Source organism: Hippoglossus stenolepis, chromosome 5 (assembly GCF_022539355.2).
Source record: "Hippoglossus stenolepis isolate QCI-W04-F060 chromosome 5, HSTE1.2, whole genome shotgun sequence".
NCBI lineage: Eukaryota > Metazoa > Chordata > Actinopteri > Pleuronectiformes > Pleuronectidae > Hippoglossus > Hippoglossus stenolepis.
The window spans coordinates 7,709,305-7,980,586 of record NC_061487.1 but is presented as its reverse complement, the minus strand read 5'-3'; the positions used below and the strand labels follow the sequence as shown (position 1 = coordinate 7,980,586).

At 41.1% G+C, this 271,282-nt stretch overlaps 14 protein-coding genes and 1 long non-coding RNA gene across 32 annotated transcripts; 5 read left to right on the top strand and 10 right to left on the bottom strand.

Moving 5' to 3' along the window:
* Positions 1–12,138: 12,138 nt before the first annotated feature.
* Positions 12,139–16,613, bottom strand: ppib (peptidylprolyl isomerase B (cyclophilin B)). The gene is made up of 5 exons (XM_035157620.1): positions 16,365–16,613; positions 15,024–15,137; positions 14,357–14,450; positions 13,606–13,790; positions 12,139–12,554 (listed from the first exon to the last, which is right to left on the bottom strand). Exons 1-5 carry the CDS (start codon positions 16,497–16,499, stop codon positions 12,432–12,434), a joined length of 651 nt encoding a protein of 216 aa, XP_035013511.1. The 5' UTR covers positions 16,500–16,613; the 3' UTR covers positions 12,139–12,431.
* Positions 16,614–18,722: 2,109 nt separating this feature from the next.
* adpgk (ADP-dependent glucokinase) lies at positions 18,723–28,186 on the bottom strand. 2 transcript variants are annotated; one of them, XM_035157487.2, is made up of 8 exons: positions 27,945–28,186; positions 25,083–25,326; positions 23,197–23,422; positions 23,021–23,083; positions 22,182–22,302; positions 21,855–22,051; positions 20,939–21,037; positions 18,723–20,825 (listed from the first exon to the last, which is right to left on the bottom strand). In XM_035157487.2, the coding sequence occupies exons 2-8, from the start codon at positions 25,307–25,309 to the stop codon at positions 20,262–20,264; spliced, it is 1,497 nt and encodes a 498-aa protein (XP_035013378.1). In that variant the 5' UTR covers positions 25,310–25,326; positions 27,945–28,186; the 3' UTR covers positions 18,723–20,261. The 2 variants fall into 2 exon arrangements, with proteins under 2 accessions (XP_035013378.1, XP_035013379.1); XM_035157488.2 differs by having other exon boundaries at positions 18,723–20,822.
* A 1,904-nt stretch (positions 28,187–30,090) lies between these two features.
* Positions 30,091–38,119, bottom strand: snx22 (sorting nexin 22). Its single transcript, XM_035155772.2, has 7 exons — positions 37,856–38,119; positions 34,392–34,475; positions 33,865–33,969; positions 32,542–32,636; positions 31,930–31,962; positions 31,136–31,203; positions 30,091–31,013 (listed from the first exon to the last, which is right to left on the bottom strand). Exons 1-7 carry the CDS (start codon positions 37,940–37,942, stop codon positions 30,895–30,897), a joined length of 591 nt encoding a protein of 196 aa, XP_035011663.1. The 5' UTR covers positions 37,943–38,119; the 3' UTR covers positions 30,091–30,894.
* Positions 38,120–42,802: 4,683 nt separating this feature from the next.
* LOC118110117 (AP-3 complex subunit beta-2) lies at positions 42,803–91,023 on the bottom strand. Of its 14 annotated transcripts, none has more exons than XM_047340032.1 (29): positions 90,771–91,023; positions 75,642–75,717; positions 75,076–75,150; positions 74,214–74,309; positions 73,731–73,891; positions 73,187–73,253; positions 70,980–71,162; positions 69,188–69,382; positions 66,800–66,897; positions 65,423–65,477; positions 65,238–65,309; positions 64,724–64,786; positions 64,465–64,597; positions 63,579–63,688; positions 63,228–63,404; positions 62,796–62,982; positions 62,101–62,231; positions 57,733–57,771; positions 56,885–56,999; positions 56,364–56,535; positions 55,885–56,050; positions 55,545–55,632; positions 55,134–55,243; positions 53,178–53,406; positions 52,680–52,764; positions 52,045–52,142; positions 51,015–51,035; positions 47,545–47,683; positions 42,803–46,289 (listed from the first exon to the last, which is right to left on the bottom strand). In XM_047340032.1, exons 1-29 carry the CDS (start codon positions 90,881–90,883, stop codon positions 46,103–46,105), a joined length of 3,441 nt encoding a protein of 1,146 aa, XP_047195988.1. In that variant the 5' UTR covers positions 90,884–91,023; the 3' UTR covers positions 42,803–46,102. The 14 variants fall into 14 exon arrangements, with proteins under 14 accessions (XP_047195988.1, XP_047195982.1, XP_047195983.1 ...); XM_047340026.1 differs by lacking the exon at positions 90,771–91,023 and adding an exon at positions 83,108–83,864; XM_047340027.1 differs by lacking the exon at positions 90,771–91,023 and adding an exon at positions 83,108–83,864 and having other exon boundaries at positions 62,113–62,231.
* A 1,080-nt stretch (positions 91,024–92,103) lies between these two features.
* Positions 92,104–102,563, bottom strand: sv2 (synaptic vesicle glycoprotein 2). Of its 2 annotated transcripts, none has more exons than XM_035156228.2 (13): positions 102,427–102,563; positions 101,376–101,474; positions 100,714–100,875; positions 99,853–100,015; positions 99,323–99,444; positions 98,311–98,474; positions 98,140–98,220; positions 97,746–97,841; positions 96,532–96,620; positions 96,053–96,180; positions 95,405–95,500; positions 94,525–94,684; positions 92,104–93,508 (listed from the first exon to the last, which is right to left on the bottom strand). In XM_035156228.2, the coding sequence occupies exons 1-13, from the start codon at positions 102,524–102,526 to the stop codon at positions 93,325–93,327; spliced, it is 1,644 nt and encodes a 547-aa protein (XP_035012119.1). In that variant the 5' UTR covers positions 102,527–102,563; the 3' UTR covers positions 92,104–93,324. The 2 variants fall into 2 exon arrangements, with proteins under 2 accessions (XP_035012119.1, XP_035012120.1); XM_035156229.2 differs by lacking the exon at positions 92,104–93,508 and adding an exon at positions 95,016–95,086 and having other exon boundaries at positions 94,567–94,684.
* Positions 102,564–102,931: 368 nt separating this feature from the next.
* On the top strand, positions 102,932–114,666 carry snx1a (sorting nexin 1a). The gene is made up of 15 exons (XM_035156227.2): positions 102,932–103,070; positions 105,375–106,323; positions 108,098–108,234; positions 108,478–108,553; positions 109,188–109,231; positions 109,655–109,796; positions 109,896–109,974; positions 110,075–110,150; positions 110,417–110,530; positions 110,911–111,004; positions 111,306–111,511; positions 112,222–112,365; positions 113,017–113,097; positions 113,189–113,260; positions 113,909–114,666. The coding sequence occupies exons 1-15, from the start codon at positions 102,942–102,944 to the stop codon at positions 113,957–113,959; spliced, it is 2,394 nt and encodes a 797-aa protein (XP_035012118.2). The 5' UTR covers positions 102,932–102,941; the 3' UTR covers positions 113,960–114,666.
* A 5,292-nt stretch (positions 114,667–119,958) lies between these two features.
* Positions 119,959–135,122, bottom strand: ireb2 (iron-responsive element binding protein 2). Its single transcript, XM_035156367.2, has 22 exons — positions 135,034–135,122; positions 131,650–131,736; positions 131,183–131,348; positions 130,439–130,576; positions 130,077–130,319; positions 128,760–128,829; positions 128,491–128,674; positions 128,091–128,230; positions 127,705–127,876; positions 127,450–127,550; positions 127,071–127,187; positions 126,801–126,960; positions 126,485–126,620; positions 125,857–125,941; positions 125,593–125,749; positions 125,039–125,163; positions 124,351–124,455; positions 124,083–124,225; positions 122,675–122,822; positions 122,408–122,530; positions 121,879–122,064; positions 119,959–120,859 (listed from the first exon to the last, which is right to left on the bottom strand). The coding sequence occupies exons 1-22, from the start codon at positions 135,056–135,058 to the stop codon at positions 120,749–120,751; spliced, it is 2,922 nt and encodes a 973-aa protein (XP_035012258.1). The 5' UTR covers positions 135,059–135,122; the 3' UTR covers positions 119,959–120,748.
* Positions 135,123–136,850: 1,728 nt separating this feature from the next.
* Positions 136,851–138,308, top strand: slc25a44a (solute carrier family 25 member 44a). Its single transcript, XM_035156518.2, is given in 4 exon segments — positions 136,851–136,869; positions 137,613–137,795; positions 137,798–138,069; positions 138,071–138,308. Coding segments are annotated over 4 exon segments (609 nt in total). The 3' UTR covers positions 138,206–138,308.
* Positions 138,309–138,751: 443 nt separating this feature from the next.
* Positions 138,752–145,077, bottom strand: wdr61 (WD repeat domain 61). The gene is made up of 11 exons (XM_035156368.2): positions 144,948–145,077; positions 144,548–144,597; positions 144,429–144,456; positions 143,998–144,103; positions 143,150–143,322; positions 141,783–141,931; positions 141,460–141,553; positions 140,918–141,011; positions 140,555–140,647; positions 140,136–140,214; positions 138,752–139,172 (listed from the first exon to the last, which is right to left on the bottom strand). Exons 2-11 carry the CDS (start codon positions 144,557–144,559, stop codon positions 139,083–139,085), a joined length of 918 nt encoding a protein of 305 aa, XP_035012259.1. The 5' UTR covers positions 144,560–144,597; positions 144,948–145,077; the 3' UTR covers positions 138,752–139,082.
* A 3,695-nt stretch (positions 145,078–148,772) lies between these two features.
* Positions 148,773–169,115, top strand: crabp1a (cellular retinoic acid binding protein 1a). Its single transcript, XM_035155776.2, has 4 exons — positions 148,773–149,156; positions 152,439–152,617; positions 164,707–164,820; positions 168,737–169,115. Exons 1-4 carry the CDS (start codon positions 149,087–149,089, stop codon positions 168,785–168,787), a joined length of 414 nt encoding a protein of 137 aa, XP_035011667.1. The 5' UTR covers positions 148,773–149,086; the 3' UTR covers positions 168,788–169,115.
* Positions 169,116–178,267: 9,152 nt separating this feature from the next.
* On the bottom strand, positions 178,268–198,458 carry sin3aa (SIN3 transcription regulator family member Aa). Of its 3 annotated transcripts, none has more exons than XM_035156245.2 (21): positions 198,398–198,458; positions 192,822–193,038; positions 192,348–192,530; positions 190,812–190,918; positions 190,095–190,389; positions 189,502–189,750; positions 189,138–189,290; positions 188,748–188,903; positions 188,500–188,589; positions 187,954–188,072; positions 187,621–187,831; positions 186,596–186,712; positions 185,912–186,150; positions 185,344–185,527; positions 184,599–185,181; positions 183,551–183,720; positions 183,289–183,462; positions 182,880–182,972; positions 181,823–181,917; positions 181,395–181,587; positions 178,268–180,188 (listed from the first exon to the last, which is right to left on the bottom strand). In XM_035156245.2, exons 2-21 carry the CDS (start codon positions 193,005–193,007, stop codon positions 179,958–179,960), a joined length of 3,828 nt encoding a protein of 1,275 aa, XP_035012136.1. In that variant the 5' UTR covers positions 193,008–193,038; positions 198,398–198,458; the 3' UTR covers positions 178,268–179,957. The 3 variants fall into 3 exon arrangements, with proteins under 3 accessions (XP_035012136.1, XP_035012134.1, XP_035012138.1); XM_035156243.2 differs by lacking the exon at positions 198,398–198,458 and adding an exon at positions 194,978–195,114; XM_035156247.2 differs by lacking the exon at positions 198,398–198,458 and adding an exon at positions 194,978–195,114 and having other exon boundaries at positions 188,500–188,586.
* Positions 194,042–196,171, top strand: LOC118109271. Its single transcript, XR_004696805.2, has 2 exons — positions 194,042–194,908; positions 194,995–196,171. It is a non-coding gene; the product is annotated as an uncharacterized LOC118109271 (long non-coding RNA).
* A 1,796-nt stretch (positions 198,459–200,254) lies between the features above and the next one.
* ptpn9a (protein tyrosine phosphatase non-receptor type 9a) lies at positions 200,255–227,114 on the bottom strand. Its single transcript, XM_035156009.2, has 13 exons — positions 226,602–227,114; positions 217,488–217,631; positions 212,632–212,721; positions 210,664–210,788; positions 209,480–209,585; positions 208,225–208,335; positions 207,267–207,583; positions 206,591–206,678; positions 205,988–206,057; positions 205,787–205,865; positions 205,539–205,689; positions 205,131–205,338; positions 200,255–203,013 (listed from the first exon to the last, which is right to left on the bottom strand). The coding sequence occupies exons 1-13, from the start codon at positions 226,632–226,634 to the stop codon at positions 202,823–202,825; spliced, it is 1,713 nt and encodes a 570-aa protein (XP_035011900.1). The 5' UTR covers positions 226,635–227,114; the 3' UTR covers positions 200,255–202,822.
* A 5,003-nt stretch (positions 227,115–232,117) lies between these two features.
* snupn (snurportin 1) lies at positions 232,118–238,789 on the bottom strand. The gene is made up of 9 exons (XM_035156010.2): positions 238,644–238,789; positions 237,320–237,484; positions 237,031–237,214; positions 236,693–236,797; positions 235,842–235,938; positions 234,024–234,121; positions 233,781–233,858; positions 233,285–233,365; positions 232,118–233,116 (listed from the first exon to the last, which is right to left on the bottom strand). Exons 2-9 carry the CDS (start codon positions 237,475–237,477, stop codon positions 232,796–232,798), a joined length of 1,122 nt encoding a protein of 373 aa, XP_035011901.1. The 5' UTR covers positions 237,478–237,484; positions 238,644–238,789; the 3' UTR covers positions 232,118–232,795.
* Positions 238,790–239,944: 1,155 nt separating this feature from the next.
* On the top strand, positions 239,945–260,904 carry snx33 (sorting nexin 33). The gene is made up of 2 exons (XM_035157013.2): positions 239,945–242,267; positions 257,275–260,904. The coding sequence occupies exons 1-2, from the start codon at positions 240,836–240,838 to the stop codon at positions 257,526–257,528; spliced, it is 1,686 nt and encodes a 561-aa protein (XP_035012904.1). The 5' UTR covers positions 239,945–240,835; the 3' UTR covers positions 257,529–260,904.
* Positions 260,905–271,282: the final 10,378 nt, after the last annotated feature.

Here is a 271,282-nt window from a genome sequence, read left to right as displayed (position 1 = left end):
GTGTAATAAATTGCCTCTCAGAGTCAAGTTTTCAAAGTCTAAAACTACACATATCGAATAGAGAGACATGTTGCATGAAATATGATACAGTTAAAAGAACACATACAGTACAATATAACAGTATAGTATTCGTCCAACATTTCTGAGGGTGGCAGGTACATCAGTACATCTGAAGTCCTGGCCATTACCCTTCAGTACTGAAGCAATTTGGATGAGATTGGGCGGCTGCGGCGCAGGAGGTAGAGCGGTCGTCGATATGTGTGACTGGTGTGTGTGATGGAAAAAGTGCAGCATAAAGTAGCTGTATTAATGGGCGAATGTGACTTCTACTGTAAAGCGCTTTTAATAGTTAATAAGACTGGAAAAACACTGTAAACTGCTATTTAAACACTATATAAACACCATTTAAATACACTTTATTTCACCTTCCATTGATAATTGGAGTCATGGCGGGATCCAAGTCATAATCTTTGAGGGAACAACACAATCCAGGTGGTGGCTCAGTGTCAGATGGTGCAGTTTCATTGGTGGAGATCAACAAGGTCGTAAGTAAAGAGATGAAAAAACTAAATTAAAGATGTGATATTTAACATGTAATGACCCATTGACACATTATTCTACACCGAGTGATTCAACTAAATGTAGGAAAGTGCTGACAGATGTGACGATGCACTAATCTCGGGTTTGAGGGGACACTGGACACTGGACAACATGAGTCTCCTACCGGTTAGTGCACAGATTTCAGAAACCTCTGCTGGTCTCTCAGCAGCAGCATTAGTGGCGAGCCTGCAGGATTGTGGTCGTCCTGAGGCGGGCGATGGAATCTGCAGGAAATGTGTGAGTGGGTAATCTCTCAGTGGGCTGCATATCTGGCTGGATTCAAGTGCTCTTTCTAAAAGAAGCCCATGTTGCCCCTCAGCTCTGTATTACATAAGACCTGCTGTCCCATTTTGACCCATCATCTATGTACTCTAATGATGACAATTTTCAATAAAAATATCGTAATAATTATCGTAGAAAAAAGATATTGCAATAAACTACAGCCAGTTACTTTCAGATTAAAGTTATTTCTCCCCCCCAAACACGCATCAAAATAACTTGAAATCCCAGTACCACTTCCATGGCTGAAGGCATAACAGTAAGATAAATATTTAACATTCTTACACAACCCTGTCAATTGGCCAGTCAGCACAACCCAGCGCTGCCGCCATTACCCAGCTACGGCGCGAGAGGAGCAGGAATGCAGCACTTTTATTGACTCTGGCAGAGCACTTAGCTGTGTCCCCATACCATGGTTTTATCATTTCCTTCATGTCCCCAGAAATATGCATCCAGGCCGGGAGGAAGTGACTTCAATTAGCCAAGTGCGCTGCAGCGAGCTAACAGGGCACTAAGGCCACCTGGTCTGCAGCGAGCGAAGCAGAAGGCTGTTATCCCCTGTGATTTTACTTATTAACTACACTCTCATTTCAATCCTGCAGCTGAGGGATAGATATAGGAAATAAGATGAAGTAAAGCCTCAGGACAATTTAGTAAATGCAGTGTGATGACAGTAAGCAAATAGGCTGTACTGGGGATCAAATGCATGCAAGTGTACAAAAGAGGTATTTTTTAAACTACACGTTTTTCTTCAACGTATGCCGGGGTACAACAACAAAAATGAGAAGCTGTCAGGGGGAATTAGTCCAAATATTTAATAATAAATGATTTTGAATGATTTAAAAAGACATTTCTCCTTGATTCATATCCTATCAGTGATTACTGTGAAGCCATTAGAAGCAGACTCCCAACCTTTGTGACGCCTGGAAATGAAGCAATAACTATAGTTGTGGCCTCTTGTCACAGGTTGTTTATGTGAACACATGCAAACAAAGACGCTCATGACTCATGACTTGATGGTTATTGTGAACAGGTAAATGCTCACGGCTGTGTGTTAATGTAAGCCAACATGCTCCCAGTAATAATGTTAACAAGCTGATGAAAAGCAGGTTTACAATGTTTATAATGTTCACCATAATCTCATGACAAACTTTATTTAGCACTTTTCTTTACACAGTTACAGTAGAACATGTCAAATATTCAGAAAAACTCTCCAATAAAAAAGAGATTTGAAGACACGAAGGATGTTGCCTGTCTGATCTGAATAGATAAAGATAAGATAAACAGTTTGGGGGCTCAAACAGCAAAGGCCTGGTCACCCACCAGTCCTGATCAGGGAATAACCAGGTTAACCATGGTTGACTATTTATACCTCTTTACACCAAAATAAAAAAACCCAAATCAACCCGCTAAAAAACGCAATCGACCCCTTTCCCATTGCCAGTTAAGGAACTTGTGTAATGTGTGTAATGAATGTCTTTGTAATTCATCCAGTATTTGTCAAGAAACCTGCTAATAGCTTTAGAGCAAAAGTCAGGAGACCACCAAAGTCAGTAGCGTTCATCCTCTGAGGACCATGAATATCTGTACAAATCTACATGATAAACTGTCAGGATCGAGGTAGTGGACTGAGCCACAGAACAATGTTCCCAACCCCAGAGAAACAAACCTAGAGGAAGAAAGATCAAAGAGAATTTACAAAATAGAAACTTATTAAATAGAATCTTCTCAATCTTGTTCATCATTTAGTGGCTCCTTAGATTTCTCACTAACCGAGGGGGCCCAACCCCCCCAGGCTGGGAACCATGACAGGAAGCACTGCGTTGCTCTTTAACCCTGGTCTAAACATTTGTGTCATAACTCAGCTTCATAGAGGACAAAGTCACTTTCACGTAATTCACATTTAAGACAATGGAGAGCCCAGCAGAGTCTGCACTGAATTAGCACACACTCTCGTCGTACCGTCTTCCTGTCCAGAGCTGTGAGCAAGCAGTAACTCTGCAGGAAGGGCAGGAGATCGTGGGAACCGGCGTGTGTCACCGCGACCCGGGCCATGTCCCGAAAAAAAGCTCCTTCCAGAAAACATCACGACAAACTCTGCGTGCTGCAACAGAGGGGGGAAAGAAACGAGAGGGGAAGCTGGAGAACAATGAAGAAATAGATGTGACATTGCTGCCCGGCTGGGTGGGAACCCAAGAGTCTGTTGTACTGGAGTCCGAGCCAAGCTCTCTGAAACTCATTGACAAAAAACTAGCCTCAGTTCCCACGGTGACCTTTCCCACGCTGCTGCTCATATTGTATATTTGTACTTCTCTTGTTGAACTGTTTCCTCTCTGACTTGCAGGCTGCATGTTTTTCTTTCCTTATCTTTGTGCTCTGGCTGTTGTTATTTTGAAATTGATCTCGAGGCCTTTTAACTGCAGAGGTTTAAATGAAGTTCGCTGCTTTCATGTCCATCCAAATAGGTTTGTCGGATCTGCTCACTGGTATTTGTACATTTTATAATTGTATTAGTACATGATAATGCACACTTAAATATGTTCTTAGAGCTCAGAACTAACTTTTATGACTATCCTTTGTTGAAACACAATAACGCTGGTTTTAATGTCATATTTATTACAAAAATTACAATAAAATCTACATTTATTGGTTGAACATGGCTCAAAATGCTCAAAACTACCCCTACTGTCATTGAGCTTGCAGGGTCAATGCTTACATAGAGTCAACCATTTCAGACGTCTCTACATCATGATGTAACTGCACTATTTACTCCTTTTTGTGTAATATTTGTTGCTTTCATCAAAATACTGATCCTATTTTAGTTCTGAAACATCATAATTGACATTTGTGACTTGCAGAGATATCACGATGTAAGACTACTCGTCTTTGTGAGAGCTCTGCATTCAGTTGTGACGTGTTAAGACAAACTCTTACCAACAAAATGTTGTTCAAGTATCAAAAGTGAAGTCGTTATACAGCAGAGCGAGGTCTCGATGTTGAGGACACCAAGATAAAGGAGCTTTATTGTCATCTCTCAACACTGACGCAAGACTTGCCAGGGGGCTTTGGTGAGAAAATGTTGAACTTATGAAGAATTTGCCCGAGGACAAAACAGCTCATCATATGATGAGTGAAAACCTGATTCTACCTTGGGAGCCTCCCTAACACTCACAGTTTGTATTTCAACATCACTTCTGGTAAATGGTTTGTATTTCCACAGAGCTTTTCTAGTCTTGATGACCACTCGAAGAGCTTTACAGTACCGTTTTTGCCATCCACCCATTCCCAGACACATTCATACAGTGCAGCTATGGGCAGCACGTTTTCTATGAGCGATTTGGGGTTCAGCATTTTGAGCATCCCTCTCACTGAGGGGGATTGGGATCAACTCACCGACCTTCATTCATTCATTCAAGTTCATTTCAGTTCCACTGTCATAATAATGTTTGCATTTGTGTGTTTTGTAGAAAGACACTTTGTAGAGGAACTTTGTTTTGGCTTAACTTAAACCTAATTGATATTACATTACATTACATGTCATTAGCTGACGCTTTTATCCAATTAGGGACTTCCAATTAGTGCATTTAACATCTATGAGGGGCCAATTGGGGTTTAGCATCTTGCCCAAGGACACTACGACATGGGCTGGGATTTGAGCTGGCTGGCCTCTCTATCCCTCAGCCAAAGCCGCCCCTCTATAAATATATATACATATAAATAAATATAAATATAAATACATACTCTGTAATACAATTTTTTTTGCAAGTTTCAGTATAACTCTTAACGTAATTTGAATGGATTCTGTCCATTTTCACTTCAACCAAGGAGGTTTTTCACCCCTGTCTATTTGTTTGTTTGTTTGTTTGTTTGCAACTGATTTCCATGAAACTTGGTGGGAGCAGGAGGTATGGGCCAAGGAAGAACCCATCAAATATTAGTGTACATCTGGATCAGGGGGTGGATCCAGGAATTTGTTTTCCCTTTCTTTAACATTGTGAAATAGGAGTTTTTCAACATTTCTGTTAATTTCTTAAAGGAGCTGTCTACTAAATGATCTTTATTTAAAAGAGATCTGACATGTTTCAGCGACTGACTGACTGTGCAATTGTGGTGCAGATTACAATAAATAAACAGATCCAGTGAATTTAAATGTGGTTTCATATTTCAATTGTTGGACCTAGGTGGAGCACATTATTAAGTCATTCTTGAGATGAATTTGATTGTTTTACAACTGTGGTAAATGTATCTGCTCAGAGCAACTCATGAAGTCCATGTAGCTCTCTGAGATGGAATTGTATTTGATACATTGAACTGAACACATTACATTGAATATCTTTCTAAAGCATTAAAAGGCCCCTGGAGCACAATGAGCTCCATCAGGAATATGAAACCACAGAGACTCTACCGGAAGGAGCTACAGACCAAAAAGAGCTCTGGTCAACAAGGTGATGGCTTCATTCTTCTGCTGCAGGGGCTGGAGAGACGGCAGAGGAAAACAATCTCTGTCCCCTCTTTACCAAACAGAGAGACAGTGTGTCAAAAGAACCAGAGCAAACACAACCTTAGATGCATTACAACAATGTAGAACAATGTAGACGAGTCTCTCAGTGTCCTGGAGATCCCCAGCCAACGTTCACACTTTATCCACGTGAGCTGAGACCTGAACATCACAGTTTATAGAAGTGGAGTGAAACAATGCTTCAACAAAGTACACAGATATACACAAACCAGCTGTATAAACATCTGTCTAAAAATATAACATACAACATACAAAAATCTCAAACGAGAAGATATCAGAAAATATTCAGCATACATCATTTATATGGGCTAGAATAGTATTACACTTTATATGGTTGTGTTTAGGCACAATAGATAAGAGACACAATGGCTGTGGTTCAGGAGGTAGAGCGGGTCGTCCACTAACCATAGGGTTAGTGGTTCGATCCCAATCCACCCATTGCACGACCCCCAGTAAATACTTACAGTATGAATTCTCAGGCAAGGTAAATAACAGACACACTAATAACTAGAGGCAGAGCAAACAGACAGGGGAGAGGGAGAACAAAAAAGACAGTGTTGCAGCTAAATCCAATACAATTGAAGTAACTGGGGAGCAATTCTTAACATAAAAATATAACATAAAAAAACATAAAATGCCTCAATTTAGGCTTTAAAATGGTTTAAATTACACTGTTTAGAGTCATATTTGAATGTCTTGGCTTATGGACACTTGGATGACACCACAAGATCAGTATGGAGGCATTTTCTGTTTTTTTTCTGTTGTATTTTTCTGTTTGAAGAAGCAGTCCCCCAGTTACTTCAATTGTATTGTATTTGGCTACAATGCTGTTTACCCCTGAAATGAGTCAGAGACTCAGACGTCATTATCAAACAGTTCTTCTTTATGCAAACTCTCAAATCAAATATGCAAATGCTGCGATGGTAGGGGCCCAGTCTGTGGGCTGATAAGAGTCACCAGCAGGTAAGCAGGCAAACAGGCAGAGCAGAGCAAAGGCCCAGAGCCAGAGGGCAATCAGAAGTCAGGCATGGGCAGGTCATCACATGAAGGAGAGGCTGGAAAGTTACAACATGATTGACAGTCTGGCTGTAGTCTGAATATGAATTCTGATTGAGTGAGTAGGTGGAATCCAGATGATTGGTAACGGCAGGAAATGTTATGGGGAGGTGGGCGTGGATCTGTAAAGACATATAAAAGTCAGTAGAAATGGAAAAGGTGGGCAGAAATTAACGAGTGAACAGGACAGAAAGGGAAAATTATAGTAAAGAAGTTATAAGTATAGCTTTTGCTATGTTTCTGGGCCCCTGGTTGATCGAATGTTATATTTTTGTTTTGTGTTTCCTAGATCAAAGTGCAGACACAAAGACCAGCAGAGGCAGCGCAGTGATTTATTCCAATAGTGTAATTCAAAAGCTTTGCTGGATTGAGAGTCCATCGACACAGGAAAACAACTGGTAACCGGAGTCAAGGTCAAAAACACAAAACCACTGAAGAAATTCAAAACCCGACCTGAACAGACACTGTGCGGACAAACTGACACAGAGGACTGGGACTAAATACTCAAGAGGGGTAGAAATAACCGAGCACCGGCGTCACATTGGATAAGAATACAGGCCAGTTTTGATTATCTGGGGGGCTTCCACATCTCCATACTAGAAACTGACACCATGAGACTGGTGAGAGAAATAATCAAAACAATAAAGTCTTAAAACCAAAACAAGGAGGTAGAGCTAAAAAGATGCTAAAAATTGAGGGGGAACTGCAGAGTATGTGGATCTGCAACACCTTTCATATTTCATATCTGACCTGTTGTTTGTATGAAAAAAGATAGATGATGTGGAGCTAATGAAGACGTCTTATTTTTATTTTATTGCACCGGGACTTTTACATAAGGTACAAAAGGTTCTGAGGCTTTTTCTTGACTTTGTAAAACTTCTTATTCTGAGTAATTACATTCTGGAGGTAATCCATATGTCCAATACACCTTCTTGTATCTGCCACATTCAAACTTTGAAAGTGACGAGACAAACATAAAACACGGCCTGCTGGAGCCTGACAGGAGGGCAGGATGTGGCCGCTCGGCCCTCCAGTGTGACAGAAAACCTCCACGCTCCGTGTTGTGATTCTCCCCAGTGTTCTTTTAATCTCGTTGACAAAGCCCCTCGCAGGAAGCTATGCCAGATATGTCCGGCCCGCCAATGCTTTTCCAGCAAAGCCGGTAAGTGAAGAATAACACTGTTTCACTGGACAATCCCCAATCGCCACAAACAAGGACAAACCGAACAACAGAGGGTTTAACCAAGACCACAGTTGTGCCAACTCCAGGGAATTCTTTCCATATTTTCCTCCTGGTGAGTCACTCAATGCCTGAGTGAACCTGGGCAAAACAAGGACGGCAGAGCGCACAGACCCACTTTCTCTGGCTCATCACAAATGCTTTTCTTGGCTGGATTGTTGTTAAGCAATCCTGACACAGATTTTCCATGAATCATTCATGAAAGAATTAACTTCATAAAGAATAAAACTGAAGAATTTAAAGTTGTTCAGGACAAGTACGAGGCCCTTTCAGACACAATATTCACTTTTACAACTTCAAATTACTCCCAAACTATAATCACACCTCATCAGAGCTAAATCAAATTATTTCATCTAATTGAATAAGAAATACACCAATGACACACTAGTCAAAACATTTCTACACCCATCAATAATTTAACCATGTCTGAAAATAAAGATGAGCTTTCCACTTGGTCAACAAGAGGCATCAATGAGCCCATTCCACATTAAAAACAAAGGTAACAAGTGTCAGAAACGTCCGTCCAGTGCTATAAATTAAGTGTTTTACATTTTACAAGAGAGAAGACTTCAAGGATAAGAAACTGGTTGGCTTTGTAAATGTCCGTCTACATGGGTGTGGAGGTCGTCTCTTCCATTTAGCAGCTGCCTACAGATTCATTTTTACAGAATGAAGGGTGCATTCATCTTCATCATCAATAAACTCTCAGCAAGAAAGTGAATCAATTTTATTTTTGACAAAATTTCCAAATGATCAATCTTGTGCAAATCAATTCTTGTCAAAGTCAAACCTCGAGTCCATGATTGTGGGTCAAAACATTTTTCATGGCCACAGTCAGTCCTTCTTTTATTATTATGATTATTATGATTATGATCATGATTATGATTATTATTGTTATTATTATTGCAGTATTCTGCAATGTAATTCTGCTGCTTTTTGAATCTGGTCTTCGGACAGTCAAGTATTAATAACGACAACAGACTCAAATCAGGCCTAAACCTGACTTAAGCTTGACTCAAGAAAAAGTGTACAGCTCTGCCAACATTGGAAATGTATTGACAAATAAATATCAATACAAAAACATCTTCACAACATCAGCTCAGTTTGTTCCACAAAGACACGTGAAAAGAGAATAACTCAACTGCCCTGGTTTATATGCCTCCACGTCTGTCCCATCCTTATGAACATGATATCTCAGGAACGTGTGGAGGGAATGTCTTCAAATTTGGTAAAAACGTTTACTTGGGCTCAGAGAAGGACTGATTTGATTTTTGTGGTCTGAGGTCAAAGGTTGACCTCATACTCTTGTGAACATGATATATCAAGGAAACCCATGTGGGAATTTCATTACATCTGGCACAAACGGTCACATGGACTCAAGAATTTCAAGGTCAATATTCTGGCCTCTTGAACCTGATATCTCAAGTCTGTCTATCGTGAATATCTAAAAAAAATTGACCAGTTGTAACTTGCACTCAAAGATCAACTGATTAGATTTCAGTGGTCAGATCTGAGACCTCATGAGTCTGGAAAAAAGAAGGAGTTGGACTGAAACTGCACTGGTTAGTGGAGGCCTACACCCACAGTGTGTTATTTCTAGTTTCAATAAGGCCCAGTGTTACAAGCAAAATAAGACCTTTTTCCTGTGAATGTTGAAACTGGGGACGTACGTTTCAGATTACTCCCACAGATGAGTTGACAGAGGTGGACGAGGTCAGTCATATTCAGGAATCACATTCCCTCACCCAGCGCTGTTCCCATGGCCTCTATGTTTCCAGACACTGCTTCTAAAAATGGCTCCATGGGAATAAATGTTCCAAATTTTTGTTCCTGATTATTTATCAGCGATAGATGGTATTTGCAGTATGTTATTAACTTGGCTAACAAAAAAAAACATGTAATCCACAGTGTACTACTAATAATAAATCAGCAAGCACATCAGAAAGGTTTCAGTTTGAACATGCCTTGAGCTCCAGATGAGAGTGGTTTTGCCGAATATGTCAAATAGATCAGATAATCACATCAACATGAGCTGTGTCGTCCTGCTGCAGTAACACCTGCCCACTGAGCGGAAGAATAACAATAACACACAAAACATGTTGGTTCTTCTCAGTGCTCAAACCTTCTTTCCCCGGAGACGATGTGTGATAGAAGTGGAACAAACAAGTGAAGGCACTTAGTGTCCAAACCAGTTATGACGAGATGAAGAACCACAGAAATGCACAATGCCTCATTTTTATTGCACTAAAATCACATGTGAAGCCACAAACACTGGACGGCCTCTGATCTGCTGTGAAGCTGATATCCCTGGTGCTAGGGCGCCCCCTGCCGGGCAGATTGAGACCTTCGTTTAGTCTGTTTATTACAGTAGTGTCACAGAGTTATTAAGAGTGTCTTCTGCACAATAGTAAACAGGAGGTTTATGAGGTGGTTGTTTTAGTTACTATTCAAACATCAGGATTATGTATTGGTCACACACACAGTACAAGTGTTTTGAGAATGGTTTACATGATTATCGCCGTTTACTCTGGACTCAAACATCTAATTTCTACTGACGCCTTCACCGTCACAGTGGATCCTATGATGACTGTTTTTTGTCTGGTATACACAGACAGCTGATGATACCATGACTCATTTTTGTGTGTGTGTGTGTGTGGGGGGTGATGCAGATCATAGGGCAGATCCAGGATTTTGTGAGATAGGTTGTTTTGCAAACTTTTTGTAGTTTATTTTAAAGGGGACATAGCATGCCCATTTTACCACAAGTTGATATGGTTCCTTGGGGTCTTAATGAAATGTCTGTAACATACTTTGGTCAAAATACCACAATGATCATTTAAAACAGCACCCTTTTTACCCTGTATAAAACAGCCCTCCACAGAGTGACCTGTTTTGAGTGCCTGTTCCTTTAAATGCTAATGAGCCAGCTCCCTCCCCTCATGATTTTAAATGATATAAATTACATATTTTATATGATATAAATTATCAAATATGCATCCCATACTTTGTATTCCCTTCTGTTGTCCTGGAGTTTTAATTTTCCCAATCACATAATTAAATGTCCCCTCTGCCCATCCACTACAAGCACACAAGCAGACAGACAGAGAAAGAGAGGGGTGGGGGCTATGAAGACCATCATTTACCCCGAACCCCGACATTCAACGGGTACAACAACAAGCGGAGAAAGCAGAATCGCGGGCTGACCTTATATATACAGTCTATGGGGCTGACCAGCGCGGAGAAATGCTCGTCCGTGTGAACAGCCAGGCGGCTGCGTGCTGGAGAACGGCGCTGCGCTGCCTCGCAGCGGCGCTTCCGCGTCCGTGTGCACGGCGTAACTACTGTAACCCGGCGTACAGTAGCGCTGAACACTGCGGAAGTCTTCCACACTGCTGCTGTGTGGCGCTGACACAAATTCCAGCTCACGCACGGGAGAGCGAGCGGTCGCTCCCGAGCAGCTGCTGCAGCCTCCCAGTCCCAACGATCCAGACAAATGCCACATGTGAGTGAATCGCGGGCTGACCAGCGGAGAAATGCTCGTCCCGTGTGAACAGCCCGGCTGCGTGCTTGGGAACGGCGCTGCGCTGCATCGCAGCCTCGCTGCCTCGCTGCCTCCGGTGTAAACCCGGCGTAACTTGTGTCGGGGGACGGGGGGGTGGGCCAAGACCATGTAGGGAGACTTCCAGTACCTTGTTACGACACAAAACCCAGGAAGCTCAATCGAGTCGCTCAAGCATGACGTTTCTGACTTAGAGGAACCATAACAAAACGTGCAAGTGTTTTTTTCCCAGAGTTTTTGGGTTGGTAGACATGCCAGATACCCACATTAACCTGTAGAAGCACTAACAAAGTGGAATTTGCATGCTATGTCCCCTTTAAAATATTGAATATTTTATTGAAGAATATTTCATGGTTCTTGATGAAAAAAAAACACAATTAGCCATGTTTAAGTGATATTTATGAGTGTCTGCAATTTTAGTGCAGATCTTAAAAATCAGAATCTAGAGAATTTAAATGTGACTGTTGGGCCTTGGTGGAGGTATGGGCTCCACTGAGTGGCGTTCTAGTTTGTGACTTATTGATTTGCATGAAATTCACCCACTTTTCTTTTGTGAAGCTTTTAAAATTCTGTTTCTGAAATAAAGTATCTATAATAAATTGTATGGCAGATAAGATTTGTTTGGATACAGAAAGTTGCCATGCATCTCAATGGACATTTCTTTGTGTTTAATAACTCATGTGTTTAAAAGTATTGAATGCAGATTTATTTCAGGAGTCCAGCCATTTACCAAAAACATCCCAGTCATTTATTTCTACACGACTTTCTACCTCTTATAAAAATCTGTCAACTCCATCTGATCTCTTTGCTTTTAGTGCAGCTGAGTGTAAACGCCTGAACTTGTGCACATTTCAGGGATATGTGAATAAAAACAGACACCAAAAATTAACAAAACTTGTAATCTTTATTGAAGATTTCTTTTAGAAAAAAATAAAATAAAACCTCAATGAACAGTTAAGTGCACCTTGGAATGCTCGTTGGTGAATGGACCCCATTTGATTGCTTGATTTTAATGCTCTTCCGGTGCGTTAAGATGGCGGCCACTGACACAGAATGATCCGAAGCCATTTCTCCAGGACCACAGGGCTGTTAGTGATTAATCAGAGTGGCCTGCATGATTTGCCCTAAAATCCCCCCTAAGTCCTGTTCTCCCCTGAGCTGCTCCCCTCAGCGGCGCTCTACTCCTTGGGCACTGCGAACGGCTTCTCCACCTCGATTGTGCCGCAGTCGTGGACGATAATGTCTTTCAGAGGCTTATCACGACCATCTGTCTTTGTGGCCTCGATCGTCCTCACCAAATCCTGGATAGAAAAAAGAAAAAAAAAAAAAAAAAAAGGAGAATGTTAGAAGGGTTCACTCAGATCAAAAGCTTATTCAATAAGATGGGAATTTTAACACAACAGGTTTATTCACCATCAAAATTAGACAAAGTGTCAAGCTCAGGCAAATTTATGTCTTGTGATAATTTTAAAGTTGACTTTTTTGTACATACAATTTACATCCAAGAATAAGCTCCAATGGTGGGCTGCTTTATCCATGACATTGACAACCTCACTGGTGGAAGTACTAAGATCCTTTAGTTGCCTAAAAGTAGCTATACAACAATCTGACAACACACAACTTAAGATCCTTTTAAGTACGATCAGTAAATTGTATATAAAACTTAAAGGGTAAGAGCATCATTGCTCTCGTGGTAGAGAATGGCCCCCCTCTTAGTTAAATATTTCAATTATTACTGATGCATTAATGTACAAGAATCCTTTTATTGTTGTAGCTGACTAAAGTGGAGCGAGTGTTAACTACTTTACATGTTGCAGGCTGCTCAAACTCAGTGTAGCCAATGAGATTTATATTCATGATACGATTCTGAGTCCGTTTGCACTTTTCAGTGTCAAAGTAGGTTGTTATGACATGCAGAGGAATTTAAGTTAGAGACAATTGACAAGTGACGATTTCAATCAAAGCTACTCAAAGTCAAAAAGACGACGCCGTACATCAAACAGTTTCCTGAAAGCTTGTGCAGCTGAACCACCTTTGTTCAAACTATAAAAAGGAGTTTTAGCTCTGGAAATATTTTGTACATCAAAGAAACAACGGCTTTCCTATGATTTCTAATCGTGGTGCACTTGACGAGGGCATCGAGAAGGAACTGGTGTTTATTTTTTTCTGAAACCCTCTTTGCCATTTTTGCTGTCTAATCAGTTACTGTAGATATGCAGACAACAAACTAGATGCAACATCTTTCTGAGAACAGCCAACTGCACCCTTCAGATCTGGTTTTTCCAGACACCAACATGGGACTCTCTTTCAACCCAAGTACTTAATATGATTGCCTTCAGACCAGACACTCACCATGCCCTCCAGAATTTTTCCAAAGACGACATGTTTGCCGTCCAGCCACGGAGTCGTAACTGTGGTGATGAAGAACTGGGAGCCGTTGGTGTCTTTGCCAGCGTTGGCCATGCTGAGCCATCCGGGGCCGTAGTGCTTCAGCTTGAAGTTCTCATCGGGGAAACGATCTCCATAGACGCTCTTGCCTTCGAGGTGGAATCAATATTTATGTCATTTAGAAAATCTGTTCCAGGATGTTTGGTTCTCGTTGCTTTCACTCTCTGTGACCTTTGCATCATTCTGTTTACTTAATTGCTGCCAAATGTTTACCTTCACTTCATGACATTTCGTTTCAAATACTGAACCTGAACTCTTAATATGGGCATCTGACTATCAGCACAGAATGACACTTGTGAAACAGCTCCTAGCAGAAAATTAAACTCTTCTTAGTAAAATAATTTTCTCTGCAATTAGGTCATAAATATATATAAAACGATAGACACGTCCATTCAGGAAAGCTTAGCTGCTCAGAGGATCGTTGGAGATCTTCTAACGTGAATAGAAATAATACAGATACATAGAAAGTGTTGAAGTACACAATTGGAATTGGACATTTTCAGGACAGCTTTGAAAGAACTGCTTCTGATAAAAAAAATGAAGCCAGTGTGTTCAGGAAGGCACTGATGTAATAAATATGAAAGCACATTTTTGCAGGAAAAAAAGAAAAGTCAAGTTGTAAATAAAGTTCTTTATGTGTTAGTGGCCATCTTACCTCCAGTGCCGTCTCCTCTGGTGAAGTCTCCGCCCTGGATCATAAAGTCCTTGATGACCCTGTGGAATTTGCTGCCCTTGTAACCGAATCCTTTCTGTTTAAACAGAACAAAAATAAAAACAATAAAGAAAACTTGACAAATCTTAAACAGGAGCAGCTGCCAGTATTTGATATTTTACACCATGTAGGTCAAATGACTTTAATGATTCAAAGGTGAGTCTCCGGGACATAGTGATGTGTCATTCAGGTAAATTAATGTGTGTAAATGGTTCTTTCCCATCACAGTTGATGCACAGTCATGTCAGTCAAGGATGACACCGTTTGGGAGCACGTTACGTTCCAAACTGTGTGTCAATTTCTCACTGTGATGGAAATAAAGAGCAAACAACGAAATTGTCTTTGTATATTTATTAAGAAAAAGAGTTTTCGCAAAAGGAATCGACCCAGAGCTCTGCACAGCTCACTGTCAGAGAGTCGATAAGAAATAAAGTCATTATTACCGACTTATGACAGAAATGACCTTAGATGAAGTAGGTGGCTTCACTACATGTCATAGGGAGGGAAGGAACACCACATGAGCGCTTATTGGAATTAAAAAATTGCACCAAAGAGGTATTTAAGACCAGCTGAAAAAGAAAGGTAATGTGGGGGTGAAATTCACACTCACCTCTCCTGTTGCCAGCATGATAAAGTTGTCAGCAGTTTTGGGAACAGTTTTCCCAAACACGCCGATGACAATTCTTCCTGCATCTTCATCTCCGATTTTAATGTCGAAGTACACCTGGAAAAGATGGAACGATAAGAAGTCAGTTTATACTCCAGTGAGGAAGAAAATTCCTTTACTACTTTTTGTAGCAATATTGTTATTTTGTATCAAAATGGATGGCTTGGCCTAATTGTACGGCAGATGAGGAGTTATTTTAGAGACATTACCCACGTCATAATACAATGGCATTCATCAATAAGTGCCATCCTCTTTTTCTTTTAAATGGAGAGTTTGACTGAAGCTTTATCAGTGTAATTGTTTTCATCATCGTTCAAGTTGTCCACTAGTTAGTTGATGAACCCTTTTCTCTGTGAAGTCAGACTAACGTGAGGAATGTCCATTGTAGCTGGCGTCTTCAAATGTCTTTTATCAAACCTACAAGTCAAAACCCACAGATGTTCAATTAACTGAGTCTGACAGAGAGAAGCAGCAACTTGTCCCATTTGAGGGGCTTGAACAAATAACTAAAATGAAAATCTGCATATCGCCAGTTAATTCTCTTAGTTTAATCGCCTAACTGTTGAAGCTCTAATCCTCTGGTGCAAGGTTATCCAGGAGTTAAGCGCCTCTTATAACCTAAACACCAAAACGCTTTTCTCTTCAGAGCTCTTCTGCAAATCCAGACTATAATGTCTTTAAATCCTGTATCCTACACAAGAGCTGCTCTTCTTCAACAGACATGCATGGGTAATAGATTAGATTTGGCCTCGTGAGTCTTTCTCAGATTATTTCAGGTGCTGAGACGGAGGAGGTCAGATCTAGAAACAAAAAGCCTCGGGGTCAGTTCACAGCTTCAGGATCACTGTAGACGTGGACGCGGCTGCTGCTGCTGCACCCACTGTGTTAACCTGCAGGGGCCCGAGCTGCAGCCCAGTGGCTTCCACAGCAGGAGACTGGTGTGTGTTAGCTCGACTCCTGCAGCGGAGATCAAAGCTTAAAAAAGGGACGTGGAGCAGATTTAAATGGAAGCGTCCGCACAGAGCAGGAAACTGTAGCTAGCTCCACTGGGCTAACCCCCGTCGTCCATTTAGCTGTGTTCACCCTGCAGCAGAGGCTAGCCTGCTAATGTGTGATGGTTACAATGTCAGTGGAGAGGTTTAACAGCAGCCACAGGTAGCTCAGTAGCACAGAGGAGCCTGAATGTCAGCAGCTACATGCTAACCAAGACAGTGACGTGGCTCTGAAGGCAGCTCGCGTCCAGCGGTTCGCTGTGATTTCCCGGTGATGGCCCCCCCCCCTTACCTTCGCGGTTACTTTGGGGCCTTTCTTCTTCTCGTCCGCGGACGAGCCATTGGGGAAGGCGAGGAAAATGAGCGACCCCACGATGATCGTGACGGCGACGAGTAACTTCATCCTTCTCTCGCAGAGCCTAACCATCAACAAGAAGAGTACGAGCGGCCCGAGAGGACGGCCTGAGTTTTTCTGTTAGCTTTTATAAGAGCCGGGACAGTGAGGGGGGGGCAGGGATGCAGGTCCTGGGTGGAGACTGAAGCCGCGGCCGCTCCGCCCTCGCGGCTTCCGTACAGCGCTGCGTGAGAGAGCCGCTGACGCACCGACCTCTGATTGGTGCACGTCCCCGCAGCGTCTCAGCCAATCAGCTGCAGCCGCGTACCGGCGCCGTGTATTACAGGTCTCATCAGGGAAGTGACAGAAAAACTCCAACCGTCGGAATGCAGGCCCGGAGCCACACTGCTCAGGTGGGGGGGGGCAGGGCACCTTTTCACACAGTGGACTTAGTGTTGAACGTTTTTACAAGTTTTAAAGAACGCGTCACAACAGGGAATTCAACCAAGCTGAGATATTATAATAATAATAATAATAATAATAATAATAATAATACAACATGCATAGACTTGCGGTACCAAGCTTGTTTTACGGGAAGGGAAGCACACAAGCAGGTGATATGTGTTCCAGTGAGGAATCTGTGAAGTGACAACACTGCAGTGAAACACAACACTGAAGATAATTTGTAATGATCCATGTCATTGATTTAAAATACGTTGAAAAACAAGTTCAACAGCCCAGTTTGCTTTAGTAGATGAACAAACTGTGAACACCTGGAGACCTGAGTGTGATCGATCCGTCCGTTTTATGAATCGATATCGTATCATTCAAATGAAGATCAATTTTAATCAGACAATAGTTTAAACCCAGCCCTGTGTCCAACCAGCAATTAGCAAATCAGGAAATTCTGATGGGGCGATTGAAATAAACGTGATTGGCATATTCATACGGCACAGAATAAAGTTGACCAATTGGGTGGGCAGAGTAGAAATTTGCCCACTTCTAGATCCGGGCCCGCTAGAAAAAGACTCTAAAGAGAAGAATGGCAAAACATTTCAAATGACTTCTATACAACAACTTTAAGAAAAAGTTACAAAACTGTTCAAATTTTCAATGAACTTTTTAGTTTTTAGTTAACTGCACCAAATTGCGCACACTCATGAATATAACTCCCCTTAACATAATGCTAATCATTTCTACTCAATCAATCAAATTATATTTGTATGGCCCATATTCACAAATCACAATTTGTCTCATAGGGCTTAACAAGGTGTGACATCCTCCGTCCTTAACGCTCAACAAGAGTAAGGAAAAACTACCACAACCTGAAACCTCAGAGGATCCCTCTCCCAGGACGGACAGAAGTGCAATAGATGCCACGTGTAACCGAGAACATTATTTACAACATTGATTAGAGGAAACAGTTTGTAACATAATGGAAAGTAAATCAATTGAGGAGTTATTGTCAATAATGGTAGAGTATGTTGAAAATACTAGATCAGCTGCCACCAGAATCCACAGTCCATCATCAGGATCTACCATCGTGATCCACCATCAGCTGCCACTCGATCATAATCCACTACCGCCACTATTCACCATCAGCTGCCAATACGATCACGATCCACCATCATGATCCACGTAGCTGAAGTCCTGGAACTGCAAACGATAACAAACATGTTTTTTGCCCTGGAGCCGCCAAACAAGTTAATTTGCCATGATGTTCCCCCTGCATCCTCCCTACTAGGTAGATGATTTAAATGTAAACCATGAAAAAGAATATATCTGAGACATTCTTTTAAATGTTTGTTGTCTAAGAGTTAGCAGAAGACTGACAATCCATACTGTATAAATGCTTGGGAGACTCAACGCTCCGATCGGCTACAAATATTTTGTGGAACCTGTTTCACCACATTTGCAACGTTAGAGCTGCATCTTCCAACTTTACAAAATTGTATCTCACAAAAACTCCTGGGTCTCATGATTAATGCAACGCTCGGTAAAAATATATATCTCGAAAGTGTAATGTATTGGTGCATTATCATGAGCAAATTCTCAATCAATCGAATCACCGCAAGATGTGCAAACATTGAACTGGGGTGTTTTGGGGCTCCTGAGGTTTTAAGATCCTGGGGCAGCTGCAGGCTTTGCCTGAAGAAATGCTAAAATACTCAAAACTATTTCTCAGAGCACAAGTTTTTAAAATAGTCACCCATTGTTTTTTCATTCAAGAACTCAATGATTCAAATAATAATTTCAGCATTAACTACAAATATATTCCATATTCTGCAGCGACACAATCACAAACGAGACCAACTCTACTGTTTATACATATTTTAATGACTACTACAAGTAAATGACACTTGTCGACAGTTATAATTGTTAAAAACATGAGACGAACTATGAAGTGAGTAAAGTTGAATAGATTGTACTTGCTAAAAATAAATGGGGAGTGGGTGGTGGGGAGGGTTAAGGTTACATTCACCTTTGCAGGCACACCTGCCACTTCCTACTAGTGCAAAGAATTTAATCCGCTGAATGCCATACATCTCTCTGTTGTATTTTTGCATTAAGACTATTATTATTGCATGCCTTCAGTGGCAAGTTGAGGTATACAAAACACATTGTTCTGACAGTTACATACTGTACTTCTGACATGATTAAGGAAATAAAAAAACAAAAAACAAACCACGTAACAGCAATTTTCTTATATGCTTGGATTTAAATCAGGTTTGTTACATTGGAAGCGTTTATGAGTTCCTAGCCAATCGTGTTACGTTATCACATTTTTAGACATGAGAAAACAATACATGACAAGAAAGAATCTGTACAAACAGTAACCCTGATAACATGTGTCCTACACCACAATTTCAAGTTTTATTCTCCCTTTAACTTACTGCCAACTGAATCTGATTGTAAACTGAGCTTTACTGCATAAAAGTTAGCATTTAAGCGTGTGACATTTCAGTATATTATTTGAAAACGAATATAACAACTCTGCATCAGAAATGTACAAACAACAGAGATGATAACTGTCGTCTGTACTTTGTGGAGTTTCCAAAATGAAGCATCTTTAAAGTGGGCGTGTTTGGACAAAAAACTGAGAAAACCCAAAAGCTGTCTCACTCACTAGTATTAGTTCATCCTCTCAGGAAAAGTAACAAAAACATCAAGTGTGTGTGTGGACAAGTCCGACACCCGTGGGAGAAAGAATGTTTCTATTTGACGTGGATGCACCAAAAGTTGACGAGATACAAAGAACATCAAGAATACCACTTCGATTCTACCGTATAGTAAGATGCTCTTCAGTTTAGAGTTCTATTATTTAAGTGTGTGTTTATATGTATCTGAGGGAGAACTCATGTGAAAAATTCATTTGCTTGGCTCTGAAATAGAAATAAAACATTTTAACAATAACTTTATATTTTCCCAAGGCACAGCGTACTGAAGATATGCAGGTAAATGTAAATTAGGTGCGAGCCGACAAAACTCTTTGGAGTTTGTGAAGATGGCTTTTATCTGAGCCATGTGCAAAGAGTCCGGCCACCTCACAGCCCAGTCAGATCCAGTTCTGTTGGGTTCTGCCTCAGTTTCTACATCAGCCAGTGGGTGTAAGAGGAGGGAGGACAGAGGAGACTAAAGCAGACTGGAGGAGTCATCAGGCAGGATTTAAATTGTCACCATTCAGCACATTGGGAAGGACGACACTGAACCTGGCTCAGGACACAGAGGTTTGAACTGGTTCAGAAACATGACTCCAACCCAACAACTACAGCTGCAGCTGCAGGGGGAACTTCACTGGGTCTTCTTAGCACATCCCATCAACATTTTCCAGACAGTGTCATATTGAAGCAAACCTCAGAAGGGCTGCTGGGTTTTTAACTCTGAGTAAACTAGTCCCTCTGCTGAGATAGCATCCCCGAGCCCAACTGTCCGAAGCGGCTGTTTGCAGACCAGTACTGGTGTGAGGTGGAAAGTGACGTTTCCGCGACGCCACACCACAACAGGCTCTGCTGGGTTCAGGGACAACTTCTCTCGCGGCTCAAAGTGCGAGCTGTGAAACTCTAGCGGGGCTTTTAGCTCCACTTTGCTAATATCAACTGACTGGAGCCCGCAGGCCTGACTGCTGGCCACTCGTGCTCCAGCCATCACAGCTGCCGCCTCATTCGCCCAGTATCCCTCCACTGTAACCAGGATGTGGTAAGCCAGTGTGTGGAAGTGAATGCGAGTGAGGTCGGCCTCCGACGATGGGTCGGTGCGGCCGTGCTGCTCCAGGATCCAGAGGAGGATGTCGCTGACCTGCCCCACATCAGGGATGCCTTTCCAGGCCTCCATGTCTGCATGAGGCCCCTCGCCGGCCTGAGAGAGGAAGAGCAGCTCCTGCTCGTTCAGCCCGATGGAGCTGACAATGGGCATAACCTGCTAACATGAAACAGGCAAAAAACTAAATGTTAAATATACAGACCTCTTAAGGGATTAGTGAAATTTGAATCTTTTCTGTGACAGGGACTCGGTGAACTGTTTTCCACATGTACCTCCTGCATGATGCTGTTCATGTAGTCTTTGTCGGTCATGCTTGCCAGCTCCAGGTGGATGGGAATTTCTTTACGGATGTCAGATATGGCCGACACAGCCTGGAAAGAGGAAGCAATTTGAGTCACTGCTGTATGAGCATGCAGACATATTGTCCATAATAATAAAACATATCTTTTAACTCACGATTTTGATTATTAATCCAGTTGTTAAAATAATACAGGAGGAATTAGCTAAAATAAAAGTATGCATGTTTTAAAAAGGGCCACAGCAGAGAATTTTTCTCTTTAGTGCAAAATCAAGCCTGTTTCACTAACAAGGCTGGTTACCATGATCATACTAATCTAATGTTTCTTAGTTTTCGTGCTATGGAATTGGATGATTTACGATAATATAATATTCAATACAGAAGAGTAAATATGATCTGAGAGGTGGTTGAAGTAGTTTGTTGCTTAAAGAGCTAAAAAAAGGAGACACGTTTCTATTGTTGTGGTTAAAGTGTGGAACAGTGTCAATATAAATTTAATTTGACAACACAATAAATTCATATTGGTTGTTGTTGTTTGATGTGTTGCTTTCTTTTCTGTTTTCCCATTTTTGAGGGTGGAGAGGTTTTACTTTAGTATTAAAGGAGGTTCGTTTAGAGCGAAGGCGGGTGACTAATAATTTACTCAAAACAGACAGTTTGTACTGTCCATGTTGTTGTTTGTATTATGTGTGCACATTATATTAAAGTTAAAGTTTTTTCGTTAATATTCACTACCATAAACTAGAAGAACAGATGAATGATCCTTCATCTTCACTTTTCACAGAATTATCAAACATCTATGAAAAAAGCTGACATTTTTTTGCTGCGATACAGCGATTGAAGTTTAATCTATTGTGAAAATAAAATGAGCAGAGATTCTGAAAAGTGACCTCTTTCAGCCGCTCCTCCCAAAGCTCTCTGCCCTGACCCTCCATCATGTGGAGCCCCGACAGGACCACCAACTCTGGCTCAAACTCCTCCAGACTCTCCACAAACGTCTCCAGTGAGCTCATCTCCCCGTTGGACACGTCATGAGAGAAGATGAAGCGGTTGGCTTGAGACGCCCGAGTTGAACCCCATTGTTCACCTACAGACAGAGAACAAGACCAGACACAACTGTTGTATTACAGGTATTACAGGCATTAACAGGGATCTAACAGGGATCAAGGTAAAAACAACAGATACTGTAGGCGGTGCAGGGTGCTCTCTCGCTCTACCTGCTTTATATTCCAGAATAAGGTGATATTCATCCATCTCCTGAAGAGAATCTGGTGGAACGATAATCTGCTCATCCAGCATCTCATGAAGTTTAGGACCGACTGGACCGCATAACAAAACCTGGGGTGTGAAAAATATTGACACTCAACCACGATCACACACTCAACAAATCTAGTTCACTGGTATTGAACTGCGGCTCTCCAACTGAGCAGTCATGTAGTGGACTCATTCTATTTTTCAATTGGTTTTGTATAACATGGGGATTTAGACAGAAATGTCTTTCGGAATTTTTGTATCAATACAATCATATTTCTTAACCCAGGTATTCTGAATTATGTTATAATTCTATGTCCACGTGGTTGCAAAGGCAACTTTTTAATCACATAAAACTTGTTCTCCTGTGATATGCTTCACATTTTTCGAGTGGGGGGGTTTCTGCACTACCGGAGACTGCACTTCCAGGACCACATTTCAGATCTAACATAACATTTTTCATTACACTGCCACCTAATGTTGCAAGACAGAAATTGCTAGTATTTAAGTGGAATAAACTTTCAAAACTTGGGTTTTAGAAATGCAGTACCGAGACTGCAGCTTCTGGTATTGCAGGAATATAATATAGCATTTTTCTCATGTTCATTATTTCTTTAGTTCAATAGTCTATGGATTTCTGCAAAGAGAGGCACTCAAACATTACTCTTTACTGCTAAACTACCTGACACTGGTTCAACTGGCCACCTTAGATCAGTGATGGTTATTTAAAAAGGGTCACTCAAATATTTAATAGTTCATTAATTTAGGTTAAGTGCAAGAGTTTGTGACAGAAGTAGAATCATACCATCAGGTCAGGGTAGGTGGCGAGCTTCTGACCAATGAGAGCAGCATTCCCTCCCACATACAGCTGAAAAAAGACAAAAGTAAAGTTAATCAGAAAGAGGGTAATTTACAAAGTGATTAACTAAAATGAAAATAATTTAGTCTTTTGAGAAAGTTTAGGGAGTAAGGTCGCCTTGCCTTTGCACCGGGGTATTCTGCTGCTGCTCGTGCGATCCACTGAAAGACCTCCTTATCGCTGAAGAAGCGCTCAGCGGCTGCTCCACGCCCCATGTAATGGATGAAGGCCTCCTTCAAGTCCTCTTTGGAGTGTAAGACTTCATGATCCAGGCCGGTGCCAGGGTCCACAGCCAGAGCCTGCAGTAGTCCCACTCCAGAGACAACCACATCCACACAAGCATTTACCCTGAACAGGAGAGGACACCATCAAAGTTATGGAGAAACACTAACTATGAGTTATTAATAAGATAAAAAAATATTCAATTTAGACTAGAATTATTAATAATCCAAGATATAGAATATACCGAATATAGGTTTTTAAGGAAGATACAGACAAATGAGTAAAAAAGTCACATTGTCTGCTTGTTTTAACTGGATATTCTCCAGGTTCACCAGTTTAAATTCAAGAACTTTTAAATATCATATAAGCCAGTAAGAATATTTAGGCTGAAAATTATTTTTATACATTTACATGACTTTTTTCTCATTTTTCCAAGCTGTAGGTGACAATACCTCCTAACAATACACCGAATACAAAAAATAGATGGGCAGCAGAAAACTGATGGATTAGTTAATAAAAACTATTTCTTTACATATATACATTTTACATAACACCAGACATTTGAAACAATGAGATTTTAGTTATTGCTAACATCTAACACAGAAACATTTATAAGTCACTCTATTAGCTGCAGCAGGCTAAACCCTCTCGGTAATGTGCCCCAGCTACATATTCTACAGATTCACTTTGAAATATTCTACATTTTAAGTTATTTCTCCCTTTACTTTTCTCATTGGTAGAAACAAACTGTGGGCAGTCCTTCAGTTCCAGCTAATCATCACCTTCCACCTATTTAAAAAAAATGCTGATGTGGGTGTTGGCTGCTCTAAAGCAGCCTAAAGGCTATAGGTTATAGGTGGACAGTAATATAATTCACTGGGGAGCCCCGTCTTGGACCACGCCCTCTAAGCTGGGACTGACTCTTGATAATAAATTGCTTCTGACTAGCAGAGCTGACTGCCTGCAGCCTATCAACATGCCACAGTGTTCAGAGGAGCTGCAGGGGCACTGACGTGGGAATGAATACCAACTTCAGGTGACTGCTTTGAGGCTAAAGAAAGATATTTCCTAGGCCCTGTTCAGACCTGGTATTAAAAGTGGGCAGTGTTAAGTTCATCCACTGTTTCACATTATCTAGACAAGTAAAACGTAAGCCGAGATCTACCACCCTGATATCTTCCAAAAAACCCACTAATGAGGGTCATATTTATTATTTTTGCAATTTCAGTTAAAGGCTCAATGTACGAGCATAAATATACACAAAGAAAGGCAGTTATGCAACTTTTATCTATCCAAAGCACAATATTCACATTAATAACAGTTCATATTTATATACAACATCTGTTCCATGCACAATATTTAGCTTCTCAGTTCAACAATATGTTCTGCAGAGGAGCTGCTACTTCAGCACAATGTTTATGCATAGGCTTAGCCTTGAATATGGCCATAAATATGACTATTTCCTTTTATTATAGTAGTCATGTGTACTCAAATAAATACCAGTACTATACACTATGAAGCTGTGCATCTTCCGCTCCTGACAATATTTCACAATAAAAAAACATTTTAAACAAAAGAATGGATTCCGTCACCAGAAACGCTGTAGTGCTTTTATTTTGACACACGCATACAGAATTGTATTGAGTTTGGGTTAGAGTGATTAGATCTTAGGATGCATTGACGATGCATGTACTTCATGCTGACCACTTGTGATGGGATGACTCAGAATAGATGTTGATACCAGGTCTAAACAGGATCTGTGTAAACATGTAGCTCGGTTACTCACCCTACGGCCACTTTGCTCCACTGGCGTGTTGGTAAAGTAATGAGAGTTTCCCAGGCAGCAGAGATCACCTGCTCCTCGCTCTTCTGGCTGCTCAGAGTGTGAGATGATGACCAAAACACCGGCAGGTTGATGTACTGCAGAATCTGCTCTGGCAGCTCCGAGCTGCCTTGGTAGAAATATCCAACAGCCAATGCCAGCAGGGCCGCTGCTGAAGCCTTCCTCCACATGATGCTCCCACACACTCCTGCAACACAGGAAAACAGTTAAAAGCCTGTCTGCACAACTGTCTCCGAAATGTCTCCAGAGTTTCAATGGTCAGATGCATTCACAACGACACAGAGATCATCGGAGTATATAAGTGAGGGATAACACATTATCTGGGGTTTTTACAATGGGCCTGGCATGAGATACTCTGGAGAAAATCCAGAGGCTCTCACTCAGACATTTGCTTTCTCACACACAGCCCCTTTGAAGAATGTCAGGAGAGTATGCAGAGTTCATTGCATGTCTGAAAGCAGCTTTAAGAGAAACTATTTTTAGAGACTAGAATAACCTGCTTCAAATGGTCTGGGCCCCACATACAGTAGCCCTGATCTCAACATCATGGAGTCAGTGTGGGATTACATGAAGAGACAGTCAACAGGACTGTTGAGGACTTACATACCTGCCATGTACCCTGAAAAACTATTACTAAGGTAAACTGTTGCAGTCGCAAAAATCAGCATTGAACCATCTAAAGAATCAGATCCAGAACACATCTGCTTTGATTCGAACAAAGGAAAAAACAGAGCACAGTGGTTCTCAAATCACTGGTGGCTACTAGAGGCTCTAAGAATGTACTTTTACTGCTTGTCCATCAACCTGACGTTGAGACCTCACAAGTCATCTGGTTCAGATCTGCTCTGGTTCCTAAAGTTGGCTCTAAAAATGGTGACGCTGCTCTTATCTTTCATGCTGCTCACATCTGGAACAAACCACCTGAAGATGTCAGACCAGAGACAATTATTCTATAAAATTTTAAAGCTACACATTTTTGTCCTTTTTAATGTTGCTTTCTATATTATTGGATACATTTCACAATTTTTTTTCCTAATCGAATTCTCTTCATATATTTTTGCAATATGTAAAGCACTTTAATTTGTTTTGTGTATAAAATATGTTAGATAAATACATGTACCATGTTTTTTTAGCTGTTTACTGCACTTAGTAAGGAGTTAAAATGATTTTCAAAAGCTTGTGGCTTCTTCAGTTTGTATTTGCACCAAATATCAGAGGTTGCCAACGCTGGGGTCTGCACCACAACAACAGGTCACAGGATAATTCTGAGGGGTCACAGGATTTAAAATGCACGCCTGCCACGTTAAACGGTTGGTTTGTTCAGACTTTCACTGAGTTTTAAGTGAATTGCTGGACATATTTTATCTCTCCAAGCACATAAGAGGTATTCAAAATAGCTCACTCAGATATACACATCAGGGAAGACTTTGCTTTAATTCAAGGGGTCACAAGCCAAGACAGTTGGGAGTCTCGACTATAAATGACAAATAAAGGAAATGAGCTTTACTCTGCACTCATGGAGCACTTTAATAGGAACACCTGTACAACTATTTGGCATCAACAGCATGAATCCATGGACCCAACCTGCCTTTAGTCAACAGCTGCTGGTGGTGTTATAGTGTGTGGAAGATTTTCTTGGCACAGTTTGGGCCACTCATTATCCACTCACCACTATGCCGACGGAGGGGTGGGTGAAGTGTTTGAGCACACAAAACACTTTCGGAGTCTCAGGGGTCAACAGTGTTGCAGCTAAATCCAATACAATTGAAGTAAATGGGACTCCTTCTTCAGACGTAAAAAACCGAAAAATAACATAAAATGCCTCCATGCTGCTCCTGTGGTGTCATCCAAGTGTCCGTAAGCCCCGACATTCAGTATGGAGGCATTTTATGTTATTTTCTGTTTGTTTGTTTTACATTTGAAGAAGTGGTCACCATTTACTTCAATTGTATTGGATTTGGCTGTGTTTGTGGACTCAAACACTTCACCCATCCCCTCCATCTGCATTTTGAGTGAACTATCGCTTTAATACCAATGACTCATTTGAGTACAGCCTATGAATATTATGGTTGACCATGTCCACAAGTAACTCATCATTGAATGGCTACTTCCAGTGGGATAAAACAACGTGCAAGTAGTACTGAAAGTGTTTTGAGAGCCAGGGAGGCCTCGCCCATTGTGAACTTTGTGTTCCTGATCAAGTGTCACCCAGTTTGTTTTACAGTACAATTTACAGCATGCGAGCCCCACCTGCAGATAATCCTGTTTTAATTCTGTCTTTAACTCAGTAGCTGATCTCCACATTTACACCTGCACTGACGAACAGGTCCACTTCACTGTTTATGTCACAGCAGACTGAGGAAAACATGAGAATGTTACTTTAAATGTCTGCAGAGTGGCAGCCCTGCAGAGAGCCTGACACTGAGAGAAGATACACAGAATATACACATTAAGATGAGCAGCTGTCAATGAGTCGGTAACATAATGAAAAGCAAAAGGACAGAGCAGCGTTGACATTAAGTTTCAATGGGACAGGAGAAAGAAGCCTGATCCACTCGAGCAGTGCTACAGCTGAGTTCCTGCTAACGTGGAAACTCACTCAGTCAGTTAGCTCACATGCTAACACCAGCACGCAGCGTCTATCTGTGGCTTCAGTTAATCAAAGCTAATCTGACAGTAGCTTTAGCCTGCTCGGCTCAGCCAGCGCATTGAGAGGAGGACTCTTTTACACACTACACCTCAGTTTCATTCACAGCGGCTCGGACAGACCAAGAGGCTTCACAGGTGCGTGTTAGCGGGACGTACCGACAAAGTGACTGCGGGCTTCGGGTTTGTCCGTGAGGAGGAAGAGGAGAGTCCGGCAATACGCGACACTTCACACACACAGCATTAGTTTGGTGGAGGCTGCCGGTGCTGGGAGGAAGAGGAGGAGGAGCAGGAGGAGAAGAGCTGCTGCTGCTGAGACTCACTGAGCTCAGGCTGTGCAAGTCATTGAAGAGCTGAGAACAAACACACACACACACACACACAGCTGAGAGCCACACCGGCTTCCGTCCACCGCTCTGCGCATGCGCACCAGACATGCTCATAGATACAGTACGTCAAGTGAGTTTTTTTCACAACTTTATTTAGAACATTTTGTACAACTCCAGAAGGAAAAAGGATTTAGAACTACAGGGCTAAAGAAACAAGTAAATAGATCTAAATAAATGAATAAACTAAATGTACTTAAAGTCTAAGGCCTTTTCATAGTATTAGCAAACAGTCCAAAAGTCCTCAAACACATCTCCGCATACACAGGAGTTTCAGATCCTCTTTCTATTGAGAATCACTCAACACATGTCAGGCTCCTGTAACTGTCAACACTGACACACTTAAATACAACACAGCCATGTCAAGGATAGGTCCTGTCATTTTCTACAAGTCAGAAAAAGAAGTCAATACGTTCTGCTGTTATTATTAGGACCTGTCATGTTTTACTAGTCAGAAGAAGTCGGTATGTTCTGCTGTGAAAAAGGCCTGTTTATCCCCCCACCCCCAGCTAATTGAGGGGATAAACTCCTCTTGCAAGAAAATACACTTAATTTAATTTATCTATTTGTTATTATGGTTTAAAATAGAATAGCACTCAGTAGAGCACACACCTACGCCAAGGTCCAACAGTCCCTTTATGAAACCACATTTAAATTCAGTAGATCCAGTATTGTATTTGGATCTGCACCAAATTCCAAACAGTCAGAATTATCAGTCCCCTAAACAGTCATTTCATCAATATCTATGAATTATTGTCTGAGAAATGAACGAAAATGCAAAAAACAACCCAAATCTCTCAATGATAAAGAGAGTGGGGGAAAAAAATCCTGGATCCACCCCGTTCCAGATCCGCACCCAAAATTGAATGGGTTCGTCCTTATTAACAAACAGACAAACAAACAGAAACAGAAGAAAACAGTACAATAATACAATTGTTTTAAAAGAGACAATATGTGCACAAAGAGAATACACTTTTAACTACATATTAGAGCTGACTACTTGGAATATCAATAAGTGAATGATAGAGAAATACTATCATTACAGTCATTTCTTCAAGCAAGAATGCCAATAGTGGTTATAGTTCTCAGTGTAAGGATTTGATGTAAATTGAATATTTTCAGGTTTTGGACCACGGCTCAGACAAACAACACATTTGTTCATGTGATTGGCATTTATTTGTATTGTTTTATAGACCCAATTATGTATTGATTATTCAAGAAAATAATATTTTTCTGTCTTAATTTTGTTCCCTGTATCTCTAAGCTGGACTTACCATGAACCAAACAGGAGGTAAATCACACCAGTAAACCACAATCAAATAACATAATTAAAGACTCAAACTATTTCTTCCTGCCTTGTCCTTCAGGCACATGAGCTTTCATGCCCTGCCTGAACTGCTTGTTGCAGCTTGTAAACTATTTCACCTGGGGCAGCTTCGGCCTTGCTCATCCCTCCCCACCCCACCCCCCTAGTCTGTAAATCTCAGATGTCATGTACTTAAATTCAATTGATCTTAGTTGAATTCACACTGTTCGTGTTTCCAAACTATGGATTAACCATGTTATAACAATGGTTTTCTGAGGAAACATTTGTGTGTTCAAAGAATAAATTGTTACACAATTTTTGCATAAACTCCTGAATTGTTTCCCTTTCAAGGACGCGATATCTTTGAGTCTCACTGTGAGCACATATAAAAGGCCCAGTAAACTTCTATTCTCAATGAGCTTCTTACGATATGGATCCTGTATGGATTCATTCTTTTCTGCTAGAGTTTCAATAGTTTGTTATTTCACATTAAAAGCTTCTGCCCGTGCTGGGTTGTCTCTCACGAAAAAAACTAAAAATTGGATCGGGACGTTTCAGATCCAGTCATATTTGCAGCTTTCAATTTCTCAGACGGAATAATGTTCTCTTGTTCGACAATGTGTTTGATTCTTTATTATAGATTGCACATAAATAAAACGATTTTCTTAAAAGGTATGTTCATATATCCCAACTCCATAAAACCCATGATTATACGTTTAAGACTGATTGATTTTGACCTAACACCTAAACAGTACAGCCTTACTTAATGCAACCTTTTTCTTTTCACCATACCCTGCTTCTATATTTGAAAATTGAATTGAAAAAAAAAAAAAAACACAGAAGAAAAGTAAACTGTGCCCCATAAACTTCAATTAAGACTACAACTTTATTTTAAAATTAAATTCACATCTGTACAGTATCAGTAAGATGCACAAAAGACCTTGTGTGCATTTCAAATCTGCTCTGTTTGCTTATTGCTTCACAGCCTGATTAAAATCAGTTTGTGTGTGACCTTCATGGCTAAACTAATGTACACACACACACACACACACACACACACACACACACACACACACACACACACACACACACACACACACACACACACACACACACACACACACACACACACACACACACACACACACACACACACAGAGAGAGAGAGAGAGAGACAATCTACTGTGCGAGTCTGACTTCTTCTTCAGCCCAGTTTTCAAGAGGAATTCTGGTCGTCCTCTTAAATATGAGATCCCCAAACAGCTGAAGACACAATGGGTTGAGCATCACCACAACAACAAAGGCTGGGTGATGGCTTTCGGTCCCACTGGAGCCAAACAAAACTGGTCCTGCTGGTTGTAAACGGAGGCCTATTCAGTTATCTGTCGAAACTCTCCTTAACCGCAACGTAATAATCTCAGGCCTCTATAGAAGCAGTGGGGTCAGGCTCTGTGAAAGTGGGGGCAGTGAAGCTGACCCGGACATCCCGTGGGTAAAAACCATGAAGAACTCCATCCACAACAATGTCTGGAAGATCTGCAAGACAGAGCTCTGGGTTTATACTGTGTGGACAAGGACATTGTCAGAGGTAAACATTCAGTCGCTGTCTCTCAATGTTAACATGTTCGATAATGACTCAAGATGGTGTGAAGTCCTACCTGATGTGCGGTCGGAGAGATAAGGATCCTCAAAAAAGCCACACACTCGCTGATGTGGTAACGAGTAACTGAGGAGACACAAATAGAATATTATAGATTATACTCCAGTAACTGTAAAGTTATGTATACTAATATTAACTTTTACCCTACAAGCACTTCAAATTGTGGTGTACTTTGGATGCTAGAAGAAGAAAGTCGCTTGATGCTGGCACAGATGTTTTTATGATATACAGAGGAACAGGACAGAGCAAGAAATGGACTGTGTCAAGATTTACTTAAAATAATAGTAATAGAAGTTGCTAGTAAGTAGTTTTTATTATAGATTCACATTATGATTTCATTATTATACATCCATTTCACACCTCTTGGAATTTAAAATGTTTCAAACTGTAAGATACTGAACAGTAAGTAAGATCTTTAACTACAATCAAACCAATCAATTTATGTGCACATGTTAAGTGGAGTCTCTAAGGTCGGCTCATCAGTGCCAGTGAAGATGAAGGCAGACTCTCCATTTGGAGTCTTTGCCCCTAAACTTAAATATATGTTACCCTTCACTATTAGATCACTAACCTCATTTTGCATTTTCTTAAATATTTCTCAAAACAAATTTAGATTTCCTGATGTTTTTGAATTTTCTGAATTTTTGTAATGGTCTGATTCTTTGTAATAAAGGTTTACGTGAAGCCCTGTAAGATTAGTTTTAATCCTGTTGCAGAGACGAGAAAGTACACAGCACAGCAATATACTGTTACCACACAATTAGAGAGAAGTTGGAAATACAAATATTGTACCTGTAATCCCGACTTTCCAGATCATCGAGTGATCTGAAATTAGAGCAAAAGACTGTCAAAAACAGCTCACTAGTTCACAACTCTAAAAGGCCGATTACAGAGGCTGCTTTATGATAATTGGTACAGAAAGTGGCTTAGTTTTGGTTAGAAATTTCTTAAGAAAGAGTAAAATACAACTTACCAAGATACAGAAACCTATTGTACATTTCTCTTTAAAATTTGTGTTATGTCCTGTACATTTATAGATATTCAATGAAGCACTATGGAGACATGTAGCCCAAACAGAAACGATGATTTAAAACTCTAACATTGCATTTTCGAGATTAGATTCTACGTCAAAACCTGAAAAAGACAAATGTTTGGCCGCCACTTGAAGACACACCAGGACACACATGTACCATTAAAAGTCGACATCTTTCCTTCTCCTGCTCTTTAGCTACTTTACAGGATATTGTGGTTTAGAGCCGGTGCTGCTGCTCTGCTGTGAGAAAATGTTTTGGAAGTTTTATTATGTTGCTGCATTGCCCTCAATCCAAAAATAGAGGATTTAAATATAGAAACGTGTCCAACACCTCTGGGCGAAGATAGAGGAGTCTGAAGTGAAGGACTTACTCCATACTGCTGATCTTGTTTCCTGTATGAAAGTGTCGGACGTGGAGGAAGTCCAGCAGCACCTGTGGCACGTCTTCATTTTGATAGATGATGTCCTGGGAAAATGAGAGAAATTTAAAAATAAGCTTTTGGATAAAAAGTCAAGTATGAAAGTTGAAGCTTGTCTTCTCAAAGGTTTATGAGTAAATATTATCAGTGAGTGATGATTCTGATTAAAGTCAAATATTATAAAATATTTAGTTGGTACACAAACATTACAACTGAGCCCGGCCAAGTTTAAGTTCCTTTTTAAATGAAAAAAATTTCATGTATTTTCTAGGAATTCCTAAGAAGATATTCCTGATTTTTTTTTATTGAAAATGTGCAAATGATTTTATTTTGCAGGTCCGGTCTGTGGAAATTAGGTTTGTAAGTATAACTGATGTGTCGCAGAAGAATTCTATAACTTTTAAGGTCAATCAATATATTTTAAAATATCCAAAGTAATTTTCTAATCCCTCACCCCCCACCCCCTAAAGAAATACAAGTGTGTGCAGCCCTCTCTGGAGCCAGTGTGTGGTTTGTCCCTTCTGGGCTGCTGTAGAAAGATAGCACACTCAGAACCCGTTGTCTATGTAGATTTCCAGGACATATGCTGGAATATATGGGGCTTGTAAAAATAAAGCATTACTAAACATTGTAAAAACCTTCCTGACCTTCTGAAGCCAGACTCCAGCTGCTAACTCTGCAGATTTGAATAAAAACTTGATCACACATAACTGCATTTACATGAGTTAGCCATTGATATACATGAAGTCGCTTGCTCACTTAACATTATGTAACTTCGGCCACTAGGGGTCTCTCAATCAAAACAATAACACTCAGTTTGATGATGTTGTGAAGCAGCGTGGGATCATGGGAGTGGTCGTCTTCACCACCATTGCAGAAGAAAATCTACCTGACGCCATTCAGGCACAAATCATGTTCACAGATTAGGTAACGTATTAAAGTTTAGGTTAAGAAAAAAACGTGCTTTTCCTTTCGTCATAGACGTTTGAAGTTATAGCAGAGATGGACAGAGCTAGGGGTTAAGTGGATATTACACAATTAAAAGGCGACCAAAATGAAATGTCCTGTTACCTTGAATTAGTGTCAACAAAATATATAACAAAGGTCTAGTCATTTTCTGAGATTTTCATAAAGAATTGAAACATATTATATCTTTAAATGAAGTCAAAAACACTCTCAGCTATATAACATCACAAAGCCACACTGCAGCAGTGCAGAGGCTCCTTGCACCTGAAGGAGATCCCACCTGACTGCATGGACACGTGGATGTTTTACCTGGACGTAATCTTCCAGCTCCTGCCTCCTCTGCTCCACAGGTTTGGTCCTCAGGTGAGGGTTCCTCTTGCTCGGGAAGTCCGGAGTCTGAATGATCTTCTTGAGCTGCGGAAAACCACAAGGACAAGAACCTTCAAATCAAATGGTTGAAATGATTAAATTACGTTACAGCTTATTTGTCCATTCTGCATGTTGTCACATACACCAGTGATTTTTTTCATTTTTTTTACATTGACTCCCAAAATACTTTGCGCCTCCTTCCTAAAACAACAGAGTTATTTACTGTAAATCCAAATCATGGTGGTTGCAATATTTGGGGGAGGAATATGAACATCATCAAAATTCTGAACACTCCATATCTTGTTTAAATCCCCACCACCTATATTTACAAATGTAGGAGGCAAAATAAAGCTTCCTTAGGATTTTAAATCCACTAAATCAATGTAAACTTTTCCTTTTTTATGCAACATCTAATACATACATTAGAATCATTCAGAAACACTGTGCTAACTGTTGCATGTACATACTTTTCTGTGCAGAGTCTGGAATTCGCTGCTTCTTCTGAGCACATAATGTTTCCTCTCATTAAACAAGACTTCCACTCTGAAGAGCTGCAAACAGGACACAGAAAATGAAAACAATAACTATTTATGAAGACAATATTTGACATTTAAGTCAAGAGTTTAAGTCCTTTCAAAAACATACAGGTTTCTTTGATTTGGTCTAATATATTCAGAGTGCAGAGACCAATGAGGAATTATAACTTAAACAGATAAACAAAGCTTTAAACTGCTCTTCACAATGTGTAGAAGAAGGTGAATCAGGTAAAACTGAATGTAAACTAACAATCTCAACGAATACTCTGGTACAGATCTCTCTTTAAACATAACATTAAAAAGTTTGTTTCTCAGTTTACCATGTAAGGAAGTGAATTTAAATTAATGGTTCAAGAATAAGGACTGAAACAATGTTGGAGTAAAAAAAACACATCTTGAGTTGTAACGATCATTACAGTCATATTTTGATTCTCATTATTAACAGTTTTATTATGTTATTCTTTAAAAGTTTGCATCATCATACAGTAACATAATGTCTCCAGCAGGAGGAGACACAGAGCTTCAGATTTCAGGTTTGTTTTTACCAGGAACAACACAATCAGATCACACTACACAGAACCATCTCCACAGACTGTAGGGGTGTAACAGTAAATGTATCTGAACCAAAAGAATTCGGTACGGGCATTTTGGATATTGTTGGACCTTGGCGGAGGTGTGAATTCGCCATTCTAGTGTTGACCATGAACACAAATATATATAAAATAAACCTTTCTTGTAATAAAAGCATGGCAACAGGGCATCTCCAAGTAAAGAGAGGGTTGGGGTTTAAAAGACCTTTTCACAGCAGAACATTTTGACTTTTCATACTACACTGCTCAAAGAAATGAGAGGGACTTAATCATCAGAGTATAGCACTAAGTCATTTAAACTTCAGGGATATCAATCTGTCCATTTAGGAAGCACAAGTGATCGTGAATCAATTTCACGCATGACCAGTATCTGCTCCTTTGTGCAAGCAGGAACAAGAGGAGCACTGCCCGAGTCTTAAAAAATGACCTCCAGCAGGCTGGTGTGCATGTCTCTGACCAAACTGTCAGAAACAGACTGCATGAGGGCGGCATGAGGGCCCGACGACCTCCAGTGGGACCTGTGCTCACCGCACTGTTCAGCTCGATTGGCTTTTGCCGGAGAACACCAGAATTGGCAGGTCAGCCGGTTCACAGCAGGTTCACACTGAGCAGAGTGCCACAAGTGACAGGCTTGAAAGAGTCTGGAGAAGCTGTGGGCAATGTTGTGCTGCCTATAACATCATCAAGCCTGACCGGTTTGGCAGTGGGTCAGTGATGTTCTGGGGAGGCATGTTCTTGGTGGATCGCACAGACCTCCATGTCATAGCCAACGGTACCCTGACTGCTGTTGGGTACTGGGATGAAATCCTCAGAGTGATCCTCAGACCTTACGCTGGTGCAGTGGGCCCTGGGTTCCTCCTGGTGCAGGACAATGCCCGGCTTCATGTGGCCGGAGAGATTAGGCAGTTCCTGGATGACTAAGGCATTTGTGCTATTGAGTGGTCCTCACGTTCCCCTGACCTAAATCCAATTGAGCACCTATGGGACTTTATGTATCGGTGCATCCGACACCGCCAAGTACTGCCAAAGACTGTGCAGGAGCTCACTGATGCCCTGATCCAGGTCTGGGAGGAGACACCAGGACAACATCTGCCGACTCATCAGGAGCATGACCAGATGTTGTCAGGAGTGCATACAGGCACATGGGGGCCATACACAGTACTGAGTCACTTTATGAGTTGCTGTGATAAAAGTCACACAAGTTGGATCAGCCTCCGATTTCAATTGTTTACTTTGATTTCGGTGTGGTTTTGAATCCAGCCCTCAATGGGTTGATGATTTTGGTTTCCATTGACCATTGTAACGTCATTTTGTTCTCAACAAATGATACAATGTACAGTAAAGATTTTCAACTTGAATAATTCGTTCATCAAGAACTGATGTGTGATTTAAGTGTTCCCTTAATTTTTTGGAGCAGTGTAGAAAAATCACAGGTCCTCGCATCAACATGGCTCTGTTTGTATTTAAGTGTCTCAGTAATCACAATAAAAGGAGCCTGAAAGTGAAGCTGCATTTATTTCCTTATTTACACTTGTTTACTTCCTTTTTTCCTGCTGTCACGTGTCAAATGATCAATTTATGTGCAATTTCGTGCAGATCCACATTAAAATCTGGATCTAGTGAATTAAGATGTGGTCTCATAAGGAGACTGTTGGGCCTTGGTATGAACTCTACTGAGTGACATTCTAGTTGACTCATGTTGCAGCTCTAACATGCATCTGTAAAAGGATCTGGTAATAAAATAGTAGGCCCGTACAACATAATAATATTATTTTATTCTATTTGTATAGTTCTAAATATGAACATACATTATTCAATTCAAATCAAATATATTTGTACAGCGTCAAATCATAAAATACATTATCTCAAGGCACTTTTATGCTAAAAAATGATGGAGAAACCGAACAGTTCCCACAAAGAGTGAGCACATTAGTGACTGTGGAGAGAAGTGATCCCTTTAACAGGAAACTTCTTCTGGCAGAACCAGAATCAATGTGGACCATCGTCAGCCTGGACTGGTTGGGGTGAGCGGAGAAGAATGAGCGAGGGGAGTGCAGTGGTGGAAAAGAGAGAGACCAGGAAATGATATTTAAGCTTTGGCAGACTGGTTGTTGTTATGGAAATAATAAGTGCAGACTTTCAACTCCATTTTTTTCCTGTACCTTTTACATAAGCAGAATTCTTGGTGTAACACTTGCGGCTACTTTTAAATTTGTAGTGACTTAATTCCAGCTACTATTTCTTAGTGAATAATAACAACAAATTGTAAAAAATAACAACACATTTTTATGACATGGCACCTTTCTAGACACCTAGATAAATAAAAGTAATATAGTTAAAAAATAAAATAGTTAAAGTAAAACCCAGCTTTAAAATCAGTTAAAATGGTAAAAAGTTAAAGGTTAAAATCAAGTTAAGAGTCAAAGACACCTGAGAGACTACAAGTGATACCAAAGGTTAAAGTTTGGTTGACTGATATAAACAGACGTGAACTTGATTCCATTTCATGTAACTTTTGTTGAAGCAAAGTCTTTTTGATTCTGTTGTTGTGTTGGTAGCTTTACGGGATCCGACTATTTCCTGCAGCTCGGTAGAGAAATCAGGGCTGAGCGGACTTTCACTGTTCCAGCAGGTAACCTGGCTCACCTGGCGGCTCGGCTCACCTTCAACTAAACACAATCACACTGTGTTGATTTAACCAGCAAAGACACACAAGTGTGAGGATACAACACGTCAGAGTGTTTGTTTATTATAACCATCCTGTGGATAAACATTTAACCTGACGACTTTCTGACGCGTCCTCACCTTCTTGGACTTTCCCGACTCATCCACTTCCTTTTCCATCGATGGTATCAACACTTCGATCATCGGGAAATCTTCCTGATACACCATCTGACTCGATCGGCTTTTTTCTCTGATTCTCTACAGACGATCACAAGCCGAGAGGTGAACTTCACACGGTTTGATCCAAGTACGAGAACTAGAGGGGAAGAAATAGATCGTGTCGACAGTTCAGTCGTCTGTCGCTTCTCTGGTCTGTTTCCTCCTGAGCTCCACCTCCTCACTAATTGGACAAACCCCCCACACAGACACACAGACAGCATCAGAGAGGGACAGACAGACAGCATCAGAGACAGACAGACAGACAGCATCAGAGAGAGAGAGAGAAAGACACGAGAGAGAGACAGACAGACAGCATCAGAGAGAGAGAGACAGACAGACAGACAGCATCAGAGAGAGAGAGAGAGAGAGAGAGAGAGAGAGAGAGACAGCATGAGAGAGAGAGAGAGAGAGAGAGAGAGAGAGACAGCATCGAGAGAGAGAGAGAGAGAGAGAGAGAGAGAGACAGCATCAGAGAGAGAGAGAGAGAGAGAGACCATAAACTGCAGTCCAAAGGTTAGAAAAATACACTTTTCAGCAGAGTTCAGGGTTTGTGTGTCTGCAGCTGTGACAGGTGGAGAGCGGGTCGTCTCAGTCTGATGGTCTAATGTCACTGGTGGTTTCAACTCCATTAGATTTTACATCACAAAATAAATGGCACTTTATATAGAAACCCGACAGTTTCCACAACAAACAAGCGTGTGAACAGAAACCACTAATTTGCATTTATTGCGTTGGTTGATTTCTCAAGTATTATGATTGAAACATAGTCCCTCTGTCGGCTGAGCCTGTTTTCTTTCAGTATGCTCAGCATTCCTGACAATCGTCTGTCTCTGTGTGTAAGAGCAACAAGAATTTCATTGTTTGACATTCCCAGGTGAAAATAAAACTTGATTAGCCGAGTTTGTTCTAACAATGTGGTGGCTGTGTGCATCTGAGTGTGCCCATTATCCTGTGGGAACAAGATATCATCTTTTGGGACTTCAGGGACTCTGTAAATCCCCTAAACTGTAAGAAACCCTTAGCTGAACCAGACTCGGTGTGGGAAGCCACTGGCCTCGACTGGTTGGACTGAACGGAGACAAATGTGGGAGCGGTGGGTGGAAAAGAGGGGAGAGAAGACAGACAGAGAGCATCACTGTAAGATGTTTTTTTTATATTTTTCTTTTTTCTTTCGGTTTTTCGTTTCAATGTTTCAACTTTGGACCATAAAGGGTTTTAACTTTGAACAACATACATGTTGTCAGGATTTAAAAAATACTCAGCCCCAACAAAGTGACACCTCATGAACATTTGGAAGAATTCATTCATTTAGATTTTCAGGAGTTCAGGAACTTAGGACGCAGGGATTGAACCACCCTCCTGGAAAGTGGACGATACACTCTACCTCCTGAGCCACAGCCACCCCTAATATACATCATAATGCTCTCCTTTTAGCTTTGTTTTGGTCTCCACCGAAAAACATGCACTGAAGTCCTAACATTTTCCAGAGGTGCTGTGTGTGAGAACTCAAATGCCCCAGAGATTTTATGGAACTTTTCCTACCAGCACCCCCTGGAAAATGCCTGGAAATGTCAGAGTGAGCCCATCTGTCAATACAGGAGCAAAACTTCCAGAAAAAATTGCAGTGAGTGCGTGGGTGTGTTGATGACGTTTCTAACACGCGACCGATGCTAAATCGAAGAATCCAAATCTCACAGGATGAAAAAGATGTGTCATACATGTAGATATGCACAACATCTTGCTCACAGAGCAACCAACAGACAGGGGTGAAAACATAACCTCCATGGGTTATGGGATAAAAAACTCAAGGTTCACTTCTCAGCGTTTGCCACAATATTACAGCAGTAATAAACCCTAATCACATTTGACCTGCAATAATTAGGTGTCTAAAAATATGAATTACTCTATTGAAAGCTATGCATTTATATGAGCGTAGCAATCAGATGTGGGTAAACTGAGTAAAAAGTGATTAAACTCAAGGCCAGTGGGTCTAAAACATTTCACTTTCAAATCCCATGTTCACTTTCCATTGCACTGAAAACTCAAAGTAAATCAACATATCTCACGGGATAAAAAAACGGATGTAAACCCAGACACACAACACCAAACTGTTCTTGCTTCCTCTCAGAGCCACAGAGTGAGTGAAGGGAGACATTATCGGAGTGCCTCGCTGCAGAACAATGCCCTGCTACGTTTCCTCTTTCGCTCCTCACATCCCATGTACACAACATTTTCCACACGCTGATCTAAACCAGAATCACATGCTCCGTCTGTGACCTGTCATCATGGGATTCACATCTTCCCCCTTGCCTGTTTGTTGCTCGGCACAGGGGAGCTTACTTCAGCAACTTTATTGTGAGGAAATGTGACCTGAAAGAGTCATAGATCACAGCAGGGGTAGAAATACAACAGTGATTTGTTGTTTCGCCTGCTTGTTACATCATGGACATGTTTTACTCCAGCTCGTGTGAATCCTTCACACACAGTCAGCAGATACAGGCCTGACACATTAACGAGAAGGAAGTTAGTCTTGGTTGTGTGGCTGTAACAAAAGTCACATTAACACGTGTTGATTGTATTTTAAACATAAATCTGCCTCTGCGAAATATTCGAAAAAGTTTATATTTCAGCTGATTCATTGAGAGCTTACAGGTTTTAAAGGCTGATTGAATGAATATGACTTGCTATTAAAGTGAAATTTAAAATGCAAGAACGTTAATGTCATTGTGCAAGCACACCATCCAATCAAATTGTATACGGAGGAGCACTTCTGCTCACTAACTCTTTTGCCTGCCAGTCTCTCTGTGTGGCAGTAATCCTCAATGTTTCATCTCCTTACTTCGACGCCCACCTGTACACCAGCTTCCAATATCCCAGAACACACAGGCCGCTTTTCCTCTATGTTGGAAATATGCTGCAAGAATTTTCAGAATCCTTTAAGAGATTCACATGACACTGAATTTGAACTTTCTCACACAGTCATTTTGGTGTATGTCATTACTAATGAGATGAAGACACAAGCTAAAAGTGGTCATCTATTGATCTCAAAGCAAATGGTGAAAAACAAACATCACGTATTTGAACATCTGGAGTCTGGAAGTTGTTGTGAATGAGTTTTACTGTCACGCCTGTGTGCTGGCATGTGGACACCCTGCTGTGAAACTCCTCTGAGTGGAGGCAGCTCTCCGCTCCATCACTGATGGACATACCAGCCGGTCTGGGGAGCGTGATGCCATTTGTCCGAGCCGCTGCGTGAATGAAAGAAAACACTGTCATCCAGAATAATTGCGTTAGCTGATGCATTCTTGAGCTCATGCACACAGTTCGACTGAGCTACAGCTACAAATTAAAACCTATTTGATGAATGTTGTTGCTCCACCATCTTGTCTTTCTGCTGCTCTGTGATATTCTATGATGTCTTGTTTCGTCTACTCATCACCCTGCATGGATTTCATTTCTGGATTAGTCTAGGACAACATCTACTTTTGTCACTTTTTTATTTCCTGTAAAAATGTGTAGCATATTACTTTTGGCAGATTATGGTGAACACAGCCGAAGCAGTCCATCAGTGTGTTAAAACTCAAAAACATATGGTTGGAGTACTCACACTGATGAAGCATTAAGCAGCGTTCATTCGAAAACAATGCTTGTGGGAACATCCATAAATTTCAATCTTTGCCGATAGGGGTCGCCCCAGTTCTTGGAAATAAAGTTTGCAAGTAGAGGTCGACTTAGTTCTTCACAGTTTGGTCAAGTCTTCAGTTCTCAAGTAAATTTTAAGCTGCTTACTTTGAGTGAACTTAACAAAAAGAACAAATAAATCTCTTGGGTGATTAGTCAGAATATACCTTTTTTAACTTCATTCGCCTTTGCATCTTTTTTTCACTTCAGTTTTTAATTTTTTTCATTTTTACTGATATATATATATAATAGTTAAACTGGTGCTATATTTCTTTATGTTCTGTCAAATTCACATGCTCTCTCAGACTCTCGTTATATATCTATTGTTTTTGTATTGTATTTGTTCATCTGCTTTATCTGTTCTCTTAATTTGGTAATAAAGACATACTACACTACAATGAAAACTGAATACAATATTTATTAAAATGTATTTTTACGCGTTTCTGCAATTTCCAAAGATTTCAATGCAGAGAAAATCCAACTGGTCTTACACAACACTATTTATAGGACTTGTACAGACTGTACTGTACGGTGATAAACTCTGTTAAAGTAAAGTATTCTGTCCAAATAAGACGTCACGTCCTGAGAAAAGAGTTTTTGGTTCATACAGAGAGAATATTTAACCATCAGTTAGTCAAACGAAGTAAAATAAATAATAATGGATTTTATTGAATATATAAACTAAACAAACATGACTGAAATGTTGAAATATCTCTCTTTTGTCTCTCTTCTCTTTTGGTGTACTGGGTGCTTTATGTATTGTATGTAAGTTTGTGTTATTGTGTAAAAGCTCAAATGAATTATCACAACAATGAACTGTATTCTATAAAGCGTTTTATATGTTTGTTTGTACAGAATCTGAAATATAACCAGTAAGTTAAAATAGCAATATTTCCCTCTGAAATCTAGAGTGGATGTATGAAAAAATATAAACTGGAAATACTCAGTGGTGTCAGTGTATTTAGTTTTTCTCCAGCACCGTGAGAATGAGGATCTATTATGTATAATGCTTATCATTTGAGGGTCACAAGGGGGCTGGAGCCAATCCCAGCTGACATTATGCAGGAGGCGGGTTACACCCTGGACAGGTCGCCAGTGTATCACAGGGCTGACGTACAGAGACAAACAACCAGTGTCTTGAAGCACTCAAGAAACATTTTACAAAAGTACCAACACGCCACACAAATATTGTATCTATATTTTTTTATTTGTATAATAAATAAACCTGTAATACTTCAGGGCCACATTTCACAACCACACACAGGGTATGATGAACCATACTTTGGATATTTGAAAACCAATGCGGAGAAAACGTTTTCATTGGATTTGTTTTTATACATTAAAACTTATATTCCGTCCTCTTTACATTCTTCAGAATGGCTGTGCTGCCGTGACTATAAATCTCAGTTTCCGAATAAACAATTCAACTGTTCAATGTTTTGCTGGACTGTACTCTCTTGGTAAAAAAACTAAACATAACACAACAGTCAAGAAACAATTAATTAATAAATAGAAACACAAACAATCTGTTGACGATGAGAAAAATATGCGCAGCCACTACATAAGGGCCGACGACAAAAAAAGAAACCGCACGACCTGTGATGTGAAATCTAAATGTCAACAAAGGCATGAGGAGTGTCACCTGACACTTAACCTGAACATCTCAGACATTATCATCCGCACATCAGGAAGGTATTTTAACAGATTCTCAAAAACGTATAACCTCAAAGGGAAATCATCTTTCAGTTGTTAAAGTTTATTTAAGAGTTGGACTAAAATGCAGAATGAAGCTATGTAGTAGCTACAGTGAACATGTGTTTCAGCAAGAAACCAAGTGTACTGTGTAGGACTCATGACAATCCATTTAAAAGAAATGGATTGTCGAAAATTAAACATTTTTCTAGTGTTTTCATTCGTGAACAATCACCTGAAACCAAGCATCATTGTGTTTCCAACTCTTTAGAATTAGCCCTTTATATCTATGTCAAGACAGGGTCCTTTTCCATGGGGGCTGCCATGTTGTCTCACCATGTTTCTACAGTAGCCCAGAGTGGACAAGCTAAACAACAGCTTTTGACAGGACCTTTCGTATTTTTATGTTATCTAGGTGTTATCTATTAAGTGTAGGTTCTTCCACACACTTGGAAAGTAATGATGAGGGGAGGGGAATTCAGTTGGTTGCAACCTGCAACCTCACCACTAGATGCCACTAAGTCTTCTACACAGGACCTTTAAAGGTTGTCCTTTGAAGGGCAAAGTCTAAATATTGGATTTGGTAGAGCTGAAATAATAAGGCTTTCACCTAAAAAAAATATGCAGCCTTTTTGATGATCAATTAGTTATTTAAAAAAAGGGACTTCCTGAAGTTTCTGTGATATTCCAGTGAATATCTGTGTGCTGGACAAAACAAGACATCTTAAAGACATCTTTAGCTTTATGGACCCAATATTGCATCATTTTGCATCAATCGATTCCCTTGACTTTGATGACTTTTGTTAGGTAAATAAGTTTCACTCATTTTTGAAGGTTTTCTACAATCTGCATTTCTTCTGTAACATTTGTCAACATTCATCAGAATTTCAGGTTGGTAAGGTGACAAATTAACAATGAAATAAGAGACGGGTAAATCATTTCTGAATCTTTGTAGCCTGCAGCTGACTCAGCAAACACCGCTACAAGGTGACTGACGACTGATGATGGCGATGAGCTTCATGACAGAGAGTCAGTTTCTTGTTAATGTTTGACTGGTCAATATTCAGTATCATCACACCCACAAAAACACACACGCATACACACTCACACACACACCACACCTTATAGTATTACTGCATTACATGTCGCAATACATACAATGACATTTATACAACGCCCCACGTACTGTAATGAACATCACACTATGACAACTACTGTACCGCAGAGGTGCCGTGAAAACCCTTCTATTTTCACAGGAGTGGCGAGTCATTGATTAACATTTGTTATTGTGCCAAAACCGGTTCAGTTGCAGGTAAGTGTTGTCTTAGTTGAGCCTTCATGCTACATTTGATTTGTAAATCAACTCACTGGATGAGTATTGATGAAGCAGATCTTAAGGAACTTAAAAATGTTTTTCATGGTGACCTGTTCTCTGGGATTCTACAGTGTATTCTCTATCAACTCTAATATCTACATCTTAAAATAATCCGATAGCTGGCACCTAACAAGCGTAAAATTAAAACTGCCGTGACAGATTTGTTCATCCACTTCTCAAAGAATTATAAAAAACTACTTGGCCATTTGTATTTTCAATTAATTTCACCAAGTTTTATGGGTGGAACTGCATCACTTATAAAAATGGGTTTTGTCAGGATTGGACTCCTAATATGACTGTGTGAGTGACTTTAATTGTTACATTCTCAGTTAGGGCCACATAAATAATCCTAGTTTTTATCTTTTCAAAGCACTGCACCACATCTCATGGTCTTCCTCAGCAGATGGAGTTTACACACATGATATCAGGTCGCGTCGTAGAATTGATCATGATGCAGGGGGTGGGTGGGGGGGTGCCATTGATGCCCTCCTTTACCTTTCTCTGGTTATTGATGAGCTTTACCTGGTGCTAGTCGATGCTATGTCTAGTTTTGGTTTAATATTATTAATTAAAAGGAAAAGTATTTTCTTTTTTATTATTCCAAGAAATGACATCTAAGCCGATAAAAAAAGCAGATAATTGTGATTATCCAGCGGGTGGCAGCATTTCATTATACTTAACAAAATTCTGAGAGGAGGGGAAAAAGACTCCAAGTTTCAACACCACAAATCTTAATATTACTTATCACAACTTGAAAGGTCGTCATCACAGCGAAGCTGTATGGAAGGAATACAAAGCAGCCGTCGCAAATTATATCTTATTGTATTTAGTCTTTATGCCTTTTTTATGTACAGCACTTTGTTGTTGAAAGATGCTGCACAAATAAACTTCCCCTGTAGTCTCTGTGAGTCCATCCGCTGATGAAGATCATGACATGCAGCTGAAAGCTCAGAAAACATGAGGTACACGGTGAAGACAAGGTGCAAGGTGAACCTTGTATTGAGATTTGAACCACGAATCAGGTGCCTGTGATGTTTTTGCAGTGAGTAACTTCTGACATTTGGATGGGAGTTACTTGTCATATTCCAGATTTTGAGACCACTAAATGTTGTCCTCAAGCAACAAACATGTTGCAAAACAAATATTTTTGGAAGATGAATATAAGAAACTTTAAATGGGAGCAAAGGATCAAGTCAAACATCGGTCTGATTGTCATGAATATCGTGTTGAGTTGTGGCCTTCAGCAGTTTCTGAGAGCGGGGGGCTCTTTAAGAAAACAACAACCTGGAGTTAAACAATCTGGAAACGTTCTCATCGACTCGAGAACGGAGGCGATGCTACACGTGTGATGACCTGGACAATATGTGAGAGGTGGGTGGAGCGAGGGGGGGCGGGGGGTGGAGGTAGAGCGCAGGCACGGGTCACTGCGTCAAAGCCAGGAGGATGTCCTTCACCAGCATGGTGCCGATCACCATCTTCTCGCAGTTGACCGTCAGCTGGGCGGCTCCATCCTCTTTGGTCGCCACGGTGACCAACACCAGGCTGCCGCTGGTCACTGTGCGGCCGGCAAACCTGTGGACAGGGTGATCAGCAGGAGGGACAGGAGGACTGAGGTCAAAGCAGCAAAGATCAGAAGTGAAGATGAAGCCACAGAATAAAGGAGGGACACATGAGTCAGTCAGAAGGTTTGGAATTTAAATAATTGAAGCTATCTAGCAGAGTTTCAGGAGCAGGACCACACCTCAACCGCGCCTCTTCCGGCACGTCTGTCAATGCCCTGCTTACCCTCTCCTCTTCTTTCTTTCTCCTATTCTGCACCACTTACCCCCACACCATCCTCTCTTTACTTCTTCCTTTCCTTCCTCCTCTATAGGGTCTTTAGAGGGTCTGTCGTGCCTCCTAAGCTTCCCCACAATGCAACGAAGACTCAATAATCCGTCAACCTCTCATACCCATTTCCATTATCATAAATAAAAGGTTAATCTTGTTGAACGGTCCTTGCAAGCGGAAAAAAAAGAACAGTAATCTGACCAATAATGAGCTATTTCTGACCAAATTGTCACTGAGGTCATTTCAACATCTCCAACGTTTGCATAATAACTTTCCTAAAGGGCCCATTCATATAACTGTTTAAATCCTGGATGAACTTTGCATCAGTGCTTTGAACTCAAAATGATTAAAAATAAACGTATGTATTATTACAGTATTTAAACTGTGTTCTGGGGTTAAAATCATCTCAAGATTGACCAGACGAAACTAAATTAAGATTAGAGTTTCTAACCAGCGTCAACACAGATTAAATTTGATAAAATCTGACATAGAAAGAAGAAACTATATCTTAGACTTGACTTGAAACAAATCAAAAAGTACATTAGATCACGAGAACTGTAAATCAAAGCTTTGCCTTGTGGCTCAGCTCCTCCTTAACAACAGTCCAGCACAACGCCTGCACTACTGCTGCACGCCGCACAGACCCGCCTGTCCATTGCCCCCTCACTCATCAACAGGAGCCCGCAATACTAAAACTCCTCCACTTGGGGCAGCAACTCCCCCCAATCCGGAGAGAGCGAGCCACTGTTTAACAGCAGAGAAGCAAGGCCTCGGACATCTGAACGTGGAATCAGTAAGTCCTGCTCTCCAACTGACAGACTCTGTGCCAGTTTGTACTAGACATCAACCTTTAATGTGTAACTTGCAGTATTCTGGACACAACTGTTCACACTATGATAAAACTTGTCCCCGGTCAGCCCAAAGGGATGGTACGTCCTTTGAGACAGACAAACCCTTCTTTGAGCCTCACTCAGATTAAAGAGCAGCTTTGTGTTTGTAGCGTCACAACTGATGCTTCTTTTAATCTTCTCACCTGCACTCTTTATCGGAACCACAGGGGACTCTGCTGAGGTTGGCGGCGGTGGCCACCCGCTGGACGATGGCGTGTTCATTCCGACACTTGATGTCCAGAGTCAGCCTCTCTGTGATTTCGTTCATGCCCATCAGCTGACCTGTAGAAGTGTGAGCAGAGCACTGGTCAAACAGGAGCTACAGTAGCTTCTTCTCTCTCCAAGTAAAAAAAGTAGTTATTACTATTATTGTTGCAATACCTAACAGAGTGCAGCTTGTATAAATGTGAGAGCTCAGTGTAGTACTGCTTGATTCAAGAAATGATCATTTTTTCAACTTATACAGTATTATTCTCAGATACTGTATGAATGTCCCGAAACTACATTGATTTCTGAGGGATTGATGTGATTATTGACTCAACATCAATAATCAAAAAATGCTGCTTAACTTATAACTGGAATGCATTACACTGACCACAGCAGAGGAGGGATTCAGATATCTCACACAGCACAAAGGAGGCAGCCGTGTGAACTTCCAGTCTCGTTCAAAGATTAAAGTCGTGCATTTTGCACCAAAGTATTTTTGTCTCCAGGAAGCTACTGACAGATTCGTACATGAAAGTGGATGCCTCCCAGTAAACACTGATTTGCAGGTCAAATGACATCAGGACGTATTGGTTGAAAACTTCTCCAATTGAGCTCAAAACTGGACTTTTTTCACATTTCTTGATCACTGCAATTACTACCTGAATGAGTACATATCACTGTGAGGTATATGCTAACTGGTGCTGAAACAAGCACTTGACAGAAAACGGACCAACAACCCTGCGATTAAGTGACTGTTAAAGTTATTCTGTATAATGATAGCATTATTAATTTGATGCTTTTTTACTGTTTCATTTCATTGTATATTGTGAATCTTTAGGTTTTGTCGCACTAAACATTTTTCATATTCTCATCGTATCAAAATAAAACAATTTGACTCTGACATGGCTGAGAAAGGGACAGTAGCAGCAAAGCAAATCAAATGAGAGAAGAAGAAAAACATAGCTATATATCCTGATTGTTTTATGGAGGCCATGCTGTAAAACCAAAAGAAAAGACTCTCAGCAGATCGTCTCTCTCAGGAGACTTGAGATTTTAGTCTACCCGTCATCCAGTCATTGCACCCAACTCACACATCAGAGCCACGTAAGTGTAAACAGAAAATGCTCGGAGAAGACTCCTAATTGCTACTTTAGTTCCTCTGGGTCTGGGACTTTTTTTGTTCAAAAAGGGGCTAAAGCTCTGTTTTAAGAGGATGGAAAATATGGGATTAAATGATCGATCAATTTAGTCAGACAACTCACATTTAAGTTACAGCAGCAGAAGATAGTTAAACTTTTGTGTCTTGGCTCCAACGTCATCACTCTCCCTTTAGATATGATTAAATGGGGAGTGATGAAATGTGGTGAACCGCAGCCTGGAGGTATGATGCTGGGTTGGTGGTGGGGCTGAATCGAAAGGGATAGATATTGACGCAGGGCAGCAGAGGCACTGACAGACAGAGCGATAGATGGGAAATATTCACAGCTTAAATAGACCACCAAATTGGTAGAAAGTGTATGGAAGAAGATTATGGAGAGTGAGTCATGTCATATGAGTAGACAGGGGCGGACTGGGACAATAATTCAGGCCGGGAATTTGACAAATTTTTTCGCAAAGCACCAGACCTCTAATTTTGTAGGCTGACCCAAATTGTTGATGTAAGGGTTACCGGCCTAGTAAACAAGTAAACTCACTGCCCTCTGCCATCTTTTCAGTGACATGGTCTTTGTCAAGTGCCATAAGAATCTGCTTCTCTGTTGCCACAACCATCAACAGTGAAAATATGATATTTCTGAGGGCTTTTACTTTGAAAATCTACATCAGATTGTTCTGATATTGTCAGACTGAGTCTCTGAGGTGGTGAAGTGAAATTAGTCTGTGGGAACAGGTGGTTTCTCAATGACAGTCTGTTATTTTGTTGCTTGAATTTAAGTTTTTCTTCATTATAAAGTTTGACTAATTATTCACACGGTGGTAATGAGAAATGTTTAATTTTGTCAAAATGTTCTCTTAAATAGTTTAACACGCAGTCGTCATTTTTTTAAATTATTTTGCAGCATTTAGCTGCATCTGAGGAAGGAGCTTTTCTCTTCTTAATTCTCTCCCTCTCTGCTCCACCTTTCCGTTTCTTTTGACCACGAGCTTCCATTTAGCCGACGACTTGTTATAATGCTATCAGAAGCGGGTGCATTGCTGCTACAACGATTTCAGATAGGGGAGCTAGCCAAAAAGACCATCAGACCACCAGGAAATGTCCCTGTGCTCCCAATGTGCACTCCACCACTGTGAGTAGAGCAGGTACATCTTTATATGAGCACTACCTGCCCACCACCAAACAGTACACAGACATGGTTGGTGACTAGATGGTGAACATAGTGGAGCATTCAGCAGCTGAAGAGCCAGATATTTCCCTCTGTGTGGGTGGAGACCAAAATTGGAGCTATGAGAGAGTCAATATTGGACCTTATCTTGGCCAAAAACACAACTGTTGGAAGTGTGAAAAATCACCTGAAAGGTGATGAAATGTCAGTGATGGGCTCACAGCTAGTTTTTAGTAGTAGTGCCACTTTAAAAGGAAAAAAATCTGAGATTTAAGTCGTAATATTACGAGACAAAAGTCATACATTTGCAAGAATAAAGAATACATTTATGAGAATTAAGTCATAATACTGTATTGCATTGTGATTAGTATCAGGACTTTGAAAAGATTGTGCAAGAAACTGATTCTAAAGAAAGAACCATGCAGACGTGTAGTGGTCGACTGTAAGGCTCTCGCTGATTACATTTGGTTTATTTAGGGGGCTTTTTTCCCTTTGATTGGCACTAACACTTCATCGTTTCTGCTGCCCACAGTGTCAAAAATAAAAATCCAGTATCACAGGATTAACAGCGTGTTGACCTCAAAGACTTTACAATGTCTTTTGACTTCCAAATCACAAAATGATACACAACAATATCGTGACATTGCAATACTTGAGATTCAGCAGTTCATTTAAGCAGTTTGAAAGCTCAGATAAAAGAAAGATGAACGATGGTGCACATGAGCGAGTGCTGCTCTGAGCCTGATGTTATTTCCTTTTTTTTTTGGTTCACATGGTGCCCAAAGAAGAGTGAATCAGCATCAGTGGATGAGCATTTCCAGTCATTCCCGGTGCAGCAGTGTGAGCGGCCTTTATGAGGTGCATGTTAGCAGCACAGGTGAGTCTGTCTGCAGCTACAGACCTGGAGATGCAGTTACGTGTCGATTACCAAGGCAGGAAGGGGGGGAGGATGGGGGAGTCAGCAGGAGGCATTAGAGGAGGGAGGAGGAGGGTGAGGAGAGGAGTCGGGGTCTGTGTGAGGTTGGCTAAAAGGCAGGTGGGCACACAGATGGCTGGGAGGAACAAATCTAACAAAGCCAACTTACCATGATTGTGTAATAGCTTCTCTATTGGTGAAAGTGCGGAGAGGGAGGAACCGTGGATATGACAGATGTTTAAAGAGTCACTATGGGTTTGTTAGAGCTCACATCTGGCTCTGTGTCAGTCAGCATGGACATTAGAGACATGCTGGTATCTACTGTCTGCACATCGAACACTTTGGATTTTTGGTGTATTTAAAAGTCTATTTACAGGTGACGCATTTCAACTTTGCAATGGAAATAAAAGCTGATGTGATCTCAGGATAATTACCTCCGCCAAGGAGGTTATGTTTTCACCCCCGTCTCTTTGTTGATTGGTTTGTTTGTCTGTATGCAGGATTAAGCAAAAACTACTGGACAGAATTCCACGAAACTTGGTAGAATCAGCGAGCGGATAAAGGAATTCTTTGTTTAACATTTTGAGCAAGGATGTTGTTGTTAAACATTTTCCTTGATTTCCCAGAAAATAATTAATGGATCTTGATAAAAAAAATAAATCTGGTACATTTAGCGATGTGCAACTTGATTGAATGTAAAGGGCCTTGGCGGAGGTATGTGCTCTACTGAGTGCCATATAGTTACATGTGTGAGAATATGTCTGAAGAACTCATGAGATTCTTTTAAAAAGACGTCGCTCTTTTCTCACATAAGAGCAGGAAAAAAATCCCATAAACCCATGGCTCAGGATGAATCAGTTTTTAAAACACTTCTGGCTGCTTCAAAGAAAACTAACCCACAGAAGTGGCCTCTGGCAAACCCTTAAAATAATTAATTGTCATTTAAATACACTAAACTAAACCTCATGATTAGGATTTGATCAATATATAAAAAAATATATATAAAATAACCAGTTTAAGCCATTACACATGAAACTATACCTGTCAACCAACTCATTCTGTCTAAACACATTGATACAAATAAAGTTGTTGAAGAGAAGTAGTAAAAAAGCAAACATAAGAAATCAGTACAAGTAAAGTAACCAAATCCCCTTTCTATTTCTCGATAGAAATGAATTACATTTATTTTCGGTACATACCTTGTTCCTTTTTAAATTCGTTCTCAGTCAGGAAGACAGGCCTCATCAGCTCCCCAACCAGCGGCTGGATAGACACGAAGAATTTCCTGGTGTGAGTGCTGCGAAAAAAGAAATGCACTTTTAGGGATTGATACGTTTTTCTAAAAGAACAGCAGAGACTCTGATCTTAAACTTCATTGCTCAATATAGAGCGTAACGGTGACCGCCCTCTTGTGCAAGACTGTGTACAGACTTTTCTAAGAGAGAAGGGACTACACATCCCATAAACCATTGCGACTTTCCGCAGCTTGTTCTTGAATTCAACCTTGTTGTAGGGATTTTCACCCTTTGGACTCTTTTCTTTTCCTCATCACTAAAAAACTGCAGCATGACGGAACAAGAAATCCTGGTTGCTCTGTGTAATGCTGACATGATTCGTGGTAAACGTTTCCTCTGTGACAGCGAACTCCACCAGCCGTTGCTATTCCACCTGAGGATTGTGGGTAGTGTAGTATTTCTCTTTGACATAAAAAATAAAACATGTTTTTATAAATAACATTTGATATCATATGGACTTGTGGCTTCTTCAGGATAGTATAACACTATTTCACAATTTTTTATCTAATCTCTAATCAGAAAATTTGAATCCATCTCACCACAGCTGGAAGTTCGCCGCTTGGGTTGAGTCACAGAAATCGATGCCCATTACAGCTGTGGATGTCTCACCTGTCGGCAGCAGCTCTGTCAACGCAGGCAAAGGGGAGACAGCAGTTATAACACGTGCACAAACAATACGACATAAAGCTTTTCAGTCGGCAACTCAGCTAGTTTGACAGATGAGGACTGAGTGTGTCCACTAAGCCACTGTCTCAGATCCATGCTACACACAGTACTACCTCTAAACAGGTATGTATAGTTTATTGTGGGAAAGATTATACAAACTGAAACAGTATTCAGATTCTGAGATGAACACAGTGAACTGCAGACGGTGGGTAGTCAGCTTGAAAAACAGATTTTGGAAAATAAAACATGTACAAAGTTTGTATTGTAATATATTCATTATTAGATATGGGTTAAATTAAACAAATCATATATGCTAAGCACAAAGTACATACATAGGTGTTTATTCAATCTCATTGTCCACAGTCACCCACCAATCTCTGGGAACTCTTTCACTCTCATGCCAGAATGCAGCTTCACGTCCTCCATGTGCAGGTTCTTGGTGTCGGACGTGGCGCTGTTGGTGAACTGCATCTGCACCGCCACCATGTTGGCGTCAGGGCTAAAAGGCTGCCGGCTGAAGCAGTACTCCACCGACAGACCCTCCCCTGTGATGCGGTGCAGCAGCTCGTAGCTCTTCAACGCACTGGAGGGGGCGATGGTCTGTGGGGAGAAGAGAGAATGAAGAGTCACTGACCATTACAGACAGACTTTGTGCTCGAGATGACAGGGAAGAGACATACATTTTTGCATTTGATCTACTGTATTTGTCCTCTTTTTCAGAAAGCATGGTGATCATTTTCCATTTGCGCTTTTCTTTTTTTTTTGACTTTTTCTTTCTCCTTATTTTGAAAGAAATATGTAGTGTGGATTTCACTATACATGAAGTAACATTGACATAAGTGCCGGATGAGTGCTGTTTTACGATGAAACAAAATGACCTCATCCTTGTTTGAACTGAAATAGCTGTTGACGTGATGAGGGGGCTGAGGTTGGAAATCCATGTTGTGCAATGGCCCTCAGGATGGTTCACAGTCAAACTCTGAAGAAAACCTTTCTTCCAAGTGTTATATCAAGACATTATTTTCATGGCTTTCTAATCGCTGAGCCCATCGGCTATCGTCTGGAGATAAATTAGTCTCTGGTGCCACAGCCAATATTTTCGGGCTTCCGGATTAGACAGCAGACATCCATCTTCCCTTCTCTGTACATTCTCTGTTTACAGTCTGACTAGTTTCTTTTATCACACAAGTCCGAGAACATTTCTCCACACAAAACACAACTAGCGATACTTTTTCTAGGTGTTTTAGGTCCAGGCGACATTTTGGCTTATCTCTATTAAAGAGAAAAAACTGCGTTGCAGCCAAATCCAATACAACTGAAGTAAATGGTGACCACTAATTTAATGTGAAAAAACAACAGAAAAAAACAGAAAATGCCTCCATAGTGCTCCTGTGGTGTCAAGTGTCCGTAAACCCCGACATTCAAATTCAACTCAAAACAGCGTTTATCCTGTTATCCTCCTCCAGAGCCGCGTTTGCACGTGAATCGTATATAAGAATAAGTGGTCACCATTTACCTCAATTATATTGGATTTGGCTGCAACGTTGTTTACCCCTGAAACTCCAGAAGTGTTTTGTGGATTAAAACACTTCACCCATCCCTCCATCGGCATAGTGGTGAGTAGATAATGAATGGATTTTCATTTTTGGGTGAACTATCCCTAAAACCCTTAACAGTTATCTGCATTTGAATGCAGGTAAATGAGAAAGGAGATGCTTTTCCACATGGGCTGTTTACCATTGGTCAAACTAGTGACAAAAACCAGAATCTTGTCCTTCACCTGCAGATTTAGCATTTTCACACACAAAATCTAAAAAGATTACTACCACTAATGTGGACACCAAAGTCTCATTCAACATTTGAGATGATAATTAGCTTTAGATTTGGAGGACATCAGCTACCTTGGTACTGAGAAGAAAAGTTTGTTTCCTAAAATAAATCCATCTCTTCAGTCTGTTAGTCAGTATAACACAACAGCAAGTTTCCCTTTAAAGTTTTACCACAGATCATCTACTTAGGAATTTCCAATAATTTATTAAATAGAAACCACAGGGGTGGTTAGCACCTCACAGCAAGAAGGTTCTTGGTTCGAATCCCGGTTAGGGTCTTTCTGTGTGGAGTTTTGCATGTTTTCCCTGTGTCTGTGAGAGTTTTCTCTGGGACTCTCAATTGACTGTAGATGTGAATGTGATCCACAGTAAACAGTAAACCCTGCCTCTCGCCCAATGTCAGCTGGGATTGGTTCCAGTCCCACCAGGACCCTCAAAAGATAAACGGTATAGACGATGGCTGAACATGAAAGAAGGTGAGACATGAGAGGTACTTACTGCCGGGGAGAGAACACTGTCAGACAGAGACAAGCCCTCCAGGTCGGTCGCAAGGCTGCTGGACAGGAAGGTGTTGATGGGCGTGACTTGAGGAGAGGGTGCAGGCTCAACTAAAATGAGAGACGCAGAGAGACTCAGCAGGGATGTCCCCAAATTTCAGACCTGACTGTATTCATCTGTTTCTTACATCCTCTTCAGCATGTGCGGGAAAGATATTTAAAAATGTTTCCCTAGTTACCAGAGGTGTTGGCATAGGAACCGATCAAATGCACCTGCTAGGATTTTTAGATATACTTCAATTTGAAAACGTACTTGTTCACTGACTTTACCTTACTTACATGAGCATTAGTACTTTTGCCCTGAACTTTCAGAAGAGAAAAGAAACACAGCCATAGAGATGGAAGAACTCACAATCGTCCAGGTCGAGTAGCGACATCTCTTTCTTCTCTTTCTTGCTCTCGATCTTGACAGGTTTGGAGGGAGGTTTAGATTCAGCTGCCTGGAAGGAGGGGAAACCAAAGTGAGATGAATATGAAGATTTGTACATGACGGTGTGAACGTGGGCCAGTCTAAATACAGATATGTTTTGTTCGTGAGTCAGTGTACAGTTTTAGATTTCATTCTAAATGTAGGTTTTTCAAAAAGAAAATACTCCACATGCTCCTGTATTTTTTTGCACCTAACATCTAAAGGTGTCGATTTTAAATGTTTTTTTATTTATTTTTTATGTAGAGTGATTCATTATCTTTACCTTTTTTTTCTTTTTGACCTCTACCTCAGAATCAGAGTCCTCAGACTCTGATTGGCTGCTTTCGGACTCGCTCTCCTCCTCCTCATCTGATTCCGATTCTGAGGCGCTCTTGCGTGGTTTGCTTTTCCTCTCACGCTTGCTCTCTTCTTCTTCACTGCTCTGCTCACTGGAAAACAAAGCAAAGGTCCCGATAGAGTTTTATCTATAACAGATGAAACAGATGCTATTGTTGTGCTTACAGTAGAAAAAATAGGACTATGCATTGAATGACAGAGTGTCAGGAGAAAAAAGTGACCACAACAAAGGTTAAATTGGACTTTTAGTGTGATAGGAAAGCATGCTTTTGATGTGATATAACCAATCATATTATCATATATTAGAAAAGTAGTAGCAGAGTACATAAAAGGATTGAGTACCATGTTTTCTGTTTAGTTAAACAGAAACATTACGACTAAACAGAAATCAGAAGTGTCTGCTACCTTTCACTTTCTCGCACCGGCTTCTTTAATTCTTTCTTTTTCTTCTTTTTGTCTTTCTCCTCTTCATCCTCCTCCTCAGACTCAGAGCCTTCCTCGCTCTCTTCGCTTTCTGATCCTAACCCGCTCACCCCGCTGCCGCTGCCAATCTCTGAGCCGCTGACAGAGTCCGACTCTGAGGAGGAAAAAGTCAACTGATGAAAACACAGACAATGGGGACATGAAAGTCTATCTGGCATGTTATAGCACATACAGTGCTAAAAGGTCCCTGGAAAACAAATGTTTACTCAAATCCAAAGCGAATTAAATTTCTCATGCCATACACCAATGAGGAAGATAAAAATCGGTGAGGATACATTTTCATCTGCGTTTGTTTGTCTGTTAGTTTGCAGTTTTACACAAAAACTACTGGCTGGATCACCAGGTCGCTGGGTGGAAGGATTAGATATGGGTCAGGGAAGAATTTATTTAACTTTGGTGCAGATCTGAATCAAGCGGATCCAAAATTCTTTCTCTACAGTTACCACTATCAGCTGACTCTGTCGGCCCAGACTCGCCCTCTGAGTCCGAGTAGAACGGCTTCTCCACCTTCTTCTCCTTCCGCTTCTCCCGGCTGCTGCACTTTGTCCACTCGGGCACCTGGCAGAAGACAACAGAGTTCAAACAGTGAGCCATCAGCTCGGCCTCGGTGGAAAAAGACCTCAGACAGAAGCAGAGGCGTGGGCAGATTACAGTACAGTAGCATGGCCATGAATGCCTCTGCCTGGGCGTGATGTAGCCAAAGGAAGCCAGCCATCCCTGCTGCAGATCTGCATTTAGATCTGACATGTCAGACAACAAATTCAGTACAGACCACACACTTGTATGGAGCGTTTCTTTCTTTCGGTCTTTTCCTTTTTGCACATATAGCTGTCAGCACCAGGTGATACCTTCATGACCAGGAGCAGAAATGCTTTTCTTTTAATAAAAGGGAGCAGTTCCATTAAGAGAAGTGATGTCTTTGACGGGTGGTGATTATCCTCTCACATTTTAAAGAAAGAGGCTATTTGTCTTTCTGCGACCAGACTCATTCACCAGCAGCATCAGCGAATGAGCATGGACATCCCCACACTCCATTTAAAAACCCACATGGTCGCTAATGCATCTCGACGTGTCAGAGGAAGGCACGTCCCCGCTAAAAGAATCACTTCTTTAATGGTAGAGACCGAGGAAGAGGAAGGTGCTGTGTTTCAGGGGAGCTTTGGCTGAGCTAAGCACAGAACAGCGACTACATTATAGGCGGGGGGAGGAGTCAGAAAGCACTTGGGATTTGTTTGCAGCTATATGGGTTGAGGCTCAAGGAGATGTGGCTCTTTGCCGCTAACTGACTCACACTCGTTAATGTTGTGACTCTTTCAAGCAGCGTAAAAACCTGGCAGACGCAGAAAAGAAAAAAGATTGAGATGATGGTGAGATGAGCAGAAAGGAGGGAGGAGCTTTTTTTTGTTTTTTTTGTAGAGAAACAGAGAGAAAGGTAAGGAAAGTAAAAGAGAAAACAGAAGCAGGAGGATTTCTGGGTCTAAAAAGAAGAATGTGTGAGAACAGGTGTGAAGATCACAGAGACAAAAATAAACCCCAAATTTCATCACAGCATACTCATTTAGCACATCTGTCTGTTACGCTGCTATTACGTACACTAAATGTTTTTTTTCTGGAAAAATTCACTCCAATATAACTTAATTATAATGAACATATACTTAAATATACACTTAAACACTGCAGAAATCAAAAGGGCCAACATTAACATTTGTTAGCTGCTAAAATGTTGACACGACAGTACGAATGTGTTAATCAGGAATGGAGCATGCGGCTCTACTAGATTCAAATGGACTAAATGAAGAGGTGGAGGTGTCTGTTTATTTTTTTTTCTATCTTTATTCACTAGCGCGGTTTTCAATGAGAGAACTTTTAGTCTCAATAAATCTCCTGGTAAGAGACCTTATCTCATTCAGATTTTGTAATGCTGTCACTCAAAACCCTGTGCTCGTACTCAAAAAGCTTCTCCTTGTGCTTTGATCCGCTCTGCTTGTGCTCAAACTGTGAGCTTACACTCAGATATTTTGTTTCTTGGACAGATTTCCTGCACTCCAGCTTCTTCTGTCAAAATTCCGCAACCAACAGAATGCCAGGTGTAGTGTTGACATAAGAAATTGCCCCGTCCTCGTTGTGGGTGTGGTAGCTTTACTTCAGTCGGGAAGCCAGTATGATAGAAAAGCCGTGGAGGGCAACAGTGCAGTCCAAATTAACTGCCATAAGGGGACTCTCAACGAAGTAAAACTAACTTTCAAACAAGCACAGAGGCAGCGTGAGTGAGTGGAGAAGAGCTGAAGCTGGAGCGAAGGAAATCTGTCCATGCAACAAAATATTGTAAGCGCACATTTTGAGCACATGCAGAGCAAATCCTAGCACAAGCAGGGTCTGTTTGAGTGCGAGTGCAGGGTTTTGACGGAAAGCAGTACAAATTGTGAACCTTCTCTCAAACTCAAAGACCCCGTTCTTGAATAAAGAGGAAAAAAAAAACCATTGAGATGTGGGGAAGCCATCATGGAGCAAGAGAGAAATCACATCACTACACAACAACAACATTTGCGACACATTCACAAACTGTGTCACAAATTTCATGAGACCAAACCAAGGTGCAAAAGAGGAAACAGTTCGGTGGGTCACAGTTACAGTGCAGGCCCTTTGTCTCATCAAACTGTGTGTTTCAAGGTCAAGAATAAACTTTGCAACTCGACTTTTAAGAAAACAGAATACTGAAGAGAATAATCGGAAATTTAAACATCTGCAAAACTGAACAAATTTCAGCTGCTGGTGATATGGTGGAAAAACCAGCGCAGGTCCAGTAAGACTCCTTTGAGTTACGTAAACAAGTGCTTTTAGTTATAACTTAAACAAGCTTTAAGCTTTAGGATGAACTATTATTCCACATATTAGGTGGAACAAAGACAGCTGTCAAATTGGTGTAGTTTATCGGCACAGAAATCTCATCAATTAACCTTATCAGCGTCACCATCAGCAGCTACCATAAAGAAATGACAACCAGAGAGAGACCTCATTCAGACCTGGCATTAACATCCACCCTGAGAGACAAGTGGTCAGCTTTAAATTCAGGTCTGAACGCATCCAAATGTAGAACTTAGCGCTGACCACTTGTGATCGGATCTCTCAGGGATGGATGTTAATACCAGGTCTACACGAGGCTAGAACAGAGACTCTAAGAGGAAAGAGAGAGCAGTCATCACAACAAACAACACTGCACTCCCAAACTGGGGGGGGGGCACCTCTCTCCGTTTCCCTAACAAGCTGATCCGCCCCTCGCCGGTGGTGACGACTTCCTCAGTCTGCGGAGGGAGAGTCTGTTAGAGGGGCCGAGAGGTTTCAGAGGTTCCACTGACCCTCAGCAGCGTTTACAGCCACATCACCAGTGGACATATTGGGACCCTGACCAAGCAAAGTGCTGCCTCTAAGTTTATACTGGTGCGTTTGCCTGTTTTTACTTTTCAACTACGACTCATGTACAGATTTACATTATTGCCGACTATTTTTCAAAGCACATCATCCTTTTTAGACCGTTGCATACCAGTCATTTTAATACACTGTACTAAATACATTTACTGTCATCAGTAAACATACACTATAATAACATGGTATTGTTATTGCTGAGCACTTTGAAGACCCTGCTTGTTATTTTCTGTGCAGACAAACACAGGGAATTTACATGGACTAACATAAACCTACACAAGCATTACATGATCTTTCTTTACTTTCATTTTTTGTTTATTCGCAGGTGTTTATTTTATGTTTTTATCTTTTAGCTCATCTATACAGTGATCCGTCGATAAACCTATGAAAACAGTATATCCTGTATATTAATACCATCGTTACAGTCGTAAGGTTCAGTTTGGGTTGAAACAGTCTTAGAGAGGTGCTGATGATCAGTTTGAGGGATGCAGTATAGTGTTGCTGATTTGTACTGTGTTATACAGACATGTGTTTTCATTACTTTACATTAATCATGGTCGGCTACATGACACAAACACATCTCTGTAAAATACAGCAAATTTCAACAGCACCACAAACTACATCCTCCTCATAAAGTTGAATCAACACGTCTCTTCAACCGGTATCATCATTTCAAAGTAAAATATGATTCTATTGCAATATTTGAGCGACTGTGGTTTTCCAGTTTAGTTAGTTTAGTTCTCTTTAGGTGCATGCAGGGTTCATGCTGATGTGTGATCTGTAAATCATTTGCAAGACATTGAACATACGTCACAAGCTGATTTAATTTGATTCTTGCCAGACCACATTTAGAGACGTAAGACTGGGCGGGTTTGGACTGCAGACCTAGTAGCAGGTATGAGGTATGATGTCAGGAAATCAATAAGATGTCAGGGTTTCTGTGAATGCAGCTACAGGGCGATTTTCCAAAACTGAACTCGCTCACAGCTCCATTATGACCTGATGTCAAAGTGTTCTCACTGTGAAAGACTGGCTGTTTACAGCAAGTCTCAAATCTCTGTGTGGGAAACAAATATCTGGATGGAAGGTTTTAGGCAAATTAGAAGTGAAATAAATGCTTTGGAAAATGGTCAGCACTAATGCAACAATTTATCTAAAACACAAGTCTCCTGGTGTGGCCTGTTCTGACCCCTCTCTCTCTTTTATCACTCCAGTCATATCGAATTAAAATGCACCCGTGGCCTCATCTTGAAATCTGCGTCACAAGTAAACAGCAAGTTAATAATGAGTATGAAACATTGAGCAGTGAGTAAAATATCTGCACCATTAGATCAATGATTAACAAACATAATCAAGACCAAAAAAATCAAGTTCTCAGGTCACTCCTGCTGTTTCAAATCAAGTGGTTTTACCTCTTGATTTTTACAAAGAAGTGACAAACTTGATTTTATGTCTTCTTTTATAAATATACACATTGCTTGTGAACCGATGGCACATGGAGTGAAGGGGATGGAGGGAAAGAGGATGCTTTATGTACATTGTATTTATATATTGACAAATGGACTTTGTTCATCTGTAATCCATAAGAATGTAAACATAGCAAAAAATATATTTATCATATAATGTAACATGTGAATCTCTGCAAAAAACTACTTTTATTATCGTAGGTGCCGACCACCTAAAACCTCCCATGGCTCAGGTATCTGCAGAGACAGGGAAAACTGCTGCTCTGAGATCTGATCCCTTCTGCATCACATGTGCCATCGGCTCAAAAACGAAATTACCAGGACGGGGGCGAGCGAGCTGCTGCCGAACAGATGCAAGTGCAGCAGCGAGGGCGAGGAGTTCAGCAACTCCGACTGTTTTCATAGTGGATCTGAATTGAGTATTCTGATTTACTTTTGCTCTAAGAATTAATCCTCTTTTCTCCTCTGGGGCCCATTCTCCTCCATAGTGGGTGGAGTTGTTAAGCAGCATGTGGGAACAGCTGGAGGCCAAACAGGATGCATGTTACTGATGAGCTGTTAATGCTGATGGGGCAGTAAATGAATGAAAAATGGCTGGTGAATGAGGAATCAATGTTATATTGGAAGTGAGGCTCTGGTGACTCTGTGCAACTCCTCTGAGGCACTGCTCTGGGGCAGGAGCAACCCTCGCTCCCCTCCATCTTTTGGGGCCCCTGGAGACCCCAGAGGGCCCCTGTGTCTCTGTATGTTACTGTTCCCACTGCACGCACAGACTCCTTCACCTCCACGTTGCGCACGGAGGGATCTGGGGCAGCTTCAGGCCAGTCAGGCAACTCCTGGTAGCCCCCAGTCTTGGCATTCAGCAGGTGGGACAATGAACCCAACTGGAAATGGTCTCGATCTGCAAAAACACAAGGGGATGGAATCAGGGGAGTGAAACAGCAGGGACGCACAGAGAGAAGTACAACACTGCTCATTTCAGTGGATCAGTGTAACACTGTGGCCCCACACACAGATTTAAATACTAGAGCATCAGTGTAACATCAGAAAATATTGATGGTGCATTATCAATTTACAGTTTCCATAACTTGAAGGCTTTGGTAAATGTAAACAGGAAGTACAGCGTTGCCAAGGAGACAGTTACAGTGGCCAAGACGTCTCACACAAGCGCATTGACGGACAAATGAGTGACAACAGGTGCTGACAATGAAGTGAGTAGAGTTACTGGTCAAGCCTGTCGCCACTTTAATGTGATACATGAGCTCCATTATTTATTTATTATTATCATTTATTTCTTACAATATTTATTGTTATTTTGTATTTATCATTATTTTATCTATGTATTTAATTATTGCCTATATTTGTTTACACGTTGGCACCAGTTAAGAATGATAAGCTACTATCACTGGACATATTCGAGCTTTGTGGCTGAGATCAGGTGAGGACTTTTAAATCCTCTCTGTACCTTTAAATGGAGACTCGAGGATCGGTGCAGGTTTCAGGGCGAGGAACAGTTTCTTAGCGTACTTGCTCAGAGCCCCACACTTCTCCGTGGGCACAATGAGCTGGCGAATGAAGCGCGCCCGATCGCGGATGTCGTAGTTCTGGTCATACTTGGCCAAGTTGAGAACATACTGCGTCAAAAGTTTGGTCTGTGAGGGGAAGCAATATTCAAAACATGAATATATACAATGAATAGATGCATGTACAGTATATAAATGTGTAAACATATGTATTATGACGTGCTAATGATGATGAACAAGTCCTGTTGTTTAGACATCTACATTTACAGTTACAGAACGACTAGTCTACTGTTGAATACATATTTGATGCAATTGAGTTGACTGTTAAGTACAAGTGACAAATAAACACATGACAGAATAACACGTGCAATGACCTGTTTGGAGTTGGTGAGATAAAGCTTTGCAGCCAAATTGAGGATTTGCAGCTTGACAATGTCGTCTTCATTCGTAAAAGACTTGGCCATCTTCCTCAGGACATCCGGGGCGATCTTAGGTACGTGCTCACAGTACTCTCCAATCAGCCACAAGATACTGGCCCTTGCCATAGGCACCTGACAACACAGATTACATGGATGTAGTATGTGCACGTCTATCATTTCCTCTGGTAACATTCTCAGGTTTTGTTGAAGTAAATATCAATTGACAAGCTCATACAGGAACCCTTTATGTTTTCCATGCAAATTCAAACACCTAAATCCTAATTTTTGTGAATATAAGACTCTCACCTGGATGTTGTCTGTTAGTTTGGCCATGTGCTTGATGATGTCGCTGTGCTTCTCCGGTTGCATCTGCAGCAACTTCTTGATAACAACCACCGACTCGGCCACAACCAACTCTGCACAACAGGACAAATTCAGTCACTGAAAATTTTAATTTTAATTCGTAACCCTTTATATTTATTCTTTCTACTAAAATGAATTCAGTTCAGATTCAGTCCTTCACTCTTTTAGCTGAGTTTCTGTTATACTTTGCCAACTGTTCAAAATATTATACTTTTTATAGTTAGCTAATGAATATGATTTAATTGTATGCAGACACAAAAGCTGTCCTTCGGAGCCGATGACGGCTGCATCCTTCATCGGCCTCGTAGACTGCATCAGCCGAACCGAAATGAGACAGTGTGGTCTTCTTACGTTCTTACAGCCATTGCCTGGCAACAGAGCTATGGAGTTGCTTTGGTTGATTAAAAACATTAAGAATACGTTTTTTTTAACATGTGTACCGTTTGCTGTTGGGTCGAGTACTTACATTTAAAAATACATTATTCTGATGTTTTTTCGCCTTGCTTGCTGCCGCCAATACCTCTTTGAAAAATAGTTTGCCTCTGAAGCCAATAAATCATGGGATATGTTGTGCTTGGAATGATCCACCTGGTGGAGCCTCCATTGCTCAGGGGTGGGAGGACACATTTGTCAGCCTCATTTGAAGGAGCCTTCGAATTGAAACGGTATAGTCGCGTCGCTGTGATGCAGCCAAATGCAGCCTCTGAAGGATACAGCCCCCAAATTGAGACACAGCTTATATCTTATAGTGCCATCTACATCCTTCAATCCTCATTTCATTACATGTACTGCTTGGGAAGCATCTAGAAGATGAAATTAAAGGACGTACCGTCTCTGTTGGACAGCAGCTGCACCAGGCCGTTCAGACACGTGTCCCTCACCTCGCCGATGTTGGTAGCACAGCGGCCGATTGCTTGGATGGTAGCAGCCACAAAATCTTTATCCATGCTTTTAATGTACGTCTAGCAGAGAGAATATTCACTCAGTACAGGACGACATAAAAGGAGCCCGCTGCCGACAAGTCCCCCATGCTGAAGGACAATTTTGACTAAAGACAAGAGTGAGTCACAGATTCTCCTTCAGTTTACCTGAAACTCTCTGAGGATGGTGGAGATGTTCGTCTCATTGGCCAAATTAGTGAGAACCTCCAGCTGTAGAAGACAAGACAAAACAGGGCTTCTTTTAATACTGCATGATTAAAATGGAAACACAACACTGAATTTACTGTGAAGACTCGATCTGACGACAATGTTTACTTACTAGTACTTGTGTCGCCAACTTCACTGAAACATTTTTACTTTCTTCACATCGGTGTTACATCTTAAAAACGGCTTCGCTCTGATTCACGAGGATTGATTTTGTAAAGAAGAGTAACAACTTTCTTTGCTCGAGTGAGTTCAAATCAAATCCTGTTGTTTATACTATTCACAATGACATTGATAAATTACACCTACACAAAATGCACAAATGATTCAGTGTAACAGGGTTTGAAATAATACGATGCTGCAAATGCCCTGATTGTAAAGAGAATTATTTGCCCTGCATTGATTCAGACTTAATATAATGTAAGAGAAAGGAATGAAGAATAAAACAGAAGAGAACCTTGAGGACTTTAATCTGGGTTGGGTCAGTGGAGCGGATGTAGAAACTCTTCAGGTACGGCTCAAACATCCCCTGAGAAACATAAGACAGGGAGAAAAAAAAAGATTTAAAATGCAGCTTCATCAGTGTTTTTAGCCGCACAATAACACACGATAACACACAATACAGCCCCTGGTGTGGCTCACCCTTCTCTTGATCGACATTGTTGCCACGTTCTGGAGAACAACGAACTGGACCTCACTGGAGGAAGAGACAGAAACAAGAGAGGTTGATGAGGAGCAGGAGGAGGAAATGAAGAGGTCTGACCTCCTCTCTCCTCTCCTGTGTATTTGACCTGAGATGCTCTGTTGGACGTCCACTGCTATTTACAGCAGTGCTACTAGTTATTCTGAATATTTATCATTAGGAAAAGATAATTTAACATAAATACAACACACATTTAATCAGCTAGCTACCTTACAGTCTCTGTATATAATATTATATTGTATGTATATATGTATACAAATGGCTCTGAAACTCCTTGCATGAGGAAATTAGACTTACTAATAAAAAGGAGCTAAATTAAAGAGAAAAGTAAAAGGGGTAAAGAGATTAAAAAAGGTAAAAGTAAAAAGGAAGTCAGTATAGAAATTCTCAAATAAATTAAGAGCAAAATAATACAAATATATTTAGATAGAAATTAAAAATGAAATGATGGTATCAGCATATATTTTGTCAAAGAGTTGAGTTAAAGGCACTTGTGAACACATTTCTTTTAGTCTGAAATTTAAAAGTTGATTTGACTGGATTGAGCATTGTGCTGCATAAAGACTAAAGGCTGCTTCTCTGTGTTTAGTGGGTAGCAAGCAGACCACTCCCCAGTGATCTCATTGGACTTACATGTCTGTTATGTATCTAGGGCAAGACTGGTATAATTGGTTTTAATAAATGTTCTTATTAGATAGGTTTATTTTTCAAGATGGTAAAGTTGTGTAATTGTTACAAAAGCTGAGGCTCCACTCACTCCACACAAATAACGACAGCTGATGAATCTCATTGCTCTGCAGTGAGATACAGGTGTTTGGTTATTTCTGAATGATGATCCCATTTCAGCCCACCCGGAGCCACAGAAGCACTTGTTCAATAAGAGGCTGACAGTGTGCAGGACTTACAGCCAAGAGGCCGCCCATGAGCCGCCATCACTCTTTGTGCTTTATGGCATCATTGTTTACCTCATGCAGCCTCACTGGGCTCTCTGTTTAATTTCACTTTCTCAACCGTGGCCATAAAGATTTGTTTCACTACCCTCACTCGTCATTTTCCTGTTGCCATACTGTTCCACATTGCTGACTTTCATGGTCATTACAGCTCTCTCTTATCACATTCGGCTGCGTAGTTGTTTGGCAGTTTGAGTATTTCTTTCCTTCCTTCATTCCTTTTCAAGTGGGACTCAGCTCTCAGCATCTTCAGCCTCAGCTCACTTCTCGGCTGCAGCACGATCACACTGTGAGAAGGCTAATCCTGCAGGGCGGTGCCAAAATCTATATCTATCTATTTCAAAACTTATAGACGGAAACACTCACCTGTGACTCCTCAGGAGACGCACCAGGGCCTTGGCGATCACCCCAACCTCTGCTTTAGGGGCAAGATGGAAATACAGCTGAGCCACAGCCATCACCACCTGGAGTGTAAAACAGAAGTATAGGTCTTAAGTCTATCTCTTATTCTTCTGCAGTGATAGAATCTCATATACATAAAAAGGATGAAAACACTGTGTCCAAAGCTTTGTTCTCCATTGTAAATTAATTCATTTCCAAATGTACCAATGCATCACTTCCGTACACTGCAGTGCAGTGCAGTGCAGTGCAGATGTGTGTTGAATACGTTTCACACTCCCTTTGCAGCTCTAAGCCAAAAGTGAGAAGATTAAAGGTTATTTCAAGTGCAAGAAATTATTTGGTGATGAGTCATTCAAGTTTGTTTTTAGGTCTTTTCAGATCTCATTCAGCTCGATGCACACAAATTATACCTACATTCACTTGGCGGCTGCAGAACAGGCACAACATTGACCCATTAATGAATGTGAATGTGCTGGCAAATGGAGGCGTTCGTTTGGGGTCATGTTTCTGGCTACCTGGTGAATGTAAGGGCAAATATACTCTTTCCTTTTAGCTTTGTTTTGTTCTCCATCAACGCACTGAGGGAAATGTGGCTCTTTAGCTTCTACATGTTTCACCATGTTCACCAGCTAGTCGCTAACTGTGTCTGCCCGCTGTTTGATGCTAAGCAGGTAGTGACAAGTGAGGTTTTGATTTTTTTTCTCTAAAGACTGCTGTGGTGTTTATTTACTCTTAAAATTCACGCCTGTAAAAACCACGGCCTGCATATGATACGAGTGCAAAGAATGGCAACCGCATAACCATACTTCCAAATGAGCATTTCTTTTCTGCTCCTACAACAGTCGTGAACTCGCCCCTCCCTACGCGCTTGCGACTGCTCAACACTGGCTCCGATGCTCACTCACTCCCCAAGTTGAACTTTGAGGTTCCCCAGCCTATCTGTGATTTTCTAACCCCCCTTCTTGGCAGCAGGACCATTAAGAATACGACAGAGACATGTCGGAGTTGGAGAAAAAAGTCTTACATTGAGCCACTTCGATAATGCCCTGAACACAAGCAGATAGTGCCAGAACAACATGTAACAAAGTCCCACGGTGTTGAGCAGTTGTGAGAAGGGCGGGTTCACGCTCATCTCAGCCCCGCGCTCACAGAACCACAGTTGCACAGCCGGGTGTGTTTTTTTTTACGTCCGCACATTTTGAGACTGAATAAAAACATTAGACTGCTGCCTGTTGCTGTGAGGGAGGTGAAAGTACAGATAAAACAAGTGAGCTGAAACTCAGAGGGGAGCTTCACATTCAGATGACAATTCTCTGTAGGTTCATCACTGCCAGAAAACCCTGCCCATTTGTATTTTCAATGCCCCTTTGGGAAAACACATGCATGCGGCAAGTTCCCGCAGATATTCAGTCAAGAAGAGAAGAGGAGCTTCAAACAGGCAAAACAAACCATTTGAAGGGACCTAATGGTAAAGTGAAAGCACATCTAATAGCTTGAACAATGTGCTGCATTTACAATCAATTACAGAGCACATTGAGTGGCTTCAACAAGACAACAAACACAATATGGCTGCTCACATACTCCATTATTGACAATTGCTCCCTTCATCTCTATCAGACATTTTCTTATGCACAAATACTTTAAACATTGACACACTTTTCCATTATGTTACAAACTGTTTCTTCTAATCAATGTTGTAAATACTGTTATTTTGTTGATGTTCTCAGTAACATGTCGCATCTATTGCACTTCTGTCCGTCCTGGGAGAGGGATCCACACATGTGGCTCTCTGAGGTTTCTACGTTTTTTTTGGTAGTTTTTCCTTAGTCTTGCTGAGAGTTAAGGGCAGAGGATGTCTAACCTTGTTAAGCCCTATGAGGCAAATTGTGATTTGTGAATATGGGCTATACTAATTAAATTTGATTGATTGATTGATTGACATGAGAGTAGGAAGAACTCATTTAGATTTTGCGGATCCAGTGGGGGGGACAGGGGAAAAATCCAGGATCTTTTTGTTCCACCTCCTTTAACATTGCTGACATGTGCAGGGGACTGATATTTCTGAGTGTGTGAAAGTTGGTTCAGATCCAAATACAAATCTGGATCTAGTGACTTAAAATGTGGTTTCATAAGGGAGCATTAGGCCTTGGAGGAGATATGCATCCTACTGTCATTCTAGTTTCCTTTATTAAACTGACTCGAGGTCAGCTCTGACAAAAGCCAAATCTGAGAGACCAAGCAGTTACACGCTCTAACATGGTAACCATGGTAATCACAGGGAGACTTAATCGCGCGGCGCTGAGTTATGATGATGTAAGATGTGTGTATAATTTAAAAGCGCAGTGTTCTCACAGCTGCGTTGCGGCTCTGCAGCAGCGGCTTCGTGTTCCTCAGTAGCAGCCGGTGATCTGGATCCATCACATACGGTTTCCTCTTGGCCAAGGTGGCAGCCTCGGCTTTCTTATCTTTGTCCTCCTCCTCGTCTTCATCCTCATCTTCATCAGAGCCGTAGAAGGTCTTGTCTCCTCCCTCCTCCAGCAGCGACTCCTGCAGAGACAGTGTGGATAAACAGTGTGTCTCTCTAGCATGGAAAGCAGGTGCTGGCATCTTAACAAGTCACCTCAAGTCACCAGATGGTAATTTGCTCTGCGAGACACATCATCACTGGACCTCCTGACAAATCTTTTGTGCAAAATATTTGTACACTGTATGCACTTGGAATTACCACAATAACAATGTTCGACACGTTCTGAAAATCGACTCAATTTGATGCAAGCTGCTCATGAGAAAAATAAGTCGACAGGTGGGTCTGGAAAAACTGATAAATACAGAAAAACAATTCCAGAGGTGGCCATCGGAGCAAGAGGGAAATAAAGGGAGGAAGATTTCAATTTGTGCCTCTGCACAGAACAATGGCAGAACTGAAAGAATGTACTTAATCCAACGAAAGAACAGCTGAACTGCTGTAAATAAGATGCACCTTTTGTGCATAGTAATCTCCTAAAATACTATTCCTATGCAAATTAGTTGTGTAGAGTTTGTATGGACTCCTGCTACATGCAACAATCAATGAACATTCAGTTTATAGTCCTTTATGTATTCAGATTAATTGATATGCAGTATTGTTCTACACAGTTCACCTAGTAAACATGTGTGTTTGTACAGTAGAGCTAAGATGATTTTAAAGTTGATTCTCAGAATCTGAATTTGCTTTGTTGGCGTGAAGTATTTTTCACGCGAGGAATTTGATTGGTTTTACATTGCTCTCCGTGTACTTACATAGAAAAAGACATAGACAACAAAAGAAACTGAACAAATAAGTTAAAGAATGGTATGTAAATACTTGAATTAAATACTTGAATTATAATGGTGGATGGTCTGGACTGTACAGTGCAATGTTGATGTGAATGTGCAAAGTGTAAATGTGCATGGGAAAAGAAAGTTGTAGTGTATGCAGTATAGTGGAAACACCATGAAATGATACACACTGAGAGTATGTGCACAAGTCAACTGGTTCTGTATTTTGTAAACAGTGTAAGTTGTGCAATAAAGTAGTTCAATGAAATAAATAATTTATGTACATTACTATTACAAGGGATATTCAACATCTTGTCCTGTATTTTAAATGAAACAATTATTCACAGCATGCAGGATATATAATGACAGTGATGATGATATAATACATGTTAGAAACTGTGCATATACTGTTACAGTATAGTGCATATTGGAAGTAAGTGGATGTTTGGTGAGAGAAGGTTATTGACACTGTATGACTTCCTGTGGGAAGAAGCTGCTCTTGTGTCTGGTTGAGCTGATATACAGTTTTCTGTAGCACCACCAAGACAGCAGAGGGATTACGTGATTAATCAATGGACGATAAATTAATAAACAAAAATGATGATAATCCTTTTTTTATCTGACTAATTTCAACCAAAATACCAAACAATTGCTTGTTCCAGTTCTGTGTTTCAGTTTTTTGGACTGTTCCACAGTGGTCACAAAACAGGCTACTTGAAGATGTCACATTGGGACGAGGTGTTGGGATCTTTGCACTATTGTCTCTAAGTGATTCATTTATTGATTTAAAAAGAAAAACAGTCATGAAAATGGAACACTAAACATTCTGTATGTGCTTGTCACTCACATTCATGTTTGGGTTGAGGAACTGCGTTCTGGCGTAGCGGGTCAACATGTTGATGATGACGACCTGCCCCCACTCCTCCACATCGATCAGGAGGTTACACAGCTTCCTGTAGTTCTTGTGGATCAGGTCGATGCGTTCTGGACACACCTCTTCGAAAGCCATGACAACACTTCCTGCCACCAGCTGCAGCAAATGTACAAGCACACAACAAGATGCTCACAGCATGTGGTTGATGTTGTCTATGTGGATTAGTGATGCACACAATGCATCACATCTTGAGATAAAAATAAAAACTGTGAATGAAGATTTACAGCCTATTTCTGTCTGTGATGAAAAAGGTTGTTTTCACCCATGCCTGTTTGTTTGTTTGTTTGTTTGTTTGTTAGCAGAACGACTAAAAAGTGTAAGTTTGCACCAGACTTGTCGGAGGGATGAGGAATGGGCCAAGAAAGAACCACATTTTGGTGCATATCTAGTAAAAGCGTCAGATCCAGGGATTTGTAGTTTTCTTAAAATTGTAATATTATTTTAATAAATATCTCAGGAACTAATATGCAACAATATACTACTAATAATTATATAATAAATAACCTGCACGACTCCAGGACTCTGACATGTGCAGGTCAGATTGTGGCCGACCCCTCCCACCGCGGACATGGACTCTTTAAGCCACTCCCCTCTGGCAGGAGGCTGCGAACCATTAGGACCAAAACCTCAAGCCACAAAAACGGTTTCTTCCCAACAGCTGCCGGCCTCATCAATAAGGCCTGGGACCCTTTAACCGACAAACAACAATAACCCTACATTTTGCACAATCCCTTTTTATTGGCCTATAGTATTTTCTATTTAATTTTTCTATTAAATTTTTGTTACCTTTTTTAAAATATTTTCTATTTTTAAAATTGCACAAACTCACCACAAAAACTTCCATGTACGTGCAAACCTACTAACCTACAGGCAAAAAACCTGTTTCTGATTCTTATTCGGATAAAATCTGATATGCATCTGATATTAAAGGGGACATAGCATGCCCATTTTACCACAAGTTGATATGGTTCCTTGGGGTCTTAATGAAATGTCTGTAACATACTTTGGTCAAAATACCACAAGGATCATATAAAACAGCACCCTTTTTACCCTGTCTAAAACAGCCCTCCACAGAGTGACCTGTTTTGAGTGCCTGTTCCTTTAAATGCTAATGAGCCAGCTCCCCTCCCCCCATGATTTTAAACGATATAAATTACATATTTTATATGATATAAATTATCAAATATGCATCCCATACTTTGTATTCCCTTCTGTTGTCCTGGAGTTTTAATTTTCCCAATCACATAATTAAATGTCCCCTCTGCCCAGACTGGTAGACTGTATATATAAGGTCAGCCCGCGATTCTGCTTTCTCTGCTTGTTGTTGTACCCGTTGAATGTCGGGGTTCGGGGTTACAGTAGCGCTGAACACTGCGGAAGTCTTCCACACTGCTGGCTGTGTGGCGCTGACACAAATTCCAGCTCACCATGGGAGAGGAGCGGTCGCGCCCGAGCAGCTGCAGCCTCCCAGTCCCAACGATCCAGACAAATGCCACATGTGAGTGAATCGCGGGCTGACCAGCGGAGAAATGCTCGTCCTGTGGAACAGCCAGGCGGCTGCGCTGTTGGGAACGGCGCTGCGCTGCCTCGCAGCCTCGCTGCCTCCGGTGTAAACCCGGCGTAGCGAGTGTGGGGGGACGGGGGGCCAAGACCATGTAGGGAGACTTCCAGTTCCTTGTTACGACACAAAACCCAGGAAGCGCAATCGAGTCGCTCAAGCATGACGTTTCTGACTTAGAGGAACTATAACGAAACGCGCGAGTGTTTTTTCCCCAGAGTTTTTGGGTTGGTAGACATGCCAGATACCCACATTAACCTGTAGAAGCACTAACAAAGTGGAATTTGCATGCTATGTCCCCTTTAAGGGTTATAGAGGCTAGAAAGACAGATATTGTTTGGCTTTGGTGGAGGTGCCAGTGGTTTGGTGAAAAATTACAGCAGCTCATGTAAAAACAAAAGCAAACAATTGTTAAGTCTTGAAAGACGAGGCCTTAAACACAGTCTGCTGCTGCTCGGAACAGAAAATGGTTCTAGTTCTTCCGTACACTCTGTTTTTCAAACATATATTTTGCATTTCCTGAGTAAAATCATACTGAATTAACAAAGTTGCATAAACCCACCGTGGTTTTGTCAGCGAGGAGTTTCTCTATGATTTCAATCAGCTGGTCCTTCTGTTCTGGATCCAAACTGAGAGCACAGAGGGACAAATCACTTACATGAAGGAGGAAATGTTGGAGAAAGAGCCGGTGATCAGCTGAGCACAAAAATTACACTCAAGAGTGTAAAACAAATGGATTTCACTTCTGCACCAGTAATGGATTTCTGATGGATGTTCCTTTTACTGCCATAAAGAGCTATAATTCCATAAGGGCAATAAGTCATAACAACAGTTGATCTCAGGATAGTGGCTCTGAAACTAGGACACAGGCTTCTGTTCTCTCACAAAACAGATTCTTTAAAGCTCAACTGCCTTATTCATGATTCTCTGATCAAAGTTATAATGACCTGTAGAGATCTCTATTAAGTACTGAAGTTACATAATCTAATAAGGGAAAATAAAAATCACCATCAAGGTCACTGTGGTGCTTGAACCCACAACAGTGAGTCATAACCATCTTGTTTCCGGGGCTGCATGTGAGCTACAAATGTGAGAATGTAGGTCACCTGTAGAGTTTGGGAATTGCGTGAGCAGCAGTCTTTCTGACGTATGGAGACATATCGGAAGCAGCTTCTTTGATGGCCAGCATCATTATCGGGACGATTATCGTGACCCGGATGCTGGAGAGGACTCGCAGGGCGCTCGCTCTGATCAGCTGGTTTGGATCCTGCGAAAGCACAACGCAACATTACAGATGTTGGTATTCAAGGTAAGAGCCTGGATTTATATGGTAAGTTAAAGTAGAACAATAAAACAAAATCGTCTGCAGGTGTCATTTCATGGACATATTAAATAAATGTATTTTTATTTTAATTGTTTAAATGCACTAATAGTTATTTCCAAAAGTAACATAATCAAACTAAGGGGTTACTTTGTAAAGTACAGACAAACAGATATATTTCTACTTTGTTATATAGAAATTGTAAAAATATCACAAAAAGGACTAATGTGGTTCTATTTGTAATTGTCAGAGGTGAAAACTGCTGCACCTTCAATCCTCGTTGGAACGTGGAAATGGAGAGCAGAGCGAGATCCTGCTGCTCCTCAGCATAACGCACCAAATAAACATAGACCAGCTTCTTCACCTGTATGGTTGAAAAACAGATTTAATCCAAATGATGTAGATTAGTAAGAGAAAAAAACAAACCTTACATGGTTTTTAAACATTCAATAAGATAATGAATTAAGAGCAAAGAAAAAAACGTACAACAAAGAAACGACCTTTTGGATTAAATTAAAACACACAAAAAAATACAATTACCACATGGTGGTTGTGTGTCTCCGCCAACCAGTGCAGTTTCAGTCTACATACGTACTTCATGAGGTCAATGTGACCTTTGACCTTTTGCCACTGGACTCTAATCAATTCATCTTCTAGTCCAAGTGACAACTGATCAAACTGTGGTGAAATTCCCTAAAGGCAGACTTGAGATATCATGGTCAAGAGGCTAAAAACAAGTTTGTGAGGCCACCGTGAACCTTGACCTTTGACCTGCAACCACCAAAATCCATTGTTCAATCCATTGTTCAACTGTGAGTCTAAATAAAACGTGTCTATTAAATTCGAAGAAATTCCTTCAAGCGTTTACAAGAGCAAAAATGTGATTTGTAAGGTCACATTGACCTTGAACTTAGACCTTTGACCACCAAATTCTAATTAGTTCATTCTTGAGTGCAAGTTAATGTTTGTACCAGATTTGAAGAAATTCCCTCTTGGTGTTCTTGAGATATCGTGTTCACAAAAATGGGAATAACGAATAACCCAAAACATAATGTCACCGGTCACCGGATCTCTTGGGCATAAAAAGCAAATAAAGCATGAAGCGACATGAAACTAAGCTCATTACAAACCTCTATGTTTTTACACGCCACGTTTTTCACCACAGCAGGGAAGAGATCTGACGCGTTTTTTCCTCGGGCGATCATCTGCAGATAAAACACATCCCACAAAACAGAAAACTCAATGACGACATTTTTCAGCAGTTTGAAACATTTCTAAGAGAAGTTGAAACTCTTTTTTTTAATATTCTATTTCAGTCCTTTCGCTTTGGTCTCCTCTGTCCTGCAGAGATAATGAATGGGGAGAAGCATGTGGAGCTTCAGAGGCAGGAATCTGTCACAGATGATGAATATTTAACAGCTGATTCTGCATCTCTCACCACTGTAGTTAAATCATCTCAAGCTACCATTGTCTTACAGAGGAGGGATTTAAGTCTTCTTCTAAAAATCTAAACCACGGAACAGTTTGAGTGGGATTTTGATCTGCATCTCTCAATACAGAGATATCGAGTAAATAAATAATCGTGTTTTCAACTCAACAGTTGTATTTAAGTCCGTACCTTTGTCCCTCCCTCGACCTGAATCACCCTGAATGTGCAGATCAATGAAATCCCAAAGCAAACATTATTTATACTCACGGCCACGATCCGTTTCATCGCCTCCAGCTTCAGTGAGTCTTTGTTGCTGTCCAGCATCTCCTTCAGGTCGTCGTGTCTGAGGGAAGATCACAAGGAAAATAGAGTCACATCATTTTTAGAAGAGACGACTGTGAAAGACTCGAAGACTCTAAGGCCTCAAACAAGGAACACAGACCCGCTTTACCTGCTGCACGTGTTTTTTTGCAGGATTACACAAAAACCACTGGACTGACTACTACAGAACTTGGTGGAAGGATGCTGTTTATATGAGTGAAGAACCCATTCAACTGCAGAATCGGATCAGGGGGTGGATGCAGAAATCGTATTTATCTTTTTAACATTGAGATTCTTGATTTCTCAGAGAATAATTCATTAATCTTTTTAACTTGTTCTTTGATCATTTGGTTCCAGATTTATTTATTTTTCTATTATCAGAGAATTTTTTACCAATTCAACGTTTGTTAACTTTATATTCTTCACATTGTTTCCAAATCACCCACTGCTGCTTTTTACTGTGAGTTTCTTATTTTATCGATAGCCAAAGAAATAGGGGTGCTGAAGGGGCTGCAACACCCCCAACTGGTGAGGGGCTGTAACTGTGAACACCACCAGTGACATTCTGAGAGCAGTATAGTAGTAAAACTGGTATGGAATGTTGCATTGAATTTAAAAAACAGCATTATGTAGACTTTCTCTCAGCACCCCCACCTCTGACTGGCTTCCAGCCTCCCTGTAGATAACAGCTGCCTTTAGCATCTGCACATAGGCTCCTGTAGGCGCCAGTTAACCCCACCCCGCATTCATTCAACACCACTGTCAGAGAAGATGGGAACAGACCAGTCAGATCACACATGACAGGCAGGATCCTTGTCAGAGACTAATCTGAAGCGACATTTCAACCTGCTGCAGTCCAAACACACATAAACAACACAAACACATCCTCCAAAAGCTGCCGCCAGGAACCTGCAAACAGCAGCGGTGACAGATCCGAGCAGACAGGATCACTGCTGCAGCTCCCGAAGATAAAGACGACAGCCTAATTGAATGCTGACATCCTGATCAATGACTTTTCCAGACAGGATAGATTAGTTTTGTTCTGCTCTCTATTGCTGAACAACAGAACACACCTATGTAGAGTGACTTGACATTTTTCCACCAATGAAAGCCTTTGTTTTTACTGCATGGGCCGTGTATAAATATGCTTTACTGTTTCAGGACCTTGCTATCTGGTAACAATTTACTCAGCGGAAACAAGTGGCTACAGTCGCTTGTCTTCTCAACAGCAGTTACAGAGCACCATTATCATTCAGTCCAGAAGCATTTAGCTCAATATTAACTATCTTATCTTTTATCTCGGTTTTTTGGTCTCTACCAATACCTGAGGGAAATATCTGGCTCCTTAGCTGCTAAATACTCAACTACATTCACCAACCAGTTGTTGACTGTGCCTGTCTGCAGTTAGGTGTTGAACGTGTAGTGTGCAGTGGATTAGTAAGAGCCAGTTGGGCTGGAAATGAAGCTACAATAGTGGTGAGAGTACTGAGACAGGGAGGCTGCAGCTAAACAATGAGCTGAAACCCAGTAAAGCTCCATAGAGCAGAGGGAAGCTGCAGGTGGTGATACTTTGTCAGTATTGTAAAAAAATATCAATTACTGAAATACTGACAAGAGGTAAACATGTAAAAAACAAACAAAAAAAACAATAGTGGAAATCAAACATATTTTGAGAAATAATTTAATGTCATTTAGTTTGGTTTTCGCAGCGAGTGTAAGGCCACTGGACTATACTCTATTGTTGCCTGGTGTTAGCCTGGTGTTAAGTTACCCGTCACGATAACAACCAAATGGCAAAATCAAAATAAGAGCAGGAAACTGTGACGTAAAACCATAGACTGTATATAAAGATGGACGATGCGTCTCCACTACCTCCCACTATCGAGAAATGAAGCCAAAATAATCCCAGATATGAACATTTCCATCTTGTGCATTTGGAGTCGACGCAGTAGGGATTGGGGGATGGAGCCATGGAAGCAAGGTCCAATACCACGTGTTCAGCCAATCACAAGCCAGTCTCAGCTATCAATGATGACATTTCGTCCCATTTTTATAGCATCAAGTAATAATTATAATCAAACTTACTGGAGACATCAACATTTCCACATACCTCAGTGTGATAAGAAATACCTTGAATGTCAGAAACTATCTTTTATTTTGTTTGGTCCATGTCCCATCCACCAACATATAGGAGGAGGTGGGATTTACGACCTATACTGCAATCAGCCACCAGGGGGGAATCGAGACACGTTTGCTTCCCCATGGGGAGCAGTCATGTCGGCCATCTTTGTATAGAGTGTGTATAAAACGGAATACACATAATTTACTGTTGATTTCAGATTGACCTCAACATTTTTTTATTAAAAAATTTAAATATAGGGTTACAATGATAAAATCCCCTGTGCTTCCCATGTTGGCGTCAGTTTTCCAGCCTTCACTCATGAACACAACTTCCAACTAGCAGACAGGATGAACCCAGTGACAGAACGAGGTTGACATGATTAAATAGCTGCAAAGCTGCACATTTGCCACAACTAGAAAGGATGCAATAAAATGAAGTTCAAAGATTTCCGGCCTCCCTGCAGAGCCTTTGTCTGATCTGACAGTGTTTCCATGGGGAATGAAGGTCTGCGGAGCTGAGCTGAGGAAACCCAGTGATCCCCTATAGGCTCCTGTGAACAGCGTGACACTGTATCCTGTCACTCACACGGCTACAGCATATAACAGGTGTTACATGGATACAAAGCCGATCAGACACTGGGTGCAAATGAAATTAATCTTATCACTTCTAACAAACAGGTTCTGTTGTTTAACATGTTTGTTAATTGGCAGGATGTCTGATAATGAAGTGAACGTTTGCTAACGAGCTAAAGAGGGAAATGCTTTTGGTTTGAATTGTGAACCATTTACCGTTTATGTCCACCAATTGATTTTTTCCACAAATGTCTCCCAATGTGCTACATCAAATATTCCTTTGAACCCATCAAAAGTTTATTATGTTCATATTTAAGTGGCAATGAGGCTGTGATCATCGGTCTGTTTTCCGAAAGAATTCATCTTAACTCCCTTATATTACTCTTTAGATTTTGAGAATCTTTCAAAAATCATCACTTATATATAAAAATGCAGATTGTAAATCATTTTCTATTATTTGAATGAAATAACGGAAGTCTGTGCAGTCTGCATATGCAAAACAGACTATAAGGTCCAGATTGAAGAAAAAAACATAATAAATTTAGAAGAACAAATACATAATATTACCAGGAAAAAATTTAAATGAATGAGAATTAAGTAATATTTCAAGAAAAAGGTCAAAATATTACAAGAGAAAAAGTTGTATATTTACTAGAAAAAGTTGTGATATTACGATAAAAAAAAATATATATATATACACACATATATATATGTATGAAATAAATAAATACAATTCTTTGAAACGCTTTTATATCTTAGTTCGACATGCAGTGATAACCACATATGAAAACTTAAAACACAGAAAACAACACAGCAAATTACTTTCCTGAGTATTTAATCCAGCTGTGGTCAGAAGTTTTACAACACTTCTCTGTACGGCTGAGGGGCTGTTGGGTTAAACTATATATTTCATCATGTGACAGGTTTGAATGGAGGCCTTGCAGTCTGTAATGAGGTGGCTTCTGCAGAACATAGTTGATTTATCACGAGTCTGCCTTTGGTTTAGTGTGTGTGTGTGTGTGTGTGTGTGTGTGTGTGTGTGTGTGTGTGTGTGTGTGTGTGTGTGTGTGTGTGTGTGTGTGTGTGTGTGTGTGTGTGAGCGCATGAGTGTTGAGCACTAAGAACTGTTTCTGCCTCCGTCCCCATCAAAGTGTTGATAATTGTCTAAATACCACAGTTGACTCTTCCACACACTTCAAAACCTGAATTCCTTAGAGTGAAATTAAACCTGACAGTATCTATAAAATGCTGTTTGCTGAGGATTATTTTTGGACACAGGTAACTGATGTTGGTTCCTTAGTTACAAACATGTGGCTGTGTCCCAAAACAAATAAAAAAAAGATATACTTGCCGAAAGCACAGAGGGCCCAGACGTGAGGAGGAAAAACGAAAGAAAATGATTCCAGAAATGCAACATCTGTTTATTACAGACTGTAAACCTCCTGTGTTCACTGACTTTGTGGCCAACTTGTAAACCTGAGCTATTATTTGGTTCTGTCCCTAGGACACAAAAGTCAAAACAAAGACGACAAATATCCTATAAAAATTAATAGATTTCTCTGCCAAGTTTTTTTTATGCTTTTGAATGATGGGACATATTTAGATTGTAGACTGCACAGCCTTCTTGCAGCATGCTAACATGCTCATAATGACAACGCTGACATATTGATGTTTATAATGTTATACGTGGTTACTATCTGTTGCTGTGCTAATTCTACCTCCTAAATCTCTGTATGTTTCTGTATGTGGTTTGCATATCTTGAAAACTGTTCATCTTATCGGCTTCACATGTGTATTGTTAAGGGACCAAGGAAGTGCAGTATAGAATTTGGTGCGATTTGGACACGTGATACATTCAATAATAAAAAACTTTGCATAAACAGACGGCCAGGACTCTGCAGCAGTGGCGGCTGGGACTCAAGACCATTTGTGACGTTGTCAATCAGAATCACAACTCTTGACAACAGGAACAACAACTGATTCTCCAGTTTGGGGTTCTGCCTACTGGGTCTAGCCTCACTGAACTTTGAATGAACAGGTGAACAGATCTTTGTGCATTAGCTTCAGGGTTCTGTAGACTGGGTCCTTCAGCAGGTCTTTACTCTTCGCAGCTCAATTCCTGCAGGGGACTTTTACAGTTTCAGAAAGAAAACTGAAATCAGCATCACCACATGACAAACAAACAGCCCGTTCCAAACAGACAGGTTTAGAACTGGCACTGCGCTCCATTCACTAATTAGCATTAAACACACGTTACACTTTGGCTTGGAAAAGTCATTCGTTTTTAGCAGATAATTTGTATAAGGCTAATTCATAGTTTTTCACATCCGTCAGTCTGTTGGGGTCCACTATGGTGCTTGTGACGTATATGTCTTCATCCACCCAGTTCGGGTCAGGTTATAACCTTGCTATGTTAAGTGCCTTGAGATAATATACAGATAAAAATGAATTAAACCAAAGTATGAACAGAAACCTTCCATGATTTCATCTAAAAGTAAAGAAATTCAAACAAAGCGTTTCACAGTGTTAATGAACCCCCTGAATAGCCTCACCAAAAAAATCGAGCAACAGGGATTCATGTGGCTTGTTTGAAGACAAACACGGCTTTAGGAATTCAAATTAAAGCTAAACATGAAAACATTGTTATATTTGCTGTAGCAGTGGATAACCAGGCTGAGAACCAGGCTTGTAATCCCACTCGGACAGGTCCAGCATGTCACAGTGGAATTATCCGATATTTTAAACCTCATTTTATGAATTATTAAGACAGAGAGGCTGTAGCACATAATTGAAAAGTGAGACAATATTTCCGTCACTATTTGAAATACTAAAAGTTTTCTTTGCTGAAGCATTGTATCACACATAACATAACTCAATGAATTAGACATTTAAACCCAGAGGGTTTGAATGGAGCCGAAGACAAAATACTGCACAGCAGTTCCAGGAGAGAGATTACAGCCCTGGGCCCTTCGCAGTCTGTTTTGAATCTGTTCCACCATATGACCACAAATTGTAAACGCTATATCTCAGTGAATTATTTTAGAAGTAAATTCGGAGCACCTGGAGGAACAACCAGCCCCTGACTGGGTTTATACGTCACCGCTCATGCCCATAGGCCCCAAAGTAACACAACACCAACACCGCCTCTCTAATTTCTCTGGATTTTGTCCCGTACCTGCTGAACAACAGCTGAATTTACAAACAGCTCTGAATTATTTAACCTGCTGTGGTACGACAGACTCCACCGACGCTCAGGTTACCTGGCAGCGAAGCCACGAGATCGGCAGGACTCACTCTCCAGCTGGAACACGCTCCTCGAAGTAGGCCAGTGTTCAATGATAAAGAAAGGAATTTTTCTCACCACCAACACAAAAACTCCACAACTGCATGAAAAGATTTGGATAGGAAAGTGCATTTGCATGAATCAGAGGGCTGAGGACTGAGGAGTTGCAGCCTGCATCTATGAGCAGCTGGTGAGGCTGTTTTACATAAGCTGATTCTTTCAGCACAGACTTAAAAGTTTCTTGTTTTCCAACTATGACAGATTTGAAATGTACGTCTTTAGACCAGTGACAACTGTGGCCGAGCTCTCATCTTGCGAAATTGGAAGAAACCAGAGCAGTTCGTAGATATATGACCCAGTAAAACCTTATAGTTAAAGGTCTCCTGAAAGAAACCAATTTCTGAAGAGCTTCACTTCTCATGTTCATTTTGAAGGTCTGCAGTCTAATTAATTAAAGACCACTGCTCCTCCGGTCAGCCTTTACATGACTGGCATATTGTGCAGGTCTGATTACTGATGCAGGGTGCAGAGACGCAGCTCATTGTGACAGCCTCTGTGTGACTGACACCTCCTTTCTCATCCAACTCTATTCACTTTTCTTTGCGTCTCTTGGTGATGACGTCTTATCCCATCATTTTGGAAGCCATGTCTCCTCTCACGCCCATTTCACGTGTTCACCGACTGACCCATGTTCAACTGCTGTTCACATGGAACTCTTCTCCACCTCGGCCTTCAAAGTTCTCATTTGAATATTTGCTAAGTAAGAATAAGATCTGCACCCGCGACAGCTCAACCTATGATTTCAGTTCAAATGAAGAATAGCATCCTCACACCACAGCTTATTTCTCAAGATAAAATGCCAAACTTCACTAGTGTGAGGACTTTGTGCTCGTCCCTGACCTTTAAATATGAGGTTGCAACAGAATAGGAAGTCAAAATGTAAAAATCAAAGAAGTAGTTGATTGAGTAAATATCTGCCACTTTAATAGACAAAGCTGCAGCCATAACGTCTATTTACCTTCTTCCTGTCAACACTTTTGATCCGTGCACAGTAAGGTTTCATATTTATCATCTTTCACAATGAAGTATGATTTACTAACCACCGTGATATGCAAGCAGTTCTACAAAATAACAATATCTCATCTTAATAGTTTTAATAATGCAAAAGCAAATATTGGATTATAGTAAAATATACATTTGTGTTGAAGAAATATATATATATATATATACATACTGTATATATTTTTTCAAACATGTGATTGATTTTGGTGGAGTTTTACCTAATCCCAGGTTAGGATCTGCTAACTTACTCTCTAATTATTCTATTATTTCAGTATTTTGATTTCATCGTCCAGTTGACTGTTGAAACACAGCAGGTAAGTGCAAATAAATACAACTGTGTACAACAGGTGTGGATTCTCCTGGATCATCCTACCGCAAAGGTTGACTTTGAAAACTGCTGCTGCCGCCACCTTCCTCCAGTGCTGCTCGCTCATCCTGGTCTCTTCCACCACCTCCACCACCTGTGCCTCCAGATCGGAGGTGGCGCAGCTCGTCAGGCTGCAGGGCGCTGTACCACGTCTGCTGGACACCGTCGGGGGTCAGCACCGGACTCTTGTCCTCCTCCTGGCCTCCCTGGACCTGGTTCTGCACCGTCTTCACCATGTTCACGGCGCTCACCGGCAGCTGCAGCAGCTTCTGCATGGTGGTCATGTTCGAAACTTAAGTCTGAACCCAACGCGTGAGAGCAACCTGTAGAATCCTGGGTGGATGAAGTGGACAGACTGCAGTTTCCTTGTGTTGCTCCTTGGTGCTTATCAGTGTGAAATCCTCCAGATTCTCCCCAGCCAGGTTTCACACCGCTGTCAGCAGCTTCACTTAGATTCTCTTATAAATTCACCTTCCCTCTGAGGTTATAAATATCCAACGTGAAGATTCTGCTAAGAATGATGCAACGAACCTCTTCAGAAATGCTCCAGTGGCTGCTCATAAGACGACTCCTGCGTGCTGTAATCCATATCCAGAGTGCCACAGCACTGAAGGGTTTTTCCTTCTGTTACTGCTGAGTCTGAATGCATCCAGTGAGGCAGCACACATCAGCTCCTCAGTAAATGGATGCTTGGCAGAGAGGGGCGTGGTGTTATATCCGCCGTCAAGCCTCTCCGCTCCCGACTCCTCCTGCTGCTCATGTGCTTCCTGTTGCTGCACCAGTCGCTCTCTCTCTGCCTCTCGGTGTGTACACACACTGTGTCTTCATGTACGTGTCTGCCAGCGAGACACAGCCTCTCCTATCTTTTGCCACGTTATCACCCCATCAATTCCGCTTGTCGTCTTTTCTCCGCCTCCTCTCGTTAACCAGTTAAAGTCCTGCTCCCTTTCATTCATGTTCGGTGTCACTCTACCGCAGCTTTCTTTACCTGGCTTCAAATCTGGGCTGATGCCTGACACATGTTTCTAGATATTTCTCACTCCTCTGGCATATTAGCTTTAAAAATGGTCCTCTCTTATTCATTTTTAACATTCAGCGGCCTGCCTTCTTTTTTCTCATCTTACATGACTCAGCTTTCTTGGCAGTGTCGTGATGAGGACATCTCTCTCTCTCTCTCTCTCTATCCCTCTCTCTCTCCCACTCATTTTTGTTAGGCTCAAACCAAAATAACTGTCCTGGACCTCAATCCACATACACACACTGTCCCCGTGATCTGTAGCAACTCAGTTAGGATTTGTTGACCCATAAGATTTTAGCTGTCTCAGAAAAATGAAACTACATTTGAATTCACATACCGATTTTTTTTTTATTTATCTGCACCGAATTGAACACACTCCCCTAACCATGCCTGACCTTTTTCCTCAAGATCCATGAATTTCTCTTAGAAATCAAGGAACATTTTGAAAAACGCCCCAATCTCACAATGTTAAAGAAAGTAACAAAGACAATTCTTCCTCGCGTCATGTCCCACCCCTCTAGGAAATTTCATGAGAATCGGTTGAGTAGCTTTTTCGTTACCCTGCTAACAAACAAACGCAGACGACAACATAACCTCCTTGGCGGAGTTTAAAAGGTGAGCTGCTTTCTTTTGCAGGTATATTATCGGTTTCTTGGATGAAAACATAAACTTCTTGGCAGACGTAAACATTTCCATCACCTCATTAAGTCAATCTGATAATCTCACTCCTCATAAATCTCTATTTGGTGAGCGAGGATGACATCAGCGCGGTATCATCCATCAGAATATTGATCCTCGTCTAAGTGCATGTTTTACTTTCACCTGCTCGTCATGTTTAAAAGGTGTCAACATAGATCAAACTGCAGGAAAATGGAGTAAATAAAATACCTTCCGGAGTATCTTATATTTCTGGGAAATCTGTCCAGTAGTTTTTGAGTAATCCAGTTGACTAACAGAAAAAACGTGATGAAAACACAACCACTTTGGCAGAGGCAACAAAATAATGCTTTCATGAAATAAAAAGCTATTATGTCCTGAGCATAGAAAATTCATATTTATCTGCTACTAGGACGTAGCTTTACTGTGACATTGATTTTAAAATCCTGCTGCATGTGCAGTTTTAAAGGAAAATGTTTGAGGTTTAGGAAAAATATTCATTGGCTTTATAAGGTAAAAACTCCACAAAACCAAAGTTTTAGTTTTGGTGGCAGTTAAAGAAACAAAATGCAACATGTCACATCAGCTGTCGAGGGGTTGATGGAGCCGGACGTTTCCCATTGTTTCCAGTCTTTACGCTCCTCATCAAATTCTCATCCTGAGAGCCAAAAGGATTATTTCTCACAACTACTCCATTTAAAATAACAACTCATGACTTTAATCATGCTTTAGGTTGAGCAAAAACAAAAAAAAGCCAAAAAGGTAGTGTGGTGTAATTAATATGAAATGTAAAGTTCACACTTAAACAACAAAGCAACTTCCTAAACCGACCAAATAAAGCCACAGATCCCACAGAAACAGAAGCTGAGAACTGATGTAACATATGAATTCATACAGAATTTGACATTGATAAGTGTGACACAGAACAATATAAAACCGGCCACACATCAGGATTAAATCTCCGGACCAGACAGTAGCATCGATCACCAGCGCTGTTCAACTTACAATAGTCATTTCCTGCTGAAGGATGAGGGCAGGAAAGTGATGTGTATTTTTGCTCTGGGTACTAACACACAGAGGCTGATGCGGTTTGAGACAATATTTCACACCGGCCGTGTTTCCAAGGAGACGACAGCCAAGGTTGAGCCAACGCTTTCATCCCCATGTTTGCAGACTAACTGGTTAAACTACCTTCAGTGGAGGAGACATCTACTTCTACAAACACACGTCTGCACATTATCAGCCTGAGCTTGAAATAATCGCTTAGGCTGAATCGTGTATAGTCTTTGATGTTTGCCAAACAGCCTCAAGGCAAACACCTCCTGTGCCAGGTCCCAGGGGTCACAGTTCACTTCCACAAAGCTGTCTGTAAATACTCAGCTCCCTCTGCTGGTGAAGTACGGTGATGCAATGGTGTTAAATAGTGAAGCTTGTTATCAGACCTCTTCTCAGGGCTCTGTGTGTGTGTGTGTGTGTGTGTGTGTGTGTGTGTGTGTGTGTGTGTGTGTGTGTGTGTGTGTGTGTGTGTGTCACTGATACAAAGGCAAACTGAACAACATTACTGTATTACTATATCTGACAATTTCCAAATAGTATGATATTCAAGTCCCAGAGAGTAAACATAACAGCAGGAAGAGTAGGTGGACACAATAAAGATAATCATGGACAATTTAAAAATCTGCTTTAAAAAAGGCTAAGATACACTGAAATACCTGCCTCTCTGAACATTGCTCTGATTTTAGCTTCTCTCCATTGGCTCGCTGTAAATTTTAGAATTGATTTTAAGATTTGATTGCTGACTTTTAAGCTCCGCTCAGGACTTGCACCTAAGTACATTTGAGATCTTTTGACACCGTACGTGCCCTGTCGTAACCTGAGGTCCTCAGCGGAGGCCTGACTCACCATTCCACAGACCAGCTGAGGTCTGGCAAACACCTTACCCTCTTTGAATCTCTCTTGTAGTCACAGTTTTAGATGTGAGCTTTCTCAGGACTTCACCTTTTAATTTTATTTACTACGACAATGTCAATTCTTGTACCAAAGACGACTAGTAAATTCGTAATGCTTAAAAGAAACCAAGTGGAAAACTAATCCTTACTTATCCCTAAACTTCAGGCCCAGACTGTTAAAACATAAATGTATTGTTCTTTCTGACAAAAATAACCTGGAAGAAAAGTTTGTTCCTCTGCAGGACGCCTGACTGTGACTACTGACTCCAATCTGAGAAAACTGATGATGCAGTTTGTTTTGTGTCTGGCAGCTTGATGTTTGTTGAATAATGCAGCAGTTTTTGGCCAATACACCTACAGATAGTGAACTGACGATTTAGCCTCTTTGGTGGACTGAGCTCACACATCAATGTACACATTACTATCTCAAGACAGACTTTTAGAAATGTAACCTATTTTTCAATCTATTATTTAATATTTATGTATGTATTTTTGCTTCACATTTTAGGATTTTCTAAATGTTCAAGGTTAGGGTTGGTAAATTCTTTCATTAAATTTGTTGAAATCAACTTCACGTCCCGATAGTCATCAATAAATAAAGTAAACTGAAAAAAAGCCAAACACCAAACTAGGTCTGAAGCTAGGGTTAGTAATCCTGGAAAAGCTAGCAAGAGCAGGTTACACTTTGAAAATATGCCACCGATACATCCCACCCCCTCTCATCAGCCCTCTGAAACACATGAACGTGCACTGACTGACAAATGCAAGAAGCCAACTTTTTTCAATTTCTCGCTCACTAAATTCTGGATATCGTTCCTGCTTCAGCGGTGTATGTCTCTCACGCTAGAGACTCCAGTCATGAGCGTGAGAGCTTGAGCAGGGTGCACACAGGCAGGCAGGTCGGTTAGTGACAGTTGCATCATTTCATTCAGTCTGAATAAAATGATCGGTCATGTTTATTTCAGTCCTGCAGCCACAGACAACAGCTTTTTTCCCCTTTTTTTGCAGACGATTCAATTGTTTTGATGGATTTCGTGAGGTGAATAGAATTTCAACAAATAAGACAAAAAGTGTTTCAGTAACAAACTACCGACCCTACCTTTAAACGCAATTGTTTTTTCAACGATAAAATGTCTCACTCAGTTCGTCTTGTTCACAAATAGGAGGGATCTGTATGGAGATGGATCATTATATTGTGTGTTCATGTAAAAATATCACACGTTAAATTTTTTAAATTAGCAAATATTAACATTGGTATTAGCACGAAAAAGACCAAACAATCAATCATTACATTAACAAAATATTTGGGAGATGAATCAATAATGAGGATATATCTGGATATATGAAAATATGGTGCGGCCAGTGTGCTGGAGTCAGTGTGGAGGAGTCAGTGGAGGTGTGGGAGTCAGTGTGGTGGAGTCAGTGTGGTGGAGTCAGTGTGATGGAGTCAGTGTGCAGGAGTCAGTGTGGAGGAGTCAGTGTGGTGGAGTTAGTGTGGAGGAGTCAGTGTGGAGGAGTCAGTGGGTGGAGTCAGAGTCAGTGTGGTGAGTTAGTGTGGAGGAGTCAGTGTGGTGGAGTCAGTGTGATGAGTCAGTGTGGAGGAGTCAGTGTGGAGGAGTCAGTGTGGTGGAGTCAGTGTGATGGAGTCAGTGTGGAGGAGTCAGTGTGATGGAGTAAGTGTGGAGGAGTCAGTGTGGAGGAGTCAGTGTGGTGGAGTCAGTGTGATGGAGTCAGTGTGGAGGAGTCAGTGTGATGGAGTCAGTGTGGAGGAGTCAGTGTGGAGGAGTCAGTGTGGAGGAGTCAGTGTGGTGGAGTCAGTGTGGTGGAGTCAGTGTGATGGAGTCAGTGTGGAGGAGTCAGTGTGATGGAGTCAGTGTGGAGGAGTCAGTGTGGTGGAGTCAGTGTGGTGGAGTTAGTGTGGAGGAGTAGTGTGGTGGAGTCAGTTGGAAGTCAGTGTGGTGGAGTCAGTGTGATGGAGTCAGTGTGGAGGAGTCAGTGTGGAGGAGTAGTGTGGTGGAGTCAGTGTGATGGAGTCAGTGTGATGGAGTGAGTGGAGGAGTCAGTGTGGAGGAGTCAGTGTGGTGGAGTCAGTGTGGTGGAGTCAGTGTGATGGAGTCAGTGTGGAGGAGTCAGTGTGATGGAGTCAGTGTGGAGTAGTCAGTGTGATGGAGTCAGTGTGATGGAGTCAGTGTGGTGGAGTCAGTGTGGTGGAGTCAGTGTGGAGGAGTCAGTGTGGTGGAGTCAGTGTGGTGGAGTCAGTGTGGAGGAGTCAGTGTGGAGGAGTCAGTGTGGAGGAGTCAGTGTGGAGGAGTCAGTGTGGTGGAGTCAGTGTGATGGAGTCAGTGTGATGGAGTCAGTGTGGAGACAGTGGAGAAGTCAGTGTGGTGGAGTCAGTGTGATGGAGTCAGTGTTGGAGCAGTGTGGTGGAGTCAGTGTGATGGAGTCAGTGTGGAGGAGTCAGTGTGATGGAGTCAGTGTGGTGGAGTCAGTGTGATGGAGTCAGTGTGATGGAGTCAGTGTGGAGGAGTCAGTGTGATGGAGTAAGTGTGGAGGAGTCAGTGTGGAGAAGTCAGTGTGGAGTAGTCAGTGTGGTGGAGTCAGTGTGGAGGAGTCAGTGTGGTGGAGTCAGTGTGGAGGAGTCAGTGTGGTGGAGTCAGTGTGCAGGAGTCAGTGTGCAGGAGTCAGTGTGGTGGAGTTAGTGTTGAGAGGTCAGTGTGGAGAAGTCAGTGTGGAGAAGTCAGTGTGGACAAGTCAGTGTGATGTAGTCAGTGTGGAGGAGCCAATGTGGAGGAGTCAATGTGATGTAGGCAGTCTAAAGGAGTCAGTGTGATGGAGTCAGTGTGGAGGAGTCAGTGTGGTGGAGTCAGTGTGATGGAGTCAGTGTGTTGGAGTCAGTGTGGTGGAGTCAGTGTGGAGGAGTCAGTGTGGTGGAGTCAGTGTGGAGGAGCCAGTGTGGTGGAGTCAGTGTGGAGGAGCCAGTGTGATGGAGTCAGTGTGGAGGAGTCAGTGTGATGGAGTCAGTGTGGAGGAGTCAGTGTGATGGAGTCAGTGTGGAGGAGTCAGTGTGGTGGAGTCAGTGTGATGGAGTCAGTGTGGAGGAGTCAGTGTGATGGAGTCAGTGTGGAGAAGTTAGTGTGGTGGAGTCAGTGTGATGGAGTCAGTGTGGAGAAGTCAGTGTGATGGAGTCAGTGTGGAGAAGTTAGTGTGGAGGAGTCAGTGTGATGGAGTCAGTGTGATGGAGTCAGTGTGGAGGAGTCAGTGTGATGGAGTCAGTGTGGAAAGTCAGTGGATGGAGTCAAGGAGAAGTCAGTGTGAGGAGTAGTGTGGTGATGGAGTCAGTGTGGGAAGTTGTGGTGGAGTCAGTGTGATGGAGTCAGTGTGGAGAAGTCAGTGTGATGGAGTCAGTGTGGAGAAGTTAGTGGAGGAGTCAGTGTATGGAGTCAGTGTGGAGAAGTAGTGTGGTGGAGTCAGTGTGATGGAGTCAGTGTGGTGGAGTCAGTGTGATGGAGTCAGTGTGAAGGAGTCAGTGTGATGGAGTCAGTGTGAAGGAGTCAGTGTGGAGGAGTCAGTGTGGAGGAGCCAGTGTGGAGGTCCAGGCGCGGAGCTGCTGCCGCTGTCCAGCAGGGGTGGTGCTGAAAAGCTGCAGCTGAGGCCTGGGCTCCCCTCGGTCTCTCACACCTCAGCTCACCAACAACATGACATGAGTACCCACGTTACGAACACACACACACACACCTCTGCTTTCACCACACACCGACATATTACACACGTGTGTATATGCAGCTCAGGCACCAGGCCTGCATCACACACTACGAGCTCAAATCACGGTGACACATCCACCAGCACGCATAAGACGTCGCTTTAAATCACAGGCCTGCTGACACACACACTTCCGTGAGGTGTGTTTTAATATGAATTGTGGGTTATCTCCTTCACTGACAGTAACATACACTTCCTGTGTATGTTATGTGCACCTCCCCCGCCATAAGCCGCCCCTCTACAACCCCCCCACACACTGACTGATAAACAGACTGTGGCTCCCTACCTTTTGTAGTCGGAGGAGAAAATCCCTCCGCTCGCCGGGTCGTGTCCATACTCCGGCTCCCCGACGCTGGACGAGCCTCCCTTGTCGTCGTTGAAAGCGGAGCTGGCGGACATGGTGGCACCGTGAGGTTTATGTCTCTTTATCTGTGTCTTGTTCTCGCAGAGCAGCGATGGAGGTTTAGTGCAGAGAGCAGCGGGCTACACGGCTCTTAAAGGCGCACACACAGCACATTACCCGGGATGATGCTGGGCGCATAGGAGGACGATGGGAAGGGATGACGCTCTGGTCACGTGATTGTTTTTGTACAGATTGTAGTTCTTTTGGCAGCCATTAGGTGAATGGTAAATGTTCTGTATTTATTTATGTATTTCTAGTCTTGATGACCACTCAAAGCGCTTTACAGTACAGGAGCGTTCGATTTAACGCAGCTCTGTGCTGCGCTGACCTAACGTGATGCATGCTGGTTAGAAATTCTGTCTGACTTCATCCAGAGCTGTTAAAGGTCAACAGGGTACATGACTTAAAACATCGCGGGAGCGAGTCGGCTGCAGTCAGACCAATATTTTTTTATTCAGATGCGTTTTCTGCTCCAAAAGATTTACTATATCAGTACAATATTTACCTCTTACCTCTCAACCACTGGCAGTGTACTGTATATCAGTTTGTCTTTGTGTTATGTTACGTCTGTGCCTTATGTATTTCTAATGTGGTGATTAATGGATTTATTTCTTCTCTTAAGTGGATGCAATGAATTCCATCTCCCTCAGACAGTTAGTTGATCTGTGTATTTACACATGGTCACTTTACACTACAGTTTAAATTTTCAGCTGAAAGAAAGTTCACCTTCGTTGTTCATTGTATTCTTCGTGCAACTGAAAACAGCAAATGCTGCAACATCAACCATTATTTTTGGCGCACTTAAAGACTCTTAAAGGTCCAGTGTGTAAGATTTAGGTGAAAGGGATCTATTGACAAAAATTGAATATAAAATAATCCTAGTGATGTTTTCACGAGTGTTTCATCTAAATTATACAAATTGTTGTTTTATTTACCCTAGAATGGGCCCTTTATATTTAAATACTTTATATTTACATCAGGGGAGGGTCCTCTCTATGGAGGCCGCCATGTTTCTTGTAGTAGCCCAGACTGGACAAACTAAACACCCTTTGAGTTTTTATGAAAACTGAAGATTACCACAGGTTCTCTTTCATGTTTGGAGGGGGAGGATGAGGTGAGGGGTATTCAGCTGCCACATGCAACTTCACCACTTTATGTCACTAAAGTCTACACACTGCAACTTTAAAGACAAGCGATAAAAATAAATCTCAAAACATTGTTTCAATTGAATTTATCAGCTGTAAAATAACATGTTTATAAATCATTTATTTAAAATTGTGTTAACTAAACATGATTTCATTATCAGTTTTATTCAGAACAATGTAAGATTTAATTTGTTGACATTGCATGTATTTTAAAACCATTTCAACTTTAAACAATGGTTTGAATTGATAATTATTGTTTTTTATCAATAGCTGTTGGTCCAAATTGTTCTGATGCATGAGGAAAAAAGTATTATTCCAAGTTTGACTATTTCACGTTTGATTTAGTTGGAAATGTCTCACAGAAACCCTTTTTCACATCATAATACCAGCATATCTGTGAATTGCACAGCTTCTGAAAGTCTGAAAAAAGAATGCATAAGAGACCAACATGCGTTAGTTTTAACTGCATTTGAGGTGTATTGTATGCTGTCCTTAATTTAATGCATCTCACCACCATACACTGACGGGAGGGCAACATTGTTCCTGTGATATGCTTGCGACATTCCCAGGGTGTAGCCCGCCTCTAGCCCAGTGTCAGCTGCGATTGGCTCAGCTGTTTGACAGTACATGTACAGATAAAAGGACACCAAGACGCTGCTGAAATGAAAAGTAGAGTTTTTTTACTTACGCTTCAGTAGTAATTTCAAATAGAGAACTTTGAGATGATGGTAAACGCGGCCACGCAGGCTCATTTGTACTTGTTTTGGTCCTGGAACTGGAAATCTTTGGTTTATTGCTAAATGATTAAACGGTTTGGTCCACTTTGTGCAGGGAAGAATGACACCTCTGTATTAGAATGAATGTGCAGGTCAGCCTGGAAAGATCTGGAGTGTTTCTTTTTTTAAAGACATTTCAGACACATCTAGGAATCTAATAATTCACCTAAAACCATTGAGTAACCAAATCCTCAAACATACCACAAAGATTCTGATACATCCTTCAAGAAACTTTTCATGTCAAGGTTGACAAAAACATTAGGGGACATCTTTTTTTTCAGTTCAAGTATTCCTGAGAGTTCCCATCTGGTTAAGATTTTCATTCTTACAATGTTACAATGTAGATTGTGGTACAACTGCCTTTCTTGTCCTTCTCACTCAAGAGCGCCTGCTGCTGCTTTTTCATGGTATTCTAGATAAGGCACCTTAAAAAGGCAAAGAGAGGTGACAAAGGGCACATCACTAATCCCCCAGTGCCCTTTCTTATGATAACTTGTTGATATAAAATGTCGGCCATCAGGTGAGCTCAGTCTGTCTGGTTTGTGGCAGCAGCAGAGCCACCAGTCCTCCGGTCAGCAGCAGAGCAGAGACCAGCAGCACCGGCACGGCACAGTTCTTGTCCACAAACATCCCAAAGACCATATTACCCATGATCGCTGCCACACGGGCCGCGCCTGTGAAGAAGCCGAGAGCCGAGGACCTGAGAGAGATTAAGACACAGGAGATGGCAACTTGTGAGAATCTGTGCTGTATTTACTCCACTGTAAGATGAGCACAACTTTATATTCTATACAAAACTGTAAAGACGTAAGCAGGATTACAATTAAACAGGTGACTAGATTTCCACAAAACTTGGTAGAAGGATGTGTCAGGAAAGAACCCATCAAATGTTAGTGTGGGTCTGGATCAGGGGGTGGATCCAGGATTTTTTTTTCACTTTCTTTAACATTGCGAGATAGGACGTTGTTGTTTATTTTCGGAAATTGTCACTGTTTTCCCAGGAAATAATTCATGGATCTTGATGAAAAAAACAAACTGATTATGTATAAGTGTTTAAAATTTGGTGCAGTTTAATTTAATTTAACTGAGACATTGGGCCTTGGTGAGTGCCATTCTAGTTTGTCTATGCTTAAAATAAAGGAAAGAAAATACAAAAAACTTAGATCAGAGATACAAGCATGAAAAAATACCAGTAAAACCCAGTAGTTCTCTATAGAAGTATCTCATGTGACATTTAACTGACTTTTCTCCAATGTGACCTTTAACAATGCTTCCCGGTATTTTAGACTCAGATTGTTACATTGATTTCTGGAGGCCTGAAGAGCTGAAAGTTCAATCTGAGACCTTAGATTTATCTTCACATCCACTGACTCTCTTGGTGGTTAAAGAAACCCACAAAATCTATTTATTATGAATATACTTCTAAATTCACAGACCAAAATAAATGAATGCCATACTGTGTTTTACTATGTGAACATTCATAAGTACTCACCAAAACCTGTGTGAAATCCTCAGGTCTAACATACATGTTAAACACATCTAGTCTCCGCATTAAACATTTACAAAGGTTATTTATTTTTTGAAGTTGTGAAATACATCCCTGTTTATCAGCCATACGTCTTTTTGTTCTTATTTTTGATCAAAATCTGCACAGGTTAACTTTAAGCTGCTTTCATGGACCTTGTTGAACTTAAGTTGAGTTTTAAGACGAGGTACCGTAGCTGTGTCGGGTAGAGCTCTGTTCCCACCACGTCAAGGGCGTTCCAGGCGATGACGGACACGCCACTGAACACACAGGAGAGGATCAGACTCTGGGCTTTGGTTTGGACCACATAGATGAGGAAGACGCTCAGACTGGACACCACCAAGCTGCAGCCTGGAGACACAGCAAAGAAGGGAGGGATTTCAAATCAGACATCCAGTGTTAGCATTGACAGTGTAGCAGCATGACCTAGTGGCACTTCTCCATGTGTTCATGCTGTAACAACATGCAGTTTCTGAGCAGCCGTCTGTGATAGAACTTCATTGACTTTAACCAAGTTGATGTTTGCACACTGCAAAATTGTTAATAATTTTTGCTTTAAATTTTAATATGTGTGGGTGGCTGCGTTTGTTTAACGCATGTAATGTGTCAACAGTGAATGTTAGCATCTGTTAGCTATATGGCCAGAGATTACTAACAGTTCTCCTGCTGTTACAACCCCCACCTGCCTGCTGCTCCTTCCGCCATGTTTTTATAACACGCAACAAATGCTGCGCTGGGAGACTTGACTTGATGCTGCACAAAAAAAACAGTCTGGGGTGAAAATATGCCAGCAGATTATTTATTACTCTTTTCTTTGACTGAATCTAGATGGGGACAGTAAATATGACACACTCTGCCCGATCCAAACAAAACAACTAAGGTTTATTTCAGAAAAAATATTTACTCACCATTTGAAAAGACTTGTTATGGACTTGTCGTTTTTTGAAGCGTGAGAAGGCTGAACATAATAATCTGACACTGACGAGAGTGGGTGTGAAACCCTCAGACAGGCACCGTAACACAAAATGACGAGCAAATGAAACAAATGAGGAAAATGAACAATAGACTCACACAGTAGTGACTTTCCTCCAGTGCTGTCCATCATTAGGATGGTGAAGATGTTGCCAGGCAGGTTTGATGCAGCGATGATGAAACCCTCCATATACACTGTCAGGTGACAAACAGATAAAGTGAGAGGTGAGGGTGAAATAAAGATAAGGCCATCAAACCATATTTTAAGCTCAATCATCCCTGTTGCATCTACAGCTTGTGCAGAATGCAGCTTTACAGTTAAAGTATAGGATTGAGGTTCTTTCACTTGCCTGGCCCCCCTCATTGAGCAAGACATGTGCAATGTTGCCAGACTCAGCAAAGACCCAGAATAACAATCTGCGCCTTTTATTAGTGAAAAGGGGAACTTTAGAGGACATTTCGTGGACTGTCGCTGTAGCCAGATGAGATTACATTGTAGCGACTGCTCTCATGTGGCGGCTGCCAGCAGAGGCGATCTACTCGACTGATTCCAAACGCTTTTGTAAGAACCATTTATTTACACACACACACACATTTCTAGACATAGGGCCCAGGTTAAAAAAATGCCAGAATTCCTGTATAATATTGAGCTTCATCTTCAGCTCTCTGTTCACCGACTGGAGGAAGAAGGTGGAGAGCTGACTGCAGTGAAACCTGCAGAAAGTCTTTGTTATCCCAGAAACTCACCCGCTGTCTTGACCGGGTAGCAGCTTTGGTTGTGGAGAGGAGATGAGAGGGACACGTTGGCACAAGGCGAACCGCCATCCTCCATTCTCGCAAACAACGCTGGGAACCACATCCACAGCCCATAGTAACTGCAAACACACACACAGAATGTATTAGTGTTGGCTTTTAATATATCTATCCTTATACAAGTCTCAAACATGTGCTAACTGTTGACTATCCTTTGATACAAAGTCTTATAGGCAAGTTGATAAAGAACATCATCTGTTAGAACACTTTAGCAGTTAAATCACAAGATTTCTAGTAAAGCTGTGGTGGATTTATTACATCAGCAGTGTTGATATGGATTAGAAAAAAAAGTCCTGATCTTGTATTTCTCATGTCTTCCTCAAACTGACAACAGAAGTATGAAAGAGATCTTGCTTCACTTCCCTGCAGATGCTGATGAGTTAATATGTGGAGAAGAAGATGGGATTTCTCACCCAAAGGCGATGCAGTAGAAGATGATGAGCAGAGTGATGCTCCTTGATTTGAGGGAACCATTAAACATTTGTTTAATGGGCGACAGGCCCTGCAGGTTACACCACAGAAATTATATCAAATGACACTGAGAAAGAGGAAATAATTAATCAGCACTTATCTATAGGGGTGCAATCACAAAACAGTTTGGATCGGATCAGTTTTTAGTCACAGATCGGATTAGGGTTCGGATCAGAAGTTTCATAATGAACACAAAAAATGTACAGTTCCCATATTAACATAAAAGTTCTCTAAGTTAGTGTTCTGCTCTATTGAGTCCTTGTAGATTTTCCTGCAGCGCTATTTCCCTCATGCTCCCTCGGTCTCTCCCTCTTGTCCATAAAATGTTTACCTTCCACGCAAACGGCACAAACTCATAGTTTCAGCTGCAGCCTTGTGTGTACTCGCGAGTGGCATTCAGTGCAGACAAATTCAGTTTCACTCTCTAGTCTGTGGGCCTGACACTCTGGCTCTGTTGCACGTGAGAACGAAGTACGTGGACCCGCTCTACCACCAAAGACTTAATAAATTCTGTGGGAAACACTGGGCTCATGTGCCGGTCCCACTGCAGACAAATCAGGGCGATACCACTTCATATGTGTGGCCATGCTAGATGTATTACTATTGTCATATGGCTTTCTAGTGGCACTATGTCTTCAGACCGTTTGTTTGTTCCACTGAATTAAAATATGCAATGAAATTGGTGCAGGTGAATAGGTGGAATAGGTGACTCCTGTTTCTCAACCTAATCTTGAGGCCTGATCTTATCTGTCCAAAACTGATTAAACACATTTTCTATCTCAGTTGATATGTTATGTTACAGTGTGCTTATTCATAAATACATGTGAGATAATTACACTATCACAAACTAAAGTTGGGACAGAAGTAGGAGACGGAGGACAGGACATTTAGTTCATTTTTGAAACGTAACAGCACAGAGAAACTATACACTCTGCACAGGAAGGGCAATTGGGGTCGAGAGCTCATGTTCTGCCCATGGGGCCCAACAGCATGTTGATCCGGTCCTGTTGCTACAGGTACCATAAATAACCACAAGATTATGTACTAGTCAAACAAGATAAGGCTCCAGGTAGCATTAGGGGGGAAAGGTGTGTTTCTGCAGACAAACATCTCTTGTGCTGTCCAATCATGGCTTTGTCCGGGTGAGTGACATTACCTTTTTCAAAATAATTGAGAGTCGCTCTCGATATGAACCCTGAGCTCTGGTCTCCTCCACTTCTCTGTGCTTGGAGCTTGTACACAAACCGAATTCCTGCAGAAGAAGATCTACATTAGACTCATTACACTTTCAGTAGTATACAATATTAGAGGAGCAGTAAAAGAGATGTTTATTGCACTGTTTTTGTAAAATAATAATTCAACCTTTTAATGTAATATCAGTTGTGTCTTTTGTCATTCACATGACAAATTGTATTGTTCTGTCTTTGTACCAATACCACTGCACTTCTGTGCTTTATCAGTGTTTAAATAAAACAAAACCAGTTATATTTGTAGACACACCAATGACAATAAAGACATTTAGGACCAAAGGAGCAGTAATTATTTCATACCGGGAAAGATTTTGCTTTTCCCCTCATGTTCAGCTTAAACATCAATCTGAAAACATGGATTGCTTCTTTCTCTCGACCAGCCTGGAGGAGAAGGGGATACAAATATGAAAGACACATCAGGACAGAAAGATCAGGCTGACACAAACGTTCAACCGGTCTTTAAATACATACCTCCATGAGGAACTTGGGGCTTTCTGGCATTAGCTGCCTGAATACTAGGGCTGAGGTGAGACTGGGAATGGAGCAAAGCAGCACAAACAGTCTCCAGCTCTGGAAGTCCAGTGTCCCCAGAGAAAAATGTGCCCAGGTACTGGGAATCACCAGCCAGGCCAGACCTGCAGACATAAACTCTCAGTCAATGGATTTAATTGCGTCTTATGTCAATAGTGCCCAACTGTTACATGTTCCCTCTCTTCCTCATTTTCCACTCAGATGTGCATGATGATGTTACTCTGGCGTCGCATCCCCCTTCTGTGATGCTGTCACTGGGTTTAGCCAAGATACATTTTGAGAGACACCGAATATCACTTTATAGATCAATTTGTAGAGACTGAATATGAAGGCTCAACTTAAATAAAGAATAGAAATAAGATGGATGATGTTGGGTTTGGTCACTATCCTGTATCTCTACCTTCGCTATCAAAGAAACTCAAAAATAAAAGAATAATAACAATAAAAATAATAACAATAATACAGAGAAGAGGTTAAATAGAGGAAACAAAGCACATTATTATTGGAGTATTTTCCAGTTTCATAACAAGAGCAAAAAGTGCTGGATTCAGAGTTAAACCAACACTGTATATAACCATAATCTCTTTTTGATTATTGTGCAGATGAATAATTAGTATGAGGAAATCCCAGAACATACACGTCCCCTAACAAGCCAGTGATGACTTTTATATCTTGGTTAAAATAATGAGGTGCTACATTAGGACTCATCAGAACTAGGATCAATGTATTAGTAAATTAGAAACTATTAGAATACAATGGAACATGATCTGGTGATGTGTTGATGCTACATGACAGGATACCTTTAACACTTACTGAGCAGAATTTTGTCTCAACAACATAAAAAGATATAACATGCACACCAAACATGTGACAGTTTTTCACAGTTGGTGGCAGCACTTTTATTAAATGACGTATCCTGTGACACAGACACACTATCACTGTCTCTTCCCACCTGCAGCCAGGATGTTTCCTGCCATCCAGAAAGTGGCCAGACTGCTGATCATTGCTCCTCTCCGCCGTCGGGGCATAAACTCTGAGAAGTACGAGAAGATAACAGGGATTGACCCGCCCACCCTACAGAAGAGAAGAAGTCAACATTTACCCTTAAGTTTTATTATTTGAAATCCAGTTAGTTTTGCCAAAACGAGTTGTTTTGGAGGTACATTTCAAAAAGTTACACTAGTTGGTCTAATGCTGGCACTAGCTGCGTATTTCCTCCACTAAGGAGGTTACGTTTTCACCCCTGTCCGTTTTTTTGAATTTTTGTTTTGTTTGTATGCAACATTACACAAAAACAACTGAATATATTTCTATGAAACTTGGTGAAAGGATGTGGTATGGGTCAGGGAAGAGGCTGTCAGTCTGACCAGCATGCAAACAAAAAAACAATGATAAAAGAAATTTAACATAAAAAAGTTAATTTAACTCAATATATATATATATAAAACACACACACACACACAATAAAAGTCACACGCTCACCCTACGCCACTGATGATCCGCAGCAGCAGCAGGAGCCAGAACCACGGAGCCACACAGGCCAGACCTCCAAACACCCCATTAACTGTCAGGGACACAACCAAGACCCGGCGACGCCCCCTCTGGTCAGCCAAGTAGCCCCACATGTAGCCACCCACCATCATTCCTGGAAAATGGGATAATTAGCATATTATTAGCATGACAAGACGGTTATATAATATTTTTTCTTAAAAATAGGCTAACTTTCTGTGTTTTACCAAATATTTTCTTAAATACCATGAAGAGTTATTATTGATTTAAATTATTTTTATTTTTCGGATGCTTGAGATGTTATGTGATCTGACTCACACAATAATCTACTGACACTTTTAATTTATTTGTAGGCCCAATATTATAGTCATCTCTTTTTATTTTATAATACTGTGTCTGTTCAGTTTTGTTTCAGTCTATTCATATTTTGCTTTAGTTGTTTACTACAGTTATTTTTTTATTTTTTTAGGTCACAAATGTCATAAGATGATTAAAACTGTTATTTGATATGTTTTTTGCATTTCCAAAAAGTATTACGTGATACCGATACCAATTTTACTGACCAACGTGCTTGCTTTCATTTTTCGAGAAGATCTGAAAGTTTAAGTTCACATTTTGAAAAATAACTAGTTCTTAATCTTTTTGTGTCACACTGAGATTTTCATTTACATTTTAATGCCAGCGAGACAACTTTATTTTGGCAGAGAACATATTCAAAGGAACTATGAGAAAAATGACACAGTCCACTGGTGCCCCTTGGTTTTCAATAACTGCAGCCACAGGTGAACCCGCTCAGGTACGATAAGAGGTCTATCTAATGTGACTGAGATTCACCCAGGAAAATGCTGGCAGTCAGCAGGCCCATGTCTGAGGAGGTCAGCAGCAGATCACAGCGCGCCGTTGGCAGGAGGAAAGACACGCAGAGAATCTCCACGGCGTCGCTGGCGTTGGCCCAACCACAAACCACCAACAGCAGCCAGTGAAACAAACCGAAACCTGAGAGGCAAAAGCAAAGGAGTAAATTGAATGGAGAGAAGTCTTTGCGGAAAACAAAGACAAACAAACAAACAAACAAACAAACAAACAAACAAACAAACAGGCAAACAAACAATTATTATGCACCAAAGTAGAACATAACTCTTCACATTTATACTGCTGAACAAATATGTCTGGATGTACCAATTTAAAGATACAGTTAAATCGACAGAAATGTTTGTCTAAAAAGGTCTTTCATAGGTCAATCAATCAATATATATTTTGAAAAATGGCGACAATTCCCAAGATGTCTTTATCAAACCCTGATGACAGAGAAATGTAATTGAGACCATGTATGTGTTCGACAGGCTCTAGTGTTGACTGCTCCTTCTCCGGTTTACAGAGAGATCCAACAACACCCTATGTTGACTTTTCACCTCAAATATTATTTTACGACGCATGTTTCAGAGAATGATAAAATTCCCAGACAATAGTAGAAGAGAGAACCATTGTTATTTTACCTGCTTCCTCCATTGCTTCCTCATATGTTAATTTTCTCTCTGCACTTCCCCCGGCTTCATGTTTCAAGTCTGACCTGCACCTGTCAAAGATGATTTCACCTGTGATGCAACAAAACACACACACACACACACACACACACACGCGCACGCACGCACACGCACACACACACACACACACACACACACACACACACACACACACACAAACAAACACACACACACACACACGCGCAGGTCAGGAGAAATGGAAGCTTGAGGCATATCACACACTCAACAGTTGCATTGGAGTTTTCCTTTGGTGCTGCAAATGGAGCTCTAGATAAAAGGTCAATGGTTGCTGATAAGGAAAACTGGCAGAAACGAGTATGTTTTTTCACGTGAGGGGAGAATCCATAAAACGTTGGTGCGCCCCTGGATCAGGGGGCAGCAGATGCAATCTGCAAGACACTGTGTTTTCAACATTGTTAATAATTTCTCAGAGAATAATTCCTGGATATTGATTAAACAACAACAAAAGAAAATTACTGTTGGACCTTGGCGGAGGATTGAGCTCTACTGTTTGCTACTCTAGTTATAACAGTTTCTTTTTTTTTCACCTGTCTTGCTTTTAAATGATGTTGTATTATTTCATTTGTTGTCTCAAACTTTGATTGTTTTCTTTATTTGTCCTTATTTGTAAAGCACTTAGGAGCGGCCGTCTTGAAAGGTGTTTAAAAACATCTATTTTAGTCAGCATTATATTTAGGATTTTTATCGAATTGAAATAACTGCAATGATTATTAAGTTGTGAAAATAATTGCAGATTAGTTTCCTATTGATCAGCTAAATAATGAGGCGACATCAAATGGAAAGAAACTCCAGAAAAGTTAACATATGTTTAGTTGCAATATTTAAGTAAATAATCAAGTAATAATATGTCAGGCTTGTAGATTTGTACAAGTTACTTTAGTGCTTGAATTAAAACATGACATCAGGGCTTGCACTCAGAGAACTGATTCACTGGTACGATCCGACGTGAATGCGGAAGTGATGGAGTGCCACACTTTTCTACCTTCGTCTGAGTCCAGCTCGTCCGGCTCCAGGTGACTTCCTCCGCCGAGCAGCAGCGGCCGCCGATCCTCCACATCTCCGGGCCGCATGTGACCAGACATCCCCCCCCCCTTCAAGGTCGGATGTGTCTAATATGGGCACGGAGCTGTGTGTGTGTGCACATGAGCTAACTTGAGCTGAACCCCTGTCCCGGTCCACACCTCGTCTGTCCCATGACTGCTGCCGCTGCCCGGGTAGCTAACTACCGACTGAAGCTAGCCTGACGAGAAGAAGGGAGGAAGAAGGAGGAAGAGGAGGAGGACCAGGAGGACCAGGAAGTAAGAAGCCAGCGGTGGATTGTCCCTTCCAGTCCCGAAGCCTCCGCTCCCCTGCAGCCTGCCCCTGTTGTCAGTGCCTGGAGGTGAAGCTCCAGCTCGGGTGTGTAGCAGCAGCCCTGTTAGCCTCCGCGCTACAGCCCGTGTGAGCCGCTGACGTTACCTCCCCTTGTGTTTGTGGAGAAAAAAAGAAAGATAGAAGATGGCGACCAGCTCGGAGCGCAGTCCTCCTCCGTTCCCCGACTCCGAGGACCAAGATGTGCTGGACCCCGAAGACGTCGGAGGCCGAGACAGTGATGAAGAGGACGGGGAGGACCTCTTCCTCAGCCCGGTATGTCTGAGTGTTCGATCCCCGGCCTCTCGTTTTGGCTAAGTGACGTTTACTGCCGATGGTACTTAGTTAGCTAACCGAGAATGCTAATGAGACACTTTGAGCAAGTTTCCCTTTAGTTTGGCTTTTTTCACTGCATAGAAATCACTAAGAATAATACTGTGGACACGTGCAGCTCTAATGTCACTTATAGTTATTACTGCAACTTAAAGAAGCTCAGCTACACGGAGCTTTGGAACTGACCCGTTCGTGAGTTTCTCTGTGAAGAAGTCTGGTTGTGATGTGATCAGGTCCGTCAGGAAACCACATGACACGCGAGAGATGAAACGATTACTCGATTCATTGATTAGATGATCGACCGATAATTAGACAACCGATATTTTCATAATCAATTAGCTGTTCTTAGAGCTGCGATGATAAGACGATTCATCTTCTTTTTTTTTAACGACAAATTATAAGCTGGGAATTCATTTTATCTCCGAATTATTAGACATAAAAGTCCAATATTTGCTTTTTCTATTGTTGTACCTAGTAAATGATATTAGAAAACTGATCATATTTGTCATTGTGGAAAGAAAATAACAAATTAGTTGTTTGCGATGTGGGAATTCAATTTTTAGACATTTTACACTATTTATACAAACTATTTAAAAAAGCAAAAGTAGCGAAACTGCAAAATGTTATCCGATTATATATCATAGTCCCATTTGAAGATTTCAAGATGGGCATATTTGACAATGTCAAGATGGGCATATTAGTCCAACATTAGTGTATGTCTAATAGATGGAGTCTATGTCATGTAAAAGCACTGTTTGTTCACAACTGTCAAATGTGAGGATTTCATGCTCTTTGTGATTTTAGATGGTTGGTTATTTGCGGTGTCGCCTTGAAGTCCAAGATATAATGATGGGTGTTTTTGCCATTATATAGATCAATCTATATACAATAATTCTCATTTTTAATACAGTACCCGTTGGGTAAATGATTAGTTGATGTTGTCTGTGCAGAAAAAATCCAAAAAAAAGAAAAAAATCTAAAACCAAAATCTGGTCCCAAAACCAAAGTCCTCAGCATGTGTGTGTGGGCAGGCCATGCATATAGAATGTAAAGTAAACAGCGGTCTAATGTCAGCGATCCATGACGTTTGACGGTGAGAGCCGACATTATCAGGGAAGTGTTTCTGGGACTTCATGTAAAACACTGAGTTGAAAAAGCAGATACCTTTTTGAATGAGAGTCAGTTGGCTCAGGCTGCCTCCTGTCATGTGAGTCAGCTGTGGTCACATGGTCAGTACCCGGATGTTTTCACACAGTCAAGGTTCAGAGGAAAGGCTGCAAAGTTGCTGTCTTTGATTTTTTTTGCGAGCTGGACTCATTCCTGCATGGAAAACGTCGGTCAGCATTTCTGGATTTGACATGTAACAGAGCTTCTAGCTGAAGTCACGGATGTTGCTTCAGCTATAGAGGTGACGTGAAACAAGCAGCCCAATTCACAACATATGGTTTCCACCGTTGCTCACACTACGTACAGAACTTGTTTAAATCTTCATATCCATTAAAACTTAAAACCACTAAAGCCCCTTTTAATCACAAGGAGTTTGTGGGATGATTAATCCTTTAGTCACTGACTAACGGTATTTTGAATTAATCATATTCATCATTTACCAGTTGTTCCAGTCACTCAAATGTGATGTTTTTCTGCTTCACTGTGTTTAACATGATTGAAAAAATGTTATGTATTCTGGTTTATTGAACAAAAAAGATGAGCAATAGACTATAGACCTTATTCTGAACAATTGTTTCAATTTGGATGCTTGTATAAGTTGCTAATAGATATTCCATTCATATTCTTGTTTATATGTTACGGAGCGTAGCTTGATTATGACGTCACACAGTTGGTAACCGCTGCACAAAATGCTGTGAAAACTCCAATAAGACGTTATAATGTAATTAAGACAAATACATGTCTGCATAATGCAACTAAGGTCAGAATATTCCACACGTCTTAATTTGATAATTGCTTATTCTAAGAATGACCTTATTCAGGTTTAATCAGAAAATGCGGTTTACATGAAAGTGATTTATTCAGATATATATTATCTTTATCTGGTTAATATCAGAACATTGCTGTCCATGTAAACGTAGTAATTAAATCATCACCTTGGGCTCAAGGAAATCATTATAGCTTTTTATTTTTTACTATCTCCTGAAATGTCTTTTTTTTTTTTATTGATTAACCAAGATATAACTGACAGATGAATTTTAGTTACAGCCATATTCAAATACTTTTCCCCCTTATCTCCAGAGCGACACTCCACTGGTCGACCTGGACACCACACTGCCTCCTGCCAATCAACCTATTGATGTTTTAATGACTCCTCCCTCAGACATCATGAGCGATCTCTTAATCGAGCCTGTCAGCAGCCAAGCAGAAATCAAATCGGCAAGTGAAGTTGTCAGTGAGCCCTCGGATGATTTTGTTGACCTAACAAACAACGTAACCGAAGAGGCTGCTGACAATGTTGCAGCTCAAGACACGGCTATAATCTCTTTAGACGAACCCTCGGATGATTTTGTCGACCTACTGGGAAGTGAAACTGAGGCACTGCAAGAGGAAGTTGTAATAGTAGATGCCCCTGCTGACACAGCAACGGATAAAAGTGAAGTGACGGGCAGTGATCCAGATCCACCTGGCGAAGGAAAAGAGGAAGTAGAGGAAGCTTCCACTGCTGCAGTTTTTGACATCATTGGGGATTCAGGTGGTGAATCAGACAGCAACACACAACAGCCACCTGGCATTGCCACATTTGTTGACCCCCTGGTTGACCTCCTTAGTGATGCACCACCCACTGCTGAGGCCAAAAAACCCAGCATGGCAACAATTGACTTGTTCAATGAGGAGGAGGAGGGAAGCGACCTGTTTGCAGACCCGCTGCTGACTACATCTGACTACAAGCAGCCGCAGAAGAGCCTCTTCGGTGAACCCGACGAGGATCTTTTTGGTGAGCCGCTGGGTGCCACTTCAAAGAAAACCATCAATAGAGAGCAGAAGGACAAAACGGTCACAACCAAAGCTGCTGCTGTTGGTGGTGGCGTCAGCATAACTGGGCCTCTGCAAGAGATCAACCCTGCAGAAGCCGGGGATATCTTCACCGAAGAAGCCTTCGCCACTGCGCCCAGTGTCAGCAACACCAGCACCGTCAACTCCAAGACCAACGGAGTCCACTCTGAAGAGGAGACGGACATCTTTGCTGGTGGGTCCATTGTTTTTATTCTTTGGTTACACCGAATTTTTGTGTATGAATGTGAAAGTAGGAAAAGCTCAGGTGATAGTGATGGAATTAACTATTGGGACTCAGAGTTGTTATAAGTGTAATCAGGAACAACTTGGCTTCACTTACTCTGCTAAGTCAACATATCTGCTGTGAAAACACTATTATCAAACTGTTATCAGAAACTATGCCTTCTCTACACTGCTACAGATGTTTTTGAACTGATAGTTTCCGCTCCGTTAAAAAAACAAAAACTGCCCACACGACCTTTGTTATGCAGCAAAGTTCGTTTTGCACAGGCTGCTAGTGTCACCTCAGCAAGAAGGTTCTTGGTTCGGATCCAGGTTTGGCCACAGCCTTTCTGTGTCTAGTTTGGATGTCCTCTTCTTGTCTGTGTGGGTTTTCTGTGGGTAATCCGGCCTCTTCCCACTGTCCAAAGACATGCCGATTGGGGTTATGTCAGGTGGAGACTCTAAATCGACTGTTGGTTTGAATGTGAGCGTAAATGGTAGTTGTCAGCCCTGTGATACACTGGCGATACACTGGGTGGACGCCTCTTCTCGCCCAATGTCAGCTTGGATTGGCTTTTGTATCACTGGGAATATTGTGTGCACCTTTTAGACATGGTGACTCCTTCACCCTTTGTGGGAGTTCTGCATAAGTGATCAGTTTCAATGGTTACCGTCACTAAGGAGGTTATGTTTTCCCCTGCGTTTTTTTGTTATCAGGATTATGCAAAAACTACTGAAGCAAGTTTAATGACATTTTGTGGAGTAGTTGGGCGAAACCAAAGGAAGAATGCATTGAAATTTATTCCAGATCTGGATCAGGGGCAGATCCAGGAATATTGTTTTAATTCTTTCAACATTGTGATACAACAATGTATTTAACATTTTCATTAACTTCTCAGAGAATAATTCATAGTTCTTGATGCAAAACAAAATCTGGAACTGATATTTGAGTGTGTGTATTTTGGTGCGGCTTTATCGGATTTAAGCGTAATGTTGGGCCTTGGCGGAGGTGTGTGATTTACTGAGTGACATTCCAGTTTGTTATTTGTTTTGTCCGTCTGAGGTTGGATTGATTTTCAAACAAGCATTATTAGCAGTAAACCAGTAGCCATCCACGGTTACATTCAAAGCAAGGTATTGATCGGACATGATTTGGAGAGTCTCTCTCGATAAGGTCCAACAGCTGAGTTTTGTATATTAGAGCTCAGAGACAGGATTGTGCTGAGCCACAGCCCGGGGAAGATTTCAAAAACATTTCTGCTGCATTGACGGTTCCCATTTTGCTTGGTCGTCTTTGACATGTGTCCAGTGTCTTTCATAATACTTAAATGGAGTTTTTTGGAACAGCCATGACTATTCCTAGAGCGGCTGTGGTAACAGAGGTAACCAGGAACCCATCGGCCCTGCTGACTGAGCTCCAGAGATCCTGTGTGGAAATGAGTGACATTTCCTTTATTGTAAAGTTGCACTTTCTCAAGTCAAAACTGTAATGTAAAAAAGCAGTTTAAGCAAATTAGTTAAAAAGTCAATCAAAAGAAAATATAATCAAATAAGTTTAAAAACGACAGGCTTCCTCCAGAGGCATTTAGTTGTATAATGTAAATAATTGTGTGTAAATGTGAATTCATGCTTAGACTTATAAAGAGGCCAGGGCGGTCTAATAAATAAAGCACATGTGCACATGTTTCCATACGGAATGGGATGACCCACATCTGGCTTCTTCAATTTCTTTTCCTCTCTAACAGAAGCCACAGTGGAACTTTCTCTTGACAGCCCACGGAGCGAGAGGAAGAAGGAGGTGACGGCCAAACCGTCTGCGCCCGCCCCCTCGCTGTCAGCAACTGCCAGCCTGGCCAAGCCCCAGTCTGCTGCCCTCGAGGAGGTACATACTAGATATCCAAAGCCAGGGTGAAACTCCCACAGTGACCACACCATAATGATTAATGAAAACTGTTGGAGCTCAATAAGTTTCATTTTCTGTACATCATTTTATTAATTCTAAAGATGCCTGGGGTATCAGATTTTTGATCTGTAATTGGAAATGTAAGTTTGAAGGCTCTTTTCGAACAAATCGAAAACAAACAAAACTCTTACACTTTGACCTTCTGTTCAATATTTGTTTCAGATGGATGAAGATGAAGAAGAGGAGCAGGAAGACAAATTTGAAATCTTTGTCTCTGTCAAAGACCCTGAAAAAATAGGTGAGGTTTATTTTTTTTAAATAAAATGTTTAAATAATCTATTTGGTTTATTAAATTTATTGCAATAAACATACACATTGTTTTGTGCTCTGTAAACATCAAGCAAGCAAAAGGTTATTCTGAGGTCCTTGAATGCATAACTTCAAAATGATGAAAAAGACTAAATAACCAAGAAGGTGAGACTACTGTAAAGTACAAATACAGGCGTAAGGTTTAAATTGTAATTCTGTTGTATGAGCACTGGGTGGCGCTGTGGTGCACGCAGCACAGGTATAAGGGTAGGTGACTGTGAGTTGTTGTTTTGATCCCTGAAGGGCAAACGGTTTTTGACCGCTGTCGTGAGAAATGGATTTTTCTCACGACTAAGCAAATAAATGGATGTTCTGTAGCAGACGAAGTGCTGCTGAGTGGGTGCGCCCACCTCATACATTTGCATGCATAAAACAAGCAGAGAGTGACCAACCAGGTTACTCCGGGGTTGAACAACTCAGTAGCTCAAGGATAAGCTCCTTTAACAGTACCAATGATTATAACCCACATGTAGCTTGCATTGAGTAATATTCTGTAAGTATTTATATCAATTTATGTCCTTTTTTCTGCACCAACTCGGTAAATGTTGTCTATTTTTTTTCAGGTGATGGGATGAATGCTTACATGGCCTACAAATTATCCACACAGGTAAAACTGTCATTTCACTGAGAAGTTGACCATCTTAAATCAGAGGAATTCAGTCTAGTTAATCATAAGATATGTGGTAACTGGTCCGTGTATTGTTAAAGAAACGCCCGTGCACTGTTCTGGAGAGGCTAATAGAGATTGTGTCAGAATTAAAGTAACATCTCAAAGATTTCACTCCTGGTTGATTTGGCAGCACCTGTAGTTACTGTTGCAAGTGTGGTTTAATAAAACACTGTTATCCGTTTTTTTAAAATACATATTGCAATACTTTAATCAGTGGGACATGGACTTCTCCATTGTGTTACCTCATCGAGAAGTAGCGACTTCCCAGACATGTATTCAAATGAAATGAGTGCCACATAATTCCTGTTACACACATGAAATATAGTGAAAACTAAAAGGGAAGAAAACTGTCTCTTTCAGACCACACTGCCCATGTTCCGCAACAAAAACTTTACAGTGAGGCGACGCTTCAGCGACTTCCTCGGCCTCTATGAGAAGCTTTCTGAAAAGCATGGGCCAAATGGTTGCATTGTGCCTCCGCCGCCAGAGAAGAGCATCTTGGGTAGACTGACTGCCTAATTCCTTTCCTCACATTTTCTCATATACTGTAAGTGTGAATTTAATCTCCTGTAGCTGTTATAATGGATGTTGTCTTGCACAGGTATGACAAAGATGAAAGTAGGAAAGGAGGATTCCTCATCTGCAGACTTCATTGAGAGAAGAAGAGGTGCTTTGGAGCGGTAAGAAAAAACAACAAGTCCTGTCCCACAAATCTCAAAGTTGCTCTGCCCCTACAAGCAAGATAGTGAGATTTCTTTCCACAATGTAACCATTGAACAGGTACGTCCAGAGGGTGGTAAATCACCCATCGCTTCTCCAAGATCCAGATGTCAGAGAGTTCCTGGAGAGAGAGGAGGTAAGATGAAACTGAATTTGAAGAACCTCTGGACTTTCTTTTGAAAACAATCATTTGTTTAGTTTTTGTTTTGCCCAAAACACTTTGAAATATTGTTATCTTTAAGACTGTGACACTTCCACGCCCACAACTAAAGCATAAATCAAATTCATGACGAAATCTTCCCTTTGGCAAAGATTTGGAAGAGGGATGAATTATTTCTCTGCCATATACCTATAATTGATTCTAAGTGTATTCACAGCTGGTGTGTGTGTGTTTGTCTTCAGTTGCCCAGAGCGGTGAGCACCCAGGCTCTGAGCGGCGCCGGCTTCCTGAAAATGATAAACAAAGCAACGGATGCTGTCAGTAAAATGACCATCAAGATGAACGAGTCCGATGTGGTGAGTTGAGCTGTAAACACACACTCCTGCTGTTCACAACATTTTCTGTTCCTGAGTAGCCCTTAATGTAAAGATGAAATCTGCATGTTTCAATCTGAACATTTGAACCTCACAGTTAAGGGGAGATTCACATGACTCATTAGCATCATTCATTGTACTGAAAAAGTTCAGCTGTCACACAATGTAATTCATGATAACATTTAATCTGGTTATTGATCTACTGTGACATAACATGTGAGTTCTGTGATCTGTTCTCTTGTGCTGTAATCTCAAAGGGCTCTGCCTTCACAGTATTTAGACATTGAAGGCTGTTTTGAACTGTGAACAGTGCGTAGGGGCCTTGTTGTTGGGGTTGTACTAACAAGTTTGTATTGCTGCAGTGGTTTGAGGATAAGCTGCAGGAGGTGGAGTCTGCAGACCAGCAGTTCAGGAAGCTCCACGCTCTGGTCGAATCCCTGGTCGTCCACAGGAAAGGTCGGTTCTCTCCAACTGGTGACAGATACATAACACCCAGTCCTGGTTATCTGCTAATCATATTAGATTAGTGCATCTGTTCCAATCTTTTACACTCTGACATGTCTTTGTCTCCCTGAAACCTTCTAAACATCCCATGTGCAGTGTCTCCTGCTCTTTAAAGAATATTATAAGAATTGCAAGTATTGACTGGTGTCATAGTCATTGCTAGTTTTTCTGAAACCCAAGCTGAGAAGAGTTATCTCTGCCACGTGGTAACTTGTGGAATGTGTTTAACATTTGGTTGGCTCTTCCCATCTAGAGCTGTCCTTGAACACAGCGAGCTTTGCCAAGAGTGCAGCCATGCTGGGCAGCGCAGAGGACAACACGGCTCTGTCCCGAGCTCTGTCCCAGCTGGCAGAGGTGGAGGACAAAATGGAGCAGCTACACCAGGACCAGGCTTCAAACGACACCTTCAGCTTCGCCGAGCTCATCGCCGACTTCATCCGTCTGCTCGGAGCCGTGAGGGTAATGAGAACAATTTAATATGGAACTAATCCAAGCTGGTTTTGCACAGTGAAGTATTCATTTTTCAAATAGTCAAATAAAAACATCTGCAACAAAAACTGCACACCTTCTCTATGTTGAGTCTTCTGTAAAATATTGAAATGTCTGAAAGGCTCATCCCGGTCAATTATTATCGACCCACAGATAGTTGAGTTGGACTCAAACTTTCAGTATTCTTAGATACTAAGTTTACAAAGATACCAGCTGATATAGGCAGAGTAGTTAGATCTTTGCACTGGTTGCTACATAAACTACAATCTCAAACTCCAAGCCTCTCTATCCGTCACTGCAGTGAGGTCAAATCTGCCATTTTAATAGTAGTTGGTTTGAGTCCTGGCGAGGACAATTTTATTTTTAGATGAAATTCCACTTTTAAGTGAATCATAAAATCAGACAAGCATGGGAAAGTTAATTAAATAACTTTAAATACTTTACAAAGTGATGTATGAGGGTGTATTTTCATGTTTGCTCTCTTTTCACTTATCTTAGAATAAATTTAAGATCTAAATAAATAAATTAAACTTCCACATATTTCACAAGACACATTATTTTTGACAGCAAATAAAGGCTTGACAAAGTTGCCCTAAAAGGAATCAGAATCAGCTACAGAGCTAAAGTAAATAGAGCTGATGTAAACATGGAGTGATCCTGTGAGTGTCTGTGACCTGCAGGGGTCGTTTGATCACCGGATTAAGTCGTGGCAGCGTTGGCAGGACGGTCAGGCCATGCTGCAGAAGAAGAGGGAGACCGAGGCCAAACTGCTGTGGGCCAACAAGCCGGACAAACTGCAACTGGCCAAAGAGGAGATCGCTGAGGTACGACACAAAAAAATCAAAACAGTGAAAATAACTACCTTAAAGTGCTGGGTTTGATGAAGGGGCCCCTTCGAAGGGCTTCACTTATACCAGTGATAGAAGTTCTCTGTTGCTATGACGGGGAGGATATTTTGGGGTATTTTGTCCATTCCTGCGTTCCATTCACATGAATGGATTCAAGATTTTTCCATCTGCTAATTATGACCAAATTTAACATGAATGTCAAAATAGGATAAAGTGATGAAGATCAACGGTCAACTCTTCTAAATACTGAGATTCTGATCATACTTCGTGCAGCCTTGCTGGTCGACAGAAGCATCCAACTGCAAGGCAGGGATTCTTGTTACATGACCTATGGGGGTGTATGATGAGGGCGGGGAATGAAGCTCTGTAGAAGTAGTTCATTCCTCCGTCAAGGCCCATCAGTCATCAAAGTCCTCAAACAAAATGAACCGAGCTGGGCTCTGGATCTGTCACTTCCAGGGTTGTGTTCTGTGCCTGACAAAAGTGGGAATGAAATATTCATTCTGCCTGATGAGAGCCAATGGGTAACAGTGTTTATAACAAACAATGTGAAATTGTTAAGTGATTCATTTGTTGATATTTTGGCACAAAGTTGCTTCCTCAACTCACAACTGTTCTTGTCCACAGTGGGAGGCGAAGGTGACGCAGTATGAGAGAGAGTTTGACAGAGTTTCTGCTACTGTGAGAAAGGAAGTCATTCGCTTTGAGGTACAAATATTTATACTCTCTATTGTCCGGATGACACTGAACAGCTGAACAGGTTTGTCAGTACTTTAATATTTAACATTTTCTCTTACAGAAAGAAAAGGCCAAAAATTTCAAACGACAGATAATCAAGTACTTGGAGTCTCTGCTTCAGTCTCAACAGCAGGTGAGAATTTCTCAAGATTCAACTAGAATGGCACTCAGAGCATGAACCTCCGCCAAGGCCCAACATTCGATTCAGTCACGCTGCACCAAACCTCACATATTCATAAATATCAGTTCCATAAACATACCTGATTAATTTTTTCCTCTAGATGCATGAACTATTCTCTGAGAAATCAATGAAAATGTGGAATAATGCCCTATCTCATAAAGGAAGTGAAACAAAATTCCTGCATCCGCCCCCTGATCCAGATCTGCACCGATCTTGAATGGGTTCTTTTGACTCATACCACTTCCACTACATTTCATGATAATTTGTGCCGTACTTTTTGCAAAATCCCGCTAACCAACAAATAGAGATGAAAACATAACCTCCTTGGCCGAGGTAATCATCTGTGTAAACAATTCTTAAGAAAAACTTTTAATAAAATGGCACAAAGAAAATATGGAGAAGGTTCGAGCAGCTGAATGTAATGTGTGAAAAATCTTTTCCTCACCCAGCAGTGATCTAATAGATTTTTGCTTTATATCCGACTTTGACTTGTTTGTAAATTCTTTGACGATATGTCTGTCCAACCATTAACCGTCTCTTACCTGTCGATTATAAATGAACCTGACAATGTTGACTGTTTTTTCTTTTTTCTTTCTCCAGCTGATAAAGTATTGGGACGCTTTCTTACCAGAAGCAAAAGCAATCGCATAATCCTCGAGCACCAGCCTTTTGGACGACGCAACAGGCTGCCTTCTTCTTATACACTTTACCTCTTTTGCCTTTAAACCAAGGAGAACGCGTGAATTGTAAAGGGAGATACAATCAACCTGTTTTTTTTAATCACCTTTAACACAACGGCTCTGTATCCTATTGTATTAATAATTGTATATTTCCATATAACCTTTCACAAATATTTTCTTACTAGATGAAAAAAGTATGCAAATACAAAGATACGGACGCTATGAGAGGAGGTCAAAGTGTAGGTGAATGATTCCATTGGTTTCCACACGAGGAGAAGGGAAATGAGCCGAGTGCGTCGTCGTTCTCAGGATTTTCTCCCTCACGTGATCAGGAGCTCCCTCACATCAGCAGTGGTTAATCGTTTACAGCGCGGCCGCTCTCTCATCACTTTTTTCTGGGGACCCAGATGATGAAAGTGGCCAAAAAAACTTTTTTTTTTTTCTTTGCTTTCAAATGATTAAAAGGGATAAAATATCAGATTGATATATACGAATTGTGAGGACTTCCACCTGGTGGATTAACTTTTCTTTTTTCAGATTTAAAATACTATTGATGCTGAGGGGATTGGGTGTCGGGTGAAGAGGCATTAGATTAGTAAACTCTACAGCTGTGGGTTGCATCGTGCTGTTGGTGAAGCTTGTGGGTTTAATGTTGTCGGATTTGATTTAAATCATTGTTAAAAAAAAAAAAATTACACATTTCTGTGCCTTTTTCAGTCTAAATGGTGTTTTTGTCTCCAGACGCCAAATTAAATCTGAAAGATGTAGAGATGATGTTATTTCCACAGCAGCCATAATGACATGAGTGTCAGTGCTGGGGTTTAAGAGTGATACTGGTGTTTTAGTCACAGTTAAGTCCGTTTACTTCTGTTTGTTCTTCTTCAGTTACTTTCTTAGTTGTCGTCAGCGTCTGGGTTCACATTGACCTGCGGAGACTTGAAACTTCTCACAGCGACGTCACGTCTGAGGCTGATGTCAGAGCTGCATCATTGTTCTGTGGTGGCAGTGATGAGTGCAGACGTGTCCTCACTGTGTGGATTAGTCTGACCAAGTAGAGCCGTGTGTAGTCTCATGGATGTGATGCTACTTCAAAACATGGTCGGGGGTCAGGTCCTAGAATACCAGGGCTGCAACTAAGAATATTTTCATTATCTGTTATGTTGTTGATTAATTGATATTTTCATTTGTTTACTCTATAAATACAAGATCATAAAAAATACAAAGTATCCCAGAGCCATGAAATCTTAACATTGTTTCATCAACATCTTTCCATAACCCAAAGATGTTTAAAGGTCCCCTGTGGAGTTTTACCAGGAATTTAAAGAGTTAAAGAGAAGTGATTTTTTGTTGTTGTTGTTGTTGTTGTGGGTCTTTGTTTTTTATTAGTATCTCACACAGAGACGTCCTGTCAATGGTTTCACATTTTCTCAGATTGAAAGCTGCCAAGAAACACAGCAATGTGCCAACACAGGTGGAGAAAACAACTCTGAGTCGACCACGACGGATCTAAATAATTTAGCTTTCTTGCAAAAAACTGGTGAGAAACCATGAATCTATACGCAATCTTGTTTACGAAACAATCCACAGGGCACCTTTAAATCTACAGATATGAAATGGAAAAAAGAAGCAAATCAGCACTTTTGAGAAAGTGGTAACAGTTTTGGTATTTTTGATTAATTTTTGTATGACTTCAATGATCGTTTGAATTTTGAAATACATGAATCATTTCCTCACTAAGCACTACTGACTGCTTTTTGTCCAATTGGCAACAGCACGTAAAAAAAACCCTGGAATTGTCCTTTAAAAAGCACCAGAGCTGCAGATGTTGGCCTGTAGACGTGAGATTAACGTGAAGAACGTAACGTACTGATGTCACAGTGGACCTATCTCTGACGCCTCAGTTTGACAACTGAGCTTCAACATCAAACAGTAACAACCTCGTGACGGGGCTGCCATCGTATGATTATTCCAGTTTTAATTTCACATTTGCAAACTTTAAACTGAAACTGTGCAGCCAAACACTTTGTATCATTTGTTGTCTTTAAGGCATCACTACACTTGCAGACATTATTTTTGCGCTGTGTTTTTGGTTTGTGTGTGTGTGTGTGACGGTTCGATTACAGGCTTGTTTTTTTTTCGTTGTTGCATCCTCATCCTCTGTCATCACTTGTCAATGAGCATCGCAATGTCAGCAACGTGCACTGTCATAGAAACATCTTTTAAAACAAATCAATAAAAGTTGCACTATTTACACTCTAAGATTTCAGTAAGAACTTCAGTCGTCAGTGTCTTATTTCTCCCCGGATCTAAAAAACCTGTTATTCAATAGAGCCCAAAACTGATCTTTACATACGGTGGCTCTTACTGTTTTGTATTTCCTGCTGATCACTGAGAGGCTGATAAAGGTCATCAATAAACTCCATTAAGACCTCAACAAATGTGAAATTATAATCCAAGCAGAAAGCCCCAAAATCATATCTAAAGTTAATTTTCAAATGCTGAATGATGAAGACATAGCAGTGTAAAACAATTCAATGACTCATTCCAGATTATCTATTAAGTCTTTATTCCATAGATCAGAGTCTATGGACTCAACTGTAGAAGTTTCAACTGTAGAAAGTTTCAACTGTAGAAACTCCTCTCCACATATCTTGGTTGAACATGAATCAAATTCAAGAGATCCTTATAAAAAAATAAGATAATGTCTTCAACCATCTAGTTTCTGACGGGCTAATGTTCCAACACATTTTAACAGGTTCACTTCTCTGTGACGTTTTTTCATTTACAGACAACAGATTATTACATCATGTAACTTCTACTAAACCAAACCAGAAACAAAAAGCCAGTAAATCTTTTTAGGATTAAGATAAAACAGTACGATTAGTCCATCAAGAAAACAACATTCACGCAGAAGTGAACCAGTTACAACGTGTTGGAACATGTCAGATATTAGATTGTTTAAGACAGTATCCATTTTATTTACAAGAAAATCCGACCATAATGTTTTTCCTTAATCCTAAAAAGATTTGCTGGCTTTTATTTTCTGGTTTAGTTCAGTAGAAACACAGGATCCTACATGATGTAATGATCTATTGTCTGTAAACACAAAACAGCAACATCTTAAGAGTCCTTGTTTTTTAACCTGTTATGATGCCAACAGTATTTATTTATTTTTTTTGCCTCCGTGCTGACGACAGCCTGAGGCATCATGTTTTCAGGTCGTCTGTACGTCCCATTCTAATGAACAAGATCTCAAGATCCCCTTTAGGGAAATTCTTCATATTTGGTAAAACAGTTTACTTAGACTCACGTATGAACTGATTAGAATGTGGACGTCAAGGTCACAGTGACCTCACGAAACGTTTTTACCTTGTGAACGTGTTATTTGAAGAACGCCTCATGAGAATCCTTTCAAATTTGGCACAAATGTTCAACTTTAAACTCTGATTAACTGATTAGACTTTGGTGGTCAAAGGTCTCAAAACATGTTTTTGGCCTTTTGAACAAGTCTCAAGTCTGTCTTTAGGGATTTTCTTCAAATTTTGACCAGTTGTCACTCTAACTGATTTCATTTTAAAGGTCACAGTGACCTTGTTAAATTATATAGACAAACTTTACTGGTTTCACCACTGGTGGTATTTCTAGTCTTAAATACAAGACATATACTGTATGTTTTCACAGGCTGAGTAGTACCACCCATGATGTGTGAAATCAGTAGTCAGAGCTCTCTGATGCCTCTCACACACACACACACACACACACACACACACACACACAGTAGCAGATTTGTCTCAGCATTTATTAAAAACTATTTACAATACGATCCATCACCATGTGCAAACAGACTTGATTTGCACTTTGCTTCTCTGAACTTTGACACTGAGCAGCAGCAGCAGCAGCAGCAGATGACTGCGACACATGACGACACCACACAAACTTTCACACTGTGCCGCTGCTCGCTCTGTCCACAGTCATGTTCCATTCTGCTTTCACACGTTCCTGCTCCAACTTAGAAGGCAAACTGTGAAGATGGACCGGAACTTTAAAGAAAAACAACCCTACGTGTCCTGTAACATGAAGCAGTGTAGAAATATCATCTTCACACATGAGGCACCCAAACGACAGTCTCATCATCACGTGACAGTTTGCTACTTGCTGAAGCTCGATTTGGCAGTTGGACAAAGCAAAAAAAAACACAGATTGTTTACGCTTGAAATGACAAGTACGAATAACAGGTATGAATAATAAAGAGCTTCTCATGAACACAGCCTGCACACGTCACGCTCTCTAAAGAAATATCTAAATGCATAAAGGCTCCGATCCACACTGTGGAAAATGTGACGTGTTGCACTGGACGCGTGGTTTCAGATCAAGTACGTCAAAATGGTTTCATACACAAATTTTAAATTGCACAAAAAAAACCTAAATGATTTCAGATGAAACGTCCAGAAGTTCAATTCATCATCATGAATTATAAACCAAACAATACCTGTGCTTTACAGAGGGCTGGTGTTCACTCACTTTAAGTTTAGTTCAGTCAGGTCAGACTACATTTCAGCTGAGCTTTTATATCTAATGAAAGAGGTGAAAGAGCTCCCTTCTTGTGACAAAGTGTTCGACCTCCAGTGGCAGGATAAGCAGTACAGAGAGGAAGTGCCGGGTTACACTTGTCAATCTGACACAGCTTTAACGTTCACAAGTTGAGTCTGGTTCAGTAACAGGAACACATGTCGAGAGGTAAGTTCATCTGTTTCAGGACCAGTTTCTGTACAGCTAGTTTAAAGCTTCAGCCAAAGAGATGTTAGCTTAGCACAAACAGACAAGCTGCCTCCATCCAAACTCCACCTGCCGCCACCTCTATGGCTCATTAAATAAACACACAATAATGAATGAGCTTCAGAGATGTCAACAGTTGCATTTTTAACCTTTAGACATAGCTAAGCTAGAAGTTTCCTAACTAGAATGACAGAGACTAGAGCACGTACCTCCACCAAGGCCTCAAAGTCCACTTAAATTCAATTAAGCTCCACCAAATTTCAAACCGTCATTGATTTTTCATTAAGATCCATCAATTATTTCTTTAGGAATTCACAAAAAATGTGTCCCTCCACCAGGTTTTGTAGAAATCTGTTCAGTTGTTTGTGCGTAATTTTGCCAACAAAAAAAACCTCTCGGCAAACGGACAGAGGTGAAAACATAACCTCTTTGGCGAAGGCAAGTAGCTGATTTCCCAAACTTATTTCTTTAAAGTAAGAAATTCTTCGACTTACAAGTGAAAAAGTTGAACTCTTCACCAATAAGATGCAACTTCAAAACAGTTCAAAACATTCTGGCTTTCTGCCGAATTAAGTTTTAGTTGTTCTGATGTGACCAGCAGCTCATGTGAGCTAATATTAGACAGTTGGATACTATGTAACGAACATCACTAACCTTTCCCTATTCGTCCTACTGTTCCGTTATATTTTTGCATTTGTACAATGATTATAATTTGTGTAACTGCTTAGCAATAGTTACATAGGCTTGTCATCAGAGTCTTCCACCGTCTCTCTAACTCCAATAGATTTTTTCATGTTTCAACATCGTGGTCTTCAGACCCAACTGACGCTGATCACCTGATTGAATCATCGCTTGAGTCCTGCATTTATCAGATTACAAAGACAAAAAGATTTCCCCCCCACAAGTAGCGTGGTATTCTCCAAGACTGAGACACAAACATCAATGTGTGAAAATCGCTATTTAACTAAACATTAATGCTGATGATGCTGAACTTGGCTGTAGGTGGTCAGGCAGCCATCAGGGTGATTCAGCAGTTTCAAAATCTGCTGCTTTCAATCATACCTAATAAATATGTTGCACTTTGATGAAACTCTGGGTTTAAACACTAGTTGTACTTTGATAAATAATAAACTGAACCTTTCGAAGCATATGATGCTGTGTGCATTGGTATTAACAGATTCTTTAGCAGAAAAGTTTTTATCATTTACCTTTAATGTGATGACTGTCAGTTGAAGTAGGAACCATGCTAATGCAGGGAGCAAGTAACAAATCACATACAAAATAATTACACATTTTTTCACATGATAAAAACTGAGTATTAGGAGGCAAATATACTTTTTTAAAGCAAAAGTTTGATTAAGAAATTTTGACTTTTATTTACTAGGATTGTTTAGAACAACGGACATCAACTCCGATACTTTCTGAAATGAATTTTACTTGGATGTTGAGGAAAACAGGCTGTACTGCATTTTAAAAATGTATTCATGCCATAGTACCTAGCACCATCTTAGCCTTTCCAGGCAGGATTGGTTTTGTTTTAGCTTAATAACAACAGAAGCAGAGAGGACTCATTTCTTCTTGGCTTGAATGGTGAATGAAACGTCCCCTCGGTACTCTGAAGTTTCACTCTCCAACAACAAAAGAAAAAAACATGTGTTCAAAGGTCAATGAAGGTAGGATCTCTTTGAGTGCCTGTCAGCACATCTTCCTGCAGTTGTTCTGATGGTCATGTGAGGACAAACAAAGCTGTTGCAGAAGTGGGACCAGCCATGCGTAGTGAGGGAGAAGCAGCTGAAACTGTCCTCTCATGACTCTGTTGGTTTGGAGACGTATATATCCAGTTCAAACACACAGACCATTAGTCCTTATGTCGTTCCAATGAGCCGGTTTCATCAAGTTGAAGACAAACTGGGGAAACAATGAGGACTGCAGTTCATGAGCCTGGTGCACGCTCTGTAGGCTTGAGGCCAGGCTGCAGGCTGTTTCACAGTAAAGTCCGTGCGACGTATCGAAGAAGCCCTCCATGCTGGAAGAAGATGACGTCCATCTCTGTGTCAAACAGTGCGGTGACAGAGAAGGACGTCCCTTGACTGGTCTGCAAGAAAACAGAGAGAAACCCTTTACTGAGACGCTGCCATGACCCTGTAAGTGCAGTAAGTGTTTCACATCACTCATACATCCATCTAAATCATGAAAGACTAATTACATATAAGATGAATACATGCAATGTAAACTAGAGTTGTGCCTGTTAATGACTCATCGTTCCTGTGTCCAGCAGCAGCAAATAAAGGTCTGATAAACTCAGTGTAGGTGACCTGCTCAGCAACAGACTTCAGACTAAACTAGTAACTAATTCATGAAGAAACTGGAACATTTAACAACACAACGCTGGATATCTTTCTCATTTCTCTCGACCTGCCAGCACAGGTGGCCAGTGCCGAGACAGCCAGGGCTAAACTGTGTGTGAGGAGAGCGCTGGTCCTGACCCGCACAGGCAGCTGTCTCAGCCAACGAATCACACTGTGCGTGTGTAACAGAGACAGCTGGGGGGCTTTCAGATTAACACTCATGACCCTGGGGGGGCCGCCCACATTTGATACGAGGGTGTTAACCTTTTCATAAATACACACACAGAAATGTCATGATGAGGAGAGATCCCTAACGGTTGACTCTACGTAAGCATTGGCCCTGGAAGGTCCAAGACGGTTTAAAGCAGGTGGCGTATTGAGCCATGTTCAACCCAGAAATGTAGTTTTAATATATTTAGTGATAAATGTGACATTAAAACCAGCATTAATGTGTTTAATCTAACACATCTTTGTCAATCATTTAACAAGACTTATTTGAAAAAGTGTCAAAAGATTGAAAATATTTATAGCAACTTTCATAAAATATCATCTGTTTTTATCTTGAATTCTGAAAACTCTCTGTTCTGTGCTCATAAAAAACATGTTTTATTATTACTTATCACTTCCATTAAGAATAATATCTATTCAATGTATTTTATTTGAACAAGTTCATCTTCTCAGTAAGATCAGAATAAAAACAAGCAGAAATCTTTCTACGCTGTGTGTGACCATCATCACAGCGTGGTGTCAGCTGTCTGTTGCTTACCCTGACAGTGAGCTGCTGCCTCGGACTCAGGCTCTCCGGCAGGGTGATGGTGAACCTCTCCTTCCCGCTGAGCTCCAGCGAGTCGGTGTTCTGGCCAGGCAGGAATTCGAGTGGCATGATGCCCATTCCCACCAGCTGGTTCTTGTGCAACTTCTCGAAGCTCTCAGCGATGACTGCACGTACCCCCTGTGTTGTCCACAGATCAACGAGAGTCAGGAACACAAGCGAGGGAGTGGTGGCGTAACAGAAAGTGAATATGTCAAAGTGCCAGCCCAGGTGGTATGAATACGGAAGTTTACCTGATAAATGTGTCTATATCATTAATTGACAAGAATATTTACTGCTTTTATATATTATTAATACATTTCAGAATTATAGCATCAGGAGTTTATATAAAAACTGAATGAACTTAAATCCCTCTAGTGTACTAATCAGCGAAAGAGAGTAAACTGACGTGAGAAAAATGAGACTGTAAAAGATGAGTGTCGTTGTTTATGTGTCTGTGTACAGTGTGTTTGTTGTTGTTTACCAGCAGGTACGGTCCTTTGGCGACCCAGTCCCTGGAGTTTCCAGAGCCGTAGTCTTTGCCTGCCAGGATAATGAGGGGAACACCATCTCTCTGATAGCGATCAGCTGCCTCGAAGACGTCCAGCTGATCAGGAAGACAGCAGGTTATCATCATCAGCACGACTGACTTAGCAAAAAACAACAAGCTGGCTAGTCGAGGCTGAACCTGAAGCAGTCGACGGTGATAGATACACATGATGCTGCAGCTAAAAGGTCAAAGTCGACTCACTGTCTGGCCTGAGGGAATGTGCAAAGTCTTGGGGCCTGATTTGCCGATGAATCGATTTTGGAGCTTGATGCTGGCGAACGTGCCTCTGGTCATCACCGCGTCGTTCCCTCTGCGTGCACCGTACGAGTTGAACTCCCGCGGCGTCAGACTGAGGGGAAATATTCAAAGTGAAATGTAAATACACTGAACATGCCCTGTGATAATAAAAAGAGAGATTACCAAAACATTACAACATTGTTTGTTAGGTGTTGTGAGAATAGATCGTTCTTAAGCTCATTGCAAGTGTATCTGTATCTTTGGTGTGAATGGTCACTGTGGCTAAAGCAATGAGCTTTGTTTACCTCCTCATTGTATATGTTTTGTATATTTCGATTTTCATTTGTTAATGACAGTTTTAACAAATCATAAATTTGGTTAAGGCTGGATCCACACTAAGGGGTTATCAGCCTAACTAAGGGTCTTATTCAGCCCTTCCAACAATCATGGGGGCATTGCCGATGTGAGGTTGATTTAAAGATTATCTGGCCAAATGATTTCTTTGTGTTTTGTAAGGATTTTGTAAATTGGGGGGACGCTGATCCAGTCAGTGACTTTAAGATGTCTTTGATATTAACGTCTCACCCAGTGCTGTCGTATGTAAGGTACAGCGATTGAGCGAAACACACAATCGGCAATGAGAGCCAAAACCTTCAGTAAGACTTTTGTTTGCCGTTTCCCCAGTTTCTGTGAGTTCCCAAGTGTCGAGAATCGCCATTCGGAAATCTTTCGTTTAAACGGCAAGAGTGTGGTCCTGTATCTTGACTGAATCGTCTGTGCCTTCTTATAATTCAAATATTAAAGGTCAGTTACATTTGTCGTTATGTCTGTGGTTTCATGTGGTATCATTTAAGATTTGAAAATCCTCTAGTGTGCAGCAGGCATTCCAGAGGTCTTTATTATTTTGTTGTTTTCTCATGTAAAACAGCAAAAATAATGAATGCATTTATAACTTATTAAATAACTGAATTATATTTTGTGGTAAAACATAAAATGACACTCTCATAAATTTGAGTTTACTGCTCCAACAAGTAGGTGACGTCCATACTAGAGACAAGTATAACTGTAGGATGTAAGTAGCACACATGCTTGTCATGGATGTCCTCTAGCCAATCAGAGTCATGCATCATACATCTCATCATGACTCTTCCCACCAGACTGATCTGAACTGTTGTGAACATATGCAGATTGAAACAAACCAGTTATTGTTAATCTGTACTTTCAAGAAATTGTTGTCAGGAGTAATAACATCGGATTATTGATAGTTGATCTGTGTGAATTCATCAGCAGTCAGAGATTTAAGAGAATTTATCTATTGACACTAGTGAAGTTGGGGAATCTGGTTTTCCTTGTGTCTGACAGGGAAACTGACCGTTTGCTCATCAGGTACTTGGCAGCCGCGCTGACCCTAGCGATGCTGCCCGCTGGTGAGATGTGGTCCGTGGTCACTTTGTCCCCGAGGAACAGTAAGGCATGAGCGCCCTCTATCGAGTGAGGGGGAGGAACGTCTTTACTCTGAGAGGAAAGACAAGCAGACAAGAAGCTTACTGACTAAACTGCTGATAGTAATTTACCAGTTGTACAAAAGAAGTGTTACTTCAATAATGGAAGGACGCTGTCAGTGTTCCACGGACACTTACCAACTTGCTGAAAAAACAAGGTGAGCGGATGTATGTGGACTTGTGATCCCAGGGGAAAAGTACAGATTCCGGACATTCGATGTTGTTCCAAAATGTGTTTCCTTTCTGGAAGAAGGCACAACAACACAACAACTTTTCACTTGACTTGAGCAAAACACAAATTAGACAAAGAGAAAATAGAGCCGCTTTTCCACAAGTCAAAAAACCCACGAGAATCTGGCTTTTGTCTGCAGTAGGAATGGATACAATCAGCATTTATTCACGGTTAAATGACTTTGCTGTGGACGCAGGTTTTAATGAGCATCGTTCAGCAGTGATGGAAGCGTGATATCTAGGTGAACGCGACTACTTTTTTAAGACGGCAGGGCGAAAGCACCTCAGTTTTTGCGCGTTTGTGACCTTTAACAACTGAAACGTAATCACTTTATCTTTGAGTCCAAGTGACAACTGATCAAAAGTTGAAGAAATTCCCTCAAGCCGTCTTGAGAAATAACATTCAAGAGGCCACAAGCCACCGTGATCTTGACCTTTGACCACTGAAATCTTATCAGTTAATCAGTGAGTCCAAGTGAATTGTACCAGATGAAAATAAATCCCCTACAGGCAGTCCTAATATATCACATTAACAGTAACATGAGGTCACTGTGACCTTGACCTTGGACCTCCAAGCACCAAAATCTTTCCTCACCTCCATCCTCCCCCTGAGATCCTTAAAAATGGAGGAGATGACTGTGTCTTCCTCAGTCTGCTGGATCTCCTCTCTGGATGGCCAAATATCACAAAGGTACACCTCCTTCCCCTCAGACGTGACTCCTGCATCAGCAACAAGAAGTCCAATGTTAGCACAATAAAAACATCAATGTGAAAACGAGTAATAGAGACTGACATCTATGAAATAAAAGAAACATCACAGAACTTGAAAACAGAAATGGAATAAAAAACTAAAACAAAAAGATAACCCTTTGTGTTATGGTTTTAATCAGAATCTTTTTATGGTTTCATCTATGTTAAGCTGTATATATCATGAATTAAAGACTTTATCATGAGCAGGATACACAGTAGTTCAGACCTTAAATGAACTAACCAGCACAGCTCCGTTCTGTGGCTGATATGTGTCTGAACAAGACACTGAATCAGTAAACACTGACGCACTGTAAACTGCCAAACTCCCAATATCCCCAAATTAACCTCAGGCTTTAGAGTCACAGTTTAAGACGGCTCCTGACGTGTGTCTTTTTTTACCTAAAGGCTCTTTCTCAAAGTCGATTCCCACAGTGCCTGCAATAGCATAAGCCACCACCAGGGGAGGGGAGGCCAGGTAGTTGGCACGCACACAGTCACACATGCGGCCCTCAAAGTGCCTGTTGCCAGACAACACCCCACAGGCCACCAGGTTGCCCTGAAACAAAGGACACTGTCAGGATTTGATCTGATATCAGCTACAACTACTGACTTTTAATTTTGTATCCACATAAAAAGCAGAATCGAGGATTATGAAAATCAAACCTGTTTGATTGCATCCATGACAGTGTCTGGTAACGGTGCTGTGTTTCCTACACAGGTGGCACAACCGTAACCTATCACCTCAAACCTGTCAATGTGTAGAGGAAGAAAAATGTCATTCAGACGTGATGTGTCTCTGTGTGTGATGGGGCTGTCACTTTTTTTATTCCAAATTCAAACCTTCATACTAGTAACATGGGGAAAAGTTCATATTCAAACTGTTTACAGTATAGAAGCGCATCAGACTGGCTGAAATAGTTCATCTCATGATCCAGCAGAGGGCTTTCACTATCAGCCTAACCTATTGCATGTCCTCTGGACCGATAAAATAAGTCTCTAAGGCTGAAACTAAAACTTGTTTTGATAATTGATTGATTTAGATATTTTTTCAATAATTTCATTATTAATTAGATAGAAAATCAAAAGCTAAACTATATCCTTTCCAGCAGTTAATTAAAAAAGCAACTTCATCTCCTTGTATAATGCTGTTTCTATATGTAGAACAGACATCTGCAACTTAATCGTGACTATAATTCCAGTTTCTGATACCTCTAATTTAATTCCGACTCGTAATAATTCAAGTTCAAGGTATTTTGTTAACAGGTGTGTATGTGTGTGTACACATGCTTACCCCAGCTGGCTAAAGTAAGGCAGGACTCCACTGGTGCTGAGGTAGTGAGTGACCATGCCACTTCCGGGAGCCAGGCTGGTCCTGATGTAAGGTTTGACAACAAGCCCCGCCTCCACCGCCTTTTTGGCCAGTAGACCTGAAGAAGAAGAGAAGAAGAATCACGAATACTGCTAGGTGACGCAAACATGCATGACAAGCATGTGGTAAGTCAACACAAAGGGAAGCAACGGAAAAGACAATTAATTTTGGATGCTCGAATGTTAAGTAGGATTTAAAAATCAACAAATTTTCTTTCATTTTTCTTTCAGTTCTTCACCTGCAGTCAACATGACAGAAGGGTTGCAGTTGTTGGTGCAGCTGATAACAGCAGCGATGACCACTGAGCCGTGGGCCAGCTGGTATTCCTGACCACAGTGCAGGAAAGGGACGCGGGTCTCCTGCTTCTCCTTGGAGATGTGGAAGCCTTTAAAACCCACCTGCAAGGAGACCAACATGTTTTTACAGATCTCAGCTATGAGGTGACAAGAAGATCAACGATGCATCATACTTACACACTGGCAGAGTAAAGCAGTGGACATAACGTTACCTTCTCTTGAAGACAACTCTGAAAGTCTTCTTTCATGCTGCTGACTGCCACTCGGTCCTGTGGTCTTTTGGGTCCGCTCACATAGGGCACCATGGAGCTCAGGTTGATTTCAAACACCTGCACAATGAACAACACTTTTTATTTGACTGAATTGCATGAATCTGTCCCTATACTGCTGCAAACAAGGTCATGATGAAACCATGATTTCAACTTTTCTGGGTTAAGGAATTATTTTCTTTATAAGTTACATATTAAAATTGTTGTAGCATCAACTCAAAATGTCCCATTAAGGCACAAATAACTTCTCTTTAATTCACTATTAATTTATTATAACATCAGCTGTCAGGCAGTGCAGCTCAGATTGACATGTAAAACATACCTCAGAATACTCAGGGTCTTCTGAGGGGTCTTCAAAGTTTCGGAAAAGTTTTACAGCCTTCATGTAATGTTCCATCAATTCAAGTTTTTCCTGGGTAAAATCTGAAAAGAAATAGATGTCAGGTTAGTTCTTGAATCCAGTTATAATCCATCAAAGCAGGACCTTTAAGAATAAATCCAGTATCAACTGTGTGGATGAAGATACAGTGTGCACTGTTCTTTAACTGTGAAGAAAAACTCTGCAGGCAGCACTCACTTGTCTTTTTAAAGTGCCTGAGTGTGACTTGGTCGACGGGGAAGAAGCTGACAGTAGCGTTGTACTCTGGGCACATGTTAGCGATGGTGGTTCGGTCAGGGGCCGACAGCTGAGAAACGCCAGGTCCAAAAAACTCTACAAACTTTCCAGCGATCCCAGCTTGTCGCAAGTGCTGGAAAATAAATTCACATAATACTTTACTACTCCTATTAGGCCAAGATAGATGTTTTGCAATTAAATAGTGCTTGGATTTTTATTCCTGATAGATGTTACAGTTCACTTTACTTAAGTCCCTGCAGTTTGCAGTGAAAAACCTTATTCAAACCCTCCGCTGTGGTTCCTGTAGTTTTACAGGTTTATTTAAAAGGGCAGAAGAGCAGTTTTACCTTTGTGATGCCGAGGACGATGTCTATGGAGGTGGTTAGGGGGTTGATGGAGCCCACCAGTTTACAGCCCACCACCTGAGGAAGAGTCAGAGACACTGGTTGGCCCAGCATCACAGCTTCTGACTCAATTCCCCCAACACCTGGAGGAGGAAAACAAAAAAATTGTTTGTACTGTAGAGTGAATGAACAGAAAAGTGCTTGCATCACAGCTTCTTCGCTGTTTATTTAGACAGTGTATTACCTCTCGATTTTCCTTTACTCTTAATCCTCTAAGTATCTGAATCATCCTATTGTCCACAGAGGAGCAACAACTAGTTCCTGATTAGCTTGCCTGGCTGACAATGTTCAAAACAAAAATGTCAATACTGGTACGATCTTAAAAGGTTTTAGAATGTCGTACCCCAGCCCAGGATGCCCAGGCCATTGATCATGGTGGTGTGAGAGTCAGTTCCCACCACGCTGTCAGGGTAGATGACACCATCGCTGACCTGGATCACTCTGGATAGATACTCCAGGTTCACCTGGTGGACTGCGCCGACGTCCGGAGGAACCACGTTCACATTCTTGAATGCTTTAGAACACCACTGTTAGGCAGACAGAGAAAAAAAACAACAGTGAGAAAATCTGTCTGAAATGATGTAATAAAACCTGATTTGCTCTTTGTGCTACCTTAAAGAACTGAAGTCTCTCTTTGTTCCTGGTCAGTTCCAGTTCTTGATTCTTCAGAGATGTGTCAGTTCTGAAGAACAAAATAACAAATCAACAGTAAACATGATGGAGGGGAACGCTGTGTCAGTCAGTGATAATATGTTAAGTGATGAGACCTGTATGCTCTCTGTTGAAGGTGCTGAAATGCAGTTGTGACACTCAATAAGTGCTTAGAAATGTGAAATACAAAACTTAGACAAAGGCTCAGTTATGCTCAACATTAAGATACAGATTTGGAAACCGACAGAGGCATTTGTCCGTACTCTGTGTTTATTGAATCCGTATTTGTGCACGTCTTCTGAAAGATTATGGATGCGGACTAAACAGATGGAAAAGAGAGGGAGGGCAGTGAAGACAATAGTTTAGGTCAGATGACCATAGGACAGGAAGAAGAAATTAAAAATTGTGAGTTAAGGTAAGATGAAACTGTTATGTTTCAATTGTTGCACTATTTCCTATCATAATTTAATATTTTTCCTGACTTTCTTAAAAAAAATGAATGACCAACCAAATTAAACTAAAATATGCCCCTGCTCATATCTAACACACATTCTCAGAAAGTTAAACATTTGAGGTCTGTTTGCTCCTTTAACTGCCAATTCTTGAATAAATGAATAAGCAATTAAAATGAACAGATTCAGCATGCTCACAGGGTTTTCAATTTATTTACTTATGTATAATGTATATTAGTGTTCTCCCTTCCCACTCCCTCGCTGACGTGTGCTCATTTTACACTTCAACAATAAACACCAACACTAATCACAAGTTATTAGGACCTGAACAGTACTTGAAGTTTACTGTGTTTGTTTGATTAACAAAAAAAAAATGTGATTGTCATTTTGAGGAGTGAAAGAGACGAGCAGACACAATCGGTTTTCAGACATGCACTAATCTCTGGCGCTGTATTTTTGAACGCAAATGTCCAAGTGAGAGGCTCCGGACTTTCTCTGGAGTTTTTCCTTCCAGACCCCTCAGCTTAGGGCTGGGAGGGACAGACTGGCCTGCTCACACAGCTGAAAAGTCCTATGGGGAAAACTGGCTCATACTTAACAATCCTTCCAAGAAAGTCAATCATTTGAGGTTTGTTTGCTCTTTTAACTGGTATTTCTTAAAATACATGAATAAGCAATTAAAATGAGACAAATACAGCACGGCTCAAATCTAACAAGCCTTCGGAGAAAGTTAAATATTTGAGGTCTGTTTGCGCCTCTAACCTGAATTTAAATTAGTTTTTCCTCACACTTTACACCAACAGCCCCTCAGTTCTCCACAACTTACTCAGACACAGGTTTCAGGTGGAAAGGGCAGAGGAGGGGCGTGTTCTCGATCTGCTGGACGGAGGCTGGGGGTTGACCCGGGGAGCCTGGAGGGTCACTGCAGGCAGCTTTACTACATGGGCCCCGCTGGCCTCCGCACTGTGAGCCTCCTCTGGACGGAGGCCTGTAGGGTGTGGAACGAGAGGGACCCTGGCTCTGGTTTGGGCCATTCCCTCCACCAGGGTTTGGAGCATTCTGTATGGCACTGTGAAAAAAGATGTAAGAAAGAAAGATTCATAAAGTAGATCAGTGTTTTCGCTGAAATAAAAAGACTCACTCATTAAATATATATATAAAAAAAACAAAAAGCAAATGCAAACAAACCATTTGCTATAATCAATCTGTAATGAGTGGTCTACAATGAGGTCTGTGGGGCATTTGGGGTTGACCAGGCTGGGGTCCATGCCATGTTTGGCAACAGCGTCCCTCATGGCTGCCAGGTCCACCATGGCAGGAATACCTCTGTCAAAGGAAAGCAGAAGAAGAAAAATAATCAAACCACACCCTCATTACAAGGAGGACTATAAATACAAAAGATCTAATGATGTTAATTGTGTAATTTTTTTGCACACAACCCATCAACCAGCCATCTGCTCTGACTTCTCTAACAAAGAAGCTGGAGCTGTGATTGCCTGATGCCTCACTTTGCTTCTCAGAAATATTATACAGCAGAGAGGCCTGGTGTAAAGCTCTTTGCAAACCAGGTCCGTATTTTTCGTCCGAAATTGTTACACGTGTAAAAATAAATACATCCTTACGTCCTGTCAATCACATTTACACACCAACTCCAAAACTTTCCCTCGTCATTTAAGCTTTTGTAACGGGTACGATTTCCTGTGGGTTTTTTAGTATCTGTCAAAGGCAATCCAGAGAGTTGTTTGATCTGTTCGGGATCACTTGGATCACAGAAATTAGTTTTCCTCTTTTGAATATGTGGTCTCATTGCTAGTAGCTAATCAAACTGGACCACTGGCATCCTGAAAAGGAAGAGATCAGGATAATTTCACTGCTCCTTGATCAAAAGACTTGGTGTGCAAAGACCGCAAATGTAAACCCAATGAAACTCACGTGAAGTCCTGGAGCAGGACTCGGGCTGGAGTGAACGGCACCTCAGTTTGATTCTGCAGTTGCTGCCAGTCCAAGAGGTTCTGGACGTCTTCTTTTTTCGTGTAAAAGCCATCACAGTTACGAATCGCTGCCTCCAGTAAGACACGGATGGACAGAGGCAGCTTGTCTGCAAAGACAAAACAAAAAGAGAGGTGGTGATGTTTGATTTTTGACTGTGCCAAACCAATGTAGGCTCCTAAAGGTCAATTCATCTACAGGTATATTTACAAATGCTCTCTAACACTCTATACATGTTGACATGTTTATGCTTCTACCCTGGAAACATCAGTGGTAGGGATACAATCATTCTGTGGACTGCACTGTGTCCTTAAAAACACTACATCTCGCAGTTTGCAATAATATAAATACCAAAAGAGAAGAGGGAAAATCTCTGTGCTCTTTCTTTAAGTCAGAGGGTCTGAACTCACCATATCGTGGATCATTTAATTTCTGTGGATTGAAGAACTTGATTGTGCCATCTTTCAGTGTGTCAATTAGATGGCTATATGGGTGCTCTGCAGAGGGGAAACAAACATTCATTACAAAAGAGACTCATACAAATCAAAAGTAAGCGTTACAGGACCAGGACATTTCTACATATGATCGACTCAAATCCACGTTTGTGTACACCAGTCATTCCCAAAGTGTGGGCCGCGGCCCCCTGGTGGGCCGTGAAGCCACTGCAGGTGGGCCGTGAGAGGTCATCAGAAAATAAATAGATAAAAAAGTTTCAGATTTGTAAGTAAGGGTTGATTACCACCAAACATTTATGATTGATTTTTAAAAAAGTAATCATCACAGGTAATGAAACAAAGACAAGAGATTTAAATTCCACGTTCTTATTTTATCTGACCTATATAGCAGGTGTCGTTGTATTTGCTGACCGTCACATTAACACTTGAACGCATCATTAGCGGGGGAATCACAGGTGAGGGAGAACTTTGTTGTGAGCTGGGTCGAGCAAGATGGAGCCGAGGAAAGCTGCTGATGACGAAGGGGAATCAGGAAGTCCAACTGAATCATTCAAAACTAAAAAGAGGACTCAAGTGAGGACCTGTCGCTGGCCCAGAGGACAACCCCCAAGCCTGTGTGTGTGCTGTGCGCTGAGATGCTAGCTAACGAGACCCTGGGACCATGTAAAGTGCGCCGCCGCCATTTAGAAACTAAACATGGACAATATGTATCCAAGCCTCGAGCATCTTTTAAAAATACGCAGAGAGAGCCTTAAGTATATTTGGTTATGCCTCAAATGTGTTTTTCTTCTCCCGGATATTCTTGTTGTGCTCTGTTATACAAACAGTAAGAATATATTTTTAACAATACACTATTTGCACTTCATGTTTTTTTACATTGGTTGCTTTGCAAATTGTTACGCTTAAATGTGGATGTTATTGGATTTGCACTGCATATGTCTGCGTTCATATACAATTATTTTTGCTATCAAATTAATAATATGTATGATTCTAGTCCTGTGTGTGGATCATATAGTTGTGATTAAAGGTGTGGGTTGGCCGCACACATTTTTCAGTTTTCAAATTGGGCCGCGGCATTCTTAGGTTTGGGAATGGCTGGTGTACACCATTTAAATCTGGGTGACTATGAGACTAATACTATGTAAGCACGTCATGCATACCACTGGCTTATTACGTACCATGTACTAATAATGATTTGTAGCTAAGCAGTTTGTTTCAGAAACATCCCACCTTTGCTTTTGGTTATAATGTGAATGCGTTTATTTGATAACAATTAAAAAATCATTGACAGTGCATTTAAGGCAAGAATACAAATGCACAAAAAAATAAAAAGTGAAAAATATCTTTCTGGTTTTGTTCCTTAGTTGCTGGACTAAGTAGCAGTAAAGCTAACCCACACAGGAGGTGGTAACCTTAATCTTAAGACTGCAGCAGTAAAATAAATAAAACTGTCCCATCTGCATTCACCTGCTGATCAGACCAATATATATGTAGAAAATATATAATATATCTAAAATAAATTAGAAATATGGTAGTTTAGGACAAAACACTGGATGCTGGAGCTTCATTTTGGTGAAGTTCTTGATTCCTTGACTTGATGTAAAAACTAAGCTAAGCAAGACAGTATGTGCACAGCAATCTGTTGAGTCTTGGCTTTACTCGCTGCTCTCTCAACAGGACATAATGCTGCAATTCTGGCTCTCAGGTTACTGGCTTTTGGGAATATTATGAGACAGAAACAGCAAAGAAAACACTGGACCAGGTCCATAATAATGTCTTCAATATAAAGCATGCTGTGTAGTTTTTGTGATTTCCTAAATGTGTATTTACTGAATAAATACAAAAACGAAGGTCGTCCTCGAGAACAATTCTGCAACCCTGTCGTCAAGCTGAGGTGATGGTAAAGGCCCTCAGATGAACCAGAAAAAGAAATGTCAGGCAAACGTGATAGTGGTTTAAACGGGGAGAAATAATAAAAGGGTTATCTTATCTATCTTACCTAATTCAACTTACACACATGAGAAAATAAACCAATGTAAACAACACACTGTCTTATTCATCTGCAGTATTTCCTCTGATGGTGGGGCACTGCAGAAAGAGCATTATCACTGCTGCTGAAGACAAAAGCAAATAAACTAAACGCTGTACAAACCAAACCCGAAATACATATTTTAAGTCTCATTAGATTCAAGCAAGCTGCAATAAATTTCACACAATTAAAGAAATGTGGTTTCTAAATGTGCCTTCATGAATTACTCTCTTATCTTGCAATGACAAAGAAGGTGAGAAAAAAAGGATTCCTGGATCCACCCCTGATCCAGATCTGCACCAAAATGTAAGAGGTTCACTCCTCAGTAGTAGTTGTCGTTTAACTTAATATAGAAATAATAATGTGACATTTATCGTGATAATTATCGATATAAACAGACTTTATCGCCCAGAACTATTTTCTGAAGATTTGGGCCTTTTTTATTCAGATCATTTACAAGCAGCTGGCATGTCACTACTGTTTCCTTACTCTTTACATTCTCAATAGATGCAGCTACTGTGCTCATCTCTTTTAAATATCAGTATGCAAAACAAAACTGAAAACCACAGCCTGATGCAGAAAGGCAGAATGGAGAATATGCAGTGACCCACATACAAACGCGAGGAAGAGTAGCTGATCACCAGCCAGATACTGAAAGTATGAAGCTTGCAGGAACCTGTTTCCACTACAGCAGCAGGGTCACAGTTGTTAGAGAAGGTGGAAATACCTGTAATTAGACAGGATGAGGTGAAACAGAGTCGATGCTATGCTGCCATTAGGGTTCTGGTGAGACAGACCGATCATAAATACACAGATGTGACTGTGACACCACACAAAGACAACTCGTTGGATTCAGGTGTTACGGATGAGGACATTTCATCATCTCCTGGTGACAGGCTCTGGAGCAGCAGCTAATGCTGCTAACGCTGCTGCTGCTCCTTATCGCGGAGCACACAGCCGCTACTATCACACCACGAGCTGCTCCTCTTCGGGAGATAACAGGAGAGGAGCTAACGAACGCGTTATTCAAGCTAAAGAAGCCACCGTGTCGTTAGTTTGAGCTAAGACGCCTCCGGCTTGTGCAGCGGGTTAATGCGGCAGCTCTCGCGTATCTGAAGAGTGAGGCTAACGGAGCTAGCTGCTGTTAGCGTCTGTGTCTCCACTAGCAGGACACTTTATGTAACGTTAGCTCAAATACAGCGACGGCCCTTCGCAGGAGACGCGTGTCGGGTTCACTCGGTCACTGTGTGATAGAGGCTGGAAGTCCGAGCGGCTGTGTGCGGGTAGGTTAGCAGAAGACAGCTCTTTACCTTGGACTGGGGAAGTGAGCGCCATGATGACTTCTGAAATCAACACGACCCGTCCTCAGCACTGCACAGCGACACGCCGAGCCCACCAATCAGAGAGGAGGCAGCTCAGGGCACGCCCACTCCCCGATTTCCAACAAAATAAAAACAACAAAAAATAAATATTATTATTATTATTATTATTAATCATTGTCTAAGTTCAACAACTTGCAGCTTCAAATGTTTTTTATCATTATTATTACAGAGTTCGCTGTAGCTGCCCTTAAACTTTGAAACAGTGACCCTTCTCATGTTCATCCAGGTTTTTGGGTGCCCTTAAATTGTTTTTATTTTAGCATTTTAATATTATGCTAGCCCATGTTATTTTATTGTTTTATTGTATTCCGCATCGTCTTCTTTTATCGTTTCAATGTGCTTTATGAATAAAGAAGACTTTAAAATATGAAGTTTGTTTAAGTGTCAGTAGTGATGGAGAGATGAGCCCCTGATGCCCGGCTTCACGACTGCTACTGTGGGAAAGGAACCAAAGCTACACGCCCCCTAACAGGTGAATTTAACAGTTTAAACTCTGATGTCTTTTATGAATATTCAATATTTCTGATGATTATAAATGAACATTTCAGACTGAGCTCATCACACATTTACAACTGCTCCTCCTTCCGCTTTGGCAGCAGAAACAGTCTGAGATCACTAGGGTGAAATTTAGGTAATCAGGGACCTTTTTTGCAATTTTGATTTCTGCGACTTATTCCAATATCTGTTTTACACATTAGATCAATTTATTATACCTTTCTTTACTCCTTAAGAAGTTTTTTCTAACCAGACCAAAAGAAAGAATGGAGATATCATACTCAGAGGAGACATGGAACAACTTTTAGTGTTCGTTCGAATTTGATAATCTGAGACAGTCACTTTGTAATCTGTGACACTTGTATTAAGCTTTAAAAAAGCCTAAACCACCTTGCTGTATGCACACTGAATAAGAAAATGTAAACTATTCATAAAGGACCTTAGCCAAAATAAAGAAACTATAAAAAACAATGAAAAACATTATATTAAAGGTGTATAACATTTAAAGAAGATTGTAAGAGTTTATTCATTCGGTAATTTCTATTGGGACTACTCAGGGAACAAACAGTCGGTGAGAGACCCATCATCATGAATCAGCCCATTGTCTTATCCTCATGTTTCGTGAAACCAATGGCTGCAGATCACAGGACAGACATTAAGAGCTAACTGATTATGTGCTAGTTAGTTAACCAGACAAAGAAAGAGATACTGTGTGTGGGCAGGTGCAAGATCTAGTTAAAGGCTGAAGCAAAGAGAATTGTTTAAGTTTTCTTTTAAAGACATTCCCTGAACTAGCCTCTCTGATAGTTCAAATATAAATCATCAGACAACAAATAAAAACACTCGACAGATTGTTTAACTGCTTATTCCCTGTTTATCTTTAGATTCTCGAAGTTTGAAATTAAGTTTCTTTTCTTTTCCAGTGATTTGATCATTATTTACATTTCACTTTTGTATGTCACTATTACTGACTCTACCGACAGATGGCACTGTTTCTTCTCATATCATAATAAGAACTTTATTCACGGCTCACACAATGTCCCTCAGTATTAATGACTCTGCCTCTGTCACATGAACCATAGTCGGATAAGAAAACCCAGGGTTAACTGAGACACGTGATAATCAGTTCAGTGGTAAAGTTTATCAGAATGGCCGATGTTAGGTTAAGTGAAGCCGGATAACAAAAACATATCCTGGTCATGTTGAACTAGCTTCATGAAACAGGCCCTAGAGGTCTTTTTAGACGCGCTATGGAGTCTAATGTTTATCGTAATGAGTTTACAGTGCTATTGACAAGATGGTCAATCTCAGTGAAATTAGGGTTTTTAAAGAATTCTTCAGTTATGGAACAACACTGTATTAAATGTAACTTGAACTATTTCTTTCAATTTAGCTACAGCACCATCAGATAGAAAACTCAGTGCTGGGTAACTCCAGCTTTTTGTAGGCATTTTATAGAGACTTTCTACTTGATGTAGTCATTTCCACCCTCTCGTCCTGCAGATCACTTCAAGTTGTCACATATTTTTAAGCTAATTCACAGACTTTAAGATCTCTGTACAGATTTTCAGTGATGCAGCCTTATACCTTCAAAGTAATTTTCTTGACTGATTACAACATATTTGCATTCAGACCTTTCTGATATTCAGTGGAATCAGTTTCTTTTGCCATATAATCTCAGACAGTAATATTTCCATCTCCAGTGAAGAGGATTTCAACAAATAAGACTTTGTTTTTAAGAAAATTGTTTTAGAAACAGCCCACCAACACTACCTTTAATATTCTTTCAATCAACTAATCAATTAATTGACTAATAGATTCAGCTCTGATCTGTTACTGTGATGTTTCCTGACAACGGTCTGAGGATCTGACTAAATAAATGAGTTTGTGACTTCATCTGATCACAGAGTTTGAATAAGTGGAATGTTCTTGGTTACAGATAAGAGGACAGATGGAGGATTGATGACTGTAGACACTTGGCTCTAGCCGTTCAGTGCTGCCCTGTCTGGCAGGGGAAATCAAAATTATCGAATGGGAGCACCTGGACAAGAGGAAGTTCTTCTCCCTGGGTGCATTGTTAGCCTTAACCAACCGGGCCACGGTCTATCCGACCAACGTCATCGGAACCCGTCTACAGGCGCAGAAGGGAAAGAGCCTCTACTCCGGCACCTTTGATGCTCTCTGCAAGATGGTGACTCCTCAAAACAGGCTCATTTAACCACCTATGAACTGGTGCGCAAGTGTGTGTCCCTGCACACGACCAATAACACAGTGAAGTCATTGGTGGCAGGAGGGGCAGCGTCCCTTGTGTCCCAGACAATCCGTGTGCCCATAGAGGTAGTGTCTCAGCACCTGATGATGCAAGGACAGGGGGAACACCTGACCCGCTTCAAGACCACACCCAAAGTGATGCTCGACCCAACCAAGGGAAGATTAACCTTGGGGCAGGCGCATGAAATTGCACGACCATCAGCTGATATTTGCAGCTGATGGATTCAGGGGCTTTTACAGGGGCTATGTGGCATCACAACTCACATACATCCCCAGCAGTGCACTGTGGTGGCCTTTTTATCATTTTTATACAGGTAAATCTACGCCTTGCTAACTGAGGTTTCCCATGACTTTTAATTGCTGCTGCATGCCTGTCAAAATCGATACTCAGTGTTTATTTCGGTCTAACAAGCCCAAAAGATAGACATATATAAAAGTGCACATGACAAAATCACAGCTTTTAGGGAAATGTAAAATCTACTGCATGATCAACAATACATAGCTACTGTTGTAAATTGAATTTACACTGTTTTCATATCTTTTCTATTTACAGAGCAGTTGTCCTTGTTGGCACCAAGTCATTATCTGTACATTATACATTCATGCCTTTTGCTATAGCTGCAGCAGATTACGTCTGTAGTACACCTGCTGGGCCACTAGGTGGAGATATAGATCTTACTTAATTTGTTGCACACTGCTGCAGAAACTTTGCTCTGAGCTTTCATTTCCTGGCTGTTAACATAAAAAGACACGCTTAAAACACACTGTTTACCCTTGAGACTCCTTCGGCATAGTGGTGAGTTGTTGAATTGATTAATGAATTTTCCTTTTTGGGTGAACTATCCCTTTAAAATAAGAAATGTAAAGGTTTTTTAACAGCATCAGTTACATTCTTTATTCATTTATAATCAGATCAATTCCAGGGCTGCAAACTTAATCGCCTTTCTTATCTGAAAACTACAAATATTAAATCTACAATTTCAACTTTTGAAAAGCTCTGTGTTTTCAAGCATATAAACTCCAAACTCAAAAAACTGAAAACAGAAACACAAGTACAAAAACAACCCTTTTATTTGACCGTACTTGGCCAGTGCAAAATAATCCATAACATTTACAGCTCGTCCCTCCCTCCCTCCCCGAGTTAACAACTCAATGATTTGAGAAAACATCTCAGAAAATCTCCTCCTGCAGCCTGTACAGGACGTCCCTCATCACATGGGACAGTCGTAGATGTGGATGGCGCGGTCGTCTCCAGCTGAGATGATCTTGGAGCCGGTGCTGTTGTACTTTACACTCCATACCTGAAGATAAGAGCAGAACAGAGTATGACAACAACTTCTGTGTTGATTAATTCTGTTCAGCTCTAAAATCTGAGCACTAAACTGGGTTTAATGTACAGAAAACAGAGCCATTCAATCACTTGACAAAAACTCTGATAGCGAAGCATCAACTTCTAAAACTTGGCTGAACAATCTCCTTCCTGAACTGGAAGAGCTTTATCTTTAACGAACACGCCAAACTCCATTGAGAATTCCTAATATTTTAAGTTTCCTCGCTGAATATCATAGATGAACCCTGGTTTCAGGGTGCAGGGAGTGAATATAAGGTGCATGATCCCTATTACAAGTCCATGTACCATCAAACTTGTTTTTAATAACCATCAAAATGTTATTTTCTTATTCATAAGAAAAATATCAATTTCTACATCGTCTTTCTGCATCAAGCTGAAGCACACACTTGCATGAAAAAAACAAGTAATCGTAAAAAATTGAGTGTTCGTGGATACAGAAAAATCCAAAATCCAAGCGCCTCTCATTTGACCAGACGCTGAGAGTGAAGAACAAAGCAGACTGGGCTGAAAGACTGATCCAAACAGCAGAACAAAGCAAAGCTAAAACAACTGACTGACTCCAAATTTGCTCAGTAGATTTTCTGGCTTTACACACTAGAATTTGACACAACAACAATATGGCCGACGCGACTGCCTCTGATCTCCTCTCTGAGGAGATGTGCCATTTCAGTCAGAGGCTTTGTTGGAGAAGAATGACCCTCCCCACAGGCATCAGTAAGCAGAGATTTAATGATGCTGGGTTAATTGGTTTTGCTTGAGCGGAAGCATCAGAGACGGGTGATGTGAGGGGCCAGTCCGTGACACTGGCCCCGTTGGTTTCTCAGACACATCAGCACCTCCAGCTGAAGGATTTTCTCACTTGGAATTTAATGGTAACACACTCAGTGAAGAGAGGACAGCTGAGCTTTGTCACCTGATCTTGATGGTCGAAGAAGGTGTTGATACACGCTCTGGAGCTCGCGTCCCAAACCTTGACGCTCTTGTCCGACGAACTGAAGAAGGAAGCAGAGAGAGAGAGATTGTGTTTAACAGATCATGTCAGAATCACACTGTGCATCGTCTGGCTGACCTGCTTAGTTTATCCTGGCACCGTGAACTGGAAACTGTGTCTGAAAAACACCTTCAGCTGACGGCTTCACACAATGGGAGTGAACGCATGGGAAGTAGAGGGAAACGCTTGTCAACTCACTATGGCTGTTTTCAGAGACATGAACTTCGGAAAATGTGTGAAAAAAATTGAGTCCACACATTTTGGCGAGTATATATATCTCCATGTTTCAGCTTCTTTAGACCGTGTCTTCACACAGTATGAAGCCAGAAATGTTGGTTTACCTTGAGACAAAGTGTGTGTCATCTGGGGAGAATGCAACATTAAGAACCCATGCTCCATGTCCACTCAGTGTAGCTGCCAGGTTGGCATGTTGCCTGCAAGACAATAACAGCAAATTTGTTAGAGCAAACAAAATGGTTGTTTTCCTTGTTTTCTATCCTGTTCCCTTTATATCTATGCTTGTAAATTGTAACACTTAAACACCCATTCCTTCTTTTACTCTGTGTCTACATACCTTTTTTTCAATTTTCATTTTACTGTGTATAATGAGCACAAATATATCTTGAGGAAGGATAAAGTTCTATCTCATCTTATGAACCAAATCTGACATCAAGAGTAAAAAACGAGCGGCCAACTGAACTCACACGTCGTAAATCTTAATGTAGCCGTCGTCTGAGGCTGTGATCAGTAGCTGGGAGTCCGGGGAGAAGGTGAGAGATCTGATGGGCATGGCGTGACCTGTGAGAGGGAGGAGAGAGAGAGAGTCTGTCAGAGGTTTTGTGTGTGGCTTATTTCTGCCTCTGTTGTTTTCAAGATGTAACTCTGCTGTTAGGCTGCGTAAGGATCCTCACACCTGAAGCTCTTTTTGATCCTTAACACTAAAATGATTACTTTGCTTTAAGCTATTGCAGCTTTGCTTATTTCCCTGAAAATTTTTAAATGTTAAATTAGTGCTAGAAATATTTGTCAATTTATTTTGTAGTCAGTTAAAAGAATATAAATAGATAATCTTTAATGTAAAAGGGATACAAATTGTCACAGCTTTTTAAATGTGAGAATATCCTACTTTTTTCAGTTTAATATTTTTGTACATAGATATAGAAACCGAAAAAATAAGTGGTTCTGAAAATAATCCCGAATTGCAGCACTTGTTTCCTAAATAATATAAATTCATAAGTGAATCTACCTTCCAGTGTGTGGAGTAGTTTTCCAGTGGCAATGTCAAAGATGTTGATGATTCCATCAATGGCTCCACTTGCCAAATATTTTCCATCAGGGCTCTGAAGAGGAAAATACATTAAAATCATTGAGTATAATGTTAATTTTCAAATTTGGAGACATTAGACAAGACTATTAAACAATCCATAGACCTGCAGATTAAGGGTTAAGGGCTCAAACAAAGGGAAACCTTGGTGCGGATGAGGAGGAACACAAATCAAGATGAGTTATTGTGAAGCCAAGCAGTGAAGCCCCCCCATTAGAGCAAAATGACAATTTATGGCTCCTTACGTAAGCTATACTCAGGATGAATTTCCCTCGAGTGTCCAGAGAATATTCCTTCTTGCCACTTTCCACACCAAAGATGTTGACCTTGCCATGATGACTTCCTGTGGCAATGTATTTGGAGTCTGGGGAGAAGGCAACCGACCATGCATCAACTGAGGAGGAGAGCAGAAAGACAAGGGGAGGATTTAACTCATCTAAATGATTATATGCCAGGAATTGTGTATTTTAGCAGTGTAATCTACAGCAGAAAACATTAATTAAAGCTATAGTTTATTTAATATAATTTTTTAAAATATGCATATCCACATGTGAACCACTAATCTGTGCCGTGGCATTATCAACCACTGACATGTCTTTTCTCGCTGCCCCTGAACAAGACACACATCCTACTTTCTGCTCTGTTGGCTGTTAGCTCAGCAAAGTAGTAAAACTTAAATCCACAAAAAGGAGAAAAAAAGGGGTTTATGTTCACAGATCTTACGTCTGAATAAACCGAACACACCAAAATACAGTATGTTCAATCAGAGGGAAAGAAAAGTCTGCAATCCACTGACCCCTACCAACCACTTGATGAAATGGAGCATCACTAATAGAAGGTGACAAGGCATTTAGATGAAGCACAACTCGGCTGAAGATACACAACTTACTGGGTTCTTGAAGGGTGGGAATAAAAATGAGACTTTCTGAGCAACAGATTTGTTTCAAGACCAAACTGGGTTATAATTTCTTTATGTGGTGATTTTATTCCACTGGCAAAGGATACACAGAAAAAAAAGAAGTGAATGAACACTCAACCCAACACAGTGAGACTGTTGATGTGTGTATGTTATTCTAAATGAGTTTTGCATAGCGGCATCAGGAATTGTCTATAAAATAGAAATGTCTCCGCCTTTTAAAAAACATTTACAGACAAGTCTGATTAACAATAAATAATATCTGTAACAATGAAATAAAGACAAAAGTTCAATTAGGCTGCACTTATTTTTTAGAATGGATTATTCTGAAAATAATTATTCAAACACTTTTGGACTCCACTGTAGAGTATATTATACCAAAACAAAAACCTAATGTCTACAGGTTGGAATATTACTGTCAGTTATTAGTTGGATAAATCAATGGTTCACTTGATAAATTATGCGTATGAGGAGGTAAATGTAAAAAGCAAAACTAGAAGTAACATATTTTAAAATAATTTTAATCAAAATCTTGACTGGTCGTAGAGACAACATAAAAGCAATCTCCTCTCATACAACTGCCAGATAAAGAGCTATGGGAAGCATAACCACTCTATAACAAAATTCTACCAGCAAACACAAATTATAAAAAAAACAACAACACAATAACTACATATCGATGAGGCCCAGTCTCACCTGGCCCTGCGTCCATGGACTTGATCTGTTTCCCAGACTCCAGGTCCCAGAGACGGATGTGAGCGTCCAGGGAGCTCGAGGCAGCGATGGCTCCGTTGTGACTGATGTCCACTGAGACCACACCCAGTTGGTGTCCTTCCAGATTCCACTGCAGCTCCAGCTTCTCGTCTGACCTGCATCAACAGCATGACACAGACATTATTCAGCCATGTCAAGTCAAATGGGGTTTATTTCTGCAGCACGTTTAACAGGGATTCCGGAGAAGCTGGGATCCGTTTCAACAAACATGTAAAATCATCTCAAGCTGTGATGAGGAGCATGAGATGGTTTCCCTCATCAAAACAAACATGATGCTTGTGAAAGGCCGAAAGTGTAGATTAACGGTGAGGACTTTACCATACATCCTCCATTTATAAGCAGTATAAACATTAAATAAACCCACAATATTTTAACTATGTTGTGTGAATAGACAAATAATAAATGATAACATAGTAAAGACACCTTTGGGATAATATAAAATGTGACTGCAGGAGAAATTATACTTGTGGACAGATAGTACATGAAGATTTCCCGATGGTCGCATTACAACAAAATGTAAGTGTAATAAACCACTTTGAAATGTTCCCTCGCCAAGGAGGCTACATTGTTTTGTCATTCTTACTGTTGTGTTTTTGTAATTTGTGAAAATCTTGATATAGACATTTAAAACAAATAACAAATATTATAATTAATTAAGAGAGCAGACAGATACAGAATTGCATAAGAACCCCAAAAAAGAATATCAACTATGTACTGAGTGACTGTCAGTACAGAAGAAGTGTAAAAAAAACAACAACGTACGAACTCACCATTTCCAGACTTTCACCATATCATCTAGTGAGCCAGTGACAATGGTTTCAGACCCATCCGCCTCACTTTTACCCCACGCTGCCGTCCAGATGGCGTCATCGTGTGCTGAGAGGAAGGAAACGCGGGTTAAAACAACATCAACAGTGTGAGTACAAGTGATATTTCATAAAAGAAAATAGGGGGTTGATGGGGAAAGTATGAAAACATCAAAACAAAACAAAAAAAGAGTATTAGTAAAACTCTTGAATACTGTTCTACTCAAGAGTTAAATCTTTAAAAATGAGTCATTAACTCAGGGTTACAATTATCTTGATGTTACGGCTCCTACATATTAAGGAGTAAACAGGGTAGAATATCTTTGTTATTTTTACTGAGTAAGAACATAAACACACTTATACAGTGAGATGTGGTTTTCTGTGATGTCACTCACCATGCTCCTGCTTGAATAGGATGCTGTACTGGAAACGAAACACAAGTTCACAGTTAATCTCTGAATGCAGTCGCTCGGTGGATGGAACACATGAATGAACGAGTGGATCTGTTGCTTACTTGAGTGCTCATTGTTTCGGTCCAGGAGAGACAGTCCACTTATAATCAACCTGTGAACAACAGGAACTATTTAGGGACCGTGCAGGTAAATAATAACGAGTATTCATTTGACGGATCACTGTTAGTCAGGAGGCCGAAACCAACGACCTAACAAGACGCTTTAGAGGCTTGAAAAGCAGAAGATGACATTTTAATTGAATTGCACATTTGATTTTGCACCGTAATGTGGAGAAAAGTGCTGCAACACGGCGGCTAACGGCGGCTAGCTGCTAACTCTGCAACCGCTTCACAACAAAGTGACGTTTGTCGTTTTAACGCCAGACTCTCGCTTCCCTTCACCGACTGGATTGTGTTCTTATTGTGAAACTAGTTTTTTGAGGATTAACATGATCTCACGTACCTTCAAATGCCTTCTTAGAGTGTTTTATCAAATGTCTGGAGCGCAGTGAATTACATGTGAAGCGCCATGACAGCAGCTAGCATCACTTCCGCTTTTCGTCTTCTTCGCTTTTCTCAAAATAACCTAAGAAGTGCACTATCGCCACCCGCGGTATGTGGCAGTAAGACATAGCAGCAACAACAACAATAATAAAATAAATATAAAAAATAATAATAACGTTATTATTATTATTCACTGGTCATGCACAGTAAGAGAAATTCATCAAATTTTTTAGGAAGTGTTGCACTTACACTCAAGTTCAAATAATTAACAGCTAAATATATAATTATATTTTTTTACAGACAAACGTATGTGTTAAGAAAGATGCAATAGACACACTGATGATCTCTAAAGTTGCAGAAAGCCCCAAACCATGATACATATTTGGCTCTGCAGGAGCTACCCGTCTGTTGTGACTACAATAATAATGGTTCTCAGCAAAAACAACCATGGTGCACAGAGGAAGGGAAAATTGAGTCTGAAGACTAAGCAGAAAAAATCTGCTCATATTTTGACAGTTTCTGCAGCAGCAGTCTGAGGTCTACACACTCAAAAATGGTTGACAATATAAAGTTTCGGGAGTATTATTCCAAGAAGAGGCAAGAAAACACAGCTGGTGTGTTTTTACTTACTCCTGAAGTGAAGCTGAAATGGGCATTTGAATCTTTTAATGGCTCGGGACCTGAGTGAGAAAGATGAGGTGACCTATTAACAGTTTGACAGCTTAACTGTTCACATTTTTGTTAAAAGTCCCCAAATGATTCTGATATAAGCTTAAGTTGATATACAATCGCTTTGAATATGATTATTTCTTTTCCAAAAACTCAGAACCTCACCCAGAGATTTATTCTTGTTTGGCTGTAAAAGTCATTGACATGGAAATAAAACCATCAGGAAACAATGGTTTCAGTCTTTATTCTGAGATGAGCCTGTTATGATGAGTGTGTCAACATTTTACTCTATATCCACCTATTTAACATGTACTAGCAGCATTTAAACATTTCCTGAATTATTTATACAACATTTTATTGTAGTTTTAGTAAGATATGCTATGAGATTTTTAAAGTATTTGTCAACATCTACAACTCCTCCTGTGGACGCCCACAGTTGATGCTTAAGTTTAAATAAATTATGACATAGTAAAACTGAAATTAAGTTTATAGAATAAAATGGATCTTGTTGAATTTACCCAGTTAAAGTTTACCATGCCATTGCTTGATGTCTTTTTTCAGCAAAACATTGCTTATATTTCCAGAGAATTGTTATTTTTTCACTTTGACAGAGTATATCAACATACTGGAACCAAAAGTACACAATATATTAAATATGTAAAAATCTTCTGCTTTAAAAACCTTCAACATGCTCTACGAAACATTTTCAAAGTTGAAAATGTAAATGTAGGTTGTAAATGTGAAGATATAGATGTAACACAGATATACCATCAAGCAATATGTACCTATTTGAAATAAAAGCAGGTATTTTTTTTTTTTCTTTGCAGCTATACAGCACTTTCGACCGAAATTGATAGCAGCGCTGTTAAGTCTTGAACCAGCCATGTGTTTTAATCACATTGGGGGTCTTACAGTTTAGGTTCAACACTTGTTTTTATTAGCCCATACTAATTCATACATATGAAAAAAAAACAGCACAATACAAGCAATGTAAAATATGTCATTTTATGTCAAAATTATTCATGCAATATGATTTCTGAAATCTGGATCTTTTCCCACAGCTTTGACTTGAATGCATTTTTTTTTCCTTTAGGCACTTGTACATTCTCTTTTGTTTGTCCTGCAGGCAGCAATTATACTAATGCTGCTATATTCAGCCAAGTGAGTCATTCGTGTTTTCAGGGAAATGATAATGGAGGGTAATGAACTTAATGTTATAGCATTAGCTGCAGCATGATGAGGGCAAGATCATTGTCTGTAATCTGCAGAGAAAAAAGTAAATATATCCATCTATCCATCCATCTAACCCTATCCTCTTCCCCTGTGCCCTGACAGGACAGGCCATCGGGCACACCAGGATAAATCCCAATGGACTGCTACTTCAGCGAGTCAGTGGACTGTCATGAAATCCAAAATGTTTTTTCGAGCCTCAGGGTGCACACAAGGGTGTTGTGCATGTTTAGTCTGGACCTGGGCTGACTGGCTACTTGCAAAGTGTTTAAGTTTCAGAGGTAGAGAGTGGTATTACAACACTGGACAGGCTGGGGCTAGCTGGTTAGCATGCTAATGTGTCCTCCAACAATCGAGGCCTATAGCAGCATAACTAAGAGCAGATCCGGGACAGACCTGAGCCGGCTCTAACTCTAAGCTTTATCGTAAAGGAAGGTTTTAAGCCTACTCTTAAAACGTACAGAGGGGGTCTGCCTCCCGAACTGAAACTGGGAGATGATTCCACAGGAGAAGAACTTGATTACTGAAAGCTCTGGCTCCGATGCTACTTTTAGAGACTTTAGGGACGACAAGTAAGCCTGAATTCTGGCGCAGTCCTCTAGTGGGGTGATATGGTACTATGAGCTCTTTAAGGTATGATGGTGCCATATTATTAAGGGCTTTGTAGGTGAGAAGGAGCAGGAAGTTTCACACAATCCATAATTTTTATTATAATAATAGTACTAATAACAAAGCTCAGGTTCCCTTTGCCACAGTTTGCAGCCATTTATGTTCACGATACATAAGACATAATTCAGTTTTGTACAAGCAGCTCACTTAAGGAAGGTTGGGTTCAAAAACTTGCTCAAGGGCACCTCAACTGCGGTTTTCTTACTGTTGATAATACAACTCCAAATGTCATTGATACTCAGCAGTGTAAAAAAACTAATGTGTGTGTACAATGTTTCCCACATTACTTAAAAATGCAGACTAATACATAATGAATACAATTTGATGTATTTATAATGAGTAAACAAGTTTCTGAAAAAGCCCGGAGGGAAATGAACAAGGAGACATGGAGATGATTCATTATCAGTGCAATAAACCATCGCTTTGATTCATGTCTGTGGTTCAGCTTTGGTTTGAGGCTAATGTTCTAAGTTTGACTGAAATATTTTATTACAAACCAGAGTAAAATCAAAAGAAGTAACACACACACTTTGCGTGTAGATGTTAGACTGTAAGACCAGAGGGAAATAAATACACTTCACATTATAGTACATATAACACAATATATAAGGGTGCATAGCAAATACACATTTCCTTGTTAATGTCATTACTAAATGGATCATTACTTGTTATCAACCATTGCTGTGACCGGGGTCTAATGGTTGAAGATTTGTTTACTGAAACTTTTAATATCTCGCCCGTATTTAATCAACAGAAGGTAGAGAACTAAACAAAGAAACAGCAGAACAGAAAATCTACTTATCTTAAGTCATTTGGAGTTATTTACAGAAGAAGGATGCATGAATCTATGATGCATGAAGTTTTCAAAGTTTAACAAACTTTTGTTTCTGAAATACTAACTATGAGCCAAGTAACATAATGATTTGCTTTTCAAAAATAGAGCATCCTATTTTTCTATTATGACAAAGAAAGGCTTTTTGAACCATCTTGGTAAAGGATGCCAGTGACAATGAACGCCAACCTCCAATCAAAAATCACTATTCAAATGACTATTTATCATCAAGTAGATGACAAATGGAAGCTCTATAAATTCATTGAAAGGATGAATTCAGCCGTTTTGATTCCCAGAGTGAGCGTCTACGTCAGTCCTGCTCTACTGTATTAACGGGACAAAGCTTTTCAGGGGGAGGGACCTCCTCTGACTCCCATCACACACAGTAGCTATAAAGGAGCTGAAGACAAGACTGAAGCCGGCACAGTGAGACACAGACCAAGAAGGAGGTGGAGTGTGTGTGTGAGCGTCTGTGTGAATAAATAAGTAAAAGCAGACCCAGTGAGACACTCGGGTGTGACAGTGTGAACGAGAGGCTGAGCCCAGAGCAGAGGAGACAGGAGCACATAGGCAAGAAGGAGGAGGAGGAGGGTGAGAAAGAGTCAAAGAGAGAAAGAGAGGAGAGAAGAAAGCGAGAGGGAGACGTCAGAGCGTGGAACAGGTTCCTTCTGCAGCCCTCGCACTCAGCCTCCGCAGACATGTCTAACTTTGCCGGCACCTGGAAAATGAAGAGGAGTGAGAAATTTGATGAACTTCTCAAAGCCCTGGGTAAGCCCTCTGCTGTCTCTTCTCACCCTCTCCTCCCTCCCCTCCACAGCCAGGACTGCATCCCTGCATGAGGTTTGACTATCCATCATGCCCACATAGAAAAAGGCTTTTCTTGTTATTTGGCAATGGCATGCCTGACTCCCAACAACATCTCATTGTTGGGAAAAGCTCCCTGGGAAAAGGAGGCAAGGGATTCTTGGGGAGGTGCTGCAGGTTTTACAGGAGATATGAAACACTGGATGCTGAATTCCAGCCTAAACAGACGTGGTATTGTTATATGAAGAGAGGAGGGGAGAAGGGGCACAACATTATTCATGTTAAGCATTTAAGTAGGGCATGCATTAGCAATGCCAGGGCGGTCTCTGGAGCCCAGCGTTGTTCTCTTGTGTCCCATCTTTTCTCATTCTCTCTCCCGTCTTGGTCTTGACTGATGTTTGCTATGGGTTTAGACACGTTTAACTGGGTCATTCAATTGTGTTGCAGCGTTTTCATCGGGCCGGGGCGCTGAAACAGGGAGGGCACGGCGAGGAGCTGGGTGTCTTTAGAAGGATTTGGAAATCTCAAGGGAGAAGTCCCACTGGGAGTGCAGCAAGCAGCTTCTGCAACTCTCTAGGAAGTGTTGACATCAAACTAGATGATTAGAACTTTTTACACATGAATGGTTTTTCTATTTCAGCACAAACTGGGCAAGTAGAGTGGAAAAATTAACAGTTTTGGACCAACAATTGACAATCTAGTTATTTGTACATCTCTGCAGCACTCAACGGCCCACACATAAGATTTCTGGATGGAGGATTAGAGATCAAATGTAGCTGCTGGGAGGCTGCAGTCTCCTACCTGCAGTCATACACTGTGCCATGTCATACTTTAAAGCTGCATATGGTTGATATGCTTCATTGTTCTTATTGTCAAGAAACCCAACGACATGATGCAAAGAAACAAGTGGCTGATCCTCCTCACAGCTATTACCTTTAAGACTGAAATAGTTTGTTCCTGTTGGTGTGCATGACCTGCACTGTGCTTTAATTTGAATAGTCACAAAAACACTGTTGTGCTTATGCTTTAAATACCAACAAATATTAATCGGAAGCTGAAAATAGTCCCCCACAAATGTACGGTTTGTTTGACGAAAAGCTAAAGTGCTGATTATTTTAGGCCATTCCAGCCTTTGATAGGAACTTAAAAAGACTTAAAATATCAGTTTTTTTGACTATATGAAAAACTAGATGATTAGCTGCTTTGTCAAGAAGTGGCATCTTCATCCTCTAATCTTTAATTTCGTAATCGTGTGTCACTGAGACAACTATAATCTGAAAGCTGTGAATTGTCAGTTTTGAAACACTGCTGGCAAAATAAATAATTCATCACCTCTCCACCACCGTTTCATGTGGCACCTGCTCCTCTGATTTAAGGAGAAATCAGTCACCGAGTCTAGCACCTCACCCATTCACCAACACAAGAACCACATCTGCCGCAGCAGATCGCTCATTCACTCTTACATAAGGGCTCGGTCGATTGAGAGCTGCGACGGGCGACTGACGTGGATTGCGGTGGCGCAGGGCCGCCACTTTCCATCAAAATCCTCATCAGCATCTGTTGACTCAGTTGACTTCATACTGCAGGATTGTTGTAGCCAGAGAGCGGAGGAGCACGCTGGGTGAACAGAGCTGTACAAACCGATCAGACTCACAGTCTGAGAGCAGGCACATGGGTCTTATGTGTCTTCATTGGGTTAAAGACTATAGTTCACATCTTATGTACAATTCCACTGCTAATCCAAAATGTGGATTTTGTAAGTTGCTTGAGCTAGAAGATGTAAATGCAATGTAAACTAAAACTCCTTATGAAACAACATTTAAATTCACTAGATCCAGATTTTTATTTGTATCTGCACCAAATTTGACACAGTCACAAATACCCGTCCCTCAAACATCAAGATCAATGAACTATTCTCTAAGGAATCAATGAAAATGCAGAAAAACGTCCCATCACTCAATGTTAAAGAAAGTGATAAAATAATTCCTGGATCCACACCAAAATGTAATGGATTCCTTATTGACCCATACCACATCCTTCCACCAAGTTTCATGGAAATTCATTTTGCATTTTTTTGTGCAATGCTGCTCACAAATAAACTAAGTAACAAACTAGCAAACAATTTATTTAAGTAATAAAATAATTACTTAAGTTAAAATTCAAAGATGCTTAGATGTGTGGTTATTAGTGTTAAAATAGTAGCCTTTCTTCTGTATGACCATATACTGCAAATGTTTGACTGTCTGATATAATTTACACTCATTCTGGATGTACATCAAGCGAAATAAATAAATAAAACTGCAAATTACATTTTTGGGAAAAGCCATCTTTTTTCAATCTCTTTAGAAATGAGGGCAGAGTGCTCGGCTCACATATATATTTAATATTATAAAAACATGTGGTGTGATCCCTCTTGGGTGGAGTCGAGTTTAAACTATTAAATCAATATGTTTTATTCCTGGGTGTTGCCCACACAAGATAACAGTGGTTTTGGGGTTCTCAAAACAAAAATTGATTATGGCTGACTGTTTTTCATGGCTCTGAATATCAAAGAAAACGTTTCAACTTTAAATGCTTGTTGGCAAAGTTATAGTGTTTTTATCCTGACTATTGGTAGAGGAGGTCAATGAAATAATAGCTCCCAGAGCTTTGGCAGAACATGAAGCCAATTGCTTTACAGATTCAGAAAGAGAAAGTCAAAGTGTGAATGATTGCTCACACAGACCCCAGAGACTAAATTCCACAGATTTCACACAGTTTTAAGAAACATCTACATTTCCATCATTCTTGATCAAAAATTTAACTTGCAGGTGTGAGAGACATGTAGCAGCATATACCTCTATATCTAAAGCTTTGGGGGCTGAGGCTGGAGCGGTCTGAATCTGGGTGGGGTCGGGCAGAAAGAGAGGAGAAAGACAAAAGAACAGGCTGGAAGCTGCTTTGGTGCAAATTCTGAAACCAATAAGATGAAAAGAGAAAAATGTCATCAACTGACAAAACATCACCCCCCTCTTTTTGTGCTGATTTGTCTGTTTTCTTAGTTTTTAATAAACCAACTTAAAATCAAAGACCCATATACAGTACCTGATACAACGTTACTTTTACACACAGTGATATATGGGCATTTACTATGAGGCAGTAAAAAAGATTTGCCCTTTAATAACTAAATGAATCTGGTTATATTGATTACAGTGACCCCTGTATTATTTCTCTCTTGTGGTTATGGCCTGTGTTGTTTCTGCTCAGGGGTGAACGCCATGCTGAGGAAGGTGGCTGTGGCGGCGGCCTCCAACCCTCACGTGGAGATCCGTCAGGACGGTGAGCAGTTCTACATCAAAACCTCCACCACTGTGCGCACCACCGAGATCAACTTCCACATTGGCCAGGAGTTTGACGAGGAGACGGTGGATGGAAGGAAGTGCAAGGTAGAGTCACAAAACACATGAGCGGAATACGATGAAAACGACAAACTACACTCATCAGATCATATGAATTCTAGTGTAGCATGGAGGTAAAGCCCACAGCACGAAGCAACATGTCTGTGTGTTTGCAGAATAATGAATTTAATTTATAGCATTTATCAAGCCTTGAAGAAAAGAGTAAAACTCAGATACCCATGCAACCCCTCTTATAGAACATGACAGCATAGATCACAGATATCTTGATATCACAGAAAACACCAAAGTTACATTACTTTTGTCCAAGTAATGTACTGTTATTACTGCATTGTGATAAAGTTTACCATAAGGTGACTAATTTGTGATGTAAATAATATTACTAATAATAATATAATAATTTAATAAAAATGTTTTCCTTAAGTCAGAATCAGGGTGAAGAGTTAAGATCTGGATATTGGATGTGGTTGTTATAAAGGAAATATTGTGAGATGATAGAAGATGTTTTCAGGAAACATCTGATGTCTCGACAGAAACATTTATGGATGATTGATGCATCAAGGAGAAATGATGAACATGCTTATAAGTGAAGGCTGTCTGCAGCCAGAGCCCATTTAAACCCAAACAGACTCACATGATACTTACAGGTCTAGATAAGGTTACTCTTCACCAGCCCATATCACATCTTATGTCTTGTTTATCCTACCTCTGTCTTACTAGGAGACAGCTTGTGTGATTGCATGATCTTGAGACCTGAAGCCTGTGTTTACCACATCCACTGGACACTGTCTGTGTAATCCCTGAGGCCTTCCACCAGAGCCTTGGTTGCTATGGTCACTGCTGGTGGGAATCGGGCAGTTACGTCCTCACACTTGTCTTTAAGACAAACCATGAACTATAATAAGAAACATTAAGTGACCTGTGTGAAGAAAAGGTACAGAGAAGATTTAAGATCTAAGTCTAAGATTCCCCGCCGCACCGACTCTGCTACAGCACATCTCACAGACATTTTGACATTGAATCTATTAGTGAAATCTTCAATGAAGACACATTTCATTAGTTTTCGACTTAACTTTTACAACAGCATTATTCAACTTTTAAAAACAATTATACTACTGTGGAAAGATTGTGGTCTGTATACAATTTTAAAAAGATCTGGGATTTGAGACCCATGCTAACATTGACTAACACAACCAGAGTCAAAATGTGGACGCTGTAAACAGAATGTGTTGTATTTTAGAGCATTTAAACAACACTTTGACTCCTCTTTCCAATATTTGCATATTTATACAGACCAAAAAAGGCATCAGGGGTGATGTATATATTAAATAGTTTGAAACAAACCCATTAATCATAAAAATGTCTGTATTGGTTAAAAAGTCTGGTAGGTGCTTGTGAAAGATGAATGTTTGCAAGTGACTAAAGTGAAACATTGGAAAAGTTCACATAAAAAAAGAGAAAAAAAAGAAATAAGATTTAGAGAGGATTGTAAAATTAGGTGATGATGTCAGTAACTCTGGAACTGCTGTACAATAAGTTTTGCAGACTTTCCGAGTTGCTGTTCTGACTTGAGGTGGCCACATGAATCTTTCCAGTTGGGAACTAATCTTTCCAATTATCGCAACACCACATGAACGAATATTGAGAGAACAATTCACTTTTAGGTAAATGTAGATTCAAGAAAAAAAAATGGTATTCATATTGTAGCCTTATTCTTTTATTGTTTTTTTACATGAAGAAACACTACGACATATGAACACAATGGTGTATTTTTCTGTCCAAGAAACACACACATTTGTTCCACCTTAACATTTAGTTTCTGTGATTAATTCTGTTCCTTCATGGACAAATGAAACATCAGTTTAATCCTAAAACCTGCAGACATTTAACTTCATGTGTCCTCTTCAGAGGCTCTGTGCTTTTGTTGTTGAGTTTCAATGAAAACTGAACACCTCCACGTAGTCCTACCTATTGGTATCATGCTCACGCCTGTGCAGCTGGATCAAGGGCAGCTTGGGTTGGGATCAGGAGAGATTCTCTCTGAACCTCTTCTGGCCCTGAGGGGGATTTCTCACAGCCCCCTGCTCAGCCAGATGCATACATTAAAATCTTTTAGTTCCTTATTTTTGGGAGGAACGTTTTAGAAGATCTGAATCTCATAATAAATTCTGCTTTGCTCTCTCTTGATCTAAATTAAAATACAAACTTTAAACTAGAATGGGACTCAGTAGAGTGCATACCTTCACCAAGGCCCAACAGTCCGCATTTAAATTTCACTTTATCTGGATTTTTGCTCACACAGATATTGTAGATACACTAAACATGCCAGACTTTTTTCATCAAGATCCAGGAATCATTCTCTGACAAATCAAGGAAAATGAAAAAAAATAAAAGGTACCTGAAGCCCTGGTAAAAGAGCAGCTGTGTTGTGTTGCATGTTATGACAGTGAAGTGGTGGAGACTCTCTCTGAGACTAATCTACGTCATCTTTGATTAGTTACGTAAAGAAGACGAAGCAGCTCGATTGACCATCCTGATTATGTGAAGACATATAAACATGATTTTCTAATAGCAGAGCACCTGTTTTTCTAATTTGTGAAAAAGCATCATAACTCCCCTTTATTTAGGTTTTTCTCTCATGATTTTGATTCTTACTTTGTAAAATAGATTTCCTATATTGACCAACATTTGATGTTGAATAGATCATATTGCAACATATTATAAGTAAGGTAACAGTAAGTAAAACCTAGAAATTGTGATTTTTCATATTATTGTTTGATATAAAAAAACAATAAACTTTAACAAAACACGCAAGAATCTGAGTTTTAAAGCTTGGGATCCATGTGCTGTTGATTTAGTTTATTTAATCAGCAAGTTTTTGCACCACAACAATGAGGGGAGTCAGTGCTCCAGAGTTTAGAGTCATGATGTCACGGCACAAACACAGTGACACTGATTCACTGAGGGAAATGAGAATCCTGGTGCAGAGGTTGATCTGCTGAGCTGGAGTCAGTGAGGACACTGTGGGTAAACAAAGTTCAGACATAATCGAGGTTTGTCCTCTCACAGATCAGGAGGGGAAGCACGCAGAGCTGAGATAGTGTTACATAAGTTATGCTGTTTTTGAGAGGAAATGGACTGAACCTATACATTGTACAGATAATTATAAGGGTTAAGTATGAAATCAACTAACAGAGGCAGGTTCAAAAATATTTTCTGCAACACATTAAACACTTTTATGGTCATGATTGTCATCTGAAGACACTGAGTCAGCGTTTTAAAATATCCTGAAACTGATTTTCTTCGAGATCTCGAATCACCCAGAGTTGATCCATATCCTCACTGGAGGCTCATCAAGAATTTATCAATATTAAAAACAATTCCCCACAACCAAGAGCATCCTTTACGTTTGTCAACTGTTGCTGAAAATGTTGTGTCAGTCGGTAATCCACAGTCTTTGGTGACTGATGAGGCGTTGTATATATTACGTTTTAGTGACTAGTTTTTCACACTGGAATCCACTGGCCTGTATCCTCCCTGAAGAGGAAATCTGAAATAAGTACATCACGCTGTGCTGCAGTATCTGTAAGTACATACCTCTCAGAGAACAGGCTGCAGAGGATGTTGCAGTGTTTTATAACAGATGCAGGATGGAGAGGTGCAGACAGTCACCGTGTAATTTGTCAAGCTTTACAAACCACTGGACAAACTTAGGGGTTTCATGGATGAGATATTTATATTGTTAGAAAGAAAAAAAAATTTTTTTAAAAGAAAGGTTTCTAGTCTTGATGGCCGCTTAGCTATATTTGCCATTCCTATCACACCTCACTCACACACTGTTGGGTTCAGTATCTTGCCCAAAGACACTTTGGCCTAGCATCGAACCACTGACCTTCTGCTTAGTGGACGACCCTCTCTACATCCTGAGCAATACATGTCAAATAAATGCAGCTTGAATAAAAAACGTATGATAAATCTTGATATAGTGCAGTTAATAAAACCTTTCATTAATAGCATTTCATTATCCATTTAACATTGGTCGCATTTTTAGAGAATCCTTTACAATTACAGATTGTAATTGACCTTTAAATCTGTATATCTAGATGAAAAAGTACATTTGTGTTTGAAATCTAGTTATAATGTCAAATTAATAATCACTATCTATCTAGGACATCAAACTAAAGTAGAATTTTTAAATGTTGCTTAACTGCTAATTGTTACATACATAAGTATTTACTGGTTATATTAACTATAAATAAAATATAAGGTCGGCTATAACAAATCACTTGGAGCCCAAAATTAAAAAAGGTCCTAGTTTGTTACTTTTTTTGTTTCCTAAATTGTCAGTCAGGCTTTTTAAACTGTTTCAGTGAGAGCATATTTAATCTAATTCTCATGACAACAAGAACAACTCCTGTCAGTCCAGATTTCAACAGCTGCCTTGCTGAAGAGTCACTGAGTAAAACACATGCCTCTGACTCAGCTGCTGCTTAGACCACACAAAGAATAACCAGCCTGAAAACCATGTTGGATAAAGCAACACATGTTTTCCTGTGGTTTTCCTTCTGAAAAGGGTTGGAGACTTCCTGCCTCTATCCTCCATATTACTGACACATTTCTGTGCAGAAACATTCCTGGTCAACAGAAAGATGGGATATTCATGCTTGTGGAGAGGAAAAATTGTTCGTGGGAATGGAAAAATGTGAAATTGCACGCATGCAGACAGCAGCCTTAGAGATTGGACTTATATATAATCACATTTATTAACATGAAAAATGGCACATATTCACATAGGGCTAAAACCCAAGACATTGATTTTTGTCTCTACCTTTTGTTTCATGCTTTGAACTCCATGTTGCAGTCAGGGGGGAGAAGAAGTGACCTATTTTGGATCCCAGGAGACAGCGTGGCTCCTTTTGTCTGTGCCCTGGAGCATGCTTGGCACTGGGCAGGGCGAGACGGCTCCCAGCGTGGCTTCTCTGCCACATGAGGCTTATCTGCAATGAGGCCGACAAGTCGAGTTGACATCACAAATTTGCCACATGCATTTGTTCGGGTTGGAGCTTCAGCACCACAGCATTCGCCTTCGTTTGTTGATGATGCAATGTGGCCAGAGAGTTTTTCAGATGGTGACGTGGCTTTGTATTCACACACATTGAATGATGTTTGCGAGAAGCTGTCGAGTTTCATTGTGCTGTAAAATGCTTTCTCACTTTGGATCCTAACTGAGGAGTCTCACTGAGGAAGATCTGGTGATTTACTGTGGGTTTTGAGTGACACTTTCCAAAGTGCATAGTCATTTGAGGAATGGCTTACATGCAACATATTGATTAGTGCAGCTTTCACTTGTCTAATTCGATTCCCTAAAATGACCAGACTTGGTGAAACAAAAAGCTCATATTAAAGCTATTACAAATAACTTCACAGTGGTTTCTTTTCAAACTAAAGTGCAGGAGTTCAGAGCCAGAATTAATTATTTATCATTATCTTAATAGCTTCTGACTGTTCTAATCTATATTGTATATTCTTGTCTACTTTTTGCAAATACATTGAGGTGGTGGCTCTAAGCGACAAGCACACTGTGCTCTTGTGTGGCAAGCCAACGCAAGACTGGAGGAAATCTGCAGGAAGCAGCGCCCACTGACACTGGCACATGTGCTGGTGGGTTGAAAGGGTGGTGTGGGGTGTTGGTGGACTCTAAGGTGGAGCAGCGGGCAGGAAAGGCCTAAGTGGGTTTTGGCTGAGGCCGACTGCCCCCATGTTTAAAAAGGGATTACACACTGGTGTGTGCCTGGCAAAGAGCAGAAGGCTGATCAACAGCGCCACAAGGTTAGAAAGCCCCACTTAATCTGTGTGAGTGCACTGGGATCATGCAGCCTCTTCTCACTTCCAGGAGGAGGAAGTGATTAGGTGTTTCCTGTCAGTTGCAGAGGCGGCAGACAGGAAACACCAGACATGCTTTAGTGCAGTCATATGAGGCAGTTATGTGCCTGCCCTGATGGATAGGTGTGTTTATTGAGGTTAGAAAACCTCCAAAACTTTAGAACAAACATTTGAGCTATTTTGTAACTGAGGTCGAATTTTCCTGAAAAATAACCTCGGAGAAGTAAAGCACCGTCTGTGGGGGTGATTCAATATTTGTCACGCTGAACGCATGGGATGAAGTGGTTAAGATACCATAAAGCAAATCCCTTCTGGGCAAAAAGACAAATGGACTGTTTTAACCCTGCTTGTTGCTATAGAGACCAACATTTAGTATCAGTCACCTGGAGTCGCAATGGAGAGGCATGTGTAGCTGATGTGTGAATTTGATTGGCAAGACTACTTCAAGTATGTGACGTAGAATTCCAAGGAAGAATTTAAATTGTATAATGCACTGATTCTTGAGAAGTGGGACAAAACAGGATCCAATATTGAAAAAAAATCAAACCTTAAGCTCAGACAAATTAAACTACATGTATGTATCTACCATATGTTCCTGTACTAGAGGGGGAGTGTGTCTATGTACCTTTGCCATTATGTGTGTGTAAGCCCTATGTTCCCTCAACTAAACCCTGATAGAGTTGATGACTATCAATTCACAAAAGCAATACAAAAAACGCAGAAAATGCTGATGCCACATATTTAGTATTTATATATCATTAGTCAAACTAATAATCTATTTTTATAATTGACTCAAAAAATGATGCCTTCCCATTGAATGTCAACTCCGTAACTCGCCTGTCACCGCCGTCAGACAGGAAATCTGACATAACAGGCATTTTATTCACTAAATAAATGGAGTTCATGTAGCAGCCATTTTCTTTTCAGCAAGAACCTACTTCAGGAGAATAAATTGATCTAAACATTCTAATCAATTTCCTCAGAAACTGGAAGACGGTTTTGAAACATCATGTTTGCGACACAGGAAACATTAAGATTTAAAATACTATAAAACTTATTTGACCCCGTCTGCCATGGATGCACTCTATAGGTGTTATGTGAAAATGGGTCCTTCAGAGTGACTGCTGCCCCTAATATTGCCTGATTTTATTACATTATGATGAATGTCTGACAGTGTTGACAAAAAGTGGGGTCACAACTTTGAAACCTCATGTGTCATTGAAAATCAACTTTGCTCGGACATGAGATAAGAATCAGTGAATGACAAAAGGAAAAAGGTTAAAATGGCATATGTATGTAAAAAGGAACATTTTGAAAAATGAGTGGAGAAACAGGATGACAGAGCCCCATCCATGGAGCATGTGGAGTCACTGATTGGTTTGTAATAACATTTGATGAACTATATTTTATGGTCTTCACAGTCATCACATCTCAACCCAGATTGGGGGCATGGTCACCCATATGCCAATGCAGTGAAATGATTATAACCTGCTGAGGCCAACGGAACATCATCAGGCATACGCATCATCTCTAGCTGAATGTGGGCACTGCAGGATGTGAAGGAAAATCATTTATGTGGTCTGTTGTCCATAATTGATACACATTCCATCTACTGGTCTGCTGACTCACTGCCAGCCAGGCAGCCTTTATTTTGTGGGGCAATCTATAATTTTCATGTCCGCCATCATGAAGTGGTTCAACACAGCTGATGCCAGGGTCTCCTCCATCTTGGCTTGATATGAAAACTACAGCCAATGACGGCCAGGTGGGGTCAACCACATGGACATCGTTGCTAATGGATTTGCCATGCCCCAAGAACTGAATGTTTTATTTGCCCCCTTGCTTGCACTGAACGGAAGGCGAAGTTTGGCCACTGCTTCTTTAGCGCATGTGTGACCGTGCCCTAAAACTAATGGGAAAGCACTCTCCACCACCATTATGTAAAAACACTGAATAAGGAACTTTGTATTTCTAACAATGTAGCAGTTCCAGTAACTAATCAAATGTAGCCTGAAGCTGTGGCCCAAACACCAAACCAAAAAGCTTTGTGTTGCTTTTTAATTCGTCACCCCTCAGTATGTCTACATGAAGAACAATCCACCCTTGAAAGCTGATCCACTAATCCCAAAATCAATAACGCCAAGATATCTTTCTCCGGGCATGCAATTATGTGGTAAAATTAAGACTTATGGCAATGCGCTTAATTAAAACAAAGGGTCTTGCAGAAAAGCAGGGTAAGAAAACAAAGTCCAAAAACAGAAAATTCTAAACTAAGAGAAACACTACGATAAACAAAATAGCAGAAACACAGAGGTGATGTGACACAAGGCAAACAAGGAGAAGCTAGGAAACACGATGTACCATGGAAAAATGATGTACAGCAAAGGAGGACAAATTGACAAAGGGAAGCACAGAGACTTATATACACAGGAGGGGAGGCAGGGTTGATTGAACACAGGTGAAACACATGAGGAACAGGTGCAGCCGATCACAAGGGCAGGAAACAGGACAACGGCAGGAAATAAAGCTGGAGACACAAATTTCAAAATAAAACAGGAAACTCAGAACTCAAGGAAAAACAACCAAACACAAGCAAAATGTCCATAGTCAAAAAGTGTCCACAAACAAGGAGTCAACAAAACACAACAAAGATAGACCTCCACAGCTCGGGGTCAGGGCAGAATCATGAAATTGTGTTTCTCGTAGATAGTGGCAGCTTGAGTAATTGTGTGAAGTCATACAATGAAAAATTGCCCAGTTGTTGGCTGATTGCCAGTCTGACTATGGAGAGAGCTTGGGACTTTAACATCATTAGTTCTGGCACAAATAAACCAGGCTAGTAGTGGTAGCCATGCTGCTAAAAGCAACATCTACGATTCTTTGTCAGTTTTATGTTTTCTGGTGGCAGCTAAAATATATCCAAGATGAACAGTAGTGAAAATAGCCTCTTCTCTTATGATCAAGGAGTTGCTGATCCCATCGTTTGGAAAGTGGCACAGACTATATTACCATTTAGAAAGGCTATGGGGAAAAGTTGCCTGTAATGTCCAATTAAGACCAAAGTTTCTAATGGAAACAGGTCATTTAAGAAGATGAGTATTGTATGGTCAGATTTTATTGGTTCCAGTAACAGTTGAATAGTTATTAGAGAAAGTGCAGCTTGAGGCACTGCACTGTCTTCACCCCTCAGATTTGGATTTTCGCTTGGTAAAATTATTTGAGGACACATTTTGTGTCCTTAGGGTGTAAGTCATAAGCTACTGAGAATGTGAAAAGTGATGAGCAAACACTTATGAGAAAGAGATAGTATGGTCAAACTCTGGGAAGAGATAAGTCCAAGGGTGGAGATGAGTGTTATTTTGGGCTCTGAGAGAAATGTTGTATAATCCAACACAAAAGCTTTAAACCAAGCGGGAAATGAAATGCTCTCCCGCTTTTTGAAACAATGTTTGTGTTTCTGATAGGCAATGAAAACGCTTAAGTCTGTCAGTGACTGAACCAAAGCCAAAGGCAGCAGAGGCTCTGATAAGTAAAACGTTAGAGAAAACCGGACAGGGTTAAACAAATGACTTGGACGAGCCAGGTGAGTTTGTCTTGGTCTCAAATGTGTGTGCACAAGCTCTGGTGTGTTATTTACTTTAAAAACACCATGTGTGAGAATTTGTACACGAGTTAATGTGCAGCAGAGAGCATGAGAGAAAATCCATCCAAGTCAGAAGCTGACTAATGCTAGCACTAAACTGGAGCCGTAGCTAATTGACTCTCGGGGTTCTGGCTTTATTAGAAAAAAGAAATCTGGAGGAGGGTTTTAGAAAGCTGGAGAAAAGCCCCGCTGTTGTTCCTCTTGGCAAAGTGTGCAGACGGCAGCCTGCAGGGAACCATCATGGCTTTGCTTACCTTTGATATGGTGATTAACATTTGCCTCACAGGAACTAAGGCTGCTGCTTCATCTAAAACTGAATAGAGGTGCTTTTTAAAAAAGTGTACAAATGATCAAACAAATAGTCAATGAAAAACCCTACAAATGCACAGTCTTTCTGCAAAATAACGGAAAAGCTTGGGTTGTCCTGAGTTTTATTTTGTTGAAATGTAAATGATGGATGTTTGTGCTTGATGCTTGTGAATAAAATCCGGATTGGCACCAAATTGAATCTGGTCATAGACATTAGTTATCTACATATGCCAGGTTTTTTCATAAAGGTCTCTATTCTTTCAATGTTAAAGAATGCAAAAAAGAAAAATCTTGGATCCTCCCAAAGTTTATGGGGTCTTTGTTGGCCCATACCCCACCCAATAAAACCAGTTCAGTAGTTTTTAGCAATGAAAACACAACATCCTTGGTAGAGGTAACAGGCTAACTTGGTTTAGTTCAATGATAAAAAAAAAATCCACCACCTTATTTTCACATTTTTCACTTTTTGTCCAGAACAAACAGGATATAACATAATAATTAATGAGCTTTGGATTTATAAGTTCAAATCAGAGATTGGTATCAATACCCAAAATGCCTCACTCTTCCTAGAACAGAACAACTCGTATGCCAGTGCTAATGAAACATGACGTCAGTTAATAGACGCGGAGCGGACCAAAGTGATAAATCCTGTGCGTTAACACAAATCAGTGCCACTGGGTCACCTTGGTTTTAACTCTGAAAGGCCATTTGAGTCAGTTACTTCAGGACAAATTAGTCCTGGAGCCGCAGTTTGACTAATCCTGTTGAAGTCATTTCAACTATTATTGAAGCGAATTAGCAGACCGGGATCCAGACTGGCCAAAATGCTAAGAGGATTTATATGTGTTTTTGTCCCCTCTCATTCAGGCCACTGGTTTATAGTATCACATTGCTTTGTAGATTGAGGTCCGGTCTGGTCATTAATGACTAAGCATGGCACCAATATTAACTTCAGTATGCTGCAGAAACATATGACCAAAGATGTGTGGACGCCTCAGCATTAGAGACATATTTGATTAAATACAGGTTATTATATTTTAATATTCACATATTCTTTAAACCATGGGCATTAATATGCTGCTCCATTGTTCTGTGGAGACTTTCAACCAGATTATGGAACCTAGCTGCAGGGACGGGCTGACTTCCATTCAACTACAACATTAGAGTTAATACCAAAGTTGTTAGAGGGTTGAGGTCAGGGCAAAAACTAACAACAACAACAACAACAACAACAACATCATATGTCTCAAATGTAGCACAACATGGAATTTTGTGATTATATTTTGGAATTGAACGGAATCTAGAAGAGTGTCAGTAACATTTAAAATGTGTGAGTTTTCTTGTCAGCAAACAAATTCTACATTTACTTTAAGTGTCTAAGTGTTTAAGGAGACATATTATGCACATATTTAAGTTCAGGATTTTAATTTGGTTTAGCACTTCATGCTAAAAAAAACGCACAACTTTCCTCAAACCGAGCATTACTGCAGCTCCTCTCTTCAGCCTCTGTCTGAAACACTTGCTTTTAGCTCCTGTCTCTTTAAGGCTCCCCTTAAGATAAAGCCTCATCTGCTCTGATTGGCCAGCTAGTCCACTCTATTGTGATTGGATTAGGAGGTGTAGACTAGAGGTAAATTATGCTAATCAGGAGCAGTGTTGTCTGTGGGAGACATCAGCTCCCTTTAGGGCTTTTTAACTTTCCAAACACAGAAAATGTGTGTTACACACTAGAAGAAAGAAAAATAAAAAAGCATCGTACATCTCATTTAGACCCTGTGTGGTTACACACTTAACTTGCAGTCAGCAATCGGTGAATGATTATTATTAACTTGTAATACCTTCTTCTCGATATTGTCACTTTATTACAGGATTTGTCTCTTTAATTTTTTACTACTTTTGCCTCTCTATGTTCAATTCATTGTATAAACATATTTTTATATTTTTCATATTTTTATAATATTTAACTGTTTTCTTAGTCTAAGCTGTTAGGCATCTACAGGCTTGCTCCATGCAACGTTTCATTGTACTTGTACAATGACAATAAAGATTATTATTGATGGTCATTATCTAAGGCAAACTCAATGTAGAGAGTCAGGGCAGGCAGATGCAGTGGCACAGTACAGCTGTGCCACTGCATCTGCCTGCACTGACTCTGTGGGTGGTAATACATGGTTTCCCTCAGGAAATGTCCCGGTAATCCCCACAGGCTGTTCTTGACAATGTTTTTTACCACGACTCACACCATTGTGTTGACCTTCCCACCTTGTTGTGCCTCCCCCTGCAGAGTCTCGCAACCTGGGAGTCAGAAAACAAGATCCACTGTCAGCAGACCCTGGTGGACGGCAATGGCCCCAAAACATTCTGGACCAGAGAGCTGAACGAAGACGAGCTCAAACTAGTGAGTGCACAGCAGTGGTTTTCTTATTGGAAGCCTCCTGCATGAAAAAGAAAGACAAAAGCTCTGAAGTTCTCTGAAATAACTCTTGTATCTGGCTGAGGTCGATGCTCAACAAAGAGAAAAAGGTTTACACTATATTCCACGAGTACAGAGACAGATGGGTAGCTCATCCGTATGGTTCATCTGTTATGTGACTTGTTCTCATGGAGGCTCAGAGGTCTTCACATGCATTAAAATGGGATTTTCAGGCAGCTAGTGTACTCTGTTTGAGAAACGCTTAATGAAACGAGGCAGGGAGTGAATGAAGTCACCCTGGAGATTCATCCATAAAGGAAATGAGAGAGGCTGTTTCCCAAGGAGCCCAGCTTGCATCCACCCTGCAGAGAGATGTGAAAGGAGAACAAGAGGAGCTGCTTCGCTGACATCGCAGTAATACCCGCTGTATTTAGCCAGATTAATATGGACAGGAGTCAATGGGTCTAAAGCCCCTCGAACGATGTGCAGGGGAGCAGTCCAAGATCAACGGACCAGGCGAACAATTCTCAGGGACTGGAGTGTTTTCCCTCTCTCTAAGTTCAATGCTCCCAAGCTCTGCTTTTGTTTTTCCTTGAGTGCTTGTAAGATGAATATCCAACAGGCAAAAGCTTGAAACAATATAAAAAGGTTTAGATTCTGAAAAATGAATCAAGGAGGTTTGCAGGGTTTTATATAACAAGCCAAGGGCAAGTGCAAGTTGAGGGCTTTCACGCACTAACGGAGATTGATCGAGCCGAGCTGTGACAAGCAGCCGAGTCGCTCTTCTCACCTCACTCCTCCCTGCTGTCACACCATCATCTCACCCGTCCACATCCAAACTGCTGCTGATAGAAATCCTGAATTTCTTCATCGGCGAAAAGATGCAGACTCATCCACCATATTGTTTTTACAGATGCTGAAGATTTATAGAATTAAATTGGCTCTCGGCGCACACACCTTGGATTTGTTGCCATGACAACGCTAACAAGTGACTCTGCTCCTCTTCCACCTGAGACATCTGCCCTAGTTTCAGGGCCACGGCAGGTTTGACAGTGTCAGTGAGAAAGTAAAGTGACAAGTTCTAGCTCCCAGAAATATGTTTGAACCAAGTGGGAGAAATCTAGTTTTAAAGATAGATGGGACAGTGTGAAAAAGTAATTTTCAAGTCTGTTTTATTACAATGCTCAAATGCTCATGTGTGCTTTGAAATAGCTATTAGCTGCTGAAATCCTTCATCCTGTCCGTTTTGAAGCAGTGACTCTGACATGACAACATTGTCTGAGATGGAAGGTACTTAACTACTGTATTTACAATGGTTTGGCAAGGAAGGGAGAAGTTTTAGGGATCCCGTATCTTGGCTCAAAACCTCAACAGCTTGCACTTCTTATACAAATACATGATTATCAGAGTTAACAAATTACTAAAATATTTTTTTACGGTAAAACCTGTAATTCCCAAACATTTTCTATCTTTGGACCACTCTTGATATAAGCAGAACCCCCCCCCCTCCCCCAAACATTCTAATGTCAAATGAAGCAGGGCTGAGTGGAGAGGAGCTTTACAACTACAATTCATTTTTGATAAACTTGCACTGATGCCCAAAATAGTCTGCACCTTGCTGTGAGAGCTCGCTTCAAATTTAGAACATCACTGTGACTATTCAGCAGAAAATTTATTTCCTGTTGCTGTTAACTTTGGTCCAGTCTCAAAGTGCTTATTCAGTCTTTTTCCCCACGGCAGCAGATTTGTCTTGTTACGATGGAGTGTTAGTAATAAAAATAAATCCTGCGATTTCGAGAATAAAGTCATGATATGAGAATAAAGTCGTACTTAAGAAGAAACTCATAACAGTATTATAGTCGTAATATCATAAGAAAAATCATAATATTATGAGATTAAAGTCGTAAAATTAAAAACAACAAAAAATGTTAGGAAATAAGCAGCAAGGAGATCCTGTGCTTGCAGGAGTTTCACTGGATCCAAAATCTTGAACCACTCTCATTGAGAAACTATGAAACACCTTTGAATAACAAACAGATGTAACCAAAGATATTCAGATGACCACTACCTCCTTCCTTCCTCCTCCACAAAAGAGGTAATTTAAAGTATGTGTGGTTCTTTCCTCAGAATAGACTCAGTTTCTAAATCTTTTCTAAGTCCTTATACTTGTGATAATGTGGTGCTGATATGATAAAACATTAAGTATTTTGTTATTTGGGAAACTTAAATCAAACTATAACTAAACAACAGTCATCTTTTTAATGCAGACAACAGACTGATCTTCTGATATTTCCCCAGCAACAACTTAACACCTAACAACATCAGTGAAGTGTAAAGACACCTGCTCATACTCATATTTGCAAGTCGATTAAAGTCCAAAACTTGACACAGATTAAATAAATACTTTATGATTAAAACCCTGTAAGACTGAAAGCCTCTCCATGGACATGAGTCTTATTTGCACTCAGACAATTTCTCTCCTTTGGGGCAAGCAACTTGAAACACAAAATCAAATACAGTCTGAACCTGTGTTTACAAAAAGAAGCCCCCAGACACAGAAACAAGCCCACAATCACAGATTCAAAGGGCAATTGATCATAAAGTAATGGTCTGATTGTCTGTGGCAGTTCATACTGTAAGTGGGGCACATTTCCATATGATTTGCATAAGCATTTTAATTGGATTAGTCTTTAAAAAAAAAAAAGGTTGAAGGGCAGAGGCGTATGGATTTTCTGCAGCCAGATCAGCCTGAGATAAAATCTGAAAATGACAGCAGTTCACTCACTTCAAGCCTCAGGGGCGTAAATGACGCACTTTCTTTTGGTTTCATCATCAAGTTTGCAATGCGGTTGACATCAGATTGATGGCCCTCATTTAGTCTGTGATGTCGTGACACACATCATTACGTATACTTGTTGACATTTTGTCAGTTTTCTTCACTGAGAACTCAAACCCCAATAGAATTTTTTTAATTAAGCCCGTCAACTTTACCTCCCTCGTCATGCAAACGTGATACTAAGCTGGAGATTCACAAGTCTCCTTGAAACTAATTCTGACTACACAATTTTGGGCCTGATTTTCCACTCACCAAAAAATTTGGGAACTTCGGAATTTTGTGACATCTGATGTGGTCAGTTACGGTTATTTCATACTATACCACTAGGTGGATATTGTTAATGAACCATAGGAAAAAGGAAAAATAATGTGGTTTTACACCATATTGGAGCTGGTGCTATAATCCCATTGACCTGTGGCTGATCCGTCATACACACAAACACTATAAACTATTCAAAGCAACTAGATTTATAATAGACTAAATACCTAATCAGACGAATCGACAACTGCAGCCAATCAGAGCGGACCAGACATGCTAGTCTGGTGAAAGATCATGTAGTGTGAGGCGCCTGTCGCCAGTCAGCCGTGTAGTGTGAACTCACAATGTTCGCGAGACCCCCGATCAGAAGACAGCAAGCTGTGTAGTTTGAACTACACAGTGATCCGACAACTCTGAAAGTCAGATCACATAGTGTAAACTTTGCTTAAGTAGTTCATTCATCAGTTTAAAGACTTTTAAAGACCCAAGTGTTTGTACTTAATGCAAATGGCCACACACACAGTCCCCCTAATTTCTCTCCAATTATTATTTGTGCATGTCTTTGTAGTCTTCGCACGATAGTTAGTACAAAAGGGAACGGCCTCTAATCAAGGGCATTTATCTGTAGGCACAGTTGTGGCCAATCACTGTGTGAGGTGGGCGGGGGTTTGGGTTAGACATTTTAAGAGTGTGTTTGTAGAAGCTGAAGAGAAAACAGCTTTAAAGTGTGAATCTCATTTAACTGACTGTAAGGGCCCATCTTTATCATGGGTCTAAAATCCAGAAATGTGTTTTTGTCCCTTCCAGACTTTCGGGGCAGATGACGTAGTGTGCACACGGGTTTACGCACGTGAATGAAGCTCTGCAACCTTCATCAGGACGAGGCAGAAACCCAGTTGGACCACAGCTTGTTTAAAACCCAACCACACTCTGTCAAGCTAACACATTTGCAAAGTATCCTGTGTAATCTCCAGGCGTCAGTCTGCTATAGTCTCCACATACAATAGCAATGTCTCAGTAATCTGTTTATTTGTAGTGAGTATTGTGTCTGCAGTACCGTAGCTGGATAGCTCAGTGTTCATATCGGCAACCCCTGGTGTCAGCTGTTTACGTAGGATTTAGTCATCGGTTGCATTGATTGAGTATTCATGTTTGATGACGGGAAACAATAAAAAGATGAAACAAACTGTATCAGAGCCTCTTTCCTGATAATACACATATATATTAAAGTATTGCTGTGGGGTTTTCTTGTTAAAGAACTTTTGATCCAGTGATGTCCAGCAATACTCTTCCAAAATCAACTGTGGATTTACTCTGTAAGTCAGGGGTGATGAACGTTGTACCTATTTATATTCTATTTTAGCTTTTACGACATTCTCCAAGGGCCATAATAAATGAAGGTAATAATGATGCTACTCGCTGCTGGTTTCAGCCAAAACAACTTGTTCAAACAAGTCCTTTTCTCTGCTGGTGCCATGCATGACTTGCAAGACAACAATTTGTCCTGTGTATCAAAGTGAGCAGTGACCCCGCACACAGACATGTCTGGTTGGATGGTGTTTGTTATGTCTGTAGGTATTTTTCCTCACTGTGAGCGCATCCACACAAACTAGACTCACTAGCTCATCTTTAAGATCAACAGAAATTATCAGTTTCCCAATTTAACTTGTAAAGCTCCACATTGCTCATCTACAAGCACCAGGATACATGTCAGTGATGAAGGTAACACTGGATTCATTGATCACTCTGACCATGACCCGAACAACCAGAAAGGAAGATACCGTGGCAAATTTCATATTTAAGTAGCTTTTTTTTAATTTATGAATTGTCTCAAAGGACATAAAGGACATGGAGGCTTGAATGAAGATATAAACATAGTTGACAGATATATTCTCTGTTTCCTCTTAAGATGCTTGTGACACTGGTTGGTTTTGGTGGGTGAGGTGGAAGATCAACACCTTGTGCCGACCCTGCTACACTGGCTCAGGTCTGCACAGGTTTCTGCCCTTAGGAACAAAAAGGTATCTTTACCTTGCTTTACTGCAATGAACCGTTTGAACTTATGCTCCTGAAATCCCAAAGACAAAACAACAGGTGCAGGAATGTTAGTAGCAATCTAGAAAAAGGCCAGATTTATGATGAACACTAGTAGACAGCCCACTACCCATCCACGTTCCAGCCTCCCACCTCTTGCTCCTGTTCATCATTTCGCTCCACATCTTCCCAGACACTCCCGAGAGACACGTCTTTGTGTCTGCAACGAGAGTAGAAGAGTGGGGTGGCAGTTTAACATCAAACAGACTGGAGCCCATACTGTCGAAATCCCCCTTCAACGTGTCCAACGGCGCAGTTGCCTATTCACATAAATCAACCATGGACACATAAGAAAAACACAGGGACGTTTGTCATTTTTTTGGCACTGTTTAGTTGGGAATTCAAAGCACTTTGGAAATTTGGGAGGTTGACCCTCTGTGACTCGCCCTCAGGGCCTGTCATGTGGAGGCAGCGCTACTGAAAGGATCAGACACAGCAGCGTCATGCTCACCTCGTCTATCTGACCTCTTTTGCTTCACCAGCCTTTCTAACCCGATTGCCCAGCGATTTATGCTGCTCCTTGTTTTCCCAACAAAGTGGCAGAGAGAGACACGACCATGATAACGTTAGAGCGAGAGAACAGAGGAGCAGCACTACAAACGTTAAAGGACAGAGAGTAATAACACAACTGATTCGTGTGGGGTTGATGTTCAGATCATTATTAGAAATGACATGAAAAAAGTTTGTCTTGCAAAATATCTGCATTAGTGTTGACAGTGCGCATCCGACAGTTAGTAGTGTGTATTCAAGCCTAGGTCCTTTTGCATGAGGAGTGTCTGCATCTAAGAGGGTGAAGCTGCTGCTGCTCGTTCACATGGAAAGGGATTCAGGCGCCTGGGAGAGAGGCACCATTCACCTTCTGCTGAAGTGTTCTGGGCATGACAGACTAGACATGATGCCCTGTATGTGGGAGGGATTCCCTCAGGAAGAGCTGATGGATGGATGATGGAAACTTGAAAGTCTAAACTACTGAAAATAACTGCATTTATACAAAGCTTTTCTCCTCTTATGAACCACTCAAAGTGCTTTACAGTACAAGTCACACTCATCCATTCACACATTCACACAGTGCTCCTATATGCAATACTCTTATTATCAACATCACCACTATTCACACACTACTGACACACCCTTCAGGGGTATTTTGGGCAGTTCAGTGTCTTGCCCAAGGACACTTTGGCATGCAGAGGAGCCGGGGATTGAAGCATCGACCTCCTGAGCCACAGCCGTCCATGTCCATGTAATGTAATAGAGACCTGTAATAAAACTGATTTTCAGTACAAATATCAGGAAACAAAGTAGTGCAGATCTTTTTTTACAAAAGATACAAAACAGACTGTGTGTAATGCCAAAAGCGTGCAGAATTGGCTGGTTAAAATATTTACACACACACACACAAACTTTCAGTTGGATGAATGAATCTATTCATTTACAAGTAGGAAAAAGGTAAAGTGACAATAATCCATTTTATTGCTGGTCAGGAGCGGATCTACTGTTTAGGTGCATGAGGCAGGCAGTGCACGACTGTCATACAAATGTTTCTAGTGGAAAACCATTGGGAAACTTATTCAAGACTCTCCCCGGGAGCAGGTGCACAACAGACGAGTTGGTGGTCCGGGCCAATACAGCCTCAGTCTAAAGATGTGTGTTGCAGTCTCACCAGTGGTCAGAGGCCTTGGCATGGACCTCAGTCCTGTCCATGGGGTGGATATGGCGAGAAAGTGGCACAACATCAAAAACAAAAAGCAAATCTGTCTCTGTCCTTCACGGCTGCCAGGGATTAAAAGGTTGTCCTTTCAACACTCGGCCTAGCGAGGACTTGCACAGCGGCTCGTTTCCATTTCTCAACACCGAGGCTGCTGGGACATGTCTATACTACCCCTGCTTTTTGACCTGGTATCTTCTGAAAGAATGAGTTTCCTCCTCAGTGCACCACAATGCTCTGGGAAGCAAGGGCCAGGGCGGACGCCTGCTGTGATGTTAATTTAATGACGAGCTGCTGTTGGGATGGCAGGTCCAAACAGCTGAATGAGGGGATTGTTGTGTTTTTGCTCCATTTTATGGGGAAGGGGCCCCTCTGTCTGTCTTACTGCTCTCTTCTGGGCACCAAACAGTGGGGCCTCTGTGAGTACAGTGCAGGACAACCCTGCTTCCTAAAGAGACTTGGTGGCCCAGTTTAACTCCTCCCTGAGTCTGAGTGCTTTAGGAGTTTGGGACGCGGCTGAAAAGGCCCCACTCTCTGCACAATACGATCTTACACTAATTAGTGCTTCCACATTGAAGCAACCCAGGTCTTATTGTGTTAGTTTTGGCCACTGTGCCCATTGTCAGTCTCAAGAATGTAATAAGTGAGGTAATTGCTGAGGTTTGGTAATGTGACAACAACATGTGAAAAGTCGACAGGCAAAGAAAACAACAGAGCAGTCAGATGATGAGAGTTTTTGAAGATGAACAAAACTATCATCAGCATCACGATTTACAGAAAGATTCAACTGTTACTCATCGTACTCGTCATATTTGTGAGCTCACACCGACACAGTCCCTGTGTAATGAGGGTCTATTAGCGACATCACTTTTGCAACCAATATGATTGAAGACAAGATGTGCATCTTTTTTAGATTGACCAATGATGCATCATCATATGTTGTAAATCAGTGGTTCTCAACCTTTTTTCAGTGATGTACCCCCTGTGAAATATTTTTTCAGCCAAGTACCCCCTAACCAGCGCAAAGCATTATTGGTTGAAAAAAAGATGTAATACACAGCGCTGTACCATCAGTGTCTGATTTATTAAACTTTGTAACTAGACACTTCAACTAAAAACATCAACAAAACATTTAAAACTCCATCAATGTGCATAACATTGCTCAAAACATATTCTTCTGAATACTGACGGAATTTTGCCGGCTCTGGTTTCGCCTTCTTTGGCACTTGTCCCTCCGTGTTTGCAGCAGCATCGCTGCTACGCTTCAACCACGACTCCATTGTTTGAGTTTTCAAGGGCGGCAGTGATTGACAGGTGATGACAGGTGGCGTGTGCCAGGTTGGGTCAAACCATCCTGGTATGGGGGAGACTCTGGGTTTTTAGGATAATGGAATTGAATAGCCTACTGAATATAAAATTCAGTTTATGAACTTACACTTATATTTGATTGAATATTTATTAAATAACTATTTTTAAAGGATTTTTGAATGGATGCAAATTTTAAATATATATTTTTTAAATCTCACGTACCCCCTGGAGTGCCTTCACGTACCCCCATTTGAGAACCACTGTTGTAAATGACACGTTAACGACATCAGCATTATTACAAACACTTGGCATAGCCTGACAGGGGTTTACACAGTGTGCACACAGTGTATGCATCACCACCTCTGATGCTTCTCATGCCTCTTGTATTTAACCCTGGAAGATGGTGCTGACTAACCCTCAACACTGCTGCACACACACTGGGTATGAACACCAAGGGAGGATGAAAAAGGTCAAGTTCAGCCAAGTGTGCTTGTGTCTGTGTTGAGTGAGGTGGGGTAGGGGGTGGAGGTGGGGGGGTTGCTGTCACATTAAATTACCCAGCGTGCTTTGTGCCTCTGACGTCCCCACTGACTTTCATCTTGTGATATATTTAGTCACGCTTAAGTCTCAAGAAATGGCTTTTTTTGAGGAGGGCACACACACACGTATTGAGAGCACTGCAGCCGCCGCTCTGCACGGAAGTCAGTTCAGAGAAGAGCAGAAGAAGACGTAACATACCAAAGACAATATCCGTGAAGATGATGGAAAAACATTTACATTTCAAGCAACTGAATAATATACTTACCCAGAATGTACATTTTTAAAACTTTAAGACCATAATGAATGGACATTGACTTAATATAGACCTACCTAAACTTATTTAAGAACCATTAAGCAATATTTTAATATATATGACACTGTTCAAGGCCAAAAAATCCATTAATAATGTTAATAAATCCTTGCATGAGTCTGTAGATCTAATGTTTCAATGTGACTGAAGACACATGTTCCATCGGTTTATCTTTATAAGATGAGGATGTGTTGACACCACCAACATTATATCGGAATCATACATCAGCAACAGTAAAGTTGACATCTTCAAACTTTGTATGCCTTGAGTGCAGACTTCCAGACTGATGCTAGTGTTCATTCCTCCACTGCACTGGATATACACTCACCGGCCACTTTATTAGGCACACCTGTTCAATAGCTAATCAGCCAATCACATGGCAGCAACTCAATGCTTTTAGGCATAGACGTGGTGAGGACGACTTGCTGAAGTTCAAACCGAGCATCAGAATGGGGAAGAAAGGGAATTTAAGTGACTTTGAACGTGGCATGGTTGTTGGTGCCAGACGGGATGGTCTGAGCATTTCAAAAACTGCTGATCTCCTGGGATTTTCACGCGCAACCATTTTCACGGTTTAGAGAGAATGGTTCGAAAAAGGGAAAATATCCAGTGAGCGGCAGTTGTGTGGATGAAAATGCCTTGTTGCCAGTCAAATTTACCGTAAATATATAATGTTTTAAAATCATTTACTAATGTTCTGTAGATCAGTTGTAAAACATGAATCAGGACAAATCATAGGTTGATAGAAAGAAAAAGTGTGAGTCTACAGCCAGGCTAGAAACTCTGTATGATGGGAATGTCATTTAATCTGCCATGTAATTTAATCCATCCATCCATCTATCTATATATCTATCTATCGTTCTATCGTCCCTCCCGCCCTCTCTCCATCCATCTATCTATCTATCTATCTATCTATCTATCTATCTATCTATCGTCCCTCCGTCCTTCTCTCCATCCATCCATCTATCCATCTATCCATCTATCGTTCTATCTATCGTTCAATTGTTTTATCTTCCCTCCCTCTCGCCCTCTCTCCATCCATCCATCCATCCATCCACCCACCCACCCAGAGCATGACAGGTTAGGATGAGTGACCTCCTCAGGTTCAACATCTCTGTTCCTCTGAGGTTAATTCTGATTGGTTGGTGGTGGGAGGGTTTTTTCTCCTGCCTGTTGAATTTGCCGGAGCTGAGCGTGTAAAATCGACTATTCAGCGCAGGAGCCGGCAGTGGTTATGTAAGAGTGCCAGACTTCACTAATCCTTTTATAGATGAGAGAGAGGAGCCTGCAGAGTGGTACTTTCTCATCATCAGGACAAATCCGCCTGTGAAGCAGACGTCACACACCCGGCCCGTGCACATGTCACCACGTACACACATCCTCTCCTATACAGACACAAACAGCCTGTGGGTGCAGTGGGTAGAAATCCCCCACAAAGCTCAGGGATGGATGGTTTATTTGAGAAAAAAAAGATGAGGGCTCTGAATTATTAATGGCTGCTCTGACTCATGCTTCTTCTTCAAACCTTATGACCCTTTTTAAAAATACTTTCCCAAAGGTTTTGGATCCTCTGTCCTTATCCAGGGATGCTGGTGAGGTGTTGTGCACGCAGAGTAAAAACTGTGTCATGGTTGCCAAGAGTGTCCTCTCCATCAAAAAGCACAGGACAAGTATGCAAAAGGCTTCTTATTTGTCGAAGAGCAAGTAGCAGTGGGAATTTGAAATACAGCGAACACTGTAAGTAAGAAAAACACCTGTTCACACAGAAGAATAAAGAACAAAAACCTATGATGTCACTGCAAGTGAGTTAATTGCTCTGAGATGTGAGTGTCGAAGGCCTCCGAGCCTGGGACACAATACCCGCTCTGTGGTTGTGACAATAGCTCTGCTCTCTGAGTCAGAAGTTGCGGAAGCGCCGAAATTAGGGAGACGAAAGCTGTTGAGAGTTCAGGAGTGTGCACTTCAAGGAAGTAATCACGCAGAAGAGCTTTTGGTGGGGTGAAAAAAAAAACCCCTCACTCCCTCTTCGCCGGTGCTGCCTTTGAGGAACTCATTATTAGCGCTGGCAGTGGGAGGCATGGAGAGCTCTGCTGGCATGTGTCGGACTCACTCCTCATCAGGGCCCCAGCACAGCGGCAGCCAAGTGGGTAAAGGGTGCACGTCTTTGAGTGCATGTGTTTTGTTAAGGGTCTGAAAGGTGCAGGTACAGTGAAATGGGCTGAAGTCCTTCTGTCTCACTTCTCTCAGTCCTCCCTCTGCAGCAGTGGGACCAGCCACGGGGGCCTGGTGGATTCTCAACAGTTTGTCCAGTCTGAGCAGTCAGCAATCGTCTGCTGCTTAGCCAGGGGCGGATCAAGGGTTTTTTCTTAGGGGCCACAAGGGGGCCTGAATTTACACAGAGGTGCCAATTACATGTCCAGCATTTGTGCACAATTCCTGAATCAGTAAGATGCACATTTAATCATTCCTTGTCTACTGTTCTCTCTCTATAGCTTTGAACAAGGCCACACAACATTGAATATTTTTGAATATTGTTCCTTTTTCTGCACAATTTTTGGTAAGTGATTAGTCTAGGGCATTTCAGGGTCTGTCTTTTGATGCCCTCCTCCATGACATCATCTGGGCTCTCCTGATGTCTTCAGGTTCATCAGTCGCTTTCATTTTCAGAGACGCTTTCACTCACATATCAATGAATGAAAAGCAGTAAGGCATGTTAAGATTATAACCACATTGGTTGACAACAATTAGAGTGTACATTTGTGTGTGTCAACAGATTTCAATCTTAAGCAAAGCGTAGTTTCTTTTCTTTCAAAGTCCAGTTTCTAAAACTAGTGGAAAATCTGCATGTTTGCATTACTGGTTCATAGAGAACAAAAATTGAAATATGGCACCACTGAAATATTTACAGGAGCTATATAGGGGTTGGATGTGTAAACCTGATCACGGCAATTGTTAAAAACTCTTCCAAAACTACATTTGCCAATTAGCAAGATGTTAAAATCTAAGTAGAATATATTAAAGATCAGTTTGTGCTGTCATCATTAATGAAATTCATTTAATTGATTGGTGATTATTAAGCTAAAACTGCCGGTGTGGATTTGCTGCTTTTCTTTGTTTCATATTATTGTGAAGTGGATAACGCACTGCAGGTTGCACAACATGAGCCATGTGAAGATCACCTTGAATGCCTCTAAATATCGTTTTATGTGAAGCTGATGTAAACTGAGTGCAACAGTGACTGAGGGGGCAGACAAAAAGCAGCCATGATGACAGTGGAGGGATCACACGCTTACACAGCTAATCAATACCCTGTAAATAAAAACCACGCAGCTGCGACAAACTTGAGCTCTTTTTGTGTCTCAACTCATCTTACGGTAAAAAAAGGAATCTATGTGGAAGATAGGAGCTCGTTATGTTGGTGGACAGTGAGAGGGCTCCCTCTGCAGGATTTCAAAGGAAGTTACTAGCCAAAGTAACAGAGGTGATTAGAATAGCCTAGAATTGTATGTATTATATTACTGCTTCTTTTTGTTTCTGGTAATGCCTATAATAACAATACACACATTTTCTTATTTGCAGTCTATGAGTCATATACTGATTTGCACAGTGGTTACAAGGGCAATGGTCAAAGCTTTAAAGTATTTGTCAACCCTGGTAAATATGCTTATTTTAAAGAAGATTAAAAACTAAATTCTAGACTTTTTATTCTAAAAGAAATAGTCTTCTCGACTTTTCAAGGATGGAAGATATCTTGGAAAGGAATGCAAGATCAAGGATTTAAGCTTTTCATAAAAAGAGCAAATGTTCAAAAGGATTTTGCTCAACATAGAATCTGTACTGTGTTCATACAGAGTGCACTTTGGAGCTGGTGTTTTCATACTATTACTGGTGGCTAAAAGATGTGAATTGTGGATTACAAACTTGCTACTACTTGTCAGAGACTGCATTCAAAGTTTATAACAGCAATGGAAATCAGTAGGGCACGTACCTCCGCCATCTTTAATCAAATTAAAACAAAATGCAGCCAATTTCCTGATCCGGATGCACACCATGTTTTATTCTAATCTGACCAGTAGTTCACAAACAAAGAGACAAACGATGAGGGATGAAAACCTAATTTCCTTGGCAGAGGTAATTCAGCTTGTCGTCTAGTCAGAATGTGATTGAGGCCTGTTTGCTCCTGGTAGACTGAAGTGACAGGAGGTGAATTTAAAACTGAATCTGACATGAAAACAAACCGAACAAAATTTGCGTATGAATATTGTGTTGAATAAAAAAAACTTGGTATTAGAGAAAATATAAACCGGAAAAGATGATGCTACACAAATAATGGACGTTAACATGAACTTGCGAAAAAAATAAATCACTCAACACAACCTCACACAGGGCTACGTAGGCTACAAATGTCATTTTTATTATTACTTTAAATAATGTCTAAATAAAGGGACTAAAGACATGCTCGTGTGACTTCTTCCAATATCAAAAATATGGTGTTGGGTGATGTTTGCAGCAGAAATCTATCCAGGGAGGGACGCGTGCATCACAGGGTGAGACCGTTGTGGAGTCTGTCAAGTCTGAACTTTGAAATGAGTCTCACCATCACCATGGACGGTGTCAGTTGTCAAAAGGGGGGGCAGTGATGCTTTTTTAATCAAATGTCACATTCAGAAGAAAAAATGGTCATTTTTCATATATAAAAACCGAAAGACCTGGATACATTTCTACTTCTCCACGTTTTTTACAACAGAAATTAAAAAGGAAAAGACATAAAGGAACACACCAAGGGGGAAACAGCTATTTTTTATAATCAACTCCCTTTGGTAAAAACTGTAATAAATGGTCTTGCATTTGTCTTTTTCATTTACATACCAACTTTAGCCAGTCATCACTAAAGTCCACAGTAACCTTGGAAAGTATTACTAGCACAACAACACAGATTTGTCATAAAAAGTCTGAGACTATATACAGTGTATTTACAATGTGAGCGGCATGTGGACAGTCCTCCTAGTGTGTGTGTGTGTGTGTGTGTGTGTGTGTGTGTGTGTGTGTATGCGTCTGTGTGTGCACGAGCTGGTGTGTTGGCCGAGGGCATTTTAAAATGATTGACTTCCAGGGCGGCGAGGATCATGTGTGTTAATAGAACTATATATAATATATATACACAACACATACACTGGAATACATGTCAGTATCTGACATTCACAAGCTATACAATTTTACAGTCTGAGACCAAACAGTGCTGTGAGGCTGTTTTCTTTCTTTCTTTTTTTTTTACATTAGATGCAACAGTGCATTTCGGATGTTAACCTGACAATGTTGTTTGGGGCTCAGGCACAGTTTCGAATAATGCTGCCATGTGTTCTTGAAAAGGAACCCTATCCCTCTTTTCGTCTAGTGATAGGTACATAATTGTTTGAGCCGTAACACAGGAACGTCTGAACCAGATCCCACAGACTTTGTATTTGAGCGTCCTCCAAACCTTCATTCTGGGGAACAGAACTATTTGAAACGTTTCCCTACTCCTAAATAAGTGCACTTGTCCGCCATATTGTTTTTCCATGGATACTGTAGAATAACACTATCGTAAAGAAAATCCCTGTATGATCGATTTTGATGGAGCTCTCACTCTGATGGCTTCAGACAAAATGGTCAGTCAACAGCTAAAATCGAAGCTCGGTTGTGATTAAGTACAAAAAGCACCACTCGTTCTCTCTCAGGCTCCCTGCTTGTGTTGCTCGGCCCGGCTGAAAAAAGCTCGGGGGGGAACTTTGTTTGAGACGTGGCTCTGAGTGCTGGTAGGAGCTCAGGTCTGTGACTGGAACGTGACAATTCCTAAGTTTTGGCACCAAAGGCCCTGTGAAAAAATGGGCCCAGCTAAAAACGCTGGTAAAATCCGTAATCCTGCCGCCCCGGGTGCAACATACAGGGTAGCTATAGCTTAATTGTGCTCCCATGTCAGCCTTAAAAACACATTAATAGGCCCTCGTCCCTCCTCCTACTCCTGACCTGTTTGACTTCAGACCAAAACACCCCCCCCAGGAATCAGTCTCTCTCTCCCCATTTCTCCTCGGCTACGGCGTTTTGCTGGCTGTGCCGTATTTGACGCGGTACTTGTTGATGTTCACGAAGTGTACAACCTCGGGGTGGCGGGCGGTGGTGCAAGGTAATAGGCCTTCACGCCGTTCACCCATCAGCCACTTGTTGGTCTCGGAGCCCATGTCACGGGTGACGTTCACCTTGGCCCAGGCATCCACCCAGGCCTGGAAGCGATTGTGCAGCCGCGTGCTCACCCTCTCATGTGACTGAGGGAAAAAACATACTTTTGTTAGAAATCTGAGTGTGTAGAGGATTATGTTAACACTGACATAGTTACAGACTGTGAAGTCACTACAGATGCACATGAACAAATAACTCAGATCTTCAGTCTGACCTGAGAACACTGAATCAGCAGCTTTCTGCATTAGAGCTCCCCTCACTGGTGACTTAGAGTAAATTCAACTGTCAGCTCTGAGTTTTTAAACCACGTCACCTGATCTCCATCTCCCACCAGCAGCCAAACTCTGTCGGTAAATCAGTCAGACAAGCAGCTTTCTCTTGGCTCCTCTGTCTGTGATGCATCTCACAGCTCACTGACACATCAGCATTTCACTCAGCTCTGTTTACACTGACAAAGTTTTTCATCACTCACTCTGACAGTTGCAATTTCTGACTGCTGAACACCAACAGAACTAAAAGAGGCGGGAAGCTTTTTGCTCTCTGTGTCTTAGCTGCAGTAATCTATGTGATAAAGGGTTTGGTATTGTGGAATAATTTCAGCAAAGTCATGCTTTGCTTGCAGTGTTTCCTATTAATTATCTAGACTTTTAGATTTAAATTTGTCCCGTCAGAGTTTCATAAGCTTCAAAATAACATAAGAGATCCCTAACTTGGTGTTTTACTCTGTTGCTGCATTGTATTGCTGTGTGCAGCAGTATTTGCTATCATCCATAAAGTTGTTACCGCCCACGCTGTCAGACCTCAAAGTTTCAGCTGCACGTGGCATGCATTGCAGTTCTCTCTCTCTCTCATGTGAGAACTTGTCTTTCACTACTACTACAGCTAGCGCCATAGACTGACGGAATTCTGTGGGAAATGCTGGCTTGATTTTAGAAACTGACTGTAAAGCCAAACTTAAGTGCTGAACTGTTAACTGTTGAGTTCCAATACAGGATTTAATACTAAACGTGGCAGATCTGTTTAATCTGTTGTATTAAATATAACCACAGCATATGTTTGCAATGTTTGTAGTCCCAAAGATGCAGGATTTACAGTCTGAAAAGTTTAATTTGAAAGCTAATCTAATTAAGCATCTGAAAAGATCTTTAGAAAACCTAAACTGGAGATTACATAAAAAAGGTGCATATAGATAATAATACAAGTCATAGCCACATGTCAGTGTAAGAAGCAGCACCCTCAGATAAACACTTTTACTGAGTAAATCGTACGAAGGCACAGGGGGGGGTGAATACCTGGTGAGCTCGCAGCAGGGCAGTGCGTCGGTACATATAATCCTCCGACTTGAAGACGTAGACCATCTTATAAGAGTTGAGCTTGAACATACACTCCATTTTCTCTTTTTCCAGGGATTTCTTGCCGCCCTCGCAGGCCTCCTTGTCCAGCTGCTCTCGGCCTTTCTGGTACTTTCTGATCCGTCTCAAATTCCTGATTATGAGCACGGAGACGAGCGTAATGAGAGTGACTAATGAGATCCAGCAGGAATGTGTCAGAACAAATCGATTAGAGTTAATTTAATCAGAGGCCTCGACTTTCAAAGGAATGTGTCATACAGCTTACGTAACAAGTTACTCTAGTGCCATGCATTATGAAAACCATAAATCCTGACCATGAAAATTACTTTTTTTGCCAATCTGTTGAATGAGCCTAGGTGAGGACTTACCTGGTAAGAAAAACGGGCTTCTGAGCGAGGTGCTCCCTCAACTCAGGCGTGGTGGAGTCTGGGTTTAAGTAGCGTCCAACATAATCCGACCAACGCTGAATAAACAAAACAAGAACAAACAAGAATCGTCAGGAGATGACACCCCCCCCATAGGAGCAATAAAATAAGAGCAGATCATTTGGTTCCATCAAAGTTACAGAACGCTCTGTGGCGTCTTTCAAGCCATTTTCAGACATGAACTCTGGAAAAAGTAAAACACAATAGGGTCCAGACTTTCTCCAGAGTTTTGCATTTCATCCTCCGGTCAGATGCATTCACAACAACACAGAACTCTCCGGAGTGTTCAGGTGAGGCAGGACGTAACATATTCACTATGCTGCGGAGATCACGTGTTTCTCTTTTTCACCTTAAGATATTTGTAAACTTAATTATTTTTCCGTCACATGTTACAAATGTCATCAACCTGTCCATTCGCTCACGGTGAATCCTCCAGACAGTTGTTTTTAAATGACAGTCTGTTTGCAGACGATACACTACTGTATTTGTACAACCACTGAAATCTGAATAATCTCAGAGATTTTTCTTTAATCAACTAAATAATATTTACCTGAGAAGGAAGATATGAAAATCATACCTCTGATTTTATTTATATTTTTACTATAAACTCACTCACTAACTCGCACATTTTCCAGAGTATTTTAAGAAAATGTCTGCAGCAATTGACTCAGAGATTTGCATTCTCACATACAGGTTCTGTTCCCCACTGGTAAAAAGGCCAAGAGAAGAGAGCACACTCTCAATTTGGACAAGTCAAGGTTATTGCTGTGGAAGCAACAACAAAGCAAGATTTATGATGATTTACGTCTTCGGAACATCAATCATTGCCAAGTCCAGCTAAGGTCTAATACTGAGGTTGGGTATTTAACTTTAACAGCTTACTGCCATCACAAAGGCCTTATCTAATTAAAAAGTCCTTCCTGGCCTGTAAAATAGTAAACATGGCCCAGTATGTTTAGAAATTTTTGTGTAGGCTTGTGGGAGGTTGAGATTTTCTTACCTCAGCCTCCATGGGCTCGTCTGAGTTCTCCTCCTCTGTGTCCAGTAGCTCCACCATGAGCTGCACCTGCCCCCGGTTTCTCAAAAACATCACCTGAGAAAGAGACACACAGTGTGAGAGTGAAATGAATTTAGCGTGTGAAAGTTAGAATGTATCAAAGGGTTTGAAAGGATGAAGAGCAAACCAGGCAGCTGCAGTATTTTATGCTGAAGCCCAGGATCATTGCTGTAAACCCTTTGGTCTCTATCAATGCAATCCTTTTAATTATAGTTTCTCTATCCATGCTACCAAAAACATCTCAGAGAAAATAATAATTTAAAAAAGGTTGAGACTATAAGAGGAGATGCACTTTAAACTTCTGCACCATCACCCCAGTTTTCCAATGACAGTAGCAACTTTGTGAATTTACCTTGAAGCAGTTCTCGTCAGACATAAGCTGTTCAGCTTTCCGCTGGTACATGGACTCAGCAGAGCTCCTTGAAGACTGGGTGGACATGGTTCCTCCGCTGGCCCCGTTGGCGCTCTCTGCCAGGTAGAGGTCTGTGACTTGGACGCAGATCTCGTCGCTCACCATGTGCTGAAGCTGGTTTGAAACGTGGGGTGTTTGGTTAGAAAAACAATGAACACGACAGAGCCACAGGATTTCTGCGCCTGAGAGAACGAGTCCTTACCTGCCGGACGATGCTTTGGATGAGCTTGTCCATTGTGAAGGCGATGTAGGCGTTGATGGTGAACATTTCCCTCAGAGAGTCCTCGTACTGAGAAGCGTCCATGTTTCCATCCAGATGATTTCTAACCATCTCCAAGAAGGCTGAGTAGTAATCCTCCACCTCAATTTCCACTAGAGAGAAGAAATTTTTTCAAAAGTCTGATGAATAACTGGATCAACGTACAACAAAACAAGTGCCGACATTTCAAAGAGATCACCTTTAGCAACAGTTTGATCATTTACTGTTTCTCATATTTATCAGTTGCTGTTCTGACCCCTTTATTGATTGCAGTAAGCCTACGAAAATGTTGATGGAACTTTTCATACTTTCTCTATTAAAAAAGGAATGTGAATTACATGTTGCAGAGAAGAAATTAAGCCTTAACTAGAGTCTGCTACCGGGTCGAATACCCGATGGGTAAAAAAAAAAGTGTATCGGGTACAAATGTAGGCAAAAATTAAATAAATTCACTCAGATAACTGTCACTACCCATGGCGAACTTGCTAGAGAATCAAAATGAATCACATCAAGTCAAAAAATAGCATGTGGTGAATATGTTCTCTTTGGTGCTTGTAAAAAATGCCAAAAGGTATTAGCTTTAGAAAGCTAATCACAGTAAACACACTGACAGCTGCAGGAGCACAGGTGCTGCGACAATTCACAGAAACTTTTTAAAGAACACAACTCAACCACCATAAGAGGCGGACAAGAAGGATATAACGCACTTGTTGTGACTGTGTATGTAGCATGTGTGTTTAATCACAGTGGTCATGGGTCATATGTTAACGGCGCCAGGCAGGTCTGGATTTGACTGGGAGATAATAGCGGGTAATGGGTTATAAACCGGTTTGCAGGTGCGGCCGGATGCTGGTTTGCAAGTCTATAAAAAACAGTTTCAGGATGTATGCTCTCTCCCTCAAATGGGAAAACAAACGAACACAAAACAGTCAGGTTGAGGAGCAACATAGAAAATTGATAAAAAAATGTATGTCTGTGTGTTGTTACTCACTGGGCTCCTTCAGTCTCAGCTGGATGGCTGGATTGTCGTTCTTCTCCTTCTTGAGTCCCAGGACCTCCTTCTCCCAGTCTCGTTCTCTGACCTCCTCCTCGATCTGTCGCTCAGCCTGCCCGTACAGCCTCAGCAGGCGCGAGCACAGCGTCTGGTGCAGTCGCAGGAAGATGTACCAGTTGTTGTTGACGTAGAAGAGGTTGTAGGCGTCGTCGCAGCCGCGCAGCTTCTGCGCTGCCGTGTTGCTGAAAAGCAACTTGGACTTGGAGGGGCTCCCGCTGCCGGGGACGCCGTTGTGCTTTTTGGAAGCTCCTTCCTCCAGATCCATCTCCTCCTCCTCCTCCTCCTCTTCCTCCTCTACCTCCGAGAGCTCGCCGCGCTGGGAGAACAGCATGTCGGGGACAAAGTGGTAGATGATCTGTTTGATCTTGTATTTTTCCTCCTTCTGAATGCTCGTCTGCCGCTTGACATGGTGGATGATGAGTGCTGCTGCGTCCTCCAGGATCTGACTGTCCTCATAGGCCAGTGTCAGGTGAGGTCCTATGGGTGGACCGGTGTTTTCCTCTGAGGCCTGCTCCTGGCGCTGCAGAGCAATAAATAATTCATTGTCATCATTTTGAGAATAAATTATTTAGCTGACGTGAACTGTTTCCTAAAACTCTAAAATTGTTCTACTGGTCAAATGTTAGCACGACTTTGTACACATTTTTAATTGTGCAGATTCTGTCTTTCTTTTGTCTTTTACCTCATCATAGATGCTTTCGATTTCATTTAGCAGGGACTTGGATCGAAGCACTTTGGTGTCATTCTGTTTGAAGTTGATGCCTTGATGGTCGAGAGACTTGAGGTAATACTTCTCGTTCGTCTCCCTCCATATCTTGTTGAAGCCTCGCTGGGCTTCCCGCCACTCGTCCTCCTTTGTCTTTAACCTGGTGAGAGCAGAAGTCAAGTAACGACACTGATGCAAACATCTGCTGCAACATGATGCATTTCAGACAGGAGAGTAGAATAATAAAGAAGCAGCTTCTCCTTCCTTCCTGCAGCGATGGAGATTGTAGTGTATAAAAGCACACATTCATTCTCAGGGGTCATTATTTATATACACCACAGATACATCACATTGCCTTTTCCTGTCCTGTGTGGATTAGTGGGTTTATAATCTGTGGTTCAGCTGAAGCTGGTGTACACACATTAACTGCACTGCTTGAACAGAGAGCTGGGAGTCCCACATCGTCAAACAAAAGGAAATCTCTCAACAAAACAGCTTTACATAAATATTAATTTTTTTCCAGATTTTTTTTTTATACACCTACCTCTTTAACACGAGGGGAACAGAAGCTGCAGGGTTTTTCTTAAGACCGTCGATGATGTCAGGCGCTTTGTCTCCGTATATCCTCTGGATGGCCTTGCGGTGAACAACCTCAGAGGAGCCACCCAGTGTGTTGTCCAAGCGGAACTTGGCCTGCTCCTCAGCAGACATGCGGGACAACTTGCGTTGCACCGTTTCCAAGGCTCTGATGGTGGCCAGGTTGGTTTCCAATACAACATCCAACTGTGGGGAGGAAAACACAGAGGATTTATGATTCTTTTCTTACATATTTTTTGGGGTATTTTGGCTTTATTGACAGGTTAGTAAGCTTGAAATGGAGAGAGGGAATGGGGAAAGGCATGCAGCAATGGGGTGGGTCAGCGCAGAGCCTGTAGCTACTGCAGGAGGACTCAAGCCACTGTATTACTGGCAATGGGTGAATATTTTCCCCCAATAAAAAATGTTTCTTGATGTTCAAATATTTATGTCTTTGATGGTTAGCCAATGACTGATTTCACTTGTTTATGTCTATGTTTACCAATGATTTGAGGACAAAGATGAGAAAAAAAAATCTCTCCAGGGAAAATGACATTTGAAATTGGAATAAAATCATTTATTTAATTCGTGTGGCATCACCCCTGTGGTGAGATCTACAGACAAGCTGTCAACATTAATTATTCCCACTCACCTCAAAGCGCTCGTCCTCACATCTGTAGATATGCTCCTCGTACTGGGTCTTCTTGGAGCTGACAAACGTTGAGTCCTCAGACCAGGAGGGGAAGGACACCCAGGTGTCATTTAGGACCTGGACACAGTAGAAACAAACACTATCAACTTAAAGCTCCATGGAGATAAACAGAGATGAAGTCAAATGATGCCAGTAACAGTGACATGTTGACTGTTGGCTTGGACTTAGGGGCATTTTCACATCATACCACCTTTGCTTAGTGATGTTAAAAACTTCTAAAAGGATTAAATCCCTAGTTTTTCTGTTTGATCTGCTCTTGCAATATCTAATCTTCAATGTACCTTGTATTTATAAGAGGTGTGGAAATTTCTTGATTCTTAGATGCATCACGATGCAGACGTGGACGATTCCTTCATTGTTTAAGATGAGCAGAGTAATGTGCCTCAGTGCAGTGGCGCTGCCTAGGGGGGCCAGGTGGGGCCACCTTGATACAGTAAAGGCTATAATCCCAGTTTGTCCTTTAAGCTTTAGGTGCAGCACACAGGTCTAAACTGAATGAATGTGCAATCAGTGTGGAGACCACTGACCACTGTCATAAACTTGTTGTAGTCTGATGTTTGAATTGAAAAGCTTATTTTGTAAATTAAAGCACAATTGTAATAATAGTAACAGTCTATAATACTTTTTAAAGCACTTTCTAAATAAAAGGGGAGTTCATGCTTGTCCGACTGATTTCATTAACTGATGAAAACTGAATTGAATGCATCGCTGCATTGGAACCGTTGACTGCTGAATCGTTATCGAATCGTGAGGCTAGTGAAGATGCACACCTGTAGTATTTATGTGTGTTTAAGTTGTTTTTGATAGTTAATAGACATGAGTGGACAAATTAAATTAGTAGAGCCAATTTATCATAAGACTTAAAGCAAAAACTCAACTGACAGAAAAACGGTACAGGAAAGTGCACTAATTACACTTGATGAATATATCTTAACCTCAAGGATTTCAAAACATTCTCCTCTCACCTCTTTACAAAGTGGAGTTCTCCCAGTGCATTTGGGCTGCTGGTAGCTTTTGGGCAGAGCTCTGTAACTGGAGCCTAGTCTCTTACAGGAGGCATAATCGATCTCCATGGCGATGCCCTCGGTGGCCCGTTCCTTTGGGTATGTTTCGATGTGGGACATTTCCCGATATCCCAAGAAGTTCTTAAACCAGTTGAACAGCTCTGGGAATTTTCTGTGTATGTAAGAATGTCAGATATTAAAGTTCAAAAAGAACATGAATTAGATATATATACTGTATATATTCACCTTTTAATGTGGAAAGACTTGTATCATGTGTGTAGTGAGACAACTCACCCCAAGAAGGGCAGCACCAGCTGCACCAGTTCAGCCCTGGAGATCACCTCCTGATTAAAGATGACCAGACACCGCAGGAAGTTGTCATAAGCCTCCGCACTTCGCAAGGCTTTGCGCACCTGTAATGAAAAATACATTCAAAAAACATTTATGTCAGGGTCGAGTGGAGATGAAAAAAATCTGCCTGCCATATCTCAAATTTGGAAAAATAAAAAAATAAAATACCACTTTTTACAATTTAGTCAGCAGCATATTACTTGAAGTTTGGACTTACACTTCTTATAACTTAGACTGATTGTGTGTAATCAATAACTGTGCTTTATTTTAAGTCATATTAGAAACTTATACATATCAGAGTATTTCAGAATAGTTTGAAAGAAAAAATCTATATTAATAATAAATATATTAAATTACACTTAAAATGAATGCACATAATGCAGTAAAACGGTCAATAAAGAGTGTTTTTTGTCTTTTCATATCATGAGAACGAGGAATTCCAACTAAACTTAACCTGTATTTAAGCTAAAAACACAGCAACCAACTCACCTTCTCAAAGAACAGAGATTCTGTGCCGACTCCATGCTTGTTGGCTTCTGTGACTGAAGAATCTTTCAAATTCAGTAACTTGGGCTTCTTCTGTAGCATAACAGAAACAGCAACAAGAGGACATAGGTATAATAATTACACAACAAATCAACAAAGGCAGACGTGAAAACACAACAATAAAAAGGAAGGTATCGGGAAATCGGGAGGTAGCTGTGGCTTCATTAGCATGTGTGAGTCCTTGTGTGTACCTTAACAGGTGGTGTGGACCCAGGAGTTGGATGCCGTCGGATCTGACAGCCGTTCTGATTGGGCCTCTGTTTGTTGTTGAGCTGCATCTTTTTGGCGGTGCCACCGTGGTCGTTCCGTACAGACTCTGCCTTCTCAGCTGTGGTCTTATTTAACAGCTGTGGAAAAGAGACATGATACTGGTAAGACTGGGGTATATGAAGATGAATATCTCACGCAACAGGACTACAACTGCTACCACCATTCATACAGTATTTAAAACAGACCCATTAAATCAGCAGGTACGACTGAATGGTCATAAACTTAGCTGAACAATTTTAAAGAACTGATTTGTTCAAGTTACTTCTTCAACATCTGCATTAAGACCTGCGTAACATGAAGAGTCTGCTTACCAATGAACTGTTGGCATCAGGTAGAAACTGCCCAAACTCTGATAGCAGGTCCTCTTGGTTCTTGAAGAGCCTGGCTACCTGAGCGTACACCTCCTGCTCCGTCAGAGCCGGTGTGTAGTTCCCTCCAGCCTCCTTTGCGTTACGCTGCTCCTTCTGTGGAGGACGAGCACAAGATAAGTGTAATGTCAGGAATATGAGAGGTAAGAGTGCCCTCGCCACCAAACTGCACTTCAACATTTTATTGTAACTATAATTGCAACAGTTAAAATATGATAAGATATATAAGATATGGGAAAAAAATATTTTTAAGCCACAAATGTACTTTTTAAGTATCAGGGTGTTTTTTTCAGTTTGAGTCACTGACCTGGTACGTGTGCAGGATCTCCAGGAACGCTTTGTAAATGTCGGGCTGGCCCTGAAAGCGGTTCTTGATCTTGTTGACGTAGTTGATGGCGTGGTTGAACTCCACAGGCTGGTTGTTCTGCATGGGTGGACCGGTGGGGGTCCCGCTGAGTGGTGGGTGGAGCTGCATGGGCGGGGAGCGGGGAGAGGTGTACGCAGGGATGGACGGATTGCTCTGGCTGCTCGGTGTCAAGGCCTGGGGCTGGAGAGGCTAGAAGATGGAAACTTTTATTAGATGCTGCACCACTAAATGCAGTTTTATCTACTCACCCCTATGCCGATGGAGGGGTGGGTGAAGTGTTTTGAGTCCACAAAACACTTTTGGATCCAATACAATTGAAACGGTGAACCCTGAAACTCCAAAAGTGTTTTGTGGAATCAAACACTTCACCCCCACCCCCATTGGCATAGGGGTGAGTAGATAAGGAGTGAATTTTCATTTCTGAGTGAACTATCCCTTTAAACTTGAACCAGCTCCACCACATCTCTGTGTGAGTTTTGTCTTCACAACTTGGCTGGTGTTCGGTCATTCCCTGCTCTGCCTGTAGGACTCACCTTGCTCATCTTGGCAGGGGTAGACTGTGTGAGAAGGGGTGGAGCGGTGGTGGTTGGTGCAGACGGCAGCTGTGCCTGGTGTTGGGTATTTGTTCCTGTTAAGGGGATGTTCTGGACTGAAATGCCGTGCGGGGTGATGTGGTGGATTTGACCCGGTGTCGTCACGTTCACCAAGTCATTGTTCTGGACCTCGATCTTGTAGCCTGGCGGCAGGAAGGTGTTGAAGCCCATGATGAGGTCGGGGTGACCTTTGAACAGCTGCGACACTCTGCTGATGACCCCTGGAGTGTCAATACTAGAGACAGAAGAACACACATAATGAATTGAGATCCACTTCAGCTGTTAAACTTACACCTGTTGAACCTTTAATTATTCGGAACAAATGTCTACTTTCGCTGTCCAGCTGTGACAGACTTATCAGACTTAACACTCATTCTCAGCAAATCAAAAAATAGGCCTACTATTTCTTTGGAAGCAAAAAAAGTAGTTTCTTGAAGTTGAATGCTAGCCATAATCCTTCTAATTATAGAACACTATTTTGCCAACTAATTTTTTTTATATAATATTAGTTATTAGCTAAATATACTAGTGCTGCGTGGTGCCAGTTGAAGGTACTATGACATGGGTGAGAACAGAACTCATGTAGTGAGATATCTGAATGAGAACCTTTGCACGTGCAACCCAATGACTCACTGTAAAATGAAACCGCGTCCTCACCTTTGAGACTTGAACTCTTTCATTATGTCCAAAAAGTCATTGTAGACCTGAGGATGGTTGCCAAACTGTAGTTTCACTTGATCCAAGTAAGACAAAGCATCTTCCACCTTAGAGCGAGAAAGAAAAGGAGAAGACGGAGTCAGAGATCAAATCGGTTTTTCTTTCACTTTCATTTTTAAAATCAATGCCCCAATGATCGTATAACACACCACATGTTCTTAAAGTAAGAAACAATTAAAAATAGCAGCTACTCAGCTGTGGCCAACATCACATTCTGAAGCCCTGACAGACTCTAAGAATAAATCAGTACAAAGAATTGGAAATAAACCCAGATGTCACAGCTGGAGTGCAGGAGTTGCCAAATGAGTTCACAGAATGCTGATTCGGTCCATCAGGACCTACTTAATCTCTCTCTCTATTTTGAATTATATCGGAGTTTTAAAATCAGGTGTCAGTGGAGCCATTCCCTGCACTGTGCACCGGTAGTGATGTGTTTTATATCAACCAGCAAGTTTGACAGAACTAATGAGGGGAGCAGCCGCAGCAGTGGAGTCTGGAAATAGCTACTGCACTAGGGGTAATATCGGAAAAATTAAGGAAGTGCCCAGGAAAAGCTTCCGATGATCCAGCTTAAAAAGAAACTCTGCATTCAGAAGAAGTATTACATTCTCAAAAAGACAGTGTCAACGGCGAGAAGGAACATGGATTATAACTCCTGCTGCTTTTCCTGGTTCCACAGCTCTGACACAGATGTCGCCTTACTGCTTTCTGACAGGCTGGCATTTGTAAAATATTTAAAGAGGCCAATATATCTGTTACAATTACTCAACCTAAATAATGATTAATTGTCTTAGAACTATGGACATTTCTCTGTATGTAACACTGTTTATGTAATTACTCTCACTGCCAGAAGGGGGAAACAAAAGTTCCAAACTGCAGGTTTAACACATTACTTGCACATTTTCTAAAAAGGGTTTCTATCACAGGAACTTCCCCCTGAACAAAGAACCTTTGCAGGGTCTATATAAAGTTTCAGAGGTTGGGGTATAGGACTTTCAAAAGTACCGGAACCTTTGGGGTGGGGATTGAAGTGCTAATTATACCTGATTGGTTGAGTCACAGCATTTTATTTAAGCCATAATTCTTGTACATGTAGCTGCGTATACAGCTTCTTAAAAGTATATTGTTCTTTTGTATCGACATTATGAAGTCACAGAAGAAAGCCTATGACAATGAAGTCCAGGCTCTTCTGAGTATTTTTGCTGCTGCTCAGAGGGAATTGGAAACTGCATAATGATAGTTTATTTAAAGATTCAGCCATTACTTCGCAAAGCCATGGAGGAGTGAAAAGATAGTGTTTTATTCAATAATGTAAATAATTATTCAATAATGTAAATAATAAATAAATATTTTATAATTATATATATACATTTGTTTTCAATAATTTCTTTATCTTGTGGCATCTTTGACATTATCAGGTTTTCCATGGGATGTGACAACTGCTGGAGCCTGTCACAATAAAAGTGGCAGACTAACCTTGAGCCTCTGAAACTGCTGCTGGCCCTGAGCTGAGGCTTGAGGAGCAGCCGTATGGCCGTGTCCCGACATCACCGAGGGCCCATGGGGTTGCACTGCCGGGCTGTGGTGGTGGGACCCCCCATGGACTGCTGGGCTCGGGGGGTGCCCATGCCCACCGCTGTTCTGGGCCACGGTGGGAACCTGGGGAGGCAGAGTAACTATTAAAAACAATGGTTGATAATAAACAGTGGCTGAATGTCATCTGATGCCCGTTACTTGTCATTTAAATTGCCACGTACAATAAATGTAGAGCAATTTCATTATATAAAAATGTGCTGAAACTTTACAAAAGGAAGAGAAAACAGACAATTGACTGACGTGCACCAAAGACTGAGAGCGGTTTGAATGAGTTATGACTACAGTCGACGTTGGTCAAACTCAAAAACAGCAAAAGCTTAAAACTCGTCCACACTTGACAAACAAAGTATATACCTGATATCCCTGGGGGACGGAGTACTGGACACCTGCTGTGGGCTGCATGTTGTCGGACACGGCCTCATACACAGCTGGGGCTGGAGCAGGGGCCAGGACACGATGCTGGAAAGCCTCCGCGTTGCCGGCGAGGCGCCGCTGCTGCGATGCAAAAACTGTTTCCTGATCCTCCAGTCGCCGCTTCATTATGAACTCATACTTGTGAGCGCTGAGAGACCTGGGAGAAGAAAGAGCAGCATATGGACCCTATTTCACACTGGCAGACCTCTGTTTAGTTAATCAGACTCCATCGACTCTGCTTCTTCAATTCATTCGATCTTGTCTTCAGGAACATATGGCAATATTTACTTTTTACTTCAACTGTAAACTTATGGGTACAAAGTGCCAGCCAGCCACTTCTGCTATTTGGCTGAGGAAGAAAACTAACTATTACATAACATGGGACCATTGATTTAAGGAGACATCGACATTTTATAGATATTTGTCAGACATTAATAAGAATAACTTTTGGGCTGAAAATCTTCCTCCAATACAACATGTTGCCTGCAATTTAAACTTTTTAATGAATAAAAAGGGCTGCACCATTCAGGGTTTTTCCCAAAAGATGAAGCGGAAGCGACTTTTAAGTTATGTGCTATAACAAGAAATGGTAAATTCTAATATAAATGCAATATATTCTGTCTACTTTGGTCTTTTAGCAGTCAGCATCTTTTTATTTTGTATTTGATCAAATGTGAAAAAAGTTATCAATGTGGGGGCCCTGATCAAAACACACTATTCATAATGACAGGGGACATTACTTGAAACGCAATGCTGCAGTTTTATGTGCAAAGATGTTAGCGGTAATAGTTTATATCCTAATATAATTTATTAGTTAATGTATTTGATAGGAAGAGTGCTAATTTATCAACAGACAAAATACTGTCAAAGATTCACAGATAATCATATAATCTAACTTCCATCTGTGGTCCCCAGCCAGTTTTTTACAAGAAAACCTGAAATGAAATGATCTGTCTAATATAATCACAAATTCATGCACATCAACATTACGTGCAACATACTGTACTATATTCACGTGTTTATCAAACTTTTAATTTCCAGATGATGGGGCTGTTGAGAGATAAACTAAGCCCACGATCACCTCCTGAACGGATCTGGATGTTAACATGTGCTGGATGTGTGAAACTCGTGAAACCGCGCGTGGGCCAATGAAACACGGACTGTGGACGTCAGCGGGGGCAACTAACAGGTGCAGCGGGAACGTGGGAGACGTCACGCTGCCATTCACAACTTCCTGCAGACGGCGGCGCCTGCTCCTCGACCCGCGGCTTCCCAGACAAACGCAGCGCGAGACAACAGCGAGCGGGGGGGGGGACGGACGAACCCGCCGCGGTTCCGAAACCAAAAGCCCCACATTGACTGTGAAACCCATGAGCCCCCGTGCGAGCTTAGCGTCGCTCGGTGTCCGGACGGCGGAGGTGTTCGCCCACAACCCCCCGGCTCTCCGCGGCCAATGAACGCGAGGCTGCTGTATTTATAGCCGCACCACCTCCGCTCGGTGTGGAGTTGTAGCGCTACAGTCAGTCGCCAACAGGCAAACGCGGCTACCCCTGCTAACAGCCGTGAGCCGACCATCCCCTTTACGGCCTAGCGACACAAGCACCGACCTCGAGTTACAGACCGACGCTTCCCCCCCACGCCCGCCATTTAGAGCGTGGCACACGAGTGAGGCTAATTACCCTCGGTTTCCATCAGGTAAGCGCTAAAAGTCCACGGCTAGACAACCCGGAAGCGATTTAAAGTGTTTATTCCAATAACTTCGCCGGGAAGCTGGTTTATCGACAGTGGTCGCGAGCTGCCAATTGGCTGCTAGCTAATGTAAACAACATTGGAAGCCCCACACGGAGCGCTGTCCGCGGGCTAGCAGGGACGCACATGCAGCTAAGCATGAGCGATCCGGCGCACTGTCGCTACAACATCTGCAGCAGCGCTGTCGGGTTATCTCCATGCTCAGATCGGGTCGAGCTAGGAGCGGGGCGAGGAGACGTCGATCCCCCCGTGGGCTCCACTCAAAGCGCCTGCTAACGGTAGGTGGGTTGTGCAGGCAGGTTGCAGCTAGCAGTGTTAGCTTACTGAATGAATTCAGCTGAACTCACCCCCTCTCCTTAAACAGCGAGCTGAAGTTCACCGATGATGCTTTGGTAATCCGTTACCGATGGGGGCCACAGCTGGAGACGGAGCAGACACCGCCGCGGACGTATGAGTGAAAAAGCAAACTTATCTGTGATTTAAGTAAACAATTCAAAGCTATGGGCTGCAAAGTGAAAATCTCCCCGAGAGAAGAAAACAATCTCCGTTCGGTTAGCAATGGGGGGAGGCGTGGTTTTCCTGCATAGGCCAGCCCCCTGACGAGCACTATTGGTCGGTTCGTTCGGAGGGTCCACAGGGGGGCGGGGCGGAGGACCCGAGCTGTCAATCATGGATTTATCCTCCGGTCCCAAAGCACGCCCATGTTGACTTGAAGCGCGACAGTGCATCAGTGAGTTCAGGCCGTGGATGTGTTACACACTATGTATAGGGTCAGGGGAGTAGTGCTGGATCCGCCTGCTACAGACCCCCACCACACTCCACTTTCACTAGTTCCTCTTTCCTCCAATGCAATACTACATGTCTATGGTCTTTTATAAAGGCAGAATGCAAATATTGTACCAAAGTGAGCATTTTCTTGTTTCTTACTATTGTTAGTGTTATTATAACGATATTTCCAATATGTCTATCTAAGTTTTTTTTTTTTGTCAGATCCCAGGCACTGAGGAATAATGATGGTCTTTACTTTTCATAAACTTAACAATCTATTCCTGAATAGAATAATAGTCAGACCTAATAATAATGTAAATAGTCAGTATTTGCAGCCAGTACTTAATTGCTTAAAATCTGAGAAAAACTGAAGCACTTTAATAAAACACCACAACTAATGTGCACAATAACAAAGACAGTTGAGATTTAAAACTAGATTTTGACTCAATGCAAGACACTAAATAACTTTACCTTGTGCTCAAGAATATTGTGACTATGTTTCTGAGTGTTCTGTTGAGCAAGTCTGATCGATAATGATAATAATGGGTAGTCGCACCCTATTGTGCAAATAAAACTTAAGCGGATGTCCTGGTGAAGTCTTAAAGTAAGGTTGTCTTTTAATGCAGTATTCCTTTGTTGGTAGGACCAGGGTAAGACAATCACATTTCAAATGGTTCATAATGTCTTACATTTATCTTCCAGTGTCGGATGCTTTTGACTGACTGAATTTCTTTGCTGTTTCATTTAACTTAAAAAATAAATGTTTGAAATACTATGGTCAAATTGCAAGGCAAATTTATTTTTATGGGTAGTCCAATGAGCTGTGTGTGCAAAACATGTTAAAAATATTTAAAAACTTTAAGTGATCTGGAGAAAGCATTACATTTCTTTGTTTTATATGTAAAATGTATGTTGTATGCAAATGTATACCAGGGCTGCCCAGCGTTTGCATTAAAATGTTTGTATGGTGAGAAATACTTTGTGAAATGAGTACTTTTGATACATTTGAGCATAATATAAAGTAAAAATACTAAAGGTATTAAAACTGTCCTACAAGACAGGATTACAATATTACTTAATGGTGTAGTTTCCCACAGTAAAGGGAATCTCTTTAACAAATAAAATTGAGATGTTGTGCCTGTCTGCTAATCCAGCCTTGGGTATATTAAATTCTCGTGTTAATATATATATATTCACTATTTAGTTTTTTTAACCTATTATCTATGTCACAGATCAACCTTCCATACCCATATAACATAATATGCATAGGGCAGCTACAATTCCCAGATTAATTGTTTGGTCTATCAATAATAATAAAAAATCTAAATATTTGATTTTCCAAGCAAATATGTGAAACAATTGCTGATCACAGCTTTTTAAATGTGAGCCTTTTCTATTTACTTTGTTTTATATCCCAGTAAACCGAATATCTGTGAATTGTCTATGTAACAAGAGACATCACTCTGGGATACTAGTATGAACACATTGCATTCTGACATTTTAGACTGTGATTGATGGCTTCAGTGAGAAAATAAAGAGCGGATCAATCAATCATGAAAATAATCGCGAGTTGCATCCATAATAAAGCATCAAGTGGAGTTGGACATGTTTAGTTTGAATGTTGTAGTCTTTAATTGAGTTAGTGTAAATATTTAATATTTGTAATCTATTTATAATCATTAAAAAGGATATCTGAGTATCATGTGTTTTTTTGTGAGTAGAGTGTGACTGACTGTCAATCAGATGCGTTAACATGTGATATCTGCACGGCCACTTCCTGGAGTCAGGTAACACGTGACTCAGTGGGCGGGATCCTGCCGGTGCACTCGGATCCCTCCCCTTTGTGGGGGCTGCAGCCAATCAGCGCACAGAAGCGTCCTTACAAATCCCCAAAAGGTGGAACTTCCAAAATAAACCATCGCCCACGACAGGCGGAGCTGCAGCAGCCCGGGATTCCTCCCTCCAGCCCGGGCACAGGGATCAGCAGCGGCTGCACACACACACACACACACGGCTGTGCTATCCCGACTGGTCCCCCCCCACCCACGTAAATGCGTGCACATTTATAAACGACGTGCTCCACTTAGAATTGGCACAAAAGACGCATGGTTTTCATGGTCTAATCGCGCATTACGACAGCATTTCCCAAGCTGCGTAACAAGTCGTTGCTTCACTTTTGTGCAGAAGCGTGCACGACAACACGCTGCGGGCTGTGGAGCTCCACAACACCAAGGAGGGGGGGGTATCTGGCCCCGCGGCGGTCGACGTGCGTGTGTTGCTGGCTGCCCTCTCCTAAACAAAAGGCTCCACGGGACAAAGATGGGAAAGAAAGCCCGCAGCCACTGTTTTATTGACGCTTTGCATTAGCGCAGGTGGACGCGGAGGAACGGGGAGCGGGGCCTGGGCGGCTCACGCTTGCTGCGTATTTTCTTGGCGGCAAAGAGGCGAACCGGGTGCCCTTACCAAACAATGCCAAAGTCAAAGGAAACGGGAACTACTGCGTGGCGACGCGGAGGAGCCACGCCATTCCCCCCGCCGCGCTCCCCCGACAACAACGCAGCCGCAGCGGCCGCGCTTCCCCTCCGCGGAGAGGACGCCTCCAACAAATCCTATTCTTTGTTTACTTCAGCGATCGGGAGCAAAAATGTCGAACCTGTCTCACCACCACAACAAGTCCCCCCCTCCTCCTCCTCCTCCTCACAACGACCAGCCATTTACAAACATAGCCCCGCACACCGAACGTCTCCAAGACAGCGGGATGCCTCGCATCGTCACCGCACTGCCCCGCACACTCTGTTTACCCGCACTCTCAACGACGACCCATCTCATTTCACCACTATACGGCTGCCGATCCCCAGCATATCAAAACAAGCCCCCGATCGCCTCACTTCAGGACACAAAAGGCGCAAAGCGTCTCCCCCCCACTCGCAGTAAACACCCCTCGCTTGTTACAGCAGCAGTGGTGAGATTATAATGTAGTTTAAGCAGCTGTTACATACCCAGGAAAAAGACTCCTTACTCCGGATTCGTGTTTGTAACAAAATTGGTTGGAGACGCCCCCCTCGGCTGGCATTGGCGCACACCACCATCTACGTCACTTTATTTTGAATATCACCCGCTAAAAGAGAGGCAGCATCACAGACACACTGCTGACTCCATCTGATAAAAACTGTGGGGCAGGACCAGTACCTGATTTACAGACACACACACACACTCACAGCAGGACAGTGATCTGCAGCTGCCCTGCAAAGTAATCAAGTACTATTACTGAAGTAACTGTACTTTATTTATGCACTCCTCCCCATTGCATTCCAGAGGGTAATAAAAAACATTTATTCGGCAGCTATTATATTTTATAACTGAGAACTGCTCAGTCCTTTACTGTATTGATTATTATTAGGCCTATTGAAAATCATAAGTTTGCAGAGCTATCTTCAGTGGATTTCACTTTGGAGTTAAGTATATTTTACTCCAACAAAGTCCTTTGTAATGTATTTTCTATAGTTTATACCAACAGGGGCAGATATTCATTCAGCCCCCTTATTCCACAGTAAATTGTGTGCCATGGGGTCAAAATATGTCCTTTCAAAGACTTCCAGGCTTTATCCAGCATGGTCCTGCATGGATGGAGTTAGTTGACTGGCTGAGCAGTAGAAACAAAAGACAGAATTCACATCTTCGTTTTATGTGGTAAAGAGGATGATTGAAGGTGTTGGATCTTAAATGAGTCGTTCTGGTCATAGTTTACACTGTGAATGTATCATCAGGTGTAGGATTTAGAGCCTGTGATACAGTGACACATACAACTGGCATTATCTAAACAAACCATATGCAGGAGAGTTTCAAACCAAAAGTGGCAGCTACAGGCTTAAGACATTTACTCAGTTGTTGGTAAAATAAAGTCAATATCAAATGGAAGTATTAGTTAAACTGAGTCTAGCCCTCAGTACATTTTACTGCTGCGACAGAGAGAGCACCAAGTTACCCCAAAGATGTCCCACACACAAAAATAAACATTGTTGACACAGAAATGGCCACATGTTGCTGAATCCAGCTTCAAGGATACAGTATACACTTTTCAATGCTGTTGTTTACACTGCTCACTCTGTTGTGGGGGTAAACCTACTCGAGTGTTTGTCGAGTGAATGCAGCCGGTTAGGAACCACTGAATCTGTATTTAAAGATAAAAGTAATGCTTTGGAGCTCAGGTTGTAAACTGAAATGTCTGGTAATAATTAATTTCTCAGCTTTTTGAAGAGCATATATAGCTTTAAAACTATTGTTCCTGGATACTTGATCTTTGAGGGCACTGATGAATGTGTTTAAGACGTCAGATATTCTGCCAGGCAGTATTTGTTTAAATCTTTGTGTTATTATGAATACATGATACAGATTGGTGGCATGTGATCCCTTGTGTTGTTTCAACATTCATTATTGGAGTAATTGATTAATTCTCTCAGCAGGTTTGACACAAATTCATATACCTTTCATTTGACCCAATTTTAATATTAAGAAAAGTTATAGGTGCACCTTATAAAGTACTTAATCTAATCTAATTAAACCAAATTCATGTTATACTACTTTTGATTTACCCTTTTTCCAATTCTCATCTCCTTTTACATGAAGACTTTATATTTTAAGTTTTTTATGCTTGCTTTGCGAAATTTCAAACTCTCAACCTTAATAAATGTGTAATAGTATATTAAACTGTGAAACTGATTATCAATGACCAACAACCTCTAAATCTGGAAAATGAGAAACATTATACACCCATTAAGACTGCAGGGCAGTTCTACTGAATCCACTTTATGGTATACCAAAAAAAGCAAACAAAAAATACACCTTAAACGTCCACATTGACATAGTTTGTATTTAATACAGTATAGCTTGATTCAATAGTCAATACAAATGACAAAGTAATAGGTTATAACAGAACAAATATAAAATTAATGTAGATAACTGTATAATCCTGGGTAATTGTATGAAAACAGTTGTTGAATACAATAGAAAAATAAAATGGGGCACATTTTTGCTGAAAAGAAAAATAATTCTAAAATCAGAGTGCATAAGGATGGCAGACTTAAAAAAGGCTTCACTACAAGCAATTCAATATGAATACTGTAGCAAAGAACACATTTTTTTTTTTCACCTGGCAACAACATAATGCAACTTACGACGCGCACACGCTCAGTACTTGCATGTACTCTATAATAATGGCAAGACACTGGGACCAGATGAAAGCACTGATTATAGCCACAGTCGGAAGGACGACGACAATTAGAATACACTTCAGGCAACATTTCTGACTCAGTGTCTAACAAGGACTTTATAGGGTGTAGGCACGGGTTTGTGCACGTTTATTCAGCTATGCTATCATTAATGTGTGATTTCCCTGTAAAATCCTCCTGTCTCAGTACAGCTCTATGCAGACGATTAGAGCGAGTTCAAGATGTCACTACACGGTTTATATTGAAGCATTACTAAATGTAACAGTAACAATTAAGTTGTCCCAGTATCACGTGTAGATCTACAGAGTTACTATGTTTTGTCATCCCATTCTATAGCTGTAATAATCTCAGAGCACGCAGGGAAGAGCCATTTAAAAGTGCTAAGACATGATTTGTGTAACAAGAAAGACAAAGTATTGCACTACTCATGAGGTCTTAACTGATGACTTGCACAGATTCAATAGCTTCGTCGCTGCAGCATGGACTGCTCTACACAAGCGTGTATGTGTGTGCACGTGTGGGTAAGCAATACATTCCCACAACACTCACTACAGCATGATGGCACTGCTAGTGATAGAAGGTGAACCACAGACGCTGGTCTCTGTCTGTGCTGCGAGCCAGGAAATATCAATGTTAGGGTGAGACAGAAGGTTTCAGATGATACATCAGAAAAACTAAAGAGGAAATCACATGGACAGCAGTTTAATGAGTGATCAGAGCCGGGATGAAACAGGAGTTTACAGCCTAATCGATTTGGGATGTGCTTTACTCCTCCTTACTGCCATTCAGTGATGTTTACTGAAAGAGAGGATGCTTCATGGAGCCCTAAAGAAGTTCGACAACTTCTTGGCAAAAGACCTTTTCATTAAATCCTTCTATTTTGTTGGACAGTTTCCTGTCCTTGTGTTCAGCTGAACACTCCTGAGACGACGCAGAACCAGCTCGTACCATCTACGTAACCGTATGCTGAAAATTCTACTGCAGTGAACAGCGGGATATACTGGACACAGGAGGTGCAAAAATCGACCCCATTATTGTTGCTTGAGAGTGGTGATTAAGCTCCCTGTTTGGAACAAAAAAAGGTGTGCTTAGTTAAAGGGTCATTTCACCCCCAAAATTTAGAATTGTGTCGGTAACTTGCATCTCGCTTGAAACTTAAATAAATAAAATGTGTTCATTAAAAGCAGAATCTGACCCACTGTAGCTGTTAGAAGACGACTCAGTTTACCTCAGCTTCTTACCTGAAACATCTGATAAGCCGCATTCAGACATGCACTGATCTCTGGATAATCTCCTGACATTCCCCGCTGGGGCTGTATTTGAGAAAGAAAATGTCCGAGTGAGAGGCTACGGAAATTCTCTGGACTTTCTCTGCCTACCCGCCTGGTAAAAACTGCAGAGAACGTCCTAATGAACCAATGTGAGAACACAGCAGGAGATCTTCCACAGAATTCATCCTCCAGAGATTTCTGTGTTGTTGTGAATGTGTCTGAGTGGAGAATCTACTGCTGCATTGTTCATGTGTGAAGGGAAACCTGTGGAGAATGTCCAGACACAATTCTGCGGACATTCTCTGGAGTTCCAGTCCGTAACGGCTTTTTGTGTAATAGAAGCACATGTGCCTATGGGGAATTTGGCTACAAATACTTTTGGAGAAAAGTACCATGTCCACGTTCACTGCAGCCTTTAAAGATAATTTGACTGAAATTTAAAGTCAAATGTTATATTTTGCAGAAAAAAAACAATTAGTGGGGTTTTACCTGATCTGGGATAATGATTCACCTTTTTATTTTGGGGTGTACTATTCCTTTAATGAGGTCTCTAAACCATTACTTTAAGTGGCAAATAATTAATCAAATGGCTAATTTGCGTTACCTCCACACGTCCCTGACCACAGACACACAAAACGCACGACACCAGAGCAGCAGGTTCACTCTGAGATATGATTCAGCAAAAAAACTAAATGTCACATTGTTGGCAGCCAGAATGCTATCACATTGAAACATCATAAGGTCAGCGCTCAAGCATTTCCACTGTCTTGTCTTGGTCTGCCAATGAAAAATGGCCAAACTTCGAATGACAGCTTCTCTCCCACACTCACTAATTGGTCACACAACACGGCTCGGGGGGGGTTAACAGATCGACCACGGGAAATCTCAGGGCTCGTGGATTGGTTCGGGAAGTCACGACTGAAGCTCACTGATTGGCCGGGAGCAGGCCCTGTCTTTGGGCGTGCTCCAAAATGGCATTGTAGCAGAAGTAGTACTGGTCCGGGGTTTGAATGCTGAAGGCTCTCTGTGTTCGCATGCGCCGCACAGTCTGGCACACGTTTAGCGAGCCAACGTCCTGCAGCTGGGACAGACAGATGTCCAGGGCACAGAAGGTACCTGTCGACAAGGGTTACAACAATGAAAGAGTTATGAGACATTTTAAAGAAGGATTATTGACAATGGATTATTACCATTTTGAAAAAAAAACCCTAATTGAGCCTAAAGCTTTAATCTCTCATCCACCCTATTATCACACTTACTTAATAGGTACACCACACTGAAACTAATGCAGTTAATACAACTTCATGAAGGATGTGTTCGGTTTTCATCGAAACTTTTGAGAGAAGTGTTTAATGAACTTTCTGTACATGGAGTGAAACTTTTGAATTATCTGGAAATGGGTCAAATTTAGGAACATTTATTAAGAAAAAATTATGATAACTGTGTCTCAATTAAGGGGCAGCATCCTTTGGAGGCTGCATTTGAAGACAGATTGTGTCACAGTAGCAGGACTAAGCTTGTCCCATTTCCTTCAAATGTAGCCGACAATTGTGTCCTTTCATCCCCGAGAAATGAAGGCTCCAACAAGTGGATCCTTCCGGCCAAAACTATCCCAGGATTCATTGTGCTTCAGTGACAAACACCAAGCACCGAGACGTCTAATGTTTAACGAGTATAATGCTTCAACTCAACAGTACACATGCTTAAATACCAAGAGATATCCAAATTTTCTCGTTATGTTCTTTAACTTTAGCTCTGTTGCTAAGCAACAGCAATACGCCCAGGACAAGCCTATGCACAACAGACCATCTTGTTGTAAGTTGGCCTTCTCTATCAACACGGCCGACAAAGGGGGACCCTTCATGGGCCGGGTAAACCACGTCCTCTGAAGGATTCAGCCCCTGAGACACAGCTGGTATGAACCCATTGAGTGATATGTATGTTATGATGTTGGCTATTGGAATATTTATGCTTAGCCAGTTATTGTGTGAGTTGTGGCCGAGAAATAAAAAAGGGATGTCCATGTGTATTCATAATGTGTTGTTTCTTTGAAAGAGGCAGGTAAACATAAGATTCTTGTTCTTCCCTCTCCTTTTTCATTTGTGTATAGGTACAAGTGTTTTGTTTTGTGAAATAGTTTCTGGATTACAACGAAAAAAACTAAATAAACAAATCAGAATTTTCTAATCATTTTAGAGGATGCCGTTGAACTGTATTAAACTATACCGGTTGTTTTCATTTTAGCCTAAAATAACAGAGCCATAAGTATGACATGACCTTTATGATGGCAGGAGTTATCGCTGTGGTCTACATTAGTTTGAGCTAGGCCTACCTGAAAAAGTGGCATATGAGTGCATATGCTTTTGAAGAAAAAATTATAATAATATGCTTCCTGAATGTGTCTCCTGTGACCACTTGGGATCAGATCTCACTTCCCCGCTCTATATGTAAATAATCACATACTTCATTTGTGTTTGTGAAGATCAAATGATGTCGATTTTACTAATATAAGAAAAGCATCAGTCATTATGAGGTGGTCATTGTTGATATTGTGTATATTACATGTGCATATTGATACGGGTCCTTCATATGTGGCCCAGGATACATTTGTGCCGTTTTCGCAGCTAAAAGAATTTGGTAAAGTGTTTGAGTGCATTCAGACTTGAAGTTAGCAATGACCACTTGTGATTGAAACACTCAGGACATAGGTCAGACCTGGACCTATACACCAGGTCTGAATGGGGTCTCAGACCACCAGGTGGTCTCGGACGCACATGGCCACAGTCTTTCAGCTGTGTGAACATGGATGTGCCCTGAGCCACATTAGAAGGACCACCGACTCAGTTGCCGTCCTCTGACCCCTGACAGTTTCATTAAGTATTTAAGCATTTATTTGTGACTACCACATGTTGATTTTTTTGCTAATCAGTTAAATCTTTCATTGTGAAGATGTGCACAGTGCATTTATTTGCTCAGCCTCTGCTGGCTCCGCCCCTCTTCTCACACAGACACATTGACAATCAGACTGGCTCTAACCAATTGCATACATGTTTTTTTATTTCATTCGAATATAGAGCGGGGAAGTGAGATCTGATCACAAGTGTTTTAATACCAGGAGTGAAAAGACAAACTTAACGCCAACCACTTTGTGATCGGCTCCTTGATACGAGGTCTGAACGGGGCTACAATGGTAAATGGAAGTAACTAGGTATCAATCATTCTCAGTGTCTCACCTGTTCTTCCAATCCCTGCACTGCAGTGCACCACCATTGGGGGTCCAAGCGGGTGGCCTGTCCACTGAAGCCCCAAAGACTTCACCGTTTTCCTCTGTTGTCTCTTCACCGCTCCCAGGAAGTCGATGAGAGTCACAGCGGAGGTGGGGACGCCGTAATCAGGCCAGCTGAGGTACTGGAAGTGACTCACTTGTCTCTGTTCACATGTCTGAGTGGATATAAAATGACAGAACTGAGAGTTAAATGCTAGGTTAGGATGGAAGAGGAATGAGGGCGGGGGGGGGAACTCACTCTATAGTAAATTATTGGTCATAATTTCTACAGATTTTAGTTATTTATTTTCACTGTTGTTAGTTGCTGAATGAAATTTCTGCTCTTTCCAGTCTGTGTTTGTGCATCAGCTGTCACCTCAGTGTTGTGCAGTTCGAGGGTTGTGTGGTTGTAGTGGGTGTGGTGGTCCACCCTCTGGCTCACCACTGCCATATGGCCGTACACCTCTTGTCCCCCTTCCTCCAGTGGCCAGTACTGTCCACACTTCCTCCGACTGCCCTCGTCTGTCCTGCAGCACGTATGTGATGAAAATGAGTTCACAGCTCTCAGCTAATTCACATTAATCTTCAACGACTCGACAACAAAGCATGGATTAGCTGAACTACCTGGTTGTCATGACAATAACGAGCACGTTTTGTTCCCAGACCATCCTCCAGAAATCTCCGTAGGTCTTTTCCAGTGGTCCTACACAGCAACAGGAGATAATTAAAATAATTTTAAAAATACATGTAATGAGTGGAATAGCAGCCTAATGAAGTAAACCTGTAATAATATCGAGAAGTCAAAATGTGAGACGTCTGATGTACCTTGAGTACCAATGTAGGCATTCGTCTGTTTGTAGCCATCCATGAAGCTTGCATTGATGTAGTCTGATCTCTGTAAGAACAATAAAGTTTTATCCAAGAGATGAAAGGAACCCTTGCAAAATAGAAAACTGAAGCATATTGTGCAACTTAAGAAAACACAGAAGAAGTGAATTGTACTGAGATCTAAGTCATAGGAGTGTTAAACCATTTCTAAAGGAGTAAATGCTACAGAATCAAAGTATTTTGTTTGCATCTTTAACCTCAGACTTTCGGTATTCTCCTTTACAAGCTAACTGGTATTGGTCCAGTGTAGCAGCCTGGAGTCAAGGTGTGAAACTTGGTATATTTCTTGGCAGCTGAGCGACCATGAATGTAACTAGTCTTATTTTTTGTAATGAATTAAATTTATAATACGCAGATTAGAAATGGCATAGTGTGGAAATCTTCCCACCGGGTACAGTGGCGGTACGGACGTGGGCGCCGCCAGTTTTATGGCGTGACCGGTGGGCAAGTTACTGTATATAATCGGTTTGTGCCTGAACATCATGTAACACCGGTAACTACCGAGGCACCCCTAATGCAGACTTTGAGAGAAGCACTAACCTCGATCCTTCTGGCTTTCAAGCGCACTCTTGTTTGATCAAGGCACAGCACGTCTCCATAGCGATTCCGCTCCTGATTGTAGGCTGCTCTGTAGACAGTTAACACAAAAAATGTAATAAAAGTTAATAGTTGGCAAAAAATGATGATTCAAGTTGTAGAGCTGTAGAAATTACAGTAAGTTCCTGCTGAAGTAACATATTGTAGCTTGTGACACTGACAGCTAAAGTACATGAGACAAAATGAAATACAAAAACTACCATGAGAAAAACTGCATGTAAACAACATAGAAACTATATATATATATATATGTGTGTGTTTGTATAAAAATCAGATCTTGTGAATTTAAATGTGGTTTCATCAGGGGACTGTTGGGCCTTGGCCCAGGTATGAGCTCTACTTACTGTCCTTCTAATAATACCTGTGATAATAGAAAAGGATTTTTACCCTCCATCTACCATTAAATGCATCTGATGAACATAAGGAACCTAAATCAGGACAAGAGTTTAAACAAGTATTTCTGTTTACTGAGGAATAATGCGATCTAATTATTTTCTTTACATAAAAAGCAACAAGTTTGCATTATGTGCAAAACTTAATTTTCGGAATAATAATCTCATCTCTGTAGTGAAAATGCATAGGTCCACATGTGAGTCTTCAGCATGTGTGTGTAGCTCACTGTGCACAGTGGAAGGTTCCCGACGGCGGTTCCTTGCGGAGCTCCTCATACTCTTGGTGGATGCCCGTGCGCTGAAGCCTGCCGAGGTGCACCAGCAGCTCCTGCGGGCGCATGGCCTCAGGTCCGGGGGCGTGAATGGAGGTGTCCTCCAGGGGGATGGCCACCAGCTCGTCCACTGGGTCCACTCGGCCGTTCTGGCCCACCAGCAGCTGCTGGTTCCAGCTGTGCGCGTCCAGGGGTAGCAGGCCACCGAGGTGCTGGGGGAGACAGTCTCTGGGGAGGTGTTGGCGCAGCTCGGCCATTTTCACCATCTGAACCTGGAGTTAGATGAAAGGGCAGTGACAGATTTAAGGCTTCAGCTTCATGATGAGAAGATGAATTTTACCTTCGACAAGAAGCAAAAACTACTGAACAGATTTCAGGCATGTGCCAAGAAACAACAGAATAAATTTCAGCGTGGATGCAGATAAAGATGCAGATCCCCAAATTGTTTCTATCACCTTCTTTCTTTCTCTTCTAGGGTGTTTTCTTAACATTTTCTCCGATTTTCCAAAAAATAAGTCATTGATCTTGATGAAAAAAAAATCTGGCACAATTAGAGAACTGATATACGAGTGTGAGAAATTTGGTGCAGCTTGATTGAATTTAAGAGGACTATTTGTCCTCGGCAGACATTTTAACATCATAAAGTATGAACTGTTTATTTCTTGTTCATGATTTCATAAATGACCCTGACACTGCATTTACAGTGGACCATCAGGTGACACACATATCTGTACAAATCGCATTTTCCAGATGATGAGATGATTGATTCCAGGGATTCAATCAATCAATGATCACGTGCAACAATCATTGACTCTGACCTGCCTGCTCCCTGATGGTTTGTCAATCCACGAAAACCAAAATCTGATGAGCGAAATCAAACTGAGAAAATGAAGCAAGCAGCTCCTTCGTTTACCCTCTCTCTAAGTTTCTCCTTGAGCAGCAGGCTGAGCAGATTGTAGGGCACTCGAAACCAAACAGGGGCCCCGACGATCAGCACCTTCTTCAGCCTGGCAGGGAATGCCCCCTGGTGGACAGAGACAGACATACATATAGGATTTATTTTACTCTTAAAAAATCTATTTAATTTAGACTTTAACATGCCGTTGCCTTGAATTTGAAATAAAGCAGAAAAGGTAATACATCATAAAAACAGTGTTTTACATGAACTCAGAGGCCCACCCCCGTCTCTTTGTGGTTAATTATTTCTTGAGAGTGACTCATATCCTGCAGATAATCCAATTATACATAATGATATCATATTATATCTCCACTTTATATTGCGGTGCTTTGCCAGCACATAAAATAAATTCTCCTGATGACGTATCAACCACTCCAGTCAATGTTTAGATCAATATGTGGGCACAGCAAACAAGCCACTGCTGCTGATGCGGTCACGAGGGTCTGTGGTCCAGTTGACAAACTACTACATCCTTAAAGTAAAAATCGTTTTAGCAGCCATGCAGGTAATTGCTAAAATAAGCACCGCTCAGAGTCTTACACAGCCACGGTGTGTGGATATCATTTTTCTCCCTGTCTTCTTGGTCGAGGAGTCGTTTATTCATTCTGCCCTTTGCACAAACATCAAATTCCCCCCAAAAAACACGCTCCTTCCCAGGATCAAGGACGTACCTCAGCAGTTATATATTAACTCGTCCTGTTGATCTTTTTCAACAAGAATTCACCTTCTTTTAATATATATGCAGTGGTGGGATGTAACAAAGTAAATATACTTTGTTTCTGTACTTAAGTACATTTTTCATGTATCTGTACTTAACTTAATAAAAAATAAAAAAAGGCGGTACTTTTACTCCACTTCATATATCAGCAAATATGTGTACTTTCTAAACTACTACACTGTGTTACAAGTTCACGGCGTTTTATAGATTTTTTAAGTAATCAGTAAGGACAGGGACATTGGTTCACTGATCCAATCAGAGCCAGCAGGTAACATTAAACCCCGCCTCCCGCCGCAGCAGTACGAAAAGTAGTATTAAAAGTAACTTGCTGCCTATTACCTGATGCAACAAGTTACTTTTAATACTATAAGTGCATACTTTCTATGACTAAAAAGTTAATGTGGTACTTTTACTCAAATACATCTTTGTCTATATATTTGAACCTTTACTGAAGTCAAATGTAAAAAAGAAACATCTCTTGGTAATTCTAACCTTCAGCAGGTTGAGGATCTTCTTGCTCAGGTCCAGCTCAAAGTTTGTGTAGTTGGAACCTGCCATGTCGTAGATGAACACCAAGCCATTCCTCTGGGTCTCGAAGCTGTGGAAGAAGACACCCGTGTGTTTAATACTCAGGTCAGTGGTCACATGCAGCGCTCTGTCCTCACAGCAGACAGACAGCCTTTTCAAAACTTCAGACAAAAGCGGTCCTTTAATAATTAATTAAAATTTTTACATGTATATGATTCTCCCAAATAGGACAAATTTACGTGCAAATACACTACATGGGTTATATTATATCGACCACTCAAAGCCACATTTACCTATTTACAAGCTCTATTATATGCAACACTGACCATCTGGTTAGTAGATGACCCACTCTACATCCTGAGCCTCAGCCACGGTAATGCATTTGGTAAGGGTTCTAGTTTAAATGTTTAATTAGAAAAGAAAGGGAGACACTTGTTGATAATAAGTAGGACAATAAAAACTGCTTCAAAAACCATCACTGCCACAGATTCAGGACGTCTGCTGTGCATCTCCGGCTGTGGATGGAAGACATCGAGTCTTATGGAGGACACCAGCCACCCAGCACATGGTCTGTTCACATTCCTCCCCTCAGGGAAAACACCGAGAGCATTAGTGCTCAGACCAGCCCCCTCAAAGACCTTTCTATCCTCAGGCGGTTCGTCCACGGATGCAAAATGCCCTTCACATGACTCATACATGATTTGTATATTGTGGGATTAGTTGTACTTCTTTTGTATTTAAAAAAAAAAAAAAAACTTATTCTCATTTATTTTATTGAATGTACATCTTAAATGTCATATACCTCAACTAAAGTAGAATGTACCAGATTCCAATGGCAGATATGTCACAAACCAATATACATGTTCAGTGAATGACTGCAGGATGAAGGGTATGTGCAGACAAACAATTTACATAATCTAAAGTTCAGAAATGAGTAATATATAGAGAGGATATCCCGTGATATTTACAACTGAATAATATTTATAGTGAGAATGAAAAACTAAACAGAACGAACAATAGAATGAGTCATACGAGTCACGTTATGTACAAGTGATGATGTCACGTACGACGCAGAAAGAAATTCGTACGCACAGGTTAAATGTATATTAAAGATGGATTATATTCAGACCTGGAACCACAGCCCTCACCTTTCCACAGCCCGATCCAGGAGGTAGAAGAGCGCCTGCAGCACCACGTGGTTGCCCGTCTTGTTGGGGTGGTGAAGTTTAGCCGTGTACAAGGCGATGGAGGCCCCTGAAGGGTCACGTACACTCTGAAACACACAAAAAAACAAAACCCAAACAATACTAACAAGGTTACATCGGCTGTCGACCTCGTGGGAATCGTGACCGTGTCACTGTCGAATCTCACATTTTCTTCCACTGGACTGTGAAATGTGTTTCAGTTCTGGTTTAATTATCCACTACCCGGCCTGACCTCTAGGTCACACATGCGCTTTAAAAACAATAAACTGTTCATGACTTCTTATTTGGACAATTTTAAGTTTGCTTATTCTTCTAAGAATGTGACGTCTGTAGTAATTTTGCCACAAGGTTTTCGTAGAAATCATGTGGTCGTTGACGGAGATTGCTGGGGCTGGTTTACTACAAGCTCGGCAGAAATAAAGGATGAACAACGACCACAGGGGGGCACTTATGTTCCAATGCTGGATACTAGCAGACAGCCAGAGGGGGCTGTCAACAATTCAGCAGGAGGAACAGATGTGGTCAGGACTGATGCTGCTCGTCTTCCTTCTCCCTGCGTCAGACCTGATCAGTTTGAAGGCCGCTGGTGTCACCAGAAATCCCCAGGGCCTCGTTTTCTTGAACCATGCCGCTGATTAAAGATGCTGCGGAACGGCCCTTATGTGAGCAAATGGGGCCTCTCCGGCACTGGAGGTTAAAAATACCTCAGACAGGATATGAGGGCCGCTGCTGAGGCTGGGGAACTCAGACGTCAGACAAGAGGATGTGCAGCATCACTGCCACTGTGGCATGTCGACGGGGAAGGAAGAACGGAAACGCAGGAGAGTGGGGGTGTGTGGTTTGTTGTTGTTGTGATTTGGCTGACAAAAGGCTAAATTTATCTGGCACAGGAACATCCCCTGATTTGGTGATCAAAAGGACTTCCTTGATTCAGAGCTTCCTCCATGTATACACTATCTTGAACCGTCTCGATTACGAAACGTGAGCTCAATAAATTAGCAATTTGGGATCCTTTTAAATTTAAGTACTTGATTGATCCTCATGCCAGACTTCTTCCTGGACTAGTCCAAATGAAGCTAAATATATCAAAAGGTAACGACTGTGAAGAGGAACCGTGTTCCTATACATGAATGAAGCATGTTCAGATATTTCAGAAAAGACAGCTGGGTGTGGTGGCAGTAACATGAGAACAAAAATACACAAAAACATGATAAACGACAACTGAACATCAGATTGTGTGCACAGGCACTAGAGGAAAGCATGAGGTTATTCTAGCTTCCTCAATTAAAAAGACCAAAACCAACAAAGACTGTTTCACATTTTCTTCACCGACCTGTCTGTGGCTCTAATATTAATAATTCAATAATAATGTACAAATACAACAAATTAAGAAACCATATAATACAATATAAATAAGTAAAAAAAGTATAGACTGAAGTTCTTCAATAAAATGTAAGTTGTGGTAACAAGGATGCAAAGAGCTACAGTAGCAGTAAAGTGACTGATATTGACAAGTATGATAAATAATATGATATTGCACAGTGTTTTAAAGTGATATGATAAATAATAAATAAATACTGCATGTGATATAAATACATAGTGGAGTTTATTTTTATGTATGCAACTGGATCAGGCATGCATGATGGGAGGAGCTGAAATAGATGGTGTGATGTGTGTATTAATAATAAATAGTGCATTTACAGTGGACTATTTTCAGCTGCTGATTATTACACATTTGGTTCCATTTATCATAAGGAACATGTCACCCAGTGCAACCATGTGTCTCACTGATGTACCTTAATACTTTCTGAATAACACTGAAGCTGTAAAGAGAACTAATTCTCTGCTGGTTTTGGTCTTATACTATTTAAGAGATGCTAAGTGTGCAGGAGATGTAAAAGGCAAACTCACCAACACAGTGAACTTCCCACTGAGCAGCTCCGAGCGCAGAGGCTCCTCCTGAGGCTGGAGTCTGACGATTCCTTCTTTCAGACGCGTTTCCTGGAGAGAACAGATCACTGCGTGTGAGGTGAGGCGAGGCTCCAGTGTTACTAAGAGCGTTCATCACTTTGAGGTGAATTCTTCTCTGTGAACAATGGGAGAATTACACGCCTGACTTTCCTGCCGAGAGAATCCCTCTCTGTGTGGTTTCCATTCCTCCTCTTTCTCCTCGCCCAGGGAGGTTGCGTGGGAGTTTTCTTGAGCTAACTCTGAGGCCTTGGGGTTTGGGGAGGTGTCATTTCCGTTTACAGTTTTGTTTACTGGTGTTCTTATGTTTAATAATACAGAACTATGGGGACTGAGGTGCCCGCTGATGAAGCAGGGATCACGGTCACTTATGTGGAAGAGAAGACTTAAACACCCATCACATTTCCACCTTAATTTCATTTACTCTGATTATAATGAAACTTGATGTCTGGATGCAAACTGACTGTACATATTTATTCTAGATTTACTGCAGCTCTTTTATTACCTACGTCAATGAGGTAATGTTTTAACCCTGTTCATTTGTTGGTTGATTTGTTTGTTTATTAGCAAGATTACACACAAAAACTACTGAACAGATTTCCATGAAACGGTTTAGGTCAGGGTAGAACCTATTCAATTTCACTGCTGATCAGGATCAGGGGGTGAATCCGGGAGACTTTTCCAACTTTTCCATTGTGGAATAAAGTGTTTTTCAACATTTTTAACGTTTTCTCAGTGAATACTTTTTCATCTTGATGGAAGAAATCCGTCACATATAGGTAGTAAGTGTTGGTTTGTGTGTTGGTTATTCTAGTTCCTTCTGATTATTGAGAGCGCGAGACAAACATGAAAGTACATATTTGAGCAGTTATATAAGATATAATAGATCAATTATGCTGAAGAGCAGCCATAACTAATGTGATATCAGTGATCTAACTAATACCTCACCATAAGATGTTTACCTGACACCGAGTGGTCCTGTGACACAAAGACATTTGATAAAAAGCAAACCATGATCATGGGACAAAGGGAATCCAGGATGTCCTGTGAAATGTCAAACTGACTGTTTGCAGAACAGGCCTATTGAGGTCATGACAATGCATTTCATTTTACAAACAAAGAGCTAGTGTGGACTGTGCATGAGCATGAACACAGAAGCCTAAAAACACAATCTAACTCACATGATAAACCTGTAGCGTGTGGAAAAACAAAACCTAAATCAGTGATGTGAAAGAAGCTGAGGTGAACTGCAACTCCTCTCGAGTATTGATCACACTGTAAGTAACATAATGTATATGTACTGAAGACCACGCTTGCATGATCTTAGCACTGAAACATGATTTCACATTAAAACTTTGCCGAAACAGTGAGGTTTAATAATAGGGTGAATTTGGGTAATCTGGGACATTGGGTAATGTGGGTCACCTAAGCTTCAGGAGTTTTACTGTAGGTTAACAGGGACATCATGTGACTGAAATCACAGGACTTCATGGGGATGATGTCACAGAAAGGGGCTGGGCAAATGTCAATCAGGTCGATGACATATGGATTCTGACAAGATTATACATAAATAAGACAATGTTCCTGATTGCTATCAAATTATGCTTGTGATGGATTCAAGCAACAAAATATGCATCGAGTTGTTTAAAATGTGTTTTACAAACATCTTTTAGTTGTCCTATCAAATATGATTGATAATGTGGGACACCATGCTTTGTGTAATCCGGGACAGTCATTTAAGTTCTCTGAATGGGGAAACGGCATTTATGGACTTCCTGAAGTTAAAAAATAATAAGTACAATCTGTCCCTATCTGTTTAAAGTGATCGTCTGGTTAGTTAACTAGCACATAATCAGTGTGCTCTCTAGGACAGAGATGATCCATGAAGCCCAGAAGAGTCTGTCCTGTGGTCTGCAGCCAGATGCAGACGATGATGAGTCTCTCACCTGCCAGGACTGTTTGTTCCCTGAGTTGCACCAATAGAATGGTGAATTACTGAATGAATAATCTGTTATTGTTGCTTGCTGTTGATTGAATATTCATTATTTGTCTTTTTTTAAATGTGATACACCTTTAATAGAACGTTTTAAATTAGTTTTTTTAGGCAGAATTACATTTTTTGACACAAAGAACACTTAAAGCTGTTCCATGTCTCCTCTGAGTGTGATATCTCCATTCTTTCTCCTGGTGTGGTTAGAAAACATCTTCAGGATTACAGAAAGGTATAATATGTGGATCTAATGTGTACAACAGATATCAGACTAAGTTGCAGAAGTCAAAATTGCAATTACCCAATATTATCGGAATAAGTATACAAACACAAATACTCAAAAACTATATATAACTGTGATGCTTAATTGTTTATTGAGTTGTGAAAATTGTAATGGCTTTATATAAATTATCTACATATCTGCTGCAGGTTCATTTCCCTTGCGTGGGGTCAATCAAGTTTATCTTATCTTATACATGTTATGGATAGAGTTCTTTACACAACCAACCACCCCTGAGTTCTACCTCACCCTGTATCTACCCTCATCCCCAATGACCCAACAAGCGTTTTACTGGAAACTTTCCTTCTTCTTTTCTTCTGACAAATGACTTGTTCCCGGCCTCTGTTGTGGTGCTGACTCAGCACTAAACACAGTTAAATGAACTGTGGCGACGCAGAGGGAGTCTAATCTTTCTCAAAGTCACATTCAGGCCTTTTAGAAATGAGCTGTGTTTATGCAGGACCAACCATTCGCTGCAGAAGTAAGAACCCACCTGGTACTAAAAAAGAAAAAAAAGAAGGCTGTAAAGTATTCAGGTCATTAGAGGCTGTGCGAGACGTCTATGAACTTTCCGCTTGTTGCAGTGGATTAACCGGAGCATGTCTGAGCAGATTAAATCTAATTTGTGCGTTCAAAATTGGTGAGTGAAATTTGGAGCAGAATAGAGGGAGAAAAATGAGTCTCCTCAGCTCCCAGGTAGCGATGACGTGGCTTGAAGGAGAAGGTCTCCATCCTGTTATTATCTAGATGCTATTTTCAGGTCAGGCAGTAAACCAGAGCTGCAGTCTGATCCACTGAAGGCTTCATGTTGATCATCACTTTCCGTTTTGACGGTGATCGTTTCATCAAGGTCCAAAAACTGATATTCAGTCACATAGGTGAACAGACACTTTTCTCTACAGTTGATCACCTTCTGTCTTAAGTGAGTCATCTTGTTGTGAGCAGCCTCTCAATGTCCCTTTAACTTACTGAAGGGACATTTACTCTCAGATACTGTGTTAAAACCCAAAAAATCCAGCATACGTAAAGCACTGAATCTGACGGAGTCAAGGTGTTAAGTTGCACAGCTGAGGACAGGAATCTTTCCTCTGGCCTCGAAGTTGGTCGATTTAATCAATATCCATGAGGCAAACAGGTTGTATGGATTTGGTGAATTAAGAGAGGTTGAGAATAAATCACATTGTCTCCTGGATCACCCTTATTATTATGATGAGTGAGGAATATCTACCTACATTTGAAAAAAATCCAGAAATGTTCTTGTTTGCTTTTAATGCCTGGCTATCTTTGTTTCTAAATCCTGGAAAAAATACTCAGGGTGGGGTATTTGTATAGTTTTGTTTTTGATGCTGCTTCTCTGGTTTCTTTCTTTCCTTTTTGTACTTGTCTACATGTCTCGTAAGCCTCTTTAAGTCTGGTCACATAATGCACGTGACACAACATTAAAGAAATCAATCAATCCTTCTGTAGCTAAATGCTATTACTCCAATGCATGTTTGAAAACTTGGGCCTGCTTCACTCTGTGCTTCTCCCCAGGGAGGCGGCTGAGAGCACAGCAAACAAACAGGAAATAAAAAGGAGGACATAGTGATCCTCATTACAGGGAGACTGTTGTGTTACTTCTAATGCATCAAAAGACAAAATAGACTCCACTATTTTATAAAGGGACTCCTGATCTATTGCATTTACTATGCACGTCTCTCTACTTCATCTCCTACACTTTGTCTAATTGAACAAATTAGACGATATAAATAAATAAAATAAATAAACAAATTCTTTACTTCAAGGTCTTTAAGAAACCGGACATCGCACTCACCAACACACTTGTTAGAAGGTTTAACGGAAATGCCTCTTATTCACTTTCAATGGGGTGACGTCATTGTGTGCTGGAGGTTTCACTTCACTCACTCATAACCTTGAGCTGAGAAGCAACAGTCAATCAGAAAGAAAAGAAAAATGCTCCGTTTGCACGGGGATGAGATGGAGTAATGTCTCTGCTGTGCAACACTGTCAGGGTATCAAACCACAGAACTTAAGAGTACAACCAGAACGTGTCTCTATGGGGACGTGTTCAGTATTTAAAGTTGGCATCTAACTCTTGGGCTTGTGTACTTTGATTTCCTTCACTTAATGAGGAGACTTTTTAGACTTTACACTGTGTTTTGTTTGAGTAATTAATTCACTAAATGGTATAAAAATGGTCAAATATGTTTACCAAATTATATCGTCTTTTATTATTGTATTGTTGATACTGATATTTGATAATACTAATATTCAGGAATCATTTCTCCCAGGTAACGTAAAAAAAGTTTATTATCATGCTGACATTTAACATAAAACTGTACGTTGTTGGGAAAATATAAACAATCTCCCAACATCTATGTGTGGAGGCAAGTGGTTTATTTCTTATAAGCCACTGTTTTCAATAAAGTGCGGGCCGGCAACTTGCAGAAATAGTTAAAGTCACTTAAAAGTCATTTGGTGCTGCAAATGTGTTTTAATCTCAGTGATGCAGTGTCCGTATCTCCTCACCCTGTAACTGTGGAAGAGCTCGATGGCTCGGAGGACGTCGAACTTGCGAGCCATGAGGAACTTGACGGCCAGTTCTCTGGACAGCGGCGACACTCCATGCTGACTGGTCCACTTGTTGATTTCCTCCAGAAACTGCCTGGTAGCCTGAAACAGACACACACACACACACACACACACACGCTGTCACACACTCCCATAATCAAAGGGTCAAACAGGAAGGAAGTGAAACTGGGCTTAAAACTCGATACATCCTCAGGGGAAGTGTCACCTGCCGCCTCACAGATTATGTGACACAGTTCGATGGCCTGGTGAGACGTCGAAGCTCGCGTTTTATTGTGCTGCTGTACGGTCGATACAAACAGTGAGCGTGTATGCACATGGACAAGAAGGTGCAAAATAATATGTGTGCAGTTTTGCAGATTCATGCTCTCAAGGGGAAAGATTTGTGGATTGATGTATGACACATAATTTGCCCTTCTTTGGCCCCCGATTTATAAAAATCCTAGATCTACTGCTGAGCTACAAAAACAAGTAAAACTAGAGTGACACATGTGAACAGCAGAATCTCAATGAATTTTATTCCATAAAAGAAGATTTGCCAGTTTAGCCGTTTATGTTCACATTTTTATAAAGTGAGTGCAGGAGCACGAGTGAGGAAGAAGATGGAATCCTGCTGAACTGGTGTCAATATAGACACAGTCAGATGTGTGGCTTTCAAGTGCTGATATCAACATATAAAGCAGTTCCTCATCTGCATAAAAAAAAAAATCAGGTTTGATGAATAGATTTCACTGATGGCAAATATAATTAAACTGCTGTATAATACATCTGCACTAAGTGATGTTATGGCCACCAAAACAAATCGAGTCTTTCCTGTCTCTAACCTGAACAAACATATAACACAGGTCTAATCTTTTTAAGACATTTAAAAAGGAATAGTTACATATTGTGGTGTGGAAGAAGGAAGACCGAGACATACGATTTTAAGTCAAGACGTGCGACCCATATACTGCACAACAGCAGGTGTGATTTATTTTTGCTTCAACACTGACACTTTTCATGAGAACAGTGACCAAACCCGATCAAACACCAAGAGCATGGTGGCTCCATTACCAGTGAACATAAGACTTAAAACTATCCTGAACACAGTCATAAAAACCACATGAACCGAATCAGAACTTTAACAACACATTACTAAAATAACTAAAACAGCTACATATTAGCAGTCCCATGAGCCTTTGCACTCATTCTGTCCAATTAGAACGGCCGGCTCACAGATCGCTACGATATTATATATATTTAATAGAAAAATATTTAACATATCAAATTTTAAGTCATGGCACCTATTCACAGTTCAAAATCAAATTCTGTGATCGGACCTTCTTCAGCGGACTGATCGAAATCTTCAAATTCAGTGCAATCGGTCATTGCACTTTTGAAAATGTATTTACCATTTACCATGAAGGCCTTCCAGCCACCTTGCAAATAACTTATGCATTTAGCCAGCAGTCTTTCAGGAGCTTCCTGTCCACTCCTCTGGTCTTATTATAAACTGGCTCAGACCCGCACACACAGGCCCTCTGCACCCGCAGAGTGAGCGAGTCAGCACCCAGTGAATCGTCAAAAGGCGACAGAGGAGGCAATGAAAGCTCACACTTTAAACACAGGGTTCCGCTTCTCTGGTCAGGCACAGCAGCCGTGGGGCGTGCATAGGAGACAGGAAGTCAAGTTGTGGGACTCCGCGGCTCTTTAGGAATACAAAACGATCACTGACGAGCGCCGAGCCCGAGGACAGGATGCCACTGTCTCTCCTCAGGAAAGCCAGTGCTTTCACAGAGAGGGGGGGCTGCAGCTTCTGCTCTGTTCAGACGCCTTAACATGCAGGGGACGAGGGATGATTGCACCTGACAGGGGCCGACGTCGCTTCATATCCGATTCTCAGGAGGGAATAATGTGGAGGGCTGTTAAACTAAATTATTCTCAGCGCAGGGATCTCTAAGATTGTCCCCAAATATGGACATAAAAATGTAACAGTTTAAACCGGAATTGACAAATAAATGTCTCAGACCTCACGGGTGAACTATGAACAGCGTGTTACAGTCTAACAATGTTTTACAATAGACTTTGACTTTTGAAAACAGTATTCATAAGAACAGCTCAGTAACTTCGTGCTTTCAACGAAATCTCAAAGCCTTTTTCAGCAAACAGAGCGAGTCCCTGTGTCACCACATGAGCCCGTTGTGGAGCTAATGTGGCATCAGTTGTCTGTTAGTGGATCAAAACTAGTCAGAGAATCAACTGAGAGTCAACATAATGACCAGAAGTCAGTCGATGATCTGAGGGGAAAAAAAGAAAAAACATCAATGAAGCCATTCACATCTCCACCAGTCTTTTAAAATGGGGACATAGGTTAGAATCTCCATACAACCAACTCTTGCCACATGACGGATGCTCACATGAAAAAAGCTAAGCCAGCGTTGTTCAATTAAGAGGAACACTGCATATCGTGAAAGCCTCAAAAAGGGAACAAATACTTAAAATCTTTTTGCAAACAACAACTACATTATCTATGTCCAGAGGATGAAACTATCGCTCTGAGGTACCTGTTCTCAAGTGTTGGTTTCATTCAACATCAGAAGAGATTTTTGCTAAAGTGAAAAAACGTGCAAACCTACACCAAGAACCAACAGTCCCCTTCTGAAACCACATTTAAATTCACTAGATCCAGATTGTTATTTAGATCTGCACCACAATCGCACACAGTCATAGATATCAATCCCCTAAATATGCATGATTTACTTCATCAAGGTCCATGAAATATTCTCTGAAAAATCAATGAAAATGTTGAAAATGCTCTGTCACAATGCTAAAGAAAGTGAAAAAAAATTAATAGATCCGCCCTCAAACATAAAATAAAAACATAACCTCCTTGGTCAAATCAAGTTCTATCATAAGAAAAATAGAAAAAGACAGAAGTGGAGATCTGCTGTGTGGGTAGATGATTTGTCTCACTTAAGGTTTCTTTACAGAGAAAATGGCCGGAAAACTAAATAGTGATATCAATAAGACGTATACAGTCTGAAACTACCTCAGCAAAAGTAGTGATAAGCAGGCATTGAAGTGGTCAGGTGGTTTTCATTCTAATCTTTTTAAGTGTAGTAAAACTTGATCCTGTGATCACCATTACCGCAACTTGCTACAAGCAAAACACATCTAACTTTTGCCGTTTTGGAACAAAAACTCTGTGTCAGTCCCATTGAATGTGGCCGTCTGCTCTTTGTTGTTGCTCTGTGAAGCGTTAATCCGTCTGTGCTGGCCAAAGACAACTTCCTGTCAGACTGCTGTCAGGTACACTCCGGTTTCCAAGATCTCAACGGTCTGACAGCTGCTCTTTCTCTCTCTTAGCCTTTTAAGGGGAGCCTGCAAACTCCAGGCAGTGACCCTCTGTTCCTGGAGAAGCCAGTCTTGTTTGGTTTTTCTGCACTATGGGGCCATATCCGCCCGAAGTGGAATTTGAGGATGGACCGGTTTGTTTTTGCGATAGCACACCGGACTGCAGTGGAAGGCTCGCTGCGGAGGAGTAACTTATTCAGTTCCTGGAGGATGCATAAATATTTACTTGACTTGTTCCACTTCTGATACGACAGGAGATCTTTTTAATCAACATTCTCGATTATGCATTTAAACACTTAATTCTGGTTTAAAGCGCCTGACATCATCTAAAATAGCCTGAGAAGTCAGTGCAAGAACAAAATGAGTCTTTATCAGATCAAAAGTCTTTACTTTTCAATTTTCACTGGTCCAGCTGTATTTATTTCCTCTGTTTATTGTTCGTCGTGAGAGGCATTTTAAGAGAGGGGTTTCTGGCCCTCTGATACACAGCTGCCAGGACATAATCCTATCAGGACTGTTCATTGATAGTTGAGGTTGTTTATTGGATCTTCTGACGATGACAGTCGGTAATTAATTTATTAGATTCACGGTAGGAACCTGCTGAGCTGGGGAAGCTGAAGTTGTTTAAGGTCAAACGGCCCTAAAACCAAAAATCAACACAGGCCCAAAAGGACTGCAGGCTGTGTTTAAAATCAATCCTCTGTTCACTCATTTACTCCCTGAATAAAGCCCCTTGTCCACTGATCAGAAAGCCCACTAACACCCACCCGATCATTTTGGTATAAAAGAGGTATAACAGACACTCAGTACTTTACTCTGAGAGAGTTCAAAAACCATTCTTTCATATTTATTTTGTATCCTCACTGACAGGTGCTTTGTGCATTGTGGAATTAACTGAAACTGCTATTTATACCATTGACAAGGACTGTAATTATACTTTTGATCATTTTTTGGTCTTTAAAATTTGAACCCAAAGTACTCAAATGGCGTTTTTTCTTCAACAAAAACCCCAAACTGAAAATGGAGGGTGGCACGGTGATACAGTGGTTAGCACCTTCTGTGCTGAGTTTGCATGTTCTGCTCCTGTGTGGGTTTACTCCAGGTACTCCGGCTTCCTGCCTGCGGATAATAAAGTTAATTGGAAACCCTAAAGTGCCTATGGCTGTGAATGAGCGTGCATGGCTGTTTGACTCTGTGTCAGCCCTGCGATGAGTTGGCAACCTGTCCAGAATGCACCCTGCCTCTCAACCAATGTCAGCTGGGATTGGCTCCAGCCCCAACCACACCTTCTTTGTTCTGTTGCTCAACATACTCAAACATTTGCTGCCTCCAGGCTCCATCCCACCAGGTTCTATTTCGACTTTTTCCTTCCACTACTACCCACAGTATTGTTTTTTTGGGATCCAAGCAACAAAAGAGATTTCTGTGTCGGTGCTCCGTGCTGCTAAACAAGACTGCATGTGTTGTTGACACAGTTTAATTAAGAACATGTTAGCAATAAAAAAAAAGACTTAGGATAAAACCATAAAACTATTTCTTAAAACTATCAACAGAAGTAGCTTGTCTGATGTGTAGTGGGAGCATGTTCCAAGCCTTCGGTGCATAGCAACCGAAAGCTGCTTCCCTAAACTTTTTGTAGTTCATTTTTGGGATATTTAGCAGGCCCGCGGTAGAAGACCTGAGGGGACGGTTAGTAACATACTCCGATAAACAGTCAGAGATGAATGAGGGTGCTGTACCATTAAGAGACTTAAAAACAAGTAAAACTACTTTGAAATCAAACCTTAGTGATACTTGAAGCCAATGTAAAGACACAAAAAACAGAGTAATGTAATCTCTTTTCCTATTTCCTAAGAGCCTGGCAGCTGAATTTTGCATTACAGTAATCCAGGCGAGAAAGTATAAAAGCGTGAGTCTACTTTTTGGCATCTTCCAGAGAGAGGTACGATCTTACTCTTGCAATATTTCTTAAATGATAAAATGCAATCTTTGTGAAATTGTTTGTGTGATTTCAAATCGAGTTCTTGGTCAAGTGTCCAACCCAGGTTTTGATTTGATGCGCCAGACTTCCGAGATTGCTAATAATCTTTTGTCTGTAATCATCAGTACCAACTATATTTCTTTTTTTTATCTTTGTTTAATTTGAGAAAATTGTTGCTCATCCATTGTTCCACGCTGGAGAGGCAATTTATCATTTGAGTTGGAGCATCGGAGTCATCTGGCGCTACGGATAAATATAACTGAGTATCATCAGCATAACAATGATAGTTCACACCATGATCAACTAATGATTTTTCCCAATGGTAACATGTATAGGCAACATAATAAAAGGACCAAGAATGGAACCCTGTTGAATGCCAAAAAGGTTATCATGCTTTTGTGAAACATGGTCACAGAGGCTGACAAAATATGGTCTGAGAGGAAGGTATGTTTTGAACCAGTTTAAAGCTGTGCCTTTGATACCAATCCAACATTCGAGTCTGTGTAAAAGAACGCTGTGATCTATATAGAAGAGGTAGGGGTTGAGTTATTTCGACTTTCTATGGTTTTTGCAATACTGGCACGGATACTTATCTTATTTTCCAAAAGCTCTGCAAACTCTTTACATTTGGATTGTGAGGCAGGACATGTATATTCAGAGAGCTGCGACACATTTAAAAGGCGATCGGACCTAGGATTGTTTCTGCTTCACTTATAACTTTAGAGAAATATGCCTTTCTCTCACAGCGCACAGCTTTGTTGTAGGTTAGGAGCGATCTTGTAAGAATCTCTGTAGATTGTTAATTGGCTTTTTCTCCACATTCTCTCAGCTCTACGGCATTCCCTCTTTAGCAGACGTATCCTGTCATTTTCCCATGGCATTAGTCTGTGATTTCTTTTTAGATTTCTCAGGTGCCACACTGTCGAGAGCTGATTTCAATTTAGAGTTCAGAATATTTACTTTTTCATGGATTGATTTAAAATCCTTGGAGAGAGCTTTTATACAGCATTACCGTAAAACTGTGATATGCAGTAAAAAGTGTTTTCCAATTCTGAAACACACACGAAGATGTTTTTATGATGTACAATGTAAGGCTGGACAATACAGAAATTATATATATATATATATATTAAGAAAAATGAAGAAACTTGATATTCGCACTTACTAAAGTGAGTTTCTAGAAAGCTGAATAAATAGGTGAACGATAGGTGGTTTCTTACACATTTACACATTTTGACTTGTGAAATAATGGCTTATTCATGCAGATGTGTCACTTCCAGTGTGTTGGTATTGTGCATGCTGGTTTACTGGCAACCATACCAACATCAGATTATTCATGGTTTTAGTAACTATCGTCACAGCCCTTTGTTACAAGAATTGGTCATTGATGTCTCAGTATCGACATGAGGTCTGGTGTATTAACATTCCAGCCAGGAGGAGTCATTAATGCCTCAGCTGGATGAGGGGTTCTGGAAAATAGTGGAGGGTGACTGTAGCGTCATGCTTACACCTACAGACAGGGCTCGTTCATTTCTTTATGATTATTGTTATTATATACAAGAGGACTCATGGTTGCCCTTGATATTGTAGCACTGCTGTTGCCAAGCGGCCCCGCTTCACTTCAGCGAGTCCCATTTGGCACGAGTCAATACCAAAACAGGAAGTCAGTAACGTCACTCTCTCCCTATTCCCCACTTTCTCTCACTCCACTGCTTACTGGGAGAAGACACAACACACACACACACACACTAACTCATAAACTCCCCCTTCCCCCAAGTTTCGTGGAAATGCTTTTAACAGCTGCCTTTAGAATGAAGTTCCACTACACCCATGTATGCTCCCGAGAGAGCCACCCTACCACACACACACACACACACACACACACACACACACACACACACACACACACACACACACACACACACACACAATCCACCCAACCACCCCCCACATGACTGTGGATGTAATGAGGGCTTCCGGTACCCTAGCGGGGGCCCTGGCTCTCACAGGAAATGGGGTAGCCAGATAAGGCTTTCTGCTGACCAGATGATGTGCGGAGGCAGCAGAGAGAGGAGACATGAGCACGGCCAACACCAAAGTAGAAGAAGATTGGAAAAAGCAAACATAGATTCAAAATGTAGTTTGTGCGAACTGATTAATATCCCCCCAAGTAGCTGTTCTCTGTTTAGAGTAAAATAACACTCTACAAACTATAGACTGTTTGCTCTGCTCATGTTAGATTTCTTATGATTGGGGACTGTTTATGCCACCAATGGTTTGATTGGTCATAAACACAGATAATATGTCACATTATTATTCAAACTTTATTAAAACCAAATGTACTCTAGAACATAATAAACCTCATAATTTGTACATAACTTCCAAAAGGTTAGACTTTGCCCTTTGTGTTTCGGAGAGATTCGACACTCATTGATCTACAGTGAGGTCCAGACGTCTGAGACCACAGACGAGTGCTGGACAAAACACTGGAAACACAGTTCAACAGCACAACTAACTACAGCCTCCAATAATGAACACTGGACATCATAACCTTCACTCGCGACAGGGTTTGTTAATGTTTTGTAGTGTTGAATTTAACTGCACATGTTTTATGTTAATTGGATGCACTTCTTTCCGGCCTTTGGAGAGGGATCCCTCACATGTGGCTCTCTGAGGTTTCTATGTTCTTTTCCCCCTGTTAATAGGTTGTTGTTTTTTTATTAGTTTTTCCTTACTCTTGTTGAGAGCAAGGAAAAACCAGTCAGAGAGAGTAGGCCAGCCTTCATTAGGCCCTGAGGAAGCAAAAGTTAATGGAAAATGAATTTCCTATCCTTTATTTTGTTACGGCACAAAACCCAAAGATGACCCAGTAAAACAAGACACTGGACCCAGTGAATCTTTGGCACGTTTGCTTAAAAACTAAAGTTATCAACTAACATAATTGTCAATTCATTTTCCATTCATCATTCAAACGGCTATTTGCTGTCACATATTTAGAGCCCAACGGATTTGCGAAAACTTTTTTTAAGTAAATTTCTAGAAAACCTTTATGATCTATTACGATTCAAAGCTGATTTAAAGCTTTATCAAGTCCTCGTTTTGGGCTTTAAAAGCAAAGGTTGAGGGGAAAATGAGGTTTTAATTTGTGCACACGTCTGGATCATAAAATGATTGGATGACGACGATAAGTTAAACTAGTTTTTAATTCCCACATCGTTGCTATGGCACTATAAACCAAGTTTCTACAGTGTAGGCTTCTTTTCTGAATGAGCCAAATGTGGCACCAGGCAGTTTCCTGTGAATGGTTACATCTGTGGAGGCTGCTGAGAGGGAGAGGGGGAGAGGGAGAGAGAGAGAGAGAGAGGGAGAGAGGAGAGGGAGAGGGGGAGAGGGAGAGAGAGAGAGGGAGAGAGAGAGAGAGAGAGGAGAAAGAGAGAGATCGGCCTGTTTCGCAACCGCTCGGCCCGCTGGAGAGGAACTGGCAGTGATGCAACCGCAGCAATAATGCACCAGAAATCGATACCAAATTTCCGCTCCAGCTCTCCGGATCATTTCGCAACAAACCCACCATTACGCACGGACGTCGCCACCTCTCCGCCCAGCTGCGGCGCGCACACGCAAAACGCACAGGGGCCAAAAAAAAAACCCCAACAACAATCTCCAGGTACAGGGCCGAGGCTGCAACACAAAACCCCGACACAAGAGAGCAGGGAGCGCATGAACAGACTCGCGAGGCCTACCTGCTCTTCGTCTGCTGATAAAGTCGCTGCCATGGCTCCGACCGCCTGTGGGTCAACGCGGCGGCAGATAGCGGAGCTGTGCGAGTCCCTCGTGGAGATCTGGGCTTCAGGGCTTCAGGGGCTGGCCCTCTCGCCCCAGGTTGACGCCATGTGAAAAACGCAGCGGCCCGAGCTCAGTGTTTCGGTTCTGGCAGATCCTCTCCGAAGACATCCACAACTACAGAGAGAGAGCTGCCTCCGCTGTGTCAGATTTCACCGAGCACAGGAGAAGGGAAGGAAGGAGAGAGAGAGAGAGAGAGAGAGAGGGAGGAGAAAAGAGGAGCAGCCACACTCTGCTTCAGCTCGATGGTCACCGGCTTCACACCATGATCTGCCGCCCCTCCACCTCACCGTGCGCGGACCTGAGGGCTGCAGCTGCCCGGCGACTCCTCCAGTGCCATCAAGCGCAAGTTTTTTAGCTTTGGACGTCGCCTTTATGTTGAGTATGAGAGCGGGGGAGAGGGGGGGAGAGGAGAGAGAGAGAGAGAGAAGAGGAGGCTATTCTTTCTGCGTGTCGCTCTACCCCCTGGTGGTAAAGACCAGAAAGCTCTCTGACCTCCGCCTTCATTCATAAAAATAGGGAAACCAAACAGGAAAATCACCATTTTGAGTGTGAGTGCTGGAGGGAGGACTCCTGCCGGAGCTCCGTGGTGTTCAGTGACTGTGTGGAGGCAGGGAACTCTGCTCTCACGTTCATCTGCTCAGGAAGGTTCTCTTCACCCTCTGCTACACTTTCAAATGTTGAGGAACATTTGGTGCCTTGCCAAGATCATCGATACCACACAAGTTAGTCCTTTTAGGTACAGTTCATGGTAGAAACTCCATGAAAGGGTAACGAAATCACTGTAAACATTTCTACAAACACTCATGAGGCACAATCATTTATGTGAAGTATCAAAAACCTAAATCTGACCACGACAACTTGCCATTTTACATACAGGTTAAATCATAGTTACTAGACCTACCATATATATATAAAAATAATAAAAATAAGTTTTATTTTTGCTTTGATTCAAAGGAATAGCTGGTTTCAGGATGTTGCGCTTACTTGCAGTCCTGCTGACGCTTCAACAAGAAGACTGACAACTTTATTGTTTGCACAGTAAATATGAAGCAAACAGCCAGAAGCTAATTAGCTTAGCTTAACACAAGGACTGGAAATGCATGAAACCGATTAAGATGTATCTTTTTTTGTTAATCTGCATTAAAACCAGAATGTAAAAACGATAGGTTGAGGTTTTTTATGTAATATTTACACATCAGTGTTTATGGGTTAAATAAGTATAATTTTAATTTCCATACCTTTCAATGAGGGAGAAGAAGTTAATTTTGTTTATGAAACATTTTAGGTCAATTATTATTCATAAACATTTCAAACAGATCTTTGGGGGATCTTCAATAGCCTTCATTATATATTGTGACACAACAGATCTCTGTAAACTAACAGCAAATTACTGCCTGATGTAAAATGAGAAGAAATTACTCAAAGGGAGCAACTGCTGAGGGAGTAACTATTACAGGGCCCCTGTAATAGTTACAAGAATAGCAATTTAATTAGTGAAACTCTCAACTCATGCTACATTAAAATCCATTACACTTTATGGGAATTTGATGACATCATAGGAAACAGAAAATACCCAACAGAAAGATACCCCCCACACACACACACAGGTCTACACAATTATTATCAGCTGCTGATATATTTCAGAAGGGAGTTCCTAATGAGACTGTAAAAGTAATGTAATATTAAACAGCACATGAGCGTGTGTGAGGGGTTTGGAAGATTTATCATTGCTGTGTTGATCCTCTCTTCAAATATTCACCAGTAATGGAGGAAAAGCCTTTCGAGAACGGTGGATTATTTATTTATCTGACTTCAAGAGATTTTTTTTTTCTTTCAAGGAAAGGTTAATTATAGGTACATTCACATGCTGTTCATGTTTTTTTACACAAAAAAAGACAATCCCACAATAGGCGGATTGTAAATAATGAGGCGTGAGAAAGTCTGGTTGAAAAACCAAAGGGAAAAGGGGGTGGAAAACAATAGACTTCCTGTGCAACCAACTGACATCATGTCATTTGGGAAACTGTGATTGGTGAACTTTAGTCCTGCCCACTTAATGTCCAGAGTCTTTGAGCGCATCAAACTCTTAAGAGATGAAGGCCCGATTTAACTCACAGTACTTGCCAGGGAAAACAGACAGAGATTAAGGTATGTCGTTTCCAAAGAGACCAGTTTGTTCCAAGATGTTGTCTGGACAGTATGTTGAAGCCTCTGGTCCAACATAATCCACTATAAGACTATTAGACTCCATATGCCAGTAATAAGTCTGAACTTATTCATGTTCATATAAAGGCTTTATGGAAATCACATCTGAATGGATTTTCAAAAAATCCCAAATGTACTGTACAAAAGCTTTGATCCAGAGGTCATACCCTCAACATTGTGTCTGGGATTTTATGGGTTTTCATGGCTAGAGGAGGAGGTGACATTCGGAAGTTACAAACATATTACACATGGTGGATCTTTTTTAATTAAAAAATATATGAACGGTATTATTTGCTGCTCCGATTTCATGCAGAGAGTTTGATAAGATAATTGGCTCCACTCTCATGTCTGTTTATTAAATATGAGCCCTCATTAGCTGGATATCCTGGCTCATTGGTATATCTAGGATTTCTCTTAATCGGGGGGGAGGGGCCCATAAAGGGGCCACAATTTACACAGCAGGGCCAATTAAATGTCCATCATCCACATACAATTTCTGATTCGCTAAGGTGCACATTAATTCATTCCTTACTCTTGGTTTACAGGTTTGAGCAAAAGGAAACTAAAAGGTGTTTAGTTTGTCCAGTCTGGGCTTCTGTGAAAAACCATGGCAGAAAACAACAATTCGATACAATTTAGATGATCACTCATGATGAAAACATCACTAGGATAATTTTAAATTCCATATCGGCAAATAGATCTCTTTCACCTTAATTTTACACACTGGACCTTTAATACTAGGAATTAACACCCAACACAAATCTGCTCCGCTTCATAGAAGTCTTGTGACAAGGTCTTGGTGTTTATAGCGATCAGACAGGCCTAAACAAAATTGTACTTGTGCGAGACGGAGCTCTTTGAAAGGTGTTACTGTGCACTGACATGTGCTCAGTTCCTGGAAAGTGCTGCTGACTAATAGCTGAATTCTTGCAGTAACCACATGCCGAACTCTGCTCTCTGTGACACAGCCCTCGGGTTATAGGTGAGTGAATGTGAGAGAAAGAACATACCACTGTACTCAATAAACAGCATTTATCGAACATCTAGCTCTGTAATATTGCTTCACGTACAGTGACAGCAATCTCATTTGGTTGCCTATATGCTGTTTGCACACATGTTGACGAGATGCAATGACACGATGAATCCTTAAACCACGTGGACACAATGCTCATGCGGTGTTTTCATTCATCTGTTGATATTTCAACAAATGTGGTTGATGATAAATCAGGTTTAAATTTCAACACATTTTTCCATTCCAGTGGAAATCTCACTAAAGAACTATCCTCACTTTAAATGATCAGAACCTGGCACTATTACTGTCATAGATTCTTTGATGCTCTTCAGGGGTTATGAGATATTGTGTCTCCTACGTTTCCCCGAATGAGTTACACTAATAATCCCCACAGAAGGGCAGTGAGCATGTTATTTTCACCTGTCAACGTTTCCGTGTGGGTGGTGATAGCAATAGTGATACCATCGCAAAACCAATACAAAGAGAAAATAAAGATTTGTTCTTTCCAGCATAGAAACAGTTAGTCGTGGCACAAACACAAAAACATGTCATTAGCTGCGGTTTGGAGCTGATGTTTCTTTAAAGAAAGTGGATACGCTTTGGTTCAAAGGTCAAACACAAAGCACTGTACTTATACAGCTAGTTTAAAATACAAACTTAAATTGACACATCGACCTGGTATTGCAGTACCTTCATGAAGGGTGCACCCACACTGTAGATGGCGATAATGCCCCTTGACGTTGGTGGCCAACTTGCCAACCGCCAATTCACCGAACAAAGAATAAGAAGTAAAAATGTAAATTAGGACAGAAAATAGACCTTCAGATTACAAACAGAGTCCAAAATTGTGTAAAAGATGCTGTGAATTAAAACAATAACCAAGCCATTAGCTCTGAGAGGATGTACCCAGCTTAATACCAACATCAGCATGCTAACATGCTAGAAAATGACAATGCCAAAATGCAAATGGTAAGCAGGTTTATGTTTAGCCTTCTGGCATTGCATCATTTGTTTGCTTTAAATAGTTTACATTTGAGGAACTTTACTGATGAACCCCAACTGGAATAATGTGATGGTGCTACATACAAATTAAGCGATCTCCAACGTGATGCCTGTAAACAGGGGCAACAATGCCCAAATTTCATGACAATACATTCAAGAGTTGTAATGAGTGTTCATGTGGGGGCCATGTACAGAAATTCAGGCCAATCCCATCAAATTGACAGAGATATGTTGTAAGTCTAAAGGTTTATCTTCTGGAAATTTGTATAATTTCATGGGCATCCGAGCAATAATTATCTGAGTCCGAACCAACAAACAAAGTCTGAACCAGAGGTTAACTCTACCATCAGCTACTGTCAAGGTCTTAAACCAATGAACTTCAGGAAAATATACCTCAACAAATCAAGGTAGAAGTTAAGAACAGGCCTTTTAAAGTTGAAACCAGCAACAACACACTTGGAAACTGTAATTTCTCGTAAACCAGGGAAACAAAAGGAAAAGGAAAAGCAGGTCACCTCCCTTCCTAAGATATTGTAAACTACTTCAAACAACAAAGATCTGGTAACCTGAGGCGACGTTAAAGAGGATGTGCTGGCACAAGTCACTGAAACTAAGTTCAAAACCCTGCCAGACAATCCGCACATCTTTTCCTGTTGACAGTTTCCACCCGGCTCTTCAGTTTACGCAAATGGCAGTGAGCTCAGTGCGGAGGGGAAGAGACGCTGAATTCTGCTGATGAGAGATGGTAACTGCCGTATGAGTCACATCTTACCATCAATGGAACATCAGATACTTGCAGGTACACTGACAGAGCTCGTACTGTCAGGTAAATGCAGAGTATTTTCGCAACTTAACCAATAATATCAAACACATCAGACATAGAGTATATTCAAATTCTATCCCTAAACTTTTAGTTAGGTTAGTTTAATTTTATATACAAGTCTATATTTTATGACAGAACTAACAATATTTAGTTTTTGACAGTTTTTTTTTTTTTTAAATTGTTTGATATTTTCAAAAGGGTGAAAAACAACCAGAAGCAAATTAAATGAGCATGTGATGACTTCGGAGAAATTTCTGTTAGAAAGACTTTCTTTTATTATCATTTAAGAATTCCTTGTAACAAGTTGTTTCTAGAAAATCGACAGATTTTTCAAATACTTTACACCCTGGGAACAAAGAGAGGTGGCGTAGTCCATTAAAAAAAACTTTTATTTAGAAACATACACTTTTAAAACACCTTTTCAACAATTTTAAACTTCTTTTGAAATAGTAAAATCCTATGCCAATCCTTTTCATGGTCACAACTTAGCGACATCTCCCCTTCCAAAATGCTAAGTGAATCGTAAACTCTCCGTTACTGTTATTCGAATGGTTTTGGTTAATGTTTGTCGATGCCGGTTATAAGAAACATACCAAATGACCAGAGCAAGGATGCGATGTTACGTGACATCTGAAATGCAGAGCAACAAAATAACACGACCCCGAATATAAATGTGCCACACTGACATAAGACGCTTCTTGTCCTTTTTGGATCCCTCCAACAACCTATGGTGTTATGAAAGGATCTGCACAACGGACTGACTGTGGCTGAATCCTGTGCAGTTTTTCTCAAGGAAAGAACCATTTTCAAGTTCTGCATTTTGATGTAGATATACCAATGTTTTTAGCCAAAATTGCAACGGATATACAGCGTAGCTCTACTAATCTGCACTCTGAAGGCATCCTGAACAGTGCCTGATTAGAATTAGCCATGCTTTGCAATAGGTCCGATCTGCAGAAGCATTCAGCAGAGATTCTAAAGAGCCATATGTGGGCCGACGCCACTCAGAAACACTGAGTAAGCTATTTGCATCCCATTAAGCCTCCCACTCAGTCCTCCATGTTTGCTTCTCTTATTGGCTTTTGATTCAAGAAATTCAGAGAGTCCGCATTGTCCGGGCTCGGCGTGGACAGGTGCTCTAACTCGTAGCCTCCGCTCCTGTTGGCTGGGCGGACTTCACTTGATGTTTTTTTGTGTTCCAGGATCTGCTGCAGCTGGAGGCTGGCATACTCAGGCTTGGTGGTGAGCGGCCCGACGGGAACCTCTATACCCAGGATGTCAGTGACCATGTAGGGGCGAAGCCAGCCAACTAGAGGGGTGCTGCCAGGAGTGTAGTGGGTCTGCTGGTGGTAGAAGAGGAGACCATCGACCTGCAGCCACAAATTAAGCATTAGATTTATCAAAGCCTGATCTTAACTAAACTAAATGTATTTTTGTTTGTCTGTTCATAAGCAGTTTAATATTTTTTTCATGAACACATCATCAGACTTTAACACTCTAGCGTTCATCTGAGGTGTTTGCAGAGAAACTGCTCTTACGCTGAAGCTGTACTCAGCAGCCAGGGCTTTCTGAATGGATTCTGCTGTGCAGGCTGTGCTTTGGAGGCTCACAAACCGGAACTGTAGGACCAAACAAAAACAGAAACACCACTTTGTTAGTTCCTAATAGAATTTGTCTTCTTGTCAAATGTGAGAAAATAGTTTCCAAAAGTGAATTTACTCAACAGGGTCTGATTTAGCTTCTACTGGGGCTTAAATTAATCTCCATTATCTTAAAGATTTGTGTGATTTTAGTCCAAAATTAGTCCCCAAGACAGTTACAGGAGTATGTCTTCAATTTTTCATTAGTCTTATTTTCCTAGGTTCAAGTTCAGGACTTTATGTTTTCCCATATTGGGAAATAAGGTGCAGCAAGACATAAAACAAACAGAAAATACAATATAGTGTCTCCAGCAACAATACAAATACAGATCAAGAAAAGTAGGAAAAATGGGGCATGACGTGGAAAGGCTCTATTCCTGTTGCTGGTACTCACAGGGTTGCGTTTGGCGATCTCTGATAGGCCGCCCGTCTCCCCGACTTTGGACTGAAGCCAGAAGAAACGGAATTCGGTCTGTTGATGAGAAAACAAGCACTGTAAACAAAACCCCCCCCATTTCAAATACTGAGGCAATGAGATGGGCAACGTGGTCAGAAGCACATCTGTGGCCCAGACTTCGCTACTTAGGCAATTAGACAAGCATTCCTGGGTTGCTGGAGGATTTGAAGCCAGACTCACCGGGCAGTCGTAGACCGGGTGGCCTCTCCAGCACATGACATCCAGGATGTAGTACGTTCTGTCCACTTCGCTGTAAATGCAGTCTAGGATTGTGTAGTCTGCGTGGAGCAAAAACAAAGACCAGTTCACACACAGACAGAATTCACATGTACACTTAACTATTACCGACTAATTAAAAAGCAATAAGAAAGGTTTCACTACTTAATAGTATATACAATTCACAACTGCAGGATGCTTGATGTGATCATTGATCTGGACCAGTAGCACAATGATTCCAATAACTCATTTTGGATGTGCAAATCATTTTGTGTTTCCTATTAATGTTTTGTAACAAACACCAACGAGAAGAATTTCCAATAACCACGAGGATGGTGCAACAGCTGTGAACAACAAGTTCTGCCACACATTTTAGCTCCGAAGGCTAGAATAAGTCTTGAATGCCACTAAACAAGTACAAGTTGACAATATCAACTCTTCACTCTGTGTTGTAGTTGTATTGCCTTTTTACTACTCCCTAATATCCACTTTTGCCACAAGGTAAATTATTTTCGGATGTGGCTGAGGGGTAGAGCGGTCTTCCTCCTACCAGAAGGTCAGAGGTTTGGTTCCAGTCTTTCCCATCTGCATGCCGAAGTGTCCTTGGGCAAGACACTGAACCACAAATTGCCCCTATTAGTTATTGGAAGTCGCTTTGGATAAAGGCGTAAGCTAAATGATATGTAATGTAATATTTAACAGATGGCTAAGATGAGGCAACAACAAGATGGCTAATTAAAAAAACAAATGTGACGATATCAACAAGAAATACTGTTGAGGAATAAAATCTCTTTACCAAAGCCTCCTTATATTTTTGTTGAAATAAAATTCCCCTTTTTTTAAAATAGTGACTATCAATTAGAAATCCTAATCATGAATTGAATGACCGCGCAGCTCATTTCTCTTCCTGCTTGCTTGAATCATCCAGTTTATATTGCTTTTATTATGTAAAGCACTTTGTGTTGCATTGATTGTAGGAAAAGCTGCTGCACAAATAAAGTCTGATTGATTGACGGATCAGAGGCAGCTTTGTACAACAGCCCAACCCATGTAATGTTCAGTCAGGACTGTGCCAGAGAGGTGTTGACTTTAATCTGCTGTATGTTTTGTTGCCCACAGTTATGGTGGCGTTATTTGAAAATACTTTGCGCACAAAACAAGCAAAGCAATAGACACTGAGCAGACTTTATTCAAGCCCAAATCAATCTTCAGTATCATGCTATGCACGATAATGAATAGACGACATTTAGCTGCATTTATCTGTCACAGACCCATTGATAATCCACAGGACCTGCAAAGGGTATGGTGATAAAGTTGTGTGCTTAGCATGAATAACATGTTTAATGCACCAAAGTAAATGAATTTATCTTGAGCACAAGGTTAGTTAAGGAAGCTGACATCAATAAATGTAATCATGTGTTCTAGAACCAATGAATAATTAATTATCATTATTACATCATTAATTAGGCTGCTCCTTTATGAAAGTCTGTGTTAGAACCTACCTGTCTATGTCTAACTGCAGAGAAGCTGCAAAGTTCACTTGCCTTTTAGTTCCTGAACTGATTGCAAGTATTTCAGAGTCCACCAATGACATTGGTGCCATCTTGTTATTGTCTTATTTGACTCATGAAAGAAAAATTAAGGTTGCTAATCAACATATTTAGACATGTTAAAGAAATAAACAGAAGAATCTACTGTTGGAGAGACACTAATTCAAAAAAATACAGAGTCAGTATGTTTCAGTGACCCCTGTGACTTGTCTGATGCAACCAGGCCACCTACCTTTTCCCATGGCAGAGTTGTGTCGGTTCCCACCAGGCAGCAGGGAGGGGAAACGGTTCACACAATAGCCGCTTTTAGTGTACGCCGCAGTGGAACCCTTTAGAGAAAGGCAGGACCAGAGACGTTACATGAGGGAAGAGACAAAAAACACTGCAACATCTTCTCCCTGCACCTTGAGTTTCACAGAGTTTGAGGTGTTTCTGTGTTTCTACCACTAAATTCTGATCAGTTCATCCTTGAGTCCAAGTGAACATTTATGCCAAAACCCCAGAGGCATGCACTTCCTTTCACCACAGAGAAGTGGTTACTCTTTGTTCCTATTTTAGAGATCTAATGATTAAATTCAAGTTTGCATCAGCATGATGTCAACTTCTCTTTCCAGTTGAATGACGACACCATGTGGCTCAACACACTTTGTGTTGTCTGTGTGTGGCACAACTTGCATTGGATTCTTCTCCTTCTACAGTTTCCTCACCACCTCAGTGCCAAGGCCAAAAGCTTTTTTATCATAATCATGATTATTTTTGTACAATATTGTAATCACGATTATTTAAAATAATAACTTATTGACTTTGGAAACATCACACACTTATTGAACATTAAAGAAAAAAAGAAATAGTTTAAGTGCCCGTGTTAACAGATTACAGTGTGTACACAGCCTGAGTGAGCAGCACAGATCAGCCGATTCTGCTCCTCTGCTCTTTTCTGATCACTCACACGTAGAACTGGTCTTTACAAAAAACCTGCTAAATTCACTCATGGATAAACAGGGCGTCACTTCTATCTGTGAACTATCTGCCCCTAAGGACAGATTGTGTGACATAGCTTAAAGAACAGTGACAGGTTCCTACCTTGGAGGCAACAATGAGAGATCTTTTCCCAACAGGACAAACCACCATCAGCCAATCAGTGTCCAGTTCTGATGGTACATCCACCAGCCACTCTGACAGCATGAGCTGAGGAGGAAGTGGAAACAAATTCAGCGCTTCATCTTCGTCAACATTTTTAGTAGAGACATCAAGATCTATGGAAGAATCTGTCAGCAGTCAACTGAAGTGTGATTTGTTACAAGGTCTGATGAGAGAGCAGGGCAGTAATTCTACAACCTACTGTGCCCTCTGCTGGACAAAATGAGGAATGCAACAAAAAGGGACAGGAGGAATGTGTTCCTCACACATCAAACACTGACCTGGTTGGCATAATGCTTTGGGAGCTTCCTCCTCTCAATCTCCATCCCATCTTCCTCTGCATTGCTGTCTATCTCCCGTTCCCCCTCGTCCTGTTTCTCCATGTCCTCCTCCCCATCGCTGTCTGCCCCTGTCCAGTCCCCATCAGCCAGACGCCGCGCATGGTTGACGTAGTTTAACCTTTTACTGGGATGACATGAAAAAGAATGGCTCATTCAGACCCTCTCTCTGTGGTGTTGCCTTTAAAGATCACCAGTGGAATTTACAGGTGTAAACTGTTGGGACACAGACCTTTTCTGCAGGTCAAGGAAGCGCCTTCGCCGCTCGCTCTGCTCCAGGACGCTGTGCTTGCTCTTGTACTGGGCCAGTCGAGGGTGTGGGGCGGCTGTGCTGTTGAGCTCCTTGGACACAGCAAAGCTGGCCGAGAGGGCTTTGGTCAGGTCATCCATGGGGACTCTGCAAATCAGTTCAAAACAATGGTTATGTAGGTTTAATGGCATTTTTCTCCTGGTGCTTAAGTAATATGGTTCGTAATTCATGAATAATCCCTATATGCAAGCCTGAAAATTAGAATAGTGGCAATATTAGTGATAATCTTTGGGAGCAGATCAGAGATTTGGTTTGCCAGCACATTTATTAGCTAAGAAGAATATTATTTGTGTTGCACTGGTGCTGCATTACGTTATTTTGTGAGGCAAAGGTGTAGGCTGCAGGCATGTGCTGTATTCTGGTAGTTCATTCAGACATTTGTTTTACATTTGAATAATGTATGAGTGAGACTAATTCATGAAGTTGAAATTGGGGGTATTAATCAAACTAAATAAAAAAAACAATTGTGACAAATTACAAAACTTTGGGTTCTAAGTTTATAGTTGAAAACTTGGCGTCTTTGCTAACTGTCAAGCATGAGGGTGGCAAAGGGAGGGAACACTACAGGCTGAGAAGAGGCGGGTTTCTACAACGGGACAATGTTCCAAAGCAGATACAAAATTAAAATAAAAACCACCACCATAAACTACTTCAAGAAACACAAGCTTCTGGAAGTTCCCTCACAAACGTAAACATCACTGAACATCTGGAGAGATCTTAAACTTGATGTATGCGCAAGACAGCCTGAACATATCTGAGAACTTGTTTATGTATAGAATAAAGACTGTTAGCTTTTACAGTAAACTTAGATATTGTCGGGGAGGAGGGGGGGTGGGGCTGTGGTGTTGGTGATGTGTAATCACAGACTGTTCATAAAAGATTGGGCACATTAAACTCTCTTTAGTTTAACAACACGATATAACCTCACTGACATGACGTCATTAACGCAGAGAGACGACACGCGCCTTCAGAAACCAGTGGCACCAGTATACTTTCATCTCGCGGAGGTTTGACTCGTGAGCCCTCCTGAGTTTTTACAGAAATCCCAGTGTTACAGTGCAGATTAGCAAGTAGCATGGTGCTAAAGCTGCTAGCACAGTGTGGGCCGACGAGACAACGCGGAGTCGACACACGCTGAGTTACGGGCTCGTTTCTTGCAGCCACACGTGGTAAGCAGGCGCAGCTTCAGCGGGGTGCAGTTGCTGTGGTGGGAGATAAAGAAGAAACCAGTGAGACACTCAGATACCTGGGACATGCAGGAGGCTGCTGCTGCTGGTGGTGGTGCTGCTGCTGCTGCTGCGGAGGCGTCACGCTGACATCTTCCCACCACTGGAGACAAGTCGTTGGTCGACCAACCGCAGAAACTATCCCGGAGTTCGAGCAGCGTCACCTCCATTGAAAACAAACTACTCTGAACAATTTATCATGTTTCCTGAAAACACTGTAAAAAAAAAAAGCTGTGACAATTTCCCTGTGAGGTTTTACAACATTACACAAGAGTCATTTCTGACTGGAATGATTGACTGTTTTTTATACAGAAGCCTGTTTATTTGTTGAAGTGTTGGTTAAATCCATGGTTATACTGTGTATTTGTACAGGTATATCTGTATTAGTAAAACGTGTATTCAGATCATTAAGTAAAAGCATCATTACCAAACTAAATGTTTACCAAACTAAATGTTTGGTAATAGTACTTCTGACTTCAAAGTTCATATGTATTATCAACTAAATTTAGTGAGTGTGTAATTCAAAAAGTGAGTCAAAATACTTATTACTTCAATTATTATATTATTGTGTCCTTCTTGTAACTGGCGAAACAAGTACTCAGATCCTTTTAAAGTAAAAATGACAGTACGAGAGTAAAATGATCCCTTTACAAATATGATCAGCATTTAGAGTGACAGGGTTACCTTCAAGTAACAAAGTTATTAAAGCATCAAAAGTAAACGTGCTTGACTTGTTATGCTGGTCTGTTGTGTACTGCGTATGTTAAAAGTTAGTCTGAAGAGTAAATGGAACTCTTAAATGAACAAAGTGGAGTAAAGATATAGTATCTTCCCATAGTATCGAAGTAAAAAGTAGCACAAAAAAGAAAATTCCAAAAGAACAAGCATCTCAAAATTGTACTTATGAACTCTATTTATTATTCACTTAATCACTCTGAGGTGCATTTACATGACATGACAGTACAGTATACAGACAAAATGTCATGCTGAAATCTATCATCTTATGTTACATTAAGGAATATCTGTGAAGAACATGAAGTATAGCAGCAGTATCATGGTAATTTTTTTTGTTTTTGTGTTCTTGAAAAGTATATATGAACTTTGTCATTTTACTTATTAATATATAATGTATAATGATGATGATCCTCATGTTATTATTATAATCATTCTTATTTGTAATACGTTTTTATCACCACCATTATTATTCTATTCACCTAATGATGGATGGATTGAATCTTGGTGTTGTGGGTTTCCCCTGTGTCTCCTGTAGGGGGCGCTGCGGAGCCATTCCCTCCTCTCCTGCAGACTATAAAGGAGCTGATGGGAAAAAAAAGCGAACTTGCTTTCTTCAGTTGTTTGAGCCTCACGTCATGGAAAGAGTTACTTTGTTGCGGCGCTGAGGAATAAACCCAGAAAAACATCCCCGCGTGTGGATCGTCTGTGGGACCTGATCGCTGCGGATTGCTGCTTTTGGAGTGAAATGATCGAGGATCGCCCGAAGATGCGCAGGAACCTGTTTACAAGGAAAACGCAGCGAGTTTGAGAGAATGTGGAGCTCAGGGATGCCATTACTCATCCCTGCGGTTCCCCTCACGCCAGGCCACTTTGTCCTGGAGATATTTTCACCGCGGATCCTTTCTAGGCTCCGCTAACGAGCAGCAAGTGTCCGGGGAATCGGGGAACGACGTGACGCTGGTGTCCACTTTGTGAGGATTAAAACCACCGGCGGTGCTTCACCGAGGAGATCGTTGGAGAAACCAGCTTTGTTTCTGAACCTGTTGAGTTCCTGATGCGAGATGAGGCAGCGAGTCTCCCTGTTATGAGGGAGTCAGTGTGTTGTAGAGCCTCTGCAGCCTGAACTTACTGTTGGATATTTAAACACAATAGATTCTAGGACAATAGAGCGACAGCCTCGATGGGCTGAGGATGCTAGTGGTCACAGTGGGTATATTTCAGACTGTTGTTAGTTCTACATAACTCTTTACTTCTGCTGTGTTTCTAAAGTTTCACATCATTAAATTTACATAAAGGTCATAGTGCCGCTGCACACCTGATCCAGCAGCTGCCATGTAATTTGAGACTAGTTTCAATATTACAGTGAGCTTGTGTCAGAAGTTTCCAACACAGCATGCATCCACACAAGAGCATCAGTATAATCTAGGCACTATGTGCGTGTAGAATTTTGTGGTTTGGGACCAACTTGAGTATCAAGATGTCAGTGAAAGCCAAAGCCATCTACACCTTCCAAAGTGAAAACAAAGAGGAGATCAGCATCCAGGAGAGCGAGGAACTGGTCATCTTCGATGAGAACTCAGTGGACGGCTGGTTCAAGGGGGAGAACAGCCGAGGGGAGAGGGGTCTCTTCCCAGCGTCTTACGTGGAAGTCATTCGCACTCGCTCAAACTCCAATGTGACTGACTGCTCCATCAGCCCAGCAGGCTCTCTGGGAAAGGACTCCTCCTATTTCCACTCGAGTCCCATCACCCCTCCTCATTTGCAGCAGCCGTATGATGACGACGAAGATGACGACTGGGACGACTGGGATGACAGGTCCACAGTGGTGGAGGATGCAGACTACTCAAGGAGCCCTGGGGCCAATGGACATGCCCATCAAAGCCCACTGTCCAACAACCCCAATGTACACTACCGGCCCAAACCACACATGGAGCGACAGGACAGCATCTCCAGCTCCAGGAAAGGCAGTATGGTGGGCAGGAACCTGAATCGATTTTCCAGCTTTGTCCGCTCAGGGGTGGAAGCGTTTGTTCTGGGTGATGTACCCATGATGGCAAAGATAGCTGAGTCATACACCATCGACATGGGTCCTTTGGGACCCCTGTGGAAGGCAAACCCACAGCCTTTCGCCTGCTCAATTGAAGACCCCACAAAACAGACAAAGTTCAAGGGCATCAAGACCTACATTTCTTACCGGGTCACGCCGAGCCACACAGGGCGCCCCGTCTACAGACGTTACAAACACTTTGACTGGCTGTACAACCGCTTACTGCACAAGTTCACTGTGATCTCTGTGCCTCACCTGCCTGAGAAGCAGGCCACGGGGCGATTTGAGGAAGACTTCATCGAGAAGCGCAAGAGACGACTGGTACTGTGGATGAACCACATGACCAGTCACCCGGTCCTCTCTCAGTATGAAGGCTTGGAGCACTTTCTAATGTGCGCTGACGACAAACAGTGGAAACTTGGAAAGAGACGGGCGGAGAAGGACGAGATGGTGGGCGCCCATTTCATGCTGACCCTCCAGATCCCCAACGAGCACCAGGACCTTCAGGATGTAGAGGAGCGGGTCGACACCTTCAAGTCCTTCGCTAAAAAAATGGACGACAGTGTGATGCAGCTCACGCATGTTGCCTCGGAGCTGGTGCGTAAACACCTTGGTGGGTTCAGGAAGGAGTTCCAGCGGCTGGGAAATGCCTTCCAGTCCATCAGCCAGGCTTTCATGCTGGACCCTCCCCACAGCTCAGACTCCCTCAACAACGCCATCTCCCATACAGGCCGCACCTACGAGAACATTGGAGAGTTGTTTGCAGAGCAACCTAAGTATGACCTCTTCCAAATGCTGGACAAGCTGTCGCTCTACCAAGGCCTGCTTGCCAACTTCCCTGACATTATTCATCTACAGAAAGGTAATGAGCCTCTTCATTACTATTGTCAGTTTGTGAGGGATTTCCTCTGATTTCCTAATGTGTGTGCAGAAAAATTTTAAAATGGTAAAAAACCTGAATGATGATTACATCAACCACCACTACAGATGTTTGGATGTATCCCCAGCCTCCCATCCGTTTTTCATTCCTGCAACTACATTCATATTTCAACTGAATATAACCCCCATCAGCTCACCATTTAAAATTACAAAGTGATAACTTTCCAACCATCTGGCCAAATACTGATTTTCATGTTTTCATGTCACATCATTCAGGCACTAGATAGATTAATTTATTAGAGGATGTCCTCAGGGTTCTAGCAGTTTATCATTGAAGCTTAATACTCGACACAATTACCAATAACAAGTTTTCAACAAGAGAAATTGTGTATCTGCTTGTCCTACATGTTGTTGTAACGTGACAAGCAGAAACTTCTTTGGGAAAGTGTTGCGAAAGCCTCAGTTGCAGTTAAGGATAATATACAAAGTGTCTGCTAATGGGATCAGACCAAGCAGATCGCCCATGATTATGTTTTGTTTCTCAGCTTCTGTTATTTATTTTGCTACGGTTGAAAGATTAGGTTAGGTTCCTCCAGAATCTTCATCACACACACACACACACACACACACACACACACACACACACACACACACACACACACACACACACACACACACACACACACACACACACACACACACACACACACACACACACACACACACACACACACACTTAACCCCATAACGGTGTAAAATATTAGGTCATAGTCTTTGATTGCCTGAGGCCTTTTGCACCACCTCCTTGAACCCAACCTATCTAGACACACACATACTCCCACATTCTCTTGCTCTCTCAAATACTTTCATAAGAACGATGGACTTTGATAACCTGTACAAACATGTCGGTGAAGAGAAGGTGGAGTTTTAGACAAATCATTTCTTTGTCACTTGCTGGGCGTAACCATATATTGGTCATAATATAAAGTCAATAAAACAATGATTTAAGATATAGATACTGTACTCAATAGAAAAATCATACCACCAGTGTAATATTCAATATCCCCCTAAGTACATACAAAGTAAACTATGTGCTTCTAGGACTTGGGTGTCACTCTTGTATTACTTAGCACAGGCTGCCATTAGAGACTGAGTATTACCCAAATATTTACGCTAAGTAGGGATTTAACAAAACTGCCATTAATATTACATTTGTTGTGGGAGTTCACCTTAGATTCCACTTGGTTCTCTTCAAATTTTGATGAGACAAGATGAGCCCAGAGCTCTGTTGTTGTGGAATAATACAAGCAGCAGCCATGATGTGACAAACACACCAGAGTATCACTGGCAGGGAGTGGTGAGGACGGGGCAGTAAGAAGAAGTGCTACGTTATCAGGTTGTCCTAAACGTTTTAATCTTAGTCAGTGTTTTGGTTTGTTCAATAGGTTTAAAGTGTTCTCAAAGAAGCCATATTATGCTCATATTCAGTTTCATCATTTTAATTTTGGTTAGTATTTGAAAAGGTTTACATCACTTTCCTCATACTGTTCATTGCTGCAGCTCCTCTTTTCAGCATCTTCCTGAAAAACTTGGTTTTAGCTCCTGTCTCTTTAAGACCCCCCCCCAGATGCAGACCAGTCTGCTCTGACTGGCCAGCTAGTCTACTCTGTTGTGATTGGTCAACCTGTTCCGTTGCATGTAGGAAATGTCAGCCTCTGCTCTCCCTTTACGTGGTCTTGTTGTGAGGCAGCGTGCCAGAATAATAAGTATATCATGCAAATGTTGGGCGTCGTGATGTCACACAACATCATGACACATAAAAACCTAAATAACACGATACAGGAAAGGAAAACTGAAAAAAGCATCATGTATCTCATTTAAATGTCATTTGAGCCAATTGTTAGTAAAGTAGCACTTGATCATGTAGTAAACATAAAGCAGTATATAAAGTTGTAATCCTTAAAATCCCTGTTGTATACATTTATTTTGCTTCCTATCCCTGGGTGCTTAGCATTCCTGTGGTCTTTTAATCTGATGGTTCTTAGAGACAACTTGTTGAAATCTTTATTATTACTGCGGTGGTTGCGTCATCAAGAAATGCTGTAGCAATCGTAACGCCAAATACATGTTTTATTGTGTTTGAAGTCCGAAAATATTTTCAGAGCAGCTGCGTAAAAAATATCTTCTCGTATGTGGTATCACTTAGCTTCCAACGTTTCTATGTAGATAAAAAAACTTCACGAATCACTCTTTTCATTTGAGGTGATAGAGTTTGAAATGCACATTCATTATTATTCATTATCATACTGTCCCTAGGTTTTACAGGTTACTCTTGTCCCTGCTGTCCCCACCACATTTATCTCTGAAAACCTAATTTAAGAATCCTACATTACTTTACAAGAATCCTGTTTGCAATTATCAGTGTTTGGGAATGATGGCGTTCAACATTCGCTGAAAACTGTTGTACATGCACCACCACTAGAATCAATGGCTTATTTGTCTACCCCATATTAACATAACGGTCTTTAATCATAAACTGTATTCGCCTGATATCATAAAATATGCCATTGTCCTGTAACTGGAACACGACTCTGTCACATTCCTGTTTGCAGGAGGAACTAATACTAATACTTCACCATGTGGTTTATGAAAATAAACCACATGGTGAAGTATTAGTTCCCCTTAGTCGTACAACTCAAGCCTTATCCATTGTTAACCTTGTTTGAGTTTTGCTCCAGACACGTATCGGTGTTCTGTGTCAGCTCTGTGACCACATCAGCTGATTGGTGTTAGTTCAGGAGGAAGGAGACGGCTGCCAGCTATGAGGACTCATGCTGCTGGCACATGTTATCATCTACTTCAAGCAGGTGGCCCTCACAGAAGGGTAGGTCCAGTCAAGTCATGAACTATGGATATCATTAATCAGCCCCAGTGAGGTCAGGTCATGTAGATATAGTTCAGTTTGATATGCAGAAATATTTCATCAGATATTTAATTTAAAAAAATGATTGTAGCATATTCCATCTACCTTCATTATAGTGAGATTTACTGAGGCGAATAGCACAAGTCAAAATATTTACTATTTAATTAGATTTAGGTCAAGAGTTTTTGTTTCGTTAGTTCATTCTTAAAAGCAACAGTATGTAACTTCTTAAAAACGGGAATATTGTAATTCTGTGTTGCTTTGATGAGAGAAATATCTTCTGGCTTTATGACTCTTATCTTGCTATGTATGTGTTACCATTTACTGTCTGTAAGATTTAAGACTTGAAGCCACAATGGCCACTGTCAGTTCATAGTTCCACTTTATGGGTGGAAAGGAAAAAGTGGAAAGCATACGTCTGCATTTCAATGGGTTTTTGCTATCACAAGTGGAATTTAGCTTTTGCTGCTAAGCTATACTCTGTTCTAGGCTTTAAATAGATTTGACAAGAGTAAGGTTATGTATCAGATACTTTGTTTTCACTAAGTGTTGGAATCTGAGGCCATCTCTTTTTGATTTATGACTGAAGTAGGTCTTTGGAAATGAGGATCAAAAGTTTGAAGTTGGCATGATTAAGTTGTTCCTTGTTACAACAAGAAGGTTGTTCCTTCTTTCGGCAGCAGCTTCTCTATGTGGAGTTTCCATGTTCTCTCCTCTGGGGGAGTTTTCTCCGGGTGCCCTAGCTTCCTTCCACATTCCAAAGACATGCAGATTAGAGTGAAATTCATTAGAGACTCGAAATTGTCCGACACCTGATGAATTGCCAATGTTTTGTTGCTATTTTGTACACAGCAGATATCTTTGCCAAGACTCTGTCTTCTGTTTACCTTACACACTGTTTACTGGCTGTCGAGTCCACATGAGTTGGAAGTTTCTCCACACACAAAGGCACAAACAGTTTGTGTAGGTATTTTGGATCCAGACGACGTTTTGACTAATCTCTTTCCCCGCTATATGTCAGTCAATGTGTTCCGCTGCTTTTGCTCTTCACGCAGACTGTTAAACTGCGGGGAACCAAAAACTGCTTCAATGTGATTGGTCAAACTAGAAACAGAAACCTGAAGGCTTCCAGTGTGTGGCTTTATGTGTATATTGGCAGTTTTACTGTGTTTTTGTGCACCATCTGAAAAGTTTTATTTCTTATTTTAACAGAAATGTGTTTATTCACTTTCTTGCCGAGAGTTCGATGAGAGGATTGATATTATTAGCATGTCTGTGTAGTAAATATGAACCTTGTGCTGGGAGATGCTTAGCTTAGCGCCAAGACTGGAAGCAGGACAAAACAACTAGCCTGGCTCTGTCCAGAAGTAACAAAGTCTGCCTCCCAACACCTTATTAGCTCGCCAACATGTTAAGAATATTAATAACTATTATATCAAGTGTTTATATTTTATACTGTTACTGGAGACGGTTGAGCAGTAGTGTTTTTGACATGGCAGAGACCTTTTCCCTCTGCTGTGTTCCCTGCCGGTCCACAAAACTCCCCCTTGATGTGACTTGTGTTCTGCTGAACCAGATACAGCTGTGGCAACACTCACAACACGCAGAACTGAGGTCAACCTTTTCCGGTGTCCTCCTCCTTCTCTTTCTCCTCCTCCTCCTCCTCCTCCTCCTCCTCTTCAGCTCTTCATTGCTTCTTTCACTGAGGTCTATAGACGCTGTCTTAACTGTGAATCCTGGAGAGCATGTGATCTGCAGAAATGTGACCGTGCTATGACTGCATGTGGCCTTGGTAAAAAAACAAACAAAAAAAAACAGTGGAGGAGAGGGTTTTGGTAAATGTCAGAAAAATGTCAGGGTGGCCTCCATAAATCTTTCCTTCAATTGTCTTTTGTCCTGTGTTGGCTTTTGCTCAACAGATTTCTTTTTTTTTTCAGTCTCTGTTGTTGCTCAAACTGCAAATCAGTCTGACACAAAAGCTTCACCTCTCTTCACGTCTGTCTGCTTCTTTTCATCTTTCCCCTCCTGTTCCCCTCTAAAGACGTCCATATCAGAGTTGTCGGTCTGGGATGCTGCCCTGGTTTCAATAGCGAGAGCAGCACTTTGAACCTCTGCCAGAGCAAATCCCATAGTTAGACCTTGATCTCATTTAACAATTGAAAGTGTCGATCTGAAGGGTTAATTTCATCTCATTGTGATAGAATAAAGGCTCTCTGAGGCTTTTGGATAAAAAGGCAGATGTGAACACGGCTGGCAACAACTGCAACCCTGCGCTGTACCCTTTTTGAATCAAAAGTATTTAATTTGAATGACCATACTTAAGCTTTAACTCTGCTGTGCTGGTCTGGAATCAATCTAGACTTAAACGTTAAATGTGAATCCTCTGGAAGTAAGAGCACATTGACAGCAACTGGAACTGGAACATGGGGCAGCAAAGCAGATATCACAGATTCTGTACCTGGCAACAACCGACTAATGGGACAAAACCACCTCTTGAAGCTTTCATTGGTCACAAAAGGGAACTCAATACAGTGAAACCAGCCCCCCCGACGGTGTGGGTATCACTCTGATATGATCAAATGAAATCTGATGCATTGGCTCTGCATGAGGTCTGGATCTGCAGAATGATATGTTGAGGGAAAACAAAGCAACACCAATTGTTACATTGTTGTGGATGAGTTTCAACAATCAATTAAACTTGAAGTTGTGGCTGAGCTAGAAAAGGCCCCACAAGAATAAGTACAGTTTGAAATCTTGAAGTACAAGGTTAGAAAAGACCTAAAACCAAAGCAAAAGTTGTGAAAATGTTCCGTGGTAATCTGTGTTGTATTATCCTGCATAAAAAGCCCCAGACTTTATCTGTTCTTCTTTTGTACTGACTCATTTTGTCGGTGTAGAAAGTGCAGCGCTTGTCTTAACGCCCCCTTTAGCTGTTGCTGACAGTGGGATAAAACCCTCTCTGATCCTCACCAGGTCATTATTCAGTTTGAGAATGAGCTAGATCCCTGGGGATGCCTCCAGCTCGCGAGCCAGACTTAAATCTGGACAGGAGGTGAGTTGTCCCCCCATATGGCAACACATTACAAAACCACATGTAGCATCAGCTAGAGGGAAAAGATATGCTGTTGCCAACTCTGAAAAAATGTGTGTTCAAATTGCCCCCGTTATCTGCTCCGATAACAAAGGGTTTGTTATCGGAGCAGCCTAACTGCCTAACTTGAAGTTTTGGGATTTTGCCTACACGCACACTGATGTCTCTTTGTGTGTTTTTTAAGTTCTCTATGTAGTTTAACTTTTCTAAGCAGTGACCCAGAGCATGTGGCGTGTTTTATATGATCTGACAAGCATGTTCCAGATTAACATTCCATATGCTGGTTACAAAAAAACAAGAAAATTCCACATTGTCAGCAGGTACACAAACTGCAATCTGTGAGTGCAGGCTAATGAAAGCATGCCCTGAGTTCCAGGGTCGTGCAGTGGCCCAGTTATGGCCGCTTTTGAATGTTGATTGTATGTTATTGTGTTTGCTTCGGTCCTCTTTGCTGAGGGTGGTGACTTTTGGGAGCAAACGTTTTCTCCCTCCTGTTTGCATACTCATAAATCTTGACAAAGGCTGGGCCCTCGTCTTCGCACACACTGTCTATCCAAATGCCTCCGCATTCCTGTCTGTGTTGGCCCAGTGCGCTGCTGTTTCACAGATTACAGATGTCTCCTTACAGAAGTTGGGTTTTACCACCACAGCTTCCCTCATCCTCCCTTCGAAAAACCACATATTGACTCAAAAATAAACAAAAGGAAGTGATGAAGCTTGCAAATATTAAAGAAAACAGCACAATACCAAATCCACATACCTTTATCTCATAATTAAAGCTTTTAAAGATAGTCTATTTAACAATAATTCATTAAAATATCCAAAAAATCTTATATATTTTGATGACTTGTATACTTTATTATTCAAACTGTTCCCAACAATGTGCAAACCCAGAGAGATTCCCAGTTTTACTCAAGATAACAACACATTTCATTTTGGTAGCCTTTTATTTGTGTCGCACTTTCCCTGTTTCTGCTAATACGGGGCAAATTACGTAAACAACAATATTCATTAATTTCAGTGATACTACTGAATTGGCTCACGGACCAGCTGACCACTGACCAGGTCAAGATGCCCGCTTTGGCCAAGTGTCATCTGGTGGCCCTCATGATCAACTCTAACTTAGCCTCATCAAGCTGAATCCGGCTGTAAGCACTTACTGTGTTAAAGCTGATTAAGAGTGACAGTTTGTCACATGGATTCTCTTGTCAATACAGAGCATTAGAAAAGATTGTCGACATGATAGCTTTGGATTAGTAAAATACTGTCCTATAGTGTAACAAATCGATAAGTTGGTTGTGGTGTCTAAGAAGGACCTAAAATAAATTAACACTGCATTGATGTGCTGCTATTTTTAGTAAGACATGTCCGCTCAATGGTTTGCTCTTTCACCCCACAGCTGGAGCCAACCAGGCCAGCTGGGGGTTTCTGTTAGTAGTTAGCTGCCTCTGTCTGTGTGGCTGTTCCCATCTGGGCTCTGGTTTTTTCCCACAGTTTTAAGACACTGATTGGAAGGATGGAAGGAAGGAAGGAAGGAAACATGGATGGAAGGATGGACTGATTGCTTGACTCTCAAAGTGCGTGCAATGAAATGAATAAATGGAAAACAGAAATTTACTCATCCATATTTGTATTCATGTATATCTGTTCATGTTTTTTTAGCTCACAGGTTAATTGTTGTGGTGGCTCTGTATATTGCGATAAGAACATTTCTACCTCCAGTGCGACTAAAGTGGAGCCAAAATAGCCTCAAGCTGAGACTGAATCTGACTTGTTTCTGTTTTTCCTGGAAGAAATGGAGCTTTAAATGTCAGAAAGCATCTGTCCACCAGTTGTAACTGCTGCCATGGTAACACTCCCAAGATGCTTGTTGTTGGCATAGAGATGCCATCCCTCAGAGCAGAGCATTGTTATTCTCTTCTGTCATGTTGTTGTTGTGTGAGCATTTCTAAGCAAATCCTAAAAGTTGTGTTTGTCATTTCACCAAGTCTTCATTTTGTAGGACTAGTGCAGTGTTCGCTCTAACGAGGCCTGTGTGGAATGGGTTGTTTGTTTGGCCTGTGGTGATGCTGCTTGCAGTTTTCTTTCTGGAACTGTAAAGGGACCTGCAGGGATGGAGCTGGAGCGAGTAAAGTCTGGCTGTGGGACTCTGACAGAACCCTGAAGCTGCTCCACAAAGAGCTGTTCACCTGTTTTTTCAAAGTTCAGTAAAGCGCGACTCAGAACGAAAAACCCCGAACAGGAGAATCAGTTGTGGTTTGCAGTGAATGTGCCTGTTGTCGTGATAAAAAAAACGTCACTTACGTTGACGAGTCCCAGCCGCCGCTGCTACAGAGCACTGGTCGCCTGTTTATTCAAAGCTTATTAATATTGAACTGTTTCGTATCCAAATCCCACCAAATTCAACACCGCCCTTCCTTGGGCCCTTAACAATACACATGCCAAGTGTGAAGCCAATAAGATGAACGGTTCTGGATATACATGAGTCACATACGGACGTGTAGGTATGCGTCAGTTGAGGTTGGATATCAAATCATTGTGTCAAGAGAAAATACATTTCTGATGAGCTAAACAAATTCATAGGAACATCCTGCACTTTTTTAAAACCATTGCTGCCTCTCAAGGAAAAAATGTAATGAGAAAAATATTTCAGGGCAAACACACTGAGGAAATGATGTGTCTGTTCTGTATCAAAGGCATTGACACTGTTAAATAGCCCTTGTTAATGTCTCAGTCGGGGGTAGAACAGGAAGCGGAGACCTGGATGGATTTCATGACAAAACAACAAAAGAATAAAATCATAACAAATTAAGTTGTACAAACTTATGGTCATTTATTTTTCTTTTCCTGTGGGACCATAACTGATGTTTGCTGGGCTTATTTTGAAAAGCCGACTCAAAACATATAAAGTTGGTCATTTTGTTCCAAATGTCAGCTGGAAATCCACGTTCATTCCAACGTGTGATTTACAACACCCTTTTTTATACAAACACAGGAAACTTGAGCTGAGAAAGAGATTACATAAAAGCCTTTGCTCTGGAACAATGTGAGATAAACACGATCAGGCTATTAGGAGTTGTAATGAATTGTGCTTACCTTCATGATCGGTGCTGAGCAAAACCACACTCGATAAACAAATACATCATGAGGGCAACATGTCTGACACAAACACAGATTTATAACGCCATCTGTGTAAACGTGAAGTATGTAATAGTTTTAGAGCAGGTTCTTCTTAAACGAACATCTGTTGAACATCTCTCTCTTTGCATGGCTTTAATTTGAGCTTTGGAGCAATCGGAAGCCTCACGTCTTATTTTCCTGTGTAACTGTTGTCGTCATGGTCAGAAATGTAGTGGAGGAGCCCAAAAGAGAACGGAGTGTGCTGAGGAAGTGGTCTGAACACAGATTAAACATTTCTGGTAACTGATTCTCCGTGCAGGACCAGAGAGGGTGGTTCTGTTTTGAACATTCCTCATCCCTGAAGTAATTTAGAATAAAAAGAGTCCCATTTAGAGTGGAAGATAAATGGACATAGGAATATTTGAGGCAGCTAAAATTGTTTGCGAGCAGCTTTGGACATGAACTTCAGCAGTTTTGATCAGCGTGTGTCTGTTGGCTGCTGTAAACAGTATTATTGTTAGCCTACTTTTTTTTTTTATGTTTGTGTATCCTCCAGGCTTTTAAGGCCCACTTTAAAAGCTGGCAGTTACTGCAAAGTCCCTTTGAGCTGTGTTTTCTTCCTGTCTCTTCTCTTCTCTCCTCTCTGTTTTCAGCTCTCCTGCTCACCTTTCCTTTGCTTTTTCTCCCATTTGTCTCCACCCCTTCATTAAGCTTAAATGTCAGCGAGTCTGTCATTTCATCATAAATATCACCAATATGTACAAAGTCAAAATTTAGCAGCAAAATGTATTCATTTAAATGGAATCACAACAATTGGGGGCGCTACTAGCTGGGGAGAAGTAAATAGCTGTGTCTCAATTCAGTGTCTGCGTCTGTTAAAGGCTGCATTTGAAGACCGATTGCGTCCCAGCGTTGCGACTAGGCCGTCCCATTTCAAGGCTCCTTCAAATACGGCTGACAAATGCATCTTTTAATCTTTTGAGAAACAAAGGCTCCAACGAGTGTTTCCTTCCTGGTCCAACCTATCCAAGGATTCATTGCACTTCACTGACAAAGTTTTTAGAGGTAGTGGTACAGCGAGTAAGCGTCAACACGTCCAAAACTTTCTCGGCGTGTCCAACTTTAGCTCTGTTGCTAGGCAACAGCAATAAGGGCGGGACGAGCTGGTTAAGCCAATCATGGAAAGCCTCTGTAGACCAGACCGTCACATTTTGAATCAGCCTTCGCAGTCTACCCAGCCCAGGAAGGAGGCGGTCTTAGTGAGCTGGAATGACTGGGTCCTCAGTAGGATATTTGTGAACATATCGTCATATCAGTGTGTGCATGCAGCTAACAAGCCCAACATTTAATATAGCTAACTGATTGCTAGCTGGAGTGTTACCTCTTCATGAATGAAATGTCAGGGGGTTGAAACGGCAAAGTACAGACAAAATAATGTTCATCAACTAACCACTTCTGCTAAGATGCGTGCGTGACTATTTGCTGTTAAACATTTTCAGTTTTTGGACACAAGAAAAGAAAACATATCTTTCCTAACAGATGATTCAGGGTTTCCCCCCCCTGTTTTCATTCACATTTTTGAGGGCTCAACAATGAACAAATATCTCATCAGTTCACTGCACTGCTTGACACAGACGTCAGCCCTCACACACACACACACACACACACACACACACTGCCCTCTCCTAAGGCTCAGTGTTTTGTGGTGACAAGCAGCATTTGTCCTCAGTTTGAAAATGTCTCTGTTGACTTAACATCCACTAATCGCACTCAGTCACGTTATTGCCTCCTGTTTCTGAAGTCATTATACCAGATTCCCAGTGAGGTTATTTTACAGAAAAATGAGAAATTCAAGAAGGGATACTTGAAGACGGGAACTCTGGAAAATGTTCCGATAATTGGGTCCAGACATTTCCAGATTGTCCGGGTTGGCCAAGTAGTCCTGGGTACCGCATGCAGGAGGTAGAACATGACATATAAATTCCCCTTGTTTGTTTACAGCTAATCGGCCTTTATCACCGAAAGCTCTCGAATTTTGTTGTCTTTCCTATTTAACATTTTAATTGCATCTTTTATATGCATGGCACCTTTCTTTTTTTTTATCCCGAGATATTTGCATTCTTACAGTTTTGCGGCCATCACATAAGAAACGTCATCAACACGCCCACTCGCTCACTATATTTTCCAGACATCTTCCTGCTGTAATCTCACATGGACTCACTCTAACATTTTCCAGACATTTTACTGGGGGGGCAGACAGGAAAAGTGTCTGGACTTCAGTGCACGTCTGAAATCAGCTTTAGGTCTCTTCTTAGTGTTTGAACAGTTTCAGGTTTTCAGACTTTCACTATTTCAACTTTGACTGTATTCTGGTATTGTAATGCACAGCTCTCCAAACTGTTGCACATGATCTTGGATTTGAAAATGTCATGCTACAATAATTTCAACTTTTTTTTACTTTGCAAGAGAGAAATTTAGCCCAGTTCCAACTGCTGCAGGAAAAATGTGGGTGTTTTTGTGGTTTTGCAGTGCAGCAGTGAAGTCATCACATTCTCGTGGCTATGCTTTCACGTATTAGCCCGCTACTGTTTCACTCCTCACAGCCACACAAACCCAATCACCTCAAGAGGATTGTGAAGCAATAAGCAGCCTTTCGCATAACTGGTTATTCTATTCAACCTCTACAGGGAACATTTGTGTCTTGAACACGACAGGTCATAAAACAGTTGCATAAAACGTCTTTGGTTTGGAAATATGATCATTATTGACAGAAGAAGTAAAAAAAAAAAAAAGCTAATTACTTTCTAACGAGCACAACACAGCCCATGGCCAGGGACTTTTACCTAAATCCAATCTGACATTTAAATGTTGTTTCAGCTTACTAGCTACCCAGAGGAATTAAGTCATGCTGCATGTGACTTCTTAATATTAAGATCTCCTGTCAAAATGCTGAGACAAGCAGTCAACAGATGTATTATACTAGTTTCACCTGAAGAGGCCTGGCTCATGTTTGAGAATACATTTAAATCAGTCACACTGGTCTTTAAACTGCTGTGTGCTAATGTGCGGTCTGTGTAGAAAAAGAACGCTGGCTAAATGTCTGATGTCATCAACACTAATACATAACTTCAAGAACAAATGTGAGCATTTAAAAAGGAGACCTCTGTTCCATCATAAAAGTTTGGATAATCTCCAACCCCACCTGGCCTTTAAAGGGAATGAGAGATGGCCCTCTGATTGGTTACACCCATAACACCCATGATTAATTATGAGACTAAATCCAACGATTTTAAACCATTTTCCTGCTGCATTGACATTTTTTCCACCGTTAAACTCGCAAAAAATGGATTTGGACAAACCCCAATTGCCCTTGAGCAATGCGCTTGAGACTATGTGCTGAAATCATTCAAATTGAGCCCAGTCTCTTTGCAAATTCAAGTGTTGATTTTAGAAAAAGCTTAGATTGACATTTTCCTCCCCTCTCCTCCCTCTACCACTTCCTGCTCCTCTCAATCCCCTTCAGAGTGATATCTACCCAGCACAGACCAATGAAGCTCTCACACGTGAGCCATAAAACATGTGGTATAGCTGGTCTGGTCGGGCAAGATAAACAAATCTGGTGACTGTCCAGACCACTGGCCATTTGTTAACTTAACAAAAAGGAGCAGAAACCCTATGGTGGGAAAGAGCGATTGGTTTGCACAATAGTAGGAAACCTACACAGCTTCTGTTACAGTTTCTCTTTTTGTAACATGTGTTTTGTAGAAGTCAGAAAGCAGATTTAGCCGCAAGGACACTTCAAGCTTTCTTAGTGATGAGATTTTGCATCAGCGGAACCAAATCAAATGAATTAAAAAAAAACCTGAACAACTTTTTATTCTGTTAAGTTTCATGTTGTAAGTTGAATTTTTAGTCGGATATTGTGTCACTTTTAGCTGCACAGACGGTGCCCTTCAAGCTTTCTTTGCGATGAGGTTTTGCATTGGATGATCCAAAAATGTTTGAACCCCCTCCCACCCTCAATTATTCCCCTCTGCGTTCCCATGCACACAACCATAGGCTCTTTCCCTTTATGTCCCACATTCATGCTATCTGGTGATGCACATTCTGCTCTAGTGGAAAACAGAATACATGAATATAGGTCAGCACCACAGACTCAAGTCCGCACGCCTCCTCTCTTGAACAGATTGGAAATGCTGTTCATGCTTTCCCAGACCTCTGCCAGGAATTCCACACGAAATCCAGGGCGGCGTGAGCACACAGATACAGTTAAGGGATAATACCTGAACACGGCAGCAGATCTGTTAAAGGCAGGACTAGCTTGTCTGAACTAGTTCTGACGGCTGGATTATCTGACTCAAATCTGGGTGCCTCCTGGTTTCGACTGAGATTGAGACAGACTCGCCAATCTGATGGGAAATGCGGCGTGGCCACATACCATCACAGGCTGCTATGCTCTGCTCTTGGAAAGTGATGTCATGTCAGTCTGGGTGAATGTGGTTACAACTTGTCCTCGTCTCAATAGGCGTTTGGTATTCAGTGAAACAAAAAGTAATTGCGGGCCCTGCTCTACCTATAAAGTGTGCAGCTTCACAGTAGTTCATTTCTGGTGCTGGTCTTCACTGCAGAGCTCCACCGAGAAGATATTGGCATAACATTATACAGTTGTTTTCATATGGCACATCATATTGTAATGAAGCCCCACCCAAAGAGCAAGAAAAACCTTATAATAAAACCACATTTTACAGCTTTCCACCCACCTTAGCACGCGGTCAGTGCTGTTAATCAGCCTGAGCTTCCATCAGTGCTGTATGATTTTAAGTTCTATATTACTTATCGCAACAAAATAAAACTGGACATGGGACATCAACGCTCTCTATGCTAAATAAGAGTTTATTTCCTCAAGTGAATCCAATAGTAGTATCCAGCCATTCAAACATTTATGGTTTTCCTAATACCCAGGTCGTGTTTTTTATGTTTTATGCCTTCATCCACTCACTGAATAAAAAGCAAAAAATAATAAGAAGCATAAAATGACATTTAGAAAAATGTAACAGCAATCAGCAGTAAGAGAATTGTCCCTGTTGTTCAGGATCATCCCTTAAGCACTTCACCTGTTTACAGTACGTGCTGTGAATCATCCAGCCAGCACATAAAGTTCCTGTAAAGACATGTTGCTGTGTAGTTTTTCCCAGTGTAATGAAATCTACTGTATATGCATTTCATTGACGTGGAGGCAGAAATACACCAGAACTTCAGAAATGAAACCAAACTACTCTGTCTGAATCATAAATATTTCCGGGGGAATTTGGGTGGAAGCAGAAACCTCTGATGGATATCTCATCAACTGACTCAACCTGCATTACCTCATACCACAGAGCAAGAGCGGATGCAGGGGTGGGGCCAGGGGTGCACTGGCCCCAGCTGAAATCGTTTTACAATAAACTAGACCCTTAAAATCAATACTAACAATAAATAGGAACATTTGTTAATCATTTAAATTTTCTAAGCTTTTTGAAATTCACTGTGTGCTTGAACAAGTAACAATTTTCAATATATTGAATATATTCAATGATGGGTGGCTTTGCTCAAAGCTACAGAGCTAAAAGAGTAACCAAGGAATGATGCATTAAATGTGTATTTTTACTGAATCACGTATTGTGCACGGATGTTAGACATATACTTGGCACCTCTTTGTAAACTGGGGTCCCTTCGTGGCCTCTGATTTTGAAAAGACTTAGATCCACCACTGTCAAACAGTTAAATGACAACTTGATATTTGGGTGTTCAGTTTAGTTTCAACCACCTTAAATCTGTTACAGTTTTTAAAGTATCTACATTTGTTTCTTGACCCAGGTGCCTTTGCCAAGGTGAAAGAGAGCCAGCGGATGACCGACGAAGGGAAGATGGACCAGGACGAGGCCGACGGCATTAGGAAACGCTGCCGGACGGTCGGGTTTGCCCTCCAGGCAGAGATGAGCCACTTCCATCAGCAGCGAGAGGTGGACTTCAAAGACATGATGCAGGCCTACCTCAGGGAGCAGATAGCCTTTTACCAGCGTGTTGTCCAGCAACTGGAGCGCACCCTGCGCATGTACGACTCTCTGTAAAGACACCGAAATTCTGCCCAGCACAAGATGCCAAAAAACACAGAAAATAACAAAAGGAAAATCTCTATTGAGGCGTTTTGTGTTTTGTTCTGTATTTGGCCCAATTTGAAAAGAGATGAATGAAGCAGTAGTTACTGGACGACACACAGAGACCCAGTCACTCTTTCACCTTCATGGATTCAAAGTCATATTTTTTGCAAAGACCTACTGTACCTTTTTGTTCTGACATCACATAGGCAGTGTAACAGCATATTTTTCATTTAGACATAATTTAGGTTGTTTGTAACATTAAGATAAGAATATAGGTTTCAAATTCATAGTGGATCAGTGCTTTATTGTTCATAGTGTAACACATGAAAGCCATGAAACGGGTTTTATTTTGAAATTGTCCCCCATCTCTCCAACATCGTGCACTTTGGCTTCTCCAGGGACAGATTCAAGTTGCTTCGATTATTTTAAAACGAAATTTATAAACATTCCAAATGTTGTTTTTTTTTATTCAGCTTTTTAGTATTTTATCATGTCACTTTAGTGAAGAGAAAAGAGAAGACAAGAAAATAGTATTTGTACGATATAGTGTAGGGGAATTTAACCATCGCCTCCTCTGGTTCTTGTTAAGGGCTCAACTTGCTCAGGTGTTCACTGCTTTGTTTCCTTTACGTTACTCCTGTAATCTCCTAATACAGAGGCCGGTGTAAACCTCACAACATGTTAATGACTCCATGTCAATAAGTTTCATTTCCTTACTTTTCTTCATAAAGTAAGTGCCTTTAAAGATGCAACACATTCCTATGGATTCTTTTTGAAATGGACCATTTGTCTTGTGATTGGCCTGTGTGTTTTTTGGGAGTGAGTTGTTGGAATGATTTGTGTTTAGGCACAAGTTTGCACATGTTTCTATGTACTGGTGGGTCATTGTGTGTGTTTGTGTGTGTGTGTGTGTGTATGTGTATGTTTATGTGTAGGCGAGTGAATGAAATGAGTCAACAACTGTGCTGATCGATTCCATTTGCCATGGTGAAAAACAATTCTTTATTCTATGTAGGAGCGGATTTATTCAGCCGTCAAACATGAAAAATTGTGTTGACTTGAATGCGTGACTGAGGCAGAATATCAATTTGGCATTTTTGTGTTTGTAGTAGATCATTTACTTGACATACGGTAAAAACAAGTGCTTCTTGTTACCGGATCATTGTGTTTCATGTATTTGGGTAAAATAAAAACAGTTGGTTCATTGTCTAGAACTTTAAAACCATGTCTAAGTCAAGATAATGTAGCCATAATATCATATAAAATATGTAACATTTGTCATTTTTTTTATTTTATGCAGAGTTAGTGAGAAGATTGAAACTCCCCTCATGTCTGTTTTTTAACATATGAAGTTACAGCCATATAGTGTAGTAAGTATTATCACTTTACTCTGCTCAAACATAACACCATCCCCTCTGACGCCGGGTATACACTGTATGATTTGAGCTTTGGATTTCTGAGACGCATGACTCATTTTAGAGTTTGAGCAATTTTCAGCTTCGTCTCGCATCGTTTGTTGTGCAGTGTACAGGGGGTGCGAGGAGCGATCAGTTCCTTGGTCGGCCATCGTTGCACAGTTGAGGAGAATCACGAGTCGATTCCCCCAAAGTCCGCACCTTTTCCCTTCACTGCATCTACGTGAAATGGCAAAACACAATCGTAAAAAGTGTAGTTTAGGGCTGGAAGCGATTGACCAGCAAGAAAGAAAAAGGTGATAAGAAGGTTCTTTCAATACAGTAATCAGAGTGTAGCTAGTTATCAATTTACAATATAGGAGCTTCAAACATAAATGCTTTCTTTCTGCACAATAGCCAAACCATGCTAACGTCTTCCAAGCCACCAGCTTGTCCACATTTCAAGACATTTCTTTGTGGGAAGTTTGACACACAGAATAATCCATATTATCAAGGCAGCTTGTTTCTCCCTTTTTAGCATCGTTAGCTAACAAACTTGGACTTCTTCTTTGACAAAAGCACTGGTCCAGAGCTGATCTGGAGGAACTGAAGCGACAAACAACGTGAGTCAGGTCGTGTCAGACAATCAGACCGTATGTGAGCATGTAAATAGTGAGCTTTAACTTTCCATCTTGGATGATTTACTCGTACGGTGTGAGGTGGAATTTAACATTTGAAGTCACACCTTGGGCCCCGAGCTTACAAATGAACTGCTAATCTGTCTAAAATCAGCTGTAAGTCTGTTTTGCAAGCGGTTATGTCTCCACTTATTCAAGAAGTAGTCTGGCACACAACCCCAACTTGTCATTGTCGCAATCAGGTTTTTGTGCAGAGTAAACAAACAAGATACATTGTGATAAGGTTTGTTACCCTTGCAGATAAACATCTTTGGGTTATCAGTCTTCTCCTTTAACTCTGTAATAAAGCAAACATCTCCCACAATGACACATTAATAATGATCAATGCACCATATTTTGCTGAGAGATTTAGTTTAAAATCTTGTCACATTTTGTTATTCCCCACATCAAATGAAACAATGAGGATTTGACTCCCACTCCTCTCTAAGTCAGTAAATAAAGTTGTTCCAGTAACATTACTCATCCTATTTAACAAGGGGGATATTTCACGGAAACTTGTGGTGTAGACGAGAGGCTATCTTTAGCATCGTCTCAACCTTAGGTGTACGTGGAGTTGCATTAATAAGCATTAACTCAAGAAGCTTTTCAGTTGTGAGACACAGATTCTTCACTTTGATGGAAGAGGGATTGATGTCTTTGGGTGAGGAAGAAAGTGCTGATTCAGATTCCAGATCTCCTCAGTAAACAAGTGACCTGCCCGGCCTGCGTGTGTATGTGTGTGACTCAGATATGAGTGTTGCCTCAGTTACCGGTCCACATCTGCAGCCTTCAGCACATCGCTGTCTAAATGTGCTGTTTTCTACATTTGTTTGTCTTTGAACAAACCTCTGCTTCTCATACGTCAGCTTTTTCACTCATCACAGTTTCTCCGAGACCAAAGAAGTCAGACATGTCAGACATGTCCACCAAGGTTCCTCTTTTAAACATCTGTTTAGTGTCGTGAAATTAACGTGGTTTTTGTAACTAAATCTGGAAACTGTGAAGAGAACACAGAGAAAAAAAACATTCCCCAGCCAGGTTTCACAATGACACTTGCCTCTCATGTTCCAAAGTCACATGATAATTTAGATGCCAGGCATTTCCCACAGGTGACTGTTTCTTAACATGCATGTGTCACCTGGTGAGTTGCTGGAGCTCTATGCTTTAGTTTCAGTGTCTGAAATAACAAGACGGTGATTTCCACTTAGTAATTTGTCACGTGATTTACGGGAAGGGCACCTAGAAAATAATAATAAAAGCAATGATGTCTTTCTATCTCTTTGTCATCTTTGTGGGTTTGAATGTCTGAAAATTCAACAAGAAATCAATAAAACCCGGTGGATAAATCTGCAATGAAAATACTTAATGCATTTACAATAATTCATATAACTCCAAGGGAACAGAAGCACATGCACTTTATCAATCAAAATGGACTTGTATACACAAATCACAATTTGCCTCATAGGCTAAACAAGATGCAATATCCTGTGTCCTTAACCCCCAGCAAGAGTGAGGAAGAACTACCAAAAAAAATAAAGATACCTCCGAGAGTGAAGTAATTGGAGGTGTGTCAATGTTAAAGTTTTTATACAAAAAATGTCTGTCAGAGATGAAGGGAGCAGTATTGACAATTGTAACGATAGAGGTATTGCCCATTATAGAAGTATATGTGAGTAGTCATATTGGATATCTAAGCAATGTAGTTGTAATCATAATTCATGATGCCACCATCATCCACATCACAATGAAATGAATGATTATTTTCAGTCTATTATTTTTCCTATTTTTTTAATCCGTGCTGAGTACGTCACTATCGTTGTGAACACAATGTTATGACGCAAATAAACAGTTTTTCCTGAATATAATCAAAACAAGAACAGCCAGGAGCTGTTGTCCACATCTTTGCTCATGTAAACACTGATGCAATGTAATTCCTAAATGAATAAAACAAAAAGAAAAATGTGTCAGAGGTCTGAAAAGAGATGGCTTTTCTACTTGAATGAGTAATCATTCTGCTAAGTCTATTATCTGCATGTTTTTTAGCCAGTGCTGTGGCTCCATGGATGGAAACCCAGCTCTGTTGATTGGTTTCTCGCTCCACCTCTTCGGTCCAGACTGAAATATTCTTAGCATCTATACTAAGTAGAATACCATGATATTCAGTTTTCACTAAAAGTAAATCTTTGGTGATGCCTTGACTTTTCAGCTACTTTTTACATGAGGTTTTTTGTGTTGGAACACGACCACTAAAATCATGTTGCTACAATCGGATTGTTCAGTATTACATAACTCTTACTATAGAACAATCACCATTTCTTTTTCTAACAAAAAGCCTGGTGCAGAGGGATCATTTGTAATGGTTTATGGGATGCGTAGTTCCTCCACCCTTATTTAATTATTTAAACAGTCTTGTCTCGTTCCCTTTTTTTTAAACGTTTTCCAAATTTCTTTTTGCTCTGAAGTCTTGATTAATCTCGCATCTGGTCGGACTGATTCCAGGCTGAGAACTCTTTTTTTATAAGGATTTTCTTGAAAGTCAATGGAGACAATGAATGAGAAATTCACTTCCTGAACCAGACCAGAGACTTTTAAAAAAAGAAAAGAATCACTTTTGACATTTGCGTTCACACATGCACCTCCTCCGGAGAAAGTGCAGAGAATCTCCAGAGTCCAGTGCATGTATGAAAGCAGCTTCAGAGTATATTAGCATGCTAACATTAGCGTTCAGCTCAGAGCAGCGCATTGCCTGCTAGAATGGCAGTAGACTCTCAGTCCTGTCCTGTGTTTTTTCTTCCACATGTATAGTTATTTAAACATCCGAGACAATATATGTTAGTCAAAGCAACAATACTTGAATCTAACGTTTAACACCTGTGACGTAGCCGTAGCCACACAGAGCTTTTTTGGTTTAGGTTTCCTGATATTTAGATAAATTTCAGTCCAAGAACATTTCATTGAAAGTTTCCTTACACGAGCGGGGCGCTCCTGCTGGGTGGATTCTTGGAGACAGCTGATAAATGCCAAACCGTGGCGTAGCATGTTAAAATCAAACCCAGGCTTTTCTCTGTAATGTGTTCCAGATGCTTCGGAGGCAAACATTTTATTTGGACAGCTGAAATCAACAGCTCTGTTGTTAGAATTAATGAGATGTAGGTACACAGACTTTAATAATGTTGAGATCCCTTATCCACATTTCATTAAGACAACTCATGTTTACAAATGTTTATTGCAAAAGTTGAATATGTTAGTGTTTGGCGTCTAGGCTCTGACTTCATCATTCCACCAGATATGATTACATAGATTTATATTATATCATTTACAACCCCACCGTCCAAGCCTACAGGTGGATGCTGGGGTGGTGGAGGGGCTGAAGCAACTGGCAGCGATACTGACACAGCAGCAGGGCAAGCAAAGGGAGTGATGGGACATTTTCTCTGCTTAAATAGACGGCCTAATAAGGTGGGTGTGTATTATAGATGATTGTGGAGAGTGATGAATGTCACATGATTGGAGCAGCGCAGCTCGAGTTAGCTGCCTGAACTAGCTCGCAAGCATCGCTCCATTACTGTCCCGTTTTTTTAATACCTTAAAACTCATGATTCCTTTGTGGTGACGTATAGCGACGCTAAAGGATCACAGCTTCTCCACTGTCTGTCAAGAACAAAGTGTAAGGTGCACTTCATGACTTCGTTTCAACTTTAAAAAAACCCAGATGTTTCTATTTGAACCCAATACCTTCATCTCAAGGTTGCATTTAAAGCTCTCTCAGGGTTTGGTATGCGACTGGATTAGTGGGATGATGTCACCTGCATGATATGTGCCAGGAGGAGACTTCATCACATCCACTTAGAAACCAAAGGCTGACAGAAGAATGGAAATCTACATTTGAAGCATAAATCACTGCACAAAGCAAATGTAGTTTTGTCTGCCTCACAACTCTGATGTAGTAGTGGAGCAAAAAGGCCTCAATGGAAGTCACATGACACCTGGGGAAAAGTTCTAACACTTTGAGGTTTTACCAGAGAAATGCCATCAGTGCATTTCTCTTTCCAGTTAACTGTGCCGTCTTTTTCCATCAGACAGAGTCTGGAGTCGTGAAACAGCACCATCGTGGTGTCAAAATGGAAGAGGTGTAATAACAACAACAAAAAAAACGTGTGGAAGTAGCACTACCCTCCTTCAGTTATAACGTAAAAGAAAAAAAAAATGAAACAACGTTGCTACTTGTCTCCTCATGCTTGGGTTTCATGTTGCAAGTCACATTGAGATTACTTAGCACATTCTTAACTTTCTTTCATGCCCCTTGACTTACAAAGTAACTCGCTGGGCTCATCTGAAGGGAAAAGCTAACATTTCTCTCTAGTCTGCAGTGCTGCTGCAGGGCAGATGGTAAAAGCGTTAAGGCCCAAAGTGCCAGCAGATGTCTATAAAAAAGAAAAACCAAGATGCTGAGTGAAGGAAAGGAGCAACTTCATGTCTGCATAGTCTGGGGAGGAAAACTGTGCCTCCAGTCCCTCGACGGGATACCTCAGAGGACAAGACGTACCAACAGTCCTCAAATGTTCCCCTTAATGCAAAATCAGTGTGAGATCCACTGCACAGACGCAAATGTGTTGGATCCCAGCAGCTGTACGGCTTTCTGCATCGACTACACACATGAATCATACACGTCTTTTATCAATTCCCCACGTATCTATAAATAAGCTGACCTGGAGTGTGTGGTCAGCGGTAAAAGAACACTTGAATTAACAACTTCTTGTTGCCATGACTTTGACGGATGAGCTCACAGGATTGTGGTCTCACTCCTGACCTGTCTGCAGTGACATGGACTTGACCTCCACAGTGCAAAGGATCGCAAAGTCCTCCTCTCTGAGCATCTGTAGGAAACAAAGGCAACAGATGGCCGAATCACCACATGGTGGGTCTGGTAATCCCTCCTCCTCCTCCAACTCCTGCTTGCTGCAGGGACCAGTGTCACAACAGCGCCAAAAGCCAACACTCAAACCAGATTTGTGGCTCCATTGAGTCAGTGGGGGGGAGAGGAATCCTGGCACTGGAGGTCTATGGGGATAATTAAAGTCCCATCACTGAATTACTAAACATGGACAAGGTGAAATCATAGAATTGTTTTTTTTTACCTTAGCGGAGGAATTTCTTTCTCTCTTATGTGATTTCATGTAGAAGCACATAGGATTGCCCCATTACCTGGTGTTATGAATTTAAAAACGAAAACATTAAAAACATAAGACATTAAATCAAACAAAAAATGGTGCCAAATCCTTATCATATTAAAAAGGTAAATGTTCCTCAGAAAATGTGTCATTGGAAATGTCACAGTCACGGCGACATGCAATATAAAATCTGATCAGATGTTTTAGCTCGGGAGCCATCTCGTCCACACTAACACAACTGAAAATGCATATTACATGACCATTTATGAACACTGTGCACATGCTGGTGTTAAGGAGCAGATTGTCAATTTGCAGCTCAGTTGCAGAAAAAAAAGTACGAATGAGAACCAACAATGGGGAAAAATAGAAGCAGGGATTTCACTCTTTGGAGCGACGATGAGGTGGAACAGTGTTAACAACACTATTGCTGGCTGTGGAGTTGTGACTGATAAGAACTTATTGAGAAACAATGATGGACTAAGTCAATGTTGTTTCCTAACATCTCTGTTTCTGCCAGAAAACCCAGCCCTGGATTTTCCAAATTAAAACTTGGCCACTGGCGTTTCCAAAGTTCTCAGTTTTAGGTGCGTGAAAAAATGAGGCCAAACCAACTAACTAAATTCCTGGATCCGCCCATTTATACGGACAAAAAAACCCCTCCTTGGCTGAGATATCCTGCATAAATGAAACAGATCTGTATAAGATAGAGAACCCCGTGGACTCTAAAGCCAGTTCTTGATCATTAACATACATTTTCTAACCATCTATTCTGCTCTGCACTTCACAAGAGTAACATAAAAGGACCTAACAGGTTAACAAGCACCACTCATCTATCCACTGACAACTCAATGATTAGACCACTTGAATGGCTGTCAATGCATTAACCAATTCATATCCAGTGTTCAAGCTGGAGAAACTTGTACCTTGGAGTTCTTCTGGGCTATCAATCAATAAAAACTGGGCAATATTTAAACCACAGAGTAGCAGACTGGAGCTTATATTATATCTATACACCCTCATTTTAATTGTTGCATGTGTGGTCATGTTGTTTTATAAACACTCCATAGTCTGTGATTGTTCTGCTACATAGCAAACTATCGTAATGTAAACTGAGGCTGAACGAGGCTTTAACATGCTGTCTCATCTCATGATCTGTAAGAAACTTCTGAGCATGCTCCTTGTGCTACACACAAAGTCCGTCCCTGTCAACCTTTCCCCCCCTGGATCTCCAGCCAGACTGTCGACGTTCCCTCTGGAGACAACAACCATTTCCTTAGAACACATTCTGCATTCCTGAGGAGCTGTCCCCTGCCCGTAAACAACATTCCTGCTTTGGGAAACAAAAGCCACAAAAAAATCATTATCTTACTCTCCTATCCAAAAAGCTTCCTCTCCACCATCTTGCTACATCCCTCTTCTCCTCTCTTACAATAACGAGTGACGTCCGTTCTCTCTGTCCTGGTGTCACAGACTGTAGTCGACCTTTAACAGGCATCTTCATTTGTGACTCAGCACTGAAGTTCATGGTTATTTGATACAACAGTCTGAACCACCACAGGAATCCATGCACACATCTGTGCATGTGCTGCAGGCTGTGTCTGGGTAATTAGTACACTGGCTGTTTGTGGCTGATGAAACTGACCTTGCCAACAGTAAAGTACATCAGGTAACAGTACGGTTAGCAAGCTGACCAGGATATCGGTCCGCTGGGTCTACAGAGGTAGGCTTATATTCTACAATTGGCTATTTACAGGAGACTGCAATGATGCCATGGTTGGAAACCTCCTAATTGCGAAAAATGACTATAAAGTCATTTTATAGGTTTGGTTGAAGACTAGATTGTCTGTCATGTAAGGTGGTGTTGGGGTGGGGGGAGGGGCTCATTTGGTTTGATGTGGGGCCACCTCGGTCTCCCCCAAAGTCCCTTGAAACGCTCCTGTAACCCTGCTATGTCGGCTGACAAATTTCCCGTCAATGTAATCATACAGAGATTAAACAGATAATTTTGGAGAGGACTTAATTTCAACATTTCTAAGTCATGGTTCAAGGCGGAGACAGCGGGAGTGGAAGTGGAAGCAATAAATCAAAGAAAGGGGAAGCCAGGCAGAAACCCAAAACAGGAAGCCCTCATTAGGCAGACAACCAAGAACAGAGGCTGAGCGGCGACAGCACAACAGATGATCTGGTGGACACCTATTGTTTATAGACAGGTGAGTAGGTAGAAAATAAGGGAACACACGACATGAAATTGTCAGCAAACAGGTACTATGCCATTAACAAAGGTTCTATATATTTACAGAGCCTTATGCCCAGGCTACACTGGGTGCGTGTTAATGTCGTAATAGTAATAGTTTTGCAAATAGTTATATTCGTGACATGTTTGACATATATAGAGGAAAACTGTGGTCAAAGATTTTCACAAACCATTTAGCTGTTAACCACCCACAGAACATAGAGAAAACAGGCAAGACCTCAACTCTTAAGCGGACAGAGTGGCCGCTATAACCTGATAACATGGGCACAAAAATGAAAATCAAGACAACCAACCAGTGTTTTCTGAGCGCTGTAGTTGCAACAGTCTCTGGTGAGAATCAAGTCTTTAAACATGTTAACACGTCCTCTTTGTGCCTTTTATTTGATAAAAAACATATTTTTGGCAAAATAAACTGTCAGGACCATGGGGTTTCAACTTTAACAATGCTGTTAACAAATGCTAGAATGAAAAACGCAGTCTCCCAGGGTTTGTCACAAACCTACCTAACCGATCCTGGCAAATTGTCGTTGGAGCTCAGTAGCTGGAAAAGATTCCTCAGCTGCAGGTGGTGCTGTTTTGATGGGGAGACAGGGCCATAATAAAACATTGATTTGTCCCAGGCACGAAATGATGAAGAACAGTTTGGATTTAGAATTTAAGGTCATTAGGATTTCTCATGAAAAAACTTGAATATGTAATTTTAAGAACAGAGAATCGTTAAGGTAGAGTAATAAGCTGCTGGAATAGAACTTAAGAATGTCGTGAATTGACAGACACGCCCTGTTTCCATGTCTCCCCCTTGACACTAATAGTTTGTCACACACTCCTGCTGAACAAGTCAGGGTTCAGTTTTGTCTCACAATGAAATTTGAACCCTTCATATGCACTTTCCATGCATCTTTAATTCAGCAAACTTATAGGGGACAGCCCCACAATGCTGCTGTGATGCAACAACAGTGGAATTATGGTTTAAAAATAAATAAATATACAAAAAATGCAGATGGCATTCTTCTTTTAATCACTGATGAGCACAATGTGTGGTTTTCTGATGATAGCAGGTCGCAGTGACTTCACATGTTGACCGAAATCTTGACAGGGTTTGACAGGAAATGGACAAAAAAAACAGCAAATAATGACAAAAAATGGCAAAAATAATGTGCCAAAAATCATAAAGTTACAAATTTTGATCAAGAAACCAATATGTGACTGACAAATTCTTACATTAGCCAATCAACCTTTAGTTGAAGAGGAAAAAGATGAATGGTTTTCGTATGACAGAGACACTGGAATGATAATCATGACAGTCTCAGCCGTCCAAACACACAAACTGCCCCCACCCCCGTCTCCCGGCCCGGGATAATCTGTCTATGAAATGCAGGGATCAAACATCAACACTGGAAAACTAACATCAGACTGTTGGAAGGACACAGCCAGGCGTGATTAAAGGGTTTTATTCCAACAACACAGATATCCATTCATAGTGATTCTCTGCTCCCTGATGAACATGTGTTGCTTCATCCTTCCAGAGAAACGTCGAGTTCATGCAGTACAACATCCCACAAGTTTAGTGACTTATTGCCAGCTGTGTTTTAATTAAGCTGCTTATAGATATGAACTCTGAGTGTATGAAACATTGGATCCAGAGTTTGCCTTTTAATATATGAAGAATGCAGCAGGAGATTGTTCGGGTCAGACATGTTCTCACCAACAGGAAAATGTCTGGAACATTCAGGTAGGGTGGTGCAGCATTCAGAGACAGGACATGCCACATAAATCCTATGTTTTTGTTAATGTCTTTGTCGACAGCTTCTATGTGGCACCACTTTTTCACCCATTCTTGGGATGTTTATATTCTTTCTGTTTGTGTGTGTCTGTCATGTGTTAGACATGTCACTCACTCGCTGTGAATTTTCCAGACATTTTCCAGTTGTACTTTAAAGGCTTTATTTATGCTGCTTACAAAAGCTACGAATGAAAGTAATCCTCACTGCCCACAACCCTCCTTCACGTTGGCATGTTTGTTGCATCCACAAGAGGGCAGTAAAGATCAGAGAGTTTCTGTACAACAACAAACACGGCTAAACGGGTAGAAATAAACACAGTACGGACAGAAGGCTCCATCTGTTTCCGTGTACGTATCTAACGTTGAGCATAAATGAGCCATCGGAAAACATGCTGACTCGCTTGCTGTGAATTTTCCTGGCATTTTACCTGGCGGGCTGCCAAGAAAAGTTCCAGAAAATGTCTGGAGCACTCACTCAGACTTTTGCTTTCTTACACGCAACCTCTCCGGAAGCTTTCAGGAAAATGTCAGTGCACTCGGTGTCTGTCAGCAGCGTAAGAGATGGACTCTTGGTGTTTATACATTTTTCAATGGTTGATACTGGATGTTGGATTTAAAACTTAAATTCTGAAAATCACCCATCACTTCACAGAAAGTCGAGCCAGTCAGCCTTCTTCACACAGAGTTGGCCAACATGCTTGAGTAGAAGGCTTTTGGCATTAACAAGCATTTTCACTATTGCACTATCACTATCTTTATCATAAAAAAGTTGTACTTGGTCAGATACCAATTGTTAATTTGTAGTTTTTCATCAGACAGGATTAATACCAAGACAAAGAAAGACCAAAGAAACAAAAACATGAAGAAAACCGAAGAATTGAACATGGATATTGTCTAACATTCAAGCCCATGACTGAAATTCTTTTTCATTGTTTCACTCTAGCGAACAGTTTAATCATTTGTCCAATAACACTTAGAAGGTGAAATCTAAAGTAGGGAAGCCCTAGATACCATTATCAAACAGTGCACAAATACAATGTGGCATTAAAATACAATGTACACTCAGGCTGACGCAGTTAATCTGCTCACATCACGTCCTGTACAAATGTCAGAGCTCAAACACAGAGCAAGGGGAAGATGATAAGACGAAAAACGTAGTGACTGGTTGTTCGACAGTGGAGGCAAGCCAACATTTTTCCCCTCTCGTCTGCAGCTCGGTGATTTTTTTTGTTCCCCACCAACGCTCCGTTCACCGACTGTGGTTTTAAGCATTCCTGCGCAGCTGGAGACTGAACTGTGGACAGAGATTACCAATAATTAGACAGATCCCAGTGAATCTTCCACACCAGAGGAGTAACCATCCACCCACTTTGTAAACAAGTAACATTCCTGGTGCTTTTCATGTACAGAGAGGAGGAGTGTACATTATAGTCTATATCTCAAAACACACAGGAAGCATGAATGTACCAACACAGTAGCTGTGGTTGCAAGATGCCAGTTTTATGGTTAATAATAAAAAGCTAAACTGTGTCTGGCAGATGTTCCTTTAAAGCATTGCATTGTAGTTCTATTCAGCACTTGACATTTCACATCATTTACACATTGTAAAGCACAGACCCAACATTGTGAGGTGGTGGCCTGTGCAGTAACGTTGGGGATGAGAAGCAATGGAGGCAGACAGCTCTGAGTGAATTTCCAGAAGCACTTTCCTCTTAAAATAATTTCCCAGTGGGTCCCTGCATACCACGCCTATGTATGTGTGCCTGGACCCCCGTCCCTCCCAGATCTGACCACCACCTCAGCCTGCTCCTTCAGGACCACCTCAAGACCAGACTTCCTCTGGTCATGTTCCATTTTTGCTGCAGACATGCACCGAAATCAAGAGTAAACTTGCACAACTTTATGATCACAACCACAAACTGCTCTCGTAACAATAACAATGACGGTAACTTTGGCAAATTGTAAAAACGACTGCCTGCTGATATGAAGAGCATCGCCACCGCGTGGACTATTTTTCTTATTCCCCACTGAGGAAGAGAAACCAAAACCTGTTTTGACATTTTCATGCACAGGCTTTTATACTGATGTAGTTTGTTCCACTGCTTCCTGGCGTGACACAATAAACCCTGAAGGGTAAGCTCCACCCCATCAGCTGGAAGGAGCAACGACGAAGCCCAGATCTGAAGGCACGACCCCCATCACCCCTCCCCGTGAGCTGGGGGTCCACACCCTGGTGATTTCCTGTCCAATCCAGACTCTTGACCTCTCCTCATGGTTTTGGAGGGCATTAAGACGGATGAGGGGATGGAGGGTGGGTGGTGATGAGGGAGGGAGGAGAGGAAGATGATGAGGTGAAAAGCAGGGAGGGTTGAAAGGAGGAGGGGAGGCAATGTTAGGCCAGGGTTTTGTTGTTCTTGGCTCTCTGTAGTCTGCCCCACCCCACTG

What these genes read in the sequence shown, in the direction of transcription:
- snx1a (XM_035156227.2), top strand. Translation starts at nt 102,942, where the DNA reads ATGGCGACCAGCTCGGAGCGCAGTCCTCCTCCGTTCCCCGACTCCGAG. An exon ending in AGGACCTCTTCCTCAGCCCG is followed by an intron (nt 103,071 to 105,374) that starts GTATGTCTGAGT and finishes CCTTATCTCCAG; the next exon opens with AGCGACACTCCACTGGTCGA. An exon ending in CCTACAAATTATCCACACAG is followed by an intron (nt 109,232 to 109,654) that starts GTAAAACTGTCA and finishes TGTCTCTTTCAG; the next exon opens with ACCACACTGCCCATGTTCCG.
- snx22 (XM_035155772.2), bottom strand. Translation starts at nt 37,942, where the DNA reads ATGGTGTATCAGGAAGATTTCCCGATGATCGAAGTGTTGATACCATCG. An exon ending in TCCAGACTCTGCACAGAAAA is followed by an intron (nt 33,970 to 34,391) that starts GTATGTACATGC and finishes GGTTTTCCGCAG; the next exon opens with CTCAAGAAGATCATTCAGAC. An exon ending in CTGGAAAGTCGGGATTACAG is followed by an intron (nt 31,204 to 31,929) that starts GTACAATATTTG and finishes GTGTCTCCTCAG; the next exon opens with TTACTCGTTACCACATCAGC.
- ptpn9a (XM_035156009.2), bottom strand. Translation starts at nt 226,634, where the DNA reads ATGGCAGCGACTTTATCAGCAGACGAAGAGCAG. An exon ending in CTGGATCGGGCTGTGGAAAG is followed by an intron (nt 209,586 to 210,663) that starts GTGAGGGCTGTG and finishes CTTCTTCCACAG; the next exon opens with CTTCGAGACCCAGAGGAATG. An exon ending in AGGAGAAACTTAGAGAGAGG is followed by an intron (nt 207,584 to 208,224) that starts GTAAACGAAGGA and finishes ATCTAACTCCAG; the next exon opens with GTTCAGATGGTGAAAATGGC.
- ppib (XM_035157620.1), bottom strand. Translation starts at nt 16,499, where the DNA reads ATGGTTAGGCTCTGCGAGAGAAGGATGAAGTTACTCGTCGCCGTCACG. An exon ending in GCCCCAAAGTAACCGCGAAG is followed by an intron (nt 15,138 to 16,364) that starts GTAAGGGGGGGG and finishes CATCTTTTCCAG; the next exon opens with GTGTACTTCGACATTAAAAT. An exon ending in TCATGCTGGCAACAGGAGAG is followed by an intron (nt 14,451 to 15,023) that starts GTGAGTGTGAAT and finishes CTGTTTAAACAG; the next exon opens with AAAGGATTCGGTTACAAGGG.
- LOC118110117 (XM_047340026.1), bottom strand. Translation starts at nt 83,385, where the DNA reads ATGACCACCATGCAGAAGCTGCTGCAGCTGCCGGTGAGCGCCGTGAAC. An exon ending in CGTTCCAACGAGGATTGAAG is followed by an intron (nt 73,892 to 74,213) that starts GTGCAGCAGTTT and finishes GTGCTTTCGCAG; the next exon opens with GATCCAAACCAGCTGATCAG. An exon ending in CGTCTCCTGAGGAGTCACAG is followed by an intron (nt 65,478 to 66,799) that starts GTGAGTGTTTCC and finishes CTCTTCCTCCAG; the next exon opens with TGAGGTCCAGTTCGTTGTTC.
- adpgk (XM_035157487.2), bottom strand. Translation starts at nt 25,309, where the DNA reads ATGTGGAGGAAGGCTTCAGCAGCGGCCCTGCTGGCATTGGCTGTTGGA. An exon ending in CCACCTACCCTGACCTGATG is followed by an intron (nt 22,303 to 23,020) that starts GTATGATTCTAC and finishes TTCACACCCCAG; the next exon opens with GTTTTGTTATGCGGTCCAGT. An exon ending in GGGAGGAGCGGCTGAAAGAG is followed by an intron (nt 21,038 to 21,854) that starts GTCACTTTTCAG and finishes TCCTCTTTCCAG; the next exon opens with GCTGTGTCGGCCATATCTGA.
- sv2 (XM_035156228.2), bottom strand. Translation starts at nt 102,526, where the DNA reads ATGTCTGGTCACATGCGGCCCGGAGATGTGGAGGATCGGCGGCCGCTG. An exon ending in GGAAGCAATGGAGGAAGCAG is followed by an intron (nt 100,876 to 101,375) that starts GTAAAATAACAA and finishes TTTGCCTCTCAG; the next exon opens with GTTTCGGTTTGTTTCACTGG. An exon ending in AGGAAACATCCTGGCTGCAG is followed by an intron (nt 98,475 to 99,322) that starts GTGGGAAGAGAC and finishes TTATGTCTGCAG; the next exon opens with GTCTGGCCTGGCTGGTGATT.
- sin3aa (XM_035156245.2), bottom strand. Translation starts at nt 193,007, where the DNA reads ATGAAGCGGCGACTGGAGGATCAGGAAACAGTTTTTGCATCGCAGCAG. An exon ending in GGTCCACACCACCTGTTAAG is followed by an intron (nt 188,590 to 188,747) that starts GTACACACAAGG and finishes GTTATGCTACAG; the next exon opens with AAGAAGCCCAAGTTACTGAA. An exon ending in CTGGTGCTGCCCTTCTTGGG is followed by an intron (nt 187,832 to 187,953) that starts GTGAGTTGTCTC and finishes TTACATACACAG; the next exon opens with AAAATTCCCAGAGCTGTTCA.
- snupn (XM_035156010.2), bottom strand. Translation starts at nt 237,477, where the DNA reads ATGGATGACCTGACCAAAGCCCTCTCGGCCAGCTTTGCTGTGTCCAAG. An exon ending in ACCCGGTCTACGACTGCCCG is followed by an intron (nt 233,859 to 234,023) that starts GTGAGTCTGGCT and finishes TCTCATCAACAG; the next exon opens with ACCGAATTCCGTTTCTTCTG. An exon ending in AGATCGCCAAACGCAACCCT is followed by an intron (nt 233,366 to 233,780) that starts GTGAGTACCAGC and finishes TTGGTCCTACAG; the next exon opens with TTCCGGTTTGTGAGCCTCCA.
- snx33 (XM_035157013.2), top strand. Translation starts at nt 240,836, where the DNA reads ATGTCAGTGAAAGCCAAAGCCATCTACACCTTCCAAAGTGAAAACAAA. An exon ending in CATTATTCATCTACAGAAAG is followed by an intron (nt 242,268 to 257,274) that starts GTAATGAGCCTC and finishes TTCTTGACCCAG; the next exon opens with GTGCCTTTGCCAAGGTGAAA.
- wdr61 (XM_035156368.2), bottom strand. An exon ending in GTCCATGGACGCAGGGCCAG is followed by an intron (nt 141,932 to 143,149) that starts GTGAGACTGGGC and finishes TCTCCTCCTCAG; the next exon opens with TTGATGCATGGTCGGTTGCC. An exon ending in GACACACACTTTGTCTCAAG is followed by an intron (nt 140,215 to 140,554) that starts GTAAACCAACAT and finishes TTCCTTCTTCAG; the next exon opens with TTCGTCGGACAAGAGCGTCA.
- crabp1a (XM_035155776.2), top strand. Translation starts at nt 149,087, where the DNA reads ATGTCTAACTTTGCCGGCACCTGGAAAATGAAGAGGAGTGAGAAATTT. An exon ending in TGGATGGAAGGAAGTGCAAG is followed by an intron (nt 152,618 to 164,706) that starts GTAGAGTCACAA and finishes CTCCCCCTGCAG; the next exon opens with AGTCTCGCAACCTGGGAGTC. An exon ending in ACGAAGACGAGCTCAAACTA is followed by an intron (nt 164,821 to 168,736) that starts GTGAGTGCACAG and finishes TGTCCCTTCCAG; the next exon opens with ACTTTCGGGGCAGATGACGT.
- ireb2 (XM_035156367.2), bottom strand. Translation starts at nt 135,058, where the DNA reads ATGGCGCTCACTTCCCCAGTCCAAG. An exon ending in CTTGTTTTTTCAGCAAGTTG is followed by an intron (nt 124,226 to 124,350) that starts GTAAGTGTCCGT and finishes CTTTCCTCTCAG; the next exon opens with AGTAAAGACGTTCCTCCCCC. An exon ending in ACATTCCCTCAGGCCAGACA is followed by an intron (nt 122,531 to 122,674) that starts GTGAGTCGACTT and finishes CTTCCTGATCAG; the next exon opens with CTGGACGTCTTCGAGGCAGC.